The sequence below is a fragment of the Lampetra fluviatilis genome, chromosome 25 (assembly GCF_964198595.1).
Source record: "Lampetra fluviatilis chromosome 25, kcLamFluv1.1, whole genome shotgun sequence".
Classification (NCBI taxonomy): domain Eukaryota; kingdom Metazoa; phylum Chordata; class Hyperoartia; order Petromyzontiformes; family Petromyzontidae; genus Lampetra; species Lampetra fluviatilis.
Genome location: NC_136299.1, coordinates 9,143,361 through 9,431,718, shown reverse-complemented (window position 1 = coordinate 9,431,718; position 288,358 = coordinate 9,143,361). Strand labels below are relative to the sequence as shown.

Genomic DNA, 288,358 nt, shown 5'->3' with positions numbered 1-288,358 from the left:
AACAGCAGGAGCTCGACATTGGCACCGAGCTCCTGAACAATAGTGCCATCATACGCAAGCATATAATTAATTGCACCATAAGGAGCATAGGGCTATAATTCTAGATTTGAAGCTTTCGTGACTGCAAGAATTCATATTCTTATGTTTTTTTCGGTAAAGTCACGTAGGTTAAAAAAATAAAATTAAAATGTATAAAAGTAAAATAAAAATAAAATAAAAAATCACGACGTTTCGGAGGCAACACAAGCTTCCGTCTTCAGGTGCAACCGTCACAGCACGATTGCTGTATCAAGTAAATAACATAGGGCTATAGTTTGAGGGTGGAACCAGCAGCAAGCAGCAGCAGCAGCAGCAATTGGAACAGTGGCTATTATTTCAACCGTGCCCACGTCAAGCACGAGCCGTGAAACTCTCTCGCCTCGAGGTGTGGACGTCTTAGCTCGGCCAGCCGTGGGGGGGGGGGGGGGGTCGAAGGCGTCTCACCTGGATGCGATCCTCCGGGAGCTCGGTTTTCAGTGCCAGCATCTCCCTGGCGTACACGTCCGGGTAGTGTGCGTCGTTGAAGGCCTTCTCCAGCTCCTCCAGCTGGTAGGACGTGAAGATTGTCCTGCAGGCGGGAAAGAGTCACGGATGAGTTTCTGATTTTAACGTTGAGGATTCTCGGGTTGTGTTTGCTCCTTTAACCCCCCGACTGCCGAGGCCGATATAACCTCGTGCCACGGCAGATCTCTCGCCTACTTTAACACTATACACTGCAATACACTATACACTACACTATACTACTATACACTACACTATACACTACACTATACACTACACTACTATACACTACACTATACACTACATTATACATGCCGAACCCTGACCTCCCCCGCCCAGACGGAGCGGAGAATCGCGCGTCCTGTAGAGTGGCTCCTCAAAAGAAGATTGAGAGAAAAAAAAAACAAAAAATGTATACAAATTAAAAATCTCGCCCTTCTCAAGTCCCAACATTGAACAGCGCCGTGCAGAGAAATGCTGCTGCCTTCGTTGACGACTGCGTCTCCATCTGAGTCACGCGCCAGGCAGTCCCGGGTCCAGTGCCGTACTGCAGTGCAGCTACTAACTCCCTCCTCACCGCACCCTGGACTCCACCACCCGCCAGGCCGAGTGGGTGACAGTGAATATCACTACAGATCGTCGTAGTCGACACACTGGTCCCTCTACAGACCACGTGACATCGTCAGACTACACAATGGGACCTCTGCAGACCACGTGACATTGTTGGTCTACACAATGGGACCTCTATAGACCACGTGACATCATTAGTCTACACAATGAGACCTCTACAGACCACGTGACATTGTTAGTCTACACAATGGGACATCTACAAACCACGTGACATCGTCAGTCTACACAATGGGACCTCCACAGACCACGTGACATCATTAGTCTACACAATGGGACCTCTACAGACCACGTGACATCGTCAGTCTACACAATGGGACCTCTACAGACCACGTGACATCATCAGTCTACACAATGGGACCTCTACAGACCACGTGACATCGTTAGTCTACACAATGGGACCTCTACAGACCACGTGACATTGTTAGTCTACACAATGGGACCTCTACAGACCACGTGACATCGTCAGTATACACAATGGGACCTCTACAGACCACGTGACATCGTTGGTCTACACAATGGGACCTCTACAGACCACGTGACATCGTCAGTCTACACAATGGGACCTCTACAGACCACGTGACATTGTTGGTCTACACAATGGGACCTCCACAGACCACGTGACATCATTAGTCTACACAATGGGACCTCTACAGACCACGTGACATCGTCAGTCTACACAATGGGACCTCTACAGACCACGTGACATCGTCAGTCTACACAATGGGACCTCTACAGACCACGTGACATCGTCAGTCTACACAATGGGACTTCTACAGACCACGTGACATTGTTAGTCTACACAATGGGACCTCTACAGACCACGTGACATCGTCAGTCTACACAATGGGACCTCTACAGGCCACGTGACATCGTCAGTCTACGCAATGAGACCTCTACAGACCACGTGACATTGTTAGTCTACACAATGGGACCTCTACAGACCACGTGACATCGTCAGTCTACACAATGGGACCTCTACAGACCACGTGACATCGTCAGTCTACACCATGGGACCTCTACAGACCACGTGACATCGTCAGTCTACACAATGGTACCTCTACAGACCACGTGACATTGTCAGTCTACGCAATGAGACCTCTACAAACCACGTGACATCGTCAGTCTACACAATGGGACCTCTACAGGCCACGTGACATCGTCAGTCTACGCAATGGGACCTCTACAGACCACGTGACATCGTCAGTCTACGCAATGGGACCTCTACAGGCCACGTGACATCGTCAGTCTACGCAATGGGACCTCTACAGGCCACGTGACATCGTCAGTCTACGCAATGGGACCTCTACAGACCACGTGACATCGTCAGTCTACGCAATGGGACCTCTACAGACCACGTGACATCGTCAGTCTACACAATGGGACCTCTACAGACCACGTGACATCGTCAGTCTACACAATGGGACCTCTACAGACCACGTGACATTGTCAGTCTACGCAATGAGACCTCTACAGACCATGTGACATCGTCAGTCTACACAATGGGACCTCTACAGACCACGTGACATCGTCAGTCTACACAATGGGACCTCTACAGACCACGTGACATCGTTAGTCTACACAATGGGACCTCTACAGATCACGTGATGTATTTAGTCTACACAATGGTATCTTTGCAGATCCACGTGGATTCGAGATCACACGCCGTAGGGTATAGATACAGGACATAGCATTGCATGTCAAAAATCAAAGTGAGTGGGCTTGGGCAGTACACGTCGTGGTTAGAAGGGATGATGATGATGATAGCCGATGGTCAGGACTGGATACGGAATGACAGCCAAAGGAGTGAACGCGCCCGCGAGGACGTCCACCATGAAGATGGAGTTGATTAGAGATTATCTCAGACGCAGGAGAGAGACGGACTGGCGGTATCCATCAGCGAGACTGTCATGGGGGGAAGCCATCATCATCATCATCATCACCCAGCAGCGGATAGAGCGTGTCTGCTGCTGCTGAATGATGATGATGTCCGACGATTCGCGGCGTCACCTGTGCCGTCGCTTCTTCCGCCGCTTCGCCTCGCGGGGAGCGTCCCTCTCCGTGGCCGCGCCGCCGTCGCTGCAGATCTCGTCTCCCTCTGCCGTGGTGGGGGTGGGGGGGGGCACACATAGACACAACAGATAAAGATCCCCCGTGTAGCCTAGGCGGCAGGGGGAGGGGGATGCAAGTGTTGTTAGTGAGCAACCTGTGAAGGCCAAATACGGCGCGGGAAGGGAGGGTGGGTGACCAGCACCGCGCCCGGCCGCCTTTGTCTCCCCACCGCACCGGGTGCTCATTTAAGGCTGAGGGCAAAGGCCCAGGACCGGTTAAGATGTTCGTCACCGATGTTGGCCGTGAGCGGGAATCGAGTTCAGGACGCCCGGTTCGTCGCGCAGCGTAGCGCTAACCACTGCCACACCGCTCCCCGTACACACAACAACAACCGCCACTACGCTTGTGCCATGCCAAGTGCACTTTGAGGCCAGGTGAAGTGTTGAGGGCCTGCTGACAGGAGGTCACGGAACAGAACCAGGTGCCATGCTAGGCATAAACAAGTGCATGCAAACACGGAGATAGCTACATGAACACGCGCGGTTTGTAAAGGGCCCTGGTGCTAGGAATTAAATGTGGCCCTTTTGTTCGCGGTCCCTTCCCCCTAAGGGCCTAGCGACCCGCGAGCCGCGGGTCCAGTTGCACCACCTGCACACTCGATAGCTACGCCAAGCGTCAGTCGAGCGACATTGCATCGACTGCCAAGAATACTAAAGTGTGTGTGCTTGGGCAGGAGGACGCGTCACGGCTAGAACATGACGATCGATGGCCGGGTGGTCGAGACGTGCAACGGAGTGGCAGCCAACGGAGGGAAAGGCGCCCGAGATTGCGTCCGCGCCGCGGGCCGATGACCCAGCGGTGGGATTGTTCCATGGCGAGACCACGTGACGAGGGAAACGAGTTGAGGAGGTCTTCGTCCATCCAGCGGTGGATAGATCGTGGCTACTGCCGCTGCTGATGATGGCGATCGCGTGAACGGTGGCGACGCGTCGACACTGACGGCATTTTGTCTGCGCGTTGCGATTCGCTCTGCCTGTGTCTCGATAGCGCCGCGTGGATACAAAATAAAACGCGTGCACATGTTGTGACGCGTGTCGTGACGCGTGTCGTGACGCGTTTTGTGACGCGTGTTGTGACGCGTTTTGTGACGCGTGTTGTGGCGTGTTGTGACGCGTGTCGTGACGCGTCACAGTTCACCACACCGGTGTCGTTGGAGAGTAAGACCCACCAAAACATTTAACAATTTGAGTGCCGTGACGATTCGCTGACGTTTCGCCAACAACAACAAAGCACGTAGAAGGGAAATAATAAAATAATAAAAATAAAACATAATAAAATAATTCTGACGACGTTTCGGCCACAACGCAAGCAGCCGTCCTCAGGTGTAGAACAGGTCTGTCGGAAAGACAGCGTCTGAATGAGACGCTGTCTTTCCGACAGACCTGTTCTTCACCTGAGCTGTTCTTCACCTGAGGACGGCTGCTTGCGTCGTGGCCGAAACGTCGTGAAAATTATTTTATTATGTTTTATTTGTATTATTTTATTATTTCCCTTCTACGTGACTTTACCGAAAGAACCAACAACAACAACAACAACAAAGCAGTTCAGGAACAAGCCCCGCACGTTGCCCGATCATTTTGTGCCCAAGTGGCGGCGAGACGTCGCCGCAGCTTGCAAGGCTTGCGGCTGCGATTGGGCGCGCAAGCAAATCGGATGGCAATCATTCGTGAAACGCCGCACGGCTCCGTCCGTTGCGTGGACCCTCGACCAGGTGCCTAACCTGTAAGCGCCGCGCTTCTGCGGACGTCTGGAACGCTCTCCCTTCCGATCGTGGGAAGCCACTGGAGCAGTGTACTTTAAAATCTAAATTGAAAACTAATTTCCTTCGATTTTTGTGTTTGTTGTCCTTCGCCCGCACCTCCGATGAGCACGGTTGGCTACATACGGTGCGAAAGAAGTTCAACACACACACATACGTACCAGCATCCCGTGTATATTATGTGTATATGTGTCTGTGTGTATGTACGTGTTGTTCCGGGGAGCGGTGGTGTAGCGATTAGCGCGCTGCGCTATGAACCCGGCGACACGGGTTCGATTTCCGCTCACGGCCAACACCAGTGACGATTATCTGAACCCGTCCCGGGCCTCCCCTAGGTCGACTCAGCCTAAAATGAGTACCTGGTGCGGGTGAAAACATCGCCACTGGGGAGACAAAGGCGGTCGGGCGTGGTGCTGGCCACCTACCCCCTCGTGTACCGTTCCGGCCTTCATAGGTGCTCGCTAACAGCACTTGCCCCTACAGTCTGTTAAGGCTGTCTACGTGTATACTGTATACAGCACTTGGCCATGCTACCAGAGCTATGGACCGCGCAGTAAACCCACTGCGGTCTTCGCTCCTTCAACGGAGAAACGGTGAAAACAGCGACGCGACACGAACTCTCTCTCCTCCTCTGCTGAAGCCCTCTCGTCGTGACGAGCAGCAGCAGCAGATCTCGACATTGGCCGCGGGCTCCTGAACATGTTGCTGCTGCCCATACTGGACATCTGACGAACAAGAGCTTCATAGCTCATCGGATTCCTCGAGTATAAATCAACATTATGATTCTGATACGCTAAAAAAATGTATCTTTGTATTTGGCTATATGTGTTGGGTTTTCTCGCATAAGGGCAGTTGGCCGAAGCGATTATATTATTGCTTTACTCTCAGTGGCAATATGAAAGCCTAAATAATATTTTTAGTTCAACTGTAATTTACGTATATTATTACAAAAACAGCAAAATTATACTATTTGTATGTATATAAGTAAGTGTATGTATGATATATATATTAACACATGTATTTATTCGTATGAGAATACTGTATATGTTTAAACTGTATGTGTGCACACGTTTGTGTACTTGCCCCGAAAGTCTGTTAAGGCTATACGGGGGATATTTGTCTTTGTCGTGTATATGTGTGTATGTGTCTTCGTATATAACTACTTATATATATGCATGCCGAAATGTATGTATGTGAAATGACAATATGTATGTGTATATGTGGATGTCTATGTATGTATGTCTGGGGAGCGGTGGTGTAGCGGTTAGCGCGCTGCGCTATGAACCCGGCGACACGGGTTCGATTCCCGCTCACGGACAACACCAGTGACGATTATCTGAACCGGTCCCGGGCCTCCCCTAGTTCGACTCAGCCTCAAATGAGTACACGGTGTGTAAGCATTGCCACTAGGGAGACAAAGGCGGTCGGGCATGGTGCTGGCCACTCACCCCCTCGTGTACCGTTCTGGCCTTCATAGGTGCTCGCTAACAGCACTTGCCCCTACAGTCTGTTAAGGCTATATTGGGGGGTCTTTGTCTATATATGTTAAACTTCTTTTGCACCGTACGTAGTCTACCGTGCTAATCGGAGATGTATATGTATGTGGGGAGTAATAATGTAGTGGTTAGTGCGCTGCGCGGCGACCCGAGTTTGATTCCAGCTAACAGTACAACATTGGTGACACATAGCTGAACCAGTGCCTGGGCCTCTCCTAGATCGACTCAACCTTAAAATGAGTACCGGGTGCGGTGTGTAAAAAAACAAAACCCATCAGCTTTGGGGAGACAAAGGCGGCCGGGCGTGGGGCTTAGCCATCAACCAACCTCGGGTCCAGTGTCGGCCTTAATAGGTGCTCGCTAACAGCACTTGCTCCAACAGTCTGTCAAAAGCTTTATTTGAGTAGGGATCTTTGTCTATAAGTATGTGTGTAGGTGTGTGCGCTACTAGACTGTATACATCGGGTAATAACAGCAATAACAACGTTACAAAAAAGCCTCGTGATGATTTACAATATATTCTGTAGTTTACCGGAATATTGTGCGGTACGGTGGTTAGCGCACAGGGCTATAAGGCCAACGGCGACTTGGCATTCGATCCGCGGCCACGGCTAACATCAGTGGCGAGTGGCATCTGAACCGGTCATGAGGAGCATCTCCCCACTTGCCCAGCGTGGTGAAGTATGGTCAAACAGCTCCGACGACCGACACGGGGAGAAACATTCATCCAGCAGTGGATTGGCCAACGGCTATATTATTATTATTATTCGTTATTTATAGTAATGTATAGCCGTCTAAGCGCAATTGTAATGTGTGCGTGTGTGTTTGTGTGTTCTATTTCGACTCATCCTTAAATGTGTACCTGGTGCAGTGTGTGGATATCAGCACTGGGAGACAAAGGCGGCCGGGCGTGGTGCTTAGTCGCAAGCCACCCCCTCGTGTACTATGCCTGCCTTACTTAATAGGTGCTCGCTAACAGCACCTGAAGGCTATGCGGATGATCTTTGTATTTCTCTTCGTACTGGATGTACTGTATTACACGTGTGTGTTTGCTATGTGTCAGATTTACCGATATGTATGGATGAATGAAAATGTAGGTAATTATTTTACAAATGTATTAAATAAAAAAAAACTTAATTTAATGGACCAATGTTTGAGGCTTTTGTGTGTTAATAAAAATAGCCGCTCGTCTAGATATATGTAAAATATGTCATATATATAATAAACGCGTGTGCGTGTGCTGCAGTGGGTCGCAGGACCGTGAGGGATTGCGACGGCTTGGGGAGGCCTCCATCCAGCAGTGGATTGAGCACGGATGACGATGACGGCGGCGACGATGATGATGATGATGATTATCACATTTATACGTAGAAAAATGTATATATATATGCGATATTTCCATGTTAATAAGAACAGACAGACACGACATCATCAACTCGGCCTCGGCGATTTTGCAGCGTCGCTGGTGGCGATGTCGGAAAAAAACCCAAATCGGACGTTAAGGAAACATTCGGCAGCGTTCCACACGAATTGGTCCCACGTGGAGAAAAAGGACCGGTCCGTTATGATGCATGCACCCCCCCTCCGTCCCCACTGACATTATCATCTTAACGACTACCGAGATATGATTTTAAAAATATTAATTTGGTGATGCTGCTGCTGCTAGTGCGTTGGCAAGTGGTGGTGCACAATTAACAACAACAACACTTGAGACGTTATTTATTTGTCTTGAAGAAGGGCCATTGCCTAAAACGTCGCCTATTATGATGAAATGCGCCACTTTACAAATGTAAATTATTATCAATATTATAAATACCGATGGTGTTGAACCATATCGCGAGAGCAGAATGCGAATAACGCACGGCCGTTGTGTGTATTTACACATATTTTTCGATTAAAGCCACAATGCTATTGTCGAATTTTTATCATTTAAAAAATATATCCACTTAATAGCAATTGGCCGATACATTTGCAAATTATAATATCAACAATTTAGAGACATTTTGCCAATCCAATGCGGGATTGAACGTCTCTTCCACACCGTTTCGTTCTCGTTGGGGATGGTTGACCACACCTCACCACCATCACCATCACCACCACCATCACCACCACCACCATCACCACCACCACCATCACCACCACCATCACCCCCATCATCACCACCACCATCACCACCACCATCACCACCATCACCACTTCCACCACCATCGCCACCACCACCATCACCACCATCACCACCACCATCACCACCACCACCATCATCACCACCACCATCACCACCATCACCACCACTACCACCGCCGGTGTTTGCCGTCGCCGGAAAATCGATGTCAGATGAGAGTGCTTCATTTCACAGCGCAATGGGCGAGTCTCGAATCACACCGCACCGAGGCTTTTACCGCCGGTTGTGTAACGTTAAAGCCACACACAGACACACAAAGGGGGTGAATTATTAAGGTGTGAGGTCGTCGGATCGCCTTCGACGGAGTACTCCGAGGTCAACGCTGATTAGGGGCGATCGTGCTGTGTTTCAGTGCAGCTCCCAAAGCGTCGGAATAATAAAACAATCCCAATCGTTAAGTCCCTTTAACACGTGCTAGGCTAGCGCGACCAATATCATCCATAATACCGTTTTTTTGGGTTAGATCGCGTAAGTATGGCACGTAAACATGTTACGTAAGCACGTTACGTGACAGACCTTACTAAATTGGCTGTGTCGGGTGGTGGCGGATTTAACGACGCATTTATATATTTACGCGATCTAACAAAAACAACAACCTGTGTTGTGGTCTTGAAAACTCGCCTCTTTAAACTGACCTTTACCCCCCCCCCGCCCGTCCAGTACTCGCCGTGTAGCCCTGTGCAGGTTCCGTGTATTTCCCGGCTTCCCATACACGGCGGCGGCGCATTGGTGCGATCTTCGGATGAAATTCGCCACTTTACAAATGTAAATTATTATAATTATAAATTGTATAAATACCCATGTAGTTGAACCTTATCGCGAGAGCAGATGGCGAACAACGCACGGCCGTTGTGCGTATGTACACACACACACACACATCTTTCGTGTTCGTAATATCCGATGCCCCCACGTCAACATTCGCGTCTCGATTAAGCGATATTCTCCAAGGACTCGAAATATAAATCGGGCACGTGTAGTCGAGTGGATGCGTTGTCGGCCCTACGAGCTATATACTTGCTGCGTGCCATCGCGAAGCCACGCAGAGTCCCCCTTGCACGGAGACCACTTATAATAACACCCACGAGCTCTTACGTATTTTAAATAATGTTTGTATGTATGTATGTCGAAACTTTTTTCGTACCCTACGTTGCTAACCGCGCTAATCGGAGGTGCGGGGAAGGAGTGCGAACAAAATACAAAAAGCAATTCTAAATAAATACAGGTTTCAATCTCGATTTGAAAGTGCATAGCTCCATTGGATTACTAATATCGACAGGAAGAGTGTACCGTCTGGAACGCTTTCGCATCCTCTTTCTTTCGATATTCGGAAGCCATTGGAGCACTTTCATATCATCTTGATTGAAACGTCGATAAGGTCTCCGTTCTCTAAGCATTTGCCCGTTCCTATGTTGACACGATTGCACGTACAGATGGCAGGGTCATCCTGAAGTTATTCTACATTTGTCTAGAAATGAACACTTTGCGCACGGTACAATCCTCATCCTCGGTTGACCGAGTAATCCGCCTCCTGTGACGTGTGACGGTAAAGCCGATAAAAAGCGGCGAAATTCCATTGGAATTCGTTGCTCAAAACGAGGTACGAAAAACATGTTGCCGTCTCAGTGAACCTATATTGTAATTATGAGTATTTGGATAATAAGTACTGCATTATAATTGACTTTCGCGTGTTAATTAACTGCCGGACGAAAGCCTCCCCACGTCCTATTTGGTCAAACTTAAATATTTAAACTATTTATTTTGTATTTTACCAGGTAAGGCCCACTGAGCTATGTAGCTCTTTTCCAGAAGCGACCTGGCCACAAATGATTGACCATGGATGTGGCTTATCGTGTAGACATTTATAGCAGCCAAATACTCTAAACGAATGTTTTTCTAAATTTGGAGGGGAAAATCAGACGACCTGGAGAAAAATCCACGGATAGAGAGAAAATATGTTAACTCCAAATATACAGCAGTAGGCGTCAGGGTCGAGATCGAACCCACGACCTCCTGCATACCAGGCGAGGTAGTTAACATCTCTCTGACCATACTTCACCAGGCGTGTCAGCGATGGGTTTGAAGCCCGTAAAATATACACACACACACACACAAGACAAATGCAGTGAGTTTAAATTGTCACAAAGATAAAAAAACGAGATCTCTGAAAAAGGCCAATCGCTCTAAACGTCTAGGTCTTTCCTCTCGGCGACATAAAAAATATTCCACGATATTATTGTTCATCGTTGACCTACTGTTATTCGTTATGATGTATTTATAACGTGATGAATTGTGAACTAAAACCATCTGTTACGATGTACACATATATACATACAATTAAACATTCTTGTGCGAGTGCAAAATGTACTCGTTTGAATTGATCAACTGTCCTGCAGTCAGATCACGGTTAACTTGACGCACGGCATTAACGATGATGATAGCGATGATCATGACGATATTGTTACTTTTACATTTTATTTCGATTTAAAGCTTTCGTGACTGCAGGGATTCATCTTCTTGGTTCTTTCGGTAAAGTCACGTAGAAGGGAAGTAATAAAATAATGTTTTATTATGTTTTATTTTTATTATTTTATTACTTCCCTTCTACGTGACTTTACCGAAAGAACCAAGAAGATTTTACATTTTACTTATCACAAACACACACACAGATTCCAGCCGAGTCTCTATCAGACGCGTTGGGGTACACGAGAGGGTGGGGTGGTGGTTAGCGCCACGCCTGGCCGCCTTTGTCTCTCCAGTGCTGATGTTGATTTCACACCGCAACGAGATACCCAGTTAAGGCTGAGCAGACCTACCGGTGGAGTCCTGAGACCGATTCAAATGTAGCGCAGTGTGCTAACCACTAAGCCCCAGCGTCCCCTTCCCTCCCACACACGCTTCATCACACATCCGTCATTCTTAGAGATGCCTTGCAACTTTTAAATGTGGCACATTTCAGTCACGATATTTGCATACTCTTCAGTACTCCAGCCACCACTGATACCACTACATACGACAACTCTACTCGGTCTCGCTCGTGAAAGTTGTTCATAATTGTTTGAAACGCAACGAGAAACTGGGAAGACTCGGGGTGGACACCAATGGGGGCTCATGCCGACATCACCCGGGATCAATGGGCTCCATCTCGTATCACATCTCGGATTCTGATTAGCGTTGAGCCGTCTCTTGATGACAGAGGTCGCAAACGGGTTTTGACTCCTTACCCGTACCCGTACCCGGCCGCACCAGGGTCGCAAACGGGTACCCGTACCCGACCGGGTACGGGTACCCGTACGCTACCCGTAGCCGTACCCTACCCTACCCGAAATGAGTGACAAATGGTTACTCACCAGTGACTCACGGCCTACCCGTACCCAGCCGCACCAGGGTCGCAAACGGGTAGCCGGGTATCGGGTAAGGTACGGGTATCGGGTACCCGGTTGCGACCTCTGCTTGATGAGCGGACCACCGTGCAGAACAAGTTGCCGCAGGCATCGGCTTGCGGCCTAACACACGCGGCGTGCAAACAGAAGGCAGAGCGGCACAGCCGATCTACGGCTTCCCACGGCGACACACCGGAGGTCGCAACCGGGTACCCGATACCCGTACCCTACCCGATACCCGGTAGGGTACGGGTACGGGTAGGGTACCCGTTTGCGACCCTGGTGCGGCCGGGTACGGGTAGGCCGTGAGTCACTGGTGAGTAACCGTTTGTCACTAATTTCGGGTAGGGTACGGGTACGGGTAGGGAACGGGTACCCGTACCCGGCCGGGTACGGGTACCCGTTTGCGACCTTGGTGCGGCCGGGTACGGAATCAAAACCCGTTTGCGACCTCTGCATCACACCGCACGGCCTTAACTCAACACGCCGCTGTCCGTGGTGCTGATGTTCCAACTCGCACGAGCTGCTACGGCGTGGTGAGAGCGGGGGGGACGACGACCCTTATTCATCCAGCAGTGGATTGGCGAAACGGGGCTGTATATGGCCATAGTGTCTCGTCTGTATGTTTGTCCGTCAATTAATAAAAACATTTACAGATTGTAAATGTTGTGGCTTGGATCTCCAACACACCGGCGTGCTGGACTGGTGACGAATTGGCCACGTTCTGTTTACGTGACAACCCTTGCTAATTGGGCTGTGTCGGGTGGTGGCGGGTTTAACGACACTTATATATTTACGCGATCTAACCCAAAAACACCTGCATTATGGATGACATTGGTTGCGAAAGCCTACGTGTTAAACCAAAATAACTCTCTTTCTCTCTCTGTATCTCTGTCTGTGTGTGTGTGTCTCACCCGAGCTCTGTTCGTTGCCGCTGTCGGCTTGAGCCGGCGCCGATCCCGACCCAACGCAGCCGCCGTGAGCCGCTCCGGGCACCTGCAAGCGACCGGCCGCGGCCCCCAGCGAGGCCTCGCGGGGTTCGGCCAGTGCCGACAAGAAATTCGCCACGGGCTGCGGGTAGAGGGACGCCGCGAGCGCCGTGGATACTTGGACGCCCAAGACTCCGGGCGTGATGAAGGCGCGCTGCTCTGACTGCTGATGCTGATGATGATGATGGTGCTGCTGCTGCTGCTGCAAAAGGTGGTGGTGCTGGTGATGATTGTGGTGGTGGTGATGGTGGTGGTTGTGATGGTTGTTGTTGTTGGTGTTGTTTTGGCGCGGCGGGGATGGAGAATCGCGGCCCAGACCCAACAGCTCCTGAATGGCGAATCCCGTGGATTTGGGCATCGAGTTCGGAGCTCGCTTCGCATCGCGATTCTCCCGGGATGATGCGGCCACCGATCCGGCCACCGGTGCCGCGGTCGCTTTGTCCGACTGGGCCGGGGGGCCCTTCCCCCCCTCCATGAGCTCGCGGGGTCCCCTGTCTTGGAGAGACCTCGCCGGGACCATCCAGGCCTCCCCAATATGCATGCACACGGGGCCGCGTGCCCAACCAGTGCGAACGGGGACTCCGGCTCGACGGGGAGACGCGAGCGGGGAGGGAGAGGAGGGTGGGGGGGGGGAAGTTAAGAGAGATCAGGTTCGGGTTTCGTTCCGGTTACGGGTTCGGTTCAATTTAAGTTACGCTCGGGTTCGGTTTCTGTTCGGATAGTTCCAGTTATGTTTTGGTTACGTTCGGTTCGGTTCTGCACGGTGAGGTGTCGGCGGGGTTGCAGTTCGGTTGGGTTCCGTCGAGTCGGATCGGTTAGATTGGTGGGTTCGGTTCCGCGAAATTCGGTTGAGTGCGCGTTCGTTTTATGTTCGGTTCGGAGGCTAAGTTACGATTCGGCTCGGTTTCAATGCAGACACGAGAGATTTCGGGTTTGGAGTTAAGTTCGTTGAGGTTCGCTTTGGTTGAGTGTGGTTCGGTTTCTGATCCGGCTATGCTGGGTTCGCCTACAGCTCCGGTTTGACTCGATCAGCAGCTGCCGCCCGCCCGCGTGAACGACTCAAAGCGAAATGAGATTGCGAGCTGCGTGTGCGAGACGCAACATGCCTCTACTAACTCTCTATCTCTCCCTCTATCTAATTATCTCTCTGCCTGTGCATCTCCCACCCTCTCTGTGTGTGTCTATTCACTCTCCCGTCCTCCCTTGTCTGAGCTGTTTTTATGCGCGGGCGTGAGATGGCTGGTGCGAAACTCCGCGCTCCGAGAACTCGCATATCCTCCTCCTCCAATCTCCGCCTCCCATCTCCACCCCCCATCTCTCCCTCCCATCTCCACCCCCCCCATCTCTCCCTCCCATCTCCACCCCCCATCTCTCCCTCCCATCTCACACTCCTCCCATTCCCTCCCCCCCACCAACCCCACGCGTAATGTCGGCAAAGATATGGCGTCCATCTCGCGCTATTAATTTCTAAAAATGCACAAAGACAAATCTCCCCGATAGCCGTAACAGATTTTTGGGGAAAGTGCTGTTAGCGAGCGCCTATGAAGGCCGTTACGGTGCGCGATGGGGTGGGTGAGCAGCACCACGCCCGGACACCTTTGTCTCCCCTATGCTGGTGTTTACACATTGTAGCAGGTAAACATTTGAGGCTGAGTCTACATAGGGGAGGCCCACGACCGGTTCAGATAATCATCACTGGTGTTGGCCACCAGCGGGAATCGAACTCGGGTCGCTGGGTTCATCGCACAGCGTAATAACCGCTACACGGCCGCTACCCACCACACATATAAAACACATGCACGCAGACACATTCCCAACACATTAATCAATAACACTTGATTTTATATGCTATGAAGAAGGGGAATTGACCGAAACGTCACCTATCATATATGTTCCTTTTAAGGCCACAGTGTTATTGAGGGACGCGTTTGGTCACGCGTGTATGTAGGTTTGTTATCACACACAAAGGCAAACACCTCTGGTATAGCCGTGTTAGACTTGATGACTATTGCAAATTCTTTAGGCGAGCATCTTCTAAGGCCCGACACACCAACACACGAGACAAAGATCACCCGTATAGACTTCACGTAGGCTGCTGAGACATGATGTTCGCGGTTAACTATGGAAGCCGGAACGGCGGATGAGGGGGTACTTTTTTAAGGCTGAGTCGACTAAAGGGTGACCCGGGACCAGTGATGATATCGTTAGTGTCTGACATTAGCTGTGCTCGGGAAGTCGAGCGATGCTCGCCGGATTCGTATCGCAGTGCGCTAACTGCTGCACCACCGCTCCCTCCCCACACATTAAAGCCTGACGCGCACACACACACAAATATTCCCCCGTATAGCCTTTAATAGATCGGTGTGGTAAGTACTGTTAGCGAGCACCTAGTAAGGCCAGCATCACGCCCATACGACTTTGTCTCCCCAGTGCTCATATTTGCTACACACCGCGTCAGCTACTCATTTGAGACTGAGTCGACATGGGGGAGTGGGGGGGGCACAGCTGATTCAGAGAATCGTCACTGATATGAGCAGTAAGCGTGAATCAGAGGCAAGCCGCTGGGTTCGTAGCGCAGTGCGCTAACCGCTGCGCCACCGCTCACCTGACACACAAAGACATACGCGCGTACACACATACGCAACACACACACACACGTGTATTCGCGAGCACGTGCGCGCGCGCGTGTGTGTGTGTGTGCGCTGAAGGACGCAGGTCAAATGTGCAAACACACAAAGGCGCGTTTGCTATTTCAATCAATTTCGTCTTGTGACGGATAACAAATATTTGGGTTTATATTTAATATTCTCAGCTATGTGGTAAAAATTACACGACAGCACGTGCGCGCGAATAAGTACACGTTCGTTGTAAGCATGACGTATTACAGAATTGTACCTCGTGGACAATGCCTTGCGACGGGACGTTTCGTTTTGCAAGGGTATCCAAAGGCAAAGATCCCCCGTAAAGCCTTAATAGACTGTTGGGGCAAGTGTTGTGAGCGATCACCTATGAAGGCCGGCACGGCACGCGAGGGGTTGGGTGGACAGCAACACGCCCGGCCGCCTTTGTCTCCCTCGTGGCGATGTTTACACATCGCACAAGGTGCTCATTTTAAGCTGAATAGACCTAGGGGACGCCCACGGACAGGTTAAGATATTCGCCACTGTTATTGGTCGTGAGCGGGAAGCGAACTCGGGTCTACTGGACACCTGTGAAACGACTGCACATGTGTGATGAAGAGCTTCATAGCTCGTCGGATTCCTCCAGTGAAAATGCATATTCTGGGTCGCCACGTTCGTAGCGCAGCGCGCTAACCACTCCGCCACCGCTCCCCACTGTGCAAGGGTGTCCAGTGACACACATACACACACCAAGCAAACACTCACTTGAGTGTATAAACGATGGTCATGACGGTTTCAGGAGATGCGTGCGCATATGCGGCGCTCGGTACTGACAACAGAGTCCCATTGTATTTGGCAATAGCAATGTCCCTCCAGCTGACAACCACATCTACTGCTGCGTGCATCTACCGTCGCATTACTGGAGCGCTGCAGGTAGCTACGGACGCGTGGCCTGTAGCCCAACACTGTGGAGACAACAGCGAGGGTTGATGGATCACACACAGATGGGTTGAAAGGCTCTTCCCGCGGGACGTCGTACCATACCCTGGCTCTGCCAGGAGAAGGCAGTACAGCAAATGGAAGGATGGCCATCTGCGTGTTCCATCTTGTCGGGGATATAGCGTTGCCCCGTCGCGCGAGGCGTGGTGTTTTTACCCCGGTGCTCCAGTTTCCTTCTGCGGGCATAAACAACGAATCAATTTGGCTGGAGGCATATTCTTTTAACGCAATGCAAGCGGCAAGATCCTGTTATCTAGGAAACCGTGGCTTTCCTAGATAACAAACAAAAAACATTGCAGGAGCAACGCACGTACATTAGACAGCGCGGTGCCGTGGGTTGTAATGCGCACCAACCGACTTAGCATGGGAAAACGTTGAGAAATGTATACATATATATTTAAAAACTCAGTCATGTAAATCGTGTTCATGTTGCGGTTATCAGGGTTCCCCCCACAATTCCGCTCTCCCCGAGGAGTGGTGGCGCAGTGGTTAGCGCACCGCGCTGCGGAGGTCACCACGCTAACCCCGAATTCGATACTCAGGCACGGTTAACGTCAGCGGCGAGCGAACCGGTCCCAGACCCCATTGCCCAACCATTCGCTAACCCTCCCGCTGACCATCGTGGTGAAGTATGGTCAATCATAACCACGTGACCGACGCGGGGAAGGCCTTTATCCAGCAGTGGATTGATCAAGGGCGGTATAGATCACCATTATTATTATTTTATTATTTTTTTCTTGCTATATCGCCTATGAGATGTTTCGTTTTAAGTCCACAGTGTTATTGATGAATGCATTGGATTTGTTGTTGTTGTTGTCGTTGTGGTTAGTTGTTGCTTGTGCCGCCACTGTCAAACGCAGCGGCAGCAGCAGCAGCGATAACCGAATTTTGTAAGTTATCAGTAATTTGTTAAAAATATATTTGAAAAAATCGTATTTTATATTTAAAGAGGTGCGCACATCCGTTTGAAACGGCTGTTCGAAACCGCGTTCGGAACGCGATGCGTGTCGCAATAATTGATTTGGCTGTCGGGGCGAAAGATCGGAAATATTCAAATCCATAGCTGGGTTTTCTGGTAAACTACCTCCACGCTGTTGTATGTTCAGGCAAAGACAAAGATCCCCCGATAGCCTTATACAGACTGTTGGGGAAAGGGCTGTTAGTGAGATCCTATATGAATGCCGGCACGGCACACGAGGGGCTTGGGTGGCCAAAACCGCCCACGCCTGGTCCGCCTTTGTCTCCCCAGTGCTGATGTTTAAACACATCGTAGCAGGCACTCATTTATGGCTGAGTCGGCCTAGGGGCAGGCCTGGAACCGCTTGAGATATTAATCACCGGTGTTGGTTGGCCGTGAGCCGGAATCGAACTCGGGTCGCCACAGAGACACACACGCACGTGGGTGCTGTGAGCGAGCACCTATGGAGGGATGTCGCTTGCGTGTCGCCTATTGTTTTTGTGGTAAATCCACTGCTGGATGAATGTCTCTCCCAAGCCGCCGCCGCCGCCTCTCACGATGTAACAATCCACTGAGCACCTATACATATAAGTAAATAAATATATGTTTAAAAACAATTGATTTATCAGCAGCAGCAATTTCATCAATAACATGGATACAGTTGAAGACTAATATCCACGTTAACGCGATAAAGGTTTTATGAGTCCCAAGAGAACTCAGACATGGTTCCTAAGTGTGGAATTTTTTTTTTCTCCCCGAATATTTTTGGTTCGCGCGTGTTGGAGGCATGGCAGCAGTGCCCGGGGGAAACCCCCCACGCGCACGAGGTGATAAGAGCTGAGATGATATCGGCCTCGACACCAACACCATCACCTCCAACGCCATCATCGGCACCTCCAAAAGACAAAGATACCCCGTATAGCCTGAACAAACTGTTGGGGCAAGTGCTGTCTGCGAGGGCTAGTACGGCGCACAGGATGGGGGGGGGCAGCACACACACCACACACACACACACCGTACACGCACCACACCCACCACACACACACCGCACACGCACCACACCCACCACACATCGCACACGCACCAGACACCCACCACACACACACACCGCACAGACACCGCACACACACCCCCGACACGTCCACACCAATCACAGTCGCACTCGGCGGCCGCTCGCAAGCTCGCCCGCCCGCCGGAAATTGCATCTTTGACCTCTTAATTATTCGCAGCGCGTTAATCAGCTTCATTTCTCAGTGGGCCGCGCTCCTCGTCGCGGTCTGAGCACGCGCGCCGTAAAGCGATAGAAATGAGTCCGCGAAATGCGGAGCGATAAATCACGATCACGTTAGGGTGGGTGTGGGCCATGGCCAAGTAAGGTTACACTGGGCGGGTGCTTGCCCGTATGCGGAGTTACGGAGCTTGGTTCGATACGAAAATAATAGCGATTTTGTCTCACTGGTCACGATGCTCGACCTCATGCTCGATCACATGCTCAACCCCACGCTCAAACACACGACACCTCGATCCCATGCTCGACTCCGCGGTTTAGTCCATTATAGCTCGATCCCATGCTCGACCTCATACTCAATCCCATGCTCGACCCCATGCTCGATCACATGCTCAACCCCACGCTCAAACACACGACACCTCGAACTCATGATCGACTCCGCGCTTTAGCCCATTATAGCTCGATCTCATGCTCGACCTCATGCTCGACCCCATGCTCGACCCCATGCTCGATCCCATGCTCAACCCCACGCTCAAACACACGACACCTCGAACTCATGATCGACTCCGCGGTTTAGCCCATTATAGCTCGATCTCATGCTCGACCTCATACTCGATCCCGTGCTCGATCCCGTGCTCAAGCGCACGCTCAAACACACAATACCTCCAACCCGTCATTGCATAACGTTGCTTTCCATTGGCTGGACGAGGCTCGTGCGTGCATCATTCTTTCGTATTTCACGGAACCCATCCTAGCGCGCCGCAGCGCCCGGAGACTCACCGCCGCGTGCTGGCGGGGAATACGAGTGGGGGAGTCACGGTGGCTAGGAGATGTTAACTACCTCGCCTGGTATACAGGAGGTCGTGGGTTTCATCGCGACCCCGACGCCTGCTGTATATTTGGAGTTTGCACGCTCTCCCCGTGGTCGCGTGGATTTTTCTCCGGTTCCTTCGGTTTTTCCTTCCACATTTAGAAACGTGCGTTTTAGAGTATTTGGCTGATGTAAATTTCCACGTGATAAGCCCACTTCGTTGATCATTTGTGGCCAAGTCGCTTCTGAAAAAAAGATACATAGCTCAGTGGGCATTACTTGGTAAAAAAAAAAAAATTAGATTTAGTTGAGGCTTTTGTACTGGTAGGAACCTCCTGGTTACACCAGCCCACAGGGGATTATTGTGTCCGTCCGTCCGTCGTGCAGGGAGGGGCTGGGTGGGGAGGGTGGGGAGGGGCTGGGTGGGGAGGGTGGGGCTGGTCATCCCGTGGTGTCCTTATAAAACTCAACGTTTAACCTACTCACGCCGGCTTGTGCCCGCCCTCACATTCGGCCATATTTGCGGAATACACCACGCCGCCGTTGACCCTGGCCATTGACCGAGCAACCCAACGTTCCTACCAGCTCCTTCCGCAGCAGGAATGTGTTGGGGTCTGATTGGCTACTCATTGACTCGACTGGGACTCGCATCAGTTGCGTCCGTCTGTCTGCCCGTGGTGTTCATCCATCTGAGGGCACCGCTCACGTTGTCAGGAAAGATACTGAAAGCGATCGCTGCGAAACTCACCGCGCAGCTCACCAACGCCGATTGACGAGACTCACCACGCGGTTCGCCGGTGTCAGCACGAATCTGACCTCCACAGCTTACCAACCTCAGCACTGAACTCACCACTAATCACACAGCGCACCAACAGCGATCCTCAGCTGTGTGTGTCCTTTTTTGGGGGGTGCAACGAATATACAATATATATAAAACCCCCAAAAAGTATATTTGGTTTAGTTTCTTATTAGAAATGCGCGCGTGTGTTAGAACGAGTGGAGCTAGAATGGTTGCTCTCAGACGAATGCAGGGCGCTTCAAAAAAAAATGTTCACACTTCTGAGAATTTGCAACATTAACCACAAGGAATGCGCATCCGGGCTCTGTAGACCACCCGGAGGAGAATCCAGGCACGTGTTGGCAATGATGGCGAGCCAGTGGAGACTCTGACTTTTTTAAGCTATTAACATACATTTATTATCATGTTACAGTGTATCATCCGTTCTTTTCCGTTTAAAAACGATAGTCTCATGTAAGTGTTAAAAATTCTTTTGAAAACCCCTGTATTTGTTGTTGTTGTTTTGAATCTAGTCGCACGATGCTCCTCCAACGAATTCGAGTCTCGTTTCACGGACCGGGTTTCTGCAGCTTTTGTATTCCGCTGCGTGGATGTCGCAGCTCCGTACGCGACCAGAGCGCGCCACGACGCGTATCAACACCGGACTGGGGGGGGGGGGGGGCAGAAACGCGAATTGTCTTCAGCGCGACGTGTCCACCCACGCGAGCACGTGGGGAACCACAGCTCACCGCATCGGTTACGAGTAACAGAACACTGCATTGGCACGACATCAAGGCGGTGCTAGATGCGTCCTCCGAATGGGGGCGAATGATTCTGCTCAAACAAAATGTTGGTTTGTTCATCTGGGATTGATGTGCTGGTGTTGGTCAAATCGGGATGTTTATATTTGTAAATGAAATTAATTGTGGATGTACAGATGATGATGGTGGTGGGGATTCATTAACGGATGAATGTGAATGATTATGAATTACAATGAATGATTGATGGACTGATAATTAATTTCGTCGATAATGATGGTGATGATGAATATCGAGAAATGAATAATTATGATTATAGATCGATTAGCATTAACATTGATGGTTACGTCATTATACATATTATTAGTATTGCTATAAATACGGATGATGATTATTATTATGTGAATGATTTCTCTATGGATAAATATGGATGAAGATGCTGCTGATGACCATGATGATGTTGACTGGAATGACAAATCCACGCGTAATCTTGGTGCCCGTTAACAGAGCATGACGATGGCGATTATCGTTGTTGCTACCGTTATCATCTGCATGTGTTTTTTGTGTTCAGTTTCTTGTCCTTCCCTCCGCACCTCCGATTAGCACGATTGGCTACGTACGGTGCGAAAGAAGATCAACACACACACACATACACGCGTGGCTCTCTTTATAGCTCAGCTGAGATAATAAACGTGTCTTCTGTGCCACTGCTTTGACAGGTGTGCTCGGGTGATGATTCATTCATAGATGACCGTGGTGATGATGAAGAGTGAACTAATCATGAACCTTACCACCACCACCACCACAGTACTCGTTGCTGTTATTAGCAGCGCGCGTGGCTGTTCGTGTCTTTGTCTTTGGTGGCGGTGATTGGTTGTGGGGAGCGGTGGTGTAGCGGTTAGCGCTACGCTGCGCTACGAATCCGGCGACCCGGGTTCGATTCCCGCTCACGGCCGACACCGGTGGCGATTATCTGAACCGGTTCTGGGCCTCCCCTAGGTCGATTCAGCCTCAAATGAGTACCTAGTGCGGTGCGTAAAAAACATTGCCACTACGGAGACACAAAGGCGGCCGGGCGTGGTGCTGGCCACCCACCCCCTCGTGTGCCGTGCCGGCCTTCATAGGTGCTCGCTAACAGCACTTGCCCCAACAGTCTGTTAAGACGACACGGGGAATATTTTTCTTTGCTGTCTGCTTATAGGAATCAGGCGACGAGTCCCGACACTGGACTCGTAAATCAGAGCCCGGGGGGGGGGGAGGGGGGGCTCCGGGGCTATGATTTAGCATCGTCCGGGCGGATTGAAGTGGCGACGCGAAGCGAATCACCCCGTGCGGGGAGCGCTCGAGAACGACTCGGGAGATGGGAAGTGAAGAATGAATGTCGCGCTCGTGTCCGCGTCCCCGCGTCTTGCGTCGGGAGGCGTCGATCTGGCGGCAGCTGCTGCCGGCGAAACGTCGGGCTCGAATGGTGAATGTTGTGGGGTTCACTCTCCAACGACACCGGCGCGTGCTGAGCTCGTCACGAATTTGGCACGTTCTGTTAACGTGGGTCTGTAGTGGCCGTGACCACCGGGACCCTGGCCCACGTGACCACTGAGACCCTGGCCCACGTGACCACCGAGACCCTGGCCCACGTGACCACCGAGACCCTGGCCCACGTGACCACCGGGACCCTGGCCCACGTGACCACTGAGACCCTGGTCCACGTGACCACCGAGACCCTGGCCCACGTGACCACTGGGACCCTGGCCCACGTGACCACTGAGACCCTGGCCCACGTGACCTCTAAGACCCTGGCCCACGTGACCACTGGGACCCTGGCCAACGTGACCTCTGGGTCCCTGGCCCACGTGACCTCTGATACCCTGGCCCACGTGACCACTGGGACCCTGGCCCCCGTGACCTCTGGGTCCCTGGCCCACGTGACCACTGGGACCCTGGCCACGTGACCACCGAGACCCTGGCCCACGTGACCTCTGAGACCCTGGCCCACGTGACCTCTGGGTCCCTGGCCCACGTGACCACCGAGACCCTGGCCCACGTGACCACTGGGACCCTGGCCCACGTGACCACCAAGACTGTGGACGCGGCCGTGCCGGTTCATCCGCGTGTGCCGGGGTTGTCCGGTTTGGGGTTCGGGGTGCATCTGCCTCTCGCGGGAGCCTCCAGTCGCTACTTCATTATGCAAAGCGCCCGTAGTCGTTTGCCACTTGACGGCTCAATCCATCGCCAGGGCCCTTAATTCCCATTCAGTAAACACGGATTATAATTCATGTGCGCAAACGTCGCCCTCCGCGTTTTAATTTTGCTCAAGGCCCGATTACCTCTGTTGCATCTATTTGAAGGGTCTTATTCCCCCCCTCTCTCCTCGCCGCAAACTTCTTACCCTAATTAAAAACACTAATCAAGACGCTGATTATTAATTACTGTGAGTGTGGGACGAATACGCCCCTCCCCTCCGCCTCTTACCCACCTCCACCACCAGCTGCATCGCTACCTCCAAGGATGATGATGATGATGATGGTGGCTCAATATCGCCACGTGAGCGCCACACCGAAGCCGGTTAAGCTAGTTGGTGAATTAATAATAGAGGGTTCGTGTTTTTTGGGGGGGTGAAATCGCGTAACTATAAATGTTGTGTCGTTAAACCCGTCACCACCACCCGACACAGACAATTAGCAAGGAGTTGTCGCGTAAACAAAACGTGCCAATTCTTTGCACGTTCAGCACTCAGCCGGTTGTGTGTTGGACAGTGAAGCCACAGTCCCGTGACGTTTCGCCGGTAATTACAACCAGCCTCATCAGGCGGCAGCCAGAGCTGTGGGAGAAATCCGCCTGCTTCGGTCCTGAATAGAGGGATAGTTAATAAATGTAATAAATCACACTCTTTAGGTCTTTTGGTAAAGTCACGTAGATAGAAAAAATAATAAACAAATAAAAAATCACGTCGTTTCGATTGCAACACAAGCAATCGTCTTCAGGTGAAAAGGCAGGAAGAAATATGTCTTAGCAGTCCGCCTGCTGTATATTTTCCCACCTGAAGACGATTGCTTGTGTTGCGATCGAAACGTCGTGATTTTTTATTCTTTCATTATTTTTCTATTTACGTGACTTTACCGAAAGACCCAACGAGTGTGAATTCCCGCAGTCACGAAAGCTTTAAGTCTAAATAAATCACCTTCCGTTCTGTATCTACGCGCGAATAACAGGGTCATGTTGGAGTCAGTCGGCCTACTGACCTTCCAGACATTTGGTATCACCTCTCGTGTGGCGCTTTCGGTCTTAATGGGTGCTCGCTAACAGCACTTGCCCCAACAGGGGAATCTTCATATTTGCATTATGCACCGTATGAATGTACTGCATGTGCACGGGTGTATGCATTTGTGTATGTGTGTGTGCGAGCGAGTTTGTGCTTGTTACAGGTGTACATCACAACAGACAAAGATCCCCCGTGTATCACTGATGAAGGCCGGCACGGCACACGAGGGGGTGGGTGGCCAGCACCACGCCCGACCACCTTTGTCACCCCAGCGGCGACGTTTACTACACACCACACCAGCTACTCTTTTGAGGCTGAGTCGACCTAGGGGAGGTCCAGGACCGATTCAGATAATCGTCGCTGGTGCCGGTGGCCGTGAGCGGGAATCGAACAATAGACAGACACACACAGACACGAGCACAAATCAGAAAATTAATTATTTGTTTATTATCAATAGCTGTTGTGCCAGATCACTAAATACCAATTAATTAAGGCTGCATTAAGGCAATTGATTTATTGATTGTTCTGCAGTTTATATCATAGCCGACAGTGCTGCACTAATTCCTTGAGAGTTTTTTTTTTCACCCTCCGAGGTTAATGATTTTTCAAGTAAGTTTTTTTGTATTCATCGTGTACAGGCTTGCGTGCAACAACAAAAACAGAGTCGCGTGTACCCACCCACAAAGACAAAGATCCCCCGCATGGCCTTAACAGACTGCTGGGGCAAGTGTCGTTGTGGCCAGGTGGGGGTATACGCGTCCACAACCCTTTTTGCGAATCCACTACTGGGTGATGTGGCCATCCCCACGCCCTGCCACGGTTGGACACGTACGGTGCGAAAGAAATACTCTTTGTTTTTTTCGGTAAAGTCACGTAGGTAAAAAAATTAAATAAATTAAATCACGACGGTTCCACGGTTCCACCGGAAGCTTGTGTTGCCTCCGAAACGTCGTGATTTAATTTATTTTAATTTTTCACCTACGTGACTTTACCGAAAAAAACAAAGATCATTGCAGTCACGAAAACTTCAAATCTAGAATTGGTGCGAAAGAAACTCAACATACATGGGTGAAAGGGATGGGTGACCCAGGACCGGTTTCTAATTGTCACGCGCCACTGACCTTAGCCGAGGGCGCCGGAATGTAAACTCGGGGATGCCGGGTTCACCAGGCAGTGCGCTCACCACTGCGCCACCGCTCCCCGTATTTAGGGTTCACGTGGAAATTCCCGCATTGTTCAACTCAAGGCCCCTGCAGCGTGAAAAGAGCGATCTTAGGCACATGCCCTCTTTGTGCCATGGAAAAGGGCTCTTGGCCGAAACGTCTGCCTACTATATATATCTCTGTTACAAGACAGTGTTCATGACGAATGTGATTAACATCGTTGACGTTAACGGAAATAAAAGTATAACCGAAAATCCTGCTTCGAAAATAAAAATAAAATCAGACGATATTTATTCTCATATATGCGGTATTCGTGTATTAGGCACGCGTTGTGTAAACGGCTCGATGGTATTTCATCTCGGCGAAGGAAAGTAATGAAAGTAAGGCATCGCGTCGTCTCTTCTCGAAGCCGCGACCCTCATGCGCAGCGGCGTGCGATCTGATGGCCGCGCAGATTGTAGAGAGAGACACGTGACCTCCCGCGTCTCTATCCCCCCCCCTCCCGACACAAAGATAAATATCCCTCCCCCCTTATATAGCCTTATCATACTTTTAGGGCAAGTGCTGTTAGCGAGTAGCACCTATGAAGGCCGGCACGGCACGCGAGGGGGTGGGTGGCCGGCACCACGACTGATCTTCGCGCCCTGACACACACACACACACACAGCCTCCCCCCCCCCACGTCCACTCCCTCCACACTCCCCCCACCATTACCTCACTCCGCACACGACGTCCAACTCACCTTGCCAACCCTCGTCTGTCCCCATCGCAAGGCTCCATTCTACAGCTCATCACGCCCCATCATCACCCCCCCCCTCTTCTTCTTCACAGCCTGCCCCCACCACCATCACCACCACCTTCCATCTCACGCCCCTCATGATGACATCAACACTTTCCCCATCACGAACCATCGCTCCCCTCCACCTCCCATCCCATCATCCCCCCTCCCCCATCACCCCAACCAAGCCCGTATCTCTCCCGGTTCATCCCATCGCCTCCCAGCATCACTCCGCATCACACGACCCCTCCCGCCCGCATCACCCCAATCACCTGGCCACGTCACTCCCCACATCCATCACCCACCTTGCCCACGTCACCCCACATCACACCGCTCGCTGTCGCTCTCTCGCCCCCTCCGTCAACCACTTCCCACGTCGCTCCTGACCACAACCCCACCGCGTCACATCGCATCGCACCGACCCTCCCGATGTTAGGAAGCCGCTGTAACTCTCCACTTTTAAATCAAGCTTTTAAATCCATTCTCTTAGTTCTTTCGGTAAAGTCACGTAGGTAAAAAATGAAATTAAAATTAATAAAAATAAAACAATAACATTTTAATTAAAATCTTAATTTCATTTTTTCACCTACGTGACTTTACCGAAAGAACTAAGCGTATGAATCCTTGCAGTCACGAAAGCTTCAAATCTAGAACTTTTAAATCCAACCTATTTCCTTAGAACTGCTCGTTGTGTTCAGTTTGTTGTCCTTCCCTCGCATCTCCGACGAGCGAGGTTGGCTACGTACGGTGCGAAAGAAGCACGCACACACAATACCCCACACATCTTCCCATCACATCGCCTCGCACGCCTCACCACTCGTCATCGCTCCACCTCGCATCCCCTTCCCCAGCGGCTCGCGTCTCTCACGGTTCCTCTCCACTTCCTCCTCCTCCACTACCTCCCTCCCTACCGTCTCCACCATCACTTCCCTACCTCCCCTGCAGCTCCCCACGTGCCCCCACCCTCCCACCGTGTCCACCCCCCCCCCCCACCGCGTGTCGCCCCCCCCCGCCCCGTCCCCACGTGCCCCCCCCCCACCGCGTCCCCTAACCCCCGCCCCCCCCCCACCGCGTGCCCCCCCCCCCCCCACCGCGTCCCATACCCCCCGCCCCCCCCCCCACCGCGTGCCCCTCCCCTACCCAGTCCCCACGTGCCCCCCCCCACCGCGTGTCCCCCCCCGTCCAGTCCCCACGTGCCCCCCCCCCCACCGCGTCCACTACTCCCCCGCCCCCCCCCTGCCCAGTCCCCACGTGCCCCCCCCACCGCGTGTCCCCCCGCCCCCCCACGTGCCCCCGCCACCGCGTGTCCCCCCGCCCCCCCCCCCCACGTGCCGCGATACAGACCCTGCAGCCCAACGTCGATAATCGCAGCCGAGAGGCTGTCTCTCCTCGTAACTTTGCTCCCAGATCCGCTGCATCCCATTACGCGGTGGGGGGGGGGGGGTGCAGGTGAATTGGTGGGGGCTGCGGGAGGGGGCGTCACTGAGAATTCAATCACGGTAATATCTCGATGCACGTCTCCCACGTCTACGTCGTTTCGCAAGAACGTCGTCACTTGAGTATTATTAATAGCGCCGACTGATTTGCGTCGCCTCGACCCCCACCACACTGGACGTCGCTCAGAGCGTCGTCCGCCCTTTCTCGTGATCCGTCGTATTTCAACCTTCGCCACCACCACCACCACCCACTACCACTACCACCACCACTACTACTACTACCACTACTACTACCACCACCACCACCCACTACTACTACTACCACTACTACTACCGCCACCACCACCCACTACTACTACTACCACTACTACTACCACCACCACCCACTACTACCACTACTACTACCACCACCACCCACTACTACCACTACTACTACCACCACCACTACCACTACTACTACCCACTACTACCACTACTACTACCACTACTACTACCACTACCACCACTACTACTACCACTACCACCACCCACTACTACCACTACTACTACCACTACCACCACTACTACCACTACTACTACCACTACTACTACCAATACTACTACCACCACCACCACCCACTACTACCACTACTACTACCACCACCACCACCCACTACTACTACTACCACCACCACCACCCACTACTACCACTACTACTACCACTACTACTACCACCCACTACTACCACTACTACTACCACTACTACTACCACCACCACCACCCACTACTACCACTACTACTACCACCACCACCACCACCACCCACTACTGCCACTACTACCACCACCACCCACTACTACCACTCCTACCCTGTAAATCGCTTTCATTTAACGTCGTTTCCATATTCGTGGTCGCACCTTTCGGGAACGCATCCCCGACGTGAACCGGGTTATTATTGTACCGTATTTGATTGGTGGTGGTGGATAGTCAGGGTGGTGAGAAATCGCATGCACGTCACTTGAATTAATGATATTGTGCTGTACCCGCTGTCTGCAACCCGCAGTAGTCAGTCTGAGTTCGATTGCCGAGGGTATCAGAAACGGCCCTGAAATTTGAAAGCCGTAGCTCGTCGCCACCATCACCATCCCGCACTACTGACGGGCGTGGTGAAGTATAGTCAATCACTACCCCCCCACCCTCCCTCCCCACCCACCATGACTGACACGGCGGCGTGGGGGAGGCCTTCATCCAGCAGTGGATTGAGAAAGTCTTGTAACCGCCTTCGGATCAGAAACGGCGGATTGGCAAAGGGCTGTGAATGATGTGTTTCAGCCCTTGTGTCAATCCACTGCTGGATGGTTGGGGCCATCCCGTGCCGTGGGATTCGCGAGGGCTATTGGACCATACTTCCCCACGCTGGTCAATGCGGGTCAGTAAGGGGTGGGGTTCACGGGACGTGGGGGCATATAAGTGTCGTACAATAACACTGGTCAACAAAAAAAAAACATTTTTTTCTGGCCTGGACTTTTGCAGCTGTTTTAGACTAATTTCAGGGTGCTGATTCCAAATCTGATCTCAGATTTGCTCTATCACATCATTTTTATGCTATCGGCATACCCCATTTTCATTGATTTTACCCGAAATTAACTCTGTCACTTATGATTGCAAGTTGTTGCGAGTCAGTGACTGCTTTAATGTTAAAATATGGTGCTGTATTTTGAGGATAGTGTGTTTATAATATAATTTTATGTAGATATCCACATTTATTTAACATTTTTCTTCTGCAGTTTTTATTGAAAATGCAATATTTGATATCTCAAAAACCTGATGCGATTTGGAACCAGCACCCAAAAATTACCTTAAAACCGTTGGAATACCTTATGCCAGAAAAAGTGTGTTGACCAGTGTAATTGATGCACACACGGGTGCATGCATACACACGCACATTTACCCTACAATTTGTTGATACGCCTAGGCGTATATACACACGGACGCGTATGCAGGAACCTATAACACCTAGTATGCCTGGTGGTCGCCAATCGGAGCGTGATCCAGGTCTCGAGCACTGCATCGACTTCCGAGCTCTGTGGCGATCATCCCGTGGAACAGAAAACACTCAACTCAAACTCGGGGGATGATTTTGTCGGGGACGTGTTTGATGGGAAAATTACTAATAACGAATTACAATGATGAATACCAAACCATCATCGGCCAGTCAAGCAGTGTTTGGTTTTAATTAAAATCGTGCATTCATCAGCGAATAAAGCCCCAAATGTGTTCGTGCTTTCATTGGAAAACCTTTTATTATTGAGGGGTCATTGCCACACAAACTGCCGTTAGCGAATACATCACTGTTTATGTGTTTAAAGATTCCCACCGATCCGCGATAAACGAGAGGTTAGTGGATTTCCAATGCAGATGTGTGTAAAGTATCCACTTTATTACACACTCGTACTGCGACACGTACACATAAAGACACACACACACACACGATCATTAATAAATACAAGCACACGTATACCGATACAGACACACGCTCGCATTTTACTGACACACACGTAATCATATTCATGCAATCACTCAAATAGAGTACTCATACGCGCTCGCACATGCTAGCGCACATCTATACAAAGATCCCCCGTATAGCCTTCACGTAATTTTGGGGCAAGTGCTGTTAGCGAGCACCTATAAAGGCCGACACGGCACACGAGGAGGTGGGTGGCCAGCACTACGCTCGGCCGTATTTTTCTCCCCAGTGGCGATGTTTACACACCGCACGAGGCACTCATTTTGAGGCGGAGTCGACCTAGGGGAGGACCAGGACCGGTTTAAATAATCGTCGCTGGTGTTGGCCGTGAGCGGGAACCGAACTCGGGTCGCCGGGTTCGTAGCGCAGCGTTACGATACCACTGCCCATGAGACACAAACACGCACACACACACGCACACAAGTTATACAGATATTCTATGGGTCTTTCGGTAAAGCCAGGTGAAGACGATTTGGTTGTGTTGCGATCGAAACGTCGTGATATTTTTATTATTCATAATCAACGTTTTTGGGTTAGATCGCGTTATTTATATATGTGTTGTAACCCTCCACCACCCGACACGGCCAATTAGCAAAAAAGTGTCACGTTGACAAAATTGCAAATAGTTCACTACTTTAGCCCACCGGTGTGTTGAAGCGTGAAACCACAACATTTACAAGTACTCAAACATTCAGGCGGAAAATATATAATCCAGCAGTTGAACTGGAACTTCCAGCAGTGCTGGATTATATTTTTTCCGCCCTAGGACGATCGCTTGTGTTGCGATCGAAACGTCGTGATTCATTGTATTTTATACCTACGTGACTTTACCGAAAGAACCAAAAAGTATGGATCTCTGCAGTCACGAAAGCTTCAAATCTAGATATTCTCTCAGTAGTTGGCGCAAACGCTCAATATACGTCACTACACACACACATATAAACACAACGACGGCACACACACCGCACATGGTGTACATGTAAGATATGCTCGTGAAACTAAAATATGCTCATTGGCATTATCTCAGCTGGTCAGGCCCCATTGAGCTATATAGAGAGCCACGCGTGTATGTGTCTATGTGTATGTATGTGTGCTGATCTTCTTTCGCACCGTACGTAGCCAACCGCGCTAATCGGCGGTGCGGGGTGAAAGACAAAAACTTGACACAAAAAAGCAGCATGCAGATGATAACGGTAGCAACAATGATTATCGTCATTCTTTGTTAATGGTCACCAAGATTACGTGTGGATTCATCATTCCCGTCAACATCATCAGCATAATCGTCATCCATATGTATATATCAATATAAATATAGATCCCATCAACATCACCATCTCGCTGCGTGGTGTGCGTCGTGGTAGCAGTAGTACATCGTATCTCGCCAAACTTTATCGTTACATTATTTTTGCGGGGAATTGTTTTTTCGCTGAACGCGGCAACTTTTCGGGAACGCATCCACCGCGTTAAACGGGGATTGACCGGTTAGGGAACGCCTCGGGAACTCGCCGCGCTAATGGGGAGCAATCAATTCAGCCACCACCACCGCCACCGCGCCTAATCGCCGCCCACTTCTAACCCAGAGCGCCACTGACGGGTGGATGGGACCTGGTGCATACGCTGTGGGCGGAGGGGGTGGAGGTGCAGAGAGGGGTGGTAGTCTCCATCCCCCCTCCACGCCCATCAGCGTGTTCCCTAATGACCACTTGAACGAAATCAATTTAAGGGTGGCGTGTGCATGTGCGCAGAAGTGTGCACGTGTGTGTGTGCGTGTGCAAGTCTGCGTGGCGTGTATGTGCAAGTGTGTGTATGTGTGTCCACGGGGAGCGGCGGCGCAGTGGTTAGCGCTCTGCGGTACGAACCCGGGGTTACCGAGTTCGATTCTCGCTCACGGGCAAAGGCGAATATCTGAACCGGTCCTGGGCCTCCCCCTAGGTCGACTCAGACTTAAATGAGTACCCGGTACGGTGTGTAAAAATCAGCAGTGGAGAAAGAAAGGCGGCCGAGTGTGTTGTTGTCCACCCACCATATAGTACTAATTTAAGGCTTAGTCGACCTAGCGGAGGTCCAGGACCGGTGCAGATATTCGTCACTGCAAGTTATTGGTCATAATCGGGAATGGAACTCGGGTGGCCCGTAGCGCAGTGAGCTTAACCACTTCACCACGGCTGTCACTCACGCACGCACGCTCGCACGCATGCACACATTACCCACGTGTCAGTTTAACACGTAGGCTTTCGCGACCAATATTATTCATAATAAAGTTTTTGGGTTAGATTGCGTTATTTATAAATGTGTCGTAACCCTCCACCACCCGACACGGCCAATCAGCAAAAAAAGTGTCCGATGATGCTGGATGTAATTACCAGCGAAACTTCGTACTCAAAAATTGTAAATATTGTGGATTCACTCTTCAACACACCGGTGGGCTAAAGTAGTGAAGTCACGTAGGTAAAAAAAAATGAATAAAAGTAAAATAAAAATAAAATAAAAATCACGACGTTTCGGAGGCAACACAAGCTTCCGTATTCAGGTGTATCAAGTGATACAGCTATCGTGCTGTGACGGTTCCACCTGAAGACGGAATCTTGTGTAGCCTCCGAAACGTCGTGATTTTTATTTTATTTAACTTTTATTAATTTTATTTTTTTACCTACGTGACTTTACCGAAACAACCTAAGAATATGAATCCTTGCAGTCACGAAAGCTTCAAATCTAGAATTAAAGTAGTGAACTATTTGTCTTTTGTCAACGTGACACTTTTTTTGCCGATTGGCCGTGTCGGGTGGTGGAGGGTTACGACACATTTATAAATAACGCGATCTAACCACAAAAAACGTTTATTATGAATTATCCATGTGTGTATGCACGCACGCTCGGATGCACGTACTATTATATGCCGTTAAATCGCGTGCGCGCTGCTGCTGCTGTTGCTGCTACCCACGTGGGCGGGTAATCAGGCCGGGCGCACGCATCGATTGCGCAAGAATCAATTGCCGTGCCGGGCCGAGCCGAGGCCAGCCGTGGGGACAGGGCGCAGCTAATTCGGTCAGGGCGGGGGAGATTACTCCGCGAGAGCGCACGACGCCTCCAATACATCCGCTAATGATGCCCCAACATTGCCTGCAGAACCACCCCTACTCCTCCTCCATCTCTCACTTCCTCACTCGCTCTCTCCCTCCCTCCCTGCAAGCTCCCCTCGCTCCCTCCATCATTCTCTCGCCTGCTCCGAAACCCGTCCGACCTCCATCACTCCATCGCGTCATCCTCCATCACTCATGCCCTCCATAACTCCATTCGTTCTTCTGTGACTACCGACAGCTCTCTGTCCCTCGCTCCTTCCCGCCCGCGCCTCACTCATCTCCCCTCCCTCCCTCCAACAGTTATCCCGTCTGTCCACCACTCATTCCCCTCCATTCCTCCAATCGTTCCCTCCACCGTCCCGTTGTACGCGCACGGATACACGGTGCACTTGTGTTCGTGCGCGTTGTCTGTGTATGTTCAATGCGTTCCTCGTTCGGTCCTGTTGCCGTGTCGTCCTTCATAGGTGATCTCTAACAGCACTTGCCCCAACAGCCTGCTAAGGCTATACGGGGGATCTTTGCCTTCTGTGTATGAGTGTAATCACGTTACACGCACGCAGACTGTTACACGCGCGTGTGCACGTGCGTGTAACATCTCCCTCCTTACACACACACAGACACAGAGCTACATGCACACACACACACGCGTGTAGCTGTGTGTGTGTGAGTGAGTGTGTCAGGAGGAGGAGGCTGTCACGCGCGCCACGCGTGTGCACGTGCGCGCGCGCGTGGCGGGGCGGAGGTGTGAACGCCCGCGCCTCCATCCCGTCCGTGATTTCCCTGGAGACGCTGAGAGCGCGAGGCGGTAGTGGGTGGGGGAAGGTGGGGGGGGGGTAGTGGGTGGGGGAAGATGGGGGGGTAGTGGGTGGGGGAAGGTGGGGGGGGGGGGGAAGGTGGGGGGGGGAAGGTGGGGGGGGCGAGGTGGGGGGGGGGGCGAGGTGGGGGGGCGAGGTGGGGGTGGGTGGAAGCGTGTCTAGCGCGTGTGTTGAGGGCGGGACTGTGGTGGTGGTGGAGGACATGGACGGTGATGATGGTGACAGGTTGCGGAGGAGGCGGATGATGCTGGTTCAAGACGACGATGGTGGTGGGCTGATGGTGATGGAGAAGGGAAGGAGCGGGTGGCGAAGCTTTTGATGGTGATGCGGCGGTGGTCACGGAGGGTGATGATGGTGATGGTAATGATGGTGGTGGTTGGAGCGTAGTGTCTGCACGTGTGTGTGTGTGGAGTGGTGGCATCGTGCATTGCGCTACAAACTCTACGACCTGAGTTCGATTGCCAAACACGGCGAGCATCAGCGGGCGAGTGATATCAATCGGTTCCGAGCACAGCGGAGACAAAGGCGGCCGGGAGTTGTTCGAATCACATCACCTGCACGTGCGCGGCGTTGCGACCTTAATAGGTTCTCGCTCACAGCACCCAAAAGCATACGTAGGAGATGATGGTGGTAGTGGTGGTTGGTGGTGGTTGGTGATGAAGGATGATCATAATAGGGGTGGAGGAGGTTGAGGGTGATTGATGATGATGGTGATGTGGTGGTGGAGGAGGTTGAGGATGATGATGATGAGGTGGAGAAGGAGGGTGATGAGGGTGATTTGGTGGAGGAATGATGGGTGGAATTGATGAAGAGCTCCTTGAGGGGGGCAGGGATTGGGTGGGGATCGGTGGGAGGGTGGTGGCTGTCCATTATTGCAACTGGTGGTCCCCGCTGCGGGTTATGGGGGAAAACAAAGACAAGGCTCCCCCATATAGACTTCACATGATGTTGGGGCAGGTGCTGTTAGCGAGCACCTATGAAGCCCGGCACGGCACACGAGGGGGTGGGTGGCCAGCGCCAAACCCGACCGCCTTTGTCTTCCCAGTGGCGATGTTGACACACCGCACCAAGTACCCATTTGAGGCTGAGTCGACCTATGGGAGGCCCAGAACCGGTTCAGATAATCGTCACTGGGTGTTGGCCGTGAGCGGGAATCGAACTCGGATTCGCCGGGTTCGTAGCGCAGCGGCGCGCTAACCGCTACACCACCGCTCCCTACATTGGGAAAAACAGACACGCAAACACACACGGAAACACACATAACGGCGGGGCTATGGGGGGGAGGGGAGATGGCGGGCGGAGGGGGGGTCGGGGGGGATGGGTGTGTGATGGGGGGGATGGGTGTGTGATGGGGGGGATGGGTGTGTGATGGGGCCGCCTTCTGTCAAGGCATTATTCTGCTTCCCGGGCGAGCAGCGGGTCCCGTTTTCAATTAGGGTCCCATTCCCGTGCAGTATAAACACATTACGCACCGTAGATTGAACTTGTTAAGTTGACATATTACATCAACAGACGGGTATTCATTCTGTTTTTCACACTCGTAAGCCTCTGAAAGCGCATCACGCGACCGCCTCTTGCTAATGACAGTGCATTCATTTAGCATTAAGGCAGTTTTGAGCAGAGCCTCGCGAAAACAATGCCGTAAAACTGACACGCATCGCACGCGCGCGCGCACACACCACACACACGACACACGACGCATCTGACTGCACCGCACCACGCACCAATAAATAAAGACATCGCAGCTATTAGGAGCACACAGTTGTGTTTTATGGAACGCGGTGGGACGGGCTGAGTGAGGAGTGGAGGCGCAGCGGTTGACGCATTGTGCCATGATTGCCAAGCCACGGATATAGCATCAGTGGCCGGGGGATATCTCAACCGGTCCCTGAGTCCAACCCGAATCATCCACCAACACGCATTGACCACCGTGGCGAGGTACGGACAAAACGATCCACTGCGCTCTATGGATCCGGCTTATTGAGTTCGATTCCCGGCTATGGCTATGACATCAGCGGCGAGTGATAATCAGAACCGGTCAATGGGCCTACGTTAGCTTTTTCACCGACATGCACTGACCAGAGTGGGGAAGTATGGTAAAGCACCCCTCCTTTGACTGACATAGCTTAATCCAGCGTGTGGATTGACAAACAGTGGAAATGCAAAATTATGTTTAGTATTCAGCAGTTGATAGATCATGGCTAATGGTAATAATGATCCGGTAATATTTGCTCACGGAGAATGGCGTTCAACTGGTTGCCATCGTTGAATGAAGAGTAAACGAATAGAGGAATGAAACAGCTGACGTTTCGGCCGGGTGCCTTTAAAACGAGAATGTCGGCCAAAAATCCCCCCGAGAGAGAGAGAGATTTTAATCATCCTAATTAATTATATAACGCGCCTGGCCACCTGGACTAGAGGCCCTCTGAACAACTGCCCAGGGGTGAGTGAGGTCAGCGTTGGAAATTGGTAAATGTTGTAATTTAGTGCAGGGGAGCTTGGGATTTGGGTGATGGGTGACACACACACGCACATATATATGCGTACACGCGTAAACACAGACAAAGATCTCCCGTATAGCCTTCGTATTATTTTGGGGCAAGTACTGTTAGCGAACGCCTATGAAGGCCGGAACAGTGCACGAGAGGTGGCGGGGGGGCGGGTGAATGAGTGGCCAGCACCACGCGCGGCCGCTTTTGTTTCTCTATATCGGCGATGTTTACACGCCGCACCAGGTATTAATTTAAGGCTGAGTGCACCTAGGGGGAGGCCCAAGACCGGTTCAGATAATCGTCGCCGGTGTTGGCCGTGAGTGGGAATAAAACTCGGGTGGCCAGGTTCGTAGCGCAGCGTAGCGCTAACCGCTGCACCACCGCTCCGCATAGACGCGCACAATGACAAGCAGACCCGATTGCACATGTTCGTGAACGCAACACGTGCAAAATAGAAACGTACACATACACACGTGCACATATGCAAATGCAGTGCAAAGACAAACATCCCTCGTTTAGCCTTCAACAGACTGTTGGGGCAAGTGCTGTTAGCGAGTAGCACCTCTGCAGGCCAGCACGGCACACGAGGGAGTGGGTGGCCAATACCACGCCTGGCCGCCTTTGTCTCTGCACAAGGTACTCGTTTAAGGTCGAGTCGACCCACGGGAGACCCAGGACCGGTTTAGATAATCGTCACCGGCGTTGGTTGCGAGCGGGAATCGAACTCGGATTTCCAGGTTCGTAGCGCAGTGCGCTAATTACTGCGCCACCGCTCTTTGTGTGTGTCTACAGTATACATATACTGTATGCACACACGTTATACATACATATTGGGATTGGTAACGTCGTTTTTTTTGCATTACTGGTAACCGAATTAAAAAAACGGTTGAAACCGGTTACTGGTTTGGCACACGTATAGTACTGCATTACAATTTTTAAAACTGAGAATCATAGGAAAGCTGCGGTGGTGTTAATGGTCAGAAACATTGGACTTGCAATCAAGACAAGATCTCCCGGCGGGGTAGTTGAAACAAACTCACTCACTCACTCACCCTCTCTCACTCACCCACTCTCACTCACCCCCTCTCACTCACCCCCTCTCACTCAGCCAACCTCACTCACCCACTCTCACTCACCCACTCTCACCCACTCTCACTCACCCACTCTCACTCACCCACCATCACTCACCCACCCTCACTCACCCACTCTCACTCACCCACTCTCACCCACTCACCCACTCTCACCCAATCTCACTCACCCACACTCACTCACCCACCATCACTCACCCACTCTCACTCACCCACCCTCACTCATCCACCCTCACTCACCCACTCTCACTCACCCACTCGCACTCACCCACTCTCACTCACCCACTCTCACTCACTCTCACTCACCCACTCTCACTCACCCACCATCACTCTCCCACCCTCACTCACCTACTCTCACTCACCCAATCTCACTCACGCACCCTCACTCACCCACTCTTACTAACCCACTCTCACTCACCCACTCTCACTCACCCACTCTCACCCACTCTCTCTCACCCACTCTCACTCACCCACCCTCACTCAACCACTCTCACTCACTCACTCTTACTCACCCACTCCCACCCACTCCCACTCACCCACCCTCACTCATCCACCCACTCTCACCCACTCTCACTCACCCACCTTTACTCACCCACTCTCACTCACTCTCACCCACCATCACTCACCCACCCTCACTCACGCACCTTCACTCACCCACTCTCACCCACTCTCACTCACTCACTCTCACCCACTCTAACTCACCCACTCTCACTCACCCACTCTAACTCACCCACTCTTACTCACCCACCCTCACTCATTCACTCTCACTCACCCACTCTCACTCACCCACTCTCACCCACTCTCACTCACCCACTCTCACCCACTCTAACTCACCCACTCTAACTCACCCACTCTCACTCACCCACTCTAACTCACCCACTCTTACTCATTCACCCTCACTCACCCACTCTCACTCACCCAATCTCACTCACCCACCCTCACTCACCCACTCTCACTCCATCGGTCACCCACCTACTCATTCTCATTCACTGGGCTGGCACCTGACAGTGATGATCGGTGAGGGTCGGTTGGTTGGCACGAGATGCGTTAATAACACCGCATGGCTAAGGATTTATTTATTTATTTACACGCGTATATTTCATTTTTCTTTGCAGTAACCAGGAGGTGGAGTGGGGAAGGGGGTGGGCGTGGGTCAGCCCCCCCCTCCCATTCCATCCCCTTCTCCCCATCTCCCCCCCACGGGAGCCTCGACTTCAATTCCCCGCAAGAAAATGAGAAAAACTCCAGCTCAGAGAAGCGTTTAAGAGGCGAGGGATGCAGATAGGTGGGGTACTATGGGGGGCAATTGAGGCGAGGATATTCGTCTGTGGTGGGTCACGGACGGGGTGAGGGGCGGAGGGCGCTCCCTCCGCCCCCCCCCCATCACGGGGCGTTAATCAAAGTTGGGCGACCGTACAGAATCAGAATCTTTATTGAGACTGGAGGTGGAATCCGATGAGCTATGAAGCTTTCTTCCACCCCCACCCCCCCACAGATGTCCAGTATGGGGCGTGTCAGCAAATTTACAACAGCAAACAATTCAAAAAAAACGATAAGAGTGCAAAAAAAATGGTCAGCAAGTAAATCAATATTAATAAGTAATAAACAAATTATTATTTGATTTAAGGCTTTCGTGACTGCAGGGATTCATATTCTTGGTCACGTAGAAGGGAAATAATAAATTAATATTATCACGTAGAAGGGAAATAATAAATTAATATTTTTTCCCATTCTACGTGACTTTACCGAATATTTCCCTTCTACGTGACTTTACCGAAAGAACCAAGAAAACAAATTAATGTTATACGAGTCCGATTTATCAAGAGCTGTCCGTTCCTGAATTCACGCGTGCGTGTGGGGGCTGCTGTGGTTGGCAGCTATGCACCGGGACCCTTACTCAGGTGCAGTGGCGAGGAAGGAGCTGTGTTGTCCTTTTTGTTGATGATTGATGATGATCATTGATGATGATGATGGCAACAATTGGTGATAATCGTTGCGAAGCGACAATGGATGAAGATGAGTCTATGATGATGCGTATGATGCTGATGGCAACAATGTACGATGATTGATGACTTAGTAATTGATCATGAGGACAATAACTGAAGACCACAGATAAAGGTGACCATCAGGATGCTTAGGATGATGATGGTGGTGAGTATAATTAATATCGTGTTTAAATCAAACGTGACCTCAAGATGACCTTGTATTAATTGTCATGGGTTTGTAGCACCGTGCCTCTTGAGGTTCAATCATCAGCTTTTTTTGTATTTCAATCACACATAAGTCAATACATTGACAAAAAAAACCTACTGTGTGGCCTTAAAATGAAAAATAAAAAACACAATAGATGACGTTTCGGCCACATCTCTTCATAGCACATTTATGAATCAGGGCAATTTTAAGGCCACGGTTTTCTTCACGAATGTGGTGAGCTTTGTTGTTTGGGCTTGGGCATCACCGTGTGTGTGTGATGTCAGCCAACCCATGGCACACCACCTGGGCCTGTCCCGTGGCCTCCAGTCAGCGAGCCTTCGACACTTCACGCGGCCCCAGAGTGCACCTGGCCTGGCACAAGCGCCGTTGGTGCGAATGGCGGCCGCTCTTGTTGTTCTATGATGGTGGCAATCATGCCATTAAAGCGAACACAAACTAGAATTGACCATGAAGGCAATGGGTCGGCAAACAAAATAACAATAATATTTTTTGTTCGAATTTGGTAATAGTAATAATTGGAAAAAAAGCCTCAATATTGCAAGAGCCGCAATGCATGTGGTCAATACGAGAGGTTCCTTAACAATTTTTACATTTTTTTATTTTACCATATAAGGCCCACTGAGATATTCGCTTCTTTTTCAAAGCGAACTGGCCACAAATTATACCTCAACGAAGTGGCTAATCATGTGGACATTGATAGCAGCCAAATACTCTAAACGCGTGACGTTGATTCTAAATGTGGAGGGAAAAACCGGAGGAGCCGGAGAAAAATCATCTCGACCATGGGAAGAGAGACACTCAAATTCCAAATATACAGAGCAGGCGTCAGTGGTCGGGATCGAACCCACGACACCTCCTGTATACCAGGCATTTCGCCACGAAGCAGTCCTTAAAAGAGCCACATGCGGTTACAGAGCCGCAGATTGTCGACCCCTGGATGAAGGCAAAGCTGTCAACCCATACGATATACCCGTATTCTTGTACAGGGAAATTGAGTTTTCTGGTCCATACGGCGTACAGCCGTTTCAATACAGGCACATTGTTGTTGTTGTCTATTTGATTGTGTTCTTCCTTATGATGAGAATTTGTAGGATGAACATTGACATTTATAAGGGCACGGGGTGACAAATAAGGTCAGAATAGGTCTGTAGTAAGGTAGGGCACTGATAAGGAGTTGACAGGTATGTGAAGGCCCACATTCTTATGCTGCTCCCAATGTCTAAGTGCTGTCCCCCCCCTCCATCTCTCGCTGAGTGGGGGGGGGTGTGCAGGGAGCCGCCCCCCCAATCTCGCCCTGTGAGTGGATGAGGCCCCCGTGACGTCACCTCTCCGCCTCCACTGCGCGCCGTTGTTCCTCGCAAACGACACTCGCCGTGCTCCACTGCTGGATCGCGCTGCGAAGTGACACACGCTATGGCGCTTCACCGCAGCCTCCGATCTCTGCTGCCGCTGCCGTTCAGGGTCGCTCGCCCGAGCCTCAGGACTCTACCGCCGCGACCGGGGAAGCGATTCTTATCCGTCTCCGTGAGTGCCTGGCGCGATAGGGGTCGTTCGGTTGTCAGGAGGCGGCGGTGGCTCGGATAGAATCGCCTGCCCGGGACGGCGCGTGTTGGTCGGTAGAGCGCGCTAGGCCGCGGTGGGTGGTGAGTCGAGGTGTTGTTTTTTTTACATTTGTAATAATAATAATTAACAAACAAAAATATTGACGTTGAATACAGGGGTGTGTGTGTGTCACTGAAGCAGTTTGTGGCAATTTAGTTACTCTGAAGTAGGATGTGTGTGTGTGTGTGCGTGTGTTGCAATTTAGAATTATTCATTGATCTGAAAGATGACGTGTTGATAGCCCTTTGGTTAATCCACGCAATTTGCCAGTGCCAGTTGGGAGCGTCTACACGTGTGAATATGTACACGATATGAGATCAAGTTAATAAACACTTGGTCGTAACTTGCGTACCTGATCTACAAAACCAAAAGTACATTATTTCATAAGTTTGCTTTTACAACTAAAAAAATCACGTATAAGTATTCATTTAACCGAATAGAATGTCGATAATTATGCACTGGTGTATGTATGGACTGACTTATGACGTGGAAATGTATTGCAGCCAAATACTCTAAATGGGTGCTATGTTGAACTACGTAGCCACCGATGATAATCGGAGGTTTAAGAGTTACGTGACCAGACCCTTACCTTTACGCCCCTGCATTCCACAGTGAGGAAGTTGGTCTGGGAGGCACCTTGGAATTAATTAAGAGCTGTAAATAACAGGAACGTGTAACCCAGAGAGGTCGTCGAGACGAATGAACGAGTAGCAGAAAAACAATATGAGATAATACTCCCAAGAGGAAACCCTCCCAAGCAGATAGAGCGATGAAGCTTGATATAGCATTACAGAAACCACGCATATGCATGCTATTTATTGTTTTTGTTACAGATAAATTATAATTATCGATACAATTGACGTCGGTAAAATAGTGGACATCTGCGAAAAAGAGCTTCATAGCTCGTCGGATTCTTCCGGCCTAAATAAAGATTCTGAATTGAACGTCCGCTGTTGTTCTCCCCACTCCCTCCCCGATGTTGATTGAGCAGTGCGCCCGTCGTCAGGACCTGGACGACAAACCGCTTTTCCCGGGAGCGTCGGCCGAGTACTCGGACACCATGGAGTTCATCCAGCCCAACGTGATCGCTGGCATCCCCGTCTACCGCGTTATGGACCGCCAGGGCCAGATCATCAACCCCAAGGAGGACCCCAAGGTTTGTGGGTTTTTTGCCACGGTGGCGAGATGTTAACGACCTCGCCTGGTATAGAGGAGGTCGTGGATTTGATGCTGGCTCTGACGCCTGTTTGCGTGTGTCTCTCCCCGTGGTCGCGTGGATTTTTCTCCGTGTCATTCGGTTTTTTTCTCCACCTTTAAAAACGTGCTTTTAGAGTATTTGGCTGCTATAAATTTCCACGTGATAAGCCACTTGGTTGAGCCATCATTTGTAGCCAGGTTGCTTCTGAAAAATAGCTATATAGCTTAGTGTTGTGAAAAATATAAAATAATTTAAATAAAAACAATTGCTAGTCCCTTGGTGCATTGCACACGGTAGTCACCCACCCCACTTTACGAGGGAGCATGCAAAGAGGATTTTCTATTAAAACTGTTTCGACTGAAACATAGGCAGGGCAGATTAAAGTTGTCAAATGGTGGACGGGTGGCTCAGAGGTCAGAGCGCTGAGGTCCTGGGTTCGAATTCGGATATCAGCCACTATTGGGGCTCAGAAATTCAGCATATAACATGAGAGCTGCATTGCACAAATTGTCATTGCAGTTAAATTGCTGCACAGATTGGACTTTAGACAGACTCTGGGACCTGTTTACTTTTCTGTGGAATCACATTTTGCATGCTGCCGCAGTTTTTTGTGCTATTTTTGGATTTGAAAGTGTTCAAGTGATTGCTGGACAACAGCCAGACGCTACTTTACATCTAAACAACACCGGACAGCGTTTATAACTATTATTAAATCAAGTGGCATTTAAAACTGGGTGAAGTTGTGGTGCAGTGGTTAGCGTATTGGGCTATATGAACTTGGCGACCCATGTACGATTCCTGGGCATTGCTTATATCAGTGACGAGTGATATCAGAACTGCTCCAATCAACAGTGACCAATATCGCGAAGTATGATAATACCACCCCATGACTGGCCTGCCATTGGAGGGAGATTCCTCATCTATCAGTGAATTGATAAAGGGCTGTGCATTATTATTATTATTATTGATAAAGATTTCCAAATAATGTTGACAGTGTTTGTGCACGAGTAATATCTCTCCTTCCCCAACGTGGGGGGGGGGGGCACTAGATCTCTCACAAAGATGGTCCAATATGAGAAAAACGTTTGTTTAAAATTACGTTGCTATGAATGACTTAAAAAAATTAAAAACTGGTCGAAATCATTCAACGGGAGCCCAAAAAATTTGAGATACAAAACAAAGCAAAATTATTGTTTGTATGAATGCAAACAACTGTCTGTAACGGCTACCCATCTGCTTCCATACTGATAATTACATAATTGTGAAGACAAACACATGTTGGAACGCATTGCATAATCCATGTGCATGCATGATTTTTCTCAACTAGTATTTTTGTTAAAACAGCAGCAGATATACAAGTTGCTCAAGTGCAAGTGTGTGTGTGTTCCCCCACGTGGGGTGCGGTGGTGTATTGGTTAGCGCGCTGCGCTCGAGCCCGGCATCCCGAGTTCAATTCCCACTCACGGCCAAGGTTGACTCAGCCTCAAATGAGTACCTGGTGTGGTGTGTAAACATCACAACTGGGGAGACAAAGGCGGCCGGGCGTGGTGCTGGCCACCCACCCTCTCACGTGCCCTGCTGGCCTTCACAGGTGCTACTCGCTTACCGCACTTGCCCCAACAACAGTCCGTTAAGGCTATAAGGGGGGATCTTTGTCATTGTCTTTTTGTTTCCCCCCACTTGCCCTGGAGTAGCTGGACAAGGACACGGTGCTGAAGATGTACAAGAAGATGACCCTGCTCAACACGATGGACCGCATCCTGTACGAGTCGCAGCGGCAGGGACGCATCTCCTTCTACATGACCAACTACGGCGAGGAGGGCACCCACATGGGCAGCGCTGCTGCCCTTGAGCCGCATGACCTCGTGTTCGGCCAGTACCGGGAGGCCGGTGAGCCACCGCTGTCGTGTACACGTGACTTACAAAAAGGGGGGCTTCCGATTCATCGATTGATTTGGCAATTACTTTTATCTATTTTTTTTACATATTCATTTTGAGTGATTTTCTCACCTTTCCTATACATTACACTCCAATCGTTTGTTTAGGATCATTGGTTGTAATTGTCTGACCTGCCCCTACTGGAGATCTGCGAAAAAGAGCTCATCAGATTTCTCCAGGATAAATAAAGATTTTGATTCTGATTAGCTCATGTTTAAATGATAATTTTATTTTATATAGCGTCATTCATGCAAATTCATTCCACAACGCTACACATCAATTATCCAGTTCCATACACAGATAATACAAAAACTAAACCCCACTACTTAGCATAAAACAAATACATAAATGTCGAGAAAAAAATACACAACAAGAAAACAGGCGTGATATACATTTCCTATGACCCTACCCTAACTCTAACCCATTGCCTGTGATGAATACAAACGCAATCTGCCACCACTCCACCCCACCCCAAAAAAAACCTATTCATAATGTAACTTATTTTATAAGTGATTTGGATCTCACCCCGCACCCCTTGTCGATTTCATGACCGCCGTCGATTGTTTGCCTTCTTGCAACCGCCGTTGTCGCCAGGCGTTCTGATGTGGCGAGGCTTCCCGCTCGACCTGTTCATGTCGCAGTGCTACGGCAACGTGGATGATCCGGGCAAGGGACGGCAGATGCCCGTTCACTACGGATCGAACGAGCTCAACTTCGTCACCATCTCCTCCCCGCTCGCCACGCAGATCCCGCAGGGTGAGTGTCGGGAGTGTTGGAGTCTCGGAAGAAGCGTCGGCCGCTCACCCCGCCAGAAATTCCACCGCCAGCTACTGAGTGTTTGGCTGCTATAAATGTCCACGTGATAAGCCACTTCATTGAGCTATCATTTGCGATGGCCAGGTTACTTCGAAAAAAAGAGCTATGTTCAAATCTAGAATTAAGAGCTATATCGTTCAGTGAGCCTTACCTGGTAAAATAAACAAAAAAATGTTTATAGTTTCGTTCAGAGTCTTGGGCACTGCACCTCATCGCCATCATCATCATCATAATCATTTAATATTCTTACCAAGCTTCATAGGTCAGTACTTCTCAAAGCACATCCATGGTGGTTAAACGTGTGGACCGAATTCCTACAGATTTATAAATGCATGTGCGTGGGCTGGATGAGGGTCTCCCTCAAATTCATCGCCATTCCTAGTTGACCTGCGATGAAACAATCCGTCGAACTCATGCCCACGAGCTGATTTCCCGGCTCCAGTTTCAAGTGCTCGGAGCTTATTTACGGCTTTCCCTCGGTCCCTGAAGAAGCTCCCGACGCGTGAAGCGAAACATCGAGCCTCGTGCCGAACAACACGCGGTACAATCCGAAAGGACGTCGGAGAACTACGCAGCAGCACAATCGTGAAAACCTTACGCGGTAGTGTTCACCCGAGTAGCTGGCACCATGTGTAAACATCGCCACTGGAGTGGAGAGATGAAGGGGGGCCGTGCATTATGCTGACCGCACTCTGTCTCTTCTTGCGCTTTGCCATTCTTGTTTCGCTCTTTATTCTGACACACAAAGACAGAGATCCCCCGTATAGCCTTAACATACTGTTGGGGCAAGTGCTGTTGGCGAGCATCGACGATGAAGGCCGGCACGGTACACGAGGGGATGGTGGCCAGGACCACGCCCGACCGCCTTTGTCTCCCCAGTGCTGATGTTTTTACACACCGCACCAAGTACTTCTTTATAATGTGGCTGAGTCGACCTAGGTTGAGGCCCAGGACCAGGAATCGAACTTGGGCCACCAGGTTCGTAGCACAGCAGCGCGCTAACCGCTGCACTACCGCACCCCACAACGCACGCAGCCGTGGGTGCCGCCTATGCCTACAAGCGCGCCAACAACGACCGCGTGGTGATCTGCTACTTCGGGGAGGGCGCGGCGAGCGAGGGCGATGCCCACGCCGGATTCAACTTCTCCGCCACGCTCGAGTGCCCCGTCATCTTCTTCTGCCGCAACAACGGCTACGCGATCTCCACCCCCACGGACGAGCAGTACCGTGGAGACGGCATCGGTACGGAGTTTTAAACCACGGTAGAAAACCTCTCAAAGCCGGACTTCAGGGTAAGCCGGACATCGGCGGTTTAGCTGGAAGGCTACCCCGAAGTATAAATGAAATAAAATGCTCGACAACAAGAAATCGGATTGCATGCTAACGTAAGGCTGTGCGCTTGCAGGTTACGGCTTGCTGCTTTGCCCTTGCAGTTCTAAATATGTGTAATTTTACGTTGCGTGAAATTCTCTGAAGCTTTGCTCAAATCACGTGGTCTGTGCTCCCAATTCCCATTGTTCATGTGTTTGACATTTATTTTACAAAGTGAATTCGATGTTAAAAAAATTATTCGGCCTTCCACGTCCCACTCCTTAATATTGCAACGTATATAAACCCCAGCTTCTATCTGTCAGGTTAACCAGTTTACGATTAAGTTATAAAATGAAAACAATCTGTGGCCAGTTTCTTTAATCTTAACGTAAAAGTTAATCAAAAACTTTTTCACATTTAAAAAGGACGTACGCGAGATGTTTGTTTGTTGAACATCTTTCTCACCGTATGCAGCCAACCGTGCTAATAGGAGGTGCTGGGAAATATGAGTCGCTTAATTGGCACGGACACGTGCTCTTGCCGAAAAGTTCACCAAATATTAATTTTTATCCATAGGTCAATGGGTTTGATCAATAATTTAATTACAAGACCTGTTATGCGCACGGTCTTCTTAATGCGTAATTACAGGAGCCTTTAATTTTATCAGTTGCCAGAAGTTTATGGCTTTGGCAGTGGTCATTATGGCGTCGGCTGATTGGCTGTAAACCTGCTTGGCTTCCTAGTGACTTTGTCTGTGCCCGCCTTCATGCCAGTCTCAGACACCGCCACGCTTGCACGTTTCTTGATTACAATCGCCGTGGCGCACGCCGATGATCAAACAGTGTGAGCCACCAATTGTAGAGCCCCCATCGTCCAGAAATGCTTTTCCCCTGCTATGCGTGCTGCTGACTCCCTGCCCTTGTTCAAGGATGGCCTCAAGATCTTCCTCTTTTATTCATATGCCTGTGACCGACTGCCTCTCTCCGTATGAATAAGCCCAGTTTTTTTCACAGCGTCATGAGATGTGGCCGCATTTATACTCTATTTGAATCCAAACTGTGTTCTAAATATAAGTGTTGGTGGATAATGTAGAGATTTGGAAAACTCCCAACCCCATTGGGCTACGCGGTGGTACAGAAATTGGGTCGTGAAGCCTTTCTCTCTTAATGCAAGTCCATCCGTGAACCTCTCCGTGCTTTTTTTTTGCACTCTCTTCAGTCTTTGTTCCATTTTCTTGGTCCATGTTTCTGACTCGTGTCACAGCCGGTGTAATATACACAGACTAAAAACTTTGGGAAGATTGAGGTGATGCTCTTCAGTACTACCCCCTCTCGTGTGCGCTTCGGCTTGTCTTCCAGGCATCCCAATGTAGGCTTCCCCCCCACCCCCCCGTTGTTATTATGAACCCTTTCCTGTTCAGGGTGGGGTGTCCTGTTCACCTCTGAATCTCGGAACGCGCGAGGTGCTCGGCGTTAATTTTATTTAGAGAGACGTAGCGCCGTTGTTCTTAAAGACATTGTCACTCACCACAGAGAACCGCAGAGACACCGTCGCACCGCACTACGATGGCTAGCCCCAAACTGTGGCACAAGCCCTCCCCGTGTGGTCTTGCGGGAGCCTCGGTACCGATAAAGTTATTTTATTTTTCTCCCGCATTATTTTTGATGGCATACACACGTACGTCATAAAAGCCGATTACGTCATCGGAACAGGAAAGGGGTTAACGAGCGTGTGATGTCCGTCGCAGCGGCGCGGGGCCCGGGCTACGGGATCCTGTCGATCCGCGTGGACGGCAACGATGTGTTCGCCGTGTACAACGCCACGCGGGAGGCACGCAGGCGCGCAGTCAGTGAGAACCAGCCCACGCTCATCGAGGCCATGACCTACCGGTGAGCGCCACCTTCCTCCCGCCTCCCGAGCCACTGCCGAGGTTGGCGGAGAGGACAAACGTACGTCACAATGCCTTTGTTATATTTGTATTTTTATTATATATTTTTATTGCAGCAACATGCAGGGCCCGGCCAAAACCACACAGCGGGAGATACCAATGACAGGATACAAAATCCGCAAACGTCTATTCCGGCGTGGCTGGACCACGTGAAAGGGGGCGAAACGAAGGGGGGCAAGGTGCCCCCCCCCCCCCCCCACTGCTCCAGCCAAGTGGGGACCTCATGCGGGCGGGGGAGGGAAATAGATGATTTAAATGGGGAGGGGAGACGGGCAGGGGGGAGAATAATAACCAACACACTCAGGGAAGGCCTGGGGAGAGGGGGGAAGAGGGGGGGAGATAATGCTTTGCTCTCTGGATAGAGGGGTGTCTGTCATTGTTTCTGCCTGTGTTGTTGTTGTGATACATTCGTTGGCTTGGCCGTTAAACGCGAGTTGCGCACTGCGATGGGCGCGTCTCAGGATCGGGCACCACAGCACAAGCGACGACAGCTCGGCGTACCGCTCGGTGGACGAGGTCAACTACTGGGACAAGCAGGACCACCCGATCTCGCGACTCCGCAACTACATGCTCCGCGAGAGCATGTGGAACGACTCGCTGGAGAAGGACTGGCGCAAGCAGTCTCGCAAGCTGGTACCGCGTTCGCGCGCACACACACACACGCCCACAACAAAGAACCCCCGTATAGCCTTAACAGACTGTAGGGGCAAGTGCTGTTAGCGAGCACCTATGAAGGCCGGCACGGCACACGCCCGACCGCCTTTGTCTCCCTAGTGGCGACGTTTACACATCGCACTAGGTACTCATTTTAGGCTGAGTCGACCTAGGGGAGGCCCGGGACCGGTTCAGATAATCGTCACTGGGTGTTGGCCGTGAGCGGGAATCGAACTCGGGTCGCCGGGTTCATAGCGCAGCGCGCTAACCGCTACACTATCGCTCCCCACACACACACACCCACACACACACCCACACACACACCCACACACACACCCACACACACACCCACACACACACCCACACACACACCCACACCCACACACACACCCACGAGAGCCGCACTGCTTCTCCACCAGCTCCGTTTCGTCTGCAGCCAACTGCTGTATGGGTATCGTGTTTCTCTTTTTTGGGGCGTAGGTGCCCCGGCTACGAAGAATGGGGGGGGGTAAATTGGGTCAGGCGGGTCGCCCTGTTTCGTTGAATCTCTTTAGAACTGGTTTCTAGTTTGTTGTCCTTCCCCGGCATCTCCGATTAACGCGGTTGGCTAACGTACGGTGCGAAAGAAGTTCAACATATGTACATAGTACAAATCATACATACGTACGCACATTCCTTGCACCCAGGGCCCGTGCTAGCCGCGCCACACCACGCTGCCGAGCGGTGGCAAATTCACCCTCTTCAGCGATTTGCCCATGAACAGACGTGCGTAGGTGTTAACGGGAGTCATTTCTGCAGATGTGTAATAATTGGATCCGGCAAGAACCACCTTCCCCACGTCACCGCGGACAAGGGAGTAATGTTGCCGTGTTGGTTACCGAATCTTCCAGCGTCGTATCGCTCGGGGTCGCGCTTACTTTCGTCCCGCGCGCCGCAGGTCCTGGAGGCGTTCGAGAAGGCGGAGAAACGACTCAAGCCGAGCCCCTCGGAGCTCTTCCACGACGTGTACAAGGAGATGACGCCGCACATCCAGCGGCAGATGGATGAGATGAGACGCCACGTCAAGATCTACGGAGAGCACTACCCCATGGACAAGTTTGACAAGTTCTGACTCGCTCTCCCTCCGCCAATTGACGACGAACATGTTTCCAGCGTCGGGCCACGATTCCTCTCCCGCCCCTAATCCCCGTGTGCCTGTCTCCGTACATCTGTGAGGACGTCCAACCGTCCCGTGACGTGGAAGAAACAATACCGTTCTGTAATATTGCATGCACGCTCATTACACCGACAGATTAGTAGCAAACGTTTTTACTCGCAGTCAGAGCCTGTGTTGCACTTTAGAGGTGGATAATCTATTTATGGTGTCCTAAGTCATTTTGGGGGGGGGGGGGGGAGGGTTTTCGTTAATCCTGGTTTTAGTTGACGTGCCACGATTTGTGTTGACGCCTGTTTAAAGAAAGCACAGTTTCGAAATGGAACCTTTGCAAAAAAAGATTTCGGCTGGGTTGAACCGCACAAGAAAATCGTAGCCGGCATCGCATGCCGAGACGTTTGAAAATCTACCGCACTTTGGGAGCGTTCCAAATATTTCACCACCGTCTCTCGGCGATGGGTGGTGTGGGTTTGTTGCGTAGCGCGTGTCGCCAGCGGTCATGGCAGGTGCGCTGGCGATGCTCGCGCTGCAGGTTTTTACGTTTCAAAGGATGCATAAGCTTCTTGATTTTACTCACTCTCCTGAGCTGTGGCCGTTTCATCATGAACTAGATTGCTGCAAGGGGGGACGCTATAGCACAACAACAAGGCTGGAGTCGCAGCAGCGCGTTTGCTTTTGTCCAACTTGTAAATTTAAAAAGTAGTTTTTGATTAAAAGAACATGCAGTTACGAATTGGGATTAAATTAAACAATCTTGTTGAAGATACCAGTTGGCATTCATCAGCGGCTTAATGCAACTTAGTCTGGAAGGAGTTGGAATGTTATTTATTTCATTGTGAGCCTTGATTAACAAGCAGATTGCATCTTGGCCCAATGCTATCTAGTGTTAAGACAGTTTTAATAGAGACATGGGGAATTAGTGCCAGAATAATTGGCAATAAATGTTACATTAACTCGAGCGTTAAGTGCATTGTTGGGGATCCAAGTAAATGTGGAGTTGAAAATTAAAATACGGAAACATTTGAACATAAAAACCCTAGGTGTTTAAGGGTATCTGAACAGGTTAGTAACTGAACCAGCTGATCCTATAATTATTTATCCAGGAAAGCCACACCGACTCTTCGAGGGTCCTGCATTTGGGTTTTCTATTTTAAGATTGTTTTCAGCTAATTAATGAGCGCTTATGCGCGAGGGAGAAACACTGCATCCCTGTACAGACGGAAGCAGATGGCGATTCGTCTACTCGCTGTAACTGCCTTCTGGAGAGGACAGAGTGATGGCAACCTCGACACCCACGGGAAGAAGGGAGTTGAACAACAACATTCGTGCGATCCCCCACCAGCCCTGGCTTCCTCCACAAATGCTGGATGATTCCAGGCCACACGTATAGGCAAACGCCCAGCTAAAAATGAAAATCGCATTCGCAGCCGAAATTAGCAATTACGGTTGGAGTGGCTTAAAATAATTGGTCACAGGTGACGTCCGACAATGATGTGTTCATGTTTTGTTTGTAGCAATTGTGTTGAAGGTGTGATATTGACAAAATAAACAGTTGAAAACGACAGTATATGTGGAGTTGATTATTTAATTTGGGTGGGTAATAAATTAGTTTGCCAATTTGTAGAGTGATTTTAAGAAAACATAAGAGAAAAGTTTATACTGGTAGGAACCTCCTGGTTCCACCAGCCCACAGGGGATTATTGTGTCCGTCCGTCGTGCATCCAAAAATGGGAGGGGTGGGGAGGGGCTGGGTGGAGAGGGCTGGTCAGGTGGGGCTGGGTGGGGAGGGGCTGGTCACCCCGTGGTGCCCTTATAAAACTCAACGTTTAACCTACTCACGCCGGCTTGTGCCCGCCCTCACAGTCGGGCATATTTGCGGAATACACCACGCCGCCATTGACCCTGGCCATTGACCGAGCAACCCAACGTTCCTACCAGCTCCCTCTGCAGGAATGTGTTTGGCCATGTCTGTAAAAGTTTTTTGGAAGAGCCCTTAATTTCACAACGCACGAACCGTCACCGTTTCACACAAATCACATTTGAAAGGTTTATTTTGACATGTACAGATGAGACAAAAATGACTATTGAAAATCGGACATTAAAAATTGACGGCTTTGAAATTCCGCTTGTGTCAAAAATCAATGATTAAGGCCCCATGGAGAAATGTTGATATTGATCTTGAAAAATGAAATAAAAAAAACTATTCCTTTGCGCCGTCACAAATTTGTGCTGGCAGCATTACAGACTCGTGCCTTTGCAGATAACCCACGTTCAAGATACATTTCATTTCTCTCCCATACCCTCTTCATGTGAGCCTACAGGAAAAACAAGACACAGTCACGTAAGGATTCGTTCCACTAATGGGGTTTGGTTTGCGACATTGCACTTCCGAGATGATCTCCCAAGCGAAATGCTGAGGGGAGGGTGGCGTTTGTGCACAGACTGCCCTATATGACATCATAACAACAGTCTGGACCACTGGACGGGTTCCGCAGGATTGGAAGGATGCCCTGGTGGTCCCCCTCTTTTATAAGGAGGACCTGCACAGACTGTAACAACTACAGGGGCATCTCCTCAGTGTGCTGGGAAAGGTCCTGGCAAGGATTATTCAACATTGCCTTGCGAGGCACGCTGAGGAGAGGAATCGGGTCACGTGCACGGTCTTTGCTGGTCACATGGCACGAGGGGGGCCCCCCCCCACCCCGTTAGACATTCTGCCGGCCCATGGTTGGCATGTTCACGGTGGGAACTCTCTCCGTTGCATCCTCTGCCTTCCACTGTGCGGTCACCGTCTTGAGCTGCGTGTAGAACTGGAAGCCCTGTCCACGCGCACACGGCCGAGGTTAGTGAGAACAAACGGAATAAAAAAAAAAATCTTTATCTTTTAACGTACGGGTGGGGAAAGTTATCCCTACGGAGGACCAATTAGTCATGATGTCCAACGTGAATTAACAGTAGATCAGAGCGGCCCTCCCCCGCCCCCCGATTTAAATCTGCAACCCGAAAAATAAACTTACTTTTGCAGATACGTCTCCTAGGCTATGCACCTCAGGCTCTCCAATGTAATCATTACGAGAACCCGTGCCTCCTGTTACAGAGCTCACGCATGAACGCTCAGCTTTATACAGGTAGGAACAACAGTTCCACACTGCCCACCAGGGATTATTTGTCTGTCGTGCATAGCCACGCCCTTGATTTGTATTTCATAGAGCGCTTTGGGCGGGCTCAGCACCACGTGACTCGCCGCGTGACACGGATCGCACGAATGCGCTGTCCAACCAAGTTCCTACCTGCCCACTCCGAAGGAACGTGTTCTGGAAAGTGCCAAAAACCTAAGTGTGTGAGCAATGCTGCTGCATTGATTTTGTATTGCAAATTTGCAACATTCGCACCCGCGATGGTGTCACTACAGGTGGTGTGGTGGTATACCTCAAAGCCAGTTAAACATATTTTCTCATCAGGGAAACTTCAAACTCAAGCCAGATATAGCCCAGAACACAACAGCCTTCGTGTAACCGGTGTTCAGAATGGGAGCGACGTTCTTGTGACGACGAACGAGTTACTCTTCTTTTTAAACCGACGTGACAATTTTTTTAAAAACCACGGATACGCGGCGAGAGTCGTCTACCTGCTTGCCGTAGAAGTTCACGTCCCCACGGAACGAACCCCTGGAGCCGGTGAAGGAGAACATTGGCAGCGGCACTGGAATCGGGACGTTGATACCGATCTTGGGAGTGGGGACAAAAAAAAAAGAGTTTACGTATCAGTTCCTGCGTTAACTGATGTCGAATGTGCAGCAGGTATTTAAGCATTCAAACGCAACGGCAATTCCCAATGTCTCACGTTTCAGGGCGACGATTCGATTCAAATTTTGATTGTGGTGATTTTTTTAAAATCTCGTTCGTAAAGTTACGTTTTTTATATATTGCGTGCAGTTTCACTCACTCCACGAGCCACTAACAGTAATATAATTTGCTAATAATATGCATAAATTGTTAAGCATAACTGTAAGAACTGCATGCACTGCGTGTGGAATAATTCAACTGATGCATCGTTGCTTGCAAAGAACCGTCGCGATTCAGGGTTTGCGATTCGATTCGCGAATCTTTTTTTGTTTCCACACGGCAGTGAACGGCAGCTCCTCCAGTTACAGCTTCGGAGGGTAAACGTGAACCAATTAGAAACAACGCACTCAATCAAAAACAGTCAACGTCCACTCTCAACAAGCACGCAATTCGACGCACACGTCACGATCACAAGAATTCATTCAAATCGACGAAACGGTTCATCGCCTCTTGCTTAGTTCCATCCATATCACTAAATCCTTTGCGGGGGGGGAGGGGGGGGGTGAGGTTAGCATCCTCTCACCTGGCCCACGTCAATTTCGTGCGTGAACTTCCGCGCCGTCGCGCCGTTGTTGGTGAAGATGGCCGTGCCGTTGCCGTAGGGGTTGCTGTTGATGACGCTCACAGCCTCGTCAAGGGAATCGGCCTCCAGTACCAGCAGCACCGGCCCAAAGATCTCCTCCGTGTAGCACTTCATGTGCGGCTACGCACGGGGGGTGGCGGGGGGGGGGGGAAACATCCACACGGGAGTTAACGCAAATTGGTTATCGTCGCCACGAAGATGGAAACTTCACGACTGTGGAGCTGCGATGACTGTTGCCACGGAAGGAGCTGGAGGGCCGCAAAGACCGCAGCATGTCCTTTCAACACGACACAAACTAATTTGATAACTGCTCGAAACTGCCTAACTCCTGATTAGCACGGTATGCTACGTATGGTGCGGAAGAGAAGTTCAACACAAGTGGATAATGACACAAAGTGACAATCTTGGCATTCGCATTTCAAAGAAAAAAATTCCCCTCGGCTCAATTTGTCAAATCCAGCCTTGACTAGAAAACAGCATCAAGGCAAATAAACGAGGACGTGAGCGACGAGGTTAACGTTTCACCCAGACGGTTGAACAGTCTTCCCCCCCTCCCCCCACCCCTTGCCAACTCCCATCTCGTCCTCACCTTGACCCCGGTGATGATGGTCGGCCCCACGAAGTTGCCGCTCTCGTAGCCCTTCACGGAGACCTTGCGCCCGTCCAGAATGATGCGGGCGCCCTCCTTCTCGGCGCTGCCCACCAGCTCGCAGACGCGCGCCTTCGCCTCCGGCGAGATCAGGGGACCCAGGTCGGCGCCGGGTTGGTCGCCTGCGCCCATCGACAAACGATCCACCCACGCCAGAGGTCGCAACCGGGTACCCGATACCCGTACCCTACCCGATACCCGGCTACCCGTACCCGGCCGGGTACGGGTACCCGTTTACGACCCTGGTGCGGCCGGGTACGGGTAGACCGTGAGTCACTGGTGAGTAACCGTTTGTCACTCATTTCCCAACGTCTTATCTCTTCTCACAATTCAAGTTCCTAGAATCAACCCACCCGCGCCTGCAACATGGCTTCATCCCAGAGGTCGCAATCAGGTACCCGATACCCGTACCCTACCCGTACCCGGCCGGGTAGGGGTAGGGTACGGCCGGGTACCCGTTTGCGACCCTGGTGCGGCCGGGTACGGGTAAGGAATCAAAACCCGTTTGCGACCTCTGACCCACGCCCAATGTAGCAGCAGAGAAACACACAGTGGGGGGAGTAAGGGGTAGTGAAGGTCAAGGGTTCCTCCTCTCTGTGGAGAGGCAATAGTGGTTTGCATCGCCGAGTTGTACCCCCCCGCCCGCACCGTGGGAATGTCAAATTTCCAACACTGGTCAGTCGTGTTCAGCAATAGGTCTGGCAGCTTCCGAGGTTATGCTGCCCATGAAAAGATAAGCGTGTCCGACAGATTCAAAGTGAAACCTCCGCTACCAAACCGGAACCCGTCATAGGCACACTGCCCAGGTATGGAAATTCCTCCACTGTGTCTGAAAACTGCCTTGTTACTCATGAGGTGGTACAGTGTTTGTTGACATAAAAAAACCTAGGAATGCGCTTTGTTTTAGTGGGGCCGATTGGTGACAAAGCAGTAGAGTTATGGACTGTTGATTTGGGAGACTCTGCTCCAGACAAAAAAACAGATCCACGGCATAGCCTTAACAAGACTGGGCAAGTGCTGCGAGCGAGCACCTACTGAACACGCGCACGCAGCCACAATAGCAAAGCAAACTGCATTTCAGACCCGCACCGGCATTGACGCGCAGCTTCTTGGCTCTCTCCACGAGCTCGGGCAGCCACTCGCGAGCCCCCCCCACCATGACGGCGGTGGACAGCGCCATGCACCGCTGGCCCGCCGCTCCGAAAGCCGCGCCCACCAGCTGGTTCAGCGTGTTCTCCTTGTTCGCGTCCGCCATCACCACGCCGTGGTTCTTGGCTCCCTGCGCGGGTTCAGCGGCAAAACGAACGCGAGCCTCTTGGTCGATCGTTCGCGCGAGTCGTTCGTATGCTCGTGCATCCGTCGGTCCGTCCGTCCAGCAGCGTTCATGACAAACTTTGCGACTGCGTTTTAATTGTGCTACTGCAGCACCCCCCCCAACTCCAACCCTTATTCTTTTTAAGAATTTTAATTTGTGCAAGATATCTCCATTGCTATTAAGCAACCTCTTTGAAAATGCTTTCGAGCCCGCACTGCGATGAACATTCCTCTCGGCAGAGCGGGTGGGAAAGTGCTGCCCCCCATGCAGCGTCGAAATTAGGTCACTTGAAGGGATCTCAGAGTGATCGCTTCTTCGGTGTGCTGTACTCTAACACAAAGGGGATTGTGTTGGAGAATGGATTCTTCGTTTCCTGACGCGACACCGATAGCACAATTAAGATAACATTGGGCAAAAAAAAAAGCCCCAAGTTGTCGCCCATCCATTACGCGATCCTCTCCTGCTTTCTTGTAGGACTCAATCGGAGCATTCAACCGTGCAAAGGAAATGCGTGCACAGAAGCGCGCACACACGTGTACAAATGCACGCAAGAGTAAGGCATGTAATCGTGCACACGCATCCTTATTAAACTTTGGGGAGAAAATTGGTATTTTTTTAAATATATAAGACAGCAACGAGGACTGCGAGACCAACGCACCATGTTGCACTGTACGCGCTTGCCGTTGGCAGAGCCGCGGGTGTGGATGTACTCCCCGGCCTGGTTGGAGCCCACGAAGCTGATTGCCTTGATGGCCGGGTGGTCGCACACAAACTTCACGGCTGTGAAAAAGCAGACACACACGTGCAATAATGACACGGGGAGAGTGTGATAACAAGCAGGCTTTCATGTAACGGCGTGCCATTGTTTCACTGGCTTAGGCGAGGCCCTGGACTAGTTCGGATGTTTTCCATGGCTGGGAATCAAACCAAGGGTGGCAGATTCATAACTCAATGCATTAATCACTATGCCGTACTCCACATACAAGGACACAAAGACAGACTATGAGGGCAAGTGTCATCAATGTTCTTTCCGACAGACCTGTTCTTCACCTGAGGACGGCTGCTTGCGTTGTGGCCGAAACGTCGTGAGAATTGTATTTTATTATGTTTTATTTTTATTATTTCCCTTCTACGTGACTTTACCGAAAGAACCAAGAAGATGAATCCCTGCAGTCACGAAAGCTTTAAATCGAAATTTGTCATCAATGTGTTCGTATTAAGGCCAACAAGGCGCCCGAGGGTGTGGTGGGCTACCACTACGCCCAGGTCGCCTTCGTCTCCCCAGTGGTGATGTTTGCACAACGCATCAGGTACAAAATAAAGGTTCAAATCCAGACTCGGTGACCGTTTCAGATATTCGTCAAAAATGTTAGCCGTTGGCACGGAATTTAATCGAGTTCATAACTCATTGCATCAACTACTACGCTACCGCTCCAGTTCCACACACACACACAAATACCCCTCCCATATAGCCTTTAACAGACATTTGGGGCAAGTGCTGTTATAGTGGCAACCTATGAAAGCCAGAAGAGGACAGGAAGGGATGGGTGGCCAGCACCACGTCCAGCCACCTTTGTCTCCCTAGTGGCAATATTTACATCTCGCACCAGGTGCTCAGTTGAGGGGAGGTCCACGATTGGTTCAGATATTCACCGCCGTTATTGTTCGCGAGCGAGACTCTAACTCGGGTGACCGGGTTAAAAGTGTAGCACGCTAACCACTGCACTACCCACTCCCCATACAGACAACAACCGCCATTCGCCACTAAGTGGCGGTGGACGTCACCACGGCGCTTGTGCCGGGCTACATGCACTTTAAGGACCCGCAACATGTCGAACGCTTACTGGCAGGAGGTCATGGGACAGACCTGGGTGCCATGGGTTGATTGACTGGGATAACTGGCCGATGCACCTACTGGTGAAGCCAGTGGGGGGAGGGGTGGCACGTGCCCCCCCCAATGATCTGATCGAAATCCTTAATTGAGGTTTATTAGTAATAAATCGGCATTTTGCGACCCCCACTGCCACTGTGTAGCTTATTATTATGAGTCCATAATTGGCAATAAGTAACGGCAAAGCAGTTATAAGTGACTCAGAATTGTGCGCAGTTACGTATACAGTACACGACTTCCCTGAAGGCAAACACCTTCAGCGAGCGCGATGCCGATCACACAACGCGGTTCGAATTCGACCCTCGATTGATGACTGCGCCATCGCGGCACATGCGTCGAATAAAAAGCAAGGGACAAGTCCTTACTTAACTAACAACTCCTATCATTTTTCATTGCTGGAGGGGTTGCCCCCCCCTACCTGAAAATCGTGGCTTCGCCATTGGATGCACCACCTGTGCTCCCTACTGTGCCAACTTGCTGTATTTTGCCACCCGGCGCTCCGATCTTGACACCGCTGGTACCAGTCATCGGCAAGTCCACTCAGCTCCACGTCCTCTTGTACCACATCACTCCATCTCTTCTCTAGCCCGTGCCGTGCCCGATTAGTCCCCTCTATCCGGCCGAACAAAACCTGTTTAGGCATGTGGTGGCTGGGCATGCAGGCTACACACAAGCACACACAAATACAGACACGCGTACATCCACACGCGTGCAAGCGCGGCGTGCGCGGGGTCCCGTACCGTCGTGCTGTCCGTGGATGATGTTGAGCGTTCCGTCGGGGGCGCCTGCGTCCTGCAGGAGTCGCGCCAGCAGCATGGCGGTGCCCGGCACGCGCTCCGACGGCTTGAGCAGGAACGTGTTTCCGCACACGAGCGCCACGGGGAACATCCATAGCGGGATCATGGCCGGGAAGTTGAAGGGCGTGACGCCGGCGCATACGCCGAGCGGCAAGCGGTACGTGTAGCTGTCCATGTCGCGCGCGATCGACGGCAGGGTCTCGCCCAGGACCAGCGAGGTAATGCTGCAGCAATGCTCCACCACCTCTGTGGGCAGCAGTGTCGGACCGTTCAAACGAACACGCGCACACAAATGACAAAAGATCCACCCCTCGTGTGGCCTACACAGGCTGGTGGGGGGTACGTGCTGTTAGCGAGCACCTATGAAGGCCGTAGTGCCACACCAGGGGATGGTGTGGCAAGCAGCATTCCTGGACACCTTTGTCTTACCAGTGCCGATCTTAACACAACACTCGGCATGATATTGAAGCGGTGAGTGCATCAGGGCAGGAGACTCACGCAGCCCTCGGAACACATCTCCTTCCGCATCCGCCAGCGTCTTGCCCTGCTCCTTTGTGATGACCTTGGCCAGTTCTTTCTGAACGAGGCCACACGCACACACGGGTCTACGTGTATAATACAATACAATTTGTTTTTCACGCTTAAATGCGACTGCATCTTACGACGTATATATCTGAAACAATCCCGCAGCAGCTGGCTTCAAATGTGTGGCAATGGTTAGAGCATTGCTTGTTTTCACAGTTTGTTTATTTTTTTGTTAAACCATTTCACCAACTTTATTCCAATGGTGATATCACCATCATATCACCGAGGGCAAATGTTCATGCAGAACACCCAATGTTAGAGAATAGCCGGTGGAAGCAAATGTCATGGAACTACTTATGACCCTTTCCCATTCCGATGACGGATGTGTATGTCATCAGTGTTTCTTCCAATTCCGTTCTGATAACGTACACGTACATGTATAAAATAATAACTTTATCGGCACGTCTCCAGGTTGGAAGACGTACCGAGGCTCCCACAAGGCCACGCGCGGGAGGGTGTAGAAGAACACAGTTTGGCGCCAGATATCACCCAGTGGGGTCATGCCGCTTGAGTTCTCTGCGGTGAGTACAGTAACAATGTCTTAAAAATAAACGGTGGTACGCCTCCCTAAATGAAATTGACGCTAAACGCTTGCGCGTTCAGCGGTGAACGGAAACGCACCCTACCACTTGCAGACGTCTCGGTACGGGAAAGGGTGAAGAGACCAATGCAAGTGACCTCAACCGTTATCCACCCCTAGGGGAGCTGCACGAAAGTGTGGCTTCGGCACGACGAACTCACAATGTTGTCCTTGATGAGCTGCTGGTACTTGAGGAAGACCTGCTGGCGTGTGAGCACCGACGTCTCCGACCACGGTCCGTAGGCGCGCTGGCACGACTCCGCCGCGGTGTTCATCTCGGCGAGCGTCGCCTTGGGCACGCGCGTCACCACCTCGTTCGTGGCCTGAAATCGCGGCGTTCACCGAAGCGTCGCCGGCGCGTTAAACCGACGAAGAAGGTTGAAACGGAAGTAGAAAAGTGCATGAAAAAGCAACATAATGGAACTGCAAGGCCGTGAGAGGTGGTAATGGTATGAGGAATTCATCCAGCAGCGGATAGAATGGATTGATAATGAAGAGCAGGCAGTGCTGCGATTAATTACCTCAACTAACGAATCAGAACAGAGGTTTTTTTGTATTAGATCGTGAACATGTAAGTGTCATTAAACCCGCCACCACCTGACACATCAGTAAGGTTTGTCACGTAACCAAAACATGCCAATTAGTTATTACGGTGTGTTGGAGAGTAAACCCACAACATTTACAATTCGAGAACGACATTTCACCAGTAATTACAACCTGCCTCGACAAGCAACAAGCCTAATGAGGCTGGTTGTAGTTACTGGCGAAATTAATTACCGGTGAAATGTCGTATTCGAAACGTTCCTGTTGTGGGTTTACTCTCCAACACACCGGTGTGCTGTACTAGTAACGAATTGCCATCTTTTGTTTCGTGACAAACCTTACTAATTGGCTGTGTTGGTTGGAGGCGGGTTTTACGACATTCATATTTATGTGATCTAACCCAAAAACCTCTATTATGGATAATATTGGTCGCAAAAGCCTACATGTTAAACAATCAGAACTCTTTGGTTCTTTCGGTAAAGTCATGTAGGCGAAAATAATACAAATAATAATAAACTATACCGAAAGAACCAAAAAGTATGGATCCTTGCAGTCACGAAAACTTCTAATCTAGAATTAAACAATCAGAAACTCACAAGTTCAAATCACATTCTGGAATGGGTTCAGCAGGGGTTGATACGTTTTTATCAACATTGCTTATTCCATAAAGTCACTGGTCACCTATCACAAAATAACGTGGAATTTCCAGCACCAGAAAGGGTTGACTTTTTAAGGAAGCACGACAAACAGGATTCGATTATTTAATCGAATCGCGAATCACGAATTGTCACAATGTATTTGTGGAAGAATGGAAAATTATTACACGGTTACTTTTTAATAACAGCGGCAGAGTTCAGCTTAACCTTGAACACCAACACGTGCCCTCCAGCTTTTAGAGTTCTGTAACCACATATTCCAGCCGACACAGCTGAGCGAAGAATATTAACTCATTAAATTACAATACTTACCTAATCTCATCGAGCCGTTTGCATCCCCATCATACCAGAGTTGCCTCATCTTTATTTAATGCTCCCAGAGTATATTTCACAGCCAACTTTCAAAGGGTTCAGTGCCAAGTCCATATGCAGATCATAAAATGAGCTTGCTCAGACAGTCCCGTTGCAAAGTCAACTTTGCAATTTAAAAAATATGCATTGGAGTGACTGTACAGTATAATGGTACAGAAGTTTACAAGTACACAAGGAAGCATGGGAAAAGTACAGGTTTGGAATTTCATGAAGACACAGAAAGAGGAATGCATGGATTGGAGTGAACACACAAGTTAGAACTGGAAAGAAGCAAGTAGGCTTGAGAAGGACATGCCGCTAGAAAGGATGATGGCGGGTGGGCGAGAATAATTACCGAGTAGCAGCCAACGGACGAGGGAGATGGGCCCGAGAGGAGACCCACTATGGAGATGGAGTGCTGAGTTCAGCTCGTGTGCAGATGCTGGGATGATCATCGTGACAAACGGCGGACGGATTGAGGAGGCTGCCTTCATCCAGCAGTGGATTGATCATGGCCGATGATGATGGTGACGATGCATTGGGGTGAAAGATTTCGAGTGAGAGATGTAAATGTTTGAGCGTACAACTCCCTTGCTTGTGCGTATTTGTGCAAGGAATGTGACGCACAAGCAAGCTGTGGGTCATGTTCCAGGTATGCACTAACATGCAACTAATTAAACCACTTACTGGGTTGTGCACATCCAGCCATTCTGAGGTGGTGGAGTCGAAAAACTTTCCGTCGATGAACAACTTTGTAGTTGGCTTTGGAGAGACACGCACAACGTACAGGACAGTTCATGCATGATCCACGAACCATTTGCATCGCACACACCACTGTTAAAAGCATCCGTTCAGTGTGTGCGTGTGATCGTACCTACAAAGCAGTATATCATTTCCCGGGTATGACGTTATGTGATCACCTAACAAACACGTCGCTGAGGAAGGCAACTTTCCTTCCCGAATGGCTCAGGAATTCGAGCATGGAGTTGGGTGTTGTAAGGAAGGCAGCGGGGGAGTGAGATGGGTTTGGGTGAACTTGAGGCATGAGTCTGCCCTCAGGCAGAAACATTTGAGAACATTTAGATAATACTTTAAGCCAAACTAAATGATATCTCACTCAATAAATGAAACTTTTAAAAAGGTAAAAAAATTGGCCATGTAAATGTATAACACGTGTAATGCATTTACAACACCAGTGTTATTTTAACCTATGGCATACAATTAAGGGGTCCATATAATTATTCACTCTTCCGAGTGATATCAGAAATGCTAACACATTGAAATATTTAAATACAATTTTAATAATCCATGCGAGATTATATTTGAGCAGGATTGGGAAATGGCTTTTTAAAGTATTATTACAAATAACCCAGGGATGCTCTGCAAGAAGAGCATGATCCAACAGGCAAACCGTCATCATCGGCCTGTGACTTCGCACTGCAAGGCAAAGCCCCTGTCCCAAATTATTTTATGACTTCCTTTCCCTAGTTGTTCTTGTCCAGTAGTGGGGAAAACTCTGTTGTGTAGGCACACTGCGAGATAAGTGTACGAGGAGTCGTGCTCACAGCTCCAGAGGAGTACAGCCTGGCCGCAGCGTGGACTCCCTGCAAAGAAAAAACACAGAAAAAAGGCACATCACAGGTTAATAATAGTTACGTTTGTCAAAACACAAATGGGTGTAGGGTCATGCGAGTTGAGTTGACTGTACTGCACGTAGCTGGGTCAGTTCGGGTCCGGGAGGGAATGAGTTGAGTTTGGTTTTCATGTCACTCACCACTGATGCTCGCCATGACCGGTAATTTAAATGAATGTATGTATGTGGGTTATGAACAGTGTGCTGGACCATGTACCCCCACAGTTAAATAATGGAGCATTACCGAATCTGCAGTCCTTTATCAAAACAGCACACTACTGGATGAAGGCCTTGTCACACCGTGTGGGTCATATGGGTTGTTTTGACTATACTTCACCACACCGGTCAGTGCGGGTCGGTCACGCCAGGCCACACGAGTGGTTCGGAGAGCACTTGCCACTGATGTTAGGCATGGCTGGAAACTTGGAAGGCCAGATTTATAGTGCAGCGCGCGCATTCGCTTGACTAATAGTTAATGAATCGCATAGTCTTTATGCGTGGTTCTCATTTAAATCTGCCATCAGCAGAAATGGGTTGTTCGTCAATGCCAACCAATGGAAAAAGGGGGTGTTGTTCCAATGAGCCAATCCGCACGTCCATTTCGTAGAAGTCACGGCCCATGGAAAAAAAAACACATTACCAAGCGCCAGTGTCCATGGCTGTTAAACTGCTGGTTATCCAGACCGCAGGACTTACCTCTAAATGTATAAATTGCATTCGTGGAAACAGAATATTAATACCTTTACAGAGGTGTATGTTTAGCGATGGGCTTTAATGTTTAAAAGACAGCTGTAAATGATTATTCACACGAGGGGCCTGGCTCACTGAAAGAGATAAGTGTGTGTTCTCCAAAACTTATTTTGGGTTACAACATTCGATGCCTTACTGACAAGAGATACAAAACAAAATCCAGTAGAGTTTTCAGAAGAAAACAAAACCCAATTATAGTAAGTGGGGACATGTTTTATGTTACAATGGAATTCTGCCTACTCATAGGTCACATATTACCAAATCACCCAATCTCATCAGATCTCTATGAAATGAGGATCATCGCCTGAAACGTCGACTATTTTTTTTCTTCCCCTTTGTAAAGCCACATGAGCATCACCAAATAATAAATAAAAACAGCATTGGACATTTGGATTCGTTATAATCTTACAATAAGTTGCGAAATAAACCATTTCAGGGCTGCGTGAACTTGACTCGGGAGGGGGGAGGGGGATGTGTTTACACTTGAACGCAATGCGCGGCATTTAACAGCTGCAAACGCACGAACTTGATTTAACTCTACACTTCTACCTTCGAAGTTAACACAACACCTTGTAGCAAACCACATCGTCCACAAAATGTATATCAATAACAGCTTAGCATTAAAATGCAAAAACGACAAATCGCATGCAAGGCCTAAAAAAAACACAGAGACCGCGGACCCCCCCGTCTTTCCTAGCGGCTCTACCCGGGACCCCCCCCCCCCTTAGGCGGCTCTGGCCTGGGGAGATGCCACCTCGCACGGATGGGGGGGGGGCTTTGCCTGACAACCAATTGTTTAAATAAATTCGAATCGTAATCACGCTGCCATCGCAATGCCACTACCTAACATCGCCTTATTTATTGTTAACTGCTGCACCATTAAAATTGACAGCCGAAGAAGAAAACCAACAAAGATTACCCCCAACCCGCGTCTCGCATGTAACAAAGACGGCGGCGCTGTTAGCGAGCACCTAATAAGGCCAACACTACGCCCGGCCACCTTTGTCTCCCTCCGTGGCGATGTTCACACACCGCACCAAGTACTCGTTTGAGGCCGAGTCGACCTAGGCGAGGACCGGTTCAGATAATCGTCACCGATGTTGGCCGCGAGCAGGAATCGAACTCGGCTCGCCGGGTTCGATACCGCAGCGCTAACCACTACACCCACCGCTCCCCCGCACATCCGAGCACCACACAACGCAAACTCTCAATAACTTTTAAGCACTTTAACATCATCCTTCACTTCACAACCGTGAGTTTCACAGCGGAGATGTTGCATGTGCAACTTCACATCGACTGCATGCAAATATTATCACGGTACTGCGTGCCACATCACCATCACCACCTTGTAGTGCCCCACGCCTTTGAGGAGAAACGCCATGGTGAGACTCGCGAGGTGCAGAGGGCGGAGAGAGCGGTGCTCTCCTTATAGCCACCCAGGCTCCGCCAATCGCCTCTTCTCCTCGAGCTCACGCCCACAACCATCCCTCTCTCTCTAACCATCTCTCTCTCTAACCTCTCTCTCACTCTTACCCCTCTCTCGAAACTCTCTCTCTCTAAACAACTCTTTTTTTTTACGATCAGTGGAAACAAGAAGATGCTCGGTGTAGTCGGCACTTTGCTTCGTTCATCATTTAGTTTTTTGGGTTTTTTTTAAATGAAAGATTTCACGAAAGATGTCACGCACTGCTCTCCTCCTTCTTACCCCCTCTCTCCCTACTCCATGTCTATGTTCCCCCTATGTTTTCTGTGGCCTCTCTCCTCTTCTCTCTCTCTCCCCTCTCGCCTTCCCCCCCTCTCCTTCCACGACAAAAAGGCAGTGGATGAATCACGATTTTCCAGCTCCTCGCGAGATTCGCATTTGTCAATAACACTTTTTTTGCTTTTTGCAAATTACGACGTTTCGGGCAATAGCCCTTCTTCAAGCACAGTGTGTTTATTGTAAGGAACCTACCCCATTGAAATCTTGATACGCATGTGTGTAGAACTTCTTTCGCACCGTACGTAGCCAACCGTTGCCAATCGGAGTTGCGGGGGAAGCACAACAAACTAAACACAACACGAAGTTCTAAAGAAGTTACTTTTCATTCCGGACGATTATTTAAAAGTACACATAGCTCCAGTGGCGTCCTGAAATCGCAAAGGAAGAGAACGTTCCAGACGGCCACAGGAAGCGCATCTGATGCAGTGGCCACCGTCCTTTGTTCGATGGCCACACAAAAGCCGCCGCTGCTGCGGGGATGACGTTCGCGATTATGGTTTAGGGGCCGTCCATAAATGACGTCACGCGATTTTGGACGATTTTTGACCCCCCCCCTCGTCACACGGCGTCACAAAAAGTCAGACCCCCCCCCCCCTCAAATATGACGTCACAAAGCTCTGCCCCCCCCCCCCCCAAAAACCATATTTCCATTTTGAAAATAAAAAATGCTTCAAATCGCTTTAAACTATTGTCATTGTAGTGCGTATTTAATGTGGCGCTGCACTCTGATGTTGTAGGAGTGTTGTTATAACAATTAGTGTTGTTATAACAATTCTATATTTATTTAAAGTTGCGCATTTTGATGTGACGTCACATTTCTCAACCCCCCCCCCCACCCTCGTTACACATCGTCACAAATGTCGAAGCGAATTAAATAGCAAAGACAAAGATCCCGCACCCCGTAGCCTTCACAGACTGTTGGGGCAAGTGCTGGCAGCGAGCACCTATGAAGGTCGACACGGTGAACGCGAGGCGGTGTTGTGGCAAGCAACCACGCCCGGCCGCCTTTGTCTCCCCAGTGGCCATGATAAAGACACCACACCGGGCATTCATTTGAGGCTGAGTAGACCTATGGGGAGGCCCAGGACCGGCTCACACACTCGTCACTGATGTTGGCCGGGAGCGGTTTTGCAGCGCGGCGCTCCACACAAACACTAAGCACGCGTAGTTAGGAAAGCCTTACATAAGCACCGTTTGCATATGAACCATTACCATTGTTTTTCTTTGTTTGTTTCAAAGTCTCACTTTTGCCCGTCTCCTTTGCGCCATTAGCTTAACAGCAGAGGTGTGGACTCGAGTCATGCGACTTGGACTCGAGTCAGACTCGAGTCATGATTTTGATGACTTCAGACTCGACTTGGACTTGCCTCATCTTTGACTCGACTTGACTCGGGACTCGAGAGCAAAGACTTGAGACTTACTTGTGACTTGCACAACAATGACTTTGTCCCACCTCTGCTTAACAGAACAGCATATAATCTGGCACATCATCAACGGCCGTGATCTTGTTCACCGCTATGGATAAAGTCTCCTCCACATGCCGGCATCCCGCACGGCAGTCCTGGCAATGCTAAAATCCGCCTTCTGCACGTGCGCTGAAAGAATAAATCGCTCCAACCTTGCGAATGAGAATGATTGTTCTTCTTGGTTCTTTCGGTAAAGTCACGTAGAATGGAAATAATAAAATAAAACATAATAAAATAATTCTCACGACGTTTCAGCCACAACGCAAGCAGCCGTCCTCGGGTGAAGACCAGGTCTGTCGGGGAGACAGCGTCTACGTGACTTTACCGAAAGAACCAAGAAGATGAATCCCTGCAGTCACGAAAGCTTTAAATCGAGAATGATTGTGTTGAGCGGGCCGTGTATTTTACACCTCGGCCATTCAGGGCTATCCTCCCGAAATTAAACCGCCTTCGAATAACCTCACCGTGACACGAGGGCTCTCGGCTATTGTCATTCAACGTAACCACCCCATATTCACGGTGACAGTAACCTTTATCGAGTGGAATAAAGTTATTTAACACGAGGCTCAACACCTACGAAAGTTACAATACACTAATTGCAGAGACATGAATACATGGTGACTGAAAACCATCAAGGATGTACCGCTGTTACGCGGTATGACAGGATGATGCATCACAAATAGACATCGCGTAGCCCAAATCAATGTCATTACCAAAGAAATAAAAACAAACTCACAACATTTACTCATACGACCACCAAGCCAGCAAAAATGGCGTAAAACACAAATAACACAATCAGGATTCAACATGCTTCCCCAGCACTACAATCTAAAAATCTGAATGTCACGAAAGAAAGTTTAAATGAATCTTACATGATGCAACGTTACGTGCTGAAGCTAGTTTTACTTCAGTTAGCTAAATCGCCCTCCGATCACACCACACGAAAAATGCGAACGTAGCCGGATAGGCCAGCTAGAAGGCTCCAGCGTGTCAAAGAATACGCCCAACACGGCAAACTCGACATCTGATTGGTTAAAGAAGATGACAATCAACAACATCGTCCCCATTTGCTTCAACAGCAGAGGGGATTCACTCGACATTCTGAAGGCCCTCGGGGTAGATTTTTCACCCGGAGAGGCGGAGACAGCAACACAGGTGGAAAATCCGATTGGATAAAAACTCTCATTTATATGAGCTGCACTGGAAGCAGCGCAACCGAGGGAGAGAGCAGCAATGAAATGACGTTAATAGACTGATGGGAACGAACTTTGTAAAATACATATAGCATTCAAGAAAAAATATATTAAATTATGAAAAAAAAGTTCTGATTCTGACAATCTCTAGGCCAGCAGAGAAGGCTTTGCTGGCCCTGGCGGTCAGCCTCTGGACTGTTGACAATTTTACTTTTAATACAAATGAGTTGATGTGGTACTGCAATATAGGTTTCATTAGTGCAGGGTACGTCTAGTGGGTAACTATTCACGTGCAGATTTGAAACTATTAATCAGGACATAATTGAAAATGTAATTCTTATAGTGCAATCCACTCTCTTTCTAGCTCTCTCTGGACTCTCTATTGATGCTTCATATTCTTGGTTCTTTCGGTAAAGTCACGTAGAAGGGAAATAATACAAATTTAACATAATAAAATACAATTCTAACTAATTTTGAGAATTTTATTTTATTGTTTTATTTTTATTAATACAATTCTCACTGTAATTTTGAGAATTTTATTTGTTTAATTTTATTTTATTATTTCCCTTCTACGTGACTTTACCGAAAGAACCACGAATATGATTCCCTGCAGTCACGGAAGCTTTAAATCGAAAAATCTCTATGTGCCATGCAGAAGAGCTATTGCCTGAAACGTCACCTTACATATATTCTTCTTAAGACAGTGTTATTGTCGATTTCGTTGTATTTTTTTAAATATTATATCTCTATGTTACATGCCCTTTGGGGTGCATTGTTTATATATTTCCACTTGATAATCTACTTTGTTGAGATATCATTAGTGGCTGGGTCGCTTCTGAAAAATAAGCTAATAGCTTAATGGGCTTTACCTTGTAAGATAAAGCATAGTTTAGTTTTATTTTATACAATTTTAAAGCGATTTTTTACCTTTGCACTCCTTTCGTGTTTTTTATTGTTTGTTATTGTAACGTTATTACTCGCCCCTAGTGGACATCTGTGAAAGAGCTTTATAGCTCACCAGATTCCTCCAGTATAAATATATGTTCTGATTCTAATGCAGGAGCATCACCGAAAAAAATGACAGTAATAATCGGATTGCCAAATCAAAAAAAAAAGTCTAAAAAGTGTGTTTTTTCGGGGAATACAACAAAATACACAGTAGCAACATTTGATTTATTCTTTATTTTTCACGTGTACAAAATTTCGAATGTAAAAAATGTCAAGAGTTGACGGTTATAAACAATTGAGTTCTAAATCCATGACAAAGCATTGGCTGTTAGTACAACGTTGTATTTACAAATCACGTTGGATAATCTTACGTACCAAAATATTTTTTTTACAAAGATTATACATTTAATTTTCACTATATCACAAACAGCAACCTGTAACAGCTTGTCATGAAGTACATTCTTAAATACAGATGTGCAGGGGTTTAAGGGTTATCCTCTTATTATGCGCGGGATTTTCTGCGGGCAGCCTGAATTTTCTTCCATATAAAAATAAAAAACTCAATTTAAACAAATGGATTTGGCCAAATTCTCCTGGAAAAGACCTCCCTGAAAAAAAAAACCAGTACACACAAGGGGCTTTTTCCCAGGTAAATAATTATTGAAATAATTTTTTTTTTTTGAAATGATCATTTATTTTACCAACATAAGAACTACATAGGTGGCTGTGTTTCCGAAGGTCTCATTGAAATGCCAACATATGACACGTGACAAGATGTACGCAGTCGTATCAGCCATGATTTATCCACTGCTTGATGAAGGCAGCCCCAAAGCTATGCTGGTCGGTGCGAGTTGGTCAATGGATCAGGGGAATGGGAACCAGGACTTGTTAGGACATCACTCGCCACTGCTGTTAGCTGTGTCTGGGACTCAAACTTAGATTGATGGTTTTTCCTGGTGAAATGTACGAACCACTGCTTCACCCTATTCTGGATGTAAATTAGTTTAATTAATACTTCATTTTGTTCATGGCCTGTAGCCCTTTGAGTCTCCGGCAGTAATTGGTCAAATATTTCTACAACATTCTGAAAAGACTATTTTCTGATACACGAACATTACAATGAGGGCATTACATGAACGTCTATATTAGTGCAAAATGCAGACCACCTCACTGTAGTGGTTGAAAGGTATACACTGGCAATGTTACATTGTGCAAAGTTTGGTTACAAGAATCATACAAAATTACACGTACATACGAAATAAAAACAAGATTAAAAAAAAACCCCGTGACTGATTGTACAAAGCAGGGTTTAAGAGAATCAAGATTGACTTTTTAATAACCGATGATTGATGTGGTTAGATAAAATCTATCGGTAATTACCGTGAAAGCTGCATATACATTTGTTTTGTAGGCGACACAAATTTCTGCAACAATTACCGAACGTGATGAAACATTACATGAAGTCGGGCAGTTATTTTTTACATAAAGCGACAATTCCACCGATGCATTTTAAATTTGTAATTCTTTCGTGGACTTTGTTGATTTACGCTCCCTCTGACAACGAACGCTCCATGGAAGTTCATCTCAAACGATCTGAGCGGAGTTCCTTCATCTTGTGCTGTGGAGGACGTTACCTCCCATGGATATAATATAATGCTTGCGCAACGACCCACACGCACAGAAACAAAACCATTGACAGACAGCATGCAGTTTGAGGCAACGCAAGCATTTCGTAAGCAACCGTGCGCCACACACAGCCGCGCAAGTTTCCACGCTTGTGTTGCCGTGCACAACCCTCCGATGTGTTTTCGGGTTGTACCGTGGTGCTGTTTTTTACACGTTGTCTGACGTTTCGCTGTCAGACATTAAACAGTGCCGACAAGAGCGTAATTTGCAGTTTACCTGTAAGAGTATAAAAGGCAACGGTAGTAGAGACCGACATTGGGCTTAACGCACAGACTCTCACATCCTCTGTTGATCTTGTTTTGCCATCTTTATTCATTTCCCTTGCTCGTTTCAACAAAAATAACACCTGATGACACTACCCCAAGTCGTCAGCTTCAATACGAGCTGTAAGTCACTCTCTCCCCCCATGCGGTGAATCTTCAGCGTCCTAGCAGACCGACGTCATGCGTGGCATTTAACAGCCGCAAACGCATGAACTTGCTTGTCCCACAGACCCTCGCGTCTGTCATTTCCGGCACAGAGAAGAAGCAATCGAGTGTGAAGGCGGTGCAACTGCCACCCGGGCCCACAGGCCAGAGGGTCCCGGGTCGCCGAGAAACGCAGAGAGTGGGGGGTGGCGGGCAGGTTCAGGTGCCACCCCTGCCCCTCATCTCATTCCTCGCACCCGGGGGCCCCCCCCCCCCCCCGCGCCACGACCACGTTACTGCACTCCGTGGTCATCACACCGCCTTGTCGGGGACGGTGGCCGCCGGGTCTCGCTCGGAAGCCTGCGCCTCGCCGGGACCGTTGGCGGCGGCGGACGGCGGCACAACGTAGCGACTCTCCGCCTCCGCGCAATCGCCGGCGCCCTCGCAGTGCACCGTCGCGCACGAGGCGACGGGCCGGCAGCATCCCGCGGCGCCGCCATCGTCGCCGCAATCGTCGAGGTCCCCAAACGCGGCCACCACCGTTGCCGCCGCCGCGTCACCGCCGGCGCCGTGGTCCTTATCCGCGGCGCACCACACGGCCCCGGCGCCGCCGATGCCGCCGCCACCGCCGCCGCAGGCTCCGAGCTCCGAGAAGAATCCGGTGGCGGCGGAGGCTCGGCCCCTGTCGAGTTGGTCCGCGTTGACGTAGAGCTCCTCCGGGAGGGACTTGGCGATCTTCTCCAACTCGTACCGCAGCGACGTGAAGCTGGGACGCTGCGTCGGGTCCAGGTGCCAGCAGCCGTACATCAGGTCGTACCTGCGGCACACAAAAGACGGAGAGATCCCGTGTGTCACCACGCAAGGACCGATGGGGAAGGTGCCGTCGTCAGCGAGCGCCTATTCAAGGCCGGCACGATGGACAAAGTGGTGCGGCGTGGCCAACACTACGCACACCGTGCCGAATTTTTTTCACCGCACCAGGTACTCGTTCAAGGCTGAGTTTGACACAGGGGAGGCCCAGGACCGGTTCAGATATCCACCACGGGAATGGAACTCGGGTCGCCGGGTTTGTGGCACAGCGCGTTAACCGCTGCGACATGAGGGGCCGTACGTGTGGGCGTGTGTACACTCACGGACATTCGTCGTGGGGAGAGTTTCAGAGTATGGTGCTTGCTACTTTGGTTTTCCATACACATGCAAAAGCACTTATATAAGGAACCGGCTTTCCTAAATTGAGATCCTCCTTAAAAAAAGTGGGGGAGCAAGGGGTGGAGGGGGGGGGGCTTTCTCTGAGCATTTCTGTTGATGTGTGGGAGGCAGCAAGAATGTCTGGAATAAAAGGAAACTCACGAGGGAGTATTCAGTCACTTTGGAACAAATAAGAGCACTTGCTGTACTGTCTCCTGCAACCACTTAATGATGGACATGATGTACGTAAGTTGATCTTTCTTTGCAGCGTATGTAGCCAACCGCGCCGATCGTTTGGTTTCTTACAAATCCTCAACACAATACGATGTGGACCGATTCGGCGGCATCAAGATGCTTGCACCGAAACAGGGGGCATGTCGATTTCATAGAGAGAGACAAAGACAACATTCTCCCCTGTATAGTCACAATACACTTTTTGGGCAAGTGCTGTGAGCGAGCACCTATGAAGGCCGGCACAGCACACGAGCGGGTGGGTGGCCACCAGCACCACGCCCTGGCCGCCTTATTCTCACTCGTGGCGATGTCGACTACACACCCGCACCCCGCACTCATTTAAGTCTGAGTCGACCTAGGGGAGGCCCAGAACCCATTCAGATCATCGTCACTGGTGTTCATGGCCGTGAGCGGGAATAATACTCGGGTCGCCAGGTTGGTAGCGCAGCGCGCTAAACGCTGCTGCTGCTGCTGCTAGAGAGACAGACAGACACACCCACCTAGAGGCCTGTGCCATTAGCACAACCCAAAGGAAACGAGTCGGGGCGGTGGAGTGACGACCGTAGGGGGCTTCGGGGCTTCGAAGCCGCAGCGCCTACGTGGCACCGAGGAGTAACAATCCTTTCCAGTGGCGTGCGATGTTTCCAATTAGCGGCACTGTAGTTTCTCCGGCGGGGTATGCATGTATGTGTGGGGGTGAAGCGCAGCGGTGGCACAGTGGGTTCGTGCACCACGCTCTGAATCAAACAACCTTAAAAGTTTGATTCCTGCCCACAGGTTGTCATCGGTGGTGAGCGGTGGCCTCACCAACACCCACGGCTGACACGTCAAGGGGAGGCTTTCATCCAGCAGTGGATTGACGAAGGGGCTGTAAACTAGTATGATTATTTTAGGGTTTTATGCAATAGTCTGCAAGCATTTCCGCACGTCTGATTGGCAGGGTTGACTACGTGCGGTGCGAAAGAAGTTCAACATACATACGAGCATTGATACATGCACATGAGAGTGTAATATTTACAATTTTCCAAATAAAATGTGAATGTGATCATATTATGTTGCATTCGATATCCACCATCTGCACTTCGAATGTGTTTTGAGCCTTAGGGAGTGGAAACTGTTTTATTCTTTGAAATATTTCACTCGGACCGATCCGTTGAGATGGAAAATCCCTTTCAAGGTGTGCGTCCAGGGTGCATGCAAATTGTAAGCTAATTTATGTTATACAAACAATTGAATTAAGAAACTATCTATTAATCAATAATAGTATAGGGACTCTTCTACTTACGAATGAGTTCCAGGTCTGTTCGTAAGTCGATTTTGTTCGCAAGTCCAATTTTACTCCTGTCAATTACAAACGTGTTGTACGGCGTGTACACAGAACACGGGGAATGGCTTCAAAAGTTGTATAATCTCCTGTAGATGTAGATGCCACTGGTTCCTCATGTTCTGTAGATGCCACTGGTTCTTCACGTTCTGCAGATGTAGATGCCGCTGGTTCTTCACGTTCTGCAGATATAGATGCCACTGGTTCTTCACGTTCTGCAGATGTAGATGCCATCACCGCCATCTATTGCGCGGCGGTTTAACTTACGACTCTCGGTCCGAAAAGGCAACTGGACATACGGGCACGTTTGTTCGTATCTCTAACAGTTCATAAGTCGAATGTTCGTAAGTAGAGGATTCCTTATAATGGTTTTTCCAATGTCCACAGCTTCGAAATTTGAAAAAAATACTCGACAATCATCCAAACCCGACTGCCAACACTTGGCAAGACCCTCCAGAAAATGTCACGAAATTTGGTGATCGAGGCTTTCCTGGGCACACCAAAGCCAAAACAAAGCCGAAACAAAGCAAAATAATGGCCGCCAGTATTGCCCGGTGCAGATGCACCGGCCGCTTTGTACCACCAGGTGGCGCCACACGCACGGGATTTGTACTGCCCTCCCCAGCAGGGCCAGGGGAGGGGGGCATGCAGGGATGGGTGGGTGAACTGGAATTGACCACCTGTGCACCAGAGGTCGCAAACGGGTTTTGATTCCTTACCCGGACCCGGCCGCACCAGGTCGCAAACGGGTACCCGTACCCGGCCGGGTATCGGGTTCGGTACGGGTATCGGGTACCCGATTGCGACCTCTGCTGTGCACTCTGCCAGGCGCTATTGCCCTCCACCCGACCGTCACCTAATGTGTGTTGTGCGTGTCTGTACTAAGAAGGCCAGGCGTGGCACGCTGGCCACCCACCCCCTCGTGTGCCGTGCCAGCCTTCAATTCACAGCACTTGCCCCAAAAGTCCGTTAAAGGCTATAGGAGGGATCTTTGTATGTTTGTATGTATGGGGAGTGGTAGTTCAGCGGTTAGCGCGCCGCGCGACAAACCCGGCGACCCGAGTTCAATTCTCGCTCTAGGCCAACACCGATGACGATTAATCTGAACCGTTCCCGCGCCTCCTCTAGGTCGACTCAGCCTTACATGAGAATTACCTGTCGTAATGTGGAAATCATCAGCAACGGGGAGATAAAGAAGACCGTGCGTGGAGTTGGTTACCCACCCTCTCGCGTGCCGTGCCGGCCTCCATATGTGCTCGCTAAGAGCACTTGCGCCCAAGAGTCTATCAAAGGCTATATGGGGGATCTTTGTCTTGGTATATATGTGACCAGTTCACGTGGGAAGCTGCGTGGGTTGTGAACGCCCGTCCTGACTGAGATGACACTGATGATGATGATCATGGTGCCCTTGCCAACGCAATAAGTTAGTTTCTCAATGGGTTTCTACATGAGCCTGTGTCTCCGTGCGAATCTATGACTCGCCAAATGAGTCTTTGAAGTGAACATGTGAGACTGTGGGCAGAGGAGCGACGCTCACAACAACGAGCGAGGCGGTGCCAGAGCGACTAAAATGCAGAAAGTTGGCACAGTGGGGAGCAGAGTTGGTGCGTCTGCCAGTCATCTCGGTCAGTCAACCCACGGCACCAGGGTCTGTTCCGTGACCTCCCGCCAGCGAGCCCTCGACACTTCACGTGGCCTCAAAGCGCAACTCGAGTGGCACAAGCGTTGTGGTGATGTCAAAAGCGATTTTAGCGGCTGTTGCTGTCCGCTCACAGTTGGTCGAGGCAGTCCGGCGGCTGCTTGAGTCGGTGGCCCTGCTGCAGGTAGTCGTAGATCTCGTGGTTTGCGATGCCGGGGTACGGCATCTGCCCCCGCGTCGCGATCTCCCACATGGTCACGCCAAACGCCCACTGCGACGACAGTCAAGGGACAGAGTTCCGCACGTTTTAGGGGCGGCTTCGCCGGTCAACGTTATTCAGAATCACGCGTGTATCCATCGCCGCAATGCGTTTTAGGCTTGCATTATATACCTAGTAAACGCGCAGCGTTAGCAACACGATGGGCCGACATTGGCACCAACCGCATGGCAACGATGGCCACCTGGGTAGCTGATCGCAGTGTCTATGGTTTGAAACAGCCGGGTTATTATTCGCGGAATGACGACACGCAGCAAAAGCGGCGTCTTTGCCAATCCACGCCTTTTCCAATCCACACCTACTACCATGGCGCACGTCCGATTAGCGCGGTTGGCTACGTACGGCGGGAAAGAAGATCAACATACCTGTACATACATACGTGGTCACATGACCCTCATAATGATCCATATTTGCGTGGGAAGGCCCACGGGAAGCCACCAGGAGGCCAACAACAGCAATGGATTGAGAAAGGCCGCATTGCGCACCGCGCTCCGAACCCACAGACCTGAAGTTCGATTCCCGGCTGCTGCTAATAGTGGGCGAGTGATATCCGAAGCGGTCGTGGGCGAATCTCCCCTTCACCAACCCGCACTGAAGTATGGACAAACAACGTCCCCCCACCCCCACCATGACACGACACGGCGTGACGTTAATCACCCAGGCAGTGTGTTTACTTCGCATCAATCACAAAAGTGGCCGCTGTCATGGACTTCAGATCAATACTTCCTGTATTGGATATAACCAGGTATGAAGAGTCGTTCCCACCCCCCCTCCCCCAAGTTAGCCAAGCACATGGGTCAGGCTAACTATAGGACCCATCAACAGAGCACCGAACGGGTCAGACCGGTCTCGGATGAGATTAAAAAAGGGAGCGATTGTGCTCTTCACTGAATGAGACGGCGGTTTTCCTTCACCGCTCCCTTGAAACGAGCGCCCGTGTCAAATTAAAGGCGCAGGGGTTGTAACCCCGCTCCTATTCTTGCATGTGCAGACAGACGGCACAAAGGGGGCTTTTGAGCTATAGGAATGGGTTTTCTCTCCCCCTCCCACCCACGTGCGGTATACAATGCAGGGGGAGCGGTGGTGCAGCGGTCAGAGGCACAGAGCAATGAGCCCAGCTACCCATGTTAAATTCCTGGCGAAAATCTTGGCTCAAATCATGGCCAAAAATTTTGGCGAAACTCATGGCGAACATGTGTGGCGATTAAACCCGACTCATTCGGGCCCGAAGCCACCGTTACACCAACCCGCAGTGACCAGCGTGGTAAAGTTTACTCGAACAACTCCCATGACTGGGGAGGGCCTGTAATCCAGCAACTGTGGAGGCAGCGAGGGTTGGTGGATGACGCGCACACACACACACACGCGCGGATGTTGTGAAACTCCCTTCGCGTGGGCGTTGAGGAGGAGCCGTACACTGGCTCGCCAGGAGAAGGCAGTACAGAAAGTGGGCTAATCGCCATCCCTTTGATCTATTTATACGGGGATAGCGTGTTGCCCCCTCGCATGCGTGGGTTTTCTCTGGGCGCTCCGGTGTCCTCCCACATGTGTCATAATAATAATAACAACATAAATCGTACATTGAATGAAAACATCTTAAAATAAAAAAGCCAATTCACGACTTTCACGAAAGTCCCGAATTGGCTTCAGCTTCGCTTTCCTGGATAAATAATTAATATGAATAATGAACTCATATGAATAAGTGGGTTGACATGTGGCTGTTACAATATGCATGTATGTATGTTGGACTTCTTTTGCTTCGTACGTAGCCAACTGTGCTCATCGAAGGTGCGGGGGGGGGGGGATAAGAAACAAGAAACACAAAACGCAGTTCTAAAGAAACACATCTTCAATCTACATGATGATTTAAAAGTGCACAGCTCCAGTGGCTACTGAATATATATATCAGAAGGAAGAGCGTTCCAGACAGCCGCAGAAGCGCATCTGAAAAAGGACAATGCAGTGATCGCCTTTGTTCGATGGCTAGACAAAATATCATTCGTGCACAATGTATAGCATGCCCGCTCTATAGCATGCCCATGGCAGCCAAACACATGCACGCACACACGCGATTCAATGTTTGAACAATCGTATGACCACAGTATTGGTTCGCACGAACAAGATCCTTTATTTAGCCTTGAAGATTGTTGGGGCAAGTGCTGTTAGCGAGCACCTATGAAGGCCGGCACGGCACACAAGAGGGTTGGGTGGCCAACACCACGACCGGCCGCCTTTGTCTCCCCAGTGGCAATGTTTACACACCAGGTACTCATTTGAGGCTGAGTCGACCTAGGGCAGGCGCTGGATCGGTTCAGATAATCGTCACCGCTGTTGGCCATGAGCGGGAGTCAGACTCGGGTAGCCGGGCTTGTAGCGGAGCTCGCTAACCACACGCTCCCAAAACAAACACGCACGTGCCTACACACACACACAGCCCTACGTGTACACCCCACACACCCGTAACACATGCTTTGCATGCAAGCCGCTTGTGTGAACACTGGATCACTCTACAGCAGCCGTGGATGACGGGACCCGACAGTGGGGAGGAGTGGGGCATCAGGAAGAACCAGGCAGACGTGTGCTGCACCCAGAGTTGCGCACAGCTGCCAGCCAACTTTGACTTCTGGGCACATTCCTTGAACAAGACCGTCAAGGAATAACGCGTGCGAGTGCTTGCGTGCATGTGCGTGCATGTGGGTGCCCGACTGAATGTGTGTGTGGGCGTGCGTGTTGTGTGTGTGTGCGTCTGTGCACGTGGGTGTGTGCGTGTAATTGCAGCTTTGCTATAAGTGAACCAAATCCTGGGCCTCCCCTAAGTCGACTCAGCCTCAAATGAGGTGTGTAAAACATCAGCACTGGGGAGACAAATGCGGCCTTGCATTGTGCTGGTCACCCACTGGCTCGCGTGCCGTCCTGGCCAAGCTTAATAGGTGCTCACTAACAGCACTCGCCTCAACAGCCTGTTGAAGGCTATACGGGGAATCTTTGTCTTTGTGCAAACATGCGGTTGCGTGTATGTATCTTGAACTTCTTTCGCACCGTACATAGCCAACCGTGCTAATCGGAGGTGCGGGGGGGGGAAGGACAACAAACTAAACACAAAAATAAAATAGTTTAAAAATTGCATGGGTCAGTTGAGGCTCTACGGGATATGTTTGTCCTTGATGGTGTCTTGGTTCAGGTCTCCCCCTCTGCCTCCCCAACTCCGACCTGCCCTCCCAAACCCTGCACCAGACTCTGAGTAGGCACACCTGCCTAGTGCACTGCGAACGAACTACAGATGTTCACGTGGGTTTTATTTTTTATTTTCCTCCAACATTTGTGGTTCCTTACTTCCCAACGTATTCCCAACCGTGCTCGCGGCGGTCACGTCGCAAGCTGGATAATCCATTTGGAAATCTCGCAAGCAAAGTGCGTAACCCCGAGTTGTCAGCGAACAGCTGTGGAAGAGATCCCTCCCAAACAGTTTTCCCACGGAGGAAGGGAAACGAAAAGGAAACGGGCGGAATTTTCCTAAATCTTGTTCTCGTAGAGCGTCATTTTTTTTTCAGTTTAAAGCAAACATCACTCGTGTGCAGTGTGCATCGATGTAATTTGCACTTGAATGGAGAGGTAGTGGCAGACACGGACGAATGAATCGACTGCAGTTAGAATTAATAAAAGCAAAGCAAGCGTGAGGAAGACACAGCAATGGCACTTTAACTTAAACAAATATTTCTAACAATGAAAATCTATAATGGTCAATTGCTCGTCGATTAATCTCCATCATGTTTCAGCTGTAACTCAGTGGCACGTACGGATGACCAATCACCCGACGCGGGCGGTATGCGTCAACTTAAGTTGCAAAACGCGGAAGGATCGCGTCCAGTGAAGTTTATGAACCAGGTGAGAACTCAAAACGACCGCCAGGATGCAGCCTCATTAGCAAGAGCGACCTGGGTACGGACCGAGGAATGCAAGTTTGAGACTCGATGAACGGAGTCCGAGGAACTGCAGTTTGCGGAAAACCGGGCTGATATAAAACCCGCACAAAACCACGGCGCACAGACACAACGTGCCGCACCCTTCGACGAGCCACGGGTTGACTACGTGCGGTGCGAAAGAGGTTCGACATACGTAGGTGCAACAACGTAGCAATATTTCGATTTAAAGCTTTCGTGACTGCAGGGATTCATCTTCTTGGTTCTTTCGGTAAAGTCACGTAGAATGGAAATAATAAAATAATTAAAATAAAACATAATAAATTAATTCTCACGACGTTTCGGCCACAACGCAAGCGGCCGTCCTCAGGTGGAGAACAGGTCTGTCGAGAAGACAGAGTCTGAATGACTCTGAATGACTGTCTTCTCGACATACCTGTTCTCCACCTGAGGATGGCTGCTTGCGTTGTGGCCGAAACGTCGTGAGAATTATTTTATTATGTTTTATTTTTATTATTTTATTATTTCCATTCTACGTGACTTTACCGAAAGAACCAAGAAAACATAGCAATACATGCAAGTGAAAATCCCGCTGCCGTGCTGTCAATCGCTCCGCGCAAAAAGTCAACAGATGCTTCCAGCTGTTGAGCAGTGGAGAACGCGATTACGCAGAGCGTCGAGGGGCAGCCAGACGCCAGCGTAGGCAGATATTTTTCCGCGTCCGGCGAGAGGAAGTTGGACTTCTTGGCTCCCCCCCCCTCCGTCCGGTGAGAAACCGATCCCACCGGCTTGGAGCCCCCGTCCATACGATGACAGCAGTGGGGGGGGGGGGGGAGTTCGATATTGGGGCAAGGCCAACACCGGTGGAGAGAGTGTTTATCTGAAGCGGCCCTGGCCCTACTCGAGCTCGACTCGGCCGTAAATGAGCACCGCGCCTGGTGTGGCTTTGTGAGCGCCGCCGTTGGGGAGACAAAGGCGGTCAGTCACGGTGATGCTCTCACCGGATACTAACCCCGCACCGGGACGGCTTAAAACGCCGCGAGTTGGCGCAGTGGGGAGTGCAGCTGGTGCGTCTGTCCGTCTTCCCAGTCTACCCATGACACCTGGGTGTCACGTGACCTCCTGCCAGCGAGCCCTCGATACTTCACGTGAACTCAAAGTGCACTTAGCTTGGCTCAAGCGTCGTGGTGACGTCACGGCGTTTTAGTGGCGAACGGCAATTGTTGTTGTTGTGTATGTGCTTGTGTATACGAGTCAACCCAGCCTCAAATTAATACCTGGTATGCCACTGAGGACACAAAGGCGGATGGGTATGATGTTAGCCACCCCTGTATGTGCCGTGCCGGTCTTCATAGCTGCTCCTCTCTAACCACCCTTGCCCCAACAGCCTTTCAAGGCTACACTGGGGCTATACTGGGGATGCATACGAGCGAGCGAGTGAGTGAGCGAGTGAGTGAGTGGGTGTGTTTCGCACCACGTCGCTCTTGGACGTGTAGAGCCGGTCGGCCAGACTCTCGAGCGCGATCCACTTGACGGGCATCTTGGCGATTCGGCCCTGCCGGTAGTAGTCGCCGCTGTAGATCTTCTTGGAGAGGCCAAAGTCGGCGACGCACACGGTCATGTTCTCGTGCAGCCTGCGGCCACGCAGGGGAGACACGGGGTGAGCGACAGCGGGCGGGCGAGTGGGCGGGCGGCAGAGCGGGCGGCAGAGTGAACGGGAGGGTTCAACGGCGGGTGTGCGGTGCGGTGACGATGCGAGAGCAAAATATGAGCAAAAGTTTCGTACGACAAGCGGCGGGCTAAGCAGGGGGACATCGTTCGCTGCGACTGTCCAGAAATGGAGAGTGGGCTCGGGCAGGGTGCGTCGCCAGAAGGGATGACTGCCGGTGATGAAGGGAGAGGGAGGAGGTGGGCGATGGTGGAGAGGGAAGTGGGCGATGATGAAGTTGGATGAGATGGGCGACAAAGTGACGCATCCACCATGACGACGGCACGCACTCACATGCAGTTGCGAGCGGCGAGGTCGCGGTGGATGAAGTTCTTGCCGGCGAGGTACTCCATGCCGCCCGCGATGTCCACCATGAACTTGACGAGCGTGTCCAGGGGCACGAGCTGGGCGTGACGGGCGGGGGTCAGGGGTCAGACGTCGCGGGGGGGGGGGGGGGGTTGGCGTTGGTTGAGCAGGGGAGGATGGGAGAGAATAGGGAGATGATAGGAAAAAAGAGGAAATTGGGGAAAAAGCAGAAGAGATGGGATGGGAGATGGTAGATCATGGAGGAGGGAGATGGTAGATCATAGAGGGGGGAGATGGTAGATCATAGAGGGGGGAGATGGTAGATCATGGAGGGGGGAGATGGTAGATCATGGAGGGGGGAGATGGTAGATCATGGAGGGGGGAGATGGTAGATCATGGAGGGGGGAGATGGTAGATCATGGAGGGGGGAGATGGTAGATCATAGAGGGGGGAGATGGTAGATCATAGAGGGGGGAGATGGTAGATCATGGAGGGGGGAGATGGTAGATCATGGAGGGGGGAGATGGTAGATCATGGAGGGGGGAGATGGTAGATCATGGAGGGGGGAGATGGTAGATCATAGAGGGGGGAGATGGTAGATCATAGAGGGGGGAGATGGTAGATCATGGAGGGGGGAGATGGTAGATCATGGAGGGGGGAGATGGTAGATCATAGAGGGGGGAGATGGTAGATCATAGAGGGGGGAGATGGTAGATCATGGAGGGGGGAGATGGTAGATCATGGAGGGGGGAGATGGTAGATCATAGAGGGGGGAGATGGTAGATCATGGAGGGGGGAGATGGTAGATCATGGAGGGGGGAGATGGTAGATCATAGAGGGGGGAGATGGTAGATCATGGAGGGGGGAGATGGTAGATCATAGAGGGGGGAGATGGTAGATCATGGAGGGGGGAGATGGTAGAGGGGATAGATGGGAGGTGGAAGGAACAAGATGAGAACGATGGGGGGATGAGAGAGAGATAGAAAGACCAGTAGATGTGATAGGTATAGGTGGGAAAGGGGAGATTGAGAGAGAGAGAGAGAAATTGCGAACAAACAAGGTTATTCATATGTCCTGTGCTTACCAGTAAATAACGTACGGTGCGAAATAAGTTCAACACACATACATATCTGGCTCTGATGCTTCACCAGCCATAGACAGCTACGTGTACACCGTAAACTAGGGACGAGCACACGTGAAACGTGCCTTTGTGGCACGCGGAGACGCGAGGCGAGAGGGGGGACAGCACCTCCGATGAGCATTGTTGGCTCGGCACGGTGCAACAGAAGCTCAACGTATGTACGCACATAAGTTTTAGCGAAGCGAGAATTCCTCCGATGGAGCGGGCGGGCGTCGTCATCGCTGCGGGTGAACTTTTCACGACACAGACGTCTCGCTGTAGAGGTGGAGGGAGGGGGTGGCCTGCTCGGACTGAGCGAGCCTGTCCTGGCAGACCGCGTGCTCCCGGCATCTAAAGATCCCCCGTGTAGCCTTAACAGACTGTAGGGGCAAGTGCTGTTAGGAAGCACCTATAAAGGCTGGCACGGCACACGAGGGGGTGGGTGGCCAGCACCACGCCCGACCGCCTTTGTCTACCCAGTGGCGATATTTACACACCACACTGGGTACTAATTTGAGGCCGAGTCGACCTAGGGGAGGCCCAGGACCGGTTCAGATAATCGTCACTGGTGTTGGCCGTGAGCGGGAATCGAACCCGGGTCGTCAGGTTCATAGCGCAGCGTAGCGCTAACCGCTACACCACCGCTCCCGGCATCTATACCCCCCCCTCACCCCCACAAGGGCTCGGGGGTCGTGCGGCCGCAGTGGCGTAGAGCGTAGCGTGGTCGGCGGGGAACTAAACGGGGTCTCCCTGGACGACGGGCGCGCGCGAGTGGTGGCGAGCGGCGAGTGGCAGAGCCTCACCGTGGGCTGGTTGCTGATGCGGGAGCGCAGCAGGAAGCTGTGCAGGTCCCCGTGCTGCATGAACGGGATGACGACCATCGGACGCGGCATGCGGTGCTGCTGGGACATCTCCATGCACACTCCTGCCGGGCGGGTACCACACGCGTCGCATCAGATACCAGATGAGGATTTTGGGGCTCCGATTTTGTTTGATGGTGGTATCCCATGTAAGGGTCAGCAGCGCACTGGACTTGCAATCCAGCGGTTGCCGGTTCGATTTGTTTCTTAGATTTTGTTGCCGTGCCGTGGTTTGAGTAAATAAGCGAGTGAATCGACAGCGACGCCGGGGACGATCGAGGAGGACGAATGGCTCGGAGTTTCTTTGCGCCGAGCCAGCGCCGCTATTTGTGACCAGAAGATTGGTCCTCCCATCGTGCCTTGCTACTATTCGAAATGAACGAGCTGCAGTGTGACCTGTTTGGTTACATGGTGCCTCCTGAAACTATTGTTAAGGTGGCTTGGGAAGACAAAGGTCAGAGGTCAGAGCACCGAGCTGCCACAAATGAGAATTCTGGGTTTGAACTCCTGGTTTCAGCCGCCCATGATTTCATTGGGTCCTCAAGTGCGGTGAATTGTTTGTGTCAGCCTGGTCACCAATGACTCGCAAAGACACTCATAGACTCACATAGAGTTCCATAGACTCGCATAGAGACCCATAGACTCGCATAAAGACCCACAGAATTCACAGTCTCAGCCGTGATTTAACCGGATTCTCAAGTGTGGGGAGTTTTTTGGTGTCAGCCTGGTCACCAATGAATCAAATAGGAAAAAAAAAACCTACACTATCGGCAATTTGGATTTTTCGCCTAATTTAGCAAAATGTCCAGCTCTGAGAATTAAACATTTCGGTTCAACGGTCAAGTGTCAAACCTCATAGCAGAGTGTGTGGGAAAGCGCGATGCCTGCAGTGTAAAGGAACAAAAATTGAGTGAAAGGTTCGGTGAAAAATCCCTTCCCACGGTCATTCTCTGACACAGGGGGCGGGGCAATGCAGCGCTCTGCGAGATGTCTCAATGGATTCTTCGCCTCATGACACAAAGCCAACAAGAACACAATGCATTGGAGACGGTAGGGGTGGAGGGGGTGGGGTGGGGAATTACCAAAACATGTAAGTAAATATCCGTTACAATAAGCGACGAGGACGATGATGACGACACTAACGGTAAGGACAACTTCGATGAACAGGATGACGGTGGCCGTGCATTACGTAAAAGATCAGCCCACGTTTCACTCCGTTGCCCGACACCAAAAGGTTCTGCTGTTACAATAAACGACGAGGACGATGATGACGACACTAACAGTCAGGACAACTTCGATGAACAGGAAGACGGTGGTCGCGCGTTACGTAAAAGATCGGCCCACGTTCCACTCCGTTGCCCGACGCCAAAAGGAAGTGTGCAACAACTGCTCTCTGATGACTTGAACGCAACATTTCCCAAAGCCGCTGGGCAACATGCGGTGCAGGGATGGCCCACTCGCGGTCCAGCATCACCACTAAGGCACAGGACACGGATGCCCACGGATCCGTGAGTCACAAGGATCCCTGGGTTCAGCCCCCTCCCCCCCCCCTGCCGCCCCCCCCCCCACCGTCCTCCCACATCGTCCCCTCCCCCTACCCTCCAGACTGCAGTGAAGAAATGTTATATTTATTTTATGTACATAGTTGTTCCTTTTAGGGCCACAGCGCTGTTGACAAATGTGTCATGCTGTTTTATTTTTGTTTGTGCGGTCACTGCCAACGCAGCAGCAGCAGCATCACAATTTAAATAATTACTTAGTACGTATTTCAACGCTCGTTTCCTGTCAGTCAATGGACAACATGCAAGTCCTGTCCGATGTACTCTTAGGTTCTTTCGGTAAAGTCACGTAGGTACAAAATAATTAAAATAAAATAATAATAAATGAAAATAAATCTATTAAATCACGACGTTTTGGAGGCAACACAAGTCGTGATTTAATTGATTTATTTTCATTTACTATTATTTTATTTTAATTATTTTTTACCTACGTGACTTTACCGAAAAAACCTAAGAGTATGAATCCTTGCAGTCACGAAAGCTTCAAATCTAGAATCCTGTCCGATGTGTTTTCGGATTCTGGAAGCTTCCTTCTAAAAACGAAGGGAGCTAAACATCAGAAACCGTTGCCATTCTATACTGTATGTATGTTGAACTTCTTTTGCGGAGCGCGGAGCCAACCGTGATAATCGGAGTTGCGAAATATTCCGCTTCTTCCTTAATTATTGTTACAGATCTTTTTTTTTTTACAAAAACATCACCGGTTTCGCGTGGCAGCACGGATAAAAGCGAGCGGCTCCCGTCACGAAGGGGACCTGCCCCTGCGGGCAACACTCACCGGGCCGCGAGCCCTGGACGGCTCAAGCCTCGCGTGATTACTGGGCGGAACCTGGACATTGCTCACAACCTCCAATAACACTGGTCTAATTTCAGGGTGCTGATTCCAAATCTGATCTCAGATTTGCTCTATCACATCTCATTTGTATGCTATCGGCATACCCCATCTTCATTGATTTTACCCGAAATTAACTCTGTCGCTTATGATTGCAAGTTGTTGCGAGTCAGCGACTGCTTTAGTGTTAAAATATGGTGCTGTATTTTTAGGATAGTGTGTTTATAATATCATTTTATGAAGATATCCACATTTATTTAATATTTCTCTTCCGCAGTTTTTATTGAACATGCAATATTTGATATCTCAAAAACCTGATGTGATAGACAAAAACTGATGCCAGATTTGGAATCAGCACCCCAAAATTACCTTAAAAACCGTTGGAATACCTTATGCCAGAAAAAGTGTGTTGACCAGTGTAATTGTGGCACGGTTGGCTGCGTACGGTGAGAACGACGTTCAACACTCGTGTACATACACGTGCAATCGGTGCCTTAACATGGGAGCTTGGTTAATGGCCTGAACAAGCAAGGCCATTCATACGTCCCTGCGCTTGCCAGTAAACAACGCAACGCTCTGTGTGGCTCTGATGTTTCACAAGATATGACAGCTACGTGTATACATTGTGTAAACTAGGGACGAGCGGAGCACGTGTGAAACGTGCCTTCGGCATGCGGAGACGCGAGGTGAGAAGGGACGGCACCTCTCCGATTAGCACGGTTGGCTACAGACGGTGTGAAAGAGGTTCAACGCACGTGTACGTACGTACAATCGGGGCTTAACGTGGGAGCTCAGTTCACGGCTCCGGGGCCGGTACCCTCCCCATACCCCGGGCGAGCGGGCGGGTCGGTGGGCGGGCTGGTGGGCGGGCTCACGGGATGAGCAACTATTTTCTCAGGCCCGTGGCCCCGCGATGGATCGCAGTCACATTCCCACGTCGCGCAGCAGCCTGGTTGCTTCACGCTGGAACGCTGCAAGGCGCCCAGGAGTTCCCACGGCTCTCCCCGGACCTCCTGGGACGGAATGCTCGCCGGGCTTTTGTGCTTTGCTTTTTTTTTCCCCGGCCAAATACAAACAGACGACCAGCGTCGTCCGCCACTTATAGCTATCGCTGGAGTAAAAACTTTGTTTTATCAAACAATCGTGATTTATCCATCTTCGTTTTCTTGCTGTAGGCATCACCATCATCATCATCATTGTGATCATTGGTCAGAAGCGATCCACTGCTGGATAAAGGCCTTCCCGAGCCATCGTCATGTCTCGTGGTTCTTATAATGACACACTCTACCTCGTTTTTTCATCAGCATCATCATCATCAATCAGCAGCAGCCATAAAATAAAAACATTGTTTATAGTAGTCATATGTGTAGAATCCACAGATACATCCTTACCAATGAGACCCAGGACATTGGGGTGATCAAATTCATTCATGCAGACCGCCTCGCTCAGAAACTCCTCCATCTCGTTCCGGGAGCAAATGTCCACTGCAAAAAAAAAACAACAACAAAGATCCCCCGTGGAGCCTCAACAAACTTTTGAAGCAAGCGCTGTTAGTGAGTAGCACCTATGAAGTTTCCAGCCCGGCACGTAAGGGGGTGGCCAATGCCACATCAGGCCACCTCTGTCCCCGCAGCGCTGATGTTTACACACCACCAAGGCGCTCATTTAAGGCGACCGATATTAGCCACGGCAGAGCTCGCTGACCGTTATACCACCGCTCGACAGGCACACACAGACACACACAGAGGAGGCAAGTGTGTGTGTGGGTGTGCGGAGGGGAACAGAGTGAGGTGGGAGCGGAGAGACGTAGGCGTCAGGCAGACGGTGAGGTGAGCGTGTGCGACCTTGCAATTAATCTGGGATTGCAGAGGAAAGCCGGTGGAGTGGTTGGTAATCGGGGTGATGTGCACGTGGCGGTGGGGAGAGAATGGCGGCCTTGTTTCAAATGGAGCCGTCACGTCTCACTCATCGCGAGGTAACGAAGCGAAGTGGCCACAAGCCGGCGCCAGGATTGGTCTCACGAGCGCCGCTAACGAAACAACTTCAGCACCACCCTGTCGTGCATTTTTTGCCGTCGGCAATATTACGACGTTTCATGCATCTCAACTGTCTTATTTTGAGATTTAAAAGGTAGAAAATAAAAATAGGACAAACCCTCCGGCAGTTACTTGTGCAGGCAGGCTCTCAGCTGCGCTCAGAGGTCATAGACCATGGGATTTTCCCCCAACTGCTAAATCAAGTTTGGGCGAAAATCGCACCGTATACATTATCAGCGGCAGTGATTTATCCAGCGCCGGACTTTTGAGGCCTCCCCTAAACTGCCGCCGTCTCTCACGGTATCCGCTCCCTTCGCTGGCTTCCTGTCGCCAGCGGGGTCAACTACAAGGTCGCCTGCTTTGGTCGTCCCCCTGCACTAACAGCTGACGGTGGAACCCTCCGAGTCAGCAGCAGCAGCGCGACTCACAACCTCCTCTCTACACCGAGGACCAGGACCGCCGTTTAATTACTGGCACCAGGGTCACACGGCAACCACGCTGCTCACCACTCCACTGTAACCGCTCGCTCCCACCTCTGCGCCACTCACACACCCCAAAGGCAGGCGGAGGGGGAAAGTTGTTATGTTTTTTCCTTCTTTCTGTGCGACTGTTTTAATCTGAAACAGACACTCCTGCAGGAAATGGGGAACCGCGCCGTGATTTGCAGGCAGGGCTCGGGTAAAGGCGTGCATATGTGCGCGCGTGGAAATGTGCGTCTATGTGCGTGCGTGGAAATGCGTATGCACGTGTGTGCGTGGAAATGCGTGTGCACGTGCGTGCATGGAAATGCGTACGTGCTTGGAAATGCGCGTGTATGCGTGTGCGTGGAGTTGCGTTTGTACGTGTGTGTGTGCACGTGTAAATGCATGTGTACGGAGAAATGCGTGCGCGTGTGGAAATCTGCGTGTGGAAATTCGTGCGTGTGTGCGTGCGTGCGTGCGTGTGTGCGTGCGTGTGTGCGTGCGTGTGTGCGTGCGTGCGTGTGTGCATGCGTGTGTGCGTGCGTGTGTGCGTGCATGCGTGCGTGCGTACATTTCATGGTCTTGACGGCCACCTTGGTGCCCTCGCTGCTGGCCCCCTCCCTCACGAGGCGGCCCTCGATCACCGAGCCGAACTCGCCTGGGGAGAGGGAGGGCCACGTCGTGGTGTTAGGGGAGGAAACAAAGACAAAGGTCCCCCCAGTGTAGCCTCCTAACAGACTGTTTGGGGCAAGTGCTCTTCTAGTGAGTAGCAGCACGACGCACGAGGGAGTGGGTGGCCGGCACCACGCCCGACCGCCTTTGTCTCACCAGTGGCGATGTTTTACACATCGCCAAATAATCGTCACAGATGCTGTATTATTAATGATGATATTTTTCTAATTAATTAATTGATATTAATACAAATGGAAGTAGCGTCACGAGTCAAATGTCTTCTCAAACACAAGCAGTAACTTTCACACCCCCCCCCCTTTTTTTTCCGACAAGGCCCTGGGATTTCAGAGGCCGGCTTTCCTGGTATGAATTCTACAAAAATAAAGCGTTGCGCTTCCAAGTCAAACATTTCAACTTTAAAACAAAAACAAGCTTCGCCGAGCTCATAGATGCTCAAAAATTCTCCCTCTACCCATCATTTCCCACCAGTCGTGGAAGGGGAAATGAGGTTATTTTTAAACATCTCAGCTGCCAAAAGATACCACTCACTCATACTTCCCCCCCCCCGCCGCCACAACACATCCCACCCCTCCCCCTGATCCCAAGAAGAGGATGCAATTTCTGACGATCGTTTTACGGTAGCAGTGCGACCCGTTTTATCCGTGAAGGCGAAAGCCAACGCGGGATACGAAACGCGCTTTTTCTCGCAGAGGGTGGCGGCACGCCATCTTCACTTCCTACGTTTCGTAGCCACGTATCTGGTGATTAATAAATACATAATTCGCGCCAGTAATGTGCTGCGATTAATACGCACAGTGAGTTGAACGCGGTAGGGGATGCATTCTTGATACGCGCCATGTGAAGCGAAAAACGCATTCAGCGAGATCAATTTCCCCATATTTAATGTAGTAACGGTGAAGTTTGGCGAGATACGATGTACTGCTACTACTGCTACTACTACACACGCCGTGCAGTGAGATGGCGGGACGAATGACTGAGGGTACGCCGCCGCGCTCCTGTATCATTCCGCTTGATGTATCACTGCGCTCTTCTTTGACAGCCAGGTGCCTGGACTTATCCTGCCCTAGCACCCCCTGGACTTATCCTGCCCTAGCACCCCCTGGACTTATCCTGCCCTAGCACCCCCTGGACTTATCCTGCCCTAGCACCCCCTGGACTTATCCTGCCCTAGCACCCCCTGGACTTACCCTGCCCTAGCACCCCCTGGACTTATCCTGCCCTAGCACTCCCTGGACTTATCCTGCCCTAGCACCCCCTGGACTTATCCTGCCCTAGCACCCCCTGGACTTATCCTGCCCTGGGCACAGTTGTACTGCCTGTACTCTCGATGGCTACGCCACCAGTTGGTGAACTGTAGGTACAGGCAAAGCACGTGGTGTATGTATATGCTTCCTAATATTGGAAGGAAGAGAGCGTTCCAGACGGCTGCAGGTGCATGATGCAGTGACCGTCTTTTTTTCGAGGAACCAGCCACGGGACCAACCCTCGTCTCCACGGACAACCCCTCACCAAGCGTCCCCCCCGCCCTGCCCCTCACTCGCGAGGCCTCACCTTCGCCAATGACCTTCCCCAGCGCCAGCTGCCTCCTCTCCAGCATCACCTCCTTGAGCTTCACCTTCAGTTCCTCGCTCACGCCGAGGCTCGTGACTGCACGGCAGAGGGACCAGCCGAGAAGGACAGAGAGACAGAGAGACAGAGAGACAGAGAGACAGAGAGACAGAGAGAGACACAGAGAGACACACACAGAGACACATACAGAGACACATACAGAGAGACACACACAGAGAGACAGAGACAGAGAGACACACACAGAGAGACGCACACAGAGAGACACACACAGAGAGACACACACAGAGAGACAGACACAGAGAGACACACACACAGAGACACATACAGAGAGACACACAGAGAGACAGAGACAGAGAGACACACACAGAGAGACACACACAGAGAGACAGAGACAGAGAGACACATAGAGAGACACACACAGAGAGGGAGAGACGGAAGAGATGGAGGGAGAGAGAGAGAGAGGGACAGGAGAGAGGAAGGAAAGATGTTCAGTTAAATGTTCCTTCTGATATTGTTCCATCATCAACCGTGTTCCAATTGCGCTGTCGCACATTGTTGTTATTTTTTAAAATGTTGTTGCAGTGGGTGAGAACTCGTGATCGTCTCATTTGCAAGAACGACCCGAGAGAGTAGCTGTGCTGTCAAGGTGAAAACATTTCATTTCGGAATTTGTATGGCGGGAGAAACTGTTTAGTGGCGTGATTGGTTAGTTGTTATTGGTTGGTTGTGATTGGTTGATTGTGACTGGTTGGTTGTGACTGGTTGGTTGTGACTGGTTGGTTGTGACTGGTTGGTTGTGACTGGTTTGTTGTGACTGGTTGGTTGTGACTGGTTGGTTGTGACTGGTTGGTTGTGACTGGTTGGTTGTGACTGGTTGGTTGTGACTGGTTGGTTGTGACTGGCTGGTTGTGACTGGTTAATGTGGTTGTTTGTGATTGGTTGATTGCGATTGCTTGCTCGAGACACCTGTTAGCGGATACATAATTTGGTGATGAAAATAATTAAAAAAACACAACACACTCGTTTAAAACACTTTGTGCCTGAAATGAAAAGTTTATGATCAGCGACATTTCAGGCAATTGCCCTTCTTCACAGCACATAAATAACATAAAGGGCAATTGTCGCATTAAGTATACTTTTCCTTTTAATTCTGCAGTGTAATTGACGAATGTGTTGACTTTCGTGGTGGATATCTGAATGAAAGTAGTTTTTTAATCAGAATCATCATCCTGTTACAAGCGGCTTCTTAAAGTTTATGTCCATCATTTCCCTTTTAGCTCAAGAACCGAAGGCAGTGCTAGAACGAGGGTGTGTGCACACAGCTGCCAAAGTAGATGAATCCAGCAGTCCGAGTTCGATTCCCGACCATGAGTCTCCGTGTGCACAGCTACAGGTCAGCGTAGCGGTTGCATCGCCGCTCCTTCAGATGTGCTTCTCTGGCCATCTGGAACGCTCTTTCTTCCGATATTAGGGAGGCACTGGAGGTACGCAATTTTAAATCTAAATTGAAAACTAATTTCTTTAGAACTGCTTTTTGTGTTTAGTTTGTTGTTCTTCCCCGGCACCTCGAATAAGCACGGTTGGCTATGTACGGTGCGAAAGAAGTTCAACATCCATACATCCATACATAACTCGATGGGTTTAATTCACGCAGTCATGGTTGACCTGAGCTGAGCCCATCAACTCGCTGCCCTTGAGAACTCGGTTTCAATCACGGGGCAGCTTTAAGCCAGAGTCGAACCCAGGTCCATTAACTTTGCTGGCTCGGACTGTGCTTTCATCACGCGGAACGAAGGAACCACTCCTTCGGCCAGGACAATTCACTAAAAAAAGTAACACTCCTTGACGCTCGTCTGAAAGTAACACTTCCTGAACAACGGCTTTGTTTATTCTAGACTCTCCCCACGAGGTCACGAGTAACGAGGAAAGCCAGTGCGATACCGCATCTTGAAATAATGTTACGTCTACTGCCACCTTCAACCTCCGGGGTTCATACGAACTGATGGAGCCGCCCCAAAGATGTCTGCCAAAACGTGGCAGCTTCCGCAGTTGTAGGCGGAGGTCCGTAGAACCGTGCTCGTAGGCATTCGGGTGAATCAACGAAATAAAAAATAAAAATCAGCCATGATTCGTGAAGGCCTTCCATCACAAGCCTGGCTCCAGTTCCTCTTGGATTATGGGCGCTACGGTGGCGAGATGTTAACTACCTTGGCCTGGTATACAGGAGGTGGTAGGTTCAATCTCGACTGACGCCTGCTGTATATTTGGAGTGTGCGTGTTCTTCCCCGTGGTTGCGTGGATTTTTTTTCCGGCCCTCCGGATTTCCCCTCCACATTTGGAAACATGCGGGTTTAGAGTATTTGGCTGCTCTAAATTTCCACGTGATAAGCCACTTCCTTGAGCTATCATTTGTGATAGCGAGGTCACTTTTGAAATAAAAAACTAATATAGCTCAGTGGGCCTTACTTGGTAAAGTAGAAAATAGTTTACGGGGTGGGAACAGTAGAAATATTGTGTGAGGGGCCAAAGGGACCTTGGGTGGTCCAGGGACCAACCCAGCACCCCTCCATCACCACCACCCTCCCCCCTCCCCAATCCACCAATCTCCCTCTTGGCCAAGCAATAACAATAATATGAATGATGACAATAACCATGGCCTTAAGCTAACGAGAATATCGTCCGGGAGTCTCAAGAGGTTCCCGCTGCATTGGGATGGTTTTGTCCAATTCTGTGACTCAAGAGTTTGGCTCAATATGGTTGGGAAGAGCGGAGAGGCCAGAGAAAACCCGACCGCACATGTGCAAGGGGAGAGCACTCAAAGCTCCGATTAGCACGGTTGGCTACGTACGGTGCGAAAGAAGTTCAACATACATACAAAACAATACCCGCCGTTGGCCACTAAGTCACGGTGACGTCACCACGACGCCTGTGCCAGGCCAGGTGCACTTTTAGGCCACGTGAAGTGCCGAAGGCTCGATGACAGAGGAGGTCTCGGGACAGACTCAGGTGCTATGGGTTGGCTGACTGAGATGACTGGCAGATGCACCAGCTGTGCCCCCTAATGTGCCAACTTGCTGCTTGGTGCTTGGTAGGAGTGCCAGGTGGAGGGGTTACCAGCCCCTAGTAGACACTAACCTAGCTACATACACATCCCTTACTCACCCACACATATCCTGCACCACTTACACACCCAGCCTGCACCAAACGCACACCAACACAGCCTGCATACACACACACATTCAACAAATACATTTCCTCTTCTGCAATCCTCTTGGCTGCTTAGCAGCTCCGGGTGGGTTATGGGGAGGGGGGGGGGATGGTTTCACGAATCTCTACGTGATTCGCCAACCCTTGCCGCCGAACTCGGTGGATCGTAGGTGCGGTGGGCGCACGTTCACCGCCGGACCGGTGGGGCAATTTTGCGAGCGCTTGCACCGTGCCGGCGGGTCGCAAAGGCGGCGTGGTGGCGACTCGGGCCAGCGTGGGCAAATTTGGCGAGATGTAAACATCGTGCCCCCACACGCATTCCTCTGTCACAGATCAAGTTACAACAACTGCAGTTTGCAAAATAAGTCTTCGGCCCCTTACCCCCCCCTCCCCTGCCGCCCCCCCCCCCCCCACAAAAAAAATAATTTCCCCAAGGAAGGAGAAGAAAAATGTAGCGATAAAACATCTACACTGGACGCTGACTGTAACACGCGAAGGCGATTTTCGTTTGCTGTTCTGTTTATTTGTTTACCTGTGATTTACTTGGGGCTAATTTGCCTCTGGAGTGGAGCGGTCGCGCAGTGGTTAGCGTGCCGCACTATGAACCGGGCGCCGCAGTGGCGAGATGTTAACTACCCCGCCTGGTATACAGGCGGTCGTGGGTTCGATCTCGACCCTGATGCCTGTATATGTGGAATTTGCGCGTATCTCTCCCCGTGTTTAGAGTTTTTGGCTGCTACCAATTTCCACGTGATAAGCCACTTCTTCGTTGAGCTTTCATTTGTGACCAGGTCGCTTCTGAAAAAGAGCAATAGAGTCCAGTGGGCCTTAGCTTGTAAAATATTTTGTTGTTGTTAATTTTCGTTTTTCGGCCAAGGTTGAGTGACACCTGAACTGCTCCTGGTCTCTCTTCCCTTCCCCCACCACCTCTGTTCACCCAGCATTATAAACAGGTCACCCACAGTTGGGTCCGCCACCGTTAATTGACGGATTACGTGTGGTGGTATAGAGTGTGGGTTACCCCCGCTTCTTCCCCCCGCCTCCCCCCCGAGTCGTTTAAGCCAGCGTTAGAAGAGCAGGCCAAGTACCCTCTTAGAGGAGGGATTTCCAGAGCTCGCTCGCTCGCCCCTCACGGCACGGGCGGGCAACTGCCGGGCTGCCCCCCTTTTACCCGTTTTGCCTCAATTACCTTCAGTAAATTGCATAGGACGAGCGAGCGTTATTTCCGTCGAGGAGCTAATGGGGGGGGGCGGTGGTTAGAAATGTTTCTGTGCTGTCGCGCACGGTCACGGAGGAAAGGCATTCCGCTCGCTGGGGGTCCGTCTCCCTTCTTGACGCCATGTGGAAAGCGTTACGGAGACGCGGCTCTATTTCTTCCCTTGCCTTTTTTTTTCCTCCTCTCTTGTTAAAACAATTTCGGACTGCTATGAATGTAAACAGACGGAGCCCACTCTGGAAATCCCACGCACGCATTCGCAGGGGGGGCCCCTGTGCGACTCTCGGCTCCAACTCTCGCATGAAGCTTTTAGGCGGTAGGCGGTGGCGAAGAGGGGTGGGGGGGTGGGGGTGGACGAAGGATTGAGGTTGTGGCGATAACGCTCGCTGTGCTGCCTTACTGCCGCGGAGTTCAACGTTTGCGCGTTCAAATAACGACTCGGTTGACACAGCGCGTCAAACCTGCCGTTACAGCAACGGTTCTCAACCCTTGGGTCAGGGGGCGCAGGCTGCGGCATGGATACCGTGCAGGAAATATTGTGAGCGTGCGCGGGGAAATGTCAGCGTTTATGTTGCGGTGGCAAACCACACACCGTAAACGTGAAACACGTGCCTTGCTAACACTGCATTGACTCGAGGCATGGACACGTGGGATCGCTCTACCCTGTGTGTGGCCTCTCTATTCATGTAGCTATGAATAAGGGTCATTGCCCAAAACGTCGCCTATTACACATCATTCCTTTTAAGCCCACACGGTGTTATTGTTGACGACCGCGTTGAGGTATTTACCATGTCATTCGTTTGGTCTCGCCGTGCGGGGCGACGATGAATGTGTGTCGCAAGCGCGAGAATCTGTGTCGACTGGCGGCCTCAATGGATGGCTTGTCAAATGGGTACATCACCGCGGCCTCGTGGTAATCCAACGTGCACGTGCACTCCCTCGTGTAATCGCGCACGTGCTCCTGCTTGAGCCAGCGCTGGCTTGCGCGCGCATGCATGTGGGGGTTCAGCGAGCGTTAGTGCGAGTGTGTGCGTGCATACGTACGCGTGTTGTCGATGGCGCGTCGTGAGTACGACTTCTTGGCTCGGTAAGACACCATGGGCTCCTCCAGGGCGCTGGGCGGTACCGTACGGAATGCTCGTCTGCGGTGGGCGGTGGGCAGTTGAAGGTTGGGTGTGTGGGGTTGGTTGGTTGGCGATTGTCAGTTGGTGGTTGTCAGTTGGCGGTTGGTGGTTGGATGTGCGGGGTTGGTTGGTTGGCGATTGTCAGTTGGTGGTTGTCAGTTGGTGGTTGGGTGTGCGGGGTTGGTTGGTTGGCGATTGTCAGTTGGTGGTTGTCAGTTGGCGGTTGGCGGTTGGGTGTGTGGGGTTGGTTGGTTGGTGATTGTCAGTTAGTGGTTGTCAGTTAGCAGTTGGTGGTTGGCAGTCGATGATTGGTAGTTGTCAGTTGGCGGTTGATGGTGATCAGTTGGTGGTTGATGGTTGTCGGTGGGTGATTGGTAGATGTTGGTTAGCGGTTGGTGGTTGAGAGTTGATGGATGGCGGTTAATGGTGGGTGGTCAAAAGTTGGTGGTTGGTGGTTTATGTTTGGTAGTTTGTTGGTTGATGGTTGTCGGAGAGTAGGGGAGGCGTGGGTAAGGGGGAGGAGAGGGAAAACGTGGAGGAGAGGAAGGGGAGTTGGGGGTGAACACAGAGCAAAATAACATCGAGGCAGCGAGCTAAAGAAACCAGCAAAGAAACTTCACCTCCAGACTGACGGAGTAAAGAAAAAAGCCATTCCATCTTTTTTAAATCCGCTTTGAATAGCCAATATTCAAAGTAATCCACTTTGGTTTCTTGAGATCACTCTCATTTGTCTAACAATGTGTTTTTAATAATAAACTGGCCGATGAAAGAGTGTTGTGAATGATGTTGTTCATAAGTCTCGCAAGCCTTACTTATGCGCGGCTTCTCGTTCAAGCCTCATCCATCCCAAGGCGCTTACCGTCATTTTTGTTTTTCTGTTATGTCACGATGGCCAAGCTTGGGCCCGAAAGGCCCAAACTGACGGTGGCCAATAAACGGCCAGCACTCGCGAAGTCGTAATCAATGACAGACTAACCGCAACGGTGGTCAGGTGTTAACACGTGTTAATCCAAAAACACGTTTAAAAACAAAATATGGTTTATTGTTTATGCTCCACCTTAATGCATTCACAGAGCACCATCGGTGTCATGTCACGAGACAGAGAATCCATTCGGAAATCTCGTGTGCGGGCAGTGCAACCCCCCCATGTGTCTGATATGCAGCAGATTTTCACGGAAACAACTTCTGAAAGAGTCCTCAAGTGACCTGTTTATCTTTGACACGGTAGAGGTTGCACCTTCCCACACACCCTGATATTATATTGGTGCCTGCCACGTGACAGTCACACCAATATTTCAATCTACCGATTGCACCGGGTACTCATCTGAGGCCGAGTCGACCTAGGGGGAAGCCCCAAGACTGGTTCAAGTCATTGTCAACGGTGTTGGTGGCCGCGAGCGGGAATCGAATTCAGGCCGCTGAGTTCTTCGTTCGACGCGCTAGACGTTGCGTTAACCCCCCCGCCCGCACGACCATGCTGCTCATTGCGTACTCTGCTCGTGTCTTCACCGTGCACGTGTTTGGCATTTAATAAGTCTCGGCCCTCGTCGTAACTCACTCTCGCCGTGGCAACGGATAAACAAAGATTACGGAATCGCAAAGAAGACGCCCCGTGCCCATTTCTGGCACAGCTGCCCCCCACCCCGTCCTTCCCCGCACGTGTGCAATTGTGCTGGGTGAAGGATTTGTTTTTCTCCCTCCTGACAGTAATAACAAACAATTGAGCGCATTTGGTGACGACGTTGGCATCCTCAAGAGCGCAGGCCTAGCACGAAGGAACATGTTGTGTTTCACAGACACAAGCTGCCGCAGGGAGGGGGGGGGGGCGACGTTTGCTACGTGTCTAGAGGGTGATAATGGTCCAGATGTCTTGTTACCCCCCCTCCCCCCCCAAATTCATTGACCCCTAACAATTTTTGCTCCTTTGCAAATGTATACATCTTTTGTTTTTTCTTCATAAACCTTACATACAAACATTTTATAATTTTTTGGAGAATTAAATGGGGGGGTCCCAAGACATCTGGACAACACTGCAGAGTAATCCCAACATAGAACAAAACATTGCGGTGTAAATTTTTTTAAAATCGAATTTGCCAAATGTGGACTGTGGAAGAGCCACAATGGCTCTTCCACGCTGTTACCCCACTGCACGTGACCTACGGATCGACTTCACCACGGTGTACCCATGGTGGGTGGACAGAGGCGGAGGGATTTAAGAAAATCATCCATTCTTTCAACTATATTATCAGGATTGGAATATGCATTCATACTGGCAAAATCTGATAAGCTATAAAGCTCTTTTTCACAGGTGTCCAGTCGGGGCGGGTCAGAACGTTACAACAACAACAATACAAACACACAATAGGAGTGCAAAGTATAGGAAAGGTAAACAAATCGCTTAAAAATATATACAAATAAAACTAAACTATTTTTGTCCTATCAGGCAAAACCCACTGAGCTATTAACTTCTTGTTCGGAAGCGATCTGGCCGCAGATGATAGCTCACGGAAGTGGCTTATCACGTGGAAATCTATAGCAGCCAAATGTAAGTATCTGCCTGCAAGAGACAAATAAAACGCTCGCGCACACACGTAACACACACACACACACCCCACCCACAACATCATCATCACCATCAGCCGTGACATATCCACTGCTGGATGACGAGCCTTGGTGAAACTCACCCGAAGGCGGTGTCTTTGCGGCGGCGAGCGACGGCCAGGAGCAGGGCGAGTAGGGCGAGCGCCGCCACCACGGCCAGCACGCCGGCCACCAGCGGCGTCCAGTCCCAGTCGGCCCTCTCTGCCGCTCCCAGATTCGCACCCACTGCTGCGGCACAGCAACAAGGGCGTCGATTGTTTTGGCTTTGTTATCAAACTCCAGGCATCGCGACGCGCCACGGCACGGCACGAAGCCTTCCCGTGCCGAACTATCTTTACCTCCTGTGCCCCCCCCCCCGCACCCCCATTTAGCCACAGTCAATCTACTGCTGGATGAGCGCCTCCCCAAGTCACTACAAGGCATTGCCCAGTGCCTGCGCGTGGGCCGATCTCAATGCTCCGTCTCGACGGCGGACGTTGCTGCTCGGGCTCGTTGCCTCCTTTTGGCTGCCGCTCTGTCGTTCATCCGTCGTTAGTCCGTCGTTACGTGGCCTGCACGAGCACCAGTTGCTTCTCTTATGTATGTATGTACGATGGTGAACTTCTTTCGCACCGTATGTAGCCAACTGCGATAATCAGAGGTGGGGGGGGGTGTCAACAAACTAACACAAAAAAGCGTTCTCCGTGCGACGTGGCCCCCCGGCGGTGGCTGCGGCGGCGCATTCACAGTTCGAATCTAGCGGCCGCCCCTGGTCATCGCCGCGGACAAAAAAAAAAACATGCGTCATCCGCTGAACGACGGATGCTGAAAATCCCGTGGCGTCGCTCGACGTTGAGAATCCTGTGCCGCTGTCACGGTCCGAATTTGCAAACATTTTTAAAGAAGGCCTGCAAATTTATTCAATTGGGATTACACGCAGCAGCAATCGTCACCCCCCGCCCACCCCCCGCACTGGCAGACTGATGCCCCCTCGCAGGCCACGTGTGGAGCCAACCGCATGCCGCACAGGGACAGCCGCCACTGGGGCGGGTGGGGGGTGGCCTTCGACTGTTCGAGGTGAGCTGCGATGTAAGGTGCCTTGGTTTTGCCGAAGCCGTCAAAGCGCCGAATGAATGCAAAGATGGTCGTTATTATTGTGACGAAAATTGGACGACGTCGTCGCCACCGCGTCGTACTCTCGGCACGGAGAAAATGGGATGCAGCAACGGGGGGGGGGGAGGGGGGGGATCACGTGCGCCCGAACTCGACAACTTCACATTTTATGGCTTAAAAATAATCATTGCAGCTGCTGTAGCTCAAGAGTTCCACATTGCTCACCCCACATCTTCCCCCCGCCACCCGCACCCCCACCCCCCCGCAAGGGCCACGTGTACGCGCCGTGTTACGGACGGGAGACAGCACGCGGCATCATCGTGTTAACCTCACCTGGAAACGAGCGCCCTGGCGATGCCAACTACCTTTTAGTGGCGAGCAGCGACTGCTACTGCTGCTGCTGCTGTTGTTGATGTTTTGCGTAAAAGTTATTTTAGATTTTTAACGTGCCATGAAGAAGGGACATTGCAGGAAACATTGCCTAAAGGCCGCGGCGGTGGTGTTATTGCCACGCAACATGTCGAGTCATTGTCAACGGTGCTTGTGCATCACTGCCAACTTAGAGGCGTCGTCGTCACCCAAACACCATTGGAACCTCATTTGCCAGTAGCAAAATATGATAATTGTTTTTTTAGCCTTTTATCTGGCAACAAAACTGACACCTTTTTTTACAAGGAGTCATGTTTGCATTGACCACAATACCTGCAGTCGGAATGCAAACAAAAAACACAACTCTGATAATGTATGCACTGTCCTTGAAATTGATTGCACCTTTTGGCGTCATCTGGTCCAACACCATGTGAGACTAGGCTCTAAGGAAAGCTGTCTCGGGTGTGGACCAATCAATTTCAAGGACAGTGCATACATGATCAGAGTTATGTTTTTTGTTTGCATTCCGACTGCAGGTATTGTGGTCAATGCAAACATGACTCCTTGTAAAATAAGGTGTCAGTTTTGTTGCCAGATAAAAGGGTAAAAAAACAATTATCATGTCACCCAAACAGTTTGCTTCGAATGAATGCCTGGCGCAATGGTGCTGGGTGAACTTCTCCAGCGCCGGCGAGACAAGAAGTGGTCAAAGCGCAGAAGCACGAGCCCCACACCGCCATCTCCGAACGCCACGGCGACCAAAACAGGCGCTCGCCAACAGCGCTGACACAAGCTACAAAAGGAACTCTTTGTTTTTCGTGCTGAAATTAATTTGATTAATAATATACAAAACCAGACTAGTACGCGCGAAAAATTATCGTATCGTTTTCTACGCTTTGGTTGATAAAGACATAACACACGCGCTGTTTGTTTTGCCCAGAACGTGTGCGGGGTTTTTCATTTTTAACGGCAGATTTAGCCAAGTTTATTTACTTTGCGCATGCCAGGCGGCGGGTTTAAAATACAGTAAAACAAAACGAATCGTGAAAGCTTCTTTCATTGCTCGAGGCTGCGAGGTTTTTTTGAGTAGCATGGCAGTGGCTGTGGCGCATCCGGCACTTTGGAGGCAAGGGTTGGTGGATCAAGCAGAGATTTGGGGACATTGGGGAAACTCCCTGCTGCCGGACGGCGAGCTGGTCGCCAGGAGATGGCAGTACAGCAAGCGGGGGCCGTGCACCTCTCTGTGTGGAGCCGGGCTTCGGGTGTACCGACTGTTACCCCCTCGTGCGTGTGCGCGCTGCGTTGGGCTTTGCGCATGCGTATGTTGAGCTTTCTCGCGCACCGTACGTTGCCAACCGCGCTGCTCAGAGGTGCGGGGGAAGGACAACAAACTTAAGACAAAAAATTTAATTCTGAAGAAATTCGTTTTAAACTCAGATTTATAAGGCTCCAAATATCGGAAGAGCGTTCCAGACGGCCGCAGAGGTGCATGGGAAAGCGCGCGATGACCATTTTTGTTCGATGGTTTCCTCCCACGCGACGTCGTGGAATTCATGGCCAAACGTTCCGATGTAGCAGGACCCTCCTGAAAAGAGTCTTGGGACTCAGCAAGGCTGAGTCCCAAGACTCAAACAAAAGGGCGTGTTATAGGCTGCTGCGGCACTACGTTTCCGGGGTCAGCAAAGGGGCAGTGCAGAACAATCCGTCGTTGTACTGCGCTTCTGCGTTCCCACCTCGAGGCAAGTCCGCCTTCACCAACCGGCGTTGACCACCGCGGTGAGGGACAGTCAAATTAACCCCAACGACCCCGCACGGCGTGGGGAGCCCCTCATCCAGCAGTGGATTTATAAGCGAGCTGTACACACACGTTCAAAACTCACAGGCGGCATCGGGAAGCACATCGGCGGCGACAGCCGGCTTGGCTTACACAGCAGCAGCATCAGCAGCAGTGTCTGTAGCAGCAGCATCAGCAGCGTCTGTAGCAGCAGCAGTGTGTGTAGCAGCAGCATCAGCAGCAGCATCAGCAGCAGCATCTGTAGCATCATCAGCAGCAGTGTCTGTAGCAGCAGCAGTGTCTGCAGCAGCATCAGCAGTCTCTGTAGCAGCATCAGCAGTGTATGTAGCAGTATCAACAGCAGCAGCAGCATTGGCAGCATCAGCAGCAGTGTCTGTAGCAGCATGTCTGCAGCAGCATCAGCAGCAGCATCATCAGCAGTGTCTGTAGCGTCAGCATCAGCAGCAGCGGCTGAGTAGACAGACAGCATCAGACCCCCACAGGCTCACGCACTCCCCAGGAATGTAGCCGGTTGTGTTCTTTATGTCCCCGCTGTAATCGCTGTAATGAACCCCGACAGCAGCGGTGGTAAACGCTGCAGGTCTCCACACCCGCGACAGGGGGGAGGGGGGGCGGGGGGGTGGTCACGCAATTCTGGAGAGCGATAAGGGAGCTTTTATTACCTCCTCTGATTGTGCAGCACTCGGCAAATCTTGCCACCGTGCGTCTGCGTGCGTCTGTGATGACGACGACGATTCGGTTCCCGCGCAACGATGGCAGCGGCGATAATTTCAGGAGCTCGGGGCCAATGTCGAGGTCTGCTGCGGCTGCTGGCCACAAGAGTTTGTGTCGTTTTGCTGATCCTACCCCTCCGTTGAAGGAGCCCAGACTTCAGTGGGTTTACGATGCGGTCCATAGCTATGGCCACAGTCGCACGGCTCTGGCTTGTGTCTTCAATGCATCTCTGTATGTCTCTATGAATCTCTACGCGTCTCTATTGGGGGTTTCTATGGGTCTCTATTTGTCTCATTGGGTTGACGATATGGTCCACAGCGTGGGCTGCATGGCCCGAGTCGCACGCATGTTTATTGACTTTAATGCAACTTCATGGGTCTCTTTGTTTCTCAACTACTATTTACCATTTTATTTTTTTTACCAAGTAAAGCCCACTCGGCTATATAGCTCTTTTTTAGAAGTGACCTGGTGATCACAAACGATAGCTCAACGAAGTGGCTTATCACGTGGAAATGTATCACAGCCAAATACTCTAAATGCGTGATGTTGATTCTAAATGTGTTGAAAAATCAACACGACCACGTGGAGAACGTGCAAACTCCAAATATACAGCAGCAGGCGTCAGGGTCGGGATTGAACCCACGACCTCCTGTATACCAGGCGAGGTAGTTAACATCTCGCCACTGTGGCGCCCCATACAATAAAACTTGCCGTACTCGTCTGGGATTGGCACTTACTGGGCAATTATCGTCTCGCCTCTCGGTGCCTCCGTCAGTTCAGAAGTCAAAGTCCCGTGTGGGCTGAGCTCTCTTTGCCCTCCACTTGGCTAAAATAACCGCACCCAATGGTAAACAACAGCAAAGAGGGCCCTCCTCCCTCCCTCCACCACCCTTGAGTAGTAGATGTTCTATCTCACAGGACTCTGCAGGTCAATGTGTCAATCGCTGTGGGCTGCGTTCTTCAACAGAGGAAAAATAGCAAAACTATACGGTATATATAGAGATCCATTGAGACACAGAGGCAGAGAGATACATTAAAGACACAAGCCGCAGGAGAGCGACTGCGGTTGTGCAACCCAAGCTATGGGCCGCGCAGTAAACTCACTGTGATCTTTCGATTTAAAGCTTTCGTGACTACAGGGATTCATCTTCTTGGTTCTTTCGGTAAAGTCATGTAGAAGGGAAATAATACAATAATAAAAATAAAACATAATAAAATAAAATTCTCACGACGTTTAGGCCACAACGCAAGCAGCCGTCCTCAGGTGAAGAACAGGTCTGTCGGAAAGACAGCGTCTATCCGACAGACCTGTTCCTTCACGTCGTGAGAATTATTTTATTATGTTTTATTTTTATTATTTTATTATTTTCCTTCTACGTGACTTTACCGAAAGAACCAAGAAGATGAATCACTGTGATCTGTGCTCCTTTAACGGAGCAGAAACAGCGAAACGACACGAAGCTCTATCGTCGTGGCTAAGAGCAGCAGCAGCAGCAGCAGACCTCGACATTGGCATCTGTCTCCTGAACATTTCGCTTTCATACGCGAGAAGAGAATTTCAAAGTAAGAAAATAAACACATCAAAATGCCCCGATTCGTTTCCGTCCCGACGTTTGGCTTCACGTGCTGGAAGCCTCTTCCGGAACTCGATGAGCACATGGGGCGAAACGTCGGGCATCGTGCAGAACAACGTCCGCGGTGCGCCGGCGAAGGAGGCAAAGGTCATAAGAGATCCTTGTGGATATCACTCGCCGCTGATGTTCACCATGGCCGGGAATCGAACCCAGGTCGCAGGGTTCATAGCACAGTGGTCCACTAACCCCTGCGCCACCGCACCAAGATGATGCGAGCGGATGAAAATGTTGAGAAGTGTACATCTGTACAATGTCGAACATATTCATTTAAAATTGTAATATCATATCGCCTGCGTGTGGGCGACGATATTTATAATGTTTGGCTTTGACTTCCTAAAACAGCCACATCCTTCACTTTTCTCATGAAATATTGCCAGCCCTGAATACGCAACATTACCACATCCCCACAACCACAATACCCCGCCACGCTTCTGTATCCTCAGCCCCCCCACCCTCGTTCTTCCGCCGAACCTACCAAGGCTGCGTGGGGTGAGCCATCAAAATCACTCGCGCGGCAGATGTTCCACAATGTCTAACGCTTTGCGAATACGGTCGAGAAAGCGTCAGTGCCTTGGCTCCGTCCATCTGTGTGTCTGTCCGTAATGGGGTGGTGGTGGGCGGCGAGGGGGGAGCACCACAACTCTCGAGTCTTCTTCTTTCGTACGGCTCATGATGCAGAGCAACAACCACAATTGCACATTCAGGCGGTCAAGCCCAGACAACCACATCAGGAGCAGCGAGTGGAGCGTATAGCCACGATGTCTCCTTCGTATTTGTCGATCGGGGAATTGCGTCGTTACACGTTGTACGGTGTATGTTCTGGAAGACCACAGTTTTCAATTTTCCGTTTGTGCATCATCAGGGTATCCACATCTACTGCTGCCATGGTTTGTGCAGTGGATGCGTTTTAGGGTGGACCATGAGCTTCGTGGAAGATCAAACCCAGAGATCTTAAGCTTTTGGTCTTTCACAATGTGTTTGTGAGGTCTGTTGAACGCCATTCCGCTCTTCCAGGCTTGAATATGCAGAAGAACAGCGTCTTCTTCTGGAGCATGTTCACGCAGTGCGAATGAAGCTTTGGGCTGGAGTCGTGCTCCCTCCCCATCGGAGACCTCGCCACTTGTGAGAACTGGAGGACCGGCCCACCGGATGAAAGCATTGGCTTTAATAAGTTGGGCCAGTTCAACGGCCTCCGTGCACACGATGGCTATGGAATGTCCATCTCTATACGGCCTCCGTTGAACTGGGCCAACCCTCCGAGAGCGTCGTGCACTATTATGCATGATTTTTCCTTAAAACTTGCTTTCTTCATCGGCTTATCGAGGCAACAACCGGGCTCTGCGAAGGGAGCGGCGCTTTGATCTCAAAATGCGACGGAGAGAATCCGTGACGGCAGGAAGCCAAAAGCGCCCACGCTACCTCCTCTCAAATACCGGGTGATCCACGGACAGATACCCCACTAAAATAACAGGGGGGGGAATACCAAAGAACAACATTCTCTTTCAGAGTCTCCGCACGTTTCCCACCAAACTCAATGCACACGCTGGCTATGGAATGTCCATCTCCATAGGGTGGGCGGGCGATTGAGTAGGTGAGCGGATGGATGGGTGATGAGTAGGCGAGTGGGCGAGTGAGTAGGTGAGTGGGTGGATGAGTTGGTGATTAGGTGGGGTCGGTGAGTGGGTGTGTGTGTGTGGGTTAGAGGATCTGTGTATTTAGCAATTCACCAACTCTCGGACACAACTATTGCTTATCCAAATCACTTACAAGTAAATCTCTAATCATTACTATTCAGTGGCCCAAAGGGACATTTGGTTGTCCAGTCCCCTCCCCTCCGCAGGCCTCTAGGGCTGCCCCTGAATATTCATAACTCCGGCTTAGACGTCACAACAAATGCGTTTCTTTATCTCTTTATATTTTCATTCACGGTGACGATCACGCCTTTTCGCCGTCCGGTAGTTTTATCCCCAAAAAAGTCAAACATGGACGAGTTTCTCTCTCCCATTCGTTCACGGGCCTGCGCTCACGTGTCTGTCCGGTCAGTAACCCAAGTGAGAATTTGTTTTGGTAACAATTTCTGCCGTGGCCGGCACGGGAAAGCACGGTAACGTTCAGTCCCCTGCGTCGGCAACGCATCCGGAAAACATGAAGTCCGCCCTCAAAAAGGGACGTTCAGCTGGAAATCAAGCAGTGCACTCGGAAGATTGTTTTAGTGGAATTTCCTAAACTGCCGCAATGTCTGTAGAATTGACCGCTTTCGTGTGACGGCACGCGGCGGCCGCGACGCGTTGTCACACGTGCGACGATTGCGCTTGTGGGTGTTTGGCGGCGGGGTGGGGGGTGTACGGCGAGCGGTGGCGCAGCGGTTAGCGCGCCATCGCTACGAATTCAGCCGCCCGAGTTCGACTCCCGCTCACGGCCAACACCGGCGACGATTTTATCTGAACCACTCCTGGGCCGCCCTTAGGTCGCCTAAAGAACTTACAATTAGTGCGGTGTGTAAACATGGCCACTGGGGAGACAAAGGCGGCCGGGCGCGGAGCTGGCCACCCACCCCCTCGTGTGCCGTGCTGTCACTTCATAGGTGCTACTCGCTAACAGCACTTGCCCGAAAAGTCTGTCAAGGCTACACGGGGGACCTTTGTGTCTGCGAGCACCTATTACGGCCCCGCCAATTATATAATTTGTTTGTCTTTGGCGGGGAAGAGGGGCGGGGGTTGGACAGATCCGAGGTCGTGTCCGTGGTCGTCGTGGAGAAGGAGAACCGAGAGCCACGTCACCGCCGCGGTCATCTCCAGGAAGCTGCTCTCACGACTTCCCCGCACGTCGCGTTACGCGGGTATCGGTCTGACTCTCATCATCTTCCTCCGCCCTCCGCTGTCTTTCGTCGTCAACTTCGTTTGCTCGCCTCTCCCAGTGGTGCAGGTGGTTTACACTCTGCACCAGAGTACTCATTTAAGGCTGAGTCATCACAGAGGATTCCAACCCAAGATCAGTTCGTTTGGATCTCACTCGCCACTTCCGCAAGCCGTGGCCGGGAATCAACCTCGGTGCTGCCAGGTTCGTAACACAGCGGCGCTCATCACCAGTGCGCCACCTTTCACCGCGTTCGTTTGTGTGCATCGCGCAATCTGCACTCAACAAGGACTGGGCGCTCCTGCACATGTGAAAGTTCACGGACTTTCATGACGGCAGAGCGATCCATCTCACTGCTGGGAAGGGGCGGGGGGGGGCGGGTGTAGGGGGAGCCCCCAGGGTGACGTGGGCGTTGGAAAGTCTCCAGCCAACAACTTAAAGCCCCCTTCGTGTTTACGATAGTCACAGCCCACGGGCGAAGGACAAACGAATCGCAGAAACAACATCTCAGAGGCGTGGAAATTGATTCCTCGCTCCACGTCACGCATTGGCGTCGCCGCAAAGCCAAACGCAGCTGCTAGTCGGGCGGACTGCTCCAATTACCGAGCCGGCTGATGAATTGCGAATTGCAGACCAGTGGACTGCGCACCATGGCACCACCACAACCACCAACCCACGCGCAGCCCCCGGCACCAACCCAACCCACCCACGCTCTGGATTAAGTGGAATTTTCTTGCTTGGCCTAAGTCAGCGTTGAATTTGGATTTATATTTTTTCATTTTCGTCCCAACCGTTTGCAGATCTGCGAGTAGGTGTAGGCGAGACGCACGCACACGATGGCGCGCGGTGGCGCGATCATCTACGGTAACGCAATCAATCGTAGCGGTGCATGGCAGGGCACGCGCCCTGCTGATGGGCTCTAAGAATGGCGAAACGCGTCAGTGTCTCCCGCGTCCAGTTGGGGTGCTGGTGCTTCCACTTCGTAGTGGGCCAGTCCGGCCTCAATAGGTGCTCGCCGACAGTCAATCTGCCTGTCGCTTCAGACGCGGTCTTCAAGATGCAGACTTTAAAGATTGTTTAACTCCGTTTTCGTTTCTCATTGTCCAACTTTTCGATCAGTCCGTCGGAGCAGGTTGGCAGGGCAACAGCACGGCAAGTGAAACCGAGTACAGTATTTAAGGCAGCGTATAAACCATTCACTTTTCAGCTCACCGCTCACCACAGCATTACGGCTGTGCAATTGGCCGCCTGCTCGTTGAAGGCAGACGTCACCTAATTTCTGGGTTTGGGGGCGACGGGTGTTGCCACTGGAAGGGTCCAGGGTGTTTCCACGGTACAGCTTCATGATGCATACCCACCCAGTGAGATCATCACAGGCGGAGACACGATTCGGATACAAACACTCGCGCACACGTGTATGTATATACGTAGGAAAACACACACGCATGCAAGTGCACACACGCACACAAACACAAAGATCACCCCTGTAGCCTTAACAGACTGTTGGGGCAAAAGTGCTGTTAGCGAGCACCTATGAAGGCTGGCACAGTACACGAGGCAGTGGGTACGCAGTACCATGCCCAACCGCCTTTGTCTCCGCAGACCATACCAGGTACTCATTTGAGGCTGAGTCGACCCAGCGAATGCCCAGCAAGCGGTTCAGAATTGCACTCGCCAGAGACGCTAGCCGTGGCCGGTAATCAAACCCAAGCTTGTCGCTGCGGTGATCTAGCCACCACTACGCCCACTCCTCACCACTGACGCACAAAGCAGGCACGCGCTATGAAACACCCGCGCACACAGACCGCCCATCGATTCATCGCATTCCACAGAAGTCTGCACTGCAGAACTAAATCCGAGGAAGGCACCCACACGAGCTCCGGTTTCACTCGGGTGCCTGCAACGCGATGGCAGTGACAACAAGCGCCACACATCCACCCACGACCGCAGCCCCCCACCCCCCCCCCAAACCCGCCACCACCACCCCTCACCACCGTGCCCATGTGGCGGTGTGCGGAGCGGGAGCCGGCGCGTATCTCAGCGCCGATGGCACCGGTGATTAACCTCCGTTGTGCTGCCGCGGGGGGGTGGTGGGGGGGGCGTGGGGGCGTACGAGCAGAGTCACGCACGAAGACTCGGAGCCCAGGTCGGCGAGCGGAACTGCATGGCCCACGTCGCGTCGGAGATACCGCTGAGATCCTGGGTTCGACTGCTGTGGCCCAGCCACAGCAGTCGAACCCGGTAGCGAGATGATGGGCTCAGCTCGGTCACCAAACAAGTCGCACAGAGGTCCATAGATTTATATCGAGAACTATATGCTAACGTAGACACCACAATGCTCACGTACAGATCCTTGGGCTTATGTGGAGACACACTGATGGAGTTGTGGATATTTATAATATCCGGGACGTGGCAGTGGGTGGAGAACGATTCCAATTCTACTGAAAATGAATAATACTCTTTGGTTCTTTCGGTAAAGTCACGTAGGTTTAAAATAAATCAGCGATTTATTTTAAATCGGTGATTTATTTTATTTTATACCTACGTGACTTTACCGAAAGAACCAAAGAGTATGGATTCCTGCAGTCACGAAAGCTTCAAATCAAAAATGAATAATGTTTGGGTTTACTGATGCGCGACAAACACTCCTTGCGGGCTTCTGTGCCCAGTGTGTGGAGAGAGAGGCTTATTGCAAGTTACTTCAGAAGCAGTTCCGTGACATCCTCTTCTTCTCTGGCATGAGGCGAGGTGCCGCTGCCTGCGAGCGTTCCGACTGGAGACCCCCCCCCCCCACCTTGCCTCCGTCTCGTGACGTGATGATGCGGGCGGCATTAGAATCAAACACGCGTCCGGGGTATTTGGCCGCAAAACATTTCCACGCTTCACTCGTGATGGCCAGGTCGCTTCTGAAAAAGAGCTACGTAGCTCAGTGGGGCCTTACCCCTTTTAAAATAAAAATAAAGTTTTACTCCTTTTTCCATGACGCCTCCCAAGAGGCCAGAGAGGGCGTGATGATGAAAACGATGGTTTGGTAGTGAAAACGTGGCGCTTGGCTTTTGCGCTGCAGAGGAAGTAATTCGCGCCACGTCGCACCCTGCACAACCTGCCTCGTCTGAGATTCCATCTGGAGCGTTTGGGTCAGGGGAGGATAATATGGGTGCTTTTTTTCTCTGTGTGCGTCTGACTCTTTGCGTGTCTGTCTGTCTCTCTGTTCGCATGTTGGTCTGTCTGCCTGTTTATCGATGTCTGTCGGTCTCTCCCCCTCCTGTCTGACTGCCTGCCGTTCTGTCCATCTTATTATCATTCTGTTTGTCTAAGCGTCTGTCTGGCTATCATCAAATCTGCTTGCCTGCCTCGCATTATTTTAGTTGTGCTCCATAGACTCAACAGACTAAAAAAGGTATGGCTAACATTTACAAACGTGATTTGTTACTTTGAACCTTACGACAGTTCAATTTTAATGTGCAATTTTATTGAGGGGCTATGCGCTGTCTTTGTGTGGTCTGGGACTATTGTTGTTGTTGTTGTTTTGCTGCCTTGCCAAGCTTGCATGTGGCGTTGAAATTAATGCACTCATGCAACTTGTACGTGGATTTGTATTTATTTTATTTTAGCGACTTGCTTACTTTTTCTCTATTTTGCACTCCTATCGTTTTTTGTTGTTGTTGTATCGTTTGTTGACGCAACTCGCTGACACGCCCATACTGGACACCTGTGGAAAAAGAGCTTCATAGCTCATCGGATTCTGCCTCCAGGATAAATTATTCATAATATGAAACATAATATCAACCAACTAAATAGCCAACCTACCTATTTACCCACCCGTCTTGTCTGCCCACATACCGTGGAACCTCCTTCTGATCTATCCTCCTAGCTGCCTGCCCTACTACATGTTTACGACTCACCCACCTACTTACACACCCACCAGCCCAGCCATATCTGTCTTGCGTGCGTTTCCACTCCCCATCATAAAAAAGAATGACTTATTTTACAATGCAGGAGAGCACCGCGTCTTCCCACAGCAGCAGACGTCCCTCCCCCCACCCCCCACTTTAGCCACACACACACAGATTTGTGGCGCCTCCGTTGGCCGTCTTCACACGGTGGTGGAGGGGGTGGGGCGAAGGGGGCGTTGAAAAACACGTCGAAGAAAATTCACGCTTGGGCGTGGATTACGCAACACGCGATTACGCAACACCTTGGATCACGCAACGCGCGATTCCGACGTGCACCACTTTCGTCCGTAAGTATAAGTATTCGATCCGCACTCCGGAAGCCGAGAGGTAGCCTTCAGGGCAAAACTCACCTGCGAGTCCTGAATAGCGACACAACCTTTACACATAAAATCTAAGTTTATTTCCCGTCGCATTGAGTTTACGATAGTTACCGTGCCCTCCCCCCAACCCACCCTCCCACATTTTATACAGAGACCCAGAGAGAGACAGCCAGACAAATACGGCTAACACAGAGATGATTACGCAGGTTGAAGGTTACACCCAAGACGTGGCGCGACAGTTCGGGGACTTGGTCCCGAATGGAGGGCAGCGACGGACCGCGGGGGAAGGGGGGGCAGCGACGAACCGCGGGGGGCAACGCGACGGCCAGAGGTCGCAACCGAGTACCCGATACCCGTACCCTACCTGATACCCGTACCCTACCCGATACCCAGCCGGGTACGGGTAGCCGTTTGCGACCCTGGTGCGGCCGGGTACGGGTAGGCCGTGAGTCACTGGTGAGTCACTGTTTGTCAGTCATTTCGGGTAGGGTACGGGTACGGGTAGGGAACGGGAACCCGTACCCGGCCCGGGTACTCATTTGCGACCCTGGTGCGGCCGGGTACGGGTAAGGAATCAAAACCCGTTTGCGACCTCTGGCGCAGGCCGCATGGTGCTGAACGACCCTCGGGCCCAGAGAAAACGGGCCAGAGGGCTTGGCCCGGGGGTGGCCGCAGCCCAGCTGCGAGAATAGCATGAAGCCGCGGTCTCTCCACTGCCGGATGAAGGCCCCCCCCCCCCTACCCTGCCGCGCAGTACTCACCGGTCTGGTGGAGGTGGACGGTGAGCTCGGCGCTGGCCGGCCCGTCGCCTGCCGCCGTGTACGCCAGCACCTGGACCGTCAGGTTGCCTCCGCCCACCGCGGAGACGTTGAGCCGTGCCTGCGCGCTCCTCCCGGCGTCCAGAGCCTCCTGCGGGCGAGCGCGGCGCCGCACGCGTCGACAGTTGGCTGTCAATCATTGTCGTTATTGCCATTATCTTTTTTAACGCGCAAATTAACCGATGCCGCTGCTGCGTTGCCAGTGGTGCACAAACACGAACAACAAGACGACTGAAGAAGAAGAACACTTTTCACGGAACGCGGAACGCAGAACGCGCACCGTCACAATGCGGTTTCTGAGCGGTCGACGACCAAATACTTTATTGAGATGCGCGGCTGAGCGGCACGATACGGTACGCCAAATGATACGGTGCGCGGAGGCGTACCCTCATCTCAGTTCTTTGTCCCGCCACGGCATGACGGCAGGCCGAGTTCACAGCACACACGTGATTCCCAGTAGCGGTAACTCCTCGTTTAACGCATTTTCACTGAACGTGGCACTTTTCAGGAACGCATCTACTATCTCTGCCAGCCGTGGATAGATCACGGCTGACAACGACGACGACGATGATTATGGTAGTGCCGTACCGGTGGGGCGCCATGCACCGAGTAGATCAGGCGGTAACCGCGCACCGCGCCGTTGGCCAGCGTCGGAGGGACCTCTGCCCACGTCACGTCGATCCAGTCCCCGTTCTGCATCAGCGAGACGTTCTCGGGCGCCACCTCCGGCACTGGCGCACGGCGACACACGACACGTTGGAGGAGCACATTAAAATGAACGAGCAGTCGAAATTATTCTTTTGAAGGACGATTCACTGTTGATTTTTTGGAGGTTTGGCCGCGTAATTATCCGGGCCGAAGTTGTGGTCATTTAACCCTCCACCACCTGACACGGCCAAACGAATGACATTTGTCACGTGGTGCACAAACGTTCATCGCGCCGGTTATAAGTTGTTGCAGCTCACTCGCCGGTAAGTTTAAGAACAATTCCCACAACCAATTTTAATTAAAAATTGATTTCATATATTTAAAATCAATATATACAAAATATTTTTCGTGGGACAACTTAGGCCACGTCATTATGTGGCTTTAACCAAAAATCACTTACGAATGATAATATGGGCTGCAAAAACCTGCGTCCACGGGTAATCAAAAGTGAATTGTAAACATCTCATAGCTATTAATAAACGTCATCACCTGCTCACACTTACCCCCTTCCGTGGTGTTGCCTTGTGACCAATCCGACCAATCAGAGCGGCCGACCTCGTTGTCACAGGCGACTCGCAGCTGGTACGTTGCCATGGCGGCCAATCCTTCAATCACGTACCAGCTCGGAAAGGGGGCGGCAGTGACCTCCCAGGCTTGCTCATTGGCTGTCGTGTTGGAGGCGGAGCCACGAGGCATGGAGGCAGGGCCCGTGGAGGCGGTTGTGGTCGAGGAGTTTGTGGTGGAGGCAGTGGAGGTGAATCCACGTGGAGGGAGGGTGGGTCTGCTGGTGATGCTGGTGTCCGAGGTGAGGCCCTCTCTTAGAATCTGGTAGCAGAGGGCAAAATGCTCTTAAGGCATGCCTTTAATCACCATTATCATCAGCCATGATCAATCCACTGCTGGATGAAGGCCGCCCCAATCGCCTTTCCTCTTGGTTCCGTGACGCAGCAATCCTCCCAGCGTCTGCGCACAAGCCGGTCTCATTGCTCAATCTCCCCGGTGGACGCCCTAATGGGCACCTTCACCCCCCTTTTAATCGTGGCAATTTTTTGTCATTTTTTCCACGTTGTTTTTCCAAACGTCCTACAGCTGTGGTGTCATGAAAATGGCCCATGGAAGGGGATATCACAGAACTGCTTCTGAGATCCCATTCAAGTGCCCTCCTATCCGCACAGTACGGGCCAGCACCTTCTCAAGCACCCTGCAGCAAAGTGACGCTCGTCACGAGACGGTCAACGTGATATTTCTAATTCTCTGCAATTCAGCCAAATTGAGTGTGGCGTAAAATTTAACGCGATGTCTTCTTTTTATGCAGCCATTGGTGACCGGTCCGTCTGAGACTGTCCATTCTCTAGGCTTGAGAACCCAGTATAACAACGGGCGGTTGAAACCTGGATTCCAACTCGGCTGGCTTGTCAGCAGAACCTCTGACCCATGCGTCACCTGGCCACCCCATGAGTCACCTGACCACCTTAGCACACCTACATTTCAATCCCAATCCTTGAAATCTTTTAACCCTACTCTGCACAGGTGGCCGAAACCTGGATTCCAACTCGGCTGGCTTCTCAGCAGAGCCTCTGGCCACCCCATGGGTCACCTGACCACCTTAGCACACCTACATTTTAATCCCAATCCTTGAAATATTTCAACCCCACTGCACAGGTGGCCGAAACCTGGATTCCAACCCAGGTTCTCAGCGATGTCGCCCGAGTTGCCCTTAACCTCGGAGCCTCCCGGCCGCCTCTATTCCTATCCGTTGATCTATGTATGTATTTGCGACAGTGGAGGAGGAGTGCCACGCCACCTGGATGATGCAGCTCGCGATGGGTGAGAATCCCTCGAAGCCGGCCACCCAGGAGACGTTGAGGGAGTGGGCGGCCGCCCTCGGCACAGACACGGCCCCGGGGGCGGTGGGCACGACTGTGAGTGTGGCACGGCGCAGAGAGGGAGAGAGGGGACACAGTGAGAAGAAGGGAGAAAGAGAGGGGACGGAGAGAGAGAAACTGCGAGAGATGGTAAGAGCGACACACGCAGTGAGACACATGGAGAGATGGAGAGAGACACGGAGACACAGGGAGAGACAGAGGGAGAGACACAGGGAGAGATATGTAGGGAGAAAAACACACAAGAGACAGGGAAAGAGATACAGAGAGAGACAGTTAATGAGTGTTAACACGAGGGAGGAAGCCAGGGCATCCGGAGAAAACCTGCTTGCGAGTGAGGGGGCAACCAGTGGGCAACCACGCACAGATGATATTAATCCGCACTCTGCTGTACCACCTCCTCCTGGTGAGCAAGGGCACGGCTCCTACTGGACGCCCCACGGGAAGGGAGTGTCGCAACGTCTGTGTGTTTGTGTACGCGATCCACCAACCCTCGCTGCTGCCTCCACAGCGTTGCGTTACAAGCAGCCACGTGCAGCGAGCGTGGCCACCGCTGCCAGATTCTCCTTCCGGCACATGACGAGATAATGTGTGAAAAGCTAAAAGCGTGATTATCGAGGTTGGTGACCGAGCCCGGCTAAAATGAGCCCCCGAACAAGAAAAAAGAGAGTGCTGCCCGACTCGCCTTTGATGTTGACCAGTGCATTGTGGGAGACGCTGACGCCCCTCGCGTTGGAAGCGTGGCACGAATACTTGGCGCTCGTCTCCTCTCCTGGGGGAACAGAAAAGAATGTTCGCTGAAGCCACAGCCTCTGAACAAATCCTCAAAAAAACACAAATCCTCCGATCGGCAGAGCCGCGCAAATTTGCGAGCCGATCCGACATCTGCTGCGAATTGTCGAGCGAGGACCGGCACGACTGAAGCGCAGAGCTCAAGACGGCGACCCGGGTTTGATCCACGCGCCCGTCGCTCTTCGGGAAATGATACCGCAAGGTGGGTTTGCCAAAGGGCCGATGGAAAGAAGTGTTTGAGAAAGTCACAGAGATTCGTTGGAAGTATGGACAAATAAGGAGTCATCGATGCTGTTGATGAAGCAAAATAAATAAAATCGTGAGGACGTTTTGGTATTCGCGCGATCGTTATTTTAGCGGGAAGGATATCAAGAAGGCACGGAGTTTTACAGACACTGTTCCATAAGTTTGCTCGTGTGGATCCGTGAGTGGCGGGGCGATTTTGCTGTGCGTTTCTCAACAGAGCCATTTGTGGTGTAAAGACAGTGGCAGCAGCAGCAGCAGTAGTGGGATGACATCAAAGGCCTACAACAACAATGCAACAACACTCCACTAAAGTATAAACTAATGTTATTTTTTTATTTAAAGCTTTCGTGACTGCAGAGATTCATATTCTTGGTTCTTTCGGTAAAGTCACGTAGAAGGGAAACAATAAAATAATAAAAATATAAAATGCAGGTAAGGCAATGTATTGCAGCAGCCAAATACTCTAAACGCGTGTCGATACTAAATTTGGTGGGAAAAACCGGAGGACCCAGAGAAAAAAAACACGCGACCACGGGGAGATAGAGAAAGAGAGACACGCAAACTCCACATATACAGCAGGTGCCAGGATCGGGAAAGAATCCACGACCTCCTGTGTACCAAACGAGGTAGTTAACAGTCAAGATGCTGAAAAGCGCTTGATTTGTAATGATTACTTTGTGTTGTTGTTCGAATTAAATGTCGTGCGGGGGGAAGGGATGCGAGTGTTTCGCGAGAGCGGTCGAGCGCCACTTTCTTCCGCAAAAACTAAAAAAGTGGAAACGCGACGGTACACGGAGCGCAGCCGAACACGCCGCTGCTATTTCCGCGGGCTGTGTGTGTCTGTGTGTGTGTGTCGGTGTGTGTGTGCAGTTGGCACAGTAGGGGGTACAGCTGGTGTAACTACGGGTCATCACGGTCAGCCAACCCATGGCACCTGGGTCTGTCCAGAGACCTCCTGTCAGCGAGCCTTTGACACTTCACATGACTTCAAGGTGCACCTGGCCTGGCACGGGTGCCATGGTGATGTCACCATCACTTAGTGGAGAATGGTGGGTATTGGTATCGGTGTGTGCAGGGCGTGGTGCGGGCCACCCACTCCCTCGTGTGCCATGTCAGCCTTCAAAGATGCAATTCGCTAACAGCACTTGCCCCAACAGCCTGTTAAGAGTAAATGGGGGATCTTTGTGTGTTGTGTACAGGGTCAAGGTCATACGTGTGGTGGGAGCGGTAGTATCATGGTTCGTGCTCTGCACGACGAACCCGGTGACCCGGGTTTATATGTGGGGCACTTCAGAAAACTTAAACAAAAACTAAGAAACGTTAACGACTGTATTTCATTTTTCCCAGGTAAAGCCCACTGGGCTACGAGCTCTCGTCATTCATAGGCGACCTGACCACACGCGATGACAGCTCATTGATCGTGGCTGCTATCACCATCGCACGTGGGAATTCATAGGAGCAGCTAAGTCATATCAATGCGCGTTGATTCTCAATCCACCACGAGCAGAGAAAGACAGAACACTCAGACTCCAAATGTCAAATATTATACAACATTGCCAGGGTCCGGGATCGAACCCACGATCTCCTGCGCACTGAGCAACGGAGCTCAACATCTCGCCACCATCCCAACGCCCAAAGCTCTAGCCAATGAGTAAATTATGAAGTATCTAATGCGTATCGTTCCGCGGTAATTGAACACAACCTGATAGTCTTGGAAGGACACGTGTTATCAATGACCCACGACGGGTTTCTATCCAAAATTGTTTTCCAAACCGAAAAAAATATGTTCGGCTTTTAAATTTTTTATATATATAATAAATCGTGAAAAATGCCCCCCGGCATAAAAAAATGTGTTCCCGTTCTGTCCGAGGATAAGAGCGTTTTTTTCCCTCACTCCTGGAATGAATGGAATTTTTTTTAGCAGAGAAGCACTGCTGTTTACAAAGATCGCTATCCCACCCCGCGGGCCCCTGAGCTGTGGACAATCGCCGTGTTGTCACGTGCCCTGTGCCTTGTAGGCCTCGGAGATGGGCGACAAATTAAAACTATTTTAACCATTTTTATTTTATTTTATTAGCTAAGGCCCTACTGAGCTCTATAGCTTTTTGTTAAGAAGTGACCTGGCCACAAATGATAGCTCAAAGAAGTGGCTTATCATCATGTGGGAATTTATAGCAGCCAAAAACAATAAACGCATGTTTCTAAATGTGGAGGGAAACACCGGAGGAACCAGAGAAAAATCCACGCGACCACAGGGAGAACACACAAACTCCAAGTATACAACAAGCGTTAGGGTCGGGATCGAACCCACGACCTCCTGTATACAAGGCGAAGTTGTTAACATCTCGCCACTTTGGCATCCCAATTATCACCGTCTCTGATGGCGTTTTCGGGCCGTGCCACGCGTGCTGTTCAGCACGGTGTCCGATGTTTCGCGACACGTGCCGGGAGCTTGGAAGCTTCTTCGGCAAAGAATGTAGCACGGAGCAAACGGGGCATTTAAATATCGAGCGGTGGATCGGTGGCGCATTTGTCAGCAGCCTCCGCTATAAACCCAGCTGCCAGAGTTCGCATTCATGACACTCGAAGCGCTTGCCACAAATGAACCACAATATATTTCTGATCTCAAGCAGCATAAACCGTCACGCAAACTCGAGTCATCCTCGCAGCAGCAGCGGCGACTTTTGGCGAGGCATCGAACAAAGACGGCCACCGCATCGCGTGCTTTCAGATGCGCTTCTGCGGTAGTCTGCCTCCTGATATTAGGATGCCACTGGAGCTATGCACTTTGATCTCATCTATATTGAAAACTCATTTCTTTAGAACCGTTTGTTGTCCTTCCCACCCACATCTCCAATTAGCACGACTGGCTGTGTATGTTGCGAAAGAAGTTCAACATACACACAGAGTTCTAATCCTGACCACGGCTAACATCAGCGGCAAGTAGTACCTGGACCAGAGGTCGCAAACGGGTTTTGATTCCTTACCCGTACCCGTACCCGGCCGCACCAGGGTGGCAATCGGGTACCCGTACCCTACCCGATACCTGGCTACCCGTACCCGGCCGGGTATCGGGTAGGGTACGGGTACCCGATTGCGACCTCTGGGATGAGGCCACGTTGCAGGCGCGGGTGGGTTGATTCTAGGAACTTGAATTGTGAGAAGAGACAAGACGTTGGGAATGAGTGACAAACGGTGACTCACCAGTGACTCACGGCCTACCCGTACCCGTACCCGGCCGCACCAGGGTCGCAAACGGGTACCCGTACCCGTACCCGGCCGGGTAAGGGTAGCCGGGTATCGGGTAGGGTATGGGTATCGGGTACCCGAATGCGACCTCTGACGTGGACCGGTCCTGGTTCCCACCATTCACTCACCAACCCACTCTGACCAGCGTGGTGAAGTATGGCCAAACAAACCCCATGGGTCCCCACCTCGCCCTCTCTTCGTAGCCCAATGCCAACTGGGCACTTACAGCCCATTGCACCGTTACACCTTCAACAGACGCATCACTAGCAGGTAGACCTTCATCCAGCAGTGGATTGTGCAAGTTAACCAATGTACGGACCCTCGTATGTGACGACAGAGGCACGTCAAAGCACGTGAATAGTTTCTTCTTCTAAATTAAACAATTTACAAATAGATTTCAAAGCATTCGTCCAATGCTGCATCATTCCCTGCAGAGTCGCATTTCATAAACAATACGAATGCCAACACATGACTAAGCAAGCTCTGGTTACATAACTCTGCTCACAATGGGAAAATAAATTCCTCACTTCTGCCACTTGCTTTATATGAATGACCAACGTTATGCAAACAGGCAAAGAAAAGTGTGAGCAGCTGAAGATCTTATTCATTATTTCCTTTTACATATTCCTCTTATTCATATGCCGAGTCGGCAAACACGCGTACAGGATGAGTAGACCCCGAACTCTCCCGTACCTCCCCACCCTCGTCCAAATCTCTAACTTGACGACTCAATGGGAACAGTTTCAAATGCGTTGCTTGTTCCACCAGATGACAAAATAACGCAGTGTCATCCAATTCCAGCGCTTGAGATGTTCAGCTCATGTGGGTCCCTAGAGTTTTGCAACCGCAGCTGGCGAGGGCCCTGGTGCGAGGAACGTAATGGGCCCCCCCCCCTCCTCCTCTGTACCCCCCCCCACCGCCTCCGTGCACTCCCCACCCTTCGCCCCATACCCCCCATTCGGGCCTCTCCTGTTTGCCCGTCAGGCCTCGGTGCAGTTGCACTGCCTGCATACTTCATGAAGCTCACGGACGTATCACCGCAAAAAAAATTAGGAATAATCAACAGCGGTTTGTTAATCTACTGTTGGGTGAAAGGCTCCCCATGTCGTCACGTTGCTCCTGGGGGTTGTTTGACCATACTTCACCAGGCTGGTCGGTGTGTGAGTTGGTTTAATCCTTCTCTTTGTGGACGTCGCGTGTCATTAGTTCCCATGACCTCCGTGGCCACAAGATGCGCTACAATGGACCACAATGTAAATGCATATAAAGAATTGGTTCTTGAATGGAATTTTGACCCCGAATTGTGATGATTCATCAAATGTAAATGGGGAGGAGGGGGGCGACGGAGGGGGGTAAGGGAGGGGGGAGGGCTCTAGGTGGAGGCGGGGGGGTGAATCTTCATAAGTCTGGTCGGCAGATTCTTGATAAACAAAAAATACCGCTGATAAAATTTGCAATCGTGCACATTTTTACAGGGAAGTGTTTTTGCCATTGGTGTTTTGTTTCATTCACTAATGCGTTGTTTACGAACATTACAGGCACAAGACATTCCTCTCTCCGACACGTGCGCTCACAATGTTCACGTTGTTGCGAGAGGACACAGCGGGACCCCCTGTTGTGCCAAGACAGGCGTTCTACTGAAGATGCCACCCGGCCAATCGGAGCAAGACACACCAACTTTCACCAAACCTCCAAACACCACGCGCCAATGCGTCGCCCTCAAACGTGTCCGGTCTCGCTGCAGACGCAACTGAAGAAGCTCTCGGCAACGGAGCAGAACGTCGGACATCGCGGCCAAACCAGATATTTGCTTCTGTGCGCACGGAGATTTGGAACGAGCCCCTACGAGAGATCCGAACGGATCCTTTGTCTCGCGACGACGGTGGCGCGCAGATGACGCAAGAGATCAACAAAACGAACGAACCAACACCGCGTAACATTCGGCAGTTCCGTCGCGTCCCAAACCCGCGCGCACGCACCTCGAACGAGCAGCACGGAGGGGGACTCCTCCGCGTGGTTGAGGGGGGCCCCGTTACGGAACCAGGTGATGAGCACGGGATCGGGGGGACCCTCGGCGGCGCACGTCACGTTGAAGGCGGCCCCCCGCAACACGCTCACGCTCGCGGGGTCCTGCGTAAAACTGGGCAGCCCTGGCGAGGAGAGAAGGAAGAGGGGGGTGCGCGCGGAGCGTTGCGCACCGTACGAGGTCAGAATTGCGACATTGCATTGGCTTCCGGTTGTCGAACGGATACGACAAAAGGTCGTACCCGCTACACACGCAGAGCGCTTGCCACAAATGAACAACAATCCCTCGCTGATCTCGTCCAGGAGCTTAAAACCATCATCACGCGAACTCCGGTCGTCCTCGCGGCAGCGGCTTCTGTGTGGCTATCGAAGAAAGACGGTCGTCGCATCGCGCGCTTTTAGATGCGCTTCTGCGGCCGTCTGGAACGCTCTTCCTTCCGATGTTAGGAAGCCGCTGGAGCTATGCGTTTTTTAATCTAGATTGGAAAGTCATTTTCTTGTAACTGCTTTTTGTGTTTGGTTTGTTGTCCTTCCAACCTGCACGGTTGCCTACGTATGGTGCGAAAGAATGTCAACGTACATATACGTACGTGAACGCGATCGCACCTCACGACGCCACGCGGCAACAGTGAGCATTATTTATTCTAGAGAGAGAGAGGCAGTCATGGGCAGAGGGAAAAAATTAACCCGTAAAAACAAAGTTTTTCACTATAAATCCTTTATATGCGTGGCGGCTAGAGTCCTCTCGTCCTCTGGCTTGAGATGGCTGCCACCTATGGGTCAGATGATTGCCTGCCACCATTAAGCAATTGGTAATTAAATATAATTTATTTTTTCCTAAAAAGTGTAAAATGTCAGCTCGATTGGATCACGGGAAGTGGGTTAAAAAACGACCGAAATATTTGCACGGTCGTAAGCGCGCAAGCAAGCAAGCAAGCGAAATTAATATAAAGGATTTAAAAAAGCAAGCTATCTGAAAATTTAACCCAGCTGTGGAAAAATCATGGCCGACCAATGATGATGACGAGAGGCAGCTTCAGCGACTAGCATGGGAGGAGAAGGCGGCGAATCCGTTCCTTGCCTCCAAACGAGGCATCCCTTCATGTGCTTGAGGGCAAATGAAAGATCGTGAAGTGGCATGCCCACTGACCTTCGACCCTGAGGAAGCCTTCGTCCGACAGCAGCACTTGTTGGCTCTCTTCCACGCGGCAGCGGTACGCCCCCGCGTCGGTGCGCGCCACGGGGTGGATCCTTGGAACACGAGCAGACAGTTCCACCGCGTTAGAAAGTAAACTACGCAATAATATCTTCTTGGTTCTTTCGGTAAAGTCACGTAGAAGGGAAATAATAAAATAAAAAAACATTCACATCATGCTAATCTCCCAGTTACGTGATAATTTCTCACTTTAACATCATGCTAATCTCTCACGTTACAATAGCTACTTCTATGCTAAATTCCTCTGTTGATATGTAAACTCCTTTGTCAAGGCACTCTGCTCCTCCCATCCAGCTTAAATACGCTGCCAAGCTTGGCGGTGTTCATTGGAGCGCTGTCTTTCCGACAGCTCTGTTCTTCACCTGAGGACGGCTGCTTGTGTTGTGGCCGAAACGTCGTGAGAATTTTATTTTATTATGTTTTTTTTTTATTATTTCCCTTCTACATGACTTTACCGAAAGAACCATGAAGATGAATCCCTGCAGTCACGAAAGCTTTAAATCAAAATTTACCGGAAGAACCAAGAAGATGAATCCCTGCAGTCACGAAAGCTTTAAATCGAAATTTACGCAATAATAGTGAGAGGTGACTGGGGTAGAGCTCAGTGGATCAGCAAGCCGACCCAGTAATTATTCGAATGTTGGGCCCCCTACGTTGGAATGTGGTTGGAACCGTCGGACCAGCGTTGCTCCAAAGTTCCACGTTTACTGGGGTGCCTGAGATCCCGAGTTCGAATTTGGGTTTGAGCCACCCAACGAAGGTTAAGCTGAGTTCTCAAGTGAGTGCAGTGAGTCACGTCCACCAAGCAGATGGAGCGATGAAATCGGCGCGTGTGCAGGTTCTGGGCAGATCGTTACACCGCAGGTCTGTGAGAGATGGCAGCAGTTTTTGGGAGGCCTTAATCCAGCAGTGGATTGACCATGGCTCCTGCTGCCAATGATGATGATGGAAAACAGACGTGCCAAGACACTGAATGTCTTTAAACCGGTGCAGAGTTACTTTCATCGCCCGTGGCCGTGCGAACTCGGCCACCCACGGTAACGTGGCGGCCGCTGCCGGTCTGCGGAGCAGAGACAATGGAACCGAGCGTGCACGCGGACGCTCCCACGTGACCAAAACATCTCCTCTTCCTCCTCATTCCCGATGTTCCTCTCTGCAACGAATAGATCGTGGCGCGCGATGTGAGGCGTTTATTTTTTTTAACCAACCACGTAAGGCCTACCGAGCTATTTAGCTATTTTTTCAGAAGCAACCTGGTTATCACAAATGATAGCTTAACGAAGGGGCTTGCCATGTGGAAATTTACAGCAGCAGAATACTCTCAACGCATGTTTCTAAATGTGGAGGGGAAAACCGGAGGACCCGGAGAATAATCCACGTGATTACGGGGAAAACATGCAAACTCCATATCCAGGAGTCGGGGTCAGGATCGAACCCACGACCTCCTGTATACCAGGCGAGGGAGTGAAAATCTCACCACTGCGGCTCCCCCAAATTCAACCCCGCTACTGCGGTCCCCCGTGGCCTCGTGGGCAAGTGGCTGGGACATTGACAATGGGAGGTGGGAACGTAGCACCTCCGATTGGCACAGTTGCCTATGTACGGTGAGAAAGAGGTTCAACGTACATACGTATGTACAACACGGCTCTTGGCTCAACTCGGCGAACAAACAGAGCAGGAAACAGCTGCCACCGCCGCAGCCGCCGCACCGAAAGAGAGAACGTTGAGGTTGTTTGACCATACTTCACTATCTTGGTCAGTCCTGGGTTGCTGAAGAGGGGAAACCCCCCCCCACCCACCAGGACAGGTTCAGATATCCCTCCCCATTGACGTTAGCCGTGGCTGGGAATCGAACTCGGGCCGCCTCGGTCGATAGCGCAGTGCGCTAACCACTGTGCCACCGCTCAATTGCGATTCCAACCAACGTTTGATGAAAACAGCTGAGGTTGTCGAGTGGTCATCTGGCGGATATAGCGACGACAACAGGTTGAGTTGATAGACATGCCTCTGTTTTTCTTTAAAAACTAAAATGAGTTGGCGTGGTTAGGGTGCAGGGCTGTCTGAAGAAGTGAAATACATTTTGTGGCAATTCGTGGAATGTCAGCGTGTTCTCTCCGTTTCAGTCACAGATCATGGCTCCTTTCAAGCCCGTGAACTGAGATTTACCGCAACCCTTACCACACCTGCAGAGAACATACCGGCTCGGATTAAAACCACACGAGGCTTAGCCTCGTTTATACGTTAATCAATAAACTACTTTAAAATGAATAAGTGAGTGTAACAAAAAAAAAGGAATCAACTGGACCAAAAATGCAAAGATTTATTCCCTAATCCAGAAATCAATCCGCTGCTCGAGAAGAGTTGTAAAGCTCGCGAAAGCAATATGCTAAAGTCGTTTTTTTGCAGTTAATAAAAGTAAATTGGGCGCGGCGGTCGGTGCAATGCACCGAACCCGCCACCCCACCCGGTTCGATTCCCGGCCACGGGTGACGTGGGTGGCGAGGGACGTTCGCCCCCTTTCAGAAACCGGCACCGAGCAGCGAGGCGAGCTACGGCCGAACAACCCCCGGTGCTTGGCACGTTGTCGGGAGGCCTTCATCCAGCAGTGGATTGAAATATTACAGAGAATCGATCAACCGTTTCGTACGAATAATGCCAAGCGGCAAATCTGTGCGTGCGTTTGTTTGTTTGACAGTTTTGTGTGCTTTGGTCCGAAAAAAAACCTCATCCAAAGTGAGGGGTCGTTTTAGAAGCTCACGTTACAGAGTTTATGCCAACGGGGTTGATGCAACGACCAAACCAAAATTTACATTTGATCTGATAAATTTGGATAATTCTGCTTATCATTTACATTAGCCCGGTTCATGATACGAGTCACACATTGGAAAGGCAAGCGCCATTGGGGGGGGGGGGGGTATGGGATTGTGTAGGGGAGCGGGGCAGACGTAAAATTCCAACAAGTTTCCCACCCGCTCGCTCGTAGCAAACACCTGTTTTTATTATTGTTATTATCGTTTAAAAATGTTTATGCAGTTCCACCCCCACCCCCTCTATTTTTGAAGGTCAGTGCTGACAGAGCACATTGACAATTTATTTACTTATATAAATGGTTTACTGTTGAGAAAAGTAAGTGTGGCGAGAAAGGACGATGGCCGGTGGGTGAGAATAACGATGTAGCGGCAGCCAACGGAGGAAACGCGCCCGAGAGAGCGTCCGGCGCGGAGATGGAGCAAATGAGATCCACTCGTTTACTGGAGCTACGTAGATTTTTAGTCGCAGGACTGTGCGTGATGGTGATGCCTTTGGGTCGCCTTCATCCAGCAGATGATGGTGGTGATGATGATGATGAGGAAGTTTAAGTTCGAAGGCTATTTTGTTTAACCGGGTGAGAACTTAAAGAGACCAGGGGAACAGCCTCACTTGCGAGAGTGAGCCGGGGTCACCAGAAGGCCAAAAAAAAACGAATTCAACAAAGCAGAGCACAGAGTGACCGAAATAAACAGAAATCAGACCAAAAATAGAAGAAAAAAAATAGAAAAACAAAGCAAAAAAACAACTCTGTTTTGCAGATGAAACAACGACCACTGCGAGTGACAAACAAACCGAAAACGCGACAGTCGGTCACCGTTGGAAGAAGAGAACGCGAAGTTGCCAGTGTGGCGGACACAAGCCCATTCATCGGGAGCGCTCGCTCGAAGAGACCGCGGGGGTAATTGTTCACGAGCACACAGCGAGCGGCCCGGCTGAATTAGCATTTTGTGCACGACGGCTTGGCTGGGTCAAAACAAGGCGCAGATCGCCGACCCAGAAAGGGCCGCAGGAAAGTCTCAGAATTGGCACTGAAGGGTGCCAATTACTAAAGTGTAGTTTTGCGGAACGCAGGCCCATATACCCAAAATAACAAGCGGCGAGCGACAAAAACAGCGTCGACTGGAGGTGTAAATGATGAAGAGTGAATGCGTTTCTTTTGTTGAGTGAGGTTGTCATTATCAGAGCTTGGGGAAAGAGACTAAGGGAGGGAATTCCAAAGTGGAGCGGTGCGCGGGAACAGGCGGAAAGTGAAGTTGGGCGATCCGCAGTGTGGCAGTGTGGTGAGTGGGATAAGTGAGAGTGTGGACGGGTGAGTTAGTAAATGAGTGAGTGAGTGGGTGAAGGGGTGAGTTGGTGAGTGGGTGGGTGGGTGGGTTGTTATGACCTACAGTGTGGTGAGTGGGATGAGTGAGAGTGTGGATGGGTGAGTTGGTAAATGAGTGAGCGAGTGGGTGAGTTGGTGAGTGGGCGGGTGGGTGAGTTGTTATGACCTACAGTGTGGTGGATGAGACAAAACAATCAGTCTGGTAGACATGGCCCTCAAAGTGGATGGAGGAATCGATTTTAACCTGGTGCAGCGAGGCAGGAGCTGGGTGCTCCCCTCCAGCTATGGCAGCGGCATTCCAACTTTGGACAAATTCATGATTTGTACCATCGCAATAATTGTTCGGAGTTACAGAAGTAACAAAAACGAAAGACATTCACCAAAACCGCTGCACACGGGAGGAAAACTAATTAAAAAATTGGCGACGTTTCGGGTAATGGCCTTTCTCCACAGCAGGCCAATGGTGCGTTGGTTAATATTTTGTTTGCAGTGCCTGCTCACCCTGCTGCCAGCGCGGTGCCACAACCTTCCCTCCAGAGCTAAGGATGGCTTTGGCACAGAAGAGAAAGCCGAAGGAGCTCGCTGCAATCAAGAGGGCGGCTGGCAGCTAAGGCAGCTTCGCAGGCAGCGCGACGCAACACGGCAGCCTGCTACGTTCCGGCTTGACCGCCCCCCTCTCCCACAATCCCCCCAACCACCACCAATGGTTTGGAGTCGCACAAGCCAAATTTCCACTTCTGCAGGAAATACTGAGCCCAACTCATAACTCAACACAACCGCGTGCCTCCTTACTGTCGCCGTTCGTGCCAACTGCTTGCTTTTAGCTGTTGTGCAATGATATTCCGTTCTTACGGTCGCTGCTACTGCTCCCACTGTGGCAGTCATACAAGTGCAATGACAGTAGAGTCAATCTACTGTGTGAGTGGACTAGTGGCCACGTGAGGTAATGACAGAGTCAACTTGTAGTGCGAGTGGACTGGTGGCTGCGGGAATGATCGAGAATAGGAGCGTGGCCAGGTGACGCAAGAGGACGGTGGAGTCTGCCGGTAGAGCGAGCGTATATAAGGGAGATGCGCGGGAGACTCAGGGCTGTTGCAGTGGGGTCAAGTGCGAGCACGTGGCGCCTTAATAAAATTAACCATCTCAAGACAAGTGCGTCCAATTCGTCTTTACACAAGTAAAAAAACTCTCAAACCAATCTGGGATTTTCTAGACCACGGGGTCGGCAAATCCAAATAACAAGAAAATAATTTTTTTTTTAGAATTCACTATAAGACTCAATGCTTAATAAATAACGTCACGAAGCAGCCCTTAAAGAGCCGCATGCGGCTCTGGCAAAGATAAAAGTGCAGCCATGCGATTGCTTGCTCACGCCATTGCTGGCGAAAAAAGGCTTCCAATACTGGCACCTCTAGAGCCGATCTGCAGGGTAGTTGGCCTGCTCTTCCACACTGGCGAAATGTCGCGGAAGAGGTCCGAGTACCCACACTGTACCCCACCGCACGCGACCTGCCAATTAACTAACGGAGACACTCTAATAACCATTGGCTATGTTGCTCACCTCCATTAGTGATCTATTCTTGATTTCCTATATACTGGTGGAGCTTCACCAATATCCGTCATAACGCGCGCACATTTGCAGACGTAGTGGCCGCGACTCAGAGGCACGGAGCCAAGCTCAGAGTCGCTCAAAAGCATGATTGTAGAGGTGAGTTTTTAAGTCTCTCTTGAAGGAGGCGATTGAGGTGTATAGACGCCTTTATGGCCCTGTGTTAGTCGTAATGAATTGGGATGACGATGTAATCGAAAATTGTAATTCAAGATACCAATGATGCTGTCACTATAACTGACCCATGTTTTGGCTGTCCTGCCACGTCCCATCTCATTTGTGCATGAGCTGAACTCATCCGCTCCCCTTCCCCGTGGCTGCGTTGTCCCCTTTCAACGGTCCCGTCTTTCAGCAGTCATCATCCCTTCTCGCCATGAAGTTGTGCGCTGCCCAAGCCCACTTGCATTCCATTTACAGACAACTCAACACGTCCGTAATTTTCACCGTGGCCTTAAAAGGAGAAGAAATATGTAACAGGCGACGTTTCGTCAAATGTCCCTTTTGCATGCCACAAAAATCAATGCGCCATTACCTGAAGCATCGCCGATGATGGAGTGCCATGGTGGCGAGATGTTAACTCCCTTGCCGGGTATATAGGAGGTCGTGGGTTCAATCCCGACCCTGACACCTGTATATTTGGAGCATGCATGTTACCCCCGTGGTCGTGTGGATTTTTCTCTGGGTCCTCTGGTTTTTCCCTCCACATTTAGAAACACGCGTCTACAGTGTTTGGCTGTTGCTATACATGTCCACGTGATAAGCCACTTTCTTGAGCTATCATTTGTAGCCAGGTCGCTTCTGAAAAAGAGCCGTGAAGCTCAGTGGGACTTACCTGGTAATATAAAAAGTTTTTTTTATTTCGTTGATATCTTTTTCCTTTAAAGGCCACAGTGTCACGGACGAATGCATCGAGTTTATTTTTGTTGTTGTTGCTACTTGTGTTATTCCACCACTGCCAACCCAAGCAGCAGCCAGCAGCGTCACCAAATGTATCTGTTTACATTCACGTGCAGTGGATGCGGCATGCCCGATTTGCATTGGCTGCCTCGTCAGGTGGAGAGCCAGTTTTACCAACCGCAAAGGAATGACGACGATGAAGGCCCGACGGCAGCGAAAACACCCTGCGCCTACGACCAGATCACTCGGAACGCGCCCGATCTCGCCAGATCTCGAAAGCCAAGCTGGCTTTGACGCCTGGCTAGTTGCTTAAGTTGCGAGACCGCTGTGCATAAATCAGGTGTCGTGAGCTGCTGCATGGGCTACGCTTATTTTTGCTCTGGTTTCTATCTGCCTCGTTGTTCTATTTTATTGTACGTTGTTGATTTTGTAACTTTGGTCACCGGGGTCACTCTTGAATAATCACCGGGCAAACGAGATAAACTGCAAATTACGTTGTCAGAGCGGGGCCGTGCTGACAAATCCACTTTGGTGTCGTACAAACTGTGCCCTAACGCCTATATCAGGGGTCGGCAACCTACGGCTCCGGAGCCGCATGCGGCTCTTTACGGGCTGCTTCTTGACGATATGTACGTATGTACAGTATGTACTCAGATGCATTGCGGCTCTTGAAATACTGAATTTTGTACCGAATTGGAAAGAAATGGCTCTTCTTGTAATTTTGGTTGCCGACCCCTGACCTATATGCTTCACATCTTCACCAACCCCCACTGACCGCAGTGACCAGCACGGCGAAGTTTGGTCAAACAATCAGCACAACTCGCGCGGCATAGCCTTCATCCAGCAGTGGATCTACCATAGGGGCTGTGCAGTGAAACGTACATACACGGAGACTGGAATGAATTGAGAAAAAATAAAACAGAACAGCAACAACAACAACAACAGCATTGTCAATTTTTTGGTGACAAACCACCAACGAGGCTTGCCTCCGTAAACTCAATTTCTCCGTGTTCTTTTTGGACGTCGTTTAATTAAAGTGTGACTAAACGAGATTGAGTCAGAGAGCATTAACGTGTTCGTGGGGGCTTTTTGTTCTGGCCCCTGTATCATGCTGAGCTCCAATACACCCACCCACCCCGACCAACGCGGGATCCAGCCAAGACCTAGTGGAGACCAGGGGTTTATCTGTGGCTTGTGTGGGGGGCCGCTTGGGTGGGTGGGGGGGGATGTCGCGAGGGGGTTGGCAATGATGGTGGCACCCAGCTTGGCATGCTATGCCATGGAATGAGAGTGCAAGGCTGCTGCTAAGCTGTGAGTAATCCTGTTTACTGGCAAGGGGCACCCCCGTGTTAAAAAAGAAACACTTACAGTACTGATCTAATTTAACTTCATTGACCGTTTGTATACGAGTGATGACAACTACTAATAAAGAGGGATGGTCGGATGGAGCGGTGGTGCGGCGGTTAGAATCTGAATATTTATTGAGACAGGAGGAATCCGATGAGCTATGAAGCTTTTTTCCCACAGATGTCCAGCAGGGGCGGTGAGCGCACCGTGCTAAAAACCGAGACGGAGCTGCGTTTGAATCCCGGCTACTCTTCACAAGAGTGACGAGCGATATCCGAACCTGTCCCTGGGCTCCTGGGCTCTGAACCATACATAGCAGCGTGGTGAATTATGGTGATATCTGTCTGCTAATATGTCTGTCTATAGTTTTCTGGTTAGATTTTATGTCGCTATTTCATTATACCTGATGATGATTGCTTGTGTTGCAATCGAAACGTCGTATTCTATTATTTAATTTAATTTATTATTTTATCTTTAGACGTGACTTAACCGAAAGAAACAAATAATAATTCCTGCAGTCACGAAAGTTCTAAAATTAAGATATGGTAAACAACCCACATAACTGACAACGGTGTGTTGGGGGAGGGCCTTCATCCAGCAGCCTGTTGCTAAAAGGCTGTGAATGATTATTTTCAGTTACAAACAGGACAGAAATGCACACACTCCCCTTGTCATTCTCTCCCTCTTATAATTGATTACATTTTTGCCCCCAAGTTTATCCTGATTGCACCGAGTAATATGACAAAGAATCCATTAGCGATTCTCGTAAAAAAACACTGCGAACCTTCGCAGTTAGAGAACGGCCCGCGGAAGTGGATATCACAGAACTACCGCCGAGATCCCCTGAAAGTGACCTCTGGTCCAGAATCTCAGCAGTGCCAGCTCAGCGCTCTGAACACGGAGCCGCAAGGCAAGCCTCACCTTTTGGCATTTTCAATAGAGAAAAAAAATACAAAAACCAGCTGTTTATTGCCGTATATTTGTTATTCCTTTTCTCAATACCCCTTGCTCTATATGTTGTCACCCCATGTAACCGACAGAATCAAAATCTGAATCTTTATTTATTCTGGAGGAATCCCATGAGCTATAAAGCTCTTTTCTCACAGATGTCCAGGAGGGGCGCATCAGAAAAAGTTCCAACAACAAACAATACAAACACATAATAGGAGTGAAAAGTATAGGAAAGTTAAGCATAACACAAATACAAAATTTACTTTGCCCGGTAAAGCCTACTGAGCTATTGGCTTCTTTTCAGAAACGACTTGGCCACACATTTACTTAATTATATTTTTTATCAGGCAAGGCCCACTTGAGCTATATAACTAGTTTGCAGATAGCTCAACGAAGTGGCTCATCATGTGGACATTTATACCAGCCAAAGAATCTAAATAATCTGAACGCAAAACAGACAGACACACTGACAGATGGATGGACAGAGCCCCCGGCATGAACGCTCTCAACCGTCATTAGGAAAACGTTCCAAATGCCGAAAAACCAGGGCGCCGACATCGACAACGCACGCAGGCGGGCAAACAAACAGTGAAGGCAACCAGGCGGGCGGGCACCGGGTGAGAACATCTCTTAAATTTCGATTTAAAGCTTTCGTGACTGCAGGGATTCATCTTCTTGGTTCTTTCGGTAAAGTCACGTAGAAGGGAAGTAATAAAATAATAAAAATAAAACATAATAAAATAATTCTCACGACGTTTCGGCCACAACGCAAGCAGCCGTCCTCAGGTGAAAACCAGGTCTGTCGAGGCGGCAGCGTCTTACTTGAGCACCACCTGCAGCAGCTCGCGTCCGTCGCTGTTGAAGCGCGTGAACTCGCGCACGGAGATGTGATCGGCCAGAACATCGCCCAAGTCGACGCCGTCGCGCAGCCACACCACGTCCATGCGGCGGTCGCTCTCCACCGAGCAGCGCAGCTCGGCCGACGCGCCCACCGACGCCGTCAGGTTCATCGGGCTGCGCTGGATCGACAGCGCTGGATGGGAGAGAAGGTTGGGGTTGGGGTTGGGGGGGGGCAGGGGGAGTCATTGGTTAGGTGAGATGAAAGTGGGCAGAGAGAGGGAGTGTGGGAGGGGGGCAAAGGTCACAGGGGAGCGTAGAGGGAATTGGAAGATGAAGATAATGATGTGAGCTGCGTGGAGTTGAGGATGTTTTAGGATGATGTTTTTGAACGCGAGTTCTCCAGATCCCCACCACAGTGCATTGTCATCTTCATCACTGTCAGCCATGATCTATCCACTGCTGGATGAACGACTTCCCAAGTTGTTGCCATCTCTCACGGCCCCGAGATGAAACGATCCATCTACCTCTCAGTAAACATGGATGGAGCAATATGAACACAGACTCTGGGGGAACACAGGCTCTGCTGGTTGCACAAATCAGTCTGAAGACAACTGTTATAAACACGTCACAAAAAGTAAACGGGAAAAAAAAATCCATCATTGTAATCATTTACGCTGAACAAAACCAACGTCAGCAAGACTAGAAAGCAAATGCCAAAGTTGTAAATAAACAGATGTGTGCAATTCACTTGGGCCACTTGAAGGGCTTGTAAAGGGGTCAGCTTGACCACACAGTCTAGAAGATTGCTTTATTTATCAATTCATTACGTTGGTGCAAAAATGCGCAAGCTGAGTATATTGCGCAGACGTTTTGACACTCGGCTTTCCCTGCCACGGTTCGCAAGCAATCTCGCACGGTAACCCACGAGCACCACCACCACCACCAGCAGCAGCTAACAAAACAAATTGCCCCCCAACCCCCAGAAAATAATTAACACCACCCGGGATGTGTCCGATCTCGTCGCACCTCAGAAGCTTCAAGCAGGCTTTAGTGCCTGGGTAAGGCTTGCGAGGACTCGTGCTAAGACGGACGTTTTGCTGAAGATGCCACCCAGCCGATCGGAATGAGACGCCAAATCGCCAAATGACAAACACCTCATAACCAAATCGCCCTGGATGTGCCCGATCTCATCGCATCTGAGAAGCTAAGCAGGGTCTTTTAAACAAATGTATCGACAGTGCTTCAGATTGGGTGGCCACCATGCATACCAGGTTGTCATAGTCTGCTCCGGGATGGCCATGTGGTGGGCAACAGAGGGCTATTGCAGCAAAATGTACTGTTGCACTGCTTTATGCCCCCTAAACATATACGCTCCCCATATTTTAACTAACCCGCACTGGTCAGCATGGTCGGTGAAGTACGGCCAAGCGACCTCTACGACCCGCACGGCATGGGGAGGGGGGGGGGCTTTCACGCAGCGGCGACTCGGCAAAAGGGCCAGGTGCACGCGTACATTGTGTACAACAACGGCAATCGTCCTGTTGGCACGGGTAGAGTTTTGCACGATTCGGCACTTTCAGAGTGCAGCAATCACACTTTGTAGCTAACCGGTGTGGTAACGGGGTGTTCTCGTGCAATGGCTGATAAGTCCTGCTTCCCCATTATGAGATCGTCACCCTCTGTTCTCTTTGGCCTGCGATGAGTCCAAGTGTGAGTGCAGAAGATCAAGTGATCGTTGAAAGCGCGAGTCGAAGTGTTTTCAACCACAAGCAAAGAGCCGGCTGTTTTGCACGTGCATGTTAATCGTCTTGGACATGTGTCCCGCGAGACAGTTCACGTGTGTGGGCATTTGAACATCGATCCGTGGTGACCACGTCACCCTGAATGGAGTGGCCATCACCCAGTGGTGGAGTCACCAAGGGTTGTACTTTCATTTCTTTAGAACCGCTTTTTGTGTTTAGTTTGTTGACCTTCCCTCGCCGCCTGCGATTAGCACGGTCAACTATGTATGGCGCGAAAGAAGTCCAACATACAGTACATACATGTTTCACTCATATTGTTCAATATGTATACACACCAGCGTATATGATACGACACAAGTGCTGGTTATTTGTTATTATACCGACTGTTGAGAAAAGTCAGTGTGGGCTAGGGGATGACACGTCGCCAGAAGAGATGATGGTTGATGGACGAGACTGGTGAGAGAATAGCAGCCAGTGGATGGAACACAGCCAAGAGGAAGACCATCGCGGAGATGAGCCGATTGGCTAACTTCCCTCGAGAATAAATCATGTTAAAAAATACTTTTTTTAAAACGCGATTTAATTAAATGTACCGTACGAGTAATGTCAGAACTCCACGACTCCAGGAAGTGGCCCCGATGCTTGCCATAACGTAAGGGATTGTGGTGATTTACAGCCAACGTGAGTTGAGCGTGGACAATTAGACCCAAGCCGAAACACAACATGTAAAAAAGATTGTTTAAAAATATATATTTTTAATTTTAATGATAGAATATAGTGTTGTCATCAGTATGACATAAGTATGCCAAGTTTGCAGTCGATACGACATTGGGAAGTGGGTTAAAATATTGTTACAAGATTTGAGGATACGACAACAGACAGAGTGAGTTTATAAAAAGCGTGTAAAAGAATGTTTTAAAATATATTTTTTTATGATAGAATATAGGATTGTCATCAGTATGACATAAGTATACCAAGTTTGCAGTCGATAGCACATTGGGAAGTGGGTAAAATTTGAGTTTCAAGATTTGAGGATGCAACAGATACAACAGAGTGAGTTAAATAAAAAAGCGTGTAAAAAGAACGGAAAAATCATTGGCAGAGGGTGAGACCTGGGTTCGAACCCAGGTCTCTCAGCTGTGGCAGCCCTGACCTCTGAGCCATCCGATGACCTCTTGCAATGCATTACTGCTTACCCCCGACGTTTGACCACGTGATACCCCGAGTATACCTCACAAATATAATCAGTCGAGATTGTAGCCCAGAGTCAACTAAGCACGCCCGTGCGCAGACAGCGTAGCGGCCTTCAAATATTAACTCACGCACCCTTAAATACAAACTGGTCCCTTTAATTTGTATTTTCAAAAGTCAATAGCCTAAGTGATTTCTTGCTCAAATGAGCATTGAGGGGCTGCTTTTCTCCTATTTACAGCCTTGAGCCAGTGTTGGAAATTCCACATTTCTATGGCGGGGGGGGGGGGAGTTTGCCTGTCCATAGAACCACCACTGTTGGCTCTGGACTACTGCACTGCATAAACAGACCGAATCGAAAGCTGCTAGACTGGAAGGCAGGCAGGGGGTGGGGTAACTTTTTCCCCGACTGAGGGCCGAATAGGACTTTAACAAATACCTTTGGTGGGGGGACCACACATCGGCACACACGCTCAGGGACTCCTGTCACTGTAGGAGGCCCTGGCAGTGACAGAAGTGAGCGAGCGAGCACAGCGCTCAAATTCGGTGTTGTTGTTGCCAGGTCGACAAAAGTGAACCCTCCAGTACCCGATTAGCGAGGCTAAGAAGCTTGCGGTGAAGGATTAGTGGCCGTGGGTCGTTTCGATGTGGTAGGCCTCACGTGCCCACGGTCCGTATGATATTAAATTGTGGGCCCCCCCCCCCACCCCGAGCCTAACATTTCCCACAACGCTCGTCGACAACCACTCCTTGACACATCTGAAACATCTGATGACAAGAACGGGGCGTACAATTTAAATCGCGGGTCGAATACAAATGTGGATCTATATCGTGTCTAAAATTGTGACCGCATCTCATGATGCTGCACAGAAACAGTGGGGTCTTTAATTTTGTTGAGAGGCAGCAGTTAGTCATAGGCAGAGAGAAAAAACTAGTTTTTAGCCGAGACACTACCTTAGTTATACAGCATGAAAGGAATTTGCGAACGAGAAATAACAAACCTTTTTTAGTGATATTTTATTTCCCTCATGACCATTGTGTAACAAGAGAAACTCAGACTGGGTTCGTGGTGTCGGCATTTCTCAGCAACACCATGGCCACTTTCTACACACACGTACTACAATGGGCATAACACAACCGTGAAATGTCAAAGTTTGAGTCCCACGGGAAAAAAAAGCTTTATTTGTCACTCAGATTTCTTTTCTCCATTTCACAAGTCAATTACCAACTCAAGGGTCATAGGTGGTACACAGGTAATCGTCAACACCACAGGTATCTGATGACCTTCGGTCGGAATGCACGACAATATCTACTCGAAAAAAAATATCATCACCCGGCAAGAATACATGTCGCTATGGCTCTGGCTTACTCTAGGCCACCGGCGACACAAAACTAAAAGCGACGGGGCTCACAAACTAACTTATGTATGGGGAAGTAAAGTTTTCTAAACAATAGATTCACGATTGTGATTATGGTGCTAACACAAGTGGCAAGCGATATCCAAACTGGTTCTACCCCCCCCACGCACTTCCTCTTGTCAATCCGCATTGACCAACGTGGTGAAGTATGGTCAAACAACCCCGACGACGGGCAAAAAGTGGAACTCCTATTTCTTTTCCTCACGTAGAACACCCACGGTGGCCATGAGGACACTAACAGCAGCAGCAAGTTAAATCTACTGGCAAATGAGGTTCCAATGGTGTAAATGCTTACCCCGAGCTCTCATACTCTGATGGTGCATTGTCTCTGAGTTGTGCGCCTTTTGGCGTCATCTGGTCCAACCCATGTGAGACTAGGCTCTAAGGAAAGCTGTCTCGGGTGTGGACCAATCAACTTCAAGGACAGTGCACATTATCAGAGTTATGTTTTTTTTTGCATTATGACTGCAGGTATTGTGGTCTATGCAAACATGACTCCTTGTAAAAAAGGTGTCAGTTTTGTTGCCAGATAGAAGGGTAAAAAAACTATTATCAAGTGAAATCTTGTTTTGTTGTTGTAACTTGCTCATCCGCCCCTACTAGACATTTGTGAAAAAAAGCTTCATAGCTCATCGAATTCCTCAAGGATAACCAAAGATTCTGATTCTCAACTGGCACTACCCTCCCCATTCCCACCATCCGTAACCTGCACTGACTGGCATGGTGAAGTATGGTCAAACAACCTCCACGACCGGCCGACACAGCATGTGGGGCGAGGCCTTCATCCAGCAGTGAATTCACTTAGGTGCCGTAAATTCTATTATTGCATTACGCCACGTCACTGCTTCTGCGTCACCTTTAGCCGTGAAGAACAGACTTTGGCACATTTGCAATCGTGACAAAGTGCACGAGTAATAAACACCAAATGTTGCATTACGTTACACATATTAGTGCAAAAGTAACATCGTTTTGTGTTTATTCTTGAAGGGTTTTGTCCGTTACTCTAATCGGTAACAATTCACATGCCAATTAACAAACATTCATACGGAGATAATTGTATAATGTAATTCTCATCCAGTCCCACATCAACAAGTGCAGCCTCCGACTCTTATCCGCTATCTGTCGGTGACCCCATTTGCGTGATATAAAGGACCATTGCTCGAAAAGTCACCTGTTATAGTACACTATTATTCCCTTTCATGGCGGTGTTTTTGACGAAGGCATCGAGGGGTTTTGGTTGTTGTTTGTGCAAAGTGCATGAATCCATAGCCGTCAACCCATAGGGTGTACCCGTATTCTTGTGCAGGGAAATTTAATTCAGGTCCATACGGCGTACAGCCGTTTCAATGCGGACCAAACTAAATTGTCTCTTTGTGTTTCTCCATTGTGATGGAACTTTGTAGGATGAACCTTTGAGATTTATAAGGGCACGGGGTGACCAATAAGGTCTGAATTGGTCTGTAATAAGCTCGGCACTGATAAGGGGTTGACAGGTATGTGAATCGTTTCCCGTGACTGTTGAAAGGCAAGCTGAGCTTAGGTAAGGGGCCGTCCATAAATGACGTCACGCACCTAGGGGGGGGGGGTCAGATTTTTGTGATAATGTGTGACGAGGGGGAGGGGGGTGAGAAATGTGACGTTACATCAAAATGCACAACTTTAAATAAATATAGAATTGTTATAACACTCCTACAACATCAGAGTGCAGCGCCACATTAAATACGCACTACAATGACAATAGTTTAAAGCGATTTGAAGCATGTTTTATTTTCAAAATGGAAATATGGTTTTGGGGGGGGGGCAGAGCTTTGTGACGTCATATTTGAGGGGGGGGTCTGACTTTTTGTGACGCCGTGTGACGAGGGGGGGTCAAAAATCGTCCAAAATCTCGTGACGTCATTTATGGACGGCCCCTAATAGAGTCCAGTGTATATTTCCGAACAGACGGTCCCGGCACACCACATCGATGATACCTCTCGTTGTGGCTGTGGCTACCAGTAACGCGCCTACTCCAGGCTACCATCGACTCGCAAACATAGTATGTATGGAAATAAGTCCTGCCCGGATGTGTGTGTGTGTATATATGGGGGTGTTGTATTAAACGATGCCATTAATTATCGCGACTCAGATCCAAGATTCTGGTTCAATAACCGATTGTTGTGTTCTACGTTGCAGTGCAGCGGACCGCGTGAGAACCATGGCAATGCAACACAAGTTATTGAAGGCGGATCGTGTAAAGTTCGTGTGAACAAAAATGAGGCCGAGGAACAATCGAAGGTGTCTCTGTCGGAGGGACACAACTGGGAAAACACAAACACGTTGTTGTGTAGATACCTCGGGAAGTTATTGACGGCGGATCGGGATCAAACTTACGACAATAATGGAGGTTGCTGTATGAGTTTGGGTGCTTTTGGAAACACCAATATGCCTAAAGGAGAAGGTTTTTAATCAGTGGACGGTACCTAACATTTTATGACTTGGACCAGGGCAAGTTCTGACATTACTCGCCAATCTGCGTTTGTTGTCGTGGCCAGGAATTGAACTCGGGTAGCCCGGTTTATCACTCAATATCAGCTTCTCTGCACGTTTTTCTGCGGATTTAAAATTTCCATTGTAATATTTAAAAAAGATATTGTGACAAATCTAATTAACTTGTAGCCAAAACAGTACAAGAAGTATTTGTTTTAATATCGCAGGCAACAACATTACGGGAAAGTTTTTGCAAAGTTTGACTGAAGATAAGCGCGCAAGCCAAAATACCGCACAAAGCGACGTACAGCCGAGTAAAACTCACATTCGTCAATAGCACTCCGGCCTCAAAAGAAAAATAATAGGCGACGTTTCGGCCAATGGCCCCTCTTCAAAGTACATTGTATGTGCGATGAAGAAAAGTCATTGCAAGACAACTATTATATGAAAGGCAGTGTAGTGTTATGTATGTATGTATTTTATTAGGTTTTATTTTATTATTTTATTATTTCCCTTCTACGTGACTTTACCGAAAGAACCAAGAATATGTATTTCTTATAATTGTGCCTGTGCACTACTGTCATCGCTGCCGCGTCACCAAATTACGTTTAATCACTCACACCACGCTTGCTGAATCCAATTAAAATAATTGTTGGGAGTGACACAGCTGAAAAACATGCACTGTATACCGTGGGGCAACTATTAAAGGCGAATTAGAATCAAAGAAAATACCAGGTTAATTAGACAGCAAGTTACACGTAGGCTTTCACGACCAATATTATGATTATTTCGGATTGTATCGCGTAGATATAATGCCAATAATTTGGCATAATTGGCTACGTGATCTCATTGTCTTTGTCGGGTAGCGGAGGGTAAAGTTGAATATTGTCATTATAGCTAAACCATGATACAACCCAAAAAAGAAATCGAAATTATGAATCCGAGAATAAATATTTCATATAATTACTAAATAGCTTTTGAAGAGGCGAGGGACAAAAGGATTGTTTTCTTTTTTTATCGATTTAAAGCTTTCGTGACTGCAGGGATTCATCTTCTTGGTTCTTTCGGTAAAGTCACGTGACTTTACCGAAAGAACCAAGAAGATTGTTTTCTTTGTTGTCAAACTGAATTTGATACCAATTTGATAATCATATAAGTAGCAGTGTGTCATTCCCTGCATGCGTTATCTCCATACTGTTGTTGTTCAACTTGCGTATAATTGTCTCCATCAGTGTGCACACCAGGTTTGCGATCCATAAGGCAACACGCGCATCCCGACGTCTTTTCAATCGACGTGCCGGTGTTGAAGTCCTCCGCACCTGCGATTAGCACGGTTGGCTGCGTACGGTGCAAAATAAGTTCAACGCACATACAAGGAAAGTGTAAGCTCAAGACCTCGCTCTTACCTTCAGCCGAGAAGACAGCGCTCAACAAGAACAGGGCCACCACTCCGCCAAACTTTAAGTTGCATCTTGCGACCGAGGCTTGCTCCATCATTCAGTCCACTTTCTCCCATTCACCGACAATCCAACACGCTCTTGCGCGGAATCAATCAACAGCCTGTCCTGCGCAGAGACTCATCCACCGCTCTAAAAACAAATCTTTGTTGGAACAAAATCAGAACATTGTTTTCTCTGCTTTAAATCAACTCAAGGTCCCTTCAGCTACAGCCTACGCGCATGAAACGAAGTTCATCGCAGCTTGAGAAACTCGAACGACTTAAAAAAAAACCCCAGGAGTTTGCACGACACGCTATGGATTATGTTTCGCCTGATTTGTATCGACAGTATTTGCCAGCCTTTTTGTTGTTGTTAAGTCGTACGAGAGCTGAATTTAAAGCGAGTTGGCAAAATACCGACGCTTCTATATTTCGCTGGACGATAACTTGACCACGAGACATTAAACTACTGCAAGACCTCCTTCGCATAGGAAACCATGATATGGACTGAGCAACCGGGATAGACAAATAGGTCTCCCTCTTCCACTGTGTTTACTTTTGTTGAATCAACCGAAGCCGGGGGGAGGGAGCTTTTGTTCCTCTTGCTCGCTTCACTCCATCGAATCACCACTCTCTCAATGGTCGGTGCCGTATCCGGCCGGGGGCTGGGTGAACAGGGAGAGAGAGTGGAGGCTGGATTTTGTGAGAGATGGGCGGGACATTGAAGAGGTGTAGGAGGAGGGGGGGTCACATCATGGATTAAGAGAGGGAGTGGTGGTGGTGGTGGGTGGTGGTGGTTCTTGTTGTTTTTGTGGTTGGTAGTGGATTGCGTTCAAAGTTTTCATTGAAAAAAAAGTGTTGGGGGTTTTAAATCGCTGCAGTTGAGCGCCACCTGACGGCTATTTTGAGGATTTCGATTGCAATCGGCGTGCAACTTTAATGCGGAATAGTGAAAATGAAAGACGCGAGTATCTGTGGGACCTTTTTTGCCAGTATCAAAATGGTGTGGGGGGGGGAAGAGGCTGTACCCTTCCTGGCAATAAAACAGGAGGTGTTAATATGTCCAAGGGGGGCCGTCCATAAATGACGTCACGCACCTGGGGGGTTGGGGGGTGTCAGACATTTGTGACGATGTGGGACGAGGGGGGGGGGGGAGACATGTGGCGTCACATCGAAATAAGCAACTTTAAATTAATATAGACAATACGTTCTACTTAATTAAATATACGTTTTAATACATGTTTTTTTTGGGGGGGGGGCAGAGCTTTGTGACGTCATATTTGAGGGGGGTCTGACTTTTTGTGACGCCGCGTGACGAGGGGGGGGGGGGTCAAAAATCGTCAAAAATCGCGTGACGTCATTTATGGACGGCCCCAAACACCAAATCTAATAATACCCATTTTACAAGGCATCAAGTCTGCATTAACCACACGATCGTGGAAAAACATGCTCTGATGATAATAATATATGCATTTTATTGGTTCTTTCGGTAAAGTCACGTAGAAGGGAAATAATAAAATAATAAAAATAAAACATAATTAAATAATTCTCACAACGTTTCGGCCACAACGCAAGCAGCCGTCCTCAGGTGAAGACCAGGTCTGTCGGGGAGACAGCGTCTGAATGAAACAGCACCACGCTTGGAGCGTATTTTTAAGCTGGGTTGGAAGATGAATCCCTGCAGTCACGAAAGCTTTAAATCGAAATATATGCATTGTCTTTGAAAATGAATGTCCTACACCAGCGACAGCCTCCCTCATGGCCTCGTCTCACCAGAGTGGCCGTGCAACCCAAACTATGGAACGCGTAGTCAACACACTGCGGTCTGAGCTCCTTTCGACGGAGGAATAGCAAAACTATACGATACGTCGCGATCCATAGAGACACCGAGATAGAGAGATACATTAAAGACACAAGCCACAGGAGTGCGACTGTGATCGTGCAACCCAAACTATGGACATAAGTGAGTTTTTTTGGGTTAGATCGCGTAAGTATAAATACGTCGTGATAATTGGTTTTTACCCTTTTATCTGGCAAATGAGGTACCAATGGTATAAATACGTCGTTAAACCCACCACCACCCCGGCACAGCCGACTAGTAAGGGTTGTCATGTCAACAGAACGATTAATTACAACTCGCATCATCAGGCGATCACGATAATTACTAATTGTCTGTGTCGGGTGGTGGCGGGTGTAACGACACATCGATATTTACGCGATTATAACCCAAAAACACCCTCTTTTCTGGATAATATTGGCCGTGAAAGCCTGCCACGTGTTAAACAAAACTATGGACCGCGCAGTCAACCCACTGCGGACACGACACGAAGCCCTCTCGTGGTGGCCAAGAGAGGCAGCAGAACCAGCAAGACCTCCTTCACAATTGGTTGGCATTTATTTCCTGTCACCGTGCCATGCGTAAGGTTAGAATGTCGAGACGTGTCACTGTGGTAAACAGCCATGTGGGTAAATCAGTGAGAGGGATGTGAATGGTGGGAGGACTGGACAGGGTTGGGAGTACGAATTCCAGTGATGTGATGTCGTTTGACATTTCATTTTGAAATGCAATGGAGCACATGGCCACTGCAGCAGTAATCAAAAGAGCATTGAACAGAGGTTCAATTTTTATTAGAAAGTCTAATATATAAATGTTATTCGTGTGATGTGACTACTTTGCATTGCACGTTCCTGCACTTTTCCGCGTCGGAGCATTGCAGACCGCACTGAGTTGCATGGTGTAAATTATGTTTAAAAATAATATATACATCAATTACAATTAGCTGATGTGATGAACCATGCCATCTTTCGATTTAAAGCTTTCGTGACTGCAGGGATTTATCTTCTTGGTTCTTTCGGTAAAGTCACGTAGAAGGGAAATAAATAAAAACAATTCTCGCGACGTATTGGATTGCAACACAATCAATCATCATCAGGTGTGAAAATCACAGCAATAAAATTAGAAAAAGTGGCGTTTATTTTATTTTATTATTTCCCTTCTCCGTGACTTTACCGAAAGAACCAATAATATGAAACCCTGCAGTCACGAAAGCTTTAAATCGAAAAAAAAGTCCAAAGTAGTTGTTTATAGTGTCTGATTATAGATATAAAAAAAATTGTAAAAAAATACCAAACATCAGGTAAATTGTTATATTTCATGAGAAGTTTTTTTGTTTGTAATGAATAAGAATTTAATAAACTTTGCCACTTCAGCGCCCCCTCACGGTCACCGCCTTTTCCCGCCAAATTTCGAGTGCGAGAACCCCGCTGCGTCTCGAGACCTATCGCCTCAGTCTGCAGATTAGAAGTTGTTGTTTTGTGTGTGTATGCTCCTCGTTTAACGCCGCTTGTTAGCGCTCGGCTAACGAAGGTAAGTTGGTGTTGTTGTCGTTCCCAAGTTTGCGTAAAATTGTATATATTTTTTATAAATAATGTGAGGTAATTGTTTGTGTGTGTGCGTGCTACAGTCCGTACTGTACCGCGTAAGGTTTTATCGCTTGGTACCTCCGCCCAGTATAAACGTGATACTTATTGTGATAATATATTGTATTACTTGACGTGTTTTAACATTATGAAAGTACCGCCGTCTATCTTTAATACCGTCGGGAATGGTTTTTGGTTGTGTGGTGTGTGGGCAGACTTGGCCCCGTCATAGTAACGCGGAGTTTTCGTCACTGGTTTAGCGTCGCTCATCACAACATTGGGACGCTTGAGCTGTTGAATGATTGGACTAAGTTATTATTTTTCCCCGAGTAATCGATTAACGACCACAAAACCGGTACTGTATGTACTGTATGACAATAGTGCGTTATCCACAAGAGTCGTGTGGCAATATCCATTGTACTGTACATGGCTCCCACGTCTATGCTCCCTACATCAACCCGCACTGACCAGAATGGTGAAGTATGGTCAAATGACCCCCACGTCTGATGAGGCGTGGCGGCCGTCATCCAGCAGTGGATTGACTACAGGGACGTGCACGTCCTGATGTGATCCTTGCCTTTGAGCCGTTCAGTGTTTACAGTGTCATTATATTAATGTAATTCGGATTGGCTTTGTATACAATACCTATGGGGTCGTCCATAAATGACGTCACACGATTTTGGACGATTTTTAACCCCCCTTCGTCACTCGGCGTCACAAATAGTCTGACCCCCCTCAAATATGACGTCACAAAGCTCTGCCCCCCCCCCCCCCCAAAAAAAAAACATGCTTCAAATCGCTTTAAACTATTGTCATTGTGCGTATTTAATGTGGCGCTGCACTCTGATATTGTAGGAGAAAACATTTATCAAAAAATCTATTTAATTAAGTAGAACGTGTTGTCTATATTTATTTAGAGTTGCGCATTTTGATGTACCGTCACATTTCTCCCCCCCCCCGTCACACATCGTCACAAATATCTGACCCCCCCCCCCCCAGGTGCGTGACGTCATTTATGGACGGCCCCTTAGCAGACTTCGACTTTGCCGTGCTTGCATGCAATTGACGTTACTGGGACACTCATTCTATCGTCACACTGCAGACACTCCTGAAAGTGTATTCAATAATTATATATTATATTACCAGTTCACTGCTGTCAGTAATGTGGGTGTTTGTGACTATACTTCACCACGCTGGTCAGCGGGGGTTTGTGAAGGTGGTGCCCAAGAACACTCATGTTAGCAATAATATAGTTTTTTTTGTTAGATCGCCTAAATATGAATGTGTCGTTAAACCCGCTACCACAATATCCATATTGTTATGGATATCATCCATATTATTACGGATGAAATTGGTCGCCAAAGCCTACGTGTTAAACTGATGTTAGCCGTGGCCCAGAATTGAACTTGAGTGACCGGGTTCTACACCAAACAATGTGCACCCCGAATTCCTTTTTTCCTCATGCCCTAATTCACCCCAATTCTTCAGGTGAAAGTAAGTCACAGAATAAACGCATAATTACTGGATCAGCCAATGTCCATCCATTGCTGAAGGCATCAAGCCATTACATTCAGAGTGATAACTACCTCACCTGGTATACAGGAAGTTGTGCGATCGATCCCGACCCTAACGTCTGCTGTATATTTGGAGTTTGCATGCTCTCCCCATGGTCGCGTGGATTTCTATCCGTGTTCTCCGGTTTTTCCCTCCACGTTTAGAAACTTGCTTTTAGAGAATTTTGGCTGCTATACATTTCCACACGACGATAAGCCACTTCGTTGAGCGATCGTTTGTGCCTAGATCATTTCTGAAATAGAGCAAGATATCTCGGTAAGCCTTAGCTGGTAAAATAAAAATAGTTTAGTTTTAGTTTACTTGAATCGAAGACCCTTTAGCTTCTTATCACATACATTTATGTCTATAAATTATCCTTGAAATTCGTTGGGAACAGATTTATAGAAAATGAAAGGCCAACAAAGGCACATGGGCAAGCATGGTTTAGAAAGGGTTGCTCTACCATCGACCGAAAAGGTTTCTCTACCATCGACCACACGCTATCAATTGCAGTCTGCACTAAATATGTCAAAGTACGTCTGCAGGGGTGGGGTGTGTGGAGTGTGCAAGTTCCGTTGGTGCAACGATGCATTGTCATGATTGTGGACAGGCTGACACAATGTGGACGGAGGTGGAGTTTTTGTCCGGCGAAGAACAATCTGGCACTCGCCTGGGCTGTGGTTCCAGCCAGGAACGTGGGAATGCCCTCTACCAGATCGACACACTGCTCAAGGTGTCCCCCTCCGAGAAGGTAATGTGTACTGAGAGAAGCCTTTAAAAATAAAATGACAAAGGGCTATAACACCTCGGTGACACTTTCGATTTGCTTTCACAGGTCCTCACCAGCCCACGTGTGTGGCTGCAGAGTAGCAATGCTGGTTTTATTCTAACAGTCGACAGCACTGTCACCCTACTCAGCAGCAATCAGCTGTCTCTGCTACTTCAGCTGCAGTTCGGTAAGTGGTTGTGGGCCACGTTCACAGTTCTTTGAAGATACCTTTCTACACTGCCAAGCATTGTCACGGATGCCTAAATCATGCTGCATCAGAGGTTGCAAACGGGTTTTGATTCCTTACCCGTACCCGGCCGCACCAGGGTCGCAAACGGGTACCCGTACCCGGCCGGGTACGGGTAGCCGGGTATCGGGTAGGGTATGGGTATCGGGTACCCGGTTGCGACCTCTGCTCTGCATGTACCTGATCTCATAAGATATAAGAAGCCAAGCAGGTTCCAGTTTTTGTGATCACTCCTCACAGCAGGTGTTACAGGCTGCTGTGCACTGATTTGCATGGCTAAGTATGGTCAAGTAATCCCTACGAACTGCACAGCATGGGGACACCCTCATCCCAGCAGTGAATTGACAAACGGCTGTATGTGTACATAATATCATTTACCTTGGTAACATAAGCCTTATTGATCTGTGCACCTATTCTCAGTTGACAATTTTCAACAGCATCTCAAATGACTGGTTGTTATTGATGCATTTCACTATTTTCATTATTTTGTCTGATGCTTTGTTGTGGTAATTTTCCAAAGGTCGACATCATTAACAGAAATGGCATTTTTCAGGAGAAATGGCACTCTGATTGAAGGTTAATGCTTGAGTTAACATTTCGGCATTCAACCCTAAATGCTTCTTAATCATTCTTTTTCAGAGGTTGCTGAGTTGCTCAGAGGTCAATGTGTTCAGCTGGCACCACAGAACCTGGGTTTGATCCAGACAGCCACCTCTGATTAAATCTAGTTATTAAGTTGATGGTTTTGGCCCAGTCACCAATGAATGCAAATAGATTAACGACATTAAATAATTATTTTTTGTCCTAAACTTGGATGAATACTAGCGCTGAAAATTTAAAACAATTGCATTTAAATCATGTGACAAAGCTTACTCTCTGTGACCGGGAGGGTGTAAAAGTGTTGTTCCCTACTCTATAGATTAGATATCAAAGATAATGATTTGATATTCTGTTTTGTGGGCCACTCTCCAATATGGGAGGATGCATTGTTCTGTGAAAGGTCCGACTGGGTACTTTGTCTCACGACATGATGCCTACAGCACAATCTGGATAAAGTTGGAGGAAGGGGAATATAAAAAATTAAATAATTTGCCATCTCTTTATTATTCTATTTCTCAAGTGAAACCGTTTTAACAAGATGACAATGTTTGCTCACAGACTCGCCGGTGGATGTAGTGGGGCTTTGCCAGCGAGGTCACTTTCTGGTGGTGGGTGAGAGCAGTGGTTTTCTGAATCTCATCCACGTCGCCTCCCAGCGGAAGCTGATGACCAAGGTGCCGTGTGCTGCTTAAGTGTCCCCTCGTCTCTGTTCCAAACACAAATCTCCCAAGGCAACAGTCAATTGGCACTTGCTGTACAAGCTATACTCTTTAGGACAAAGGTGGGCAACCTATGGCCCATGACTTCATCTCAAACGAGCTACGGCCACATGACGCCTACCACTTTGAAATGACCTGCAAATTATATATATCCATCGTTGCAAGCATGATAGCCACTAATCAGCTACTAGAGGGCAATTTTTTCGACCTGCCATCAATTTCGCTTTGGCTTGATCAGTGGACTTCTGTCACTGCAAGAGGCTCCTTGCAGTATATGTTAATGTGTGACCCACCAAAGGTATTGAAATTCCTATTCAGCCCACTGAAAGTTAAAGGATCCCTGTCCCTGCTTTAAATGTACCATTGTCAAAGAGTTGATTACATTAAATTCACGTGTGACCATTGCATTTTCTTTTCAACAGTGTCTTCTTCAAGGAAATCCATTGAATGGAAATGGGTCGTACATTGATCTGATACTGGAGCCAGACCCATCTCAGAATGGTAGGAGGCATATTGTTTATGTACAGAACTGCACTATATGGAATGTATCATGTGCATAAATATATGAGCTCACTGCCTATGACCAATTATGTTTTTTTGTGTTATTCGCAGTAAGAATCGAAAATGCATTGTTTCTGCCCCTCAAATTATTTTTAGTACTTGAATTCCTCAAAAGGCCATGTCTCAATGTTCAAAAACTCAAGACAGGCATACAAATATTTTTAACATTTTCACTGCAGTTCTCGTTTTGATTGTATTTGTTTTTGTTGAATCCTATAACTCATGTTATTGCTTATGTAGTTGTATTGTGTATATGACATGACGTGCCAGCTGGACTATGGTTCTCAATGTTGCATGACCTTTCTCACCTTAGCTGTCTCTTACATGAATATTTTAAAAATATTAATACTTTGGTACATGTGGTGGTGGTGTAGGTGGCTTGATAAGGTTATGTCAAGCCTGTTGTCATGCTATGGTCTGTCCACTTGCAGATGCCTACCATATGTTTCTTCTGTCGAGAAAAGGATTCTTGTGGGTGTCAAACTTGCGACTTGAGAAGCTTCAGGAAGGTAAATGTTATCGTGGGTGTTTACTAACTAACCGTGCACGACTGTCCCTAGGAACGTCCTGGTCTTAAGACTCGGCGATGAACATTGTCTTCTTCTTGGTTTTTTCGGTAAAGTCACGTAGAAGGGAAATAATAAAATAATAAAAATAAAACATAAAATAATTCTCACGACGTTTCGGCCACAACGCAAGCAGCCGTCCTCAGGTGAAGACCAGGTCTGTCGGGGAGACAGCGTCTGAAACTTTCTCCCCGACAGACCTGGTCTTCACCTGAGGACGGCTGCTTGCGTTGTGGCCGAAACGTCGTGAGAATGATTTTATTATGTTTTATTTTTATTATTTTCCTTCTACGTGACTTTACCAAAAGAACCAAGAAGATGAATCCCTGCAGTCACGAAAGCTTTAAATCGGAACATTGTCTTCATTATCATCTTTGCACCGGCGGCTTTTGGCTAGCCATCGAACAAAGATGGTCACTGCATTGCACGTTTTCTGATGTGATTCTGTGCCCATCTGGAACGCTCTTCCGATATTATGAAGCCCACTGGAGCTATGCACTTTTAAATCTGGATTGAAAACAAGTTCTACATACATACATCATTGTCATTAAAACCCAAATTTAAAATGGAATTTGGCCAAACACGACCATGCTAGACCCTCTTGAGAATGAGTTGAGAATTTATGTTGCGAATTAAGGACATCAAGTGATGTCTTCTAACTCGTAGATCGCATTCATTGCAAAGCATTAATTTTTGTTTCTTCCATTGTGTGATACGTATGGAAGGTTAATTTTGTATATGTATGCACATTTATATTTGAAATACACAAGAATAATTCGAAATGTATGTGTATGTTTGTGTTTTAGCTTTGGAGACAGCAAACATGACAACTGCCAAAGAGGTAAATATTGAATTACAATTTTGTATTTCCATCTACAAAACTGGAAATTTCCCTGAATGATCTATATTAAACTTCGTTGTGATGAAATGTACACATTCAGGAGACAACTGTAAATTTTTATTAACCCACATGAAGTAGAACATGTACTATTGAAGATGTCAACAGTCTACTTTGGAATCCCATTCATGGTTTTTTTTCTTTTCCCATAACAGTGCCAAGAAAAAATGAACATAAAGTTCATTTCAACTCAAGATGTTCATACGGACTATAACAGCCATGGCCTGGTCACATTAGTGGATGGCAGCCCACACCTGATCATTGCCGTAAGAGCTGTATTCCTTTTTTATTAAATTATAATTTATTTGCAAAGCGTTTATGTCATTTACTTTTCGATGAGTGCAGTGGTGAGATAACATTCTTAGCGAGTTGAGTTTTACTTCAACTCAGTATTTTTTTAAACTTTCATTTCTTATTGGTGGCACAGTTGTTAATGCAACAGCCAATAGGGGTCAAAGGTGGGAGTGCCTATTAAAATTGAAATGTATTTAATTGATCACCCTGGATTGGATTTTCTGACCGTTTGATAGGGCTGAACACCTTGAATACATTTGTTGGTTGGAGTACCCCATCTTGGGTAATTTGTCCAATCTAAGATGTTGGTTGACATTTTTAAACAGATAGTACCTGATAAGATTACCGACTTTAGATGTTGTATAATCTCCAATTAAATGAATGCTGTAATAGTTTATTATTTGCTCATCTACTTTGTACACGGTAATTAAAAAAGCTAAAGATATTCATTTCTCCTTTATACATGTTTAAATTATGCTTTCAGAGTGATTTACTTACGTGTTCCTGGAACTGTATTAAAGTTAATTAATCGTTGTCATGGAGGATTATGCATTATACATTCATAAGTATCGAGTCTATTCTTCATAAAAATAAATACGTTGCATTTTATTCCATGAGACTATGGGACATGTAAACCAATAGTTTTGATCAGTTTTCATGCCAAAGCCAATACTGCTGGAAAACATTTGTCCAGAAAAGTGATTCTCAATTCCAGTACTCGCGACCCCCCCCCCCCCATGGTACAGCATTCTGTGATTACCAACTATCAGGTGAATGCGGTGTGCATTGGCTTACTTGGCATATTAATAGAAAAGATTGGTTATCCTAAAACGGTGGAGCACGTAGGTCTAGAAGTCTGATGAGGCTGCTGAACTAAAATCTTATATTTATGTGCAGGGGCAGACACTTGCCTGTTAACTTACCTAAGGAGTTGTTGCTCTTCATTTCCCAAACAATTTCTACGCAGGGCAAAGGTGACATGGTGCTGTCAGAGTGGAAATTGCATACTGCGACACAGCAAGCCTCCATGCAGAGGGCAGTGGATGGACATTTTATGAATGGTAACCATGTGCAGGATTTTTTTTTCACATACATTCCTCTTTTAACATCCAGTCACCCACGAGGTGGCGGGTAACAGTGGCGCAGTTGTTGGTGCATTTTTCTAAGAGCCCGTCAACACAAGTTTCGATTTTTAGCCATGGCTAACAGTAGGCGGGTGGATTCTAAAGCAGTCCTGAGCTGCCCCTTCACCAACCCGCACTGACCAACGTGGTGAAGTATGGCAAAATATCCCCCACGACCGACTTAGCGTGGAGGAAGCCTTTCAGCAATGGATTGTAATGATTCCACTAGGTGGCATTGATACCAGATGTGTAAACGAAAGAAATTCGAAACTGCTGTGTTTTACCTGACATAAGAGGAAGAAAAACATTTATAAAATGTTCAGTGTATCCATTTGCCAATGTTTAACTGTAATTAAATAAGTGAATGCATTTGAGGCCACAAAAGGAGGAAGTGTGCACGCAAATTTAAATTTCCGTAATATGATGTTATTTCAAAATATATGCCATCACGTGAGCATCTTCAGTAGGTTTTTCATGCATATTTTTTGTGCGTGTGCCACTTTTAATGTTTTGCTTTTCTATCCTTCCTTTGCAAATGCTTAGGTGCTGGCATCCAAAAGTGCCTTGGATTCAACAACTTCATCTTCACGTTGGACGACAACGTACGTTACTTTATTCTCGCGGATAAATTGGTTGGCTTGCACTTCATGAGCAATGCCTGAGAACCATTTCTCTTGTGTGAATTTTAATTTACAGAAGAATGTAAGACTGAAATTCGACATTCAGGTCGAAGAATTGATTTGGTATGAACTGTGGGCGTTGAAGCTGTGAACTGGTGTATTTGGTTTAAAATTGAGGTCTCATGTGTTTCAGAGGCACAAGTGTTTCCTGTTGCTGCATGTTTATTAAATGCATTAATGTTGAGAACACGAATACCAGTTGGATGCTAGCTGCATTTTTTTAAATTTGAAACTAAATATTAACATGTGCCGCACTGTTACTGATGTGTGTTTTAAATGAGTATATTTTAAGATCTTTCCGCCCACACATTGGTGGCAATTGGTTTTCATGTCATACCAGGTGTTCTCCCCAAACTAATTATCTCAACCTAAATTGGGTATTTGTTGGGGTGGGGAGGGGCAGTAAAAAGGTGTGAAGTGCTTTCATCAAACATGACTGCTTGGATTAACATATTCCAAAAACCAAGATAATTTTTTAAAAAGAAATCTGCATGTGGTCTTATGCGATCACACATAGTTCGTACATTCAGGATTCCATTACATTCTGGAGTCCAAAAACACCCAGCTTCGTTCTTAAGCGAAGAGATGTCTTGTAAATTCCGGTGGAAGCACCTCGGATAAATTACCAAATGATATCAGCAAACAAGTGCCTAATCTCTGATCCCACTAAAAGAACCCCTGCATTTATCTATCTCACACAATTGTCCGCATTAAATTGAATCTGCACGTCTCATGCCAGATCCACTCACCACCCTCCACGACTGGAAATACAAAGACAGCCCATTATACGGGAACACCGACAAGATCATTGACCATATAATAAAACATTGAGAACTCTGAAAATGTAAGAGTCTTTAATGCAAGCTACCACACGACAATTTAAGCCATTTCCTGGCTGAATAATCTGGACATAAATGTGTAAGTTGCTGTTCATCCAGTCATATGCAAGAGAGTTGTTTTTGTTGGTGTTTCAACATCTTAACACCTGTTTCATTGCCAGGAATTGAGTTTGGTTCTCTTTCTGTGATCTCAAGTATTTCTCACTGCACAGAACCTCAGTGTGTACCTAGCCTGGTACTGCTAAAATGGTGGCACTCATAATAGCATTTTTTTTGGGTTATATCACATAAATATATAAATGTGTCATTAAAACCCGCCACCACCCAACACAGCCAACTAGTTAGGGTTGTCACGTAAACAGAACATGCCAATTCGTCACATTGGCGGGTATTAACGACACATGTATATATTCACGCGATCTAACCCAACAAAACCTCTTATGGATGATTTTGGTCGCGAAAGCCTACGTGTTAAATGGTGGCACTGCTAAAATATTAGCTTCACTACCACTTAGCAGTGAATGTTGTTTTTCTGTCGTTGCCTGGGTTGTGTGCAGCATACGTTGAGCATGTGGGACGTGTGTAGCCTGGTGCTGGTGTGGCAATGGCCACCCGTCTCCGTGCAGGACTTTGGCCTCGTGACTGATGGTGATCTCAAGTCGGCTGAGATGAGCAGGTCAGCCTCCACTGTGAATTCCTCTCTTGCTTCTTGCCATCATCAATCATCCTTAATCAATCCACTGCTGGATGAAGGCCTCTCAAAACCGCAGCCACCTCTCATGATCCTGTGACGCAACGATCCGTTCACCATCTGCTCCTTGCCCAACTTACTTTGGTTTTGTGTCATGCTGATAGCGACAAGTCGGTTTGCGCTGGTAGCCAACTCGCAGCCAACCTTCTCAAGTGTGTCTGTTTCTGGTTAGCCTCTCCACTTCTGGGAGTGATTCCAAGTTCCAAACATTCTTCTTTAATGGTATCAAGTGATTTTTCCCCCTAGACATCGTCTAGACCTGGTTCCACAACGATAGCCCATATAGATTTGGGTGTTGATGTTAATGTTAAGAATGTAATTGTGTCCCAGTCACATTCCCCCTTTACTCCAACCCTTACTCCCATACTACATATCTTTATTCCCCCCCCTCCTCCACCACACACACTTGCTCATGGTCAGATGTCCATTTATTTTTGTCAAGAATATTACTATTTTTGGTTCTTTCGGTAAAGTCACGTAGAAGGGAAATAATAAAATAATAAAACAATAAAAATTAGGACGTTTCGACTGCAACACAAGCAATCATCATCAGGTGTGAAATCCACAGCAAGAACATTTGAGAATTTGTATTGTTTTATATATTTATTATTATTTTATTTTTCCCATCTACGTGACTTTACCGAAATAACCAAGAATATGAATCTCACTGCAGTCACGAAAGCTTTAAATCAGAATTGTGCTTTGTTTCTTCTGTTTTGTTCAGTGTGAAACTCGTCATTATGACAACACCGAGTGAAGAAAAGGTAAGTAGTGTTATCGCAGGAGCACTGATCAGTGGTCATTCTTGTGTTGGTCTTGTATTTCTGGGCAATGATAAAACAAGCAGGACAAGGTGTTAAATCAAAATTGGCGGATCCGTTTACTCCATGCTTACACAGATATGAATGACCTCAATGGAATGATGCCTAAATCAGTTTTTATTCACAAAGGGAGACAAAACTGATTTGAAGAATTACACACCCATTCGTCTTTTATCACATGTATACAAACTGTTCAGAAAGATCATACATAATTGAATAATGGTATGTTTAGTGGCCAAAAAACCACAAGAGCAATCTAGTTTTAGAAAACGTTTTAATATTATTGTCAACTAACAATATCGATCCGATTTTTTTACAAAAGACAACTTAATGCCATTTTAATATGAAATACTATAATGTGTTGCATGTGGTTGCTATGCATGGTCAGGTGAGGTTTCTTCAGGTCTTCTCCCTCCCGGCCATGGAGCAACTGTACTCACTTGAAGTCACCAACCACTCATTCCTGGCCCGGGCAGCTATCACACAGGCAAGTCCTCTTTTTTTTATATAATTTAACATGAGCCCAGTACAGAGAATAAACCATGACTAAGGGAGGGGGCATAGAAACTCCGTGAAAAAAAAGTTCTAAACTCAGTGCTCCTGGGTATACAGGCAAGTCCTCTCAACTATGTGATACCGATGCATACTATTAGAATTTAACTATAATTTCACCAGAAAAACCTCAACGAGTCTCAGGACTCTTTATCAGGAGGGTCCTGCATTGGGATGTTCGGCCAGTACCGTTTCATGAATTATTTGGTATATGAGTGGAAACTGAAGTATCCTTGCTGGCAAACCCACGCCACATTTGGTTTGTTTTTCACACCGACTTTGCTGTTCTGCAGGAAGCCATTTACCTCCTGGAGGGCATGTACGAAGGAGGAAGCAGGTACCTGTTAATGTCACTTTGGGCTTTGTGCAAAATATTCTGATTCATTGCAAAGACCGGTGCTGATGAGACTTGTGTAAATGTCCTGAAATAAATTGTACTGTGACAGGTATGTGTACCGTGTAATGCAATGGTTAAAGTATTGCTTGTCAAAAGTGGTGGTTTGTCTCTTCCTCTTTACATTACAACTGCAGATGTTGGCAAAAGATTTGTAGGCCTATTGTTTGGGGCCAGATCATTATGCTCTGGTGTCCATAAAAACTGTTTATGAACACTTGGTTCATAAACAGGATAGCTAAAATTAGCTACTAAAAAATATGGGGGGAGGGGGGGCACTATTTTTTGGTGGTATCATTAACTGAATTGTTAGGATAAAGTTGTATTAGCTACTTATCCTATTGAAATCTGTTCATATTAATTAAAAGGTTGCCCAAAGCACAAACCAGTGAAAAGGAAACTACATTTTGTCCATTCTGCTACCAGTCGGTTTCTATATTTTTCATTATATGTTTCTTCATATAAATACATTTTGGAAAAATATCCACATTTCTTAACTTGTTAAAATACAGTTCTTGCATCCTTTAACTATCAAGGCATCCAGACGGCGCCGTCTCCATGCTGGTTCTGCGACATCTGACCGAGGCGCTTCCCGAGAACCGGTGAGTCGCATCGGCAATAAACCCAGCCTGGTGGTGAGCGTCGCGGATACTCCCCCGTGGGAAATGGCGCGGTCCACTCTGAGCAAGGCCCCCAACACATTGTGTTACCCACAATGATCCGAATGGAGCAGCCCAAGTTGATGGTTATTTGGGGGGGGGGGGGTTGGGGGGGTGTTTATCGTTATTTGACGGTGGTGTGGATTTTTCTTTTACACCAATTCCTGAGGGATAGTAGATGTGGAATAATCAATCATGTTTCACATGTGTTTTCATGGTCGTTTTGTGGTCGATAGGACATAACCTAAATGAAATATCGCTCTGCTTAAGCGAGCATGGTGAAATGCTCATGTCCTCTTCTTGGTTCTTTCGGTAAAGTCACGTAGAATGGTCTTCACCTGAAGAAGGCTGCTTGCGTTGTGGCCGAAACGTCATGAGAATTATTTTTGTAATTTAAATTTTTTTATTTTATTATTTCCATTCTACGTGACTTTACCGAAAGAACCAAGAAGATGAATCCCTGCAGTCACGAAAGCTTTAAATCGAAATGCTCATGTCCTTTTTGCAGTCCTGAGATAGTACTGGAAATTCCTCATTTACGAGTGAGTTTACCCATATGACAACCACTTTTGACTTCTCACGAATTGGTACTCGTTATCGGATCATGTAGTAGTAAATTAATACTCACTATCGGATCATAGAGTAGTCGAGACACGTGTTCTACTACTACATGATCTGATAGGCCTAATATAAAGTTGCAACGCTGTAATTTTACGCTCTGAAATTATTGTTACGTAGCAATATACATTATGAAATGTGCATTTCTAACATTGGTTTTGTAGGCACAGCAGAATTCTTTTTTTTATGGCGCATATGATGTGGCTTGAAATTTAAATCGAGCCCAGATTGCGGTTATGAGCTTTTGCTGTTGCCGAGTACCATTAGGGAGCGGTCCTATCAGCGTCCACACTTTGCTTCTGAATGGTTGTAAAAATAGCGCATTCCAACAAAACCGCTTGCTATTTAAATGACATTTTTATTTTATTTTAATAGACTGAGCCGCTTGCTGTACATGCAACAGTTTGAAGAGGCAGAAAAGTTTGCAATTCATTTCCACTTGGATGTCGAGGTACGCAATGGTTTGTGCACATGCAGCTGTTTTGTCGATCGTCATATTTATATCGTGCTTCCCATTAGTATATCTATCCCACTGCGGTGTGAAGTCTCTCCCTATGCTGTGTGGGTCCTGAGGATTTTTTTAATTAAAGTCTTGCTTTTCAATATTCTATTTGTTTGCCATTCATATACATTTTATCTTATGTGAAGTGCTCTGAGACAAACCTTTAATTGATGTGAAGTGCTCAATGTAAATAAATATTGTTAGATTTCTTTCCCCATATTTCACCGCAGTGCTTATTGCGGGTTGATGACATGAAAACGTTATGGTTACGCTTGTATCGGGAAAGATAATGCATTGTGTCAAATTGTAAAGGTGATAACAAGGTGTCGCTCTATCGGATTGTCACAACGCGGCTGACACTGCTTGCGTCTGTCAGGTGGTGTATAATGTGAAGGTGACCGTCCTACTGCAAGAGCTCACCCTGGTATCTCCTAGCAGCAAGAACGTCGAATACCGGGCCCAGCTTGCCAAGCAGGCCCGGGCCACGCTGGAGAAAATCCAGGTGACGGGCATTAACGCACAAAGCCTGGTGAACTTACAGGGAGATCCATTTATAGTTCCTCCACTAAAATAACATGGATACCTTATAGAGATACCAACATTTTATATCAAAGCTGTTACGTATCACTAAACCAATATGAATATACTTATTCGATATATTCTCTCTGTCAGCTTGCAGCCGTCGCTTTAACAATACTCATTCACCTGTGCAGGCGAACATGTCTTTAGAAATAAATGGGGTGTGTATAATCGGATTAGTCAGCCCGTATGATCTCTCACTCGATGCAGGATGACTCTGCTGTGGTGCGATACTGCCTTGACACCTGCTGGCCAAGCTTCGACGTGGCTGTGGAAGTGCTCAGCTACTGCAAGAGCAGGGTGAGAGCTCCGATCGTCGCGGTGGATACTTCACGTGGTGGATATACGTCACAAGAGCCCTTTACTGCCACAGATGTGGTGGTTCAAAAGTAGGACGGCTCGAGGGGAAACAGTAGCTCTCGCTGAAATAACTGTGGCAGGTGATCAATATTAATATGAACTGACATTCATATTCAAACAAAGCAATTTACAATAAAAGTGGAATAGCCATAGGGACATTTCCGTCAAATGCTGCTTCTCTCAACCTTTTAAATCAGTTTAATGTAATGTTTTTTAAATATATATATACACACAGGCATCCATTCTTGCTCCAAAAACTATTGCATAGTAGTCCAATATATACCGCAATAATATTGTATAATAAAAATGTAATGGACTCATACATTTCTTTTAGCGGTTTTTGAATGTGTCTACTTCTTCTCTCAACAGATTACAAAAGGCAGTGCTTGGGTGAAAAATGAGCTGATGACAGAGGTAAAGAATACGACAACGGTTATAAAAGTACAATAACATTGCACGTCTATGTAATCGTCACCGGTGAAATTGAGCCCTCAATTAATTCTGAACCATTTGCCTTCGTGCAGGTTTTACAGGTTCAGGACAGACTGATGACTTTTCACGGAGCATTCGGGGCAAATAATTTCAGGTTTGGAAAATAGCAAATATCGTTGCATACGATAGGTCATTTTGACTTTTTATTTTTTACTGAACATAGAGAATCCTTGACTCCAAAGGAAATTTTGTAACCGGTCACATGGAAGCAACTGATCACATTGCATTCTTACAGACAAATTGGCTCAAGCAAAATTAGTATTGCTTTGTTAATCCACTGCTAGACGAAGGCCTACCAACGCTGTGTCCGTCACGGCGGTTGTTCGGCCATACTTCACACTGGTTTTGTGAAGGTTGGTGAATTGGTGGGGGCAGTATTGTTTCAGATGTCACTCGTCACTGAAGTGAGCCATGGCCAGGAATGAAACTCGGGTTATTGAGTTCATAGCCCAGTGGGCGAACCGCCTCACCACGGCTCCCTCTGAGTGAAATATAAACTGTGGACTGTTACATATTCATTACTACACATTTAATGAGTTCAGAAACTCTTAAGTGATTCCCATCATTAGATTCCCATTCATGTGGCAGTACGTTTTTTGAAAAAAGCATCTGTCTCTGTGATCAACAATGGGCAAAGATTTAAACCGTTTTGTCAAGATATGAATGTGATGAGGTGGGTCGGATGTCACAAAGTGCTGAGCTGGCATTGCTTAAATCCTGGGTTCAAATCCAGGTTTCAGCCACCCATGATTCAGACTGGCATCTCAAGTGTCGTGAGTTGATGGTTTCAGCCCAGTCATTAATGAATGCACACCAAAGTAAATCCTTAAATATGGTTCTCCATATAATTTCGCTGAATTCCGGCCTCATGAATTGACAACATAAGTTTGACTGTCATGTATAATGAACATTTCCCTGTGTAGCAGAGTAGGGGACAAAGCGGTGGCCCCTCGTTTGAATTTCCAGTCTCATGAGATTTCAGAAGCAGTTCTGTCATTTCTCTTTCTACGGACTCTTCTGCAAACAGGATGAGGCACTGCTCTGTGACCTTGTCCTCACGATGGGATGCCGATAGCACAATTGAGATAAATGTTACGACACATATTCGCGTCATCTGCTTGTATATATTAGTATGGTGCTGACCAGCCTGTGTGTGTGTGTTTTTTTTTTACTGACTCGCAGTGGGCCCCAGTGGCTTTCATTCAAGTTGACCGATCTTTTCACCCAAGTGTTGGAGCAGCTTGAGCAGCAGAACCTTGCTAGTGCCCAGTTCATCTGGCTCCGACACCAGGTTTGTTTCTTGGGCATTTACGCGTGCCCATCACGGTTCGGTGAATTATCACAATTATAGGTCTCGGTTCTATTCGGTATTATTTTTTAGTTTGTGGTGAACCGCAGTGTCTAGTGGTTGCACGGTTTATACCAACCCATTAAGTACAACATCATTATAATCAACCATGGCCTGTTGACTGCTGGATGACTTACCGACAAAGAATATGAACAAATGTGCGACAAAGAAGCATGGAGAGCTGTACGTTTGGAATTAAACTTAGAGACAGCAAGAAGGAACACTTGGATTCGAGAACATACACAAGTGGCTTCGGCTGTAGACATCATTGCTGGTTCGTTGACACCGATAACTTAATGGCAGCCAAAAGATGGAACGCACCTGTGAGGAGGTCCACAGTAAATACAATATACAAATAAATTAATATTCCATGGTATGCATTTTAGTTGATGATTTTAAGCAGTGTTATTTTCCTAAAATTGAGTAAATGGCAATGTCCATCCTGGATATGACAATCAGTCTGGCTGCCTCTTGCGCAAACCCATCACCATACTAATATGATTTAGTAACCATGAAGGACAGTTGCACCAGTCTCTATAAACCACCGATGTCATGATGTCTGCTTAGATTCCACTGGCCTGTCCCTGAGCAGCTGACATCGGTGCAAAATTTATGTTCTCGTGCAGGAGATTAACGAGTTAAGGTCAGATTTTATACTATATTCCATATCCATTTTATAGGCGAATTCCTACCAGAATTACACCGAGAGGAGGAGGAATACATGGATCATAGAACACATACAAGCTAGACGCATCATATCGACTGTTAAGAAAAGTCAGTGGGCTTGGGCAGGGAATATTATTGCTTCAAAGGGATAATGGCCAGTGGTTGAGATCAACAACAGAGTGCCAGCCAAGGTAAGCAACATGTACACGAGAACATCGACAGCAGATATGAAGTACTGTATACAATTCTAGATTTGAAGCTTTCGTGACTGCAAGGATTCATACTCTTTGGTTTTTTCGGTAAAGTCACGTAGGTTAAAGAAAACAAATAAATTAAATCACGACGTTTCGGAGGCAACACAAGCTTCCATCTTCAGGTGAAACCGTCACAGCAAAATTGCTGTATTTGTTTTATTTTAACCTACGTGACTTTACCGAAAAAAACAAAGAGTACTGTATACAAGTCGGCTCATATAGGTCCTCGATGAATTGTTGCATCACAAGACTGAGAGTATTCCACTTATAGAGTTCAGATCAACTGACCACTTTAAACCAAGCAAAGACAGACTCCTGTGTCAGGGAATATTGGCGAGTAGCTTGGGTGACTTGGAAGGTTTTACAAGTGATGCATCTGTATGTCGTTGCATCTGTCTGTCTATTGCCGACTTGCTGCATGCCTGACTTTATACTGTACCTGCCTGTACACCTGTCGGAGTATTTGTTTGTCTGACTGCCTGTTTTTGTCCATCTTCTGTCTGCTAATCAGGTGGAGTTTGAGAAGGAGCTGGACTGCGTTCGGCTGAAGCAACTGCTTGCGGCGGTGCCCCGTGTGATGCCTTCGTGCTCTCTGCTGCCTTGGCTCGCCACCCTGCTCGTGCCGTGTGTGCGCAGGCGTATTCCTGGCGGACAGGTGGGTTTCCACCTATGTCACCATGGGGTTTGCAGATCTAATTGGACAATTTACACTGGCAAAATGGCGTACGTTCTCTGCTGCTTTGTCGCAGTTTTAGCTGAAATATGTAGCTTTTCCTGTTGTTGTTATGATCTCATACATATACTGTTTGTGCAATGTGTCCCTGTTGGAAAACACATGACGAAAGAAAGATATTTTTCTTCAGTTATTTTGAGTAGTGTGCGTGTTAGAGAAATTTTGATTAGTAATTTGCCCAGAGGCAGGTCGTTGGCTCAAACGGCCTTCATTCTGTCAGACCCTTGAGCTTTCTTAAATTCATGCTACACCCCCCCCCTTCCCCCATCCTTCAAGTCGTCAAGCAGCATCTTTATATTTCTGCCTCTTTGGCTTCTTCCATAACGTCGCTTGTTTCTGAACACCCTCCCTCAAGCTTTCACCCCCGAGCATGCGAGAGGAAATGTCTTAATAAATACTATTAGGCTCTCTGGTGGGACTGGTTCCCTCTGATGAATGCTAATTGGACACATTTTCACGTTGCTGCATTCGTGTTGTATTTGTATTTTTGGCATTAACAGTGTTATGAATGTGATGTTAAATTTGAGTTGACATGTTGTTTGCTGTTCAGAAAATTCTGGCAAAGTGGCTGGATCAGAGAGCTCGTAGCCTGGAGCTGACGGAGAAGGTACGCAACGCAGCCTTGAGGCAACAGCCAGCTTGATTAAATAGCTCTTAAGCGTGTATCAGGAGCAACACTTAATCTCCTTTCTGGAAGCCAGCAGTTTCGATGCCCAGTAATTGCTTATTATAGCAAAGCGTTACCGCTTGCCTCTTTTATAATTATCTTATATCTTTACCAGGAAAATATAATTGCCTAAATTGACTGGTTATTAATTTAAATGGTGTAACGTTTTGTTTATTTTGCCAGGATTATTTTTACGAGTGCAAACGCTACTCCCGTGTTTTAATGAACTGCGACAGTGCTCCTTGCATATTGTTTAACCCTAATGCTTTTACTTGTACGTTGTACAGTGTCATCCTCTGCACAGTATTGGCCAGTTTATACAATTTCCTGAAATCCATCGCGTTTTATTCTGCCACCTAGCAACATTGGCCAGAAAACGGACTTCAAATAGCAGAGGTCTTCTTCACAGCTGGGATATCGCCGACACAACTGGACCCCTTCTCTGCCCAGATCATCTTGTCCCAGGCATGCTACTTTGTGTGTGCTGTGTGTATGTTGTTTTGGTGTGTGAGTGTCACAGTGTTTGTGTTTCTTAAGATGAGTACCTGGTGCGACATGTAAACATCGCCACTCGGGAGACACAGGCGGCCAGGTGTGGTGCTGGCCACCCACCTCCTCGTATGCCATGCCGGCCTTTCATAGGTCCTCGCTAACAACACTTGCCCCAAATGTCTGTTAAGGCAATACAGGGAATCTTTGTCTTTGTTTCTCAAAGAATGTTTCATTAATATGTGTCTTAGAGTATGTGTGTGTCCAGCCTTTATATGTGCTTTCTGACAGGACTTAACCCAACAGCCTGAGAAGGTTACACGTGGGTTCTTTGTCTGTGTGTGTCTTAATAGGCCTTCATCGGTACTCCTTAAGTCACTTTCCCCAACAGTCTATTAAAGACCAGGCGGCCGGGCTTGGTACTGGTCCCTTGTGCACAGTACTCGCTAACAGCACTTGTCACAACAATCTCTGTGGTTATAAGGGGATATATGCCATGTGTGAGTTTATTGTTATCTGAAATAGGCCTTACCCTCAGTGGGATGAGTCATCACATTGTTTTTTCTTTGCTGCTCAGAGCGAGTTTGAGTGCAAGGAAGTACAGCAGCTGCAGGCACTGGTTCACAGCATCCAGGAGCTGCTCGCTCTGCACCGCAAATACAGCTGCCCTCTTTCTCTCTCCAACTTCGAGAAGGTGAGAGTCACAGCTTAGCTCTCGGCTAGCCCATTGAATCTTCACAGACTTCCCACCAATATATTTGCGAGTGAAGGTCGGGTGAATTCATGACCGGTGGTTGTCGAGTATTCGGGTGAGTGGTGAATTTATGACGAGGGTCAGTTGAGGTCTACGTCATGTTGCTTCGTCCATACAACAGATTTCCCACGAGTAGCAGGGTACACCCAAAGATCTGCACAGACAGGTTCTGACCTTTCAATGCTTTCCAACGTAGGTTGAAAGCGTTCATGCTTTACCTTTGTCCGCCGGTCCATCTATCTGTAACAAGGTGTCCAAGACATCTCTCTTAAAGATAATCCAATATTAACCAAACTTTTTTTAATGAAGGTTTGTTGTTCTTGGAGACTTAACCCGAGACAAAACCAGCCAAGTTGATTATTGAGTCGCACAGCTCTTCGGACAATAGACCTTTCATAAATGACTATTTTCGTGCATATACGTGATTTTTAATCATCGGCACCATGATGATCCCGGCATGCAGGAGACGCGCACGACAATCGTTTTCCGCATGCTCGACCAAGTGGCAGCGCCGCAGCTCGTGGCGCCCACGTTGGAGCGCGTGGTACGGCCCTACCTGCAGGAGCGTGGCCTGGCGTACGACAGCCTGCTCGTGCACTACATCAAGGTGAGCGTGGCCCCGCTGGGGTTGGTGGTTCACGTGGGCATTAGGGAGTTTGTAGGGTTGTAATGGTGAATCAATTCTTACACTCCCGATACGTACATCGATGTATTCGTCAATAAACTGACTTTAGGCAATGTATAGGTGCATCCTTACGTGCTTACATGTTACTAATCGCTCGACCTGCTGGAGGTAGAAGTTCGCATGGGGTATAGGGAGTCTCTAGTGCATAAATTAATTCCTGAAACATGAATCTCTTAGCATGTCTCCAATTAATCAATGCGTCGTCCTTACATGTTTGGATGTTAGTCACTCCTGGAGGATGATTTTTATAGGGATTAGTCAACCCTGTCTTGAATTTTCACTTTTTTCGAGATTGACACCTGATCTCCAAGATCTGTTCATACTTATTCTTTGGGTCTTTCGGTAAAGTCGCGTAGAGTGGTTCAAAAAATAATAAAATAACCAAAAAAACTACGACGTTTCGATTGCAACACAAGCGACCGTCATCAGGTGGAAAAAGTGGGGGGAAAGACACTAAAGGCAAGCTGTTTTAAAGGTTTAAAATGGGCATAGCCCAAGCGTCCTGGTATCAGAACGAAGTGGGAGGGGCACATTAATTAAGTCAAGATCTGTTCATACATGTATAGTGACATCGCGGATGTCACTGTGTGGCGCCGGCCCTAGAGGGGCACGGCGTGCGATGTACTCACATCGCGGACATCACGTATGTAGCGACATCGTGTATGTCACTGTGTAATGCCGGCTCTAGCGAGGCACGGCATGCGATGCATTGTCATCGTGGACACCCCGTAGGTGGGTGTAGTACCAGCCCTAGAGGGGGCTCGGTGAGCGCTGGGATAGCACGCAGTGGCACCACGCGTGGCGTGCATTGCTGACCCCTACAGGAGGGAGTGTGAGAGTGTCAGCCATGGGATGAGGTTACCCTAGGCCATGGCACTGGTTGACCCTGGAAGTCACGTGACCAATAAGATCTACACAAGGGCCCCAGGTGGAGGCTTGGGGGTGGTCACGTGTCAGGGTAAGATCTGACGGGAAGGATCGAGAAATGACGAGAGGTTTCTCGAAGGTGGTCATGGCCAAGAAGTACGTCTGCAACTCAGTTGAACCCACTACACTTTTATTAAATCCCTCAAGGTTATGTGATTTTTGTTACTTTTGGAATGCATATTAAATGGTAGCCTTTGTATTGCTTCTTGTTTTATGAGCACGGACCAGAGAAAATAACGTCTACGCAATATTGAATAAATACTGCTTTATAACCCAAAATAAGTATCTTAACAGACAGACGTAACCACTGTAAAGTGTGCATATCATTTGTACAGCCGGGATGGTCGGGCTCGTTTGAGTTGTGAGACGGGGCGCTGATGTCTGTGCCTGTGCTGCTTCCAGGACCTGCTGGAGCGCTGCAGCAGCCGCTCCATGTCATTGTTCGAGACGGCTTGGGAGGCAAAGGCCATGGCCGTGGTGGCCTGCATGTCCGACACTGATGTGAGTATCCACTCGGCTCCCCTTTGCGTGAAAGTCGCAGCAAAGAGTTGCCGAGTCAAACGCGTGTTGATCCACCTCGGTTGCCGCCCCGTTATTATGAAGCACATGAAGAAAAGGTTAATCAAACAAGGTAGCCAATCAAACTGGTACACTTTGATTCTTCTTTCTAGATTTGAAGCTTTCGTGACTGCAAGGATTCATACTCTTTTGTTTTCCGGTAAAGTCACGTAGGTAAAAAATAAAATAAAATAAATGAAAACAACTAAATGAAATCACGACGTTTCGGGCGCAACACAAGCGTCCTTCTTCACAGCCATCTTTTAGACACACTTAAGCGGTTGTACTTTCGCTACGTTGTCCCCACCTGAAGAAGGACGCTTGTGTTGCGCCCGAAACGTCGTATTTTAATTGAGTTTTCATTTATTTTATTTTTTACCTACGTGACTTTACCGAAAAAAAACCCAAAGAGTATTGATTATTTTGTGTAATTGTACCTTATTTTGCCACCTCAAGGATTGGCCACTGCCACTGAATTAAATGCACTGTCGTTAATATTCTCGGGGAAGCACATTATGCTATGCGCATACACGCCTTCATGGATATTAACGAGCATGCGGTCACTGTGAAATTTCCAATTAGGCTGTGTAGCCAGTTCTGAGTAGCGCTCATATTGTGTTTTATATCAGAATTTCCAGAGTGCATCTTCTAATCGCAAAGCCTATCAATATAAATATAGATGTGTACTTGAAACCTGATGAAGTGGTAGCTGCCTGTGGGATAAAACGTGACTATTACTTCTTGTCTGGCAGCATGTTGCATGGTTCGGTAACTACTGTCTGCACTGCCTGTGCAGTTGTGTAATTGGTATCATGAATGATAATAGTGGGTTGTTCAAGAATGTAACATTTATTAAAAAAAAAAGTGGCAATCCCAGCACATGGTAATGCCGCCATCTGTATAATGTCATATATTTGTAATTAAAAAGTAACATTTTTTTTTCTAAATCTACTGTGGAAATGGAGTGAGATGGTGTGACAGCTTTTGGGTGACCTTCATCCAGCAGTTGATATATTATGGCTGCTGATGCTGATGATGATAATGCAATGTTACCACAGCTATTGCATGACTTTTGCTTTGTGTGTACAGTTGATCTTTGACGCAGTGCTGCAGATCATGTACAAGGCGGTGGTGCCCTGGAGCCAGGCTGTGCAGCAGCTGGTGCAGGAGCACATGCAAATGCACCATCCCAAGTGTGTGCTACCTCTGAAGCCCCCATGCACTTCACTTGGGCACCCTTCCCTCCCCCTACGGTGTCGACTTGGTATCTCCCTACCACTGAAAGGCAGTGAGGATCTCTGATTGAGATTAAAGTAATGATTATGTAACATAACATTTAAAGATTCACCCTTCCAGCTATTCTACAAAATTTCACATCTCAGCATTGCGATGTGATTCAAGAATAGTGTTTTTTTTTCTTGCCTCATTTGAATTTCCTTATTGTTGCTCTGTCTTTTTTAAATAATTACTTTCTATTTCTTTGTGGTGTTATGATAAATGCAACATAAGCATATCCATTGTGTTCATCGTGAATATCTGATGCTCACGTGTACACCATGTGTCGTGAGCGTAAGAACGTATTTTTATCGATGAATTGTTACATGCCTGTCATCTCCTTTCCATGTAGGACCATGCAGCCTGAAAGACCCTTCTAAATCTCATTTCGTTTGGTGAAAGTTAAACAAACGTTACGTTTTAACGTGTGTGTAGCTGTCTAACATGAGCGCTGTCGTCTCTGAATTTCAGAGATGTTTACCTGTAGCTCTGTACAATTATGGTTGTAATTATGAGCTGGGCATGGTTGCTCACACTTGTAATGCGCACTTGAAGTTGAATATTGTGGATCGCATAGATTGTGACCAGGAGATGGTAGTACAGCAAATCCAAATGTGCAGACCTTTTGAGTATTTTCCTATTGTATGCAAGGTGCATTTTCTCTTGGGTGCTCCAGTTTCTTTGCACACACAGAACACTCCTTAAAATGCAAATGACCAAATATCCCAAAGCAGGACTCTGCCATGACACTGAGTCATGAGACTCGGTGAGGGCAAATGTATTATCTCCATATATATAAAAGGCAAAGTTGTGAATGTGTGTCTGTTCAAAATGTTTAACGTACTTCCCGACATGCAACAAACTTTTAACTTTTCCATGTGGGTATTTTCCCGACTGTACACCATGCAAAAATTATTAAAATACACTTGTTTTTTTTTGGGGGGGGGGGGAGCTCAATAATGCATATATTTTTTGCACGGCAAGTGAACTGTGACGTCACATCTGTCACGTGACCCGCACGTGCGGAAGCGTAACGCATTGTAGTGTAGTGGTTAGCGCGCCGCGCTACTAACCCGGCGACCCGAGTTCGATTCCCGCTCACGGCCACTACCGGTGACGATTATTTTTACCAGTCCTGGGCCTCCCCTAGGTCGACTCAGCATCAAACGAGTAACTGTTGTGGTGTGTGAACATCGCCACTGGGGAGACAAATGCGGCGGGCGTGGTGAATCCAAGTCCCGGGCAAAGCCGGGTAGTACAGCTAGTAGATTATATTTTGTAGACACGGTCAGACAACTTTTAGCAGTGCGTGATCTCACATGGGAAGTTCGTGATGCCATCTCCTGTAGCTGTTTGTTGGCTGCCCCATCTCACAGGGTGAAGCTTTTGCAGGACAGCTACCGGATGATGGAGATGAAGATGCTTCTGCGCAGATATGGCATTCGCAACTTCAACCTGTCCAACGACAAACAAGCTGATGTGAGTAAATTCCATTATCTCCCTCATTGCTGTCATTCCCCCTCTGTAATGTCAGTAAACTATTATGCATATGCGTAGAATATGTAACACATTTCAACATAAGTTTGTCTTTGAAAGTAATAGATTATTATGATGAAAGCCAATGTGTAAATCGTTTTTTTGTTTTAAGGCAACCCTTTGATACATTTTACCTGTTGTCAAAAGGGGAAGTCCCTATGAGCACGGAAGAAAAGTCCTTTCAACTATGGTTGGAAAGCGTAAAAAGTGCTCCCCGCCCTCAAGTATGCCCATTGATGTGTAGTTCAGCTACAAAACTAAGGTTCAAATAAATTAAATAACATTTACCTAATTGATTTATCACAACTAAGTTACACAGAGTATTGCGTATATAACTTTTAGAGCATCCTGGGTGTTTTTAAGATTACATAGTTGCATTACATTACAGATGTAGGGGTCGGCACGGTTTGAACCGACTCAAACTGGTTTCAAATTGAGCAATCCAAACCAAACCAGCGACGACTGAACCAAACCAAACCAAACCAAACTAAGCTAAACCAAACCTCTTAAGTTGGCTTGAACCAAACTAGTTTGAGCCGGTTCCACCCTGTCCGAGCCAAACCGAGTCGGTTTTCGTAGCCCCAAACCAAACCGAACCAGTTCAAACAGAGCCAAACCAAACCGATTTGGTTCGGTTCAAACCGCGGTTTGGTGGTTTGAGCCAAACCGTGCCGACCCCTATTTAACAGATGTCAGGAAATATCGGACACAATCTTGTACAACTAAGATAAATCCCAAGCAATGGCTGGAAGATGCCAAACCAGAATAATGAAGTAATACACCTGAAAGAGACAATAACTAAGTCTGTTCCGAATACAAATCCACATCGTTAAAGCTATCGCCACCAAACTTGGCAGGGTTACTTTTTAAAACCCCGCGGTAAACCTTAGTGACATGGCGAGCCGACATTTTATATAGGGGGGCCCAGAGCCCCCCAAACGGCACCCCACATGCTCCCAGTAACGTCACCAACCCTAACCCGGCACGTATTAACCTGGCCCAACACATCTAACAGTTACATAATGACCCCTCGTTATGAAGTTAATCTAAAATTGCCTTTGATTGCATCACCAAAAAAACCGTTGGTGATTCCAATTAAGAGTCAACCTCCGTGACCACGCCGATCTTTCCGTGCGAGAGAAACATTCACAAAAGTACCCGGGCAACGCCGGATGTTTCCTGCTCGTATATATATAAAATGACAAGTGTGGTCTTTCAGCAAAATGAAACACCTGGCGATCTCCTTTTCAGACGCTAGTGCGATGCATACTACGTCAAGACTTGCCCTTGTCATTCGAGGATGCCCTCAAGGTGACCAAGGCGTACATGCTGCCCTTAGGGCAGACCTACCTCCGTCGTGCCCACCAACTGCTCGTCTCAGACCGGGTGAGATTTCCGTGGCACAAACTACTCGGAAGCATTAGCCGGTCTCCCAGCTGTCTGTGTCTGCCCAAGCAGATTAATGGAATGGCTGCACGTGTAATGTTCTAATGCTTTTTATTCTGAATGTAAAGTTGCGCGTCGACAAATATTAGTTTAAAAAAAATGATAAGCTTGCTAAAATGTACTAATTACACGCGATTTGAATAAAGTTTAAATAAATCTGAAGATTTGTTAAAAGCAAAGCATGTGATGATGAATTGATTTATTGGTGATAAATATCACCTTTGCATTGCATCCATATAATTGTTCATGTGTGAATTGGCTATTTACAATTTATGCAAATTATAAGCTGATGTTACATTTAAGATAATGGATGCACAAAAATATATAAAAATACAAGCGAGACAGTAAAAACAAGCGATCGTTAAATCAAATCACAAATCTGAGTTCTGACATCAGATTGCTGCGGGGTCAAATAAATCCAGTCACACAATACAATTTGCTATTGCATAGCACCCTTCATGCAGAAAATCCCAGGTCACTTTACAATAATAATAACAATCGTATAACTCATGCCTAGTTAAGCACATACTCTTTTTTTTGGCAGATGGAGGAATGCGTGGAGTTGCTACAATCTCTGCCGTTGGACGATGCGATGGTGACCGGGCAACGGCTTTTGCAAAGAGTCGAGCTCGAGTTGCAGAGTCCCTTCAACCGGACACACGAGGTGCCATACACGATTGACGATCGATTGCAGCCCATTGTCTAACCACTGCTGGATGAAGGCTTCGCTGTTCCATTGCGGTGGAAGAGATTTGTCTGACTAGACTTCACCACGCCGTTCAGTGGTTGTTTCATGAAGGAGCGACGCCCAGATGTGTTCAGATATCACTCTCCACTGACATTAGCCTTGGCTGAATTGAACTCGGTTCGCCGGCTTTGCAATGATGACGTCGGGTGTTTGGAGTTTGGGCTGCGTGGTGGCCAGGAACTCGTAGGGCATCAATGTCTAGTGAATTCAACTGAGTCGTGCTCTTTGGAGGCAACACATTTATTGATACCAACAAAAAGGGGTAACTGCCCCTTTACCAGATAACAACCTATGGTGGTGGACCACCAGGCTAACTACACTACTTACACTGGGAGTAGCGACTACGGACCGGACCCGGCTTGGGTCCCGGTCCACGTGTTGGTGTCTCTTCTCAGACGTAGAACGTAGAACGTCAATCTTCAGGATAACAACAGCAACGCTGAACCTCGGTCCCTCTGGGGACCCGGTTTATATCCTCACTGGTCGTGGCTGGCCCCGCCCTTGGCCACGACCACCTTCTCGAATCCTCTAGCAGGATCTTGCCCCGACACGTGACCACTCCTAGCCCCCACTTGGGGCCCCTGTGCAGATCTTACCCGTCACGTGCCTTCCAGGGTCAACCAGAGTGCCATGGCCTGTAGTAACCCCATTTCATGGCTGACAATCTCACACCCCATCCTGTAGGGGTCGGCACTGCACGCCACGCGTGGTGCCACTCAGTGCCACTCAGCGCCATGACTCGGCGCACACCGAGCCCCTCTAGGGCTGGTACTACACCCACATGTACGGAGTGTCCGCGATGGCAATACATCACACGCCGTGCCTCGCGAGAGCCGGCATTACCCAGTGACATCCACGATGTCGCTACATTCGTGATGTCCGCGATGTAAGTACATCGCACGCCGTGCCTCTCTAAGTCCGGCACTCCACACGATGTCACTACAAATGGATTAGTGAATCCATATGTGTATATTTGAGTGTCGCCACCTCATATGCACGGTGGGTTTCTCTCCAAGTACTCCAGTTTCCTCCCAGATGAAGCCAAACTCTCATTCATAGAATGTATTAAATTATCCCAACGCATGACTTTCCTGAAAGAGTCTTGAGACTGGGTGATACTCTCATGGATAAATAAAGTGCGTTATTATTCTAAAGTGTATTATTTATTGTATGTGCTCATTAACATACTTGTGTGCTTGCATATGATAACCCATTGGTTCAGAGTCATACTTGTCATCTGTGGTTGTAGTTCTGGACCAATCCTGACAGTTCGCTGTGCCGTGTGGTTTCTCATTCAGGGGAAGGCTAAGCTGAAGAAGCTAACCGAGTACTGCATCCCAATTCTCAAGTTCCTTATTTTACATACAGGTCGGTACGAATTACAATTTGAATTCTGCCAGCATTGTACTGATAAATGCTGAGGTATCTAATTATGCAACCCCCTTTACCTGATATTCTATGAATGATTACGAATTGAGGTCACAGTGTGATTATTCGTTGGTCCTGTTTGCACTGTCTTGTCAGTGTTGTCTTCCTCGTATGTGTCATCTTTTTTTTCTCATTCATTCCTTTAGCCCAATGTAACATGCAATTTTTTTTTATAAATCTTAAGGAGTCAATTCTTATACCCATGAGTCAATGCGTGTAGCGGGAGCATCGGAATGAATGGATTGTTGCGTGCGTACTAAATGTGGTTATTTATTTCTGCTGCAGAAAACGTCTTCAAACTGAAAGAGCTCAACGTGAATTTAAACACTTTCCAGTCCATTTATAAATTGCAGGTCAGTGTGATGGGGGATTTATGTATGACTTTTGTAAGAGTCCCATGCGCGTGTTGTATAATGCTGCAGACTTAGTTCATCTGTATGTACGTACGAATAACTTATTTCACACGTTACTTACCCAACCGTGCTAATCGGAGGTACGTAGCCAACCGTACTAATAATGGTGGCGATGATGATGATGATTGAAGTTAATAATGCAGAACCCGTGATGAAAATGGTATTACCAGTCGTTAAAATGAGTGATGATTATTATCATCATATGAATCATGTGAAAGTGATGGTGATGCTGCAGTAACCAATGACAGCTTCTAAACATTTTTTATTTTAATTTTCTGAATTTCTGAAAAATGTTGCGATATTATTTGAACGTTGTCCAACAATTGTGCGTAAAATCCGTCCGCAGCACAAGTTTGGCATTTACCTGTCGTGCGAGGAGTACGAGTGCAGCGCTGGGCACTCTACCCTGCTGGCACACTTCTCTGCCGCGTTCACCACCGAGAGTGACCACCTCCCCAGCGACGGCGCCACTCACGGCCCACCGCAGGCCCCGCAGGTTTCACTGCCCCATCTATTTATTATATATAATTTTTACACCAGGTGAGGCCCACTGAGCTATATAGCTCTTTTTCAGAAGCGACCTGGCCGCAAATTATAGCTCAACGAATTGCATATCATGTGGAAATGTATCGCAGCCAAATACTCTAAATGTGGAGGGAAAACCGGAGGACCTAGAGAAAAATCCACGTGACCACGGGAAGAACATGCAAATTACAAATATACAGGCGTTAGGGTTGGGATTACACCCACGACCTCCTATACACCAGGCGAGGTAGTTAACATCTCGCCACCATGTGCATGTACGTCCCCATGTTATTAATCCACTGCTGGATGAGGGGCCTCCCCACGCCGTGCTTTTCAAGGGAGTTACCGTCTTCTACGCGTTATAAGATGCACCTTTTTTACCTGTAATTTCAAGCAAAAGTGGTAGGCGTGTGCTCAGTTTTGTATAAATTTATTGACACCAGGTACACGTTTGGGGTGCGAATTACGGTCCAGAGAACGTGGTATTTTGACCATGTTTCATCGTGCTGGTTATTGCGGATTGGTGAATGGGATGCCCAGAAGCTGTTTGGATATCACTTGCCATTGATGTTAGCTGTAGCTGGAAATCTAACTGGGGTGACCGATCATGGGACCTCCTTTGCCAGTACCAAAATATGAGAATAGGTTTTCCCCTTTTTTCTGGCAACTAAACAGGTGTTGAGATGTTAAAACAACAAACTGAAACTTTTTACAAGGAATGTTTTTTGTTTGCATTCCGACCACAAGTATTGTGGTTAATGCAGACATGATTCCTTGTAAAAGGTTTCAGTTTGGTGTTTTAACATCTTAACACCTGTTTTGTTGCCAGATAAAAGGGGAAAACCTATTCTCATAGGGTGACCGAGTTCGTACTGAAGTGCACCATCCACTGTGCTACCGCTTATCCCAGCTTCATATGTACATGTGCAGCCCTCTTAGCAGAAAACCGCTGAATGTGGGCCTCCCCACGCAATGTGGGTCATGGTTTGTGAAGGCGGGAAACGTATACATGGGAGCATAGAGATTGCAATACAATCATGGATTTTTAGCACTGCCTTCTGCACACTATACATCCTCTTAGCAGAGTGTAACAACCTGGCGTGCATGGTAGTCGCCCATGCAAGCACTTTCCAGGCTCAAATTTGTTTGGTTTCTGAGATCAGGCGCATGCCAGATGTTTTGGTCATGGTCCAACTTTGACCGGATATTTTTTTTGACGATGGCACTGAAGTATAATTTCCCTGCTTTCCTCCCATAAAGCACACATGATCATTCCGTACGTAATGTCATCGCTGTGCGTTAAGAGTGCAGCGAAGCTCGGGGTGGTGAGCTGCCGCGGCGTCAGCGAGGGGGGCGAGGGCAGCGAGGCGTCCGAGCGCTGCCCCCAGAACATGGTGGAGCTGCATGAGTTGGCCGCGCTGCTCGGGGTCGGGCGGCATGACCTTGCTCGCGGGCTCGCTGGGCACGCGCTGTCCACCGGAAAGGTCCAGAAGGCCATCGACATCTGCAGGTGAGAGAAGGTTGGAGAAAAATACAGTACAGTGGGCTTGGTGGGGCTGACTGCACTCGGGTTAAATGCACCCTCAACCAACCGTACATACGCGTGCTTTGTGGTTTCTGCTGGATGAGGGCCTCCCCTCACTTGCAGGTCTTGGGGTTAGTTGACCATACTTCACTACGCAGGTTTGTGAAGGGGAGGACCCACAGCCAGATGAAATAGCATTCACCGCCCATGTTTAACCAACAATCGAATTTTGCTGCCCTGCCCGCCACGTAACCCGTTGGCAACAAATCTGTATTATGCACGGTGGTCACCCGTCCAAGCAACTATCTAGACTCGGCGCTGTTTAGTCGAGCCTCGGTGTGATCCCACGGCGTGCGCTGTTCTTTTTGCGCCCGCCGCTCAGGGGGGAGCTCGACGGCGCTCTGAGCCCTCACGCGTCGGCCGAGTTGGCGTTCTGGGTGGTGCAGCAACTATCCACGAGGCTGGAGAATGATGAGCACATGGAGGTGCCACCCACCCTCAACCTGCCCGCCGAGATGCACACGCTCTGCCAGTTCGCCACCGCATACTGCCACCCTGGTGCGTTGCCAGTCTTTTAAAACGCTTACGAATGTAACCGTTGAGGGCTCCATTAACCAGCTTCAATCGGGAGGAAGAAAAAAAATAACACGTGGTATGCAAAGGGATACAATGATGCACTGATGTTGTCGATTTAAACCGATTTTTACACTCTGAATGACGCGTGCATCGAATCGAATGGTACGTGAAGTAATAACATTACGTTTGATTTGAAGAAATTACACACGTGCGCTAGTTAATTTATTCGTGTGTGTAGACGAGCCCCCCCCCCCCCCTCCAAGGATGTCCTGGGACTCGTTGGTCTCACCACGATGTTGCCCTCTGACCTCTTTCCCCCAAATCCCTACCCTGGTTGTCCCCCACCTCCCTTGTACCCTTATCGCTTTGCTTTGCTTTTTTTCCCTTCCATTTTTATAAGGAGCTTGAGATGCTATTGTATTTTAACTCGTTACAAGTTCATCTTCTTGGTTCTTTCGGTAAAGTCACGTAGAATGGAAATAATAAAATAATAAAAATAAAACATAAAATAGTTCTCACCACGTTTCGGCCACAACGCAAGCAGCCGTCCTCAGGTTCTTCACCTGAGGACGGCTGCTTGCGTTGTGGCCGAAACGGACGGCTGCTTGCGTGGTGGCCGAAACGTCGTGAGAATTATTTTATTGTGTTTTATTTTGATTATTTTGTTATTTCCATTCTACGCGACTTTACCGAAAGAACCAAGAAGATGAATCCCTGCAGTCACGAAAGCTTTAAATCGAAATCGTTACAAGTTGTTGTTGCTGTTGCAATCATTACATCAATGTACCCCTGCCCTGCCTCCTCGTGTGCCCCTAGACATCCTGCTCGATTGTCTGGAGTTGAGCAAGAACACGCGCGTCGCCTTGGCCATTTACGAGCAGTGCCAGACTGAAGACTACGGCTTTGTGGCCAAGGTTCCGCCAACACCTCTTCAGTCTCTTTCATATGAAGTCCATTCATAAACAGTCAATTGGCTGGTAAATTAACTGGGGATTTTGAGGTGGCTGGGTGGCCCCACACTGAGCTGAGATCCTGCGATGAAGTCTGATCAGTTTCTTGTGATTTGAACAGAGTTCTCAAGTGTAGAGCATTGATGGTCTGATTCTGATCACCAATGCCTAAGCAAAATAACTTACATTTGGTTACGCGTGTTATCACGATTAATTATCAGTCTGGTCCAACAGAGCACCATCTCAAACATGAGAGTCGCGTTCTGTAATTGTGGCCGAACCGTCCCTAAAGCCTGAGTTTAATTTCCAGCCATGACTAACATCATTGCTGATTTCTATATCAGTATCAGTCACGGGTCCCCCTTCACCAGCCTGCATTGATCAGCTTGGTGAAGTGTGATAAAAACAACTCCCATGACCGGCACAATGTGCGGAGGCCTTCATCTGCGCACTCGTGATAACCAGTTATAAATGTACTTCCTTACATCCAGTCATTGGCCATGCATTCGGACCTCCAATTTGCGTGGTTGGCTACGTAGGGTGTGAAAGAAGTTCAACATACATACGTACAAGGTAATAATGCATACATTCAAGGAAATAATCAAATCTAAGGTAATAATGCGTTTTCCGTTACTTCTTAAATCATTGCGCTACACTAATGTGCATGCGCACATGGCAGGACTCGGCTGGTGCGGACAAGGATCCCTACCAGGAGTGGACGTTCGAAGAGTACTTCCGTGAGGATGGCATCGTGCTCGATCCCGTGCAGACGCTCCCGGTCGTCTACGAGCTCACCGCCCTAGTTGGCCCGCGCAAACACGGTTAGTGCCGATGGCTTAACTCGGTGCTTCTCAACCGGGTGGGGGGAGGTGGTACGCGGACCACCTTGGGGGTACGTGAGGTGATCTCTAAATGTGTAATTTTTTTTTAGAAACGACCTGGCCACAAATGATAGCTCAACGAAGTGGGTTCTTGTGGGGACATTTATAATAGCCAAATATTCGAAACACATGTTTGTAAATGTAGAGGGGAAAACCGGAGTACCTGGAGAAAAATCCACGCGACCACAGGGAGAACATACAAACTCCAAGTATACGGATATAAGGGTCGGGATTGAACCCACGACCTTCTGTATACCAGGCGAGATAGTTGACATCTCGCCACCGCCGTGCCCCTTTTCCAAATTATATCATGCATGAGTCATTGGTGGATAATTATATAATCACGTAAGAATCTGCCAATGTAAAATAACTACGATAGACTTTAAATCCATATGGTAACCTAGACCGATGTAAAAATAAATTTCTAAAATTATTGATCGTACTTTTTGGTTCTTTCGGTAAAGTCATGTAGAAAGAAAATAAATTAAATAATACAATACGACGTTTCTATTGCAACACAGCAATCATCATCGGGTACAAATGAATGAGAAACAAACAAACCCAGTAAACTTAGAAATATAATGCAATACAACACAGAGAGTCGGCTAACATAACAGTCAACACCCCACCTGGTTGATTACATTCTTCCAAAGAGTGCTAAATTTGAGAGAGAGACAAAACACAGACACGGAGACACATAGACAGACCCATAAGCAGAGAGACAACACAGAGAGAGACACATACATAGGCACACAGAGAAACAACGCCTCTGTGTCGAGGCCTTAAATAGAGAGGGAGGGGGGCAGAGAGAAAGAACCAAAAAGTAATTCCTGCAGTTACGAAAGCTCCAAATCAAGTTTATTGATCGTAAACAATGTGGTTTACAAGAGTAACCAGCGAGTGTGAACAAATGATGTCATGCATGTAGAGCATCCGTTAAATGTTTTTTTCGCTTGCATTTATGAGCTAGTTAGGATACCTAACAAATACCTACCTAACAAAATGGACAATTGGTTAATATATTGATGTTTATTATTCATACATTTATTTTTCAGAACCTTGTTGGGTCAAGCATGGGGGGGTACTCGGTTGAAACAAAATTCAACATGGGGGGGGGTACAGTAGCCAAAAAAGGTTGAGAACCACTGGCTTAGCCGTAATGCCAGTCTCGCTGCACTTCTTGGCAGCTTTTGGACATTACTAATAATAAATCAATAAATCCTGTTAGCTGTACTTCACCCTGCTACCAAATTGTGAACTAATTTGCATTGTCACCCTTGAGTGGCCAAAAATTAACGTATTCATCTTCAAATGGTAAATACTATGGGTCTCGTGTATCTTCCCTCTTGTCATCCTTGAAAAAGACTCGTTTCTGTGGCTTGTGTGCTCGTGACATTGCAGGAAAACGGTTCCCTCTGGATTGCACGGCTCTTGCCCTGAGATCTGAAGGTACGCATAATGCTTTGTCAATCCACTGCTGGATGAGAACATTTATTTATACTTGCCTATTAAACATAATGGCAAACAAAAGGAAAAATGCGCGTGTACTTTGAAGCAAATAACTTCCACAGTCAATGATAATCCCCTTTATCTTGAAAAGCGGTAGCACAGCCTAACAGCACGGCGATAATTTTTCCCTGTTTAGCCGCCACCACACCAGAGGTCACAAACGGGTTTTGATTCCTTACCCGTACCCGGCCACACCAGGGTCGCAAACGGGTACCTGTACCCGGCCGGGTATCGGGTACGGGTAGCCGGGTATCGGGTAGGGTACGGGTATCGGGTACCCGATTGCGACCTCTGGGATGCAGCCATGTTGCAGGCGAGGGTGACTCACGGTCTACCCGTACCCGTACCCGGCCGCACCAGGGTCGCAAACGGGTACCCGTACCCGGCCGGGTACGGGTAGCCAGGTATCGGGTAGGGTACGGGTATCGGGTACCCGATTGCGACCTCTGCACCACACATTTTTGTAAGGCTCGATTTTAAACATTTATAGAGATTCCGATTGGCAGCTAAGGCTTTGCGTCACCAACACCACTCGGGGTTGCTCTCTCTTTCACGCAGGGTCATCGGGGAAGTCCGGCGCAGAAACGAGCGAGGTGATGCAGGTGTACACGCCTCTGGTGGCCCTGCTGCACAGCCTGCGTGAGGCCAGCCAGCTGCAGCTCGCCCTCATGGCTGTGTTGCGCCTCTTCGCCGCGTGCCACCAGCACATCTTCACCAACATCGTCAGCAAAGCGGTCGCCACTGGGGTAGGCGCACGTTGCTTTTATTTCAGGCCGAGGAGAATGTCGGTGGGGTAACTGGAGCGTCGGATCTGGTGTTACTTTTTACCACAATTTTATGTTGTCCTGGTGGTGCTAGTGGTGCTATGTCATGCACCGAAGTGTCCATTCAGAACTGCAGAGCAGCGTGCAACCCTTCATGCATAATAAGTATAACCCGTAAAAACCAAGTTTTTCACTATAAATCCTTTATATGCGTGGCGGCTAGTCCTCTCGTCCTCTGGCTTGAGATGGCTGCCACCTATGGGTCAGATGATTGCATGGCACCATTAAGCAATTGGTAATTAAATATAATATTTTTGTCCTAAAAAGTGTAAAATTTTGGAAAAAAATTTTCACGAACATTAATTGTCACGCACAACGAGTCTGTGTGGAAAATGTCAGCTCGATTGGATCACGGGAAGTGGGTTAAAAAACGACCGAAAGATTTGCACGGTCCTAAGCAAGCAAGCGAACTTAATATAAAGGATTTAAAAATGGCCCATGTAAGTGGGTACCAAAGATCCACCACTGAGGTCTCTTCAGATTAGCTCGAGTTCACACAGTTGAGGACAGCACTTTCCCACCTACCCTGCCACAGAGGAAAATGTTGTTGCGGTGCAGCGCAACTCTCCCTGTTAAAATGTGATATCTGCACACCATATCGTAGTTGTGAGTTCCGAATAAAATGTATTTATATCATGACATGATCCAGGAGCGTACTTGTAATATGATTCAGAGAAAAAAATACACGTTGGCTTAATGTCACACATGCATCTGACCAGTGGTCACCACATTTAGCGTTGGATAAAATGTTGTTTTTTAACATTGCAATATTTGAATCGTGTATTTATTTTCTCCATTGTTGCTTTTAGCTGCACGGCCAGAAATGGTATGACGAGCAGAAGACGCTTCTCTTCACGTTAACCAACACGGTGATGGATATTATCAAGCCGGTTGCTTTGGCTCTCGTACACAAGGTAGGCCGTTGATATCCTCCATGGGGTTTGTAGTCAGTCGTGATGGATTTGGGGTGCTTTTTTGTTTGCTTTTGTTGGAATTAAAGGCTTCTAATAGATCGATGAACCCTTTGTTTTTCTCTGGTTAAGATTGCAGCGAGGCTTTTTTTGCTATCATGTTTGTAACCGTTACATCTTTTAGCATTTGAAAATTGCATTTATATGGATGGTTATTTATTTTACAAATAGTTGAATATCTCGATCTATACTTTCAGTCTCTGAATTTTCTTTTGTAGTTCTTTTAGTCGTTTATCAAAAATATTTATTAGAAGGGGTGGAGCGATCTTGTGCGTGTACGTCACATGCGTGGTGTGCAGAGAGCGCTTATTCCAATTTCACGAGACCTTGCGTGTATGTACCCTGGGAGACTTATACCGTGCTGATTAAGAAGCACTCCCTATTGTTTAACAATAATCGGATGCATGCAGCTTTGTACCGCCTTGAATTGTACTTTGAGTGGTAAACATGGAAAAGTGGCATGCCGTGGTGTGTCACGAGAACTGAAGTTTGAGAAACCGTGCTGGATATCATTTTTGCTGGAATGATAACGCTGCATCCTCCGCTGCTGCTCATCTCCTTCCTCCCACCTACCCCCATGGCCCTTCCCCCCCCCCCCCACAGGTGTTGAATTCTCGCGCCGTGGACAAGAGCCTAGCTCTGAGCTACTGCCTCATGCTGCATCCTGATGTCGCCTACGAGAAACTGTGGTCCCTTGTCAAAAACGCACAGAATAACTACCCCCGCATCTTGGTGAGTGCTGGTGCCTAACTGCACCTCTGTTTGCGCACTGCAACTTGCTGGTGATAAAATAAAGAATACAATTTGGGTTTATGTCACGTCGAAATGCAACTGCATCTGAAGACGCTGTTCAGAAAAAGCGAGCAAGTTTTTTTTGTTATTTAGAAAGGGATTCGGTCATAGGTAGTGGGGAATAAGGAAGGCCTTCAGCCCGGACTGAAACCGGGGCAGGGATTCGACAGCGCATATGCGGGCAGCAGAGGCGAAATGAGTTTGCCACACACTGAGAAAACGATACCTCTGGGGGCTTTGAAAGGTATTGTTTGCCGGAGAAGAGAGTGCATGGAGGGGCAGGAGTGAGATGAGAGAGGAGGGGGTGGGAAAGCACGAGTCCATGCTGGATCTTGAAGACAGAGTGCGATCTTAAATTAATTGTTAAATGCCTGCTGGTTACTCTTTCTGAAAAAACATATTTCTTAAGACAAATTGAGACCATGAATCTTGACAATTCATTGAGTCACGACGGGATTGAATTGTTACATGCCGACTCGTGGTGTATAGATCCAAGTATTTTTTTGATTCATATTTATGTTGGAGGGCCACGATACATGCATCGGATTGCATATGTAAAAATCTGGGGTTGGGGGCGGAGCGGGGGGATTGAGGGGGGGGGCTCATACTTTAAATGCCTACTTGATACCTCGGAGCAGGTGAGAAATTATAGGAAATGTCACTACCCTTCATAAAATGTTGATCATCATCCTTCCCCAATGCTGTTGTGTGATTCAGTCGATGGCCGTTGTTGGCGGGTGGCTGGCAGAGATGCAGAGCAGCCCCGACCAAGCCAAGTGCTTTGCAGAGCTCTACACTGACGCGCAGTGGGGAGTGAAGCTCAGCCGCCTCGGGGTACGTGTCCCCCCCCTCCCCGCCACTGAGACAGCGCATGGCGCTTGCAGCTTTACTGGATATGGTTTTCCCGCTGTCGTACCGTATAGCCCTACGATGTGTTTTCTGGTCGTAAGGAATGTCGTTTGTCATGATGTCCCGACGTTTCACTTTATGTACAGGGAGCTTCTCCGGAAACTGAATGTAGTTCCTGCAGAATCTATAGGAACTGCCTTCATCCAACAGTAGATTCTAATAAGGGCTATAAAGTAACGTATAATAATGAATTGTGTGTCAAAAAATTTCAGCTTTCTAAATGTGAAAGGAAAACCCGTTATTAAACAAAAGATTGATGTGAACAGGTGGCGTTCCACTCCGTGTTCTGCATGTCTCACGCCACCAAGGGCAACCTCATTCCAGCTCTGGTGAGCTCCCCAAATATGGACTCTGATCTCCTTCTGCAGTACTGCAGGTAAACTTGAGGCTACACTCTTCACACGACATACTGCACGCTAGGCAAAGCACAACACATCACACGCTACATAATTTACACGACATGCCCATGCGGCACAACACACAATAGCCATGCACGCTGTATACTTAGCACACTGCACAATGTATAACACACCGCGTGCTATGCTGTGCATGGCGCACCGCATACTAGACGCACATTTCCCCACATCTCCCTTACAAACAACCGTGAATCGCAGTTACCCCAAGTGGTTGGATAAAGAGTGTGGGGTCGCGCTGAGAGCCGGGCGTGCATTTGCGTTCCAGCGAGTACGGCTTGGAGAGCGATGCGGCGCTGCAGCAGTACATCGAGACGCTGCTGCTGCTCCCGCTGTGCCAGTCGGGCGACCTTGTGCCGGCTGCCGCTGCTCCTCCGTTGCGTGGTGCCGACGAAGGCGGCGACGCGGCAGAGGAAGAGAGGAGGAAGGCCGAGCAGGCCCGTCGCATTGGGAAGGCCTTCGCCGTCATCCCCTGCCTCTCCAAACAGGACGACTTTGTGCTCAATCTGACGGCGAAGCTGCATAAGGCATGGAGATGAGTGGAGGTTCAGCTCTCCGGGTTCTTCGTTTCCTAGATTAAATGTGTAATCTATCTGGTGCAGTGGTCTTGCAACTAAAATAACAAGAAGAGCCATTTTTTTCAAATTCGATAAACAACTTAATATTTAAAGAGTTGCATGTGGCTCCGGAGCTGCAGGTTGCCGACTCCTGATCTCGTACCATCCCTTTAACGGATGGTTTCCACCTTTTGCGATCTTCATTGTCTCTCTTCTCCTCGATACCTCACGAAACAAGCCTACAACACCTGGTTATCCCAGGTAGCCGCCCACCTAAGGACTAACCAGGCTCAGGGCTCCTTCGATTTTGGTCACATAGTGATTTGGTTGTCGGTGAGATGTTATTTTTTGCTGGGTTTGGTGGCCAAAACTGTAGGTCAACTAACACTGCATGTTCCCATACATTCTGTAAAAAATATATATATTTTATAGAATGAAGTGGAAAACACTCATTTGTTGGAATGTTTTTTTTGTTAATATTGATAACAAGCTTGCAACCACCATTGGAACCTCATTTGCCAGTAACAAAATATTATAATTGTTTTTATACCCTTTTATCTGGCAACAAAACTGACACCTTTTTTACAAGGAGTCATGTTTGTATTGACCACAATACCTGCAGTCGGAATGCAAACAAAAAACATAACTCTGATAATGTATGCACTGTCCTTGAAATTGATTGGTCCACACCCGAGACTGCTTTCTTTAGAGCCTAGTCTCACATGGTGTTGGACCAGATGACGCCAAAAGGCGCAGGTATTGTGGTCAATGCAAACATGACTCCTTGTAAAAAAAGGTGTCAGTTTTGTTGCCAGATAAAAGGGTAAAAAAAACAATTATCAAGCTTGCAACCATCAACTCACTGGTTTAATCACGGATGGCTGATACCCAGATTCAAAAGCAGGATCTCAGCGGTGCTAACTCCTGAGCAACCCGCCCACTTTAGCTCATTGCATCATAGTGTTTATGTAAAATATATTATTAGAAGCGTTCAAAAGGTCTCTTAAAGCTAAAACATATATCAAGGCTTATTTTTGTATTCACACACTGTTATAATACCGAATCAGAAAACTCCTCAATAGCAAAAGTTTTCCCTTCTGCTAAAAGCTTTAGTTCAGGTTTCAGACTTTTTTCCCACAATTGTATTTCACTGTAGGTTGGTAATGGCCCAACCAGGGTCAAATTCTCGCTCATATGTAATCTTTCATCCCGTTTTGTTCCCCCTTTTGCCTCCGACAGTTGAGTCCATATGACTACAATGGCATTGAAGTGATTCTCAAGGCCATGCAGGTCGCAGATTCCGACATTATGCACATAAACGTGGAACAGGTACGTGGGACTGATGTATGTATGTGTGCATGTATATTGAACTTCTTTCGCATCGTACGTAGCCATCCGTGTTAATCGGAGATGCAAGATGTGCTTGACATTCGCTTCCTTGCATTAATATTTGCCGATCTTAATAATCCTGTCTTTCATTTTCAAAATCAAATTCATTATTCATTGATTACCATTTGCCTGTCTTGTACTCATTCCAATTACAAGTTCGTCTTATGGTCATCAAAGGTGGTTTAGAATTACTTGCGGAAATAAAACATGCCCCACAAAATACCATTAATTTATAATGACATAATGACGTTATTGCCGGACCTCTGTCTCTCGTTAAAAAAAATAATTGCCGTCATCATGAACAAGTACAAACACTGATTTATTATTTTAAAAAATAATATATTAACGTTTCAGCCAGGTGGGTCTGGTTATATTTTTCATCTCTCAATAAGCGATTATGAGTTTGTTTCCAATTTGGAGGCCTATCATCCCTTGGGTTATTCTATGGCTAGGTTCTCCACGATCGAGTGTGAAATATTTTTGCTGGCTAAGGCCTGTCAACGGGGGCCCCAGAACATATCACATTTAATTCCAGACTATGACCATTCATAGCAGACTAATATAAATAGATTGTTGCCTGTAGATGGAGGGTGGCATTATGCAATGCAATTCCTCAAAAAGCCCATCTCATGACTCCAGCAATGACAATCTTGTTGCATCTCTCACCCTCGCCTCTTCTCCACCAAACCCTGGCACCACCACCGTTCCTGGCAAAATGCAGGCCCTGGAGCTGCTGAGGCACCTAAACTCCTACCGCCGGATCTCACCTCCCGGGAAGCTCGAGGAGCAGGGCTGGACCCTGCAGATAGCGCCGCTCGCTGCCACACGCCTGCCCTTCCACCTGCTGCCCTTCAACCCGCAGCACTTCTGGACGGTCATCAGTAAGGATGTTTGCCATCAAGGCTTCCCAGAATTCTGGGAGGCTGCCCGGTTGGTGTTGGACTTGTATTCATGGATTATTGTGCTGGTGGGATCTTCATGAAAAATACCGTGCTGGTGGCTCAGAGGTCACTCAGGTGGCTGGGGGTAGCTCAGAGGTCAGACTACAGAGCTGGCACCCCAGAGATCCTGTGTTTGCATCTGGGTTTTAGCCACCACTGATAAAAAATAAAACTGGGTCCTCAGGTGTAATGAGTGGTCTCGGTCGGATCACCAAGGACTGCACAAAAAACCCATCCACGTGAAATTAGGAACCGGCACTTAATTTGGCTACCTTTCAGCTCTGAGAATTAAAAATATTGCTTTCACTGTCATACGATGGACATTAATCTCAGTGGCTTGGTGGAAACGCGCTGCCCTCTACTGTGTAGAACAAGTCACTTGATTGGATCTCAGAGTTGGCTTTATGATATCTGCTTCCGACAGCTGTTCTCTAACACAAAGGGTCACATCGCTCTGATAGATTTGAAAGGTTCCTTTGTTTCATGACATTACACTGATGGCACAATAAAGATAAAATTGAGGGAAAGACATATAAATGCTACACGAATACATTTATTGGGAAATCCTAGTAAGTTCTAGACAACACAGATATGTATAATAAGCACACAACTTCTGCAAATGCAAATACTGTCATTTCCTGAAGAAGTGCATTATGGTCCTTTTTTCTTAGGTCGCAAAATGCGAGCAAATGTAATTGATAGCAACAGTGATATAATGCTCTTATAAGTGGTCACATATTAAACCTTATTAGGACTCATCAGCACAGTGTACTCACCAGTGCTCACTGCAACAAAGTCTGCCTCTGGAAACGATATACAGTATGTAGGTCCCACTTTCATTAGCTTGGCTAATGCCATAAGCTGTATAAAACCTAAATTTGGTTTCACATGGAGAAATGCACTTCTCCTCTGTTCATTAAATATTCACAATGGACTTCGTGCCTGTTCATTATGCATTGGTTATTCTTCATTGCAAACGTAACGCCACAACATTGGCCATCGTGCTGCGACTGTCAAATAATGGTAATATTTCTGCCAAGATTTATGGGGCGCTGTAAGCGGGGGGGGGGGGGGTGGAAAAAGAGCGACACCGTGTTTTGATTTACAATTGCAGCTCCAGAGCTGAGCGAGGACACACTCCCCACCCTCGTGCTCATTGCCAAGCTCCTGAAGGTCAGTTCATTCTCTGTCATCACAACACGGGAGCCATGCATCGCTTCCAACAGAGACCATGCTGTGCGCTCGTTACACCGCATCAACGTTGATACGAGTGTTGGTGACTTGTGCTGTGAACCTACCGTTTGATTACATTAGCCCAGAGTTCAGCAACCTGTGGCTCCAGAGCCGCATGCGGCTCTATAAGAACTGCTTTGTGACGGTATTTATTAAGGACCGTCTCGTATTCGCATATATTGTGGCTCTTGATTTTTTTTTTTACCAAATTCAAAAAGAATGGATCTCTTTTTTGTTATTTTGGTTGCTGACCCCTGCATTAGCCCAATAATTATCTGGAAAGCCGTTATCCCCGTTATTGTGGTACATGTAGCTCATTGGCAGAGCAAGACGCTCGCATTTGAAGGGATGGGAGTTCAAATCCTGGTTTGAAGGTTCTCAGTCCACCATCTCTCTGGGGTCTATCAAATGAGTCCCATGGAGGGAAGGTCAACAGTGGTTGTCTTATGGAAAGACTGGCACCCACCATGGGAAACTGGATTTGTATCTACTGACTCGGGGTTGTAAACAGGAGTTGATCACCACTTTAGTGCTCATTTGGGTAGGAAATAACTTCGACTTTTATATATATCGTATATAGTTGTGAACATTTATGTTTTAGGACACACGAGCTTATAAACTGTATCCTACTGGAATTTTCGAGAACTTGCTTCCTTTGCAATGCGCATGTAACGCTAAATAAAAAAAAAATCTGTTCTGACATCCACGATCCATACTTTGAAACATACATGTAAAATATTATTAATTACGACTATTCATGCAAATAATTGTGCAGCTGTTCTAGTGAGTTTAGTGGAACGAATGGGACGGAACAAGGCAGACATCTCAAGGCAGAATACAAACTAGATAACAGAAATTATTCTTGAATTAAATCATGGGGCCCACACATTGTCACAATCGATTTGCTGGGTTTGGGATCAATAGTTGCATGTCTCATTTGCAAACACTGCCCTGTGACTGGAATTTACATAACAAACCAACGTTGTGGGTAATTTGACGCTCTTAACAGCAGGACTGCTGCTCTGAACTTTCCCCTTTGTGTGTATTCTTCAGTTGTGAAGTCAGTGTTACAACGGTGGTAAAGCATCCGCAAACCTCTTGCTACACACCGGCTGCCAACAGAGACCCTGACATTTTTACATTGGACATTGAAAAACTAAATCTGGCATGGATTCTACCACTAGATAATTTTTTTTGTGGTTGTGCTGTCTCGCACTCTGATCTATTTTTTGTGTTGCACCGTGTGCTGTTCGGCATGTCCAACTTTTTACTGCACGTGCTGTGAGCTTCGGCAATTCTTTTTTCAGATTTACACACAGCGCAACCCGCAAACGAGTTAGAGTTGGCAAGGATTTTGTTTCTGATGCCAAGCGGTCACTGATGCGCGACAGGCTCACCGATTGATCTTCAAGTTTTTTACGTGCGTGATGCCGTGTGAACCAGATGCCGCTGGACAAACTCTACCTGTCCGCCATCAAACACGTCTTCGAGAAGTCCCTCAAACCCAAGATCCTGCACCGTTCGTTGGAGAGGACGAATGCCACCGCTGCCGCCACAGCCGGGGCACAAGCCACTCGGGTGGCACCCTATAGAACTTCTGCTTCCTCCTCCTGCCTAACGATCGACAAGGAGGCGATGGATACCGTGCAGAAGCTGTACTCCTATGTGCTCGCGATCCAGAACCCTGAGTGGGCTAACGCCATTGCCTCGTGCATCGCCCATGAGCTACCATCAGGTGCATTTCCTCCTGTGCCCCTGCCTTTTGCTCTGCCCTATAAGTGTAACTGCCTGTCATAGGAAGAAAAAATACTAAAGTAAGGTCTGTAACTAGTTGGCTGCCTTGCAGATGGCAATAACGAAGTCTTCTATAATTTAAATGTACAGCCATTTTTGACAATCCACTGCTGGATGAAGGCTTCCCAATGCTGAGATATTCATAGGGATTATTGTACAATACTTCACCAATGCTTGTCAGATGGTGAGGGTGTGGGGGGCCCAGGAACGGTTCAGATATCACTCGCCACTAATGTTAGCTGTGCCTGGGGAAAATGAACGTTGCTTCATTGTGCAGTGTACTAACCACTGTGCAACTGCTCTGCCAAACAAATGGAACACTGGATAAAATGAAAGGAATAAAATAATATCAGGCAATGTGATTTTTTATGCAATTAAAAATGTCAGTATAAATGCTAAACACATTTTAAAAATGAGTTATAGTTCTACTATAAGATGACCTGGAAGATTCCATGTGGGGTGTATGTTTTCTTGTGTTATCACACCCATAAATTATTTAATATTTATTCAAATTACAAGGCGATGTCATGTTAATGTTTTTTTTTGACTAACAGATCATATAAACACTGGACAAATGAGACATGGCAAACGAGAAGCAGTAATGCCTTATTAGTGCTGAAATGATTAATTGGCTAAATAGATTTCGAATAAATTAACGTGATTAATCACTCATTACATGTTTTTAATTAATTACGAATCTGCTTGCGGCCTCATTGTGGGAGACTCGCCGCAGAGCGAGGCGCCTGCGCGGCGATGACGCGGCGATGACGCGTGATGATGGTGACATCCTCTTTGGTTTTTTTCGGTAAAGTCACGTAGATAAAAAATAAAATAAATTAAAAATGAAAAAAACTAAATTAAATCACGGCGTTTCGGGCGCAACACAAGCGTCCGTCTTCAGGTGGGGACAATACGCAGCGAAATAACAATCGCTTAAGTGTGTCTAAGAGATGGCTGTGACGAGGGATTATATAGCTGCGGGGAGGGTGGAGAGGAGCCAGGGTTTGTGTGGTGCTGTGCTGGGAGGTGGGCATGGAGTTCAAACTAAAGCTTTGTGATGCAGGGGGTGGATGGAGGAAGTTGAGCTGGTTAATAGGAAAGCTATTAAAAAACTAAATTTAATCACCAATACACTACACTGGTGACATCGTCAGTCCTCCCACTACGTCGACCTCGTGCTCGTGCCGTTACTTACTTGTGAAAAAAGTTTCTTGGGCATAATCAGTCGGCTTTAATCAATGAATGACTATATCACTAGCTACACATTTGGGGAACAATTGACGAGCACAATCCATACATGTTATTTATAAAGTAACACAAAAAATGAGCTGCAATGTATTTTGCATTTATTACAGCGGGATGTGCAGTCCTCATTAAATCTTTATATGATCCGCACTCTGGTAAAAAAAAAAAAATTGCTAACAAAGGATAAGTTGTCATGGTGGAATTCAGGGTCATTTTAAAGCCACGGCTTGAAAACCACAATTTGACATTGCATTGGTGTAATGGGAGACTTAGAAATAAAACGTTAAGTGTGAGTCTGCGCATTGGACATTCTGTGCGGAAACCCTTTGTGCACTACAGCCCTTCTGCTAATCCACTGTTTGTCGACGGCCTCCCTACGCCTTGTTAGTTGTTGTTTTTTTTTTACACCATACTTTACCACACTGAGCAGTGCAGGCTATGGCGGTGGGGGCCCAAAGATTGGTTCGGATATATCACTCGCCACTGATGTTAGCCGTGGCCGGAAATCGAACTTAGATGATCGGGTTTAGAGTGGAGCCCACCAATCGTTGCAACACCGTTCCAGTCAAAACTCTTTTAAACCCCTTGTAATTAAACACTTGAGAGCGTCACCAATATGGAGGGTGGAATCGTGAAGGGGATGAAATGAATAAACTGTGGATGCTTGTGGTTGGTTTCTACAGGTCCGGAGAAGGTTCACGTCCTCAACCTGTGCATCATACTGGCTCAGCGCTGGCTGAGCAGCATACCAAAGGTGAGCTCCCTGACATTTGTCTCACTCCTAGGGACCCACCCAGTCCAGGTAAAATGTACAGCCATTTATCAGTCCACTGCTGTCCCCTCCCCAATCACCTGTCAATATTATTATCATCACCTCCATCATGTTCTTGAGTAGAACTGGTCAACCGATCATGACATGGCAATTCATTCATAACCTCCCCGAAGACTTCGTTTTTTTAATCAATCATGTTTTTTAGAATCGGTGATCAATTGATCATGACTTAGTAAATCAATGCTACATTCCTCTCCAGGCACTCGTTAATGCAATCTCCATCATTATCATCATGATAAGGAGCATTAATACATTTACCCAACTGTGTTCGCAGGGCGAGGAGGGCAAAAATGACACGGCAAATGCATGCAGGCTGCTGGAAAAGATGACCGTGCAATATCGGCGCTCGGCCACGGAGAACTGCCTGAATAACCACGGCTTGTCTTCACTCGACACCCTATCCATGCTCTCCACGCCCGCCAAGCTCATCGTCTGCCTCTATGACCACGCCAGCATCCTTGAGCGTGCCGCCAACCCCATGCTCGGCGATTACCCTGGTGCGTTTTGACTTGTCGTCCCGTGCCTCTTTTTGGATGGCAATTTAATTGGAGTGCCTGTTTGTCCGCAGCAACAATGCGCTTCTGAGAAAAGACGTGTTGAATTTAAAAAGCAACGCTGCACTCGCTCGCAGATATACACGCGGCGGTGAACGAGATCGGAGAGGTGAACAAGACGGACGTACGGAAAATTCGCGTGATGCTGCTGCAGCAGTGGCTGAACCCGCCCAGTGATTCATCTGAACAGTGGGTAAGTGGCATGTGCATCGGCATTGCAGTTATATTCCAATTACGCCTTTTGGTATCATATGGTCATGGAATTAAGAACTTCCTCTTCAGGACTATGTTCGAGAACAGGCCGTGGAAGATGACATCCCAGAACTCCTTCTGGTGCCACTTAAATGTCTTTATTTCCACACTGAGTGGTGCACTTTCTCATGACTTGCAAAGAGTGTTAATTGCATGTCGACAAAAATAAATTGCAGTTTTAAATTCTCAGAGCCAAAATGATCCAGATTGAATGTGATTGTTTTCCTGTATATTCGTTGGTGACTGGGGTGAGACCCGGTTTTTAAACTCAGGTTTCAGATTTGAACACAGACTCCCTGGTGCCATCTCAGCGCTTTGATACAGTGTTAGTGCCCCCTGACCCACCCAGCTACCTCTTGGCAGACACTATAGAAGGTTTCCGCTTCAGCAATCTCTTTTGTCACTGTTCTTTTCAGCTGTGCAGATGAATAATTGGTTTGCCTGGTGCCTCTCTGCTGAATTTTCCCTCATATCCCGTGCTAAATTCACTTCTAGATGAAGTCTCCAAAGCACATCGCCTTATTCTTTGGGTCTTTCGGTAAAGTCATGCAGATGGCTTCACAAGTATGTGGACCAGAGTTAACTTGGAGAGATGTTCATAGGTAGTTACGTGATATCTGTGTGCTGTTCTCTAACTGCTCTGGAAGAGATCTGCATGGATTATTTTTCTCGTGACATGACTGATAGCACAATCGAGATAAAGTACAAAGCTTCTATTTTTCAGTGAACAAAATACTTTGATGAGCCCCCGCAGAAGCTGGTTCGCACTTCATTAGAATGTGTTAGACACACGTGCACACTTGCCTGCATGCGTACACAGCAGCGCAACAACGTACGCACAATGATAAACATGCAGCACAAAAGGCTATTGTGTACCATGCAAGCTGCAGCGACGATCAATTTTTAATCTTGCCACCGCACTGTAGAAGCCGATGGGTGACAGTGACCAACGTGTTTGAATACGCAACCAGTGTCACATAAATCTGACTTTGTGAGAAGCACAGATTTGACGTTATTGGAAATTCTGTTTTTCGGAGTAATAATAAACGCCAGCTCTGTGGATCCTTGTTTAATGCGCGCAGTGGCAACTTTATAACAATGATGCACATTTGTCAGCAGTTTGTGATGAATCAGCAATATTCGACTTCATCTGCACGATCCAACATGCAGATGAAGGAGTTGCAATTACGGTAAAGCCATATTGCCAAATTTCAGCGATTTGACGTGCAGATACTGATGGCTACACAGCAAATAAAGCATAAGGTTGCATATTAATAAAGATGCTGTGACAGCTTTCTCAAGAGGAAATCATCATGGGCCTGTCATAGCCCAGTACCTAATTTTAAACATACTCCACATGAATTGCAAAGTGCATGAAGAGAATATTTGTTTTACTCCCCTTTGAAATACTTCTTCAACTGTCTCACGTAGCGCTGTCTGCGTTAACAGAGCCGATTGAATTTCAGATTGAGATCTCGGCGTGTGTGTGTGTAGGGAGCAGTGGTGTTGCTGTTAGCGCGCTGCACTACGAACCCAGCGACCTGAGTTTGATTCCCACTCATGGCCTGAGTTTGATTCCCACTCATGGCCAACACCAATGACGATTATCTGAACCATGGGCCTCCCCTAGGTCTACTCAGCCTAAAATAAGTACCTGGTGCCATGTGTAAACATCGCCACTGGGGAGACAAAGGTGGCCGGGCGTGGTGTTGGCCACCCACGGTGTTGTGTGCCGTTTCGGCCATCGTAGGTGCTCGCTAACAGCACTTGCCACAATAGTCTGTTAAGCCTATATGGGGGATCTTTGTCTTTGTGTGCACATGTTCCACGTGACGCAGACAGCGTTAAATCACGTGGGACGTGTTTAAAAATTGGGCTTGTGCAGCGTGGAATGAGTTCATTTGTAATGAATGGGAGGAGTAAATTTGTAAACGCGGAAAGACGTAACGCGGTGGATCGCGAGAACTGGAGTTTGGGAAACCATGTCTTAAGAGAACGTGGCAGGAAAGCGTTGTAGATGTAATTGGACAACGGAGGTTACAATGGGGTGGGGTGGTGCATGTGAGGCAGGCATTGAGGTGGCACCCAGAGGTCGGTGACCAAGGGGAAGACCGTAAAAACCCAGATGGTGGAATATTTTGCGGGTTCGATCCCAACCCCGACGCCTGCGTATTTGGAGTTTGCGTGTCTCTCTCTCCCCGTGGTCACGTGGATTTTTCTTCAGGTCCTCCGGTTTTTCCCTCCACGTTTAGAATCAACGTGCTTTTAGAGTATTTGGCTGCTATAAATTTCCACGTGATGAGCTACTTTAGTTGAGCTATCATTTGTGGCCAGGTCGCTTATGAAAAAGAGCTGCATAGCTCAGTGGGCCTCACCTGGTAAAAAAAAATACAAGGGTCAGACCAGGAGTGCAGAGGTTGACTGCAATTGCTACGGTGTCTTGCAAAAGGAAGGCGAAGTGTGGTGACATCAACAGCATTGGCCTTAAATTTCGCAATTAAACCTTGCTTTGAATCGCAGTTACCAACGATCTTATTGAAAGATAAAATTAACCTTGATCCCTAGGCCAGTTACTTTTAAGGACATGGGTTTTTATTTGCACAGGGACTGGACGGTGGGGTGCAACCATCTGATCTTCATACAGACAGCAGCCTGGCAAAGTGAGTACCTGCATAAAAATAAAGAAGAATCGTGCAATGTTAAAAAAAAATTATCTAACATTTCAACTAGTTTGCCAAGATGCTTGCATGCGTGCTGTACACACACACAGCCTCTCCACGCCTTGCGGGTCCGGGTGAGTATTTGGTCATACATCACCGTGCAGGTTAATGAAGTCATAGAGTATAGATATGGTAGCAAAGAAGTATGGTACAACAATTGATAGGGTTTTTTTATTGTATGCACTGCCCTCTGCTACTGCCCACCACGTAGCCCTACAGCCTACAACAGCCTCTTGTGGATGGTGATCACCCATCCAAGCATGATCCAGGCTCGAACCTGCTGGGCTTCTGAGATTATATGATCTCGTCTGTGCAAACGAGTGACAAAACATGTCAGACAAGCCAATGTTGAGTAGACTTTTCCCCCCTCAAATTTGGTTAAAATTCAGGGCAGTGATTCGATTCATGTCGCGTGAACATAATAATACATTTTAATCAATACATCCGCTACTTTCTTAGTGTTCAGCTTACTTAAATGTGTTATTGGAATTTGCAATTGCTGGATTAAGACCTTCATTCAGCAGTGGATTGTATGTATGTTGAACTTCTTTCTCACCATACGTAGCCAACCATGCTAATCGGAGGTGTGGGATTGACGAAGAGCTGTTAAAAAATATTTTATTTTGTAAGTCTGTTGTCGTCTGTATGTATGTTTGCCTGTCTCTTGCTCTACACGTATATATGTTTACTGTTGCCTTGTTATCACTTAGTAATAGGCCATTGCATTGCTTGGCCTCACAGAGGACACCGCAGGCAATTTAAAATCAGAGCAATGCGACCTGGAAATTGATTAACTCAATACTGCCCGAGGTCGTGTGTATAGCATCAATAATAATTGAGCCACTGGCCTCCCCCTGTGCCATTTGGCCAGTGCACCCCAGCCCTCCCCACCACCCTACTGGAGTGCTCTGTGTATTGGTTCTGGGGGTCACTCCTTGGTCGATCCATCTTCTAATAAGTTCCCGGTGTGGTGTGTAAACATCCGCGTTGGGAAGATGCCAGGTGGCCGGGCCATGACTGACCAGAACACCTCCATTGTGTGCCATGCCAAGTCTCAATATGAGCACGCTGTTAGAATTCGACCCAAAAGTGTTGTTTTAACCGATACGACGGATCTGGTACCTGTTTAAAGTGGTATTTGAACTTGCCATGGCCTTTCCCTAGGTTTGACTCGGCCTTAAATGAATACTGGTGTAGTGTGAAATAAGCTTGTTTGCAGGCGTTACGTGTATTGTTGCGTCGTGAGATTGAGAGAGACCATGAGAAGTTGGTAACAGCTATGGGAGGTCTTCATCAAGCAGTGGCTAGAACCTGGTTGGTGATGAATGTATTGGTTGGTGTGTGTCGGCATAGGATAATGTACTTGCTGCAAACCCTGCCCCTGGACTACAGCACCCGCGGACTGATTACCATTGCCAATGGCGTAAGTATTTCGCTTGCTCATCACAAATGGACACACTGCCATTCCAAGTAACAGATACAGCAATATAATGATGTGAGTCATTTGTATACTGCAGTCTATTAAAAACATTGATATAGCGTCAAAAAAACAGAGGCAGCCAAATTGGAAAACGCGCCTGAGAGTACGTCCGCTGCAGAGATCTAGCATGTAGCTCTGAAATTAGGTTGTATGCATGCATGCATGTGCTAGATGGATTGTTACGGCGCAAGTCGTTGAGATGGTGAATACGTTTTGGGAGGCCTTCCTCCAACAGCGGATTGATCATGGCTGATGCCACGATGGCGAGATATTAACTGCCTCGCCTGGTATACAGGAGGTCGTGGGTTCGATCCCGACCCTGACGCCTGTGTATTTGGAGTTTGCACGTTCTCCCCGTTGTCGCGTGGATTTTTCTCCGGGTCCTCTGGTTTTTCCCTCCACATTTAAAAACATGCGTTTAGAATATTTGGCTGCTATAAATTTCCACATGATGAGCCACTTCCTTGAGCTATCATTTGTGGCCAGGTCGTTTGTGAAAAAAAAGTGATATAGCTCAGTGGACCTTACCTCGTAAAATAAAAAAGTTTTTCAGCTTAGTTTGATGACTGATGATAGCGCCTCTCTTTCACGACAGGTTTCGAAGTGCTAACATTTGTTTTTGGTGCGTGCGTCTCCAGCAGTCTATGTCGGACGCGAAGGTGACTTACAGACAGCGCGCGCGAGCACTGCATTGCCTCCTCCGCCTAGCGGACGCCCCCACCATCGAGTCCATCACCAAGCAGCCTCTGGAGAAAGTCCGGTGAGCATCGACCCACGCCCGTCACGAACACGGCCTTACAACCCACACGCCTGTGTAATCCAGCACTTTGGAAGCGAGTGTGGGCGGATCATATAGATTTATGAAATGTCCACAAACCCTCTGGGCTGCGAGGTGGCCAAGAGGTCTGCTCCTTTTTACACGCTTTTATTTAACTCACTCCGTCTGTTGTATCCTCAAAAAAGAAATCTTGTAACTCAATTTTTACCTAGTTCCAAATGTGCTGTCGACTGTTAACTTGAAATAGCTATGTCATACTGATGACAAGACTATATTCTATCATAAAAAATCCAAAACATATATTTTTAACATTTTACACGCTTTTATTTAACTTACTCTGTGTGTTGTCGTATCCTAAAATCGTGTAACTCAATTTCAACCGTATTCCCAATGTCGTAGCGACTGCAAACTTGTTATAGGTGTGTCATATTGATGACAATACTATATTCTATCATTGAAAATTTTAAATATCTATTTTTAAACAATCTTTTTTACGGCTTTAATTGTTCACGTTTACGGCTCTAATTCTCGACACTCAACTCACGTTGGCTGTAAATCACCACGGTCCCTTACGGATGCAAAAAGACGAGGATCAAAAGAAGCTGTCTCTTATTCTTAGGTTTTTTCGGTAAAGTCACGTAGGTAAAACATTAAAATTAATTAAAGTAAAATAAAATAAAATTCACGACGTTTTGGAGGCAGCACAAGCTTCCTCATTTACTTGATACAGCTGTCGTGGCTGTGACGGTTCCACCTGAAGACGGAAGCTTGTGTTGCCTCCGAAACGTCGTGAATTTTATTTTATTTTACTTTTATTAATTTTAATGTTTTACCTACGTGACTTTACCGAAAAAACCTAAGAATATGAATCCTTGCAGTCACGAAAGCTTCAAATCTAAAGCTGTCTCTGGTGTGGACCAATCAGTTTCAAGGACAATGCATATATTATCAGAGTATGTTTTTTGTTTGCATTCTGACCACAGGCATTGTGGTTAATGGAGACATGATTCCTTGTAAAAGGTTTCAGTTTGGTGTTTTTACATCTTAACACCTGTTTTGTTGCCAGAAAAAAAGGGGAAAAAACCTATTATCATTTCAAGAGCGGCAATGCATGGGAATACTAAACGGTGGTCCTTAATAAATATCGTCACTAAACAGTCCTTAAAGAGCCGCATGCGTCTCCGGAGCCACAGATTGCCAGCATAAAAATCTATATCCAAGTTTGAAAGCCACACGATGTATTAAGACTGAAAAAAATGCTGCTGTGACTCTGTTGAATTTCCATAGTTCTCAGTGGTTTAAAATGTGTTCTTTGGAGGTCTTCTATGCAGACCGGTTCATGAGGATGGATCCCATCATTTTTTTACAGTAATTCACAGGAGTTGTATTATAACCAATTATAGCGGCTACCCTGGGCTTATTTAGCACATGGCAGGCTCTCTTTAGCGGTGGTGATTTGCGCTTCGCGCCTGATGCCCGCTTGTTTTACATATTTGATGTTGGTTGTGTTTTATAACCTGAACAGATACGACCTGCACTCCTACCTGTACCTGGCCCAGTTTGAAGCCCTGTCCATTCCTTACACGGTCGACTCGTTCCACAACAGCTCCAAAGAAGGCTTGATCAAGGGGCTCTGGAAGAATCACAACCACGAGCCCAGGGCAAGCGATGCACACAGCTGATATCCCACATGTCTGGTGTTCCACATGATTTGCTGGACATCTGTGAAAAAGAGCTTTATAGCGCATCAGATTCCTCGAGTATAAATACATCTTCCGATTCTGATAACCCACACAATTGATGTCCCGCAAATTACATTTTACACGCCTGATATCCAACGCCTACCTTCTCACACACCGAGAGTTCTACAGATAAACTTCATTGCTCACCTGCCTTTCCACGTGATTATTTACAAAGCTGCCTGTGTTCAAATTAATTTTCCCATTTTTTTTGTTACATTTGTTCTTGCTTTTAAACCACGTGCTGAAATGCCAGGGAGACAATCCCTTGGGGCTACAGCAAGCTGGCAGGTTATTGGGTCAATGGAGATCAATGCATTATCGGCGTTTTCGATCATGTGTGGAGACTCCGCAATTTTGGTTAAATGAATCGTGCTTAGCAAACATATACAGCCTTCCGCATGCGTCGCATAATTGTGCTTGTCACTAGGCTGTGCGATTGGTGGCCGAACTGAGCTTGGATTTTGGAGTGTACGACCTGCAACTCTGGAGTGGAGTCCTGCAGAAGCTTCTGGCCTTCAACATGGTGAGCAGAATTAAAACAAAGATCCCCTATATAACCTTCACATACTTTTTGGCCAAGTGCTGTGAGCGAGCACCTATAAAGGCTGGCACGGCACACGGAGGAGGTGGTTGGCCAGCACCACGCCTGCCTTTGTCTCCAGAGGCTGATGAGTTGATGAGTTAATGATGACGTCACCCTGCTGCTGCTGCTCTATATAAGAACGGGAGACAGAGCAGAGCCTCACCATTCTGGCGAATTGCCCGATGATGCTGGATGCAATTACCAGCGAAACGTCGGTCTACTCAAAAATTGTAAATGTTGTGGTTTCACGCTTCAACACACCGGTGGGCTAAAGCAGTGAACTATTTGTTTTTTGTCAACGTGACACTTTTTTACTGATTGGCCGTGTCGTGTGGTGGAGGGTTACGACACATTTATAAATAACGCGATCTAAACCCAAAAACGTTGATTATGAATCCAGAGGCTGAGTCGACCCACACGAGGTGGGCAGGCTCTCTTCCCGCAATGGATTAGCAATAAGGGACTGTGTATATATATGCGCTCAATATATAGTACTGTATAATACTAAAGTTAGTGCATTACATTTTTACACAAGCTTCAATGGCCCTGTTGCCAACACACTGCCATTTTAAGATTAATATCAAAACACTGGTTGTTGCCAATCGCTGCCAAATAAATACAATTAATGTAAACAAACGTGTGAGCATATGGGACCCTCGTTGCCACTAAAAGCTATTGTCCTGTCTCCCCAAGCCAATTATAGATTGTAGTGTCACTGTGCTGGTAGGTGAAAAATTACGCCAGTCCACAAAACTGCTGAATTTAAGTTTTGCACGGTTGTTGTACGTCACGTGTTACAAAGTACTTGAAATCCGTATCTAATCTACAGATCGATTACCTGCGAGTGGTACTGGTTAGGATCACACCCATCACGTCTCTCTGGCAGGTGAGTGGATCTCCTGCTTGTTTCCTCGCCATAATAAGGCTCCCTTTGCATGGAGTGGCTGCGTGCTTGGAATTACATTGAGAGAGAGGGGAAGGAGGACCACGTGGATCGGAGAATATACGGCGAGTTGGAGACAGCATATTGACTTGAAAAATTAAGTGGGCCTTGGGCAGGGCACGTTGCCAAAATAAATGATGCCCAGTGGTGGAGATTAACGATGGAGTGTTATCCAAAGGTGGGAACACGCCCAGAAGAACGTCCACTGCAGAGGTGCAGCGTTGATTTTTTCTGTGCAGAAGCTACATGGATCATAAACATCGTGAGATCAAGACGGATGGCAATAGTTCTAGATTAGAAGTTTTCGTGACTGCAAGGATTCATACTCTTTGTTTTTTTCGGTAAAGTCACTTAGGTAAAAAATTTAAATAAATTAAATCACGACGTTTCGGAGTCAACACAAGCATCCTTCTTCAGGTGGAACAGTTTTGATGTGACGGTTCCACCTGAAGACGGAAGCTTGTGTTGCCTCCGAAACGTCGTGATTTAATTTATTTAAATGTTTTACCTACGTGACTTTACCGAAAAAACCAAAGAGTATGGATGGCAATAGATTGGGGAGGCCTTCATCCAGCAGTGGATATATCATGGCTGTAGATTAATTTTTATCCAGGGGTTCATTATACCTTGTGGGCTTTAATATTTTCAAGCCAAGGAAGCTCACCCTGGATATGTGTTGGAGCCTCTTGCAGCAAAGAAGCATCACGGAGGAACCTTATTCTAAAAGTTATTTTTACTAAAAAATCATAGCACATTTTTTTGTTCATGGAATGTTTTACGCAGCCAGAAACACCTGAGCATTACAATAATTCAAGATGTTTTATTGAACCTCTGAGTGTAATTAGCTTGACTCAGCACACCTGGAAAGTTTACAAAAGTCGATTATTTTTCTAAAGAGCTAATGAAGTAGTTTGACACGGGCATAGATTTGGACCGAACGATTTATGCTGCCCTATGTGGTTCATTAATCATCTCTACAGTGGCTCTTGTTATCCACTGGTTGTAATAAAAAAGAGCTTCCATGCATAGCCTTTGTTTCATCTATCACTGCTGCTGAGTGTGTCCAAAGAAACTAATTTTTCTTCTATATTTTAGGTTCCAAATTTTGCAAAAACGTGGAGGTCTGTCATCTCAACACCACTGATTGAAGGTTGGTCATTGTTGCTTAAGGGTCATGGATACAATTGATTTCTGTAATTGCTTTCTACTTTGAACTGTTAATGAAATGTTTTCATGCAAATACACAAACATTCTTACAGTTCTTTACAAAGGCAGCTAGTTTTAGTTTGATCCAAGTTTGAAATGTATTTCATTTCCTGCTGTGAAAAGTATTTGTTTTCAAAGTTTAAATGCAATTTTGATTGTGTTCAAATAAATTAAACAACTTAACCTGCTCTGTGCGTCTTTCCTGCAGCTTCCTGCCCTTTGACTCCCAAACAAAAGGATGATTGCCATCACTCTTTCTTGTTACTGCTCAGGTACTTTATAAACAATGTTGATAAGCGATGGTGCAATATAACACTTTGGATTTACAGATGGTCTAAAGCAGCGGTCCCAAACCTTTTTGGCATCAGGGACCGGTTTCGTGGAAGACATCATTGGGTCTTTCCCCCTTTTCAAAGAAGCTCTCCAGCGACGTTTGTTTTTTACTCATTTTGGCTACTAGGGGTTAGCAGCTTGTGGGCTTACCAACACTGTGACTGAGACAAGTGCGCAGTGCGGGAAAGAGGCACAGACGGAAGTGGTAAATAAAATAATGGCCAGGCCACGCGCGGACTCACTCTCACCTCCTGCTGTGCGGCCCGGTACCGGTCCGCGGCCCGGGGGTTGGGGGAGCCCTGGTTTAAAGTCACCCGCAGCTCTAGCAGCTTTTCAATTAAGGGGGTTGGGAGGAGATTTATGATTGAAAGATACATAGAAAATATCATTATAATCTGCACACATTAGGTGCCTTTTAAAACGTCTCAAGGCAATTAGGACTGTAAGTCTCTCATGTAAGACTGCACACGTGCTCGCGAACAGCTAGTGCTGTTAGCGAGCACTTATGATGGCCGAAACAGCACACAAGAGGGTGGGTGGCCAACACCACGCCCGGCCACCTTTTGTTTCCCCACTGGAGATGTTTACACAGCGCACTGGGTACTCATTTGAGGCCGAGTCGGCCTAGGGGAAGTCCACGACCGGTTAAGATAATCGTCACATGGTTTCACAAGTGGCAGGTTTCACAAGTGGATGGTGTGGCGGTTGGGTGGAATTGGGTGTGAAGGTGCAGCTATTCGCACCTCGCCCTCTGGGCAAAGATGCACCGTCACAGTCGCATATGTATGTCGCGTTTCAGATGCCCTGTTCTCGCCGACCTGGACCTTCTGGCTGTCGGCAAGATGTTTTCCCTGCTGGGGCAGCTCGCATTCACGCTGGGCTCCCTGCTGCTCGTCCCCGTTTCTCAGAAGCGCACCCTTCAGCTCCAGGTTGTCACACGCGCCCGCGTTTGCCTCCCCGTTCCTCGCAGTTGTCTGCTATGAAGTAAGGGGCCATCCGTTTAGTACGTACGCATGGAGGGGGGAGGGGGGGTTCACCCAAAGGCGTATGCTTGCGTATGGGGGGTCTACTGACAAAGTATGTACGCATAGGAAACAGGTTGGGGGGGAGGTGAAGCCTCGATAATTTGTCTACATTGGCCTTCAAATGAGCTACAGTTCAGTTTCTTCAGCTGTTAGAGAAGTACTACCGGGAGAAGTAGGACTGTGGGAGAGGTGTCACTTGTATGCCACCGTACCCCTGACTGCTAGCAATCACGCAGCTCAGCTGTGAGTCTGACAGTCTGGCAGCCTGCCCCATGGATTACACATCCTTCAATCTGGCCTCACTGCAGACTGCCGCTGGCTCAATATTTTAGCTGCCACAGGCCAGTGTAAAACGACACCAGTGCATTCACACGACTGAGTCTTCTGACAGTGAGAACAATCAAAAGCTGGATGATGATGACGTCAGCGATGATGTGGATCTTGAGACGGCGGCCCAGCAGACTGCAGCTCACGCTGCTGTGCTTCAGCCTGACATTGTGCGTGTTGACGAAATCCCTATAATACGTAACCTGTCTGACTGGGTTCGGTCGGCGTTTGAACCTAGCGGACACTAGACAATCTTTTTAAAGGTACGCAACTTAATTCTTTAATGCATCCGACGGTGGACTATCTGTTTGCTTAAACACGTTAATATGATTCATCCTTGATCGTTTCTGTGTGGATTAAATACCGGCCGTTCTATAGGATTTGGGGGGTGGGTGGGTGCGTCAAGCTTACGTACGCAGGTCGGGGGGTGGTGTAAAAAGTATGCGTGCGTACAGGGAGGGGTGGAGGGGTCAAGTTTTGACAGATTTTAGCGTACGTACTACATGGATGGCCCTTAAGATGTGGTGTTAAAGGAGGTGGCGCGCGTGGCTAATAGGGGACAAAGGACCCGTTGACCTGAGCCGTGGAGGTAACGCGTCATCGCGAGTGGCGGTAGCGCGTCGTGACGCGAATGCGGAGAGGTGGGGGCGGTGCGTGACGGCCTTGTCACAACACTGAGCTGCCGCCGCTGCTGAGACGCTGGGTTCGAAACCAAGTTTGAGCCACCCAACTGTGATTTCACTGGATTCTCAGTTCTACTGATTTGATGGTCCCTGTCCAGTCAGTTTGCAAAAAAAAACTCCATCGAAATGTAATGTATTGTTTCACTTGATTTAGTTTATTCCAGTGCTGATAATAAAAAAAAAGCATTGCTATAATTGGCATGAGATAGACACAGGAAACATGGCATTTGTCGGGGTTACTTTGAAAATGTTTATGCTGGGTAGTTAAAAGGAATGGCACAACTCAAAAAATCAACGTCAAGCTATATAGAGCTGTCTGCCATAAATCCAATGCTTTATTGATGAGAACATTTACTTTTAGAGGTGGCTTAGTGGTCCAGTGATATTACTGCAGCATGAATTTCGTAAATTTTAATAGAATATTGCAAAGACGTCACGAGCACCACCACGGCTTGGCCAAAATTCACGTTAAAGTCTTCTTCTTACTAACGATACTTCTAAACCCTAGTCGGACAACTCGGAAGACACAGTCTGGACAAATGCTGTATCTGGAAGATCAGATGCATTTTTTTAGATTACGGCTCTTTAAGTCGCCGAATGGCGAGCCTCCCGAACCCATGCGTGTGCCAGCCTTTGCCGAAACGTAATGGTGGCATCGCTTCTGTGCCTCCCACTCTCTGCCAGGGCTTCCTCTCCTCGTGCTGTCTGGACACGCTTCTGACACAGGTCTCGGAGGACGTGGACAAGACGGAATTCTCGGGACTTGCACTCCAGGCACGTTGGGTGCACTCGCCCATGATAAGCCTGCCCTTGGGCAACAAATGGATTTTTTTTTTTCACTCGGGGTGAAGGGGAGGAGAAAAAAATCCTCGTAGGACTGGGCACAGTGCACAGCGCGGTTTCACCGTCTTTGTATGTCACGTCCCTTCGATTTTACTTTCAGTGTCACTTCGAGAGACGCGACGGCTCTTGATGGGCGGAGAATTCTAGCGTTGCATCGCGTACTCGCTGCTCGGCAATAGGGTTTGCCTGCTTATATGATATGCGATCAAAGACTTGTTGTCGTTTGCGATGTTGGCGTTAAGAAATTGCACAAGCGTGACCGTGGAGTTTAATGCATGTGAACGTTTCCTGGAGGTGAGTCAACGTGGCGTTAACAGCAAAAGAACTCCTTGTTTATAAAAATAATGAAATTATCAGCACCCTCTGAAGAAACACATTTTCCTTGACGTTGATGGAGCTGGATGTGAAAGCTCAGCATCTGCTTGCGATGAATTGTGACGAATGCCCCCGTCAGTTATTTGTCGGTATGAATGGCGGATTCGGTGGGGAAACTATGGGGACGGAAGATTGCCAGGGCGCGGATCATCACGACGTATGGCTGGGGCCACGCGCGCCTGCGACTCCCCCCACGACGAGGGATGATGGATGATGTGCTTCGCTTTCGGAGGACAAATTAGCCGCCTTGACTGCACGTTCAGGGCGAAGAAACAATTGAAGCGCCTGTTGGACGCTATAGATTTTTTCGGGGAAATTATCTCTCCTAATTACAATCGTTTCCGCCAATAGACCACAACGTGTAACTTCTCTCTCTGGTGGCGTCCTCGGCAAACACGAGCTCTTCAGATTTTGGGTCCCCTTTTTTTCTTTGATAGAACAGCATCAATTATTCACACATCCCGTAGGGAGATACACCAGTTTGGATAAGCAGCAGTTAGGACAAATGTAGCTGTAGCGTGCGTTAATACAATCCAGCCAAGGTTCGATGACTCCCCGATGCTCGGAAGCAATAAATCATACCAAGCGGCTGGATAGGTGGTGGTGATACGGTCGCCCTGACTGGTACAATACACATCGGTGCGACTCCACCTTCAGCTCAAGGTTGCAACGTCGGACAGTTGTGAAGAAACCGTTAGCGTCGGTTTTTGCAGACAATATTGGTATTATAAATTAATTTTTGGGTGAGGCCACATAATGATCTGGCCAAATTTCCATCCTTAAGATCCTTATTTTATTACCGATTTAAAAATATATTTAACAGGACAATTGTTATTGTTGTATGAGCAACGTCTTCTGTTAATACAACTAACTTGCGTGGAAATTATTAAAGTCAAGAATGTTTATTCCTGATTTTTCAAAGAAGAGACCCATTGCAAGTCTCAAGAGAAAAACCTGCATGACTCTGAAGGGACCTACTCTTAGAGATGTTTGGTCAATTCCTTGTTTGAGTCATTTTGCACGTGGGAGGAAACTGAGAGTGACTGGAAAAAAACCAGCACAAAAGAAAACAGTCACACTTGACGTGGAAAAAGTCAACACCTACTTTCTGCACTGCCTATTACAGGCACCTTGTCGTACAGATGAGCATCACGTACGTAATGACTGCATCTATGTGTGATCCACCAACTCTACGAATCAGATGCCTGAAATCACAAGGACGCATCGTCACCAACACACACACACGGACAACCCCCGAAAATAGTTTGGCAAGTCTCAGTAAAAATTCACCGGCTTAATGAAGGACATTTAATTATTTATTACTGGTTGGAACCTCCTGGTTACACCAGCCCACGGGATTATTGTGTCCGTCCGTCCGTCGTGCAGGGAGGGGCTGGGTGGGGATGGTGGGGCTGGGTGGGCCTGGGTGGGGAGGGACTGGTTACCCCGTGGTGCCCTTATAAAACTCAACGTTTAACCTACTCGCGCCGGCTTGTGCCCGCCCTCACAGTCGGCCATATTTGCGGAATACACCACGCCGCCGTTGACCCTGACCGCTGACCGAGCAACCCAACGTTCCTACCAGCTCCCTCCGCAGGAGTGTGTTTATCTTAACGTTACTGTTCACATTCTCTCTTTCTCTGCGTCGTTGCAGCTGCGTAACGTGGTGCTGAGTCACGTGTTTGAGAAGTCGAAGTTCGAGCGACTACTCGGCTCTGCACACTGGTCACTGGTGTTGAACTACGCTGCTTCCGTGGAGGCGACCCCCAGATCTCTGCTCGCCTTCCTTTCCCAGCATGGCCGGTGAGCGCTGAGAAATCCCGTCATTGTCGTCATTATCGTCGTCATCGTCATCAGCTGTGATATAGCCACCCACTGCCGGATGAAGGCCTCCCCAAGCCACCGACGTTGCTCGGTTTCGTGATGCGACGATCTGTCTTAGCACCAGCATACGAGCTGGTTTTGTTGCTCCATCTCCACGGTAGATGTTCTCCTCTCGGGAGCGTTCTGTCCGTTGGCCGCCACTGCGTCGGTAGTCTCGACCGCCGGACGATCACCCCTTCGGGCAACGTTTCCTGCCCAAGCCCACCTATTTTCCTTAAGTCAACGTGTCGTCTGAAACGGATATCTCATTTTTATTTAATAATGGAAAGCAACTTAATGTGCCTAAAGGGGAGAGGTTTTTACCCGCAATTACGCACGAATCAAAAACATGGACAATTACATGCAGAATGGAACAAAGGCTGAAAAGTGTGCCATAAAGAATAGAATGGTGCATGCTTTGAAAATCTACTGAGACAGGAAGTGGAGCACAGATTATGGAGAATCCCTGGGAGTGAAATTATAACAGGACGGCTCATACTCAAGGGGATTTGTGAATCCCACAGTGGAGCACTAAACTATCATGGCTGGGGGCCTGGGTGCGATTCACATGTTTACAGAGGGTAGTTAAGGCCTGGAGGAGCGAATCTATTTATGGCTTTTTTCTCCATTAGATCTGCCAAGACGGATGTTTTTTTCCTGCCTTGTTTAATTTGCCCACTCACCAATATATAAATCTCGCCCCGAGTCCACAATTTCCATTCCCTAGTGATTCAGCTTCTCATGTATACCAAGTAGTCGCCGTTTTTTTATATCAAGTGGTGACTGTTCTTTTTACAGTCATTGGTGACTGTCCTCAGACCATAAACTCCAGCCCCACCCTCCCCTCCCCACTCAGCCCCACCCTCCCCACCCAGCCCCTTCCCACCCTCCCCTCCCCACCCGGCCCCTCCCTCCCCACCCAGCCCCTCCCTGCACGACGGACACAATAATCTCCTGTGGGCTGGTGTAACCAGAAGGTTCCTACCAGTATCACAAGAAGTTGCCAGTATTTTAACTCGGGTCCCAGTGGTGCCGGCTGAGCACTGAGAGTCTCTCGCATAGCAGTGCAACCCTCCATGTTGGAGGACGACTGTGGAAGAGGATACCACAGAACTACCTCCAAGATCCCTTCAAGTGACCTCTGGTTCATACAGTAGAGGGCACCATGTTCCAACCCACTGTATTATATTAGAGTAATGTTTGTTGCATGATGGTCAAATTTATGTTTTTAATTCTCAGTTGGAACTTAGCCAATTTGGTACAGAACCAAATGTAATATAATATGTCTCCATCATATATCTACCCCTCCACATAAAACAAGTACAGTGATACCTCGGTTCACGAACTTAATTCGTGAACTGACTCTGGTCGCGAACCGAATTGGTCGTGAACCGAGGCACATTTTCCCATAGGGTTCAATGTAAATCCGGTTAATCCGTTCTGACCTTTTTTTTGGTTTTTGAAGCACAAAAATATGAAACAAATTACAATACACATTAGTACTGTACAGTATAGTAATGTATAAAGAGAGAACACTAACCTTGCTTGAGATGACTTCAGTAAGCACTCAAACGGGTGAACTGTACAATACAGTGAGTACAGTATTGTACAGTACAGTAGTACAGTACTGCATGTGCTAAAAAGCACACCAAAAAGCAAAAAGTCACTGAAAGTGTCTTCACAGTACTCACAGTACTTCTTTCTGCGTCTCTTCTTCTCTCCACGATCTTCCTACAGGAAGTCACGACCATGTGACAGCCTGGAAATTGCATTGAAATGGCCGCGGCTCCTGTTCGTGAACCGAAGCGGAGTTCGTGAACCGGAGCATATTTTTATGAACTTTTCTGTTCGTGAACCGAGTTGTTCGTGAACCGAAGCGGAGTTCGTGAACCGGAGCATATTTTTATGAACTTTTCTGTTCGTGAACCGAGTTGTTCGTGAACCGAAGCGGAGTTCGTGAACCGGAGCAGATTTTTATGAACTTTTCTGTTCGTGAACCGAGTTGTTCGTGAACCGAAGCGGAGTTCGTGAACCGGAGCATATTTTTATGAACTTTTCTGTTCGTGAACCGAGTTGTTCGTGAACCGAAGCGGAGTTCGTGAACCGGAGCAGATTTTTATGAACTTTTCTGTTCGTGAACCGAGTTGTTCGTGAACCGAAGCGGAGTTCGTGAACCGGAGCAGATTTTTATGAACTTTTCTGTTCGTGAACCGAGTTGTTCGTGAACCGAAGCGGAGTTCGTGAACCGGAGCAGATTTTTATGAACTTTTCTGTTCGTGAACCGAGTTGTTCGTGAACCGAAGCGGAGTTCGTGAACCGGAGCAGATTTTTATGTACTTTTCTGTTCGTGAACCGAGTTGTTCGTGAACAGAAGCGTTCGTGCACCGAGGTATCACTGTATTGTTACACATCCCATCAGTTGCAAGGCCTTGTGGAAGTGCATAATATCAGCAGCATGTATTCAATACAAGCAAAACGCTCGGCCAGTTTTGACATTACATCATCAGCAGAATCAAACTCTCACATTAACATCACTAGCCCCGACCACTTCTTTATAACCCTTGAGCTACACTCATTTCAAACCTTTTAAAACAGTCTGCCTCAGCAGCAGACCACGCTTTCCCACCTGATGACGGACGCTTATGTGTTGCGCCCGACACGTCGTGATTGATTTTATTTTCTACCTACGTGACTTTACCGAAAGAACCAAAGAGTATAGAATCAAGCTTGCTTGAATCAATAATGCTGAGCTTCCAGATAGAATAGGAAGAACTTTGACTTTTAAGTTATGTTCCTAATTCGACGTAAAACTATATCATACTTAACACAGTAATCTGTATAATGATCACATTTTTAATGAAAGCATATTGTCTGCTTTTTTTGTTACTTTTATGCTCCACAACAACGCTAATGATTATTTTGTCTTGACATAATGGTTATGTTGTGTGCTGTAATAAAACAAAATTAAATTTTTTTTGAGGATTTCACCAGCACACAGTAAGAATGCACGGCACATCGCAGGGTCTTTAACTTCCAATTTGCTGCGCCATCATGTTCCCTTGAATTCCTAACGCTGCGCAGTCCTGGGACCAAATTGGCACGATTACTTTAGGATTCGCATGATCATCGCGTGCGTGTTTGCACGCGCGCCTCGCAAATCTCTTAACGTTCCCGTGGGTGATTCTGCCCGCCTGCAACCCCGTCTCCGCCTCCCAGCAGCGAACCGTAAAAGAGTCCTCCGCCGGTGGGATGTAAACAAAATAAACGCTAAAAACTCGTGGCACGAAAACGTCGTGGAGATTAGGTCCGCCGTGAGCGGAGTGCCGTTTCAACGAAGCCTGTTTTACCCTGGGCCGATGCTTGACAAATAACGACAAGGCCAAAGAGGACAATTAAAAAAGGTGTTCTTTGACACGTAGGTTTTTGCATCCACTCGTAAGCCGACTGTGGCCATTCCGGATAAGGCCGTGCGTTGGACACAGTTTCTCTCAAACGTTTGCCGCTCACTACTGTGGGCATTCTTCCACACTACTCTTGGCCTTCATAGATGCTCACGAACAGCACTTGCCTCACTAAACATCCTGTGTAGGCTAAACAGTCTATTTTGTGATCTAACCCATAACGCTCTTTCTTGCGAACTGGCAGCGAGCCTTCGACACTGTATGTGACCTCAAGGTTCACCCCGCCTGGCACACGTGCTGCGGTGCAGTTGCCATCCTCACTTCGTGGTGAATGGTGGCTGCCGTTCTTGTGTGTGTGTGTGCGTGCGTTTTTGTTTTGTTTTCCCCCATCCTGTGGCAACGCTGCACATGCCGTTAAATGATCGCAGGCAGATCATCTCGGCACTCTGTTTACATTTTCGGTCGGCGGTTGATGAGTTATTTAAATTTGCGTAAAGGGAGCTATAATGTCTGTGAGGATGTACCAACGCAATAAGTGCCCTGATCGAGGAAAAGTTGTTTATCGTCTCACCCCATTGTGGATCCTTTTCCTCCCCGCTGCCTTTTAGACTCCCAAGCACGTGTAGGCAATGTTACTCAACCTCTGCGCTTCCTCCATATTCCCTGAATGTTTAACGTATTGGCCCAGTTCTTTATTGCACGGGCGTCTCACTGGTGTGTGTGTCTTTCATAGATTTACTTGCAGTGGCCAGTCGTGTTGCTTACACCATGAAGTGAGGGGGGTGGGGGGGGCGGATTTGAGACACACCCTCGTGAATAGGACTCGTGCCGTTCTCTTTTAAATATACGGTGCTACGCTACAAAGAGAAATAGATCCGTTAAGAAATCGAATAAGTAACCGACATGCTGCCTGAGACTTCCCGAGCGATTTGGGAAAACAACGAATATGAAGCCTTGTATATCAAAAGTATATACTGCGATATATATAAAAAAAACATTGGGAGTAGTTTATTTTTAGCAGTGTGTGCGCAAGTGGTGGTGTGGGACCGTTCGACTCTTGGGCCTCCCCTAGGTCGACTCAACCTGAAATGAATACCTGATGCAGTGTGACAACATCGCTACGATGGAGACGAAGGCTGCCGGGCGTGGCGATGGCCACCGATCCCCACCCAGTGTGCTGTGCCGGCCTTCATAGGTGCTCGCTCACGGTGCTTGCCCCAAAAAGCCTGACAAGGCTACATGAGGTAGCTTTGTCTTTGGATCTAGATTCAGTGAAAAATTGCATGTGGGGGGCACTCCAGCTAGAGGAGATGGCTTTCAGACCGGCACGCTGTCTGCATGCCAAATGGTTTGGGCGCTTACCGAAGCAGCACTGGTCCACATCTGGGGCAGTGCCCACAATTTGGGCGACCTCATCCTAATTACCCACGTGTGGGGTATTCATGATATTTAAGGCAATTATCCATCGTTTTAGAAAATCTGAATTATTCAGTGGAGCAAGTCAACTATTTGATACGAACACGAAGTTGAATTTGCCGTCATTATCCCGACGTGGACGACACGGTGAGTTCATCGGAGTATGTCCGATGATGTGATTTGTCATCAGACATGTTATGCCCTCGTTAAAAATCCACTCGGTGATTTTTTTTTTCCCCCCAATGATTACCCACATCTTTGTTTGAAGTGTCCGAGATGCACGTTCAAAATCACGGAACTGCTGCCCATCTGTGAAGCAGCCTTGTTTTTAATCCATCACACACTTCCTTTTAACCAACTCACCAAAAAGTTAAAAGCGAAATGCAGGGAATACGTTGGCAAGGGTATAAAAAAATGTTTTTATACAGATTAAAAAAAAAAACCCTCTCTTTATCATATACACACGCTTGTTACAGAAAAAACGTGCAGAAAGCACAACTGTTTGGACTATGCCACCACTGAGGCAGTGTTAATGATGGTGTTTTGTACTAGTATCAACAAAATGTTTTTTTTATTTCATTTACCGCAACTACCAATGGCACAGTCTATCACGATATTAAGTTTTAATTTACATTATCACCCTGGTTACGTGAGTTTGATTCATAGCCACGGCTAACATCAGTGACGAGTGATATCTAAACTCGTATTCAGTCTCAGTCCCTCTATAGTGCTCCGTGCTGACCAGCAGAGGTGTGGACTCGAGTCATGTGACTTGGACTCGAGTCAGACTCGAGTCATGAATTTGATGACTTGCGACTCGACTTGGACTTGCATAACAATGACTTTTTCCCACCTCTGCTGACCAGTGTGTTGAGGTATGAACAAACAACTGCCATGACTATAACCACTGCAGACTTTAATCCAGCAATGCATTGGAAAACGCGCTCTGCGTTATTATATTATTATATAATGATTTTCACATTGTCAAGAAATATCTAATCTTGCACGTGCTGTTAATATATTGGTATACATTTGCAGCTTGTATGAACTTGATGCAGTAACGGTGAGCAAAATTATTAATATTGTTTTCCGAAGTGATTAAAATACTTTTAAGTTTGAATTGTCAGTTCAAGATTTTTTTTTACTTGATATTCAACATGGAAGCACATTGTTGTGCATTTCCATTTTTGCTTTCTTCAAAGTTATATCCCAACTGCGCTGATTGGCGTCATGTGGCAAGACAACCACATATCTATGAAGAGCTGTCGCAGTGATCAGTGCACCACCCCGTGCGATAGAACAGTCCCGAAAGATGACATCACTTAAACGCACTTCATGCAAATATCTAAATTCCCTGCAATGTATATTTGTTAGATTTCGATCAAAACAAAGTTTTTAATTCTCAATCCTAGAATGAATTAATTGAAATTCAAAATTGATTAATGTATCGTTTGTACAGTCATTGGTAATCAGCCTGAAACGGTTTTCTCCAGGAATCTAGTTTAATAATGGACGGCTGAAGCCTGGATTCAAACTCAGAATTTCAGCGTCACAGGCCCAGTGCTCTGACCTCTGTGCCTCCCCTGACACCTCCACTGCGTGATGTTTCAGTCGGAGCGAGGCTGTGGAGCTGCTGAACCACAAGATACGCCGTGGTGAGGAGTTAGATTCCAGCCATTCCCCAGAAGACCTCTTGGAGGTAAGCCGCCACATCAATTCTGATCCCCGCCAACGCAGCAATAACGAAGACAACAAAAAATGTTTCCACGAAAACAAACTGCTACAGTTCTCCAGCTGACACCGCCTTTTAAATGTCATTAATATTGCACCCCAATTGTGCGGGTTTACAGCGTAGTGGAATTTACGTGGCAGTAAAATTAGTCCCGCCCAATATTTGTCGGCACATCACCTTTACTGCCATACGTGCAGAAATGCCACGATGCCGTTGAGTCAAACCGTAAACTCCAGCGTGGGAACGTGTAAGTTCTGTCCCGTGGCCTGGCCAACGGGCATGACGTACACCGTGGGACAGTGTTTTCCTCCAGCGGTAAGTGGCAGAAAGATTTTTCCGTTCTGATGTCATCCGTTGCTAATGCGTGACGACGTGTTCCTGCACGAGCCTGGCTACCTCTTTAAATTTTCATGATTGAGTGCGAGGCCTTGTTGGCCATGTAAGTAACGCTGCACAAAGCACTCTGATGCCCGTCTGCAGTTTAATATCGACCTGTATCAAAATCAATAAATGAATGAGATAATGTGGTCCATTAAAACCGACTCCAAAAGAACCAAGAATGTACAACACTCTCATTACCCACCACTTTTAAATGTGCAAAATATATGCAGGTGGCTTAAACTTCGAGATGTAATAATTTATCCGTTAAACACGTAGGCTTTCGCGACCAATAGTATCCATAATTGAGGTGTTCGGGTTAGATCGCATAAAATAGTGAAATATATTACGTCGGAATATAAAAATGAATAAATCTTCATTTTATGGATTTTTTTATCCAATACGGAGTGTAGCGATGCACTCATTTATCGATTGCTTCTTAAGCTCGCGGTACATAAATCGCATCGCGTGAGTTGCGTGTAATGGGGTTCAGCTGGCCCATGCATCTACTACGGGGCTGCTACGTTCAGCACATTGTGGAAAATAATCGATTGTTAAAGGAAATCGCAACCCTGAATCACGACAATCCATCGCATCGGCGGGGGTGGCGGGACTGATTCGTTACTCCACTACTAACTGGAGTAGGTTGTAGGCTTTCTCAAGCTCATTGTCAGATTAACTTAAAGCCCACGCGGGAAATCGACCACGAAATCTGTATTGCTGCGCCGCGTTGGGTGGGACTCCGCCAGGTGACGACTCGGTGCGTTTTCCGTTGTGCTTTGTCATTTAGCAGGTCCTGGAAGGCCAGAGTTTGGAAATCTGAAGATGTCTCGCGTAGCTGGATTTTCACGAGAGTTAACAAGTGCGTTATCGTCACGCACACCTCAGAAACACTGAGCGAGCGGTGGGACTGCCAGGAGCCAAGGCAAACAGAGAAACTGGTAGCGACGTTATTCACGAGGTTGAGCGTGCACCTAGATGTTGGAGAGCGCGCAGTCATGCAACTCATCGGGGGAATTATAAATCCTCCCCTAAGCGCCATATTAGACCGGATTGCGATATCTATATCGACGCGTCGCCTGCTCGTAAATTCCCTCGGCGATTGTTCTGCTGTCACCATTCACTTGGGCTTTGGGGCGCGGTAACCTTTAGGCACAAAACCGCGCCGCGGGTGCCCATATCTGTTCCCGCAGTCGCTGACATCGCCCTTGAATGCATTGTGGACTTGGCATCCGATGAAGGAGGACAGGAACTGTTGTGTTTAATGTTAATGAGGCCTACCCACCATCCCTTTGGCAAAAACACAATTAGAATTAAATTGTCACTGGGGTACTAAGGATAAGCAGGTTGATGAATGTGTATGAAGACATGCATTGAGTCTGTTTCGTGAAAGCCAGGGGCTGTTAGCTCTTTACAAAGTAGCTTTCTATCTCTGCCACCCCTATTAAAAGTGGTTTGTTCCACGTCAGTGCACCCCCACATGCTTGCACAAGGTGTGGGTTATTCTATTTTTGAGTAAGCCTGTTCTAAGAGGGGTGTTTGGGTATGTTCATTTTTTTCAGTGCTTTTGTAGACACCTTTATCTGGGCGTTTTGCTGTCTTGATGTGTTTATTCTCTGCCAACGTATGTAAGCTTTGCACTTTCAGACTCATTTCTTTCAAAAATACGTATCTATAATGTACAGTGTTCGGACAAGAAAGAATGACATTTCAGATTCCTGACAAATAAATTAGCTTTTAATAAAGATGATTCTTTACGCGCAAATGTCTGTAACGTTTGCTGTTTTTGTTTTTGATGTGGGCTTTGGAAGTTTCAATCATCCGTCAATCGATCAGTGACGGCACACCGCAAAATCACAGGCAATCACTGAAAATCACAGGCAATCACTGTAAACCCTCGATTGCAGCTGCTTTGCAACTACAAGTTGCTCGCAACTGCACGTGGTGAGACGTGGCCCATTGGCGTCAGACCCCCGTCACTCGAGCGCTGGCTGAGGGACAGACAGGAGCCACCGTGTGAAACAAGGAATTTTTAACGAAAACGCACAATCTGCACCTTTTGCCAGCCGTTATTACCGTTGGCGGTCGCGGCATTGGCTTGATGCCGATCCTAAAGCCTCTACCACTGCCCAGCTTGCATTTTAACTGCGATCAACCTCTTTCATTCGTCTAGCCTGGCACGCGTCAAGCTCCACACTTGGTGCCTCTGCATTCTGCTGCGTCCATACGTCGTTATAACAACGGCTCTCTGATGTGGTGCCGTGCCGCGCGTTGCTTGGCGTGACGTCCGACGTGTCGCTGCACATTCAGTTTCAGTTTATTTGGTATAGCCCTGTGAGCCATTCGGCTCTTGAATCAGGTGCAACCACAACAAAACAAAAACATGAGCAAGAAAACATCTTAAAGTGACTATGCGCAAACAAAAAAATACAGGAAAAAACTGCAAAGTCTTCCAGAAAAAGCACCGTACACCAACGCTGTGTGCAAAAATCCCAGTGGGATGCAAGTCCAACAACAATAACCACATTCTGGGAGCTTCTTCAGGAGCTGAATTGAACAAGAAAAGAAGCAAGCTCCCATTCAGGCATGCGGAGCGAAACGTCGGACCTCGTGCCAAACAATACGCTGTACAATTGGAACAGGCCGGAGAGCTGTAACAGCACGACCACAAACAGAAAAACTACGCGGTAATAATGATACAGTAATGTAATCATATACAGCCACTTATAAATCCACTGCTGTATGAAGGCGTTCTCTCACCTTATTGGTCTCGGGAGTTGTTTGACCATACCTCTCCACGCTGGTCAGTGCGTGTTGCCGGGAGGGCACACGGGAATGGTTCAAATATCACTCGGACTCACATTGGCCAAAGACGGGAATCCAACTCAGCTTGACGGGATTATAGTGCAACGCGCTGGTCACTGGCATGCCACCCCAATCGTACATGGGAGGAACTATGTATGTATGTTGAACTTCACCATTGGAACCTCATTTGCCAGTAAAAAATATGATCTTTTTTTTTTAAAGGTGTCCGTTTTTTTTTTAAAGGTGTCAGTTTTGTTGCCAGATAGAAGGGTAAAAAAAACCAATTATCATATTTTTTACTGGCAAATGAGGTTCCAATGACCAATTATCATATGTTGAACTTCTTTCGCACCGTACGTAGCCAACCGTGCTAATTGGAACAATGTACAGTAATAGGGACAGAGGACCTCGCCATAGGAATATTTAATTTCCACCACTCGCTCGGGGGCTTGCCAATGGACGTCAATGGTGCTGCATTGTTGATTTCAGCGGGGAGACAATGACTTCACTTGTGACGCACGAGGTTGCTTGGTGTTGATGGAGAAAAATGTGACGTGCATTCGAGTGGGCAGGAATTTCTTCATTATTAAAAGCCACTTGCTCGGCCGAACAGATGTGAATCACTGCAGTGTGTTAATGGTGCGGAGTGGTGGCGCAGTGGTTAGCGCACTGCTATGAAGCTGGCTATTTGAGGTCGATCCCCGGTCACGGCCATCAACGGTGATGATCGATATCTGAACCGGTCCTGAGTCTTCTCTCCCCCCCCCTTCACCAACCCGCATTGGCCAGCGTAGCGAAATATTTTCAATCAACCCCTTTATTATGTTTTGTATTATTAACACTGCATGGGCCTGATGCAGATTGCTGGATAAATTGGCAGTTTCGCCAAATATCTGGTGTCAAATGTAAAAAACACAAATCGCCACTCGTTTCAACCAATTAGCCAAAATGTTACGCCGGAAATGTATGAAAAGGTGTTTTTTTTTTTACCGCCAACTCGCGATTCGGGACTATGTGTCACCAGAGTGGGCGGGCAGCTGTCGCAGACGCTGCCTCGACCTGTGTGCAATGTCAGGCTGCCCGCGGGCGGTGTGACACAAGCGACGGGGTGGGGGGGGGGGGTGAAGCGACTTGCAGAGAGAGATGGCGTGCGCCTCCTGCACACGGTGTGCACTACACGTGTGGAGGAATTGGCTTAATGCTAGAGATGTTTGAATGGGTGGCGCGGATGACGTGCGGTTTGTCGATGAGGGCCGGTTAGGGGGCAACCCCCGGCTTACAACCAACATCTCTTTGAACGCGCCCGATCGCATCGAATGTCGCAAGACAAAAAAGCAGTCGTCGGAGGATGCGAAGCAGTTGAATGGGAGACGGCCGGGGAATTTCATCAGCTCGGGCTGCGTGCAATTGTTTCTTAAATCCATCTGTGCGGATCTTCTGAGCGCGTGTTGTCTTCGTATGCGTGGTGGATTTTTTTTCTTTTTCCATTGTTGCATACTCCCATTTTCTCCCACACCCACACCTCCCCCCAACCCCTCAAAAAATAGTCATTAAAATAGAATTAGTCAAACATGCCAACAATGTAGCTGGGATTCTCAAAAAGAAAGTAATCTTAAGACTCGGCGGATTAACAAGCGGCATGAAAGTTATTATTTCGTTTCGCGGTGGGGAGCGTACACGTTAAAAGCAGGAGTGCAGTTCGCTCGTTTTTAGACAGCACCGTTGTCAAAACCACTTTGGTGATGTTTCGGAAAATGCGAACTGTAAACAAAGAAATAATGTGTCCGAATACATTTATCATCCAAACTCGCCATCCAGCTGTGGAGTGACCATGGTTGATAATGATGACGACGGTGATGAATTAAAACGTAGTTTATATGCAATCAAGCTTGCTTCCCCCGAAATTATTTCCCAACCCCCCCCCCCTTCGAATAGGGTGCCACGGTGGTGAGATGTTAACTACCTCGCCTGGTATACAGGAGATTGTAGATTCGATCCCGATCCTGACGCCTGCCGTATATTTGAAATGTGCATGCCTCTCTCCCCGTGATTGTGTGGATTTTTCTCCGGGTTCTCTTGGTTTCCCCTCCACATTTAGAAACGCGCGTTTGGAGTTTTTGGCTGCCGCTATAATAAATGTCCACGCGATAAGCCACTTCTTCGTTGGGCTGTCACTTGTGGCCAGGTCGCTTCTGCAAAGGCGCTATACAGCTCAGTGGGCCTTACCTAGTAGAATAAAATAAAAATAAAAAATGAAATCTGTGAGCGCCAACGGGTTCAAGTGTGCGCCACTTGTGGAACCGTTTGCCCCGATGAGACCCTGCCAAGACCTCATCCAGCGAGGGGTTGGGTGGCAGTGCCTGGCAGCGGCGTCTTCTCATCACGTGACCGCGCGAGCGACGCTCTCATTAGGCGCGGCATCTGTTGCGAGCGAGCGCGGAGCGAGCAGCCGTCACTTACTTACTCCAAGGGTTAACATTGGACCCGTGTGCCGCACGGAAAACCACGTCGCTTAACAGACAGAAACTGAACTAAACTATGGTTTATTTAATTTTACAAGGTACGGCCCGCCGAGGAGCGATCTGGCCGCAAATCATAGCTCAACGGAGTGGCTGATCACGTGGAAATGTATAGCTGGCAAATACTCTAGACACATGTTTATAAATGTGGAGGGGGAAAAAATCCGAGGGACCCGGAGAAAAATCCACATGACCAAGGGGAGAGAGGCACGCAAATTCCAAATATACAGCAGGCGTCAGGGTTTGGGATCGAACCCACGACCTCCTGTGTACCAGGCGAAGTAGTTAACATCTCGCCATCGAAGCGAACGAACGATTTGGAATGGGAATTTGCGGCTCGCTTCTGTGGAAGCGAAGGCACCCACACGGCGAGCGATCGCGTGGCACGAGGCTGCGATCATTCTGGCAGCGATGTTGGGATTGTGGTCGTGAAACGCTCAGGACGGTCTTTTCGTTGGCTATGCCAGATTTCTTGTTGTCTGATGTTACGTCTTTTAGAAGATGACATTTTTAACATTTGGAAATCTGGCAGTTGGCAGCGCGTCGCTATCGCAGCAGAATAGCTCTTGAAGATGAACGGTGGCTTTAGCTTAATCGAGTGTGCAGGCGGTGCGATCGCACAGGGACCCTCGGGTTGGTGGGGACCCAAGCCCCGATTGGCACGCTTGGCTACGTAAGTTGCAAAAGAATTTGAAAATACATACACCGATTTAAAGCGTTCGTGACTGCAGAGATTAATCTTCTTGGTTCTTTCGGTAAAGTCACATAGAAGGGAAGTAATAAAATAATACAAATAAAACATAATAAAATAAAATGATAAAATATTTTTTATTATTTTATTACTTCCCTTCTACGTGACTTTACCGAAAGAACCAAGAAGATACATACACCGGGCTATGAAGAGGAGTGAAATTGGAGAGGGGAGGACCCCTTCTCATCCCTGGCACCAGGGTCCTTGTCAACCACGACTCGCCACTGGAGATGGATGTCAGGACTACCTGGTCCCAAGTCGACCACGTGTCCGTGTTCGGCGCACACCTGTTGGTACGCGCCGTCCAAAGATTGTCACACTCCTCGTTTGTCGCGGGGCTCGAATTGTGCCAAATGAAGTGAAAACTCAAGCTTAAAAAAAACAACAACAACGCGTTTTCTTCGTGGTAGTTATTTGGCAAGCCAGGCTGAGACCATCAACTCGCTGCACCTTCAGCAACCGGTTTTGGTCACGGCTGGGCCACCGGGTTTGAATCCAAGGAAGGTGTCAAGGGTGGTGTCACCGTAGCTCTCTGACCCCGCAACCCACCCAGCCAACCCCGAGGGATTAGCCTAATTTTAGGCGGGACGGTATGTCAAAGAAAACAGCTGCTTGTGGTGGGTGGCCCAGAACAGCGCTTTCTTCATCATCATGAACACCATCATCAACACCATCATCATCATGCACAGGCCTTTTTGTCCATCCACTACTGGATGAGGGCCTCCTCCACACGTCGTGCGGGTCACATGGGGCCATGTGGATTATGTGCCTTACTTAACCCCACGCTGGTTCGCGCGCCGTGGTGATGGCGGGGAGCAGAGTACAGTACAATAATGGATTGTGCTCTACTGCTCTCCGCTGCCCACACCAGAGCCCCCCCGCCCCCGCCAGCAGCCAATAGCAACTTGTTTTTTTTTGTGCGCGGTGGTCGCCCATCCAAACACGATCGAAGCTAAACCTTTTTGCGAACGATATAAGCATCGCCTTGTACCCCTAGAAGCCGGAGTACGAGACTCTTAGACTCTGTCCCTTGAGCTGAACTGTATTTCTCTTCGAAACAGGATTATCTCCCACCCCACAATTATATCCCATTGTGTGCTCTCGATATCATCTCATGAGACGGAACGTTGCCATTCCGAAAATTCCCGGCGCGCAGTTTTAAAGAAACCAATCAACGTCGTGCGGTCGGGATGGACGGCTCTGTGAGAGTGGCGTGGCGTGGATTGGCGTGGGTCAGAGGTCGCAACCGGGTACCCGATACCCGTACCCTACCCGATACCCGTACCCGGCCGGGTACGGGTACCCGTTTGCGACCCTGGTGTGGCCGGGTACGGGTACGGGTAGGCCGTGAGTCACTGGTGAGTAACTGTCACTCATTTCCCAACGTCTTGTCTCTTCTCACAATTCAAGTTACTAGAATCAACCCACCCGCGCCTGCAACATGGCTTCATCCCAGAGGTCGCAATCAGGTACTCGATACCCGTACCCTACCCGTATCCGGCCGGGTACGGGTAAGGTACGGGTACGGCGGGTACGGGTACCCGTTTGCGACGCTGGTGCGGCCGGATACGGGTAAGGAATCAAAACCCGTTTGTGACCTCTGGCGTGGGTCCTGTGGTTGTACGAACGCGGCACGGGCTGGAGAAGAGTTGACGGAGCTGATGTGGCACGCGAGGACGTGGAGCTGAGTGGACTTGCCAATGACCGGTACAAGCGGTGTCGAGATCGGCCTCTGTAGAGGAGGAGGCTCGTGAAGGACGCTGCTGCTACTGGGCAGTTGGAGTCGACCGCCCTCCAGCAACAACGGAGGGCGGAGGAGCGACGCTCACAACAACGATCGGAGCGATTGGGCGGATAAAACACAGCTTAGTTGGTACATTAGGGAGGCACAGCTGGTGCATCGGCCAGTCATCTCAAGTCAGTCAACCCATGGCACCTGGGTCTGTCCCGTGACCTCCTGCCTGCGGGCGTTCCACACTTCACGTGGCTTTCAAGTGCACCATAGCCTGGCACGAGCGCCGTGGTGACGTCACCACGAATGGCGACTGTTGTGGTTGTAAGGAGTGAAACGTGGGGGAGGGGGGGGCTCATGAGGCCACCTGTCCAATGCCCCCCCCCCGCCAATAGACCGGCCCATATTACCCCTCTCACCCTTTCCCGCATCTCCGATTAGCACGGTTGGCTACGTACGGTGCAAAAGAAGTTCAACACACACACACACCCGTAGTTCGGCACTGTGCAGTTGCACCGTCTGCACACTCGAGAGCTGTACTGCACTTGGAGGATGGTGCTACGGAAGCAGAAAAGATTCGCAGTCGCACGGCATAAGTGGCGTTTCAAATGTAGTGCACGTTTCTTATCCATAATACGACACAGCCAATTAGTGAGGTTTGTCACGTAAATAGAACGTGCAAATTCGTTACTAGTACAGCACTAACCGGCGTGTTGGAGAGTTACATCCGCAACATTTACAGAGTACGACGTTTCGCCGGTAATTACAACTAGCATCATCAGGCGAAAAGTATCCTCCCCATCGTCAGTTTAACAACGTCGGCTTTCGCGATGGCATTGGCCGCGAAAGACTACGTTTCTTATATGCGAGTGAGCCCAGCAACAAAAACGATTTAAGTGGAAATTTTTACATTTATAAATATTTGATTTCATGGCCTCAATTTGTTCGCTCTCGCGCCCCAGGTGTTGTCAGGAACTCTGAAGGCCACCACGTGGTGCCTTGTCACCTCACATCGAGCGACCCGCCTCATCCTACAACGCCTTTAAACATTACTGACCTCAGTATGCCCGTTGCCGAGTTAAATAAAGGACACTGGTGCCTTGTTACAGGGTATACAACCAAAAATCTGAGCGAACCTTTTATATGAAAATAAAAACATCAAGAAAATCCTCCGAGACAAGAGCGAGTAAGAGAGCATTGTATTATAGCATTTAATCAAGAGACAGAATTGAGACCAGAAGTCCCTTTGATAGCACATCATCACGGTCCTCAAATCCCTACTACTGCTTCCAAATTCAAGTCCGCATCAACTACAACATCGTCCTCACTGCCTTCAAGATCATCGGTGGAATCGGCACCATCCCAACCCCTGCCTCTACTACGACCCAAACCTCTACTGGCAGTTATTTTATTTAAATTTTTATTTAATTTTACTTTTATTAATTTAAATTTTTTACCTACGTGACTTTACCGACAAAACCTAAGAATACTCTACTGCCAGCTCAGCTGGGAGGATTCTCCTCTGCAGCTGCCTCAACCCCCACCCCCGTGGCTTGGAATTACCTAGGTCGATTCGGCCTTAAATAAGTTCTGTACCCAGTGACAAAAAAATCGGCCAAGGACTTCTCAACATACAGGGGCTCAAAGTGCCGAGCAAATTCATTGGACCATTTGGGCTGGTCCAAAAATAACCAATAAAACAATTGGGCCGGTGAGGTTGAATCTTTGGGGCTGCCGAATATACGGGACTTAATGCCAACTGAAAGCGTAAATAAGCAATGAAGCGTCCACATTAGAGTAATACAATATTATTTTCATTTACATTTTTTTTTATTTTCTGATCATATTTGCAATTTTCCCCATACAGCCCGGCCCACCGTCTCTCGCAATGGACCGGCCCCACCGGGCATTCGCCCTGCGGACTGCTGCCCTCTGGCCAGCCGGGGCCTGAGCTATCGTCTGTACCTGGTGCTGTACGTGAACATCACAACTTTGGGAGATACAGGCAGCCGAGGGTGCAACTGGTACCGGGCACATCACAGATGCTCGCTTAATAACAGAACTTGCCCCACCCCCCACGCCGCCCCACCACAACCCTTTGCAGCCTATAACAAACACGGCGTAACTTTGCCTTTATGTCAGACCCCCCCTCCCCCCCGTGTCGCCAAGGCGCGTATTCGCCCCCCAGACGGACCGGCGCTCGGCGAGTCTCCAGTGCAGGATGCGAGCGATGTTCCCGTGGGGGGTGGGGGGGGTGGAAGCGATTCCTCGCCACCACAATCCACGACGCGCGGAATGGCTCTTCCTGTGCGCGCGTGTCCAGTTACACGGCTCATTAAAAGGGCCTCCGTTACGTCTGCGTGTGTAAGTGTGTGTATATATCTGTATGTTTCATTTTTTTTGTATGTGTCTAGTTCAGGGGCGTCGGCAAAGCTGCGGGCTACGGAGCCGCATGCAGCTTTATCAAGGGCCGCTGCTTCGTGACAGTTTTATTAAGGACCAGCACCGTCTCGCATTTACCCACGTGTGCATTGGGCGGCTCTTGAAATATTGAGTGGGAATTTTTTTTTGGTACCAAATTCCCTGGACTAGTATGTACGAATGAATGTATGTATGCAATAGCAGTGGCGTTTATTTGAACCACGCCTGGGACTCCCCTAGGTCGACTCAGCCTCAAACGAGTACCTGGTGCGGTGTAAAAAATAAAAAACAGCGCCACTGGGGAGACAAAGGCGACCGGGCGTGGTGCTGGCCACCCACCCCCACGTGTGCCGTGCCGGCCTTCATAGGTGCTCGCTAGCAGCACTTGCCCCAACAGTCTGTTCAAGCTATAGGGGGGATCTTTGTCTTGATATCTGTGTGTGTGTGCATACACTTGTGTGTGAATGTGCATGTAACTACGTGTCTTTGTGATGTGACTTTGGGGCGCTGTACCGTAGCCTTACATGAGTATCTATAGAGCGGTGTGAAACCACGCCATCCCTGATGGAGAGACAAAGGCGGTCGGGTGTATTGCTCGCCAGACAATACCCCTAGTGCGCCTTAATAGGAGCTCGCTAACAGCACTTGTCCCAACACTACAAAAGGTTACACAGAGGGACCTTTGTGTGTGTGTGTGATTGCGCGGCTGTGTGTGTGTGTGCCCGCCTGTGTATGTACATGGGGAGCGGTAGCGTTGTGGTTAGCGCGCTGCGCAAAGAACCCTGCGTCCTGAGTTCAATGCCCGGCCACAGCTAACATCAGTGGCTAGCGATGCCTGCACCGCCGGTTCTGAGTCCCACTCCCCTTCCTCTTCGCTACCGACCCGCACGAACCGGCGTGGTGAAGTATGGCCATCAAAATAACCCCTCCACCGTCGGTCGGCGTGAGTCAGTCGCATCGGGAATCTAAGTAGCGACGACGAGTCGATGGCCGCGTGGGCTTGATGTGACATCTGTCACTTATTGGGGGCGCTGGGAGCTTCCCCGTCGCAGATGCGGTGGAGGCCGGGAGGGGGGGAGCAGCGGGTGAGCGAGATGCGAGCGCCGCGGGGAGACGGAGGAGTGGGAGAGGGAGGAGAGAGGGAGGAGGAGGAGAGAGGGAGAGAGTGGAGGAGGAGAAAGGGGGAGAGGGAGGAGAGGGAGAGTGAGAGTGGGGGGAGAGAGGGAGGAGAGAGGGAGGAGAGAGTGGAGGAGGGGAGAGGGAGGAGAGGGAGAGTGGGGGGAGGAGGAGGAGGAGAGAGGGAGAGAGTGGAGGAGGAGAGAGGGGGAGAGGGATGAGGAGGAGGAGGGGGGAGAGGGAGGAGAGGGAGAGTGGGGGGATGAGGAGGAGGAGGGGGGAGAGTGACGCGCGCCCATGATGAACGGATGAGCGGCGTACTGCTGCTGGCTCTCTCAGAGCGACTTGGATTCACACGCACACACACACACACGCGTCTACACACATACAGTATACACACAGACACGTACACACGCGTATACACAAGCCTGTGTACACACACACACATAGGTATAAGCACACAGCTATACACGGATAACATTCAGTTTACGCACGCTCAATTATTCACGTTCAATATACACATTGATATGTGCACATCTTTACAGATACAGTGCACGCGCCTGTGTGTACACGTGCACACGTTTGTATCAACACACACATCACTATACTAGTGCATACGCGTACATTGTAAACACATCCATACACAAGAATACCCACATATACTATTACAGTATATACACATCACATACATACACACCTCAATATACAGCAGACACATTCACACACATCCAAAGCGACACCGACACATCCATATACACATATCCTCACAAGCATTGCCACACAGTCACACGTATACACACAACACATGCATACATCCAAGTACAGCATATACCCACGCATTCATATATATTACACACACACACATCCTCACACACACACCCACACACACACACATCCACACACACATCCACACACACCCACACACACACACATCCACACACACACCCACCCACACACATCCACACACAGATCCACACACCCACACACACACATACACCCACACACATCCATACACACACACATCCTCACACACACACACATCCACACACACACACACCCACACACATCCACACACACACACATCCACACACATCCACACACACACATCCTCACACACATACACCCACCCACACACATCCACACACACACATCCACACCCACCCACACACATCCACACACATCCACACCCACACACATCCACACACGTGTGTACGTGCCAATCAGCATTGAGAGGGAGGCTGCGACTTCACATCTCGCGCTAAGGAAGATTTGAACACAGAACCCGGTATGTGTGTACGTGTGTGTGTGTACGTGTGTGTGTGTACGTGTGTGTGTGTACGTGTGTGTGTGTACGTGCGTGTGTGTACGTGTGTGTGTGTGTGTACGTGTGTGTGTGTACGTGTGTGGGTACGTGCGTGTGTACGTGCGTGTATGTACGTGTGTGTGTACGTGCGTGTGTGTACGTGTGTGTGTGTACGTGTGTGTGTGTACGTGCGTGTGTGTACGTGTGTGTGTGTGTGTACGTGTGTGTGTGTACGTGTGTGTGTGTACGTGTGTGTGTGTGTGTACGTGTGTGTGTGTACGTGTGTGGGTACGTGCGTGTGTACGTGCGTGTATGTACGTGTGTGTGTACGTGCGTGTGTGTACGTGTGTGTGTGTACGTGTGTGTGTACGTGTGTGTGTGTACGTGTGTGTGTACGTGCGTGTGTGTACGTGTGTGTGTGTACGTGCGTGTGTGTACGTGTGTGTGTGTGTACGTGTATGTAATGGGGAGCGGTGGTGTCGTGGTTAGCGCGCTGCGCTACGAACCCGGCCACCTGAGTTCGATTCCCGCTCCCGGTCAACAGCAGTGATGATTATCTGAACCGGTCCTGGGCCTCGCCTAGGTCGACTCAGCCTCAAATGAGTACATGGTGCGGTGTGTAAACATCGTCACTGGGGAGACAAAGGCGGTCGGGCGTGGTGCTGGCCACCCACCCCCTCGTGTACCGTTCCGGCCTTCATAGGTGCTACTCGCTAACAGCACTTGCCCCTACAGTCTGTTAAGGCTATACGGGGGATCTTTGTCTTGTGCGTGTGTGTGCGTGCCCCAGAAGCGGTAGCCGCTTCGCTACCAACCCGGCTGATCTGAACCGGTCCTGTGCCTCCCCTAAGTCGACTCAGCCTCAAATGAGTATCTGGTGCGGCGTGTAAACATCGCCTACCCCACCCCCCTCCTTCGTGTGCCGTGCCGGCCTTCATAGGCGCTCGCTAACAGCACTTGCCCCGACAGTCTATTGAGTCTATACGGGTGACATTTGTCTTTGTGTATGTGTGCCAAGACCCAGAGTTCGATTCCCGATCCACTAGGTCGACTCAGCCGTAAATGTGTAGCTGGTGCGGCGTGTGGAAACATCGGCACAGCAGGACGTGGTGTTGGGCCGGCTGTCATCGGTGCTCGCACTTGCCCCTACAGTCTGGCAAAGGCTTTGCGGGGGACCTTTGCCTTTGTACCCGTGTGTGTGTTGCTGCAGTGCGTTAGTGTGTGTGTGTCCCAGCGCACGTGTGTGTGGTGTGTGTGCGTGCCTAGTTGTGTGTCCGTGTGTGTATGTGTGCAATGTGTGTAGTCTGTGTATGTGTGTGGTTTGTGGTGTGTCATGTGTGTGTGGTTTGTATTTTATGTATGTGTGCAATGTGTGTGTGTGTATCTGTGTGGTTTGTGGTGTGTGGTGTGTGTACGCCTGTGTATGTCTTTGTCTCGTGTGTTGAGTGTGTGTGGCTTGTGTTTGTGTGTATTTTGTGTTGTGTGTGTGGCTATGTGTACAGGCATGTGTGCATGTGCATTGTGTCTGCGTTGTTTATTGTGTACGTGGGTTTGTGTGTCTGTAGCTCGGCATGTGGTGTGTATGAGTGGTGTGTGTGTGTGTTATGAATGCGGTGTATGTGAGTGGTGTAGATTATGTTTTTTTGTGGAAGTGGTGTGCATGCGAGTGTGTGTGTTGTGGGGGTGTATGTGTGATTGATGTGTATATGTGAGTGTTGTTGGGGTGTGTGTGTTATATGAATACTGTGTATGTGAGTGGTGTAGATTGTGTTTTTGTGTAAATGTTGTGTGGGTGTATGTGTGATTGATGTGTATATGTGCGTGCTGTTGGGGTGTGTGTGTGTTATGAATGCTGTGTATGTGAGTGGTGTAGATTGTGTTTTTATGTAAGTGGTGTGCATGCGAGTGTGTGTGTTGTGTGGGTGTATGTGTGATTGATGTGTATATGTGAGTGGTGTGTGTCAGTGTGTCTTTGTATCAGCGGGTGTTACGACGTATACTGTACAGTACGTATGGGTTGTAAGCTCTGAATGTGTGCATTGTCTGTGTCAGTGCAGGTGTATATAGCTGTGTCTATCAGCACTTGCCCCAAGAGTCTGTTGAGACTATAGGGGGGATCTTTGCCTTTGCGCGCGCGTGTCTGTGTGCCAGTGCGTGTGTGTAATTGGTTTGAAGGGGACGTGGGAGCGTGGCGGTCAGATGTGGGATTCCCTGAATCCCAGGCTACTGTGGGCTCGCCTCCAACCGGAGGCGAGGAATGGTGGTGGTGGTTGGTGGTGGTGGTGGCTTACGCCCCCGCTGAAAATTGAGCATCAGTGGAAGGATGCAGGCAACTCTGATGAGTGCAAAGATGCCATCGTATGACCTCCTGTCATAACGCAGGCGGTGGGACTCGGGTGATTGGAAGGCATGGGACAGATCAGCTCCGCACGAAGCCTTGGGTCCTTTCGGCCACGGTTGTGATCTCGTCTTCTCCGTGCTTGAGAAACGTGGAACCCCACTCCCTCGGAAGGAACATCTGCGCCGGTGGGAAACATTCAGACCGGCTTGCCCACGACCAGGCTGGATTGTGCGAGGAGCTCACAAATCCTTGCAAGATCTGGACACGGCCCCCATCTGTGAGCGTCTCTGGGAGGCGAGGCTGCGTTGGCTGGGCCATGTATCCCGAATGTCCACCCACTTGCAGGCCCAAGCAGCTTCTGATTAGCCGGATAGAGGGGGGGGCTGAACGGGCTAGAAAAGAGATGGGCTGATGCGGCACGGGAGGATGTGCGGCTGATTGGACTTGCCGATGAGGAGGCTCGTGCAGGACGCGACTGGGCAGTGACGATTATTTGAACCGGTCCTGGGCCTCCCATAGGTCGACTCAGTCTCAAATCAGTACCTGGTGCGCGATGTGTAAACATCGCCACACTGGGAAGACAAAGGCGGCCCGGCGTGGTGTTGGTCACCTACTTCCTCGTGTGCCGTTCCGGCCTTCATAGGCGCTCGTCAACAGCACTTGCCCCGAGTGTTCAGGCTGTACGGGGGAGCTTTGTCAACGGTGTGGTGCTACGGTTGTGTGTGTATCTGAATGGTGTGTTTAGTTGGAGTGTGTGGAGTGTAAGCGTGGTGTTTGTTCGTGATGCAAGTGGTGTATGTGGGGAGCGGTAGTGCAGTGGTTAGCGCACTGCGCTATGTGAACCCGGCGACCTGAGTTCGATTCCCGCTCACGACCAACATCGGGGACGAATATCTGAACCGACACTGGGCTTCCCCTGGGTCGACTCAGCCTCAAATGAGTACCTGGTGCGGTGTGTAAACATCACCTGTGGTTCTGGCTGTCCACCTCCTCCGGTGCCATGCCGGCTTTCATAGGTGCTAGCCAACAACTAGCTAACAGTTCTTTCCTCAACAGTCTGTGAAGCCTATGGCGGAAGGGGGGGGGGTTACGTTCTTAGAGATTTGGCCAAATTCCTGGAGTGTTCTTATAATTCACTCGGCAGCGCTGCCAAATTGCGTGACTTGGTGCATGAGCGGGCATTTTATATACGGTTGTGAAATGGAATTCTCAACAACAGCAACAATAAGAACCCACAACTTTAGAACAAAAAAGCAACTTCTCTTTTTGAGACCCTGTCTTGCAAATCTGGTGCATTGTGGGTCCCGTGCAGAAGTCCGGCCGCTGCTATTTTAGCATCGCCATCGTCGTCACCGGCTGTGCTCTGTCCGCTGCTCGATCAAGGCTTTCCCAGGCCGCCGCAGCCAATACAAAATCTACCCTAACCTGTCAGCTCCGGCCGCGTGAAGCGATGTCACGTACAATTAATAGGGCTCGTTGGAAAGGTGTTCAACGTCCATGCGTACGTTCTAACGTTTCATAATATTGACAGCACAATTATATTGTATTCTAATCGACCTATCGGTGTTGTGTCACGAGACGTATTCTCGCGATGCAATGCCACCCCCCTCCTCCCATGCCACATCATGGCCCTGGAAGGTGATGTTACAGAACTACTGCCGAATTCGCCTCTCACTCCACACGCGTCTCCCCCCCCTCCCTCGGGGGCTGTCCCGCACCCCCTGCAGGTGCCTTCGAGGACTTCGTGCTTTGCAGAGCGGTGGGACGGAGACGGAAGGAGAGGGACGGGGAGGGGCGGGTACCCCCAGCGCCGTGACCACGCCGTGACAGAGGGAGAGACCACGCGTGGTGAGTGGAGGGGACGCGTGGAGCTCAAAGCGTGGATGGCGTGGGTCATGGTGCCAGGAATTCAATGCCCTTTCCTGCACCCATCACCACCCCCGACCTCCACCCCATGTCCAATTTTGCATTTTAGTAACTTATGTGTAGCCCTGCGTGTCTATCTCTCTATCTGTGTGTCTATCTCTCTATCTGTGTGTCTCTCTCTCTCTCTATCTGTGTGTCTCTCTCTCTATCTGCGTGTCTCTCTCTCTATCTGCGTGTCTATCTCTCTATCTGTGTGTCTATCTCTCTATCTGCGTGTCTATCTCTCTATCTGTGTGTCTCTCTCTCTATCTGTGTGTCTCTCTCTCTATCTGCGTGTCTATCTCTCTATCTGCGTGTCTATCTCTCTATCTGCGTGTCTATATCTCTATCTGCGTGTCTATCTCTCTATCTGCGTGTCTATCTCTTTATCTGTGTGTCTATCTCTCTATTTGTGTGTCTATCTCTCTATCTGTGTGTCTATCTCCGTGTCTGTCTGGCTGTCCGCCAGCCGGGTTGCTCAGCGTGAGAGCGAGCGGCGCACAATCGGAAGGTTAGGAGTTCAAGCCCTGCTACGGGGAGGTGTTGGGGGGGAGGTGAGGGGGGGACCTAACTCACCATTACTCCAGGGTCGATAAAACAAGTAACACTGTGGGTAAGGCAACGGTGGTTGTCGTATGGATGGCAGTTCACCAATCGCAGCGGCCTAACTGCAGTGCCTGATATTGCCGCCTCCCACCAACTTGGGGGGAGTCGTAAAGCCACCGAATTTCTGGGAGGCTCAACCAGGACACATGGTGGCTACGAACGGTGCGAAAGAAGTTCAACATACGTACATACAGCCGATCCCCAATGTGTTTTCTGGTCGTGCCACGGCGTGTGCTGTTCGGTACGGTGTTGGACTTTTCGCACCACGTGCCGGGAGCTCCTTGAGGAAATGAATTCAACACAGCGGAGAGACACGCTCGCGGTGACCCGTTCTGGGGGTGCACAATTTCGGCAGCATTGGGTTCAACGCAAGTAAACCTCTGGACCAGTTTGAACGCAGAGTGTCGGGCTTGCTTTGAACCGAGCCTTAAATACATGCCAACCCCACCCACTGCCCAGGTAGCTCCACCCACTGCCCAGGTAGCTCCACCCACTGCTCAGGTAGTTCCACCCACTGCTCAGGTAGCTCCGCCCACTGCCCAGGTAGCTCCGCCCACTGCCCAGGTAGCTCCGCCCACTGCCCAGGTAGCTCCGCCCACTGCTCAGGTAGCTCCGCCCACTGCCCAGGTAGCTCCGCCCACTGCTCAGGTAGCTCCGCCCACTGCCCAGGTAGCTCCGCCCACTGCCCAGGTAGCTCCGCCCACTGCTCAGGTAGCTCCGCCCACTGCCCAGGTAGCTCCGCCCACTGCCCAGGTAGCTCCACCCACTGCTCAGGTAGCTCCACCCACTGCTCAGGTAGCTCCGCCCACTGCCCAGGTAGCTCCGCCCACTGCCCAGGTAGCTCCGCCCACTGCCCAGGTAGCTCCGCCCACTGCTCAGGTAGCTCCGCCCGCTGCTCAGGGAACCCCGACCACTGCCCAGGTAACTCCGCCTACTGCTTGGGTAGCTCTGCCCACTGCCCAGGTAGCTCCGCCCACTGCCAAAGTAGCTCCGCCCACTGCCCAGGTAGCTCCGCTCACTGCCCAGGTAGCTCCGCCCACTGCCAAAGTAGCTCCGCCCACTGCCAAAGTAGCTCCGCCCACTGCCCAGGTAGCTCCGCCCACTGCCCAGGTAACTGCACACATTTCCCGCATCATGAGTCGAGCGTGAAGCCAGAACATTTGAAACCGGAGACAAAAATAAAGCCTCAGGGGACACCAGAAGAGTCGGAACTGCCCCGGCCGGAACAGAACATGTGCTCTCTCTTTAGAGATGGTGGGGGGCGTGATGGAGAGGGAGGGAGGGGGCACGGGGAGGGCTCGAGTCGAGGTCGAGCCCCCCCCCCCCGCGTGTTTACGGAACGCTGCGTGCGGCACGCTCGGAGCGCGTGCGGTCGATGATGATCCAGCGGTGACGAAACACGGGGACGACGACCTTTACACCCGGGAGCTCCCTTCCTGCTGGTCACTCGCTACAGCCTGCCCCTGCTGCAGCCTGCCCCTGCTGCAGCCTGCCCCTGCTACAGCCTGTTTCTACTGTAGCCTGCCCCTGCTACAGCCTGCCCCTGCTGCAGCCTGCCCCTGCTGCAGCCTGCCCCTGCTGCAGCCTGCCCCTGCTACAGCCTGTTTCTACTGTAGCCTGCCCCTGCTACAGCCTGCCCCTGCTGCAGCCTGCCCCTGCTGCAGCCTGCCCCTGCTGCAGCCTGCCCCTGCTACAGCCTGTTTCTACTGTAGCCTGCCCCTGCTACAGCCTGCCCCTGCTGCAGCCTGCCCCTGCTGCAGCCTGCCCCTGCTACAGCCTGCCCCTGCTACAGCCTGCCCCTGCTGCAGCCTGCCCCTGCTACAGCCTGTTTCTACTGTAGCCTGCCCCTGCTACAGCCTGCCCCTGCTGCAGCCTGCCCCTGCTGCAGCCTGCCCCTGCTGCAGCCTGCCCCTGCTACAGCCTGTTTCTACTGTAGCCTGCCCCTGCTACAGCCTGCCCCTGCTGCAGCCTGCCCCTGCTGCAGCCTGCCCCTGCTACAGCCTGCCCCTGCTACAGCCTGCCCCTGCTGCAGCCTGCCCCTGCTACAGCCTGTTTCTACTGTAGCCTGCCCCTGCTACAGCCTGCCCCTGCTGCAGCCTGCCCCTGCTGCAGCCTGCCCCTGCTGCAGCCTGCCCCTGCTACAGCCTGTTTCTACTGTAGCCTGCCCCTGCTACAGCCTGCCCCTGCTGCAGCCTGCCCCTGCTGCAGCCTGCCCCTGCTACAGCCTGCCCCTGCTACAGCCTGCCCCTGCTGCAGCCTGCCCCTGCTACAGCCTGTTTCTACTGTAGCCTGCCCCTGCTACAGCCTGCCCCTGCTGCAGCCTGCCCCTGCTGCAGCCTGCCCCTGCTGCAGCCTGCCCCTGCTACAGCCTGCCCCTGCTGCAGCCTGCCCCTGCTGCAGCCTGCCCCTGCTGCAGCCTGCCCCTGCTGCAGCCTGCCCCTGCTACAGCCTGCCCCTGCTGCAGCCTGCCCCTGCTGCAGCCTGCCCCTGCTGCAGCCTGCCCCTGCTACAGCCTGCCCCTGCTACAGCCTGCCCCTGCTACAGCCTGCCCCTGCTGCAGCCTGCCCCTGCTGCAGCCTGCCCCTGCTACAGCCTGCCCCTGCTACAGCCTGCCCCTGCTGCAGCCTGTCCCTGCTGCAGCCTGCCCCTGCTGCAGCCTGCCCCTGCTGCAGCCTGCCCCTGCTGCAGCCTGCCCCTGCTGCAGCCTGCCCCTGCTACAGCCTGCCCCTGCTACAGCCTGCCCCTGCTACAGCCTGTCCCTGCTACAGCCTGCCCCTGCTACAGCCTGCCCCTGCTGCAGCCTGCCCCTGCTGCAGCCTGTTTCTACTGTAGCCTGCCTCTATTACAGCCTGTCCCTGCTACAGCCTGCCCGTCTGTCTGCCTGTCAGTCTATCCCCCTCCATCTCCATCCATCCGTCTATCCATCTGACTATCGATCGTTCCGTTTTGCCTGTCCTATCTACCGTCACCACGCCCCTGTCCTTCTCTCAGCGCTCGTAAACACGGACGGGTGCCAGGCCTGGGTCACGGTGTGCATAACAATTCTCCCCGGCACGCGGTGCTTTGTGTGGCGTTGGTGGTGGTGGCGGTGGTGGCGGTGCAATTGCGCGTGGAAGATGCACGAGGGGCGTGGGGAGAGGAGATATTTCGGTTGTGGGGGGGAGGTGGGGTGCGGGGGGGTACCAACAACAGCAGGTGGATGTTGGTACAGCTTGCTATCCCCACCTGTTGCGGACATTTGTGAAAAAGAGCTTCATAGCTCATCGGATTCCTCCAGTCCAAATATTCTGATTCAAAGGTTGCATCGCACCTAAACCTCACCCCCACCCCAGGGGTCACGATCCCAAGGCTGCCCAGGGGCATTGTGACCCATGCTCGAATCCTTAGCGGCAAAGGTCGCGACCTTTGGCGCGCGAGGTCATTAACGTCACGCCGATGTCAAAGCGGCCGCGTCACCGCCGCGCACATGATTCAGTCCGCGCCCCCCCCCCGCTCGCTTGCCTGGCCCGAAAAAAGCCGAGGACGGTCGCCTGCGGAGGTGGAGTAAAGAAAAATAGAACGCTTTGATGTGCTGCCCCACGAGTCCCGTAATCAGCAGGCCGCTCGCAGCCAGGCCTGGAGTTGGGAGCAGGCGGTGGGGGGGGGGTTAAGTGGGGACATTTGTACTACAGGGAGCACAACTCACGAACGATGGAGCCCCAGGAAAAAAATAAATACGCTCGCAGTTATTAAGTAGCACTCTGTATTTATACTAACATTTTAATCTGAATGACGGTAACAATACTGCCTTGATTATTTGCTGGTTTATCAGGTTTTTCGTTTTAATTCAGACCTGCAGATCTTCCCCAACCTGATACAGATTCAAAGTCCGAGTGAGCGTTGAGGCATTGGTTGTCATCTCCCGTTTACTGCCCTGAGTCAGGGGTGGAAATTCCATGTTCCTCTGGCAGAGAGGGCGAGTCTCTGTTGGACTTCCCGAAAAAAAAAAGTTATACGAATTTTTATCGACCCCGGAGGGCTGATGGGCTGAGTGAACCGCTCCAAGCTGCATGTCATTCCGAAGACAGCCGGCTGCCGAGTGCATCTATAAATTATTTAAAACTATAAACTATTTTTATTCTACGAGGTGAGGCCCACTGAGCTATACGGCTCTTTTCCAGAAGCGACCTGGCCACAAATGATAGCTCAACGAAGAAGTGGCTTATCACGTGGACACTTATAGCAGCAGCCAAATACTCCAAACGCACGTTTCTAAATGCGGAGGGAAAACCGAAAGGACCGAAGGACCCGGAGAAAAATCCACACGACCACGGGGAGAGAGGCACGCAAATTCCAAATATACAGCAGCAGGCGTCAGGGTCGCGATGGAATCCACGACCTCCTGTATACCAGGCGAGGTAGTTAACATCTCCTAACCACCGTGATGATGATGAGAGAGAGAGACACGCAAACTCCAAATATACAGCAGCAGGCGTCAGGGTCGGGATCGAACCCACGACCTCCTGTACACCAGGCGAGGTAGTTAACATCTCCTAGCCACCGTGATGATGATGATGAGAGAGAGAGACACGCAAACTCCAAATATACAGCAGCAGCAGGCGTCAGGGTCGGGATCGAACCCACGACCTCCTGCACACCAGGCGAGGTAGTTAACATCTCCTAGCCACCGTGGCGCCCGACACTTGAAGGGACGCTTGTGGCGATCCGAGAGCTCGACCTCCGCGGAGACGGAGCGACGGGATCGGTCCACGTGCAGGAGGCGAGACGGATCGCGACGGCGCAGGGATGCGAGTGTCGGTGAGGCAGCATCGGTAGGCTTTCATCCAGCAGTGGGTAGACCACGGCCGATACTGCTGATGATGACATGACGGGCGGTGGGGGTAGCTATACTGCACGTGGCTGTCTGTAAGCATCCAGCACTGTGGAGACAGCAGCGAGGGGGTGGTGGATCACCGCAACGATGTTGTGAATCTCGCTTCCCGTGGGCGGCGAAGAGGTGACCTGGCTAGCCAGGAGGTGGTGGGTACAGCAAGTGGACTTATCGCCAGCTGTCTCCATCTGTACGGCGATACAGCGTTGCCCCCTCGTGCAAGGCGTGGGTTTTCACACGGGTGCTCCGATTTCCTGCCCACGTGTCTAATCAACACAGCTCATTAATCGGCGGAAAACGTCTTAAAAATAGAAAATAAAACATTTCAGCACGATCCTCCTGAACAGGAGCCCCGTGACTCAGTGTGGGTTTCCTGGATAACGAAAACAAATATTCATCGCAGCAATGTATAATATACCCCACTCCTCCACCCCTTCCCACCACCTCCACTCCTACGTGATTTTCATCCTCGCAACATCACCGCTGTCCTCCCCCGTTACCGCCCATCTCCACCCACCACCACCACCCCCATCCCCATCTCAGACACCCACGCACATTTCAGATGTTGCCAGTCGGCTCCTTTCATCGGGCCTGACAGTGTAATGGGTCAATTATTACATCACGACCACAGAGTCGATCACCCGGCATTGATGAGGAGCCTGGATAACGCGGCGGTGGATGTGTTGCACGGAGAGGGGTGGGTGGCTAAGTGACTGGCTGGGGCTGTGTTGTGGATATGTGGGTGGGTTGGTGGGTAGGTGGATGGGCTGTTGGCTGGGTGGGTGGATGACTGGGTGGGTGGGTGGCTTGGCTGGGTGGGTGGCTTGGCTGGGTGAGTGGCTGAGTGGCTGGGTGGGTGGGTGGCTGGGTGGGTGGCTGGGTGGGTGGATGGTTGGCTTTGCTAGGTGAGTGGCTGGGTGGGTGGCTGGGTGGGTAGCTGGGTGGGTGGCTGGGTGGGTGGGTGGATGGGTGGCTTGGCTAGGTGAGTGGCTGGGTGGGTAGCTGGGTGGGTGGGTGGGTGGCTGGGTGGGTGAGTGGCTGGGTGGGTGGCTTGGCTGGGTGGATGGGTGGCTGGGTGGGTGGCTGGGTGGGTGGCTTGGCTGGGTGGCTGGGTGGGTGGGTGGCTAAGTGGATGGCTGGATTGGTGTTGTGGATGTTGCTGGGTGGCTGAGTGATTTGGTATTCAGCCTGTATTTGGATGGTTCTGGCCTGGTGACAGGATGGGTTGCTGGGTTGGTGACTATGTTGTAGATGTTGCTGGGTGACTGGATGGGTGGGCAGCTGGCTGGGTAGATTGGTGGCTGGGTGGGTGGGTGACTTGGTGGCTGAGTGGCTTGGTGGGGTGGGAGTTGTGAATGTTGTGGATGGTTTTAGCCGCATGGGTTACAGGTTGGGTGGGTGGGTTACTGTGTGGCTGGATGGTGGATGTTCTGGATAATCCTGACTGGGTAGGTGAGTGGGTGAGTTATTGGGTAGGTAGGTGAGTTATTGAGTAGGTGGGTGGCTGAGCTCCTGGGTAGGTGGGTGGGGTGAGTTACTGGGTAGATGGGTGGGTGAGGTACGGGGTAGGTGGGTGGGTGAGGTACTGGGTAGGTGGGTGGGTGAGCTACTGGGTAGGTGAGTGGGGTGAGTTACTGGGTGGGTGGGTGAGTTATTGGGTGGGTGGGTGAGTTATTGGGTGGGTGAGGTACGGGGTAGATGGGTGGGTGAGGTACTGGGTAGGTGGGTGGGTGAGCTCCTGGGTAGGTGAGTGGGGTGAGGTACTGGGTGGGTGGGTGGGTGAGGGGATGCTTGGATGGCTTCTGGATGGTGGAGTGACTGGGTGACTATTTTGGATGTTGCTGGCTGGGTGGTTATGGATCTGCCTCCTCTTCCTCCGCCCTCCCCTTTCCCCCATTCAATTGTAATGTTGCCGGGCGGTGGATGGTTTGACATGTAAAATGCAGAAAACATTAGTACAGTATCACTGCGTCTCCCCTCTCCCTTACCTCTCCACTCTCTAACTCAACCTCACCATTTCTCTCTATCTCGTTCAGTTGCTGCATATTTTCCTCTCTCCAACTCTAATCTCACTTTAATCCGTATCTATCCCATGACCAGCTTCTATATCTCCCCTTCTCTCTCCAGTATCTCCATTGTCTCTTTCGTCTCTCCCCCTTCCTCCCTTCCCCCTCTCACTCGCTCGCAATCGCTGTCTCGTTCTCACGCACAGGGCACAGTCTGCAAACACGCGCGCAGCTTTCACACGATTAAAAAGAAACTGTAACGATCACATTCTTGGGTTTTTTTGGTAAAGTCACGTAGGTAAAAAATTAAAATTAATAAAAGTAAAATAAAATAACAATCACGACGTTTCGGAAGCAACATAAGCCTCCGTCTTCACGTGGAACCGTCACAGCACGCTCGCTGTATCAAGTAAATAACGATCATCGCTACTATCGAGGCCGTTGGGACCAAATCTTCCAGGGGGTCTTGCGGTCCCCCCCCCCCCCCCCCCCCAGAAAAAAAAATCTCAATTTGAAACGAATTTCCTGCCATTTGCTGCTTAAAATGTAAAAAAAATTCACTAACACACAGGATGGACTTTTTATTTATTTTTTACAATAATGTCTAATAGTGTATTGTATTACATTGCTCTGTTTTTTTGTATTTTTTACCTTTTCCTGTTTTATTGTATGTAATGGCAGAGATTAGGGATTAATAAAGTACAACCATAACCACAATCATATAAACAGAAATCTATTTTATAGCAATATATTGGGGGTGACATTTTGAGCATATTTGAATATTGGTTTGGGGGATGTGTCCCCCCCAATATATATTATCACTACGGCCTTGGCTACTACTATTATCAGTAGTAGTAGAATCATCCCCCCCACTACTACTGCTGCTACCCACCCTCGCTGCTCGTCACTCGGTGTTGCTCTCAGCGGTCGGCCCACGCTGATGGCGGAGTGGCAGCCCAGGGCAGGGAACGCGCCGCCCTAAGGGCGCCTCCACCGCGGAGATGGAGCCACGGATGAAACCAGCCCGGGTTGTTTACGTCGCAGACATGCGAGAGATGGAGACGGCCTGGGGGTGAGGGGAGGTGGTGGGGGGGGGGGGGGGTCCTTCATCCAGCAGTGGATTGATCATGGTTGGTGGTGATGATGATGACGACCTTTGCTAACGGAGTGGTTTCAAGATATGGGGGTGTACAACGATGGGGTGACGTGTGGGGGGGGGGGGGTCAGGGTTTCACGGGGGGAGTGGAGGGGGCGATCGGGGGGGGGGAGTGGAGGGGGGTGGGTTATGTCCTGGAGCCATGTGAGTTTTGCAGCAGCAATCAACCCGTATCTGTCAGGCTGAGTTGAAGGCATTTTGACATTTTAAAAAATCAGCGGCATTAAACACTCGCCCCCCCCCCTATTTTACTATGCTACCGACTCGTCTGCGAGCTTCCCCGCGATGTTCCCTTGTCCTCCTCGTACGTGCGGTGTTCTCCAGGGTGGTGAGTGGGGGAGGGGGAACCCCTGATGACTAGTCCCATGCACAGGTATAAACACACACACATGGTACCTCCCAAGCCAATCGGAGGTAGTGGCACCGCGGTGGCTATGAGATGTTAATTACCTCGCCTGGTATACAGGAGGCCGTGGGTTCGATCCTGATCCTGACGCCTGTATATTTGGAGTTTGTGGTGACTATTTCCCCGTGGTCGCGCGTAATTTCCTCCAGGTCCTCCGTTTTTTTTCCCTCCACATTTAGTATTAACGTCACGCGTTTAGAGTATTTGGCTGCTGCACATTTCCACACGACGATAAAGCCACCGACGTTGAGCTGTCCTTTGAGATGACCAGGTCGCTTCTGACAAAAGGGCTAAGTAGCTTGGTGGGCCTTACCTGGCAAAATAAAAGAAATAGACTCGTTTATAGAATGCGAATGTAGCCGTCATTGCGTCGTGGGCAAAATCTAAAGGAGGCTGCCAGACCGCCAATAAAACACAGGAGGGGATGGAATTTGAGAAATGCTGAACCGAGCCAATCAAGGTGGCGTTTTCCAAGGAATCGTTTCAGCCCAAATTTGTCAATCCACCTGCAGCCGGATGAGAGCCTCCGCGTGCAGTCGACGGTCTTTGGTCATACTTCACCGCGCCGGTCAGTGCGGTTATTGGTGAAACGGAGGCGGCGTGCGGTGCACCCTGGGGCAGAGGTCGCAACCGGGTACCCGATACCCGTACCCTACCCGATACCCGGCTATCCGTACCCGGTCGGGTACGGGTACGGGTAGCCGTTTGCGACCCTGGTGCGGCCGGGTACGGTTACGGGTAAGGAATCAAAACCCGTTTGCGACCTCTGCCCTGGGGTAACGCCGTGGCCAGGGGCAAACAAAATTGAACTCGGGGTCGCCAGGTTGATAGGTGCAAGTCCGCTAACCGCTGCGCCACTGCTCCGAACCACCGTGGCTGTAAAGAACCCCAAAATTACGAAGCCTGAAACGTTGCCTACGAACACGTTTTTTTCTTCCCTTTAAGCCCACAGTGTTATTGTCGAGAGTGGGGAGGTTTGTTGTTAATTCTGCTTGTGCACCACTCACTGAGAACGCAGAAGCAGCATAGAAAGAGAAAATAATAAATTAAATAATAGCATACGACGTTTCGATTGCAACACAAGCAATCATCGTTGTGTTGCAATCGAAACGTCGCATGCTATTATTTAATTTATTATTTTCTCCTCTTGGTTCTTTCGGTAAAGTCACGTAGAAGGGAAATAATAAAAATAAAACATTACTGACTATTATTATTTTATTATGTCCCTTCTACGTGACTTGAAATAAAAATAATGTATTATTATTATTATTTTATTATTTCCCTTCTACGTGACTTTACCGAAAGAGCCAAAGAGTAATCCCTGCAGTCACGAAAGCGCCAAATCAAGTTATCACCAGAACGTTTACCCAATTCGGGGTTCAATTGGCAAACTCGCCGGACTGCCGTGCCGGGCAGCCGCTAATCGCTCTCCCGCGACGCGAGCGCTCTTCACTCCGCGCCACAAATCGCGAACGCGGCCGACTGAGAGCTCGCATGGAGCGGTGATGGGGAGCAGCGTCACGCGCTCGCATGCACGGGGCGGAGGACTGTGGAGCCCGCAGTGAGAAACGATGATGGTGATGGTGGTGATGGTGGTGATGGTGGTGATGATTCTGGTGATGATGGTGATGGTGGTGATGATGGTGGTGACGATGGTGGTGATGATGGTGATGGTGGTGATGGTGGTGATGATGGTGATGGTGGTGATGATGGTGATGATGGTGGTGATGATGGTGGTGATGATGGTGATGGTGGTGATGATGGTGGTGATGATGGTGATGGTGGTGATGATGGTGATGATGGTGGTGATGATGGTGGTGATGATGGTGATGGTGGTGATGTTGGTGATGATGGTGGTGATGATGGTGGTGATGATGGTGGTGATGATGGTGATGGTGGTGATGATGGTGGTGATGATGGTGGTGATGATGGTGATGGTGGTGATGATGATGATGGTGGTGATGATGGTGGTGATGATGGTGATGGTGGTGATGATGATGGTGGTGGTGTTGACGATGGTTATGATCTTGGTGTTGATGGTGGTGATGATAATGTATCTTGAACTTTTTTCGCACCGTACGTAGCCAACCATGCTAATAACTGTGGTGGTGGTCATTCATGATGATGAAGATGGTGGTGATGATAACGAATGAAGTTAATGCTGCAGCATCCGTGATGATGATGGTAATACCAGTCGTAAAGATCAGTATGATGATTATTATCATCATCATACGAGTCATATAAAAGTGATGGTGATGATGATGCTGCTGCAAGGGTCTTGACGATGTCGATTTTGAAGAGGCCGCCCCGTGCCCTTGGGAGTGACCTTCCTCCTCCCCACGAGGCTCCGATGATCGCCAGGTCACGGCCGCCACTGTGGATTTATCCAGCGCTGCCACGTGACTTCCAGGGGTTACAAACGAAAGATGTCACTTTATTTTCACCGCACAAAAGATGTCCCTCTCTCTCCCTCCTTCTCTCTCCCTCCCCCTCTCACTCCCCACTCTCCCCCTCGCCCTCTCCCTCCCGTCTCTCTCCCCGCCCCTCTCGCTCCCTCCCCCTTCCTCCTAGCGCTCTGACACCGGCCCAGTGAATGTTTTGAGCGTTCTGCCAAAAAAACAAATCCCGGTGTCTTCCCCTTGTCTGCTGTGTTCTAGCGTGCTGTCTGATTCCACTCGTAAAGTGCCCCTCCCCCCCTGCCCCTCCCATGCTCCCCCCCATGCTCCCCATTAGCTGCCTCTCGTCCTATGTCCCAAGCCATGGGGGTCCTGTAAACCCGTGTCTGCTGGGCTGCTTCCCCATCTATCAATGTCATGTCCCCATGTTCCATGTCTCGTGTTCCAAGTATTCAAGTGTAATGTTCCGTTGTGAGGTCTCGTGTTGCCTGTGTCAACACTCCCAAGTTCCGTGTGCGTCAGGTGCGATGTGGATCGCGTGTGTCCCTGTAATCCTGCGTGCGTCCGCGATAAATCCATCCTCTACGCTCATCCCCTCGGCACTTACACCGCAGAGAAATTAAACCCACCACGGTGGAGTTAACAAAGGTTATTAAACTCATTTGACCAGGTTAAGGCTCATTGAGCTGTGTAGTTATTGTTCAGAAGCCACCTGGCCACAAATGATAGCTCAACGAAGTGTAAATGTATAGCAGCCAAATACTCTAGAAACGTACATTTCTAAATGTGGAGGGAAAATCCGGAGGACCCGGACGAAAATCTACGCGACCACGGGGAGAACATGCAAACTCCAAATATACAGCAGGCGTCAGGGTCGGGATCGAACTCATGACGTCCTGCATACCAGGCGAGGTAGTTAACATCTCGCCACCACGGCATATTTTTTTTTTATTTCGCTTGTTTGCTACTGGAAAGCCTAACGAGTCTCAAGACTCCATATTCAGGAGGGTCCTGCCCAGTTTGTCGCGGTCGGGGGCGATGATGTTACGATGTGAGGATGATGGCGATGATGTTACGATGTGAGGATGATGGCGATGATGTTACGATGTGAAATGGCAGCTCTGTAATTTGGGGTGCAAATTTGTTTGGCCAATACCGGTTACAATGTATGGGATTTTTTTTTATTAGCTGATAAGATGCACTCCCAGAAGGCCATGTAAAACAAATTCAACACGGAGAGGTAAAGATGGCGAGGAGGTTATTAATTTAGTAATTAACATTCAATGCAACGACGCTAATTGGTTGTTGGCTTTATTATTATTTTTTTTACCAGAAGTATTTTATTGGAAGAAAATAAAAAGGCCCGGGGAAGGTTACAGCGTTACGGTGAGACGGTGTTGCGTGGTGGGGGGCAAAGCGGAATGGGGTAACCTCAACAGGTAGAGCTGGAGTCCTACACTCACAAGGTGTGTGGTGGGGGGTGGGGGGGGGGTTCACGCTACGAGTGGAAGAGACGCGGTGGAGAGGCGCTAACGGCCAGGGGACGGCAGCCTGCGGCTTCTGGAGCCGCGTGCGGCGGCTCTTTAAGGACTGCCCCTTCGTTTGACGGGAGTTTATCAAGGGCCACGACCGTCTCGTATTCACCACGCGGCGCTTGAAATATTGACGATTAGTTTGACCGATTCCGAAGACAAAAACAAGGCTGCTCTTGCTATTTCGGTTGCCGACCCCTGCGCGAACCGATTATGTCATATGCGCAACTTATGTAGGACCCACGTGGAGCCCGAGTTGTATTGTTAGAGGAGGAAACGCGCACGAGAGTACCCCCGACACGGACACGGAGAGATTTAAATCATCTCGCTTTGTGAGCGTGCGCGCGTGTCCCCCGCTTCATCGTGGTCCACACTCCGCGCGGCCAGGTCCCCCTACGGAGCTCGGTTCAACTCCAGGCGCGCGACCCGGGGCAGATCGTCGCCGTTGGCCACGGGGCGAACCTCGAGCGGGGGCCTACCCTCTAGGTCGGCTCGGCACGAAACGAGCGCCGGCTGCGGCGATGCGGGCAACGTCCGCACGAGAGGGACGAGGGCGGCCCGGTCGCTGGTAGCGCCGACCGCACCGGGCTCCGTGGGTCTCCGGCGAACGTCGCTCGCCCCAACGTCCTCCACCACGTGGGAGCTTCGTTCGATTTTTTCATTTTCCACGCGTCCTCGCGCGCGCGGTTTCTTGTTTTCTTAATCGCGATTAATGTATTATTGTTGTTGCCGTCGTTGTATTACTCAACAAGCCGCAGACGACATCAGCTCGTTTGATCTGAGCTCGCGTTCATTTCTGAGAAAAATCATCGGCCAACGCGCGGCCGATGACAGAGTTTGCAATGGCCGTGGTTGCGCGCGGGGAGAAAAGGCAACTGCCCGGGCAGTGACCGATGGGAGTGGCCGGCCAGGGACGTGGCCGTTGGGATGTGGAGAGGCGTTGCGGTTCAGGGGAGCAGCGCGACTCCGTGCCAGACTCCTCTTCCGCCCGCGCGTAGAACGACACCGCATCACCGCAACGCTCCGGGTCGCTCCGATGGCTCCCTGTCGATTCGATGCCGGAATCAGTATCGCACTCAACGTCTCGCGCCGTGCCTCGCGTTTCCCTCTCTCGTCTCACTTCGCTCCCCTCCACGCACTATCCTGCCTCTCCCCTCCCATTTCACTCTAATCCCCTCCACATACTCTCCTACCTCCCATCTCACTCTACTCCCCTCCATGCGCTCTCCTGCCTCTCCCCTCTCATCTCACTCTACTCCCCTCCATGCATCTCTCATTCTCCTCTGCTGCCCCCACAGTCTGGAACTTCCTCCCCCCCCCATCCCCCTGTGCTGTAGACTCCCTGCCCCTGTTCAAATCCAGATACCAGGACGTCCATGTACGTGAAATCGCACAAACCGAGCCCGCTTAAAGCGAGGTAACCCTATGCTCACATTGAAAGCCGTGTAGGCACATAGAGACATATAGACTCACACAGAGATTCATAGACTCACATGGAGGCCCATAGATTCACATAGAGATCCAAAGACTCACATGGAGACCCAGACTAACATTGAGACCCATAGACTCACAAAGAGATCCACAGACTCACATGGAGGCCCACAGACCTACATATAGACCCAAAGACTCACATAGAGACCCACAGACCCACATAGAGACCCACAGACCCACACAGAGATCCACAGACTCACATGGAGGCCCACAGACCTACATAGAGACCCAAAGACCCACATGGAGACCCACAGCCCCACATAGAGACCCACAGACTCACATAGAGGCCTCTGGCTGCCTTCTGCTGTCTATAAAACAAACTCTCTTTGTGTTCAACATCTGGAGACGCGGCCGCGTTGCGCCGCTACGATTAGTTCCACGTTGCATTGCAAGTCGTACGTGCCGTTTCATCCGCGGTGTCTTCGCCTCCGATGCTCGTGTGGTGCCCTCTGCACCCCCGTGGGTCCCCATGGGGTCCTGCTTACGGGGACCCAGAAGGGGGCGCAGGGGGGCGCCCCCCCCTCCCCCCGGCGTGAAACCGATCCGCTGCGCTATCTCAAGGCGCACAGGGAGTTGTGGTTTCCTGGAGCTGTTTTGCTGCTGCCGTTCAAGGGGCCCCGGTTAACGGTCACTCGCGTTTGATAGCAGCGGTGGTGGTGTTGGTGGTGGTGTTGGTGGTGGTGGTGGGGGTGGTGATGGTGGTGGTGGGGGTGGTGGTGGTGTTGGTGGTGGTGGTGTTGGTGTTGGTGGTGGTGGTGTTGGTGGTGGTGTTGGTGTTGGTGGTGGTGTTGGTGGTGTTGGTGGGGGTGGTGGTGGTGTTGGTGGTGGTGTTGGTGGTGTTGGTGGTGGTGTTGGTGGTGTTGGTGGTGTTGGTGGTGGTGGTGGTGTTGGTGTTGGTGGTGGTGTTGGTGGTGGTGGTGTTGGTGGGGGTGGTGTTGGTGGTGTTGGTGGTGGTGTTGGTGGTGGTGGTGTTGGTGGTGGGGGTGGTGGGGGTGGTGTTGGTTGTGGTGTTGGTGGTGGTGTTGGTGGTGTTGAAAATAAATAATAATCGACGACGGGGGGAGGAGAGGGGTTGACGAATGTGTTGAGTGTTGTTGTTGTTGTACCACTGCCGATGCAGGAGTAGCAGCATCACCAAATAATGTGTTTGTGATGTTTGTTTTCCATGTTTAGTTATATAGTTTGTTTAGTTTGTTTCCCTTCCCCGCAGCTCCGATTAGCGGCGCGGTTGGCTTCTTGCGGTGCAAAACAAGTTCAACATACACGCAGTGTGGAAAATAAGAATAGGTTTTAGCCTTTTCTGTTAAGATGTTCAAACAGCAAGTAGAAGCCTCTTGCAAGGAATCAAGTTCGCGTTAACCACACGCGGTGCTGGTGAGCATACTAACAAAACATGCTCTGATACTATTTGATGCATTGTCTTTGAAACTGATTGGCCTCCCCAAAGGACAGCAGCCTTCTGTATGACCCTGGTGAGACTCGGTCCTAAAGAAGGGTGTCCCCCCACCCTCCCCTCCCCACAAAGCCCCTCCCCACCCTCCCCACCCAGCCCCTCCCCACCCTCCCCACCCAGCCCCTCCCCACCCTCCTCTCTCCACCCAGCCCCACTCCTCCCATTTTTGGATGCACGACGGACGGACGGACACAATAATCCCCTGTGGGCTGGTGGAACCAGGAGGTTCCTACCAGTGATGCACATTCTCATTCTGATATATACATGCATCTGGCACACCACCAGGGATAGTGCCCTGCTCGCTGCAGAGCTCAGCCGGTGCGGGGTGGGCTGGATTCGGCCGGTCCAAATGGAAAATAAAAATAAAATGAACATTATTTTAGAAAATGTCAACCGCTCGTTTTCAATCTTACGTTCTCCGTAGCCGTTCACGGCACTGGATTGATATTAATTCGTATTTCATTTCGTTACAAATTGGATGCAGTGACATTTGATAATTGCAAAGCAATCTGCATAGGGGGCAAAAGTAATAATAATAATAATACTTAATAAAAAAAAATACGCATTATAATATTACGTGCAACAAACGTGCAGCCCCCTGTCTTGGTGGCATGGTCGTGAAAAGTGAGCACTGGGGAGACAAAGGTGGCTGGGTGCGAGTGGAGCCTTGATGCGTTTGCTCGAGAGAGGCCCGCAGTCTCATCCAGCAGTGGATTGGCAAGGGCGCTGTGTGTGCGCACACACGTGGGCAGCGCGCCACGCAACTAACCCGGCAAGCCGAGTTTGATTCCCACGTAGACAACACGTGTTTGTCTACATGCTGTGTTACGTGTGTGTGTGTGTGCTGGATAACACCAGCGACGATTATCGTGAACTGGTCCTGAGTCACCCCTAGGTCGACTCAGCCTCGAATGAGTCACCTCGCGTGGCGTGTAAATATCGCGACTGGGGAGACAAAGGCGGCCGGGCGTGGTAATGGCCACCGCACCCCCCTCGTGGCGCCGTGCCGGCCTTCGTTGGTGCTCGCTAGCAGCACTTGCCCCGCGCCCGTGGCGTCGATCTTCCGTCGTGGCGAGAAGACGCGGAGCGGTGGCGCGACCGCCCCGACTTCGCGTCGATCCTCTGTGCGGGAGATTACGTTTTGTCGTTGTTGTTGTCGTTGTCGTCGTTGTTGTTGCCGCCGCCGCCGCTGCTGCTGCTGCGAGATTTAAAGGTCACGCAGCAAGGTCGCGATCGCGCCACTGAATACCCATGAGACTTGGCAATGTGTGATGTGTGTGTGCAGTTGGGAGTGTGTGTGGTTGTCTGTGTGTGGTGGTGTGTGGTTGTGTGTGGTGGTGTGTGTGTACGTGTGTGTAGTGTGTGGTGGTGTGTCTGTGTGTGTGTGATGTGTGTGTGCAGTTGGGAGTGTGTGTGGTGGTGTGTCTGTGCGTGTGTGTAGGGTGTGGTGGTGTGTCTGTGTGTGTGTGTGGTAGTGTGTGTGAGGTGGTGTGTGGTTGTGTGTGTAGGGTGGTGTGTCTGTGCGTGTGTGTAGGGTGTGGTGGTGTGCCTGTGTGCAGTTGGGAGTGTGTGTGGTGGTGTGCAGTTGGGAGTGTGTGTGGTGGTGTGTCTGTGCGTGTGTGTAGGGTGTGGTGGTGTGTCTGTGTGCAGTTGGGAGTGTGTGTGGTGGTGTGTCTGTGCGTGTGTGTAGGGTGTGGTGGTGTGTCTGTGTGTGTGTGATGTGTGTGTGCAATTGGGAGTGTGTGTGGTGGTGTGTCTGTGCGTGTGTGTAGGGTGTGGTGGTGTGTTTGTAAGTGTGAGGTGGTGTGTGGTTGTGTGTGTGTGGTGGTGTGTATGTACGTGTGAGGTGGTGTGTGTCTGTGCGTGTGTGTAGTGTGTGTGTGGTAGTGTGTCTGTGTGTGTGGTGGTGTGTGAGGTGGTGTGTGCGCGTGTGTAGTGTGTCTGTCTGCATGTGCGTGGTGTGTCTGTGCATGTGTGATAGTGTGTGCGTGTGTGTTGAATGTGTAAAGAGCGGTGGTGCAGCGGTTAGCGCGCTGCGCTACGAACCTGGCCACCCGGGTTCGATTCCCGCTCACTGCCAACACCAACAGTGACGATTATTTTAACCGGTCCTGGGCATCTCCTAGGTCGACTCAGCCTCAAATGAGTACCTGGTGCGCTGTGTAAACATCGCCACTAGGGAGAAAAAGGCGGCCGGGCGTGGTGTTAGCCACCCACCCACTCGTGTGCCGTGCCGGCCTTCATAGGTGCTCGCTAACAGCACTTGCCCCAACACTCTGTTTCAGGCTATACGGGGGATCTTTATCTTTGGCGATGTGTGTGCGCACATGTTTGTGGGAGAGAGGAGCTGCGGTGCCTTGCACGGCCGCTACATTGACTACAACCTCTGCCGTCTGGGCTCGATTCCAGGTCAAAACTCCAGCAGCATCGAAATAAATCCGGATGGCTCTCGATCCGAAAGGCTGCGAGTTCAATTCCTTTTGTTGGTAAGTCGACAGCGGCTGTCCTTCGCAAAGACTGGGCCCCATCATAGATACGTGTAATTTCCTCCATTGGCTCAGGCCTGTGAACATAAGATGTGCGGCAAATCACTTTGGTTTATTTACACAGGATAACCCGTAGGTGATGTTTGTTTTGCTGACGATTGCTCAGTTTCATGAGGGTTTGGCTTCGTTGTCGGATGAAACTGAAGGTGTCGGGAGGGAAAACTTCCACGCCATGCGTACAGGTGTGGGTGACACTCGGAGCTCCCGCACAGATGGGTTCAATCTGCAGTTCAGGTCGTAGCGATACAAATCGAGGGCGCCACGGTAGCTAGGATATGTTAACTACCTCGCCTGGTATACAGGAGGTCGTGGGTTCGATCCCGACCCTGACGCTTGCATATTTGGAGTTTGCGGTGTCTCTCTCTCCCCGTGGCCACGTGGGTTTTTCTCCGAGTCCTCCGATTTTTTTCAGCGCCGCATTTAGAATCATGTGATTCAGAGTAATTTGGCTGCTATACATTTCTCCGTGATGAGCCACTTCGTTGAGCTATGATTTGTGGCCAGGTGACTTCTGAAAAAGATCTACACAGCTCGGTTTGCCTTAACCTGGTAAAATAAAAAGAGTTTAGTTTTAGAATCGAGTCGGTTCCACCCATAGGGTCCCCGGTGTCCGTCCGTCTGTTGCCGTATCACCGAATCCGGCGGGTCGGATTGAAATAGAATATTTTAATATTTTAAACTCTCTCTCTCTCTCCTTCTCGCTCATTGCGAAAATCGATGGCGCGTGTTAATGGATCGCATGCCGCGCGGCATCCATTCGTCACGCGCCGACTGCGTGTCAGCAAACCCAGAAAGTCTGCCCGGGCGGCTCAAGCGCACGGCAGGCTCTCTCTGTAAGGTGCCTCCCTGTCGAGCGGAGCGCTCTGACACGTCGTGGTTCCGAAGTGGATTTCGTGGAAGCAGAGTGGGACCTCGAGGGGGGACCAGGAATTTAGTCTCATTTGCAAGAGCGGAGCCGGTGGGGGGGGGGGGCGAGGGGGCTGTCACTGAAATGTCAAAATCAAAACCAAAGCAACACTCTGTTGTTGTTGTTGTCACGTGCGGAGTGAAAAGGCACAACAAACGATTGCGTCGTCGCACGAGCAATCGGACACGTGGCGCGGAGCGGTGGCCGTGTGAGCAGAGGAATTGCGGGGCATTTGCAGGGGAATTGCAGGGCTGCAGCTTTGCCTGGAACAGACAGCGGTGGGCTCTGGACGGTGCATAACAGCAGATGCCTTCTGATATCCCAGGGATTAGCAGAAACCTCCCCTCCCCACTCATTTTACCCCTCCTCCACCCCCGACTCCTCCACCTCCTCTCGAGCAATTTGACTGTCGTGTTCGCTTGTCTTCATTCAACTCAGGAAGTAATTTATGTCTGTGTGCGTCTGTCTCTATTCGTGTGTGTATGTTTGTTTATGCGCGTTGTGTGTAATGCTATGTTGTGTTGTGGAGGTATTGTGTGTAGTATGCGTGTTGTGTGGTGTTTGCGTGGTGTGCGTTGTGGTGTGTGGTGTGTGTAATGTACGTTGTGTGTTGTTGTGTGTGTTGTTGTGTGTGTGTGTGTTGTGTGCGTGGTGTGTGTGTTGTTGTGTGTGTTGTTGTTGTGTGTGTGTTGTTGTGTGTGGTTGTTAGTTTGTTACGCTTTGGAGCCAGCTGGCCAGGATTGTGCAAAACTTGGCCCCCGACTCATCACCCAGGCAACTCGAGAGGACAGACCACGCGTTTTATAACCTAACACACAAACTAACAATAACATACGTGTTGTGTGCGTGTGGTTTATGTGTGCGTGTGTGTCGTGTGTGCTGGCCAACACCAGCAACGATGATATCTGAACCGGTCCTGGGATTCCCCTAGGTCGACTCAGCCTCAAATGAGTACCTAGTGTGGCGGTGTAGTAGTGTAGTAAACATCGCCACAGGGGGGGTGGGGGGGTCTAGGGCCGGGCGTGGTGCCGGCCACCCACCCCGCTTCGTGCGGCGTGCCCGGCCTCCAGATGCACTGCTGCTGCTACTCGCTAAACAGCACTTGCCCCAACCGTCTGCTAAGGCTACGCTGGGTGGGGGGGGATCTTTGTCTTTGTGTGCGCGCCCCGGCAGACGGAGCGATGAATAAGCTGCGGCAGAGTCTGCGCAGGAAGAAGGAGAACTACGTGCCGGAGGCGAGCCGCCCGCACCAGTGGCAGGCGGACGAGGAGGCGGTGAGGCGCGGCCACTGCAACTTCCCCGTCAAGGTGAGGCCCGCGGTGGCCCCGTCAAGGTGAGGCCCGCGGTGGCCCCGTCAAGGTGAAGCCCGCGGTGGCCCTGTCAAGGTGAGGCCCGTGGTGGCCTTGTCAAGGTGAGGCCCGTGGTGGCCTTGTCAAGGTGAGGCCCGCGGTGGCCTTGTCAAGGTGAGGCCCGCGGTGGCCCCGTCAAGGTGAGGCCCGCGGTGGCCCTGTCAAGGTGAGGCCCGTGGTCGTCTTGTCAAGGTGAGGCCCGTGGTGGCCTTGTCAAGGTGAGGCCCGCGGTGGCCCTGTCAAGGTGAGGCCCGCGGTGGCCCTGTCAAGGTGAGGCCCGTGGTGGCCTTGTCAAGGTGAGGCCCGTGGTGGCCTTGTCAAGGTGAGGCCCGTGGTGGCCTTGTCAAGGTGAGGCCCGTGGTGGCCTTGTCAAGGTGAGGCCCGCGGTGGCCTTGTCAAGGTGAGGCCCGAGGTGGCCCTGTCAAGGTGAGGCCCGTGGTGGCCTTGTCAAGGTGAGGCCCGCGGTGGCCCCGTCAAGGTGAGGCCCGCGGTGGCCCCGTCAAGGTGAGGCCCGTGGTGGCCTTGTCAAGGTGAGGCCCGCGGTGGCCCCGTCAAGGTGAGGCCCGCGGTGGCCCCGTCAAGGTGAGGCCCGCGGTGGCCCTGTCAAGGTGAGGCCCGCGGTGGCCTTGTCAAGGTGAGGCCCGTGTTGGCCTTGTCAAGGTGAGGCCCGTGTTGGCCTTGTCAAGGTGAGGCCCGCGGTGGCCTTGTCAAGGTGAGGCCCGTGGTGGCCTTGTCAAGGTGAGGCCCGTGGTGGCCCTGTCAAGGTGAGGCCCGCGGTGGCCTTGTCAAGGTGAGGCCCGTGGTGGCCCTGTCAAGGTGAGGCCCGTGGTGGCCCTGTCAAGGTGAGGCCCGCGGTGGCCCTGTCAAGGTGAGGCTCGCGCTGATGGCCCGGAGTGCAGTGGTCGTGGCGGCACTGAGAGGCCGTGAGTGCTTGCTGGTGGTGGTGGTTATGTTGGCGTGCTGCGCTACGAACCCGCCGACCCGAGTTCGATTCCCGCTGTCAACACCATTGACGATTATCTTAACCGGTCCTGGGCCTCCCCTAGGTCAACTCAGCCTCAAATGACTACCTGATGCGGTGTGTAAGCATCGCTACTCAGGAGACAAAGGCGACCGTGCGTGGTGGTGGCCACCCCACCCCCTCGTGTGCCGTGCCGGCCTTCATAGGTGCTCGCTGTGCCCCGCACTTGCCCCGAGGAGTGCGTGCGCAAAGGCTCTTGCGGAGGGGCTCCTTTGTCTTTGTCCGTTCGCTACGGGCGGTCACGTGGTACAAAAGGGGCGCTGTCCAGGATCCACGCGGTGTGGGCCGTACGTGCCACACACACGGGGTGTTGCATGACACACACACGGGGTGTTGCGTGACACACACACGGGGTGTTGCGTGCCACACACACGGGGTGTTGCGTGCCACACACACGGGGTGTTGCGTGCCACACACACGGGGTGTTGCGTGACGCTGCGGCTCTACCGATTGAAACCCGAAGAGAAAAGAGCCGGAGAGTAGCGGGCATCCCGTGTGAAATAAAACCGCTCGCGCGTGAAATTGCTCCGAAATTCCGTGGCGCCCTGTTTGTGTGGTGTGTGGGTGGTGTCTGTTGTGTGTGTTGTGTGTGGGTGGTGTCTGTTGTGTGTGTTGTGTGGCTGGTGTGTGTGTGTGTGGTGTCTGTTGTGTGGGTTGTGTGGCTGGTGTGTGTGTGTGATGTGTGTGGGTGGTGTCTGTTGTGTGTGTTGTGTGGCTGGTGTGGTGTGTGTGGTGTCTGTTGTGTGGGTTGTGTGGGTGGTGTGTGTGTGTGTGATGTGTGTGGGTGGTGTCTGTTGTGTGTGTTGTGTGGCTGGTGTGGTGTGTGTGGTGTCTGTTGTGTGGGTTGTGTGGGTGGTGTGTGTGTGTGTGATGTGTGTGGGTGGTGTCTGTTGTGTGTGTTGTGTGGCTGGTGTGGTGTGTGTGGTGTCTGTTGTGTGGGTTGTGTGGGTGGTGTGTGTGTGTGTGATGTGTGTGGGTGGTGTCTGTTGTGTGTGTTGTGTGGCTGGTGTGGTGTGTGTGGTGTCTGTTGTGTGGGTTGTGTGGGTGGTGTGTGTGTGTGTGATGTGTGTGGGTGGTGTCTGTTGTGTGTGTTGTGTGGCTGGTGTGTGTGTGTGTGATGTGTGTCCGTGGTGTCTGTTGTGTGTGTTGTGTGGCTGGTGCGTGTGTGTGATGTGTGTTGGTGGTGTTGTGTGGGTGGTGTGTGTGTTATGTGTGGGTGGTGTATGTGGTGTGTGTTGTGTGGCTCGTGTGTGTGTGTGATGTTTGTGGGTGGTGTTGTGTGGGTGGTGTGTGTGTGTGATGTTTGTGGGTGGTGTCTGTTGTGTGTGTTGGGTGGCTGGTGTGGTGTGTGTGGTGTCTGTTGTGTGGGTTGTGTGGCTGGTGTGTGTGTGTGATGTGTGTGGGTGGTGTCTGTTGTGTGTGTTGTGTGGCTGGTGTGTGTGTGTGTGATGTGTGTCCGTGGTGTCTGTTGTGTGTGTTGTGTGGCTGGTGCGTGTGTGTGATGTGTGTGGGTGGTGTTGTGTGGGTGGTGTGTGTGTGTTATGTTTGGGTGGTGTATGTGGTGTGTGTTGTGTGGCTCGTGTGTGTGTGTGATGTTTGTGGGTGGTGTTGTGTGGGTGGTGTGTGTGTGTGATGTTTGTAGGTGGTGTCTGTGTTGTGTGTATGGAAGGGTGGTGTGTGTGGTGGTTGCAATACTATGGATGACTGTGATAGCTCGGTTGTGTGTGTGGTTTGTGTGTGTGTGTGTTGGGAGTGTTGGGGCAGTGTGGGTGGTATCTGTGATGTTTGTGTGTGTGGTGTGTCTGTGTGGTTTGTGTGTGTGTGGTGTGTCTGTGTGGTGTGTGTGTGGTGTGTGTGGGGTGTCTGTGTGGTGTGTGTGGTGTGTCTGTGTGTGGTGTGTAGTGTGTCTGTGTGGTGTACGTGCCACACACACACGGTGTGTGTGTGTGTGGTGTGTGTGTGGTGTGTCTCGGTGTGTGTGGTGTGTGTGTGGTGTGTGTGGTGTGTGTGTGTGGTGTGTCTATGTGGAGTGTGTGGTGTGTCTGTGCGTGTGTGGTGTGTGTGTGGTGTGTCTGTGTGTGCGTGTGTGGTGTGTGTGTGTGGTGTGTGTGTGTGGTGTGTGTGGTGTGTCTGTGTGTGTGGTGTGTGGCGTGTGTGTGTGTGTGGTGTGTCTGTGTGTCTGGTGTAGTGAAATTGCCTATAAATTATCCTGCCTAGTCAAGTAGCAGCCTTCCTTTGCAGCAGCCCGTGCTGTGATTTTGTTGGTAATTTATATGTAAATGTGTGTGTGCGTGTCTATGTCGAGAGAGCGGCGGTGCAGTGGTTAGCGCACAACGCTCCGAACCAGGCCCACGGCTATAATCGGTGGCAGGTGGTATCACAACTTGTCCTGAGACTCCCCTAGGTTGACTCAGACTGAAATGAGTGCTTGGAAGACAAAGGCGGATGGGGCATTGTAATGGCCACACCACCCCATCGTACACCCTGGTGGCCTCAATAGGTGCTCGCTAACAGAGCACTTGCCCCAACAGTCTATTAAAAGGCTACACAGGGGACCTTTGTCTTTTTATGTACGTGTATGCTTTGTGTCTACTAGTGTGCGTATGTATTTGTCTGTAAGAAAGTTTATTTATGTACTTGCACAATATATCTGTGTGTCTGTATCTGTGTGTGTGTGGATGTGGGGAGTGGTAGCGTAACGCTCACGGCCAACACCGGTGACGATTATCTGAACTGGTCCTGGGACTACCCTTGGTCGACTCAGCCTAAAATGAGTACCTGGTGCGATGTGTAAACATCGCCACTGGGGAGACAAAGTCGGCCGGGCGTGGTGCTGGTCACCCACCCCCTCGTGTGCCGTACCAGCCTTCATAGGTGCTCGCCAACAGCACTTGCCCCAACAGTCTGTTCAGGATATACGGGGGATATTTGCCTTTGTGTAAATGTGTATGTTTGCGTGTACATATGTAGGTGTATGTAAGTGCTTGTGCATTCATGTGCATTCAGGTGTGTGCGCGTGTATGTGTCTGTCCGTGGATGTGTGTGTAAATTTCGATTTAAAGCTTTCGTGACTGCAGGGATTCATCTTCTTGGTTCTTTCGGTAAAGTCACGTAGAAGGGAAAAAAAATAACAGCCATGTTCTTCACCTGAGGACGGCTGCTTGCGTTGTGGCCGAAACGTCGTGAGAGTTGTATTTTATGATGTTTTTATTTTATTTTCATTTTTTATTATTTCCCTTCTACGTGACTTTACCGAAAGAACCAAGAAGATGTGTGTGCATTTACGTGCAAGTCCCATGTTTGTGCCCGCGTCTGTCCGTTTATGCGCATGTGCTCAAGTGCATTCGCCCGTATGTGTCCGTGTATGTTCTCACGCGTATGCAGCCGTGTGTGTGTGTGTGTCCGTCCGCGCGTGTGCATGCGTGTGAATTCACTTGTGTTTGTGACGCTTTATACGCTGTCGTATTATTAGTTTGTTCGATGATAATTAGTTCTCCGTCAATGCCTGCCACTACGCGATAGTGCAGCTCCCCACGGGCCCGCTGTGAATGGGAGGAATCTTCTCGTGGCTATCAGCGGCCGCAAGCCGTTGGTTGACAAGGTCAGAAAAAGAGCGATGGATTCAGGTGAAGAGGAAATCTCAAATCGGGGCTCGCAACGCCGGTGCAACGTGGGTTTTTATATCGCCGCGTCCTCAATGTAACCGCGCCTCGCAATGCTGGGCTCAAGCAGGGTGGTTATTTATGTCTAATATATGGAGAGAGAGAGAGATCGGGCCAGTGGGTCCTATCCAGAGGAGAAGGGGAAGCTGTTGAGTCTGGATTTCAACATGGGTACGGAGTCGACACCACGGATGGCTGGGGGGGGGGGGGAGTTTTGGACCGTGGGGGCAGCAAAGGGGAATGAGCGACCTCCCACCGAGCGACAACAACTGTGTAACACATCTTGTGTTCCTGGGTCGGCTTTCTGTGGAAGCCTCTATGACACGTGCCGCCGCTCGTTGTGCCCCCCCCCCCCGTTGTGCCCCCCCCCCCCCCCACACCGGTGTCTCTGCCCCGCCGCTGACGACCTGCCTGCCCGGCTCAGTACCTGGGCTGCGTGGAGGTGGACGAGTCGCGGGGGATGCACGTGTGTGAGGAGGCCGTGAAGAGGCTCAAAGCGGTGAGTCGCGTGAATCGGGGGTTTTTCCGCGGAGCGTTGCGTGCGCCGTTTCGGAATGGGAATTGGGAATCTTTACCTGGGCTGGAAGAAATCCGATGAGCTGCTGAAGCTCTTTTGTTTCAACGGCACGAGGTGACCCTCGGCACCGCTATTCTGCCAGTAGGGGCATTTGCTGTTACGTTTTCAAATTTGGCCCCACTTGTTTTTAGAACGATGTTGTGGAATCTTTGACCGTGCGTATATAAAAAGTGTTTTTTTAAATATATATTTAATTATTTAAAATAAAACGTCCGTCTTCTCAGACGGACAGGAAGAAAATCCGCGCCGGGCTGTGGGTCTCCGCTGACGGACTTCGAGTTGTGGACGATGCCACCAAGGTACCGGTCAACTCCTAATCCCTCGCGGTCATTACGACAACCATCAGTCGCCATGCATGCACGTGTAGTGGGTTCACAACAGAGGTCGCAACCGGGTACCCGATACCCGTACCCTACCCGATACCCGGCTACCCGGCGCACGACGCGACCCGCCCAGTGCGGGGAGGCCCCTCATCCAGCAGTGGATGGTGCACTGTTGTGTCACGGTCACCCACCTGCTGTGGGTGTTGCTGCTGCTGCTGCTCAGGACATGATTGTGGACCAGACGATTGAGAAGGTCTCCTTCTGCGCCCCGGACCGCAACTACGACAAAGCCTTCTCCTACATCTGCAGGGACGGCACGACGCGTCGCTGGATATGCCATTCCTTCATGGCCATCAAGGACTCGGTATGCATTCGTGAACTTATTCCTTCGTTTATCCGTTCGTTTCGCCATTCATTCCTGTGGTACTTGTTCGTCAAATAGTTCGCCTGATTCATTCGTTCATTTCTCCAATCACGATTTCCTTCATTAATTAACTCGTCGGCGACCTGGTTGGTCATTCGGTGACCTCGTCGCTCCATCGTCGATGATCCCATTGGTCCATCTGTCACCTTGTCGGTCTGTCGGTTGGTGACCTCATTGGTCCATCTGTGACCTTGTCTGTCCATTGTCAGTGATCCCATTGGTCCATCTGTGACCTTGTCGGTCCATCGTTGGTGACCTCATTGGTCCATCCGTGACCTCGTCGCTCCATCGTCGATGATCCCATTGGTCCATCTGTGGCCTTGTCGGTCTGTCGTCGGTGACCTCGTCGGTCCAACGTCGGTGACCTCATTGGTCCATCCGTGACCTCGTCGCTTTGTCGGCGACCTTGTCGTTCCGCCCCCCCCCCCCCCCCGCACGCACCCCGCAGGGCGAGCGGCTGAGCCACGCCGTGGGCTGCGCGTTCGCCGCATGCCTCGAGCGCAAGCAGCGGCGCGAGAAGGAGTGCGGCGTCACCGCCACCTTCGACGCCAACCGCACCAGCTTCACCCGCGAGGGCTCCTTCCGCGCCAACGCCGCCAACGCCGCCAACGCCGCTGGCGGCGCAGGCGGTGCCGGTAGCGCCGCGGCGGGCGACAGGCCCGGCGACGAGGTGGCGGGGACGACGACGACAACGACGATGATGATGGTGGCGGTGACGATGACCGGAGCCGCGACGCACGAGCGAGCGTCGAAGGGTGAGCGGGAGGGCGGGCGGGTGGGTGGTGGGTGGGTGATGGGTGGGTGGTGGGTGGTGGGTGATGGGTGGGTGGGTGGGTGGTGGGTGGGTGGTGGGTGGGTGATGGGTGGGTGGTGGACGGGTGGGTGGGTGGTGGGTGGGTGATGGGTGCGTGTGCTGCGCTACTAAACCGGCTACTTACCCGAGTTCGATTCCCGATGATGGCCACCAACGCCGATGACGATTATCTGGACCTGTCCCGGGTCTCCAATGGCATTTCTACTCTAGTGGAAGTGCCTTATGCCGTTAATCATCGTCACGTTCATCATTACAGCCTCACCCCTCGTCTCATCATCATCATCATCGTCACAGCCAACCATTGTCTAAGAAACCATCATCATCACAGTTTAGTAGTTTACGCCATGGTGTACGTGAGTGAGTGTGTGAGTCTCATCGCCCCCATCACCACCACCGTCATCGCCCCCACCGCCGTCACCATCGTCACCGTCGTCACGTCATCTCGACTCTGCCCCCCTGCCCTGCCCCCCCCCCCCAGCGTCTCCCATCGAGAGAGCCATGGCAGCGATGTCGGAGGTCGGCAACTCGGGATCGGTGGTGGGAGGGCCGCCCCCCGTGTACCCCTCCCCCTCCTCCTCACCCTCCTCCTCCGCGGCCGGGCGCGGTGGCGGCGCGGCTCCAGCGGCGGTGGCCCCAGCGGCCCCAGCGGCGTGGACGCCGGGGGAACCGCCGCCCCCCCACGCCGGGGGCCACAACCCCCACGCCATCCCCCGCAAGCACGCGCCGCTAGAGCAGTTGGTGCGGCAGGTGAGAGGCGCGTGCACCTAGCCTGGCGTGCACGGGCCGCGGCGGCAGCGACGTCGCCAAGAGATCCGCGCTCGCGCCCGCTCACACGGTAACCGGTGATGGTTATCCGAACCGGTTTCTCAAGCTCCCCTAGGTCGTCCCGGCCTCAAATGAGCCGCCCGGTGCGGTGTGTAGTAAACATCGCCACTGGGGAGACAAAGGCGGCCGGGCGTGGTGCTGGCCACCCACCCCCCCTCGTGTGCCGTGCCGGCCTTCATAGGTGCTACTCGCTAAGAGCACTTGCCCCAAAGGTCTGTTAAGGCTACACGGGGGATCTTTGTCTTTGTGAGTGTGTCTGTGTGAGTGTGCACGTGTGTGCGTCATTATAGTTGACGCAGCGATTCGTGCGATCGTTGTTTGAATGGTTACGGGTGTCACCTCCATCGTCGTCATCAATGCCAGGAGATGGTGCTGGCTATGCACGTAGCTCTGCCTGTAATCCAGCACTGTGGAGGCGGCAGTGAGGGTTGCTGGATCGCACACACACACAGATGTTGGGAAACTCCCTTACCGTGGGTGTCGTGGAGGTGCCATGCTCACCAGAAGGCGGTACAGCAAGTGGACTAATCGCCGTCTGTTTAATCCATCTGGATGGGATAGAGTGTCACCACCTCGCACGCGTGAATTTTCTGTGGGTCCTCCGGTTTCCTCCCATCATTCATATATATATAGGATCATAGAGCTTGGGCAATTGCTTGTAGCGCCAGCTCATTTCTTTAGAACTGCTTTTGTGTTTAGGTGTCTGATTAGCGCCATTGGCTACGTACGAAAAAAAGTTCAACATACATCATCACAGTTATCATCTTTATTATCATCGTCGTCATCAGACTTGCCACCCTCGCCATGGTCGCGAGCGATCAGGAATGAGCACTCACGTCCGCTGCCGATGCCGCGCTTGTGCAGGGCTCGTTCCGCGGGTTCCCCGCGCTGGCGCAGAAGACGTCTCCATTCAAGCGGCAGCTCTCGCTGCGCGTCAACGACCTCCCGAGCACGCGGCAGAGACACATGGACTTCCAGGGTGCGGCGCGCACGCACCCACCCATCCATCCACGCACCCACCCACGCATGCACCCACCCACGCATGCACTCATCCACGCACCCACCCATCCACGCACCCACGCATGCACCCACCCACGCGCGCACCCACCCATTCACCCACCCACGCACCCACCCACCCACGCACGCACCCATCCACCCACTCACCCACGCACCCACCCACACACGCACCCACCCACATACCCACACACGCACCCACCCACATACCCACACACGCACCCACCCACGTACCCACACACGCACATATGCACCCACCCACGCACCTCGCGTGGAGGAGCTGTAACTGGTGGGGTATAGGACACTACCGACCACCCACCCCCACACGCCCGACACCCCATGCCCTTCCTCCCTAGCGGCGGGGCGCCGCCGTTCTCTCAACGCGATGGGCGGCTCGGCGAGGGGTTCCCCCGATTGTGTCGCTTTGTCCTGTGACCCCCGATCGTGCGGCCGGGGTCCAACTTGGGGACGGTGACGATACCCAAAAGGAAAAGCGGTGGGGGGGGAGGGGTGTGACGTTTGCATCGCGCCGTCGAGGTGACCGCCCGCTGCGCCGCCGTGTCGCGTGCAGACGAGCTGACGGAGCCCGAGTCCCCGTGCCAGGGTGACGCGGACGATGTGAGCGAGCTGTGCGGGCAGATGTCCGGAACGGGGCTGCTGGGGCGAGGTCACGACCTCCCCGCGGCATCCGGCTCCATGCAAGGTGAGGGTGAGTAGAGTGAGAGGGGGGAGGGGAAAATTATTGTGGTCATTGTTGCATTGCGATTGTAGATGTTCATCATGATTCTACAGTGGCAGGATATTTGGTGTTACCATCATCAGCAGCAGCAGCAGCAAAATCAGTAGCAGCATCGGAAGCAGCAGAATTTGCATAAGTAGCAGCGTCGGCATGATCAGAATAGATTTACTGCGGTACACGCCCCGGCAAATAACAGCTGTCCCGTGCGTGCCACTCCCCCACCACAGCGCACCGTGACGGGCCGCCGTACCCGCTGCCCGGCACCGCCCGCGACAGCCTGGACCACCACCACCAGCGCGCCGTCTCGTGGGGGCCGTCGGCCTCCCTGCCCCACGAGGGCGCCGCCGTGGGGCAGCCCCGGCCGCACCACGCGCTGCCGTCGTCGCCGCCGCTGGGCCACCGGCGCACGGCATCCGAGGCCGAGCGCTGGCTCGACGAGGTCACCAAGGCCGTGGCGGCGCAGGCTCAGCCGGCTCCGCCGGGGGTCAATCCGTTTGGCGGGGTGGCGGCGCCGGTGCGCTCCCCGTACGCCTCGGCAGCTGCGCTCGCTCATAACGGCACGGTGCCGGCTGGCGCTTACGGATCGGATCTAACGCCGGCGCAGATGGCCGCGAGCCTGTTCTCCCCGCAAGCTGTGTACGCCGTTGGCCCCGCCACGCCGTCCGCGCCATCGTCGGCGTCGTCGTCGCCGTCGTCGTCGGCAGCGCTAGCGGCGGCGGCGGCGGCCGCGTCGCTGCTCCAGCAGCAGCAGCTGCAGCAGCTGCAGCAGCTTTCGCCGCACCATCTCGCTCAGCAGCAGCATCAGCAGCACCTTCTTACTCACCTGCAGCAACAGCAGCAGCTGCAGCAGCAGCTGCAGCAGCAGCAGCTTCAGCAACAGCTGCAGCAGCAACAGCATCACCTTCTGACTCACCTGCAGCACCAGCAGCAACAGCTGCACCAGCAGCAGCAGCTGCGTCAACAGCAGCACTTGCAGCAGCAGCAGCACCTTCTACATCACGGACAGCCACCGGAGTCGCCGCAGCTTGGCGGGTCGCTGCCCCCGTCGCCGCTGCTCCAGCCGCGGTTGCACCAGGCTCATAACGGCGGCGCTCGGTCGCCGGCGCACAGCGAGCGCTCACCGGCGCACGGCGCGGCGTTCGAGGAGCGGTGGGCGTCAGCCGCGCCCGTCGCCGGGGCCGCCAACGCCGAAATCGGGGGCAAAATGTACCCGCCAGAACCCGGGCCGCCTTGCTCCCCGGCGACCACCAACCCGTTTCATCGGTGACCGCGACAGGAAAACGAAATCTGCCGAGCGGAAAGAGGGCCCGCGGCGTTCGCTCGGATGGGGGAGGAGGTGGCCGAGACGACAAGAGGGCCGTTTTCCGTGGGATCCGCCAGGTCGGGCGTGGCGCTTCGATAGGGCCGCCATGTCCCCGCGCCTGCGCGCGCGTGCAGTGTGCGAAAACGTCGGCAAGTGTCGTGGGAAGGAGGATGCGAAGAACGCCTTTGTCTCGGGCGTTTGCAGTATTTTTTTTAATCATCGTTATTATGATGGTTTTTGTTACGCAGCTGACAAAAACAACGGGGTATTTTAATTGTCGTGCCGGGAAGACTTAAAGATGTCTCCATCGAGAGGAGCATCCTGGGATAATCAGGACGGGTGGCGAACCCCATTCTTCAATGATAACTGGACGGCTTATTTTAGCGTGGGTGTTTGCGAGTCGTGTTGTGATGTCATTGGCTCCCCACGTTCGATTGGGCAAGCGGAGCCAGGTGACTGGAAGGGATGTGGCTCTTGTCCAGTCACATGATGTTCGCGACTGCCTTGTGATTGGCCGCCGATTCGAGTAAAAATGGCGGCCAGTGCACTCTTAGGTAGGAACCTAAGAATACCTGATGACGAAGACGCCGTGAGACCATCGGAAGAGTTAGAATCACAATGTGGGTGACCGTTCGGTCGGTCAGGCTCGCTTGGTCGTTGGCAACAGATAGATTCTAGAATCTCATCGAGGTGTTTCTTGAAGAGCCCCAGTGAGAATCGGCCACCACCACCGTCACGTGTCGCGTGGGCAGATGGTTCCAGACTCCCTCCCGGCCCTCTCTCCTGAACTTTCCCGCACACAGCGTCCCGCCCCTGGCCTCTGCTTCTCGTCTCTGTGTTGAGCGTCAGCTGTGTGTGCGTTGTAGCCCGACAGTGTGGGCAAGGCAACGTGCTGGGATTATTCTCTGCTTCTGTTTGTGCTCGTCGGCATCTTCAACGCGTATGCACGCACACACACAACTCAACTGGGCAGTGGTGGTGGATACTACGCATGCGACGGCCTGGAATCCGGCACAGGTCGCAGCGAGGGTTGGTGGATCACCGCGCAGACGCTGTGAGACTCAACTCCCTTCCAGTGGGCCTCGAAGAGCCGTACCCCTGGCTCGCCAGGAGAAGGCAGTTACGCGGCAGATATGTGGGCGAGAGTGTTCGATTGGCTTACAACAACTTTTGGAGAGGAAAAAAATACCGAAATGCTGAGTGAGTCATTGGACTCGGCGTGGCTAATTTTATTTTTGTGCAACTTCCTGCCACCGCGATGATTGCGCCACCGCGTAGCCGCTTATTGAATAGTTAATTACGATGACGATAATAAATGAAAGGTTCAGAATACATTTTATTTTATTTTTTTGTACGCTTTGCACAGGGTCACGTACGAGCCTCAAAGCTTCGGCTTTCGACGCCAAGACGGAAGAAGAAAACAAAAGATGTCTTTACTTGAACGATCGCGTCTCTTTCGCTATCCATTACGCGCGTCGGGCCGTGCCTCGCGTTGTTCGGCACGATGTCCGACGTTTCGCTCCACGTGCCGGGAGCTCCGTCAGGAGAGCTATGCAGCCGAGAGCGTGAAAACCAGCGCGGTAGAACGAACGCTTTCCTTCGTTTGCGCCGATGAAGTTTGGCAGTGAAGATGCGCCGAAGGCGGGAGGGGGAGCAGGAGGAAAAGGAGAAGGATTCAGCTGCTGGGAGGAAGGAGGCAGGAGGAGAGGATGAGTGAGTGAATGAGTGGTGATTGCGATGGATGCAGAGCCCCTCTTCTGGAATCAAACTCTCACTTGTGTCAGAGCTTCTTCACAGACGAGATTTTAACACGCAGCCCACGCTTCAAATCCACGCGGCCAAACAGGCTGAGCCGCCGGTTCGGTCTCCCCAGGATGCAGCTTGTGTGCGTGTGTGCAAACACGCGTCGTGAACTGTCGCATCGATGAATCGGGCACAGCAATCGCTCATGGTACCATGCGTCGAGTTGTACGCCATTAGAATTCTCTCTTCGTATGCATTTTGCTTGACCCGTGCAATCTCGGTGTTTAGTTTCCGCAAGCGGGTGTTGTTGGGTGGTTTTTTGTTGTTGTCACTTTACGCTTCACCCAGCAGTGGATTGATCACGGCTCACGATGCTCGATGCCGAGAGCCCCCTGGGCACCCTTCCACGGCGCAGTTTCAACTAACAAGGGTTCTGCCAAAGGACCCGTGCGTGGGCTCTCACATCCACGCTTCTGATCTCCCTCGATCCCATTCCTGGTCGATGCACGTACGCGCGTGCGTGCCTACGCGTGACAATTGATTGAGTCGGCGGTCCGTACCCCATCCTACAATTCCAGCGACCCGGGTTCGACTCCCGGACATGTAATGGGGAATTAGCATCGTTTTGGCAAGCGGTATTTGAAATCTGTGCTAGATCTCCCCTATGGCTGATTCAGCCTCAAATGAATATCTGCTTCTAGATTTGAAGCTTTCGTGACTGCAAGGATTCATACTCTTAGGTTTTTTCGGTAAAGTCACGTAGGTGAAAATTAAAATGATAAAATTTAAATAATAATAGAAATAAAATAATAAATCACCTCTTTACTTGATACAGCAATTTTGCGGTGACGGTTTCACCTGAAGACGGAAGCTTGTGTTGCCTCCGAAACGCCGTGATTTTTATTATTTTATTTATATTATTATTTGTATTATTTATTATTATTATTTCTTTTTATTATTTATTTTTACCTACGTGACTTTACCGAAAAAACCTAAGAGCATGAACATCTGCTGCGGTGTGCTAAACATCGGCACTGGGGAGACAAAGGTGGTTGGGGCGCGGTGCTGGCCACACCACATTTTCGTGTGCCGCGCCAGCCTTAATAGGTGCTCGCTAACATCAAGTTCCCCGACAGGCTGTTGTGCTAAAAGGGGGAATATTGGCATGTATGTATTTTGCTGTATGTGCGTAGGTACGCGATACAAATCCAGGGTCTCCCCTAGGTCGACTCAGCCTAAAACGATGGCATTGTGCGGTGTGGTTTACGTTGGCCCTGCAGAAACAAAGGCGTGCATGGTACTGGCCCGCCACCCCGGTCGCGTGCCGTGCTGGCCTTAATAGGTGCTCGCAAACAGCACTATACAAATATGCGAGGGATAATTCGTCGTCTCTTTTCGCGTGCGTATGTATATAAGTTGCCGAGTGTATGTCGGTGTGTATGTACGTATTGGGGAACGGCGGTGCAGTGGTTAGCGCGCCGTGTCACGGACCCGGCGACCCGGGTTTGATTCCCTCTCACGACCGCCAACAGCGGCGTTTATTTGAACCGGTCCTGGGCCTCCCCTAGGTCGACTTGGCCTCAAAATGAGCACCCGCTGCGATGTGTAAACATCGCCACTGGGGAGACAAAGGCGGCCGGGCGTGTTGCCAGCCACCCACCCCCTCGTGTGCCGTGCCGGCCTCCATAGGTGCTGCTCGCTAACAGCACTTGCCCTCAAGAATCCGTTGTGTTGGAACAGACCAAAACGCGCTGCCTTTTAACGGGAAGCGATGGAAGGTGGCAGGGCATGTTCGCGAATGTCGCTCGTGACCGACGTATTTTCAGACTGCGCTTCATCACAGACGAACCCACTTCTTGGTCTTTCACGTGTACGTTTACATATGAATGTCCGGACAGCATATTTGTGTGTGTGTACGTATGTAAATATGTGCGTGTGTATAATACATGTGTATTGACCCAGCAATTGTGTCACGTGGTGGCTTTTCTCAGTCAAGTTGTGACCAGGCGGGTACCAAGTGGGAATGTTCAAGTCCTGGTGTTGAACCTATTCGTCCTGCAGCCAGTCACACAAAGACAAAGATCCCCCCGTGTAGCCTTAACAGACTGTAGGGGCAAGTGCTGTTAGCAAGCACCTATGAAGGCCGGAACGATATACGAGGTGGGTGGCCAGCACCACGCCCGACCGCCTTTGTCTCCCCAGTGACGATGTTTACACACCACACCAGGTACTCATTTGAGGCTGAGTCGACCTAGGGGAGGCCCAGGATCGGTTCAGATAATCGTCACTGGTGTTGGCCGTGAGCGGGAATCGAACCCGGATCGCAGGGTTCATAGCGTAGCGCGCTAACCGCTACACCACCGCTCCCCCAAACGCACGAACTCTCACAATCAGACGCCTCGCACACTCATCCTCACACTGAGACACACACTCTCACAAACAGACACACTCACTCCGTCATGGTTTGCCGTCGCACGCACCGGCACATCTACACAACTGGTCGTGGTTTGTAGCTCCGGGTTCCATAGTTTACAAACTCCGCTCCGGGTTTTCCCAGTCTCAGGTGCGTTCCTTGAGTAAAGGGAATGCCGCAGGTGGCCGGGTGGCTCCGAGGTCAGAGGTCAAGAGACACTGAACTGGCACCGCTGAGATCCTGGGCAGTTTGTCAACGTCCTTCGTGATTTTGTCTCCGGATCTAGCGGCCGCGTGGGATGAGGACATGATGCAGATGTAGGAGCGATTCCAGAGTTGTACAAAGCATTCTGAATCGGCCTACAGCACTCCATGTGAAACTTCGTAACATGCCTGGTGACATTAATCGACGGGGCTTTGGAAGCTCTGTGTAGCGTCATCTAGCGACTTGCTCGCGTCCGTCGAACGCAGTGTTCTTCAGTGCAAGGTACGCGGGTCACTGGCGGCCCCCACCGACAATACAGAAACAGTGAAAACACCCCCATGATCTTCTTGGTTCTTTCGGTAAAGTCACGTAGAAGGGAAGTAATAAAATTATAAAATAAAACATAATAAAATATTATTATGTTTTATTTATAATAAAACATAATAATATTTTATTATTTCCCTTCTACGTGACTTTACCGAAAGAACCAAGAAGATGAATCCCTGCAGTCACGAACGCTTTAAATCGAAATTTAACCCCCATGATCATCGTGCTGCTGTCAAACCCCAATAGTTTCAAATGTGTGGTGGCCCTGACAATGATGATCGGCGAAAGTGGGCCCCCCCTCTGCAAATGAGTGAAGAACACTGGTCGAGCGACTATTCACTTGGAGGAGTGGGTAGCTTTGATCCTGGCTACCAATCCGGCATTCAGCTGCCCAACTGTGATGGGTGACCCGGCTGAGACCACCAACTCGCTGTCACTTGAGTACCCGGGTCAATCACGGGCAGCGGCTAAAACCCAGATTGGAACCCAGGTCCCGCAGTGGTGCAGGCGTTGGTCGACCTCTTGATAGATCTTGATTTGAAGCTTTCGTGACTGCAGGAATGCATACTCTTTGGTTCTTTCGGTCACGTTGAAAAATTAACCCATAAAAACAAAGTTTTTCACTATAAATCCTTTATATGCGTGGCGGCTAGAGTCCTCTCGTCCTCTGGCTTGAGATGGCTGCCACCTATGGGTCAGATGATTGCCTGCCACCATTAAGCAATTGGTAATTAAATATAATAATTTTTTTTCTAAAATGTTGAAAATTTTGGAAAAAATAAATTGTCACGCACAACGAGTCTGTGTGCAAAATGTCAGCTCGATTGGATCACGGGAAGTGGGTTAAAAAACGACCGAAAGATTTGCACGGTCGTAAGCACGCAAGCAAGTGAACTTAATATGAAGGATTTAAAAAGCATGGTCAGCAAACCACGCTTTCCCAGCTGATGACGGACACTTGTGTTGCGCCTGAAACGTCGTGATTTATTTTATACCTACGTGACTTTACCGAAACTCTTGATATATTTTTTTCGAAGGGAATGTTACACGCGCAGGTAAGTGTGTAATTTCATTCCCATTGTGGTGAACATTCCAAGCGATGTGCGTGTCTTCTTCACGGTTTAGTACAATTTACATTTAGACGTACACGAACACAAATCCTGTGACGACGACGCGATATCATTTCACGACACGGGTCATTGCCAGTTGTGTGTTTTTTTCCTCACGCTTTAATCGACATATCCGGTGCGTATGAAAGCAATTGATAATTGTTCATTCATGAGCACTGAAGAAGAAAAAGAAACATGCCTTTTGGCGTCATCTGGTCCAACACCAATGGAGATTAGGCTCTAAGAAAAGCTGTCTCGGGTGTGTACCAATCAACTTCAAGGACAGTGCATATCATTATCATTATCAGAGTTGTTTCTTTTTGTTTGCATTTTGACTGCTTGTGTTGTGGTTATTGCAAACATGATCCCTTGTATAAAGGTGTCAGTTTTTGTACCAGTTGAAAGGGTAAAAACCTATTACTATAAAAAGCTAACTATTTTTCTTTTACCAGGTAAGGCCCACTGAGTTATATTTTAGCAGTATTTCAGAAGCCATCTGGCCATCACAAATGATAGCTCTTACAAAGTGGCTTATCGTCATGTGGAAATTTATAGCAGCCAAATACTCGAAACGCACGGTTGATTCTAAATGTTGAGGTAAAAAACCGGAGGACCCGGAGAAAAATCCACTCGACCTACGGGGAGAATCACTGGCAAACTCCAAATATACAACAGGCTTCGCGGGGGTCAGGATCGTACCCACGACCTCCTGTATACCAGGCGAGGTAGGTAACATCTTGCCACTGCTTGCACCCAGCGATCCCTACGTGAGTGCCGGTAGGGGCTGATCAAAGAAGGCGTCGATCATCGGGATCTCCTCCGCGTGGGTCCTCACCAGGCCTCGTCCCGCCCCTCGCTGCTCCGTGCCTTCGCCCTGCCCGTATCGTCTCGTCCTCATCCTCTTCCTCCTCCTCCTCCTGCTCGTCATCGTCGTAGCCCTCCTCATCGCATCGTGCTTACTTGTCCAGGAGTCCAGCTCGCTGTCATCGGAGCTTTGGAGTTCACGGATCGGGACGCCGTGGAGTCTGACCCCTGTGACCTCTGGTTCATCTGGGACCCGGGTCACGAGGCCTGTGGTGTGTGTGTGTGGAGTTCACGCAAGTTAGTTCGCATGAGTTGTTTCGCGCAAGATGACCGAGCACCATCACCGCTGGGACGCGCCACACCACCGTTTGTCAGGAGCGGTGGCACAGTGGTTAGAGCACTGTGCTTCGAACCCGGCGAATTGAGTTTGATTCCTACTCACGACCAACAACACCAATGACGATTTATCTGAACAGGTCTTGGGCCTCCTCCAGGTTGACTCGGCCTCAAATAAGTATCCGGTGTGGTGTGTAAACATCGCCACTGGGGAGACAGAGGTCAGGCGTGATGCTGGCCACCCACCCCCTTAATGTGCCGTGCCGGCCTGCATAGGTGCTAATGGCTAACAGCACTTGCACAAAAAGTTAAATGGGGGAATCTTTGTCATACTCCACGAATAAGGCACGTCTTATAAAACTACCGTTACTTTCAGAATTATCTCCATAGAACGATCTGTTTGTGCACTTTGCGAATGTAACAATGGCTGTGAGGCTGCCCGGCTTACGGTTATCCCTCCGAGTCGGTTAACCAGAGGCCTTGCTGAGTCTCAAGACACACTCAGAGGGTGTTTCTGCTCACCGCCGAGATTGGAGACGGGGCCGCGTTGACCCTGCCTGCTCGGGGCCTCGTGTGGCGTCGAGCTCGGGGCCGAGGGCAGCGGCTCCTCCTGAAGTCGCTGTGGAGAAATTTTGATGGGACGCACGAGGAATAAACCATCAAGCGAGATTACGGTCATCCTCGCAGAGGCTTTTAGCTCAGCCATCGAACAAAGGCAATCACTGCATCACGCGCTTTCGGGTGCGCCTCCGCAGCCGTCTGGAACGCTGTTCATTTCCTTTATTAGACATCCACTGGAGCTAAGCACTTTCAAATCATCAAAATTTTATACTCGGTTTTTCAGAATTACTTTTTGTGTTTAATTTGTTGTCCTTCCCCTGCAACTCCGTTGCCTACATACTGCGCGAAAGAAGTTCAAGATACATACAGGCACACCATGACACAGAAACCGATTACTTAAATCAGGGGTCCTCAAACTTTTTAAACAGGGGGCCAGTTCACTGTCCCTCAGACCGTTGGAGGGCCGTACTATAGTTAAAAAAAACTATGAACAAATTCCTATGCACACTGCATATATCTTATTTTGAAGTGAAGAAACAAAACGGGAACAAATACAATATTTAAAATGAAGAACAAGTAAAGTTAAATCAACAAACTTGCCAGTATTTCAATGGGAACTATGGGTCTGCTTTTGGCTAATGAGATGGTCAATGTCCGGTTCCATATTTGTCACTGATAGTCGTAACAAGTGATGCAAGTGTGCATCCGTTAGTCTAGATCTGGTTGGAGATTTCAAATGTTTCATTCTGGAAAAAGTCTGTTCACAGACATAAGTGCTGCCAAAGATGGTTGCCATTTTGAGTGCATGGTTCCTGAGATGAGGATATGTCTCAGAGGGGAGAGATGCATAGAAATTATGAAGGCTGCTTGACTTGAATGCGTCTTTCAGAGAGTCACAATTCTGCAGTTCAGCCAGTTCCATTTGGTAAATTGTATCCACATTTTCAATGTCAATAGAAAATGGGTTACGGAAAAGCTGTATGTCCTGTTCATGGAGATGAAGCAATTTTTCCAGTGAATCCACACATGTTTTGTTTGGGAATTGCAACCAATGGTTTTTCCGCTAACAGATTTTGAGTTGTGGGGAGATGGCAGAAGTTTTCCTCCTTAACTTGTTTGATGAGGAGGCCTAATTTTACTTCAAATGCTTTGACATGTGATTGCATATCACAGAGGAGCTTCCCCTTTCCTTGAAGTTGCACATTGAAACTGTTGAGTAGCTCTGTTACATCTGTCAGAAAGGCAAGGTGCCATTTCCATTCTGCATCATTGAGCTCTGGTACTTCTTTGTTTTTTGAAAGCAGAAAACTGTAATCTGTGGAAGTAAGTCATAGAAACGTTTCAAAACTCTCCCTCGACTCAGCCAACGGACTTCTGTGTGGTACAGAACATCTTCATAGTCAACATTTAGTTCAGACAGAAATTCCTGAAATTGTCTGTGGTTTAGTGCATGAGCTCTAATGAAGTTAACACAAGATACCACAATTTTCATAACAGAGTCCCACTTCAGTGATTTACTACACAGCGCTTGTTGGTGGATGAGGCAGTGTATGGCTATTGGATGAGAATGGTTATGTTTGTCCATCTCTTGGTTAATGCGAGCAATTACTCCTTTCTTAGACCCCACCATGCTAGGAGCACCATCAGTTGTCACACTGGCTAGTTTAGCCCAATTCAGCTCCAAACCATTCACAGTTTGGCAAACCTTTTCATAGATATCCTCTCCTGTAGTTGTTCCTTTGATGCTTTGCAGTGCAGCAAGCTCTTCTGTGACTTCGAAATAGTCATTCGTCCCACGAATAAAAATTAGAAGTTGTGCAGAATCACGAACATCATTGCTTTCGTCGAGTGCCAAGGAAAAATAGGAAAGTTTTTTTGTGGAGTTTTGCAAATGCTGATGCAAATTGTCTCCCATTTCTTCAATCCTCCGTGTAATTGTAGGTCCTGAAAGACTCACTGTACTAAATAAATCGGCCTTCTCTGGACACACCTCTTTGGCAACAGAAAGAAGGCATTCTTTAACAAATTCTCCCTCCACGAATGGTCTGCCAGTGCACGCTATTAGCTTGGCAACTTGAAAACTTGCTCGCAGTGATGAAATATTTAGCTGCTTCTGCTTCACAAAAGTATTTTTCTGAGTTGTTAATGTATTTTTCAGTTTTAATATTTTATCTTTTCTCACTTCTCCGACCAAACAATCATATTTATCTTTATGTTGAGTTTCATAGTGTTGATGTAAATTGTATTCTTTGAACACAGACACTATATTCTGGCATATCAGACACACAGCTCTTTCCTTGTATTGCATGAAAAAGTAATCATAAGTCCACTGTTCGTTGAATATCCTACACTCCGAGTCAATTTTTCTCTTTCTTGACATCATTGTTTCCTAGGGAGTCAAAATTGCTATTAGTAAAATACCAATATATATACAGTGCTACAAAAACAATATACCAGCAATAACTTTGCCCACACAGAGACATACAGACTGCACTGCCCATCAATGCAGTCTGATTGGGGGAACTCCGCTTTTACCCCAGGCTCACACTGGTGCGGGTGCCATTAAAAAGTTAATTACACCTGCAGTTTTGTTCACAGATCGCAGTATATCCCCAGCACACAGGAATATCACTGGGAGTGGAGCCGAGGGGCAAGTGAGGGAGCTGAGGGAGGGAGAGCCTTTTAAGCGCAGCCAGGGGAGGGCTGGCAGCCTTAGACCTGGGGGGCAAGTCCAGTCAATTGGCCCATTGAACCATTCACCAGCGCAGCCCAATGAGTGCCCACCGCCGGAGCTCAATCAGTGCCCACCGCCGCAGCGCAATCAGTACTCACCAGCGCAGCCAAATCAGTGCTCGCCACCGCAGCCCAATCAGTGCCCACCACCGCAGCCCAATGAGTGCTCACAAGCGCAGCCCAATTAGTGCTCACCAGCGCAGCCCAATCAGTGCCCACCACCGCAGCCCAATGAGTGCTCACAAGCGCAGCCCAATTAGTGCTCACCAGCGCAGCCCAATCAGTGCCCACCACCGCAGCCCAATTAGTGCTCACCAGCGCAGCCCAATTAGTGCTCACAAGCGCAGCCCAATTAGTGACCATGGGCCGGATAAATGTCCTCGGCGGGCCGCATGTGGCCCGCGGGCCGTAGTTTGAGGACCCCTGACTTAAATGATCAGATATTCCATCTGTATCAGTTACGTTCCTAAGAGGTGTGACGACGAATACTTAAACGATGTAAATCAAGGGCAGTGATGTAAATGTGGAGTCGAGGCGACGCAAATCAGGTAGTGGTATTAATAATGAAGTGATGATGTATATTCTTGGTTCTTTCAGTAGTCACGTAGAAGGGAAATAATAAAATAAAATATATCGAAACTAAAATTTTCACGTTTCCACTGCAACACAAGCAATCGTCATCAGGTGTGAAATCCACAGCAAGAAAATTTCACACCTGATGATTGCTCGTGTTGCAGTCGAAACGTCGTGAGAATTTTATTGTTTAAATTTATTATTATTTTATTATCTCCCTTCTACGTGACTTTACCGAAAGAACCAATAAGATGAATCCCTGCAGTCACGAAAGCTTTAAATCAAAAGTGATGATGTATTTCGAAAACGACAAAAGGGGGAGACGTAAATCAGGGGAATTACTGTACTTCATCGGATATGCCATATAGTGAAGTTATGCATATATAATCTTAAAGTTGTACGTAGGTCACAACCTATACGGTACAACGCAAAAGAGAATCTGTTATTGCAATCCAAGGCAGGTTTGATTTCATCCCCCGCGTGGCAGTTGCAACAATGGGGCCAATTGTTTCTGAATCTCTCCGCCTCTGTCCACCCAGCAGCACGAATCGGTAGACGTACAACAGTCCGTCGACGGGTGGGGTAAAGCGTGGGTATTAATTCTAGATTTGAAGCTTTCGTGACTGCAAGGATTCATATTCTTAGGTTTTTTCGGTAAAGTCACGTAGGTAAAAAAATGTAAACTAATAAAAGTAAAATAAAAAATAAAATAAAAATCACGACGTTTCGGAGGCAACACAAGCTTCCGTCTTCAGGTCGTGATTTTTATTTCATTTTTTATTTAACTTTTATTAATTTTAATTTTTTACCTACGTGACTTTACCGAAAAAACCGAAGACTAAAAAAGCGTGGGTACTCCCACACCTCTTCTGCAACCACTTCCGGTTTCTCCAGCCTCAATTTATACGCGACCGCAATCAATCATGACCCTAGCCCCGGTCAACAGGAAGTGATGCTTTCGATTTAAAGCTTTCGTGACTGCAAGGATTCATCTTCTTGTTTCTTTCGGTAAAGTCACGTAGAATGGAAATAATAAAAGAATAAAAATAAAACATAATAAAATAATTCTCACGACGTTTCGGCCACAACGCAAGCAGCCGTCCTCAGGTGAAGAACAGGTCTGTCGAGAAGAACAGGTCTGTCGAGAAGACAGGCCTGTTCTCCACCTGAGGACGGCTGCTTGCGTTGTGGCCGAAACGTCGTGAGAATTATTTTATTATGTTTTATTATTTTATTATTTCAATTCTACGTGACTTTATCGAAAGAACCAAGAAGAGGAAGTGATGCACTAAACAGGAAATGGCGTCGTCACCAGAAGGCGAGAACAGTTCATTGCTAGGGAAGCGCCTCAAATCGAAAACAGTGGCCGATTGTTGTTGTTGTTTATTACCTGGACGAGGCGAGGCGGGTGAGCGTGAATGATGCTGCTGCTGCTGCAAGCTTTTGTGGAGGTTTCGCCAGCCGGAGCAATCGCTACCACTGCATTTGCTCACAAAGACAAACAGAAAGAGAGAATATCGCTGCAGATTGTTAAACGAGAGACGAGAAGACAGACAGGCAGACCAAGTCTTTGATGGAGTCTCATTGATAGACCGGCCTCTGATGGAGTGGCTCGTCAATGACGGATAGACCGGTTTTTGACGAGGTCTCCGATGGTGTGTCGACGAGACAAGATTGACAAACTGGGTCTCTGGTGGAGTGTCTAGGCCAGGGGTAGGAAACCTGTGGATCTTTAAGGACCGTCTTGTATTCACATGCATTGCAGCTCTTGAAATATTTAAAAAAAATTGTTACCGAATTCGAAACAAATTGACTCTTTCGGTAATGCCACGTGGATAGAACACATAATAAAAATAATATCAATATCACGAAGTTGCTATCGCAACACAAGCAATCGTCATCAGGTGAAAAAATATAGCGGCAGAGCTGCTGAGAATATATGGTGGGAGCGCTGCTAAGGCAGGGAGGGAGTTATGAAGGGTTTATCCAAAGATCCAAATGATATTAATTCCTGCAGTCACGAAAGCTTTAAGTCAAATTGACTCTTGTTTGTTATTTTGGTTGCCCGCCCCCTGGGCGAGGCAATAGACTGAAAGACAAACACATAAATAGACACATTCTTGTTTCTTTCGGTAAATTCACGTAGAAGGGAAATAATAAAATAATAATAAAAACGCACTTTTTTCTAAATTTTCTTGCTGTGGGTTTCACACCTGATGATGATTGCTTGTGTTGCAATCGAAACGTCGTGAGAATCTTATTGTAAAATTTGTATTAGTTTATTATTTCCCTTCTACGTGACTACCGAAAGAACCAAGAATATAGATCCCTGCAGTCACGAAAGCTTTAAATCGAAACATAAATAGACACCCACATTCATAGACACCTCACCACGCACACAGACTTTTGGGACAAGTGACATAAGCGAGCGTCTCCCCACACCAGATACTCGTTTGAGGCTGAGTCGACTTAGGAGAGACACGCACGCCACACAAGCTCTCGCTCACCTGCACCAAAGCTTCGCGGGAGCAGTCGGGGCAAAGATGGCAGAGTTCGGGGGCCCGCGTGTCGCGTGGTTTCCTCCATCCCTCGGGGAGCCCTGACCCTGGGCAGCTCGGCTCGGGGGTCCCCGGCCGGTACCCCAGGAGGTCCCCACGCCGCTGAGACCCCGGTCGGCCGGACCCCCACGGCGGTGGCGGCGTGGCCGGGCGAAAAGGGGACGCGGGTGCGTTCGAAGGGTCCCGTTTTGGGGGTCGTCGCGGGGTCCCCAGTCGCTGCCGCTGGGGGGAGTTGGGAAACGGCGATGCGACGGACCCTGGTTCGGGGGTTCGAGCTTCCTGCTCCCATTTCACCTCTGGTCCATCCACCTCCCGTCCTCCGCTCAACCCGCAACTCAATCCTCTGTCCGTGCCTCGATTGGCGAGATACACACAGAGGGCCTTCAGCCTCCCACGACCGAATTGATCCCCGAAGCCCGCCGCCTATAATTCACTCTCTAGTCCACCTCCACTCAACCCTCGGTGAGGAGCTCTCGTGGCGATAGCGAGACGAGATGAGGAGGAGAGGCTTCCTCGCCGGACCTCGTGGAGACCCCGAGGTCAAGCTGGGGAACGGGGAGTGGTACATCGTGAGCGGTGTTACTGGCAGCAGCAGTATCATCATCGTCACCGTCATCATCATTGATCTCCGTTGAAAATCATGTTTGAAGGCGTATATGTGTCACCCGCAGCATCGTGATAAACAAACAAACTAAATACAACGCACCGTCTGCTCCGTCGTGGAGGTGCAAGATCCAGTGACGTCGTTTGCAAGAGCAGGCCATCGTGCACCGCCAGCGTCATGGTCCAAGTTTAACAAAAATTGCATCGCAAATGACCCCATACTTGATTGGAAACCACGTAACAAACCATCGCCTCCCCAGTCCACCCCACCACACTCTGCCTAGTTGTAAAAACTTGACAGGACCCTCCTGAAAAGGTGTCATGAGACTCAGGGTTTCCTTTGTAAATCAGCGTAATCATAATAGTACCAACAAGACCAATCAATCATGCTGCTGCCATCATCTTGTATGATCGTCATCACAACTGGTAGCTATTCACGACTCTTGTATCATTACTCTTGCTGCAACATCATCACTCGTATCAAGATCACAGAGTTGTTGTTTTACCAGGTAAGATGCCTCACAGAAGCGACCTGGCAATCACAAATGATAGCTCAACTAAGTGGCTTATCGTGTCGAAATTTATGGCGGTCAAATACTCTAAACGCGTGTTTGTAAATGTGGAGGGGAAAATCGGAGGACCCTGAGAAAAATCTCCGCGCCCACGGGGAGAGAGAGACACCGCAAAGTCCAAATAGCAAGCGTCAGGGTTGGGATTGAACCCACGACCAGACGAGGGAGTTAACACCTCGCCACCGTGACAATAGCATACGCAATGGTGTACTTACTGGTGTACCATCAACCCCCATCTCCAACAGGCCGATGCGCACATCGTGGGAAACTAAAGACACGAGCCACAGTGGTGCGATTGTGGTAATGCAGCCAAAACTCCGGACAGCACAGGACGCCCACTGCTAGTCTGCGTTCCTTCAGCAGAGTAGGAGGCAGAGGTGGGACAAAGTCATTGTTATGCAAGTCCAAGTCGAGTCGCAAGTCATCAAATTCATGACTCGAGTCTGACTCGAGTCCAAGTCACATGACTCGAGTCCACATCTCATAGGTGGGACAAAGTCATTGTTATGCAAGTCCAAGTCGAGTCGCAAGTCATCAAATTCATGACTCGAGTCTGACTCGAGTCCAAGTCACATGACTCGAGTCCACATCTCATAGGTGGGACAAAGTCATTGTTATGCAAGTCCAAGTCGAGTCGCAAGTCATCAAATTCATGACTCGAGTCTGACTCGAGTCCAAGTCACATGACTCCAGTCCACATCTCATAGGTGGGACAAAGTCATTGTTATGCAAGTCCAAGTCGAGTCGCAAGTCATCAAATTCATGACTCGAGTCTGACTCGAGTCCAAGTCACATGACTCCAGTCCACATCTCATAGGTGGGACAAAGTCATTGTTATGCAAGTCCAAGTCGAGTCGCAAGTCATCAAATTCATGACTCGAGTCTGACTCGAGTCCAAGTCACATGACTCGAGTCCACATCTCATAGGTGGGACAAAGTCATTGTTATGCAAGTCCAAGTCGAGTCGCAAGTCATCAAATTCATGACTCGAGTCTGACTCGAGTCCAAGTCACATGACTCGAGTCCACACCTCTGGTAGGAGGAACATCAACGCGACACGAACTCTTTCCTGAAGCCCTCTCGTCACGGCCAGCAGCAAGACCTCGACATTTAGCCCCTGAACAGACGGTGTTGCCATCGTGCGCAATAATATGATGTTACAGTTAGAATCAGAATCTTTATTACGGTGGAAAGCTTTTGCCGCTCATCTACAGCTTAGTTCCCTCCATTCACTCTCCCCCCTCTTCATGTCCCTTTGAGACCAAAACACAGAGTTTACTTTCACCTGCGCCCACCTTCGATTAGCTCCGCATCCAATGGCCTTGTCCTTCCCCCGCACCTCCGATAAGCACGGTTGGTTACGTACGGTGCGAAAGAAGTTCAACATACATACACACAGAGACCCATAGACTCACACAGAGACCCACATACTCACACAGACTCACACAGAGAACCACAGACTCACATAGAAACCCACATACTCACACAGACCCACAGACTCACACAGAGACCCACAGACTCACACAGAAACCCACAAACTCACACAGAGACCCGCAGACTCACACAGAGACCCACAGACTCACACAGAGACCCACAAACTCACAGAGTCCCATAGACTCACAGAAACCCATAGACTCACACAGAGACCCACAGACTCACACGGAGACCAATAGACTCACACAGAGACCCACAGACTCACACAGAGACCCACAAACTCACAGAGTCCCATAGACTCACAGAGTCCCATAGACTCACACAGAGACCCACAGACACACACAGAGTCCCATAGACTCACACAGAGACCCACAGACTCACACGGAGACCAATAGACTCACACAGAGTCCCATAGACTCACACAGAGACCCAAAGTTTGTTCCTCTTCCCCCGCACCTCCGATTATCACGATGGGCTACGAACGATGCGCCAGAAAGTTTAAACGCATCACCTGGTACGGTACGCATTCGTGTGTGTGTGTGTGACCATGTGCATTTGTATGTGTGTGAGTGTGCACAGCATACATGAGCATTCTTACCATGAAGCTCGCTTGATTGACCCTCGGGAGAGGTGCTAGTTACGGTTGGATATCCGTCTGGAGAGAGAGAACGACCGCTCACCGTGCGTGGAGATGCGAAAGGGCGCAACGCACGCGGCTCCAGTGCCAAAGGCAAATTAATGATTTCCTAAATTCCACGCGGGGTTATTACAGTCGCTCTTGGCGGAACCGATCCTGCAAACCAACCCCCAACTCCACACATGACTGAGAATGCAGAGACAAAGATCGACACCCCCCCACCGCCCCCCGGTACAGCCGAACAGATTGTTGGGTGCAGGTGCTGTTAGCGAGCACCTATGAAGGCCGGTCACGGTGGCGCACGAGAGGGGGCGGGTGGCTTGCACCACGCCCGGCCGCCTTTGTCTCCCCCCAGTGGCGATGTTTACACACCGCACCGGGTACTCATTTGAGGCTGAGTCGATCTAGGGGAGGCCCATGACCGGTTCAGATAATCGTCACCGGTGTTGGCCGTGAGCGGGAATTGAACTCGGGTGGCCGGGTGCGTTGCGTAGCGCGCTAACCGCTGCACCACCGCTCCACACGACACATTAATACACAAACACGCACCAACATACTCAAAGGTTATTCATTAACGAATGTTCCAATATTCACACGAAGCAAACCAAAGCAGCTCTTATACTGGCAGGAACCTCCTGGTTACACCAACCCACAGGGGATTATTGTGTCCGTCCGTCCGTCGTGCAGGGAGGGGCTGGGTGGGGAGGGGCTGGGTGGGGAGGGGCTGGGTGGGGAGGGGAGGGAGGGGCTGGTGGGGAGGGGAGGATGGGGAGGGGCTGGGTGGGGAGGGTGGGGTGGGGAGGGAGGGGCTGGGTGGGGAGGGTGGGGCTGGCTGGGGGGTGGGGAGGGGAGGGGCTGGGTGGGTGGGGAGGGTGGGGCTGGGTGGGGAGGGGAGGAAGGGGTGGGGCTGGGTGGGAAGGGGCTGGTCACCCCGTGGTGCCCTTATAAAACTCAACGTTTAACCTACTCACGCCGGCTTGTACCCGCCTTCACAGTCGGGCATATTTGCGCAATACACCACGCCGCCGTTGACCCTGGCCATTGACCGAGCAACCCAACGTTGCTACCAGCTCCCTCCGCCGCAGGAATGTTTACACGTTGGGCCGTACCATTGTGCGTGGGAGCCAGGAGGAGGCGCTGTGGTTGATGAGGAATTGGAGCCAGGGGTTGGTAACCTGGGGCTCTGGACCCGCATGCGGCTCTTTAAAGGGCTTCTTCTTGACGTCTCGTATTCACCACACAGTGCATTGGTGCAGCTCTTGAAATATTTAGTTTTTTTACCGAATTATATATTTTTTAAAATGTCTCTTATTCTTATTTTCGTTTGCTCACCCCTGGAATTAGGTCAATGTTAAATGTACCATACCTGTCAACCCCTTATCAGTGCCCTACCTTAAGGGTTTGCATACCAATTCAGACCTTATTGGTCACCCCGTTCCTCTTATAAATCTCAACGTTCGTCCTACAAAATCCCATCACGAGGGGTTAACACAAACAAATACACAACAACTTTTTGTTTCCCCTATCGAAACGGCTGTACGCCGTATGGACCTCAAAACTCAATTTCCTCGTACAATACATACGGGGGTTAAACCGTACGGGGTTTGGCAGCTCTGCTGTACGATATTAAACATCTTCGTGGTTCTTTCGGTAAAGTCACGTAGAAGGGAAATAATAAAATAATTAAAATAAAACATTATAAAATACAATTCTCACAATTTGTATTTTATCATGTTTTATTTTACAATTCTCACAATTTGTAATTTAGAATGTTTTATGTTTATAATTTTATTATTTCCCTTCTACGTGACTTTACCGAAAGAACCAAGAAGATGAATCCCTGCATTCACGAAAGCTTTAAATCGAGATATTAAACATCACCAGCATGCCCATATAAGGAGAGACCGACATCACGCGTGACGTCACCGTCGCGAGGGAAATTCCCGTTGCTAGGGGCAGTTCCCCAGGCCCAGCGGGCATGGAGTCCTTCCGCCTCCAACAACAACAACACCACCACCACCATCATCATCAATATTGTTGTTGTTGCTGCCGCCGTGTTGTCGATTAGCACAGCGCTCGAGACCCATCGCGTTGTCATTCCGACCCCCTGCGTGGCTTTACAGGGGCGAGCGTTGAGGCCTGTAGTGTTGCTGAGTTAGTGGTGGTGGTTGTTGTTGTTGGTGGTGGGTGGGTGGCGATGGCGTTGGGCACGGTGAGCCGTGGAGGCGCGATCGCCGCGGGGCTGTGTGGCGCCGTCTTCCTCGCCTACTGCTTCTACTTCGACCACAAGCGAAGGAGCGCGCCCGACTTCAAGAGCAAGCTGCGCCTGCGTGAGCCGTGCTAGGCCCTGCGTAGTGTTAACTAGAACCGTGCTAGAGCCGTGCTAGGCCCTGTGTGTTGTTAACTAGAGCCGTGCTAGAGCCGTGCTAGGCCCTGTCTGGTGTTAACTAGACCCGTGCTAGGCCCTCTGTGGTGTTAACTATAACCGTGCTAGAGCCGTGCTAGGCCCTCTGTGGTGTTAACTAGAGCCGTGTTAGGCCCTCTGTGTTGTTAACTAGAACCGTGCTAGGCCCTCTGTGTTGTTAACTAGAACCGTGCTAGAGCCGTGCTAGAGCCGTGCTGGACCCTCTGTGTTGTTAACTAGAACCGTGCTAGAGCCGTGCTAGGCCCTGTGTGGTGTTAACTAGACCCGTGCTAGGCCCTGTGTGTTGTTAACTAGAGCCGTGCTAGAGTCGTGCTAGGCCCTGTGTGTTGTTAACTAGAACCGTGCTAGAGCCGTGCTAGGCCCTGTGTGTTGTTAACTAGAGCCGTGCTAGGCCCTGTGTGGTGTTAACTATAACCGTGCTAGGCCCTGTGTGGTGTTAACTATAACCGTGCTAGGCCCTGTGTGGTGTTAACTAGACCCGTGCTAGGCCCTCTGTGGTGTTAACTAGAACCGTGCTAGAGCCGTGCTAGGCCCTCTGTGGTGTTGACTAGACCCGTGCTAGGCCCTCTGTGGTGTTAACTAGAACCGTCCTAGAGCCGTGCTAGGCCCTGTGTGTTGTTAACTAGAGCCGTGCTGGAGCCGTGCTAGGCCCTGTGTGGTGTTAACTAGAGCCGTGCTAGAGCCGTGCTAGGCCCTCTGTGTTGTTAACTAGAACCGTGCTATAGCCGTGCTAGGCCCTCTGTGGTGTTAACTAGAACCGTGCTAGAGCCGTGCTAGGTCCTGTGCGTCAGTAACTATAACCGTGCTAGGCCCTCTGTGTTGTTAACTAGAGCCGTGCTAGAGCCGTGCTGGACCCTGTGTGTTGTTAACTAGAGCCGTGCTAGAGCCGTGGTAGGCCCTCTGTGTTGTTAACTATAACCGTGCTAGGCCCTGTGTGTTGTTAACGATAGTTGTGCTTGGACATGTGTGTTATTCACTATAGCCGTGCAAGTCCACTTCTTATGACGGCGGTGTTGTTTACCAGATGGTTTCTAGACCCTTATTTAGCCTCACTTCCTAGTGCAGTGTTGGACAGTACTGTACGAGGCTCAACTTTGTTAGGCCATTTGCGATTATCATGAACTGGAATTGCAGTGTCCAGCCTTGTCTATCCCTTTACATTTCTACGTCAGCGTTTCTAAACATACCCTTGCCGGCCTGTGCGAAACATTAATATTTGTAAACAAATCATTCAAACAATAATTTTGCTTCCGAGGCCAGATTGCTCGCCACTTTGTGCGTGACTGTATGTACTGTATGTTGAACTTCTTTCGCACCGTACGTAGCCAACCGTGCCAATCAGAGGTGCCGGGGTTTGCCATTGGACGTCAGCTGTTTCTGTGACTGGTGGATTAACGTGTTTGTGGTTGTTGTTGTTTACAGGGAGGAAACGCGTGCGGCAAAGCCAGGAGCTATCCAACGTGCCCAAGGTTCGGTAAAACAAAACAACAGCGGCCATTCGCCACCAAGTGGCGGTGGCGTCACCAGGCTCGGTGCACTTTTTGAGACCACGCGAAGTGTCGAAGGCTCTCTGCTGGCAAGGAGGTCACGGGGAAGACCCAGGGAAGATACTCTTAGGCTTTTTCGGTAAAGTCACGTAGGTAAAAAATATAATTGAAGTAATAATAGAAATAAAATAATAAATCACGACGTTTCGGAGGCAACACAAGTCTCCGTCATTAGGTGGGACCGTCACAGCTAAAATTACTGCATCAAGTGAGGAAAAATTCCAAGAGACCAGCCCTTAAATACAAGTTAAGGGGGGGAGGGGCTTATCTGAATGTGGTAACCAGGGAATGGAACGTGGGGGTGGTGGGCGGGGCTACAAGAGAAATTGGCCAACGTCGTCAATGCACAAGAAAACAATCGGTGTACCTCGACCTAAACCGGTGTTGGTTGAGAATCCAAATACAAAAAAGCAGTAGGTGTTAAACGCTGGGGATGTCAACACTCGGTAAAGTAGAAAAGTACCTGTCAAATAAGATGGTACAAATATGTGTAGTTAAATCTTTTTTACCAGGGAAGACCCAGGTGTTATGGGTTTACTGCCAGAGGCGACTGAGAGATGCCACCACATGTGCTCCCTGCTGTGACACGTAGTTTAGGAGGCTCATAGTGGCCGGGTCAGAGACGCAGAGACGCTGCAGCAGCGCTGAAGTTTCGAGGCTTTGAATCCGGGTTTCAGCAGGACAATTGGTGATTCACCCGGTTTCTCGTGCGTGGTGAGCTCATGGTCTCAGCTTGGTCACCAGTGACCGCAACAAACAAACACAAAAAAACTCACGTGTTCCGTTTTTCAATGTCGCTAAATTCCAGCGTCTGGAAAGTTAAACGTTTTATTTTGAATTGCCGTGCAACGAACGCTCTCTAAAGGGCACACAGAACGCTTAGCATCCCCCGTGTGGATAGAGACCAATTGAAGTAACTTCAGATGTAGCTCGTTGTTATCATCTTCCGGTGGCCTTTCTCTTGACGCAAGGGGGTGGTTGTCCTGCTAGCTGCAAACGAGCTGAATATAAACGCAGGACAACACGTGGGGAGATACGTGGACGTCCACTGTTGGAGCTAGGCAGGTTGTTGTTACCGTGAGTACTTGAGAGACGGCCTTGGTCCAGCAGTGTATATCTATATTTGGAGTTTGCATGTTCTCCCCGTGGTCGTGTACATTTTTATCAGGGTCCTCTGGTTTATCCCTCCACGTTTAGAAACAACTTTCATTTAGAGTATTTGACTGCTATACATTTCCACGTGATAAGCCACTTGGTTGAGCCATCATTTGCGCTAACCAGCTTGCTTCTGAAATAGAGCTGTAAAGCTCGGTTGGCCTCACTTGGTAAAATACAAAAAACGTAGTTTTTAGTTCCTCTGTATCTGTGTGTGTGTGTGTTAACACACTGTGCAGCTGCCTGACATGAAGGACCCTGAAGCCGTCCAGAAGTTCTTCTTGGAAGAGGTGCAGCTCGGAGAGGAGTTGCTCACACAAGGTCCGTAACTCGCTCACGATCCACTCGTGAAAAATAACCTTGCACCCTTTTCCTTCTTGGTTCTTTCGGTAAAGTCACGTAGAAGGGAAATAATAAAATAATAAAAATGAAACATAATAATATACAATTCTCACGACGTTTCGGCCACTGTTCATTAAGACGCTGTCTTTCCGACAACCCTGTTCTTCACCTGAGGACGGCTGCTTGCGTTGTGGCCGAAACGTCGTGAGAATTGTATTTTATTATGGTTTATTTTTATTATTTTATTATTTCCCTTCTACGTGACTTTACCGAAAGAACCAAGAAGATGAATCCCTGCAGTCACGAAAGCTTTAAATCGAAACCTTACACCCGTGGCCAAACGGCGGGAAGGGGAGTGGAGTCAAGTACATAATGGCAGAAGAGAAAGGGAAGAAGGGAGGCTGGCACGGAAGTCCGCAAGAAGGACAACAAGGAGAGCACGGCTCAAGATGAGCAGCAGGAAGAGAGAAGTAGCACAGGGGCAGGAAGGGGGGAGAAGGAATGACCGGACCAAGACGTCGGGGATGATGAGAGGGTGGCGATAATGATTATGATGACGACAAGAGGGGAGGAGGGAAGAAGTGAGCAGCAGAAGAATGAGAAGGGGAGGTGCACGGAGCGGCGTGTGTTTTCGCAGTGGGCGGGGAGAAGTGAGGCATTGCAGTGGTTGGTGGTGGCCACGCCTCACAGGTCACGTGATATACGGGAGGCTTGAGCTGATTTAGACACAGAGATGTGGGTGAAGGTGCTGCCCTGCAATTGCTTGCTCACGACACCGCCGGAGGGAGTGCCTCCACTAGAGGGAGCCCCTGCAGAGCGTAGAGTGCAGTGCGCTTTACGCCTTACCACTTGTGCACTCATTCAATCATCGTACATTATACAAGCAGAATAAAGCACAACGGATGATGCGATGTGTAACGTGCGCAGTGTTTCACGGACACAATTGACCGTAGATCTGAGGCGTCTCTTGAGAGCCGGGCGAAAGAGGTGGCGCCGTTACGGAAGAGGTGCACGTGTCTGTGGGTGGCCCGTGTAGTGTCGTTGTGTGTACGTGTGTTGTGTTCATACGCATGTTTGCACTTGTGTCCGTGAGTACGTGTGTCTATGTGTGTCTACGTGTGTGAGCTGTGCGCACATGTGCCTTTCGATGTCTTGTGTCTGCACACGTGTTTACGTGTGTGTGTGTACGTGTCTGGTACCCGTGACCTCCTGCCAGCGGGTGTTCGACACTTCACGTGGCCTCAAGGTGCACATGGCCTGGCACAAGCGTCGTGGTGACGTCACCGCCACTTAGTGGCGATTGGCGGTTGTTGTTGTTGGTACCTGCACGTGGGGAGCGGTGGTGTAGCGGTTAGCGCCACGCTGCGCTACGAACCCGGCGGCCCGGGTTCGATTCCCGCTCACGGCCAACACCGGTGACGATTATCTGAACCGGTCCTGGGCCTCCCCTAGGTCAACTCAGCCTCAAATGAGTACCTGGCGCGGTGCGTACACATCGCCACTAGGGAGACAAAGGTGGCCGGGCGTGGTGCTTGCCACCAAACACTCTAATTTGCCATCCAGCCCTTCAGAGGTGCTCGCTAACAACACTTGCCCCAACAGTCTGTTAAGGCTATTCGGTGGGTTTTTGTCTTTGTGCCTGCGCATGCATGAGTGCGAGCGAGCGAGCCTGCGTTGCTGCGCGTGTTGCCTTGTGCCTCCCCAGGTGAGTTGGAGCAAGCGGTGCAGCACCTGACGAACGCCGTGGCCGTCTGCAATAAGCCGCTGCAGCTGATGCAGGTGCTGCAGCAGACGCTGTCGCCCCCCGTCTTCCAAATGCTGCTGCAGAACCTGCCCATGACCGGCTCGGTATCACCCGCACGCAACACGTGGGCGCACGCACAAAGACAAAGATCCCCACCGTGTAGCCTTGAACAGACTGCTGGGGCAAGTGCTGTTATTGAGTAGCACCTATGGAGGCCGATACGGCACACGAAGGGGGTTGGTGTGGCCAGCGCTACTCCTGGCCGCCTTTGTCTTCCCAGTGTTGATGTTTAACGCAGAGCATCGACTCGTGACGTAATGAACTCTGAATTACAAAGTTATGGGAAACTGCTCTCCAGATCGTCACGCCGTGTGAAATTTAAACTCGTGTCGTATCGTTCTCGCGAAAACTGATATCTTGGCAAACCGCGCCTCTGTATGCAAGTTCGTACGTTGGACTTTGCCAACCGCGCTGATCTTAGGTGCCTCTGTGCTCCGATTCCAGCAGCCGACTCTGAGGATGACGTCGTCCCAGAACCTGGCGGCGGAGGACGACGTGGAGTGACGAGGGGCGGCACCCGCCACCGACCGTCGTCCATCGACCGCTGGGCCTTCAGCATCTTTGTGCTCCCCCCCGACCCCCCCCCCCCTCTTCCCCCGCTGCCCCCTTCCCCCCGCCGTAGCCTTCGCAGCTTCTGGGAGACGGACGCCGATGGGAAGCCGAATATTTTTCGGGGTCGCCGATTAGCCTCGCGGGTAGGCTGCATGAATAATCGGCAAAGCCATTGTGGGGGTAAACTGGATGTGGTGTCCCGTGGCGTGTCGTCCACCTGGCTGAAATGAAGCCCTTTCGCCGCAACAGAAGCGCCGATGCCTCGCTGGCGGTGCCACCTTTTGTTGTTCTTCGGTGTTCCCGAGTCTAATTGTCGTTGGGACGAGGTGGGAAGAGGTGGCCCCTGATGGCTTTTGAATGAGAGTATTGAGCTGGGATGGCTGACATCCTGGGTTCGAATCCAGGTTTCAGTCGCCGACTATGAACCAGACGGTGGTGACACCAGACGTTGGTGAGACCAGACGGTGGTGAGACCAGTGAGTTGGTGGTCTCAGCCCGGTCAACAATGTCCGCGCAAAAGAACCCGTCACGTTAAATTTGCTTCTGCAAAGTCACGTAGGTAAAAATAATAAATAAAATTTATAATTAAAATAATAGAAGTAAAATAATAAATCTATAATTTTTTCTATTTTATTTTATTATTATTTTTTTACCTAAGTGACTTTACCGAAAAAACCTAAGAGTATGAATCCTTGCTGTTACGAAAGCTTCAAATCTAGAACTTGCTTCTGCACTTTGGGATACATTCCATTGCTGAGAATGAAACGCATCGGTTTGACTGCCGCGTGACAAACATTACTCTCGGTAGCAAAGCAGGTGGGTGGGAAAGTGCCGCCCTCTGCTTTGTAGATCAGAGGTCATTTGCAGGCATCTCAGAGGTAGCTCTGTGGCATCTGCTTCCGTGGGCCATTCTCTAACGCAGAAAGCTGCACTGCTCCGCCGGATCCGATCGGATCCTTCGTAATGTAACATCACGCTGATAGCGCAACCGGGATACAGATTTGGGAGAGCTTTAGTTTGAAACATCGGCGGAAACGATCGACCAAACATACTTAGACGCTGTCGATAAAATTTCCTGCTTTGAATTACAACTTAAGGAGAAATTCAGCTTCAGCTGTCGTGCGCAACTTGTCACAGGTTTGCATCATTAATGGCAGTGGTTGAGGGTTACGGAACGGTGGTGCCGTGGTCCGCGCACCTCGCTGTAAACCAGCCGGCCCGAGTTAAAATTCCCGGCCACGGATATTGTCAGTGGCGAGGCATGACGGAACCTAC

The 288,358-nt window shown here is 49.5% G+C and overlaps 6 protein-coding genes across 9 annotated transcripts in view; 4 read left to right on the top strand and 2 right to left on the bottom strand.

Annotated features, from left to right (window-relative positions):
* The first annotated feature begins 41,387 nt into the window (after window positions 1–41,387).
* BCKDHA (branched chain keto acid dehydrogenase E1 subunit alpha) lies at window positions 41,388–52,252 on the top strand. Its single transcript, XM_078868214.1, has 8 exons — window positions 41,388–41,592; window positions 42,662–42,826; window positions 44,563–44,758; window positions 45,401–45,562; window positions 46,658–46,864; window positions 48,681–48,822; window positions 49,343–49,514; window positions 50,473–52,252. The coding sequence occupies exons 1-8, from the start codon at window positions 41,482–41,484 to the stop codon at window positions 50,644–50,646; spliced, it is 1,329 nt and encodes a 442-aa protein (XP_078724340.1). The 5' UTR covers window positions 41,388–41,481; the 3' UTR covers window positions 50,647–52,252.
* A 469-nt stretch (window positions 52,253–52,721) lies between these two features.
* On the bottom strand, window positions 52,722–66,312 carry ALDH6A1 (aldehyde dehydrogenase 6 family member A1). Its single transcript, XM_078868213.1, has 12 exons — window positions 66,212–66,312; window positions 64,049–64,087; window positions 63,171–63,245; window positions 61,095–61,256; window positions 60,267–60,345; window positions 59,712–60,014; window positions 57,739–57,860; window positions 56,855–57,044; window positions 55,706–55,887; window positions 55,057–55,236; window positions 54,317–54,415; window positions 52,722–53,507 (listed from the first exon to the last, which is right to left on the bottom strand). The coding sequence occupies exons 1-12, from the start codon at window positions 66,245–66,247 to the stop codon at window positions 53,394–53,396; spliced, it is 1,581 nt and encodes a 526-aa protein (XP_078724339.1). The 5' UTR covers window positions 66,248–66,312; the 3' UTR covers window positions 52,722–53,393.
* Window positions 66,313–70,450: 4,138 nt separating this feature from the next.
* Window positions 70,451–142,586, bottom strand: AXL (AXL receptor tyrosine kinase). 2 transcript variants are annotated; one of them, XM_078868211.1, is made up of 19 exons: window positions 141,881–142,586; window positions 133,637–133,847; window positions 123,810–123,910; window positions 122,614–122,784; window positions 117,033–117,119; window positions 116,269–116,384; window positions 114,968–115,289; window positions 114,345–114,487; window positions 113,700–113,847; window positions 100,286–100,430; window positions 97,522–97,619; window positions 92,037–92,132; window positions 90,364–90,450; window positions 88,687–88,779; window positions 84,848–84,969; window positions 82,913–83,022; window positions 82,385–82,544; window positions 76,848–76,984; window positions 70,451–73,145 (listed from the first exon to the last, which is right to left on the bottom strand). In XM_078868211.1, the coding sequence occupies exons 1-19, from the start codon at window positions 141,969–141,971 to the stop codon at window positions 72,641–72,643; spliced, it is 2,943 nt and encodes a 980-aa protein (XP_078724337.1). In that variant the 5' UTR covers window positions 141,972–142,586; the 3' UTR covers window positions 70,451–72,640. The 2 variants fall into 2 exon arrangements, with proteins under 2 accessions (XP_078724337.1, XP_078724338.1); XM_078868212.1 differs by having other exon boundaries at window positions 100,286–100,427.
* A 2,626-nt stretch (window positions 142,587–145,212) lies between these two features.
* KNTC1 (kinetochore associated 1) lies at window positions 145,213–216,026 on the top strand. Its single transcript, XM_078868404.1, has 65 exons — window positions 145,213–145,279; window positions 147,497–147,637; window positions 147,722–147,842; window positions 149,061–149,176; window positions 149,644–149,722; window positions 150,214–150,291; window positions 151,155–151,189; window positions 151,402–151,512; window positions 152,508–152,601; window positions 153,208–153,266; window positions 154,741–154,859; window positions 155,659–155,698; window positions 156,144–156,246; window positions 156,605–156,644; window positions 157,238–157,303; window positions 158,354–158,429; window positions 158,857–158,982; window positions 159,270–159,359; window positions 159,789–159,833; window positions 159,944–160,005; window positions 161,094–161,202; window positions 162,691–162,834; window positions 163,463–163,519; window positions 163,940–164,044; window positions 164,646–164,762; window positions 165,286–165,429; window positions 166,837–166,935; window positions 168,082–168,185; window positions 169,644–169,746; window positions 171,055–171,189; window positions 171,794–171,913; window positions 173,296–173,365; window positions 173,711–173,778; window positions 174,185–174,334; window positions 175,668–175,873; window positions 176,271–176,446; window positions 177,281–177,378; window positions 178,094–178,235; window positions 179,697–179,744; window positions 180,363–180,550; window positions 181,438–181,542; window positions 182,203–182,331; window positions 183,109–183,225; window positions 183,567–183,676; window positions 183,982–184,240; window positions 185,510–185,599; window positions 186,381–186,540; window positions 187,715–187,773; window positions 189,277–189,568; window positions 191,556–191,626; window positions 191,979–192,201; window positions 192,336–192,451; window positions 195,115–195,170; window positions 196,584–196,653; window positions 197,349–197,470; window positions 199,014–199,149; window positions 199,658–199,753; window positions 200,643–200,699; window positions 201,852–201,906; window positions 202,171–202,234; window positions 203,095–203,224; window positions 205,015–205,104; window positions 207,203–207,351; window positions 213,840–213,927; window positions 215,129–216,026. Exons 2-65 carry the CDS (start codon window positions 147,506–147,508, stop codon window positions 215,159–215,161), a joined length of 6,852 nt encoding a protein of 2,283 aa, XP_078724530.1. The 5' UTR covers window positions 145,213–145,279; window positions 147,497–147,505; the 3' UTR covers window positions 215,162–216,026.
* Window positions 216,027–226,808: 10,782 nt separating this feature from the next.
* On the top strand, window positions 226,809–266,372 carry LOC144941775 (numb-like protein). 2 transcript variants are annotated; one of them, XM_078868210.1, is made up of 11 exons: window positions 226,809–226,967; window positions 231,054–231,174; window positions 251,774–251,907; window positions 257,057–257,131; window positions 257,434–257,508; window positions 257,756–257,896; window positions 258,405–258,711; window positions 259,249–259,517; window positions 260,460–260,574; window positions 261,181–261,312; window positions 261,576–266,372. In XM_078868210.1, exons 3-11 carry the CDS (start codon window positions 251,782–251,784, stop codon window positions 262,613–262,615), a joined length of 2,280 nt encoding a protein of 759 aa, XP_078724336.1. In that variant the 5' UTR covers window positions 226,809–226,967; window positions 231,054–231,174; window positions 251,774–251,781; the 3' UTR covers window positions 262,616–266,372. The 2 variants fall into 2 exon arrangements, with proteins under 2 accessions (XP_078724336.1, XP_078724335.1); XM_078868209.1 differs by having other exon boundaries at window positions 261,181–261,318.
* A 14,829-nt stretch (window positions 266,373–281,201) lies between these two features.
* The window catches only part of LOC144941774 (mitochondrial import receptor subunit TOM20 homolog), a 10,485-nt gene continuing 3,328 nt past the window's right edge, over window positions 281,202–288,358 (top strand). The window contains exons 1-5 of one of the 2 annotated variants that reach the window (XM_078868208.1): window positions 281,202–281,588; window positions 283,106–283,152; window positions 284,625–284,706; window positions 286,433–286,575; window positions 286,979–288,358. The exon at window positions 286,979–288,358 is cut by the window's right edge and continues 3,328 nt beyond it. In XM_078868208.1, coding sequence (XP_078724334.1) covers window positions 281,456–281,588; window positions 283,106–283,152; window positions 284,625–284,706; window positions 286,433–286,575; window positions 286,979–287,035 — 462 coding nt within the window. In that variant the 5' untranslated portion in view covers window positions 281,202–281,455 and the 3' untranslated portion in view covers window positions 287,036–288,358. Of the gene's footprint in view, window positions 281,589–283,105; window positions 283,153–284,624; window positions 284,707–286,432; window positions 286,576–286,975 lie in introns of both variants that reach the window. The other variant, XM_078868207.1, reaches the window with a different exon arrangement.

Coding starts and splice junctions, on each gene's coding strand:
- KNTC1 (XM_078868404.1), top strand. CDS start 147,506: ATGTGGACGGAGGTGGAGTTTTTGTCCGGCGAAGAACAATCTGGCACT. Junction 156,247..156,604: donor GGCAGCTATCACACAGGCAA/GTCCTCTTTTTT, acceptor TTCTGCAGGAAG/CCATTTACCTCCTGGAGGGC. Junction 164,763..165,285: donor CTCTCTCCAACTTCGAGAAG/GTGAGAGTCACA, acceptor CCCGGCATGCAG/GAGACGCGCACGACAATCGT.
- ALDH6A1 (XM_078868213.1), bottom strand. CDS start 66,247: ATGGCGTTTCTCCTCAAAGGCGTGGGGCACTACAAG. Junction 63,246..64,048: donor GGCTGTACTCCTCTGGAGCT/GTGAGCACGACT, acceptor GTCTCTCCAAAG/CCAACTACAAAGTTGTTCAT. Junction 60,015..60,266: donor AGATGTGTTCCGAGGGCTGC/GTGAGTCTCCTG, acceptor TGCTGCCCACAG/AGGTGGTGGAGCATTGCTGC.
- BCKDHA (XM_078868214.1), top strand. CDS start 41,482: ATGGCGCTTCACCGCAGCCTCCGATCTCTGCTGCCGCTGCCGTTCAGG. Junction 42,827..44,562: donor ACCCCAAGGAGGACCCCAAG/GTTTGTGGGTTT, acceptor GCCCTGGAGTAG/CTGGACAAGGACACGGTGCT. Junction 48,823..49,342: donor ATCGAGGCCATGACCTACCG/GTGAGCGCCACC, acceptor GGCGCGTCTCAG/GATCGGGCACCACAGCACAA.
- AXL (XM_078868211.1), bottom strand. CDS start 141,971: ATGATGGAGCAAGCCTCGGTCGCAAGATGCAACTTAAAGTTTGGCGGA. Junction 133,848..141,880: donor CGCTGTCTTCTCGGCTGAAG/GTAAGAGCGAGG, acceptor TCTCCCATCCAG/CGCTGTCGATCCAGCGCAGC. Junction 82,545..82,912: donor CTCGCCGCTCGCAACTGCAT/GTGAGTGCGTGC, acceptor GCGTGGCCGCAG/GCTGCACGAGAACATGACCG.
- LOC144941775 (XM_078868209.1), top strand. CDS start 251,782: ATGAATAAGCTGCGGCAGAGTCTGCGCAGGAAGAAGGAGAACTACGTG. Junction 257,509..257,755: donor TTGTGGACGATGCCACCAAG/GTACCGGTCAAC, acceptor GCTGCTGCTCAG/GACATGATTGTGGACCAGAC. Junction 260,575..261,180: donor GAGACACATGGACTTCCAGG/GTGCGGCGCGCA, acceptor TGTCGCGTGCAG/ACGAGCTGACGGAGCCCGAG.